Genomic DNA, 271,963 nt, shown 5'->3' with positions numbered 1-271,963 from the left:
GCAGCAGCACAAAGGAAACTCACAGCTGCTGCTCCTGCTTCAGGTGAAGGCAGCCCTGGCTCCGGCAGGCTACGTGCTGGCCGCTCGGGAGAAGCTGCGGGAGACAAGCAGAAGGGCCAGCGCCTCTTTCCTTTTTAATTCCCTTTGTCTAACTACGGCAGCAAGGCATTAACCACACACTGTGAATGAATCAGTGCTAATGGCCCTTGAACCAGCTGGCTACGCCGGGATCTCCACGATAAACTTATGGGACCAACCCTGCCCTCCTTACACAGCACAACTTCCACTGACTTCAGAGAGAGTTTTTTGCCTAAAGACGGCAGCGTCCTTTAAACAAAATCCTTTCAATCCCACATCAGCCAACCCCCAAAATAAAATTTCTGCCCGTCACGCCCTTGGGTGGAATAATATTGACATTTAAATATTTATAGGTTTCAGAGTAGCAGCCGTGTTAGTCTGTATTCGCAAAAAGAAAAGGAGTACTTGTGGCACCTTAGAGACTAACAAATTTAAAGGTGCCACAAGTACTCCTTTTTTTTTAAATATTTATCAGTCTCGTCCGCTTTTCCTGATCTGGCCTCCTGATTGAATTAGAAAGCCCCTAGGGGAATGGCTGAGTCATGTAATATTAAAGTATCAGTATCCCTAGAAAAAGTTGAGCAGCATTGTAAAATGAAGCTACAGTGTGGGGTCACTCGTGGCTGCAAAGGAATTTTTTTTTAATCTTTCCCAGTGCAAAAACGTTATTTATTCTTTTTAACAGAAGTTTGCTGTTTACTTGGTACAGTGATTCACGTCTCATTTCCCAAAAGTCACTGAAGGTTGTTGTTTTTTTGTCCCCTTCACTGAATCAATGCAATAAGCAGTTTTGAACAAAAATAAAAAAACACACACATAAAAACACACAATCAACATTTCACATTTAAATGTAACAATAAACACTTCCCAAATGATAGCCACTTAAGCACCCCCCTTTCTCTGTCAACTACTATAAACAGATTTTTAAATATTTAGTAATTCACTCCTAGAAGCTTTTCAACAAAAGTTTATTTCCCTACATATTTTGCTCTTTCCTAGTTGAAAACATTGAATGAAAGTTTTCTTGCATTTACATAGCTTCTTTCATCCACTTTACAAACTCCACTTAATGATTTGTACTAAGAGACATAAATACCACTTTGCCCACCAAGGAATGCAGCAGCTGTTTAATAGCACACAGACACAATACGCAACAGCTTAGGGCAGAAGTTGAGAGAAATACCATATTAAATTTAAAGGGTCATATTATTCTCAGATCTACTACAAACACAGGAAAAATAACCCTTCTAATTTCATAGTTTACTTTGTTCTTTCCTGGTGATCATTTATAGTAGGATGTCAGCACCGGAGACAGACTAGGGTATAGGCCTTATAGACCCTTGCCTAGGGCCCCAGTTTCTTGAGTCTTGCAATTACATCAGAATCTCAGCTTTCATTTAAAAAAAGAAAAGAAAAAAGAAAAGAAAAATGCATTGTAAGTTTCTCATCCATATGGTTGCAAGTAAAAGCTAGAACATTTAAACAAGAGTGAAACCAAAGCAACAATATCTCTCTGCATCTGCAACACTAGCTCTGAGAGATGTGAACTGCCTCATTCATCTCAATGGTGATGGAACTTCAAGACCCACTGGTCTGGGAGACTCCACCGACATTACCTCCAGCAGTGGACTCTGTGAGGCCCAGCTACCAAGTTGATTTCCCCAGCTGCCAGTGTAAATATTGGGAGGTCCCCTGCCTACCTGGGGCTTGGAGAGGATGCCCCATTACTGCTCCTGGGGAGATATGGAAGATTCATGTTGCTCTCTCTGCCTCTCAGCTAAGAGACATGGCCTTCCCTACTTCTGCCACTCCATTTGGGGGATGTATCTAGGCACTGAATTCCCTTAAATCCAGCCCCAGTCAGCATAGTTAACTGAGGCAAGAGCCTGCAGGGAAAACATAAAATGATTTAAGCTGTACCAGAAAAATGACAATAATTTTTACAATATAATGTAAATTGTAAAATCAGTGTTGTATAACAGTGATTAGCCTTTTAACACAAATATCTAGAGTCTGTGATGAATTCCCTATCATAATCACATAAAGTAGAGCTGAGAAAACCCTCAACCTGAGAGCTATCAAGCCTGACCCCCTGAAGCATGCAACACATTTCCCTACATTATTCCCTCTAGTGTCTTATCTAATCTTTTGCTGGTGAAACTCCAGTGTCTTGACTACCTCTCTTGGAAGTCTGATCCCCTACCTAATTGCTCTCACTCTTAAAGACATCTTCCCTGAGGTCCAGGCTAGTTTTATTTTTAGTATTAAAACATTACAGCATTCCATGTCTTCACCATGTAATTGTAATGCAAGTCTTCTCCTTTCCTGCTATTATTTCCTTGAAGGTACTTAATGAATGTTATTGGCTTCCTCTACCTCAGCTTAGCCCTTTGTTCCCACAAGTATCAAGTCAGATCCTTCAATCTCTTTTCATCAATGCTATCATATCTAGTCCTATTCTGAACCTACTCCCCACCCTCTGCATTTTTCTTCTTATAATACAGAGGCCAGAACTGTGTGCAATATTCTAGGTGCAATAATACCAGGACAATATAAGAAAGGCAAGTGAGGTAAAATCTTGTATTGGACTAACTTCTGTTGTGAAATGGACTTGCTTTCAATCTTCCTCAGGAAGAGCTCTGTGAAGCTCAAAAACTTTTCCCTCGACCAACGGAAGCTGGTAAAAGATATTGGTTCACCTAGCGTGTCTTTCTCATATCGCAGGACCAACATGGCTACTACAACAATGTAAAGACAATAAAACAAACAAAAAATCAAGGCATCTTCTCCGCTTTACTTGCAATTCATATGCACAGAAATTAGTTTTTCAGATGGACCACAAAAGGAAGTAGGTAAGACAAATGGCCTCACCTACACCTGCAGGTCTGTCATACTGTTTGTAGTATGTTACTTGATTTGAGCTCAGAGTCAGAATAAAATAAAGGGGAGTGGGAAAAGGGTACATTTTGAATTTTAATAGGGATTCCTCATGTTAATATTTAATCACTGCCTCAAAGTAGAATTTCTGGGTCACAGATTCAAAAACAGTCTAAGACCCCCAATCCTGCAAAGAGATCTGTGCAGGCTAGCAGGCTCTTACACCAACACAAAGTCCTGATTAAGTCAGTGGGATCCTTGTAAGACTGGGGGCCCAAGTCAGTAGTGATCAAAAGCAACTAATGGATTATGACTGCCCAGCAAATGAGTTTGTGGCTACCACATCACAGAAACCACCATCAGAATTGAATTCTTTGCTGATTGTCTCAGTCCAAGAATTCAATGGGCACGGTGGGTGAAATCCTGCCTCATTGAAGTCTACGGCAAAACTCCACCCACTTCAGTGGGGCCAGGATTTCACCCCAAGACTCTAGCTCACCCCTAGAAGTAGGACCACAAAGGCAAGGCTGAGGCACAATAGTTTGGGGGGATAGAGCATTATTTAGGGAAGTCCTACGCTGCTGTTGCCTATGTTGTGGCTGATACTGTTCAGTGCATTAACAGAAGACATTGACTTTCAGTGCTGTTAGTCTGACACTTTTCCCGAGCCCTAAACTCACTGTTTAAAAAGAAACAGATTTAATTCTTATCCTCCCTAACCCTAAGCCCAACCCCTGTTCAAGTATAAGTGCATTTACCATCATTTTATGATAAATCTTTGGGAAGAGGTTTGCCATGAGGCTCTCTTCTGAAATGAAACGGCTCTTTAAAGTGGAGCTACTTCAACAACCAAGTAGAAAGGGGTTAGATTATCTTGTGCATAATTAGGGTCGACGTTAATGGGAGATATTTTGTCCCTCACCACCTCCCCCATGCCATGGGAAGGTGCCTTCAACTTTTCAACAGGAAATAGGAAGCTCACAAATAGATTTCTTTGGATTGAGAGAGAACATTTTGGTTTTCTTTGTTTCTAAAGCACCACCTCCACTCGTGATCCTGAAAGGTCCTCTCAGAGCAATCCTCCTCATCTCCTCTCTTCTTCAAATAAACCTTGAGATGGGAAAAACTAGAAGCATCTCTCTTCAGAGCCCTTCAGTGCCACTGCTGTTACCAGAGGAGGCCATTTACACAGCAAAGCAAGTAATTCATCTCCTTCATCTACAGAACCCATTCCTTGTGGCAGATCATATAGCAAATGGGGACTTGAAGGGACAATCAAAGTTTCCGCTCTCTCCTTACATCCTGTTCGTTCTCATCTTATTTTTTTCACTGATTCTTTTTTACCCTTCCCCATTACTAGAAAAGGTGGCGGGTTGCTCAGCCTCTGTTTGCATCTCCAGATAACCCGACCACAAGTGCCCTCCCACAGTCAAGCACTGCAACCAAAGCAATAGCTTGGACTGTGCCTGAGCCCACCACAGCCATATATATCTCTGTAGAATTTCTATTGAAGTGTCATATATATAAGCCACTTCAATAGAAATTCTACGGGGATACCCTGAGAGTAGGGATGGAAGCCTTCAAGGACATGCCCATCACCTTACTTGCAGCGGGGGGGAAGAAGGGGGTAGGGAAGGAGGAGCATATTTGTAATGGTGGCCTGGATGGATCTGAGATCATGTGATATACCCAGCCCTCCCCCCCCCCCCCCACTGCTCCTTTCCTCTCCTCCTCTAACTCTCAAGCTTGAAAATTCTCTGTCCCACACCCTCAGAGCATGCTTCCATTGTAGTGCTTTCAGCTCCCCACATGCAGGATTCTGATCCCAGATTTACACTACCCGTTGGACCACAGGGCAGGCCCAATATTTATTAATGTTTAGCATGCCTAAATTTCAAAGCCAAATTATGAAAATGTAATTTGGGAAAGTTACAGTTTTAGTATGTTTAAGTACTTTAAATGCTGCATGGATAAGTTAAAACATCCTTTTCAAAGGGATCACATTTTACACTGACATGCACTGAAGCATTGTTTTGTTTTAGTTTGCTAAAAACTTTCAAAAACAGTCAGCATATGGGCCCCATTAAGTCTAATGTGCATGCATTTTAAAGCAACAACAATTTTAAAATACTTCCTTTTCAGAATACTTGTATGGAGTTCAATATTTTGCAATACGTATTCTCAGTATTTACCAATTAAGCGTTGCATTGCAGCCTTTGAAGCTTAAGAATTAGCTATTGGTAAAACACTGTACGTGTTGTTCACACTATTTTAGTCACAGGGATTGGTGGCCCAAGTTTATGGCTATGGTTAAGAAAGGGAGGTCACCATTTCAGGGAGAAGTTAAACACACAACAACTTTCATATGGCGGCTTTCATTCCTGATGGGCCTTAAAAACTAAGAAATACAAGCTGTACGCAGAGAACATCTAATCTAACCCTAGCAACACAGCCACTTCTGGGATGAAATGCAATAGTTAACAGTGCACAGAAACACTCTCATTTTATCCAGCTCAAATTGCAGAGGGAATGTAGCTAATCAGAACCTAATCACTCAAACTGGAATTCAGCCAGGACACCAAGGCTAACACCTTACCTCTCAAGAAAATTACTTTGAGATTTTCAGTAGCAGTTTCTCATCAGGGGCTTGGGCTTTTTACATCCATTCTACATCTGTAGGTAGCACTACAGTTCACCCCTAAAATCAAGCTGAGTCTTTGGTTCAGTACAGATTCACCGGAGGAAAGCATGCCTCCTACTGGCTCACCAACACGTTACCTGCTGTACCTCACATTTCACACTGTCCATCTCTGCTTAGATTGTGAGGCAGGATCACAATAACGAGAAGATATTGGAGCCGTTCATATTTAAAGAGATGCCAAGATCTTCCTCAACTCAGTGCTTTGTATCCAGTGATAAAAATCAAAGAAAGAACTATGGCGCATTCTCAATGAACCCCCATTAGCATTAACAGGGATTTTTGTAAGCTAAGTTTATACACTTGGCAATACCCAGTTGCCACCACTACTGAACACCATAGGTTTTTATTTTATTTATTTTGGTGTGTCCCAGGTCCGGTAAGGTCAACTTATAGGAAATATATGTCCCCAGTTTATTTTAGGCATATAAAATACTAGTGTGTACATTGCTATATGCTACCTCATATTTGTTCCATTAAGGCAAATTCCTTAAAAAAAATTTTTTCTGTTTTTACTGAAGAGCACATACTCAAAATGCTGATAATAAAGATAAAGTTTAAAATTACTGTTGCCCACATCTTAACCGAGCATAACTAATGAAAACCCCTGTTTAGCTGATATAATTTTGGACATTTGTGAGGTTGAGTGAAATGGAAACTTAATCTGCATTTTCCCCTCTCAACTGGCAGCAGTGTTAAGTGCAGGGTGTAGCATAACAACCTACATCTCTTCCATGCCATAAGGGAAAGCCAACATGTAGGCAGAGGACAGCAAAAAGTTAGAGACACATATTCAGCCTTGGTATAAACTGACACTTTGACTTCAAAGGCAGTTACAACTGCTTACAACAGGAATTAAACTGGGCCCTTAAGTTTGCACTGATTGTGTATATAATGATTTCCACCATTTTACAGCCTGTAACTCATTCTTTGTAAGATGAGAGGGCGGGAGAAGCAATTATATATGGTTGGAGACTCATTTGCTGTTTTTCCATGTCCATTAGTTTCTTTGAATAATTTCCTTGGGCACTGATGAAGATTGTTCAAGTACAGCTGGGGATAAAACAAAGACAAGTGACATAGGAGATACGAAAAGAGACCCCCAAACTGTATTAATTATAAGAGTCACCCGTGCTATAAAGGTATTAATATAGAACTGGTGCATTCAGTTTTGGAATAAATAGATTCTGTTTTCTTTTAAGGAAAAATAAGTTATTACAGCAAGAACATCCATTCTGTCTCTCTCCCCCAGCCCATAAATAGTACTTGGTAACATGAGTCCTTGTAATTCAAAAGACTGAGTTATGCCTGAATAGCCTTGACTTGTAAAGCCCATTCCAATGCCTTTTCCAGTGTCAGGCCTTTGCGGTTAATGCAACTTGTACTAATTTTTCCTTACTACAGTTGTGAAAAATCTAATACCTTTAGAATGATCTGAAAAGAGCTTACACAGAACAAAATCCCTGTTTAATCTTGGCATATTAAGAGATCTTTTCTTTGAACAATACATTTAAAATGCTATTTCCCCCCACCGCCAAACATTTTTTAGCAGAGCTCCAAAAGAAAAAAAAAGGTAGAAATTCAGAGCCACATATTCATTTGTGGTTTATGAATCTTAGCTCTTTAAATTACCAGAATTGTTAATGAACCTATGGGTTTCCTATAGCACATTGTGGCAATAAATCATTAACTTGTTTCCAAAATGTGTCAAGTTCCATGAGATTATGTTAAAAAACAAATGTAAGGCCCAGGACCAGACCTCTTTAATGGAGAAAAAGAAGTATGAGTGAAATGTCATACAAAATCTATTTTATTCAGTCACTGCCCCAGCCTACCCTTCACATATACCATATACTCCCAATTTGCTTTTGTTAAAAAAATATTAAGGCATGTGCTTGCTCCCTTTCTCTATATTTGATCTTCCTGACAGGATGATCGTTGTACTGGTAGCCTGTGTAGTTACAGACCCAGCTATTGCCACAGCTATTGTTTCCGTGCAACCTTTATATACCTACTATAAGTCTCTCTCTTGAACAATTGCATTATAGATACTTGAATGAGCACAAATCATATGAGGTCTGAGTCTACATAGTTGGTGGACCAGTTGCAGTGGCATTCCGCTGCCAATAAGGAACAAAGCCTGATTTCACTAAATGGAACTTTAATTTCAGTGGGCCCAGAGTTTGGCTGCAAATACACTGGGACATTAAAATTATGAGTGCAATTATTGAGAGGAAAAACACCCTTAGCTCTCATTGACTTCAGTGGAAGTGGAAGGTGCTCAGTACTTTACAGCCTTCCCCCCAGTCCCCTACATGTGAAATTATCCATTAACTAGCTTCATTAAATACAACTTATATAAGCCATCTCAGAAGACCTATATTTTAGAGCCCTGTGATCCAAGTCCTTCTTCTCCTTTTGATACAATATTCAAAACATGAAAGACCCATAAAAAGAATACCAAACACAAATTAAGGGCATATTCACAAGATTACGCAATAACTACTTAGGGACTTTTTTCTGCCAATCAGAAGTAGCTGTCAATTTTCCATGAATAAAACAAACAATAAAGGTTTGTAATCAAAGTATCATGCTGTATGTTCACACTGGGCTGACTACCCTCTCATTTACTCTCAATGTAAATGGGAGTCTGGTGCAGGAAAAGAGTGAATGTGCCCCCTAATCAGTGTTTAGATTAATGGCAATAGAGAGTTCCATACAAAGAACAAGGGTGGAAATTTTCAGCTGAGCTGAATTTGAGACAAGAAATTCAGGTTCAGACAAGATTTGGCCATTATAACTATACTTCACAGCCAATTATTTTTGACCTTTTCCAAAACAAACAGTCCTTAATAAGGACGACAAATAGCATATGGCACAGCTGAACGTTTTCCAAAAACAGTGATTGAGTTATTGGAGTATGAAAAAATAAAATGCATCTGTATTATTATTTTCATGCCTTGAAACAAAACAAGAGAAACACTGCCATAGTTGGCTAATCAGAAACAGTTGGGAAGATTGTCTTTGGAGTCTTCCAAAAATTTCACTGCTGGATTGAGAAATTGTGTCCTCCTTAAGGCAATCATTTTGAAAAGTTATGACACACAGTGGAGGGACTTGGCTTGGGGCCATGAATTATCTGCACGTGGGACTCCAACTGACATAATTGGAAGACGCATACACAAAGACAGAGCAGCACATAACAATTTCAATAAAAGGGCCATCTTATCCTTAACTGCTCGTGATGCAAGAAGAGAATTTAGCGGCAATGGGAGCTGGACATAGATGGAAACAACAGGCCTATTAGAAAGAGCAACTAGGAAAACTCACTCAAAACACACACAAAATGGCTTCCCTAATACCATTGAGCAGAAATGCCCTAAATAAAGGTTCTTCTAACACCTCTCTAACCCCAGAATAGATAGAACCTTGTGAGAGTATTAAAGTAGTTAGTTAGAAGGCATTGTAAAGACACTGTAAAATGCACAATCTACAAGTTTGGACAGTGTCCATCAAATATAGAATAGCTGGAGGAGGCACAGAAAAAAGCTGTTCCTTTTCCCTGTTACTCTTCAACATTATACTAGATCCTCCATCATAAAGATCAGGTTCCACTGTGAGGTAGCAGATATCAAAATTTCATACCGGAATGAGCTGTATTTGATGGAGGCAAACTGCATCTTTGGTTGCTCACTAACATTAAGGATGCGACTCCCAATCTGCTAAAAATCAGTCAGTCAGTAATTACTGTAGAGACAAAGTAAAACTGAGAATGACTCTAAAATCAGGCACCTAATAACAAACGTCTTTCCTATGCCAATCTCAACCGATCTTTCAGCCAGGTTAAACAGAGTACCTTGGCATCTGAATCACCCCAGACCTATTAAAAAGTACCTATCCTTAACACGGAGGACTTGTCTTCTGTGGGACTATGCATGAGCAAATGGATTACAGATTCTAGCCCCCAATCTCTTCAATTTGTGCTGAACAGCAAAAAAATTATTTTCTTGCTCATTTCATTTTAAGGAAATATTGAGTGCACAAGATTAACCAATAACTATTTAGGGACTTTTTTCTGACAATCTGATGCAGTTGTCAATTTTCTATGAATAAAATGAAGAAAGACAAAAAAAAGTGGGTGATCAAAGTATCCTGCTGCTATGTTCACACAGTGGGCCTGACTATCCACTCATTTACACCCATGTATATATGGAATAATGCGACTGAAGTCAATGGTATCACAAAAGGTTAAAGGAGGGAAAAGCAGAACAAGTGGTTTTAACTTGCGAGCTTTAAATCTTTTCTCACTGAACCAATATACTATTTTACAGAGGATAATACGGTACATTATAGATGTACTGAAACTGGAAAAGAATATTTAATCCAGATTATAAATGAAGAACACAGTAGTGGGCATTGTGATGGATGGCTACATCTGAATTTATGGTCTGAATATTAATATCCTTATGAATTACATATGATATAAAACTCCAGGCTGAGCTAGAGATTTTCTATAGACAATGACTTCCTGAAGGTCAAAAAGGAGGGCTCTAGAAAGAACAACTTCAGGAACTTCAGGCATGCTCCAAGAATGTAGACAGAAGACAATATAGTGGGAGACCAACACCATAAGGAGCATACAACACAGATGAACTTGCATATAGAGGAATATGCCTTTCAAGGTAGGTTCAGACCTTTGGGGAGACAAGAAGAGCTGGTTTTCCCAGAGCAATTGGCTACACACTGATAGATGAGAAAAACTATTCTTATGTGAGGAAGAGTAACCAGAGAGCATCCCCGAACCTGGCAGTGTCATGTTCAAAGAAGCGACTTGAAGGGCCTGTATTCCATGCTCTAAGAGATATCACCAATGTCAGGAATGCTAATGTGTTAATACCATCAATAATTCTTTCTAGTTGGGGGGAGAGGGAATCCTTCACATCATTGACATCTGGTGTTTGCTGCAATCTGTAAATTACAGATTAGAGAAAAAGGAAGCGAACTAAGAGTTTTCTGATTGCCTTTCCATGTCATTCGACACTCTTTTTTAGTTGGTGATTGGAAGTTTCTTATTACACAGCAATATTGCTAACGTACCAAGGTTTCATCCTTGGCACAAGGTCATACTGAAATTATGAGCATCTGAATTGCTAACCTATGAAAACTGAACTCCCAATAGTTTGAAGTCTGGTTTCCCTGCCCTCAAACAGACCTGGAGCGCTGGAGTGTAATTTTCTTTTTTGATTGTTTGCATTCGTTATCACACAACTAGATTTTCAATTTGCCTTTTTATATGGGACCCTACGACATTTTTGTGTGCCAGTCTATATAACTTGATGATTTTTTAAAAACACATCTTATTTATGTTCTGCATAATAAAAAATAATAATAATGTGAAACACCCCTAGAGACTAGGTAATTACTACATTTCTTATGTGATTCAAGTCAATCAGTTTTTGACATTGTGCTGCAACATAACCTGAGATGTGCTAAAGAGTCCTAGAAGTACATAGATTATCATGTCATATTGGCTGATAACTCTTCATATGGCTCTGGTATTGTTTTCCTATATTAAAATTAATATATTGTCGACAAACCCAACTTATTTTCTCACCAACTTCTACTGCTACTTGATCTGTTCATTCCTTGAACTGTCTGCTGAAGTATGCTACAGGTTGGCAATTTCGTAACAAGAAGTGGGGGGGGGACACGTCATATTTTATGAGCATGCAGTGCAAAAAGAAAGTAGTCCATAAAAATCTATGATGAAAAAGTACAATACAAATAAAATGGATTTTGTGTGTGTGTGTTTGTTTAAACAGCTGCTCTGCCTCACACATTTACTCTTTCTGATGTCCAGGAAAATAAATTAAGTTTAAGTCTGACAAATGAATATTACTAAGAAGAATAAGTTATTTATGCAATTAAAATATGGTTAAAGCAAATCCTCTCTCACCCATGAAGTATTAGCATTTTTCAATTTAATAAACTATTTAATAAACTGATGTTGCCCTCTAGTGTTGAAGTGTAGCTTCAAAATGCTTTTGAAATAGAAGAATGATCCATACAAGTTATCCAATGGCTTCTCTTTTGTACCTGGAACAAAATGAATATGGTAGACTACAAGCAGTTTTTAGAAACTAAGAATTTTTAAAATAAATTGTTCCACTTCTTGTAGAAATCTCAACTCTGTTTCCTTACCAAAATTGGTCATTACATCATTTCACATGCATCTTATTTCCATGCTTCTACTGTTAAAATGTCAAATGTCTGTTTACTATTTCATTTAGATGCAATGTTTTAAGATTGTATTTTTAGTTACATTTACCTACCCTGTGGGCCAGAGCCAGCCTTGGACAATGCACACCGTGTCTGCCAACTATCAGCTTCCTTCAAAGAGAAGGCTATCCCAATTAACACCCCCTCCCCACATGCCTCCAACAACCTCCTTACTACAGTAGAGACTCACAATGGGAACTTCATGGCTTTAGACTGCCGCTCCAGCAAGTGAGCTAAAAGGGAGCTTCCTTCTGGTCCAGACAGTAAAAGCTAAGCTCTTTCCACAGCATGTATATGAGTAAATTGTCTGGCACTAAGAGATATGCAAATAGGGATTATTATTAGACTAAATACATAGGATGTATTAACAAGGTCTGCTGACACAGACCATATTCATTTGTACTTCCCACAAATACTGACTGTCCTTTTAAAAGGAACATAGTCAACTTCAAATCTAGTCAGCCATCTTAAGAAGAAACTTAGAAGTAGTTTCAGGCACTACTGCTGCTCCCATGTCCCTCTGACTATATTTATCATTTCACAAACACATTTTGCAAAAATGTTTTCCCCCCATATTCCTTGCTAAGAGTCTCATATAAATAGTGGAAAAAATAAACTGATTGCAGAGTGTTTTCAACTACACAAAGCGAGCTGATAAAATTGAAATGCTGCTCTCTCTCTAATGTTTTTCATTTACCATAATCTAAGTCCTTTCAAACTTCGGGTCGTGACCCAGTACTCGGTCACGAAATGCAAGGCACTGGGTCGCCTTGCTCAGCATCCAGGGACCCTGATGGCCAGCCAGTAAAAACTAGTAGTCCCTACCTGTTCTGACACTGCGCTGCGCCCCAGAGGTGGCCAGCAGCAGGTCCGTCTCCTAGACAAGGGGTCCACGGGGGTCCACAAGCTGCCCCGCCCCGAGCACCAGCTCTGCACTCCCATTGGCCGAGAACCAGCCAATGGGAGCTGGAAGAGCGGTGCCTGTGGGCAAGAGCCACTTGTGCATCTCCACCTAGGAGCCGGATCTGCTGCTGGCTGCTTCCAGGGCACAGCGCAGTCCACGGTGCCAGGACAGGTGGGAAGCCTGCCTCTGTACCCCAGCTGTGCCACTGACCGGGAGCCACTGGAGATAAGCCCGCACCCCAACCCTGAGCTGCCCCAAACCCGAAGCCCCCTCCTGCACCCCATACCGCTCATCCTCAGCCCAGAGCCTGCACCGCCAGCCCAGAGCCCAGATCCCCCTTCCACACCCCAACCCACTGCCCCAGCCCAGAGCCCCCTCCCACACTCTGAACCTCTCTGCCCCAGCTCCATTGGGTTGCAGGCACCAACAATTTTCTTCAACTGGATCGTCAGAAAAAAAAGTTTGAAAACCACTGATCTAAGGTGTTACCTAACCTTACAATGACACATTTGGAGACTTAAGCATCATGAAGAAGCTGGTACTTCAGGAGGTGAGGGCTGCTTTGCCGCCTGCTGCTCAGGCTTACCTCGAACGGGTCCTGCACGAGGGCATGCCCCACCCACCCTCCAACCCAGGCCGTCCGGACCTTTTCATCAGGCCCCTGCCCCATGGACCCAACTGGCTCCCCAGCCCCTTCTCCGTGAGCCGGCTGCACGACTTGCAGCTGGTCCACTTCCAGACCACGGAAGCATCTAAACATGCGCATGCTCCACACCCTTCACTTTCTCACCCTTGCGTCCCGCCCCGACACAAAGTGGTGGGACCTCCTGCCACCTGTAGAGAGTGAGAAACCCCGGTGGGCCAGCCTATACTCCACCCTGGTCCCAAGGCTCGCCGGGTATATCAGCCGGCAGCTCCTTCATGGGGCCATGAGCACTGGCATGTACTTGGCACGGTTTACCTGTCCCAGACACCTGCCCTTCTGCAGCGTGAGGGAGACTCTGGCGCATGTTTACTTGGAGTGCGCCAGGTTGCAGCCCCATACTGGCTCCTCACGAATATTCTGTTACATTTTTGGCTGCACTTTTCCCCTCACCTCCTTCTCTACGCACTCCCTATCCGTGGCCCCATAAAGTCAAGGGACCTCCTGGTCAACCTCCTCCTGGCCCTGCCTAAAACAGCCATCTATAAAACCAGGGAGAGGAGGTTGACCGATGGAGACTCCTGTGAGTGTGGGGCCTGTTTCTGATCCTCTGTCGGTTCATGTATTAAGGCAGAGTTCCTCTGGGCAGTATCCACTGGCTCCCTTGACGCCTTCAAGGAGCAGTGGGCCCTGTCCAGGGTTCTCTGCTCGGTGTCCCTGTCAGGCTCCCTTCTTTTGATCCTTGACTGTGCTCCTGTCCCTGTTATTTCATTAGTTGTCCCCTGGAGTCATTTGGTCTCCAGGTCCTGTAGATCCTCCCCTTAAGCTGGGGAGGGAGAGTCCTTCAGCAGTGGGTGAGCTTCCGCCCGCCCACTTCCCGGAACCCAATAGGTACAATGAAGTTTACTTAGAGCAAGTTTTCAACTTCTTTGTTTTGCATAAATTAATCTGTGAACAATTAATTTTTCTTCATAAGTCTGTTAGTTTGAGTTAAAATTAAAGATGGATGCTTTAAGAAATTTATTCTAAGAAAATTATTTTTGTACCCCTCCAGCTTAATCCCATGATAAAAACCTCACCTCAAGCACCAAATTTCACACACTGCCTAAGAAACTATTGGATATAGGTTTTTTTTTTAATTTAAAAATGAATTATTTCCCCTTATTGATGATAATCCCATTTTTCTGTTGTTGATTATACTGCCTGTCAAATGGATGCTCTAGGATTTAGGCTTTCATTTAAAAAACAAAAGATTCTACACTTCACGGTTGTGACAAGCTTTGAAAACAAGAACTGGATGCTACAAACCCTGTCATCCAACCCCACACACTGTTGCTTCCCACAGCTATGCTCCCTGAATGTGGCTGTTCACTCCCACACTCTTGCTCATCCCTTGCCCCCATCCCCAGAGGCAGGGAAATCCATGTGTAGAGTGCCTGTGGGTGTTAACAGCCATGTAGTGGAGGCATGAGAGTAGGGTTGCCACCTGACTAGATTTTCCCAGGATCATCCCTATTTTGAGGTAGCTGTCCTGGGAAATCTGCAAGGATGCTCTGTACTCACTGCCAGCTGTCCAGTTTTATGGGCTCCGGATCATTTTGGATGTTCCAGGTTTTTGTACCTCAGAGGTGGCAACTCCATGCAGGAGGTGAATGAAGATGCGTGTGTGGAGGGAGGTATAAGAAGGGGCAACATGCTATTAGATACAGGGAGGTTGGGAGTGAGGGGACAGGGCTGTGCAGTGGGCCTGGAATGGAGTGTGAGCTCAGCACTGGGACAGCAGTGCTGCCTAGGTTCCCCAGGGCGCTGAGACAGCTTAGAGCGTCTTCTACTAAACTCAGAAGATACACAGGCTTGCTGATACATTTCTATTGATTGGAAGAGGCATCTCTGACTACTAGACAGATTTGTGTGATGCAGTCACAGCTGTCCTTTAAACTTTCGTATTTATCAGCAATTGTTATGAAACTGAAGATTGCCTACCTCCCATTGCCCTCTCTATTGATAGCAATCCCGTTGTCGATGTCAGCTCCATCAGAAGCCTTGTGTATGCTCTTTGGTTAGGTGTTGAGTCATACCAACTTAGAGATAGGGCAGAATCTTTTACAGGCAGAAGCCAAGTCACCCGTCGTGCTTTTGTCCTGAAGAAACTTGGATGCAGCTTGCTTTACTTTGAAATGACAAAGCAGATTCTCTCTCTGACATTTACAGCAAAAATCAGAAGTCAGAGATTAGTATCCCTATGGAAGGGGCAGAGTGAAGTTTGTAGTGTGTGATGGAGAGTTAGTGGCAGTGGCAAGACCCATGCCTGCAAGCAGTGGAATAGAAGACAAATGGGGTTAGGTGCCTTAATCTTTCATTTCCTTGATTTTATATCAGGCATGTTTATGTGTGTAGCACCCTTCACTCTTACACCATGAACTTTTGCATATGAATGATTTCTTTTTAAAGTGTCACTCTATGGCCTGAAGCAATGCATTAAATAGGACTGTCAGGCAAACAGTAGTGTTTACACACTGTTTAACAGATATTTTTGTGCAAAATAGTAAAAGAATAGGGGGGTGGACTGTACAGATGCACAAAATAAGTTTTGTTCACAACCTAATCAAGGTGCAGAATATTATGTTAGGATCTTGATCTTTTATTTTAAATCTAAAAACATCTCTGCTTAACTTAGACAGTGTTTGTTTATTTTATGATTTTGCAGTTAAATAAATGTTACTCTACAATTCAGGGTGTACTTTTTTTGTGGGGGTGGGGGGAGAACATCAACAGCTGCTTGCCCCTTTCCCACCTGCAGCTAAGAGAGAACACACCCTCCTCAAGGATTTCAGCATTGCAGCTCAGTTTCAGGCTACAGCTGCTAACAAAGACTGCACTTCTTACCAATGTATTGTTTCAATTTCCCCTCCCATCACACATCAGCATACATTCCATTGATCAAGTAATCTAGCCTATTATAACGTCTTCTCTGAAGAGATTGAGACATCCTTCTGCTTATTAGCGCAATAACTAATAGCAAAGACACTATCCCAAAAAGTAAAGCTGCTATGAGACCACTTTTGTCACCAGATTGAGGGGCATGCTTGCTTTTTGGAACATCATGTAATAGGCCAGCTTCTGAATCAAGCAGCCTATTATCCTGCTGCATATTTTGAAAAGGAGCCAAGGAATCCTTACTAAGCAAAGCACCAACTGACAAAGAAAAGAGAGCGATGCCGCTAGTACTGTCTGTAGAGATGGCTATTGGCTTCATAGTGGTGGCAGATGTTCTTGCAAATTCTGTAACAGTTCTGGAATTTGAGATCATGTGGTCAGTTGTGATAAAAGCAGTAGTGGTAGGAATCTGAGTGCTAGTGTTTTTGGGTACAGCACTACTGACAGTGGTAGGAAGCATGGTAGGCAGTGGTGGAGAGGAGGTGCTGAACTGAAAAGTATGAGCAGCGCTTGTAGGCAATAGCTCAGTTATTTTTTGTTTTGGGAAATAATCTAAAGTCTCAGGATGTTTTTTCTCTTGGTCTTCAGGAAACTGTGTGTGCAATTCAATCTTAACTAAATGTTCTTCTATATGGTCAATGAGTTCAGACATCTGAGAAGTAGCAGATTTCTGCAAAGCAGCAGTATGATTCAGGTGACCTGCCTGATTGGGAAGGTCAAAGTGAGCTGCTTGTGAAGAAAGAGAGTTTCCCTTCGAGTTGTAATTTTCAAGCTGTGAGTCCAGAATCTGTATACCTAAAAATAGAAAGAAAATATATAAATTAAATTATTCAATCCACTTTAGCAATCAAATGCTTCCTCTGTCTACTGCTTCTTCTGAATCCAATAGAGAATCACAAAAGGGGCCCACCCCGAAAAGAAACAATTAAACTGCCTGGAGTATCATGATTTTCTCCTATTTAAAAAAAAAAAATCACTCAAGTGTTTGGCAATAGGCAAAATTTTTAATATTACAGTTATCATAGCACAAATTGATACTTCATCTCCAAAGCCAAAAAGTATCAGGCTGGATTCTTCACAGTCTTACACCTTATGTAAGCATTTACCTCTGTGCAAAGCAAGCATTTGATGTGGTAGTATTCTGTACTCACATTGCACATGTTTAAATGCTTATACAGAGGTGCAAGGCAGTGAAGAATCAGGCCAGTCATATTCAAAACATTCTTAGTTGCTGTCAACCAGAGAAGCAGAAGTTACCAAGTCACACTTGTATTTGTCAATTTTGCATATATCGATCCAAAGTACTTATAAGGTCTCTGTTGCTTTAGTATCTGGATGCCTCACAATCTTTTAATGTTATTATCCTCACAATGTAATTATCCTGTGAGGTAGGGAAGTACCATTATCTTCATTTTACACAGGCACAAAAAGGGTCAGTGATTTGCAAAAAGTCTCACAGGAAGTCTGTGGAGGAGCATGAACTTCAACCCAGCTCTCCTGAGATTCAGGCTAGTGTCCTAACTACTGGACCATCCAGAATTAATTTTCTTACAAACCCGCTTCACTCCACTTAGTTTCTTTGTGTACCTGCCTGCAATACTTTTAATTTTTTTTTTAAACCATGCAGATGAGACAGGCTTAGGGGTAACCTTGGGACATCCATCTACACAGAGGATAGAGAATTCAGTCCTTGATCTCTCTGGGAAGAAAGAGGAACACTGCATTGTTACAACTGTATTGCATTAGGGATTGAATGGAGCCTCTACAATTTACAAGTACCTCTCTGATTGAAGTATCTGCCTGACTTAGGGTTCAACAGTGTACCTAGAACAAATTAAAATGCTGAAGTGTTACATTGGCACTGAACGAATTTAAATATCTTAATATCTTGCAAGCATAGATACTTGTTGTACATGCATATACATATGGAATTTGTGACCACACTAGTGGAAGACCCATGCTCCCACATCACATCCTGAAATCTGCTCATTGCAAATGCATTCCACTTGCTCTGATTGGGTTTATCAATCCTGTCTATCAAGCAGAGGGATTGTCATATGGATTCCCAGCCCTACCACCACGCAGTGAGCAGAGCAAGGAGATATTCCAGTTTATCAGCCAGGTAGGAGAGTTCCACCCATCCAACCCTATATTGTAGAATGTAAGGAAAGCCACCCTAATACCCAGTAACTAGGAGACAGAAGAACCCTCTCCATCCCAGAAGCTAAGAAGAACAGAAAGAATGGATCTCAGAAGTGTGACACATAGGGATTTCTACTGTGGCAAGCAATTGCTATTACTAGTGTAACAAATCCCTACATTCTCCAAAACATCCTGACAACTTCCTACTCAACAAACTGACTTGTTGAACAGTCTGGGTCTCCACTCTTTTACTAAGAGAAAGGTACCCCCGTGAGAGTCATCATGATGGGAAGTGGATGAAGAATTGTTATAAGTGAGGAAGGGCAGGGTCCATCATAAGTAGTTGACTAAAATGTTCACCTTTCCTCTGAAGTTAAATTGAATCAATTTCTAAGCAGCACGATGCATAGCAGCTATGTTAAAACTATTAACTGGAATCTGGTAGCAAAATATGCACAGTTTGGCATGATAAAAGCTGCATACAAACTCACATTATTGACAAAGATTCCATTTTGTTAAGATACTGTATATAGATCCTATGCAAAAAAACCCTAACACTTTGGGTGAGTAATAGTTCTTGGGAAGACTAACTGGCACACCTCCTTTGTCCACATTATCATCATCCAATCGCCAGTTGAATTTACCATTGGGTGTGTTACTTCACCGTTATTCACTGTATTACCTCTAAGTACTGGAGGGTTAACCATATACGAAGTTCCTAAGCAAACAAAAACCACACACACCCAACACTTAGATAACCTAGAATTAATGGTGAAAGAATCTCTAAGAAATGGATTTTCTCTCTGAGAAAAGTTAAGTGATAAGACAACCATGTTAAAGTTCCACTTTACAAGATCACCATATCATTAAAGTATGCAAATATTTGGGTGACCTTCACTGTATACCTTTAATTTTCCCCTGCCACCTGACAGCAGCCAGAAACTAAGATAAACAAGTTGACTCACAGGCTCACCTCATCAGTGATTGCCCTAGTGTCCCTAATGTAAAACTACATGAAGGATGTACACTCTTGCTTCCCTCAGAATCTCCCCCAATATATCTTGATTTTGACCAGCAACATCTCTGCTCTTAAGAGCAAAATTGTGCAATACACACAAAATAAGTACCAAACTGAGATCACCTGACGTGTAAGTCAGGATTTGTCCTCAGGCTAGTGCACTAACCCTGTGTATTATTCCCCCTTCCTTAGCAACAGGTCTTTGCAAGAGAACAGACAGGAAGAAGACGAGAAACTGAATACATGGAGAATTTAGAAGGAGAGTACACTGCTAAGTAGCTTACACTCAGATTTCACCTGTCTTAAAATTGATATAATTAGATACATATAGGACTTTTGAAAAAAGAAGTGGCGGATTTAAAAATATACAATTCATGGTCTCTTCTGTCTCAACTGGAAGCCCCTTTATCCAGATTGCTGTGCTAACTCCCATTATATTGGGTCACAAGGAAGGAAAAAAACCTTCACAGTTAATTCAATTAATTGAAATGGAAAGACCACCTACTCCAGCTGCTGTGGTACAAGTTGGGAAATATATTTTAGGTTTCTAGAAAGGACATTAAGCAGCATAGAGCAAAAACACAATTATGTTGTAAACTGGAATGCAATAACTTTTAAAAGAAACTTCCATTTAAAACCATAATCAGAACGAGAAAATCCTTGTTATATAACAGTTTGTTACCACATGGCCTTTTCATAATCTATCCAACAGACACCAAAAAAACCCCAGAGTCTTCCAAGAACAAGTTATTGATTTTTCTGCAAGCTTTACTCAGTAGTCAGAAAAGGATTTCTACAAATTTGATATTTTATTATTTAATGTGCACCACAAACTCAAAGGCCAAAATCTAGATGGTCAAAATCCAACAGTTTCCTCAGTTCCAAGTGAATTACCTCTGAGACAAGAAATTTGCCCAACGATACAGCAGATGTGGTCAGCTAAATCACCATTCTTTTCTCATTCCAAACAAAAGAGTGTTGGACTGAACCCCACTTGTAGAAGCCATGCTTTTAGACAAGCCCCAAAGTAGAGCAATGATGCAGTGTTCATGTAAATTGGGTTGCGCAACCTGCAGGTTACCAAGTTCACTCCCTCAAATAACCATCAGAAAACTGCCGTGTGTGTGGAATTTATGCTGTGGGAAACAGTTGTTGCTCCTTTTCAGTTTGTTTGGGTGACAAAGAAGGATCTCATCACCCTGCATGAATCTCCCCACCTTCTGCCACAAAGCCAACAGATGTACCTGAACACTCTTGGATGTACTATCAGGAAGCAGACAGTCATTGCAGCCAGAGTCTGACTAATCACACCCTATATTTTGGGGGTTAAAAAAAAAAGTCAGCCTTATTTCCTCATTTTCATTTTAGATTGTAAGCTCCCAACTTCAGGGGCCTTGTCTTCTTAAGAAATTGTCACGTGCTAGGCACACTAGTGGCATTATAATAGAACAAATAATCTTGCTATTGAAGGAAGACAGATAAAGCAGTACACTATTTAAAAAATATAAAAGAACAGTATTCTACAGGACCATTCTCAAATAGTCCATCTGCTAAACTACCTTAGAGGTCATCTCCTTGAGGCCATCCAACCTTAAAGGAAATGCCTAATGGGATTCTATGGGTATTCTCAGTAGATATACACTAATATCACGGTTGATTATCTGTATGGAACATGTTGTCTATGTTCCAAATGAGAGTGTGAGAGGCAGAGCAGAAACCCCAAGTAGTTTTTCAGGAATAGCTTTTGTGGCTGGAAACAGAAGATAAAGACATCTCTTGAATCACAAATGGGTTCTGTGGTGGTTGAGCTGGAAAAATCAAGTTTGCACTGAATAAAACTGCTCCAATATTTGAGTATTTTTCTTTATCACTAATAAGTGTAACCTTGTGCACATTTCTATCTGAAAAAACAAACTTAAAAGGTTTGTCACAAGAAGTGGACTAGGCTTCTTGGTAACTATCAATGAAAAACTTATCAGCAATGTAGACTTCAGGTAAACGAGCTCACATATATCATTTGCATAAATCAACATGAACGGGAGCCAGAAAAAGAGCACAATTGAAAACAAATGGGTATAACTCAGCAATTGCACTTTGGCAAATCAAGAGCCCAGCACAGTCACATGTTCCCTTCCCTCTTTCATTCCTCCACATACTCCTGGGGGAGAAAAGAGTGGGAGAAGTGTGATAAAAGTTAGATAATAAATTAATTACTTGGACTCTTCTGTTTTTGCACCCTAGGAGTTTAAGCCATTTGTTCCTTTCCCTGCCCTGGTTTCCTGGTGTTGTCACAGCAAATGCACCAGCTTTCGTGAGCTACAGCTCACTTCATCGGATGCATTTGGTGGGAAGAAAAAAAAAAAAAAAAAGAGAGCTGCCTCACGAAAGCTTATGCTCTAATAAATTTGTTGGTCTCTAAGGTGCCACAAGTACTCCTTTTCTTTTAGCAAATGCACTGGAACAGTTTCTGAAAAAGTTATGCAGATGACCCTGACAGACAGCATGCTTTCCCTCACCAGCCAATTCCTTCCCAGGAGAAAGTTACCTCTTCAGTAAGCTCAGCCTTTGGGAGATATCTGAGAGAGAGGAAAAACTCCAGTATTTAAAAAACTTGTGTTCTCTGCAAAATGAGCCATACTGAAACCACCATATAAACTCCCTTGCGAGAGGACAGTCTAATTGTCAATTTATTATTTGAAGAGTTCAGTCAGATAAGATAGCAGTATAGAAGTATATTTTGAGAGAAAAGGTGTGTGAGGTATCTTTTAGTGGACCAAATACTGTTGGTGAAAGAACCAAGCTTTCGAGCTACTCAGAGCTCGTCTTCATTACCTCACCCACCTTGTCTCTCCAATATGCTGGAACTGACATGGCTACCGCTACACTGCAAAGTATATTTTGGTCAGCTTGCTACATCTTAATAGCTGACCTTAGTACAGCTAATGTATTAGTGCCAAAAAGTGCACAGCACATTAGACACGACAAGAAATTCCTGAGTTCTAAGTCTTCTCTAAACCTTGCTACTGACATGCAGTTTGGCCTTGGGTAAGTCCCTTTGCATCTCTGCTTCAGTTTCTCTACCTGAAAAAAAAGAGGAATATTACTACTTTTGTTTACTTACTAACCTTGCAGAGATGTTATGAAGATTAATATTTGTAGAGTGCTTTCTATAACCAAGTATTTATATGCCCCTCAGCCACCACAATATGATCCCTTCAAATATGTAAAGTGCTACAAGGATGCTAAATGTCTACTGCTTCAACTCTAATGCAAACACACATCAGTAAGACACACGAGTATATACAAAACCAATGATCAGTTGATTTTAGTATCGTTTACCTCTATTTATCCTGTAGCTCACAAGTCCTTTTAATGGTTTCACTGGACAAGCTTCCTTACTAGGGCAGTAAAACAGGTAGCAGTTTGGATGCTGGCTTATCCTTCGAGCATCATAAATCATCAAATTACACTGCCTGTCTCCTAAAAAAGGATAATATATTATATACTTTAGTAGCAAGAAGTGTTGTATCTACCTCTTTTATGGCAATAAGCTCTGCTTAGCTTGACTAAAATCCTCCAGATCAGTATGAAGGGAAAAGAATGAATATATCACATTCTGCAGGAAATATAGTTGGGGATTAATATATATAACTAGATACCTACAAGCCAAAAGCCTATCTGCAAGATGTTGCCCATCCTTCTACGTGCCAACGAGGTCTAACAGAAATAGTAGGATAAGCCTCCCCTCCCCCCCCTGCTGGGATTCCTACCAAGGTGCTGTTGCCCTCAGATCAGATCCGGGGACACCATTTTTCATATGAGCCTTTGGCTCAAAGGCATCTGATAAATTTGAAAAACCCCTAATTTCTTGAGAATTCTGAGAGAAGATTTCACCACCCCCACAGCCTCCTGACTGTTTCTGCTGTTTGATTCACTGTTAACACTGTGAAGCTGCTATCTGCAGCTGTAGTTCATTCTGCTTCTAATGGCTTGATGGAAAGCAAAGATCCCAGAAGAGTTTAAGCATTTTATTTTTAGCTACTCATATGTAACATAAAACAATCCATTTTTTCTTTTTATTCTGTCTACTGCACTCACAAAGTTATGGCTTCTATGTCTTGGAGTGGATGGTGAGGGCGAGGGGGAAGGGCTTAAAACCATTGTGCATGCCAAACGTTCAAGATACATGCAATAATTGCTAAGACTAATACATATTGCTAGGACTTAATCATTAAAATCTCATTTCATTGGCTAATAGGTTTAGCAAAACAGACCAATATTCACAATATCTCGTTAGTCTTGGTGTGAAAGGAGAGAGATATTCACATTCAGTGCTAAAAGAAGAAAGGAAATGCAGAATGTACTGGTTCTTCCCCTTTGAGGGCTGACACCAGCTCATCCTATCCCAACCCATTACAAGCATGTCATAAGCAGTGATAGAGAAGAACAGAGATCAAGGGAGTATAAGTTTACCCGATATGTTTTTTTCTAAGCAGCAAACATTAATACAAGCTTCCCGAGTTGGTGTATATATTGGCTCAGTCCCTCTGATGCCTTTTGAGAGAGATCGCATCATATCAATGACAACATTTTCCATCTTCTCTAGAGAGCAATCTTGACTTAGGGATGGCCCAGGTATCATGTAACACATGATTAGAAATGTGCAAGTAGACCACCAAGTTATACTGATGGACATTTTTACTTAGGTGCCTTCTTCTTCAGTTAGGAACAGTGATGAACTTCTTGGTGTTTAACTTCAAGATAATCTCATTTTAAGAAGAATGCATATCTGTGGGGAAAAATAAGGAATGGCTTCCTTTAGTCAAAATGAAGTTTTCAACAACTTTTAAGAGCCTTTTGCACAAGTCGCAAATGTCGGTCTTTTTTTTTTTTTTTTAAAGTTTATATTACATACTTGATGCAAAGTTACCTACTTTCTGTCATAAATATAAAGGGAAGGGTAACAAACTTTATGTATGCAGTAATATAAAATCCCTCTTGGAGAATCCCCTTACCTGTAAGGGGTTAATCAGTTCAATTAACCAAGTTGGCACCTGACCAGAAGGACCAATGGAGAAGATACTTTCAAATCTGTGGGGGAAGGCTTTGTTTTTGTGCTCTGTGTGTGTTCTCTCCGAGACAAAGAGAGAGACCAAGCAGGTAATCCAGCTCCTACTGAAATGATACATCTAATATTACAGAAATAGGAAGTAATAGCAAGGAATGCATTAGATTATCTTTTGTTTTAGCTTGTGAATTTTCCCTGTGCTAAGAGGGAGGTTTATCCCTGTTTTTTGTAACTTTGAAGTTTTGCCTAGGGGGGAATCCTCTGTATTTTAAGTCTTATTACCCTGTAAAATTACTTCCATCCTGATTTTACAGAGGTGCTTTTTTTTTTTTTTTTTTACTTTTTTTTCTTTATAATAAAGTTCTGTTTTTTAGGAATCTGATTGGTTTTTAGTGTCCTAAAAACCCCAGGGTCTGGTCTGTGCTCACGTTGTTTACCTATCTGGTTGGTAGATTAGTCTCAAGCCTCCCCAGGAAAGGGGGTGAAGGGGCTTGGGGGAATATTTTGGGGAAACAGGAACTCCAAGTGGTCCTTTTCCTGAATCTTTGTCTAACTCACTTGGTGGTGGCAGCAGTACTCACAAGAAAGGATTTGTGTCTTGGGGAAGTTTTTAACCTAAGCTGATAGAAATAAGCTTAAGAGGTCTTTCATGCAGGTCCCCACATCTGTACCCCAAAAGTCAGAGTGGGGAGGGAACCCTGACACTTTCCAACATATCTGGCATCTAAGGTATTTTAGAATTTCCCAATTAAAAACATAGCTACACTTTTCAAATGAAAAAGGGTGGTGAATACAGCACAGAAGAATCTCTCTGAGGTATTTATATGGCCCCATCATAATATCTGAGTGGCTCTTATCTTTAATGTATTTGCATTACATACCTATAAGGTAGGAAACTACTATAATCCCCATTTTACAGCGGGGGAATGGAGGCAGAGAAGGCATAAGAGACTTGTCCACGGTCACACAGGAAGTCTACATCAGCTCTGGGGATACATATTGCAATCCTATTCCCTACTTTTTCAACCAAGATGCCCAAGGACATAAAAAGAGTATCAAAGGGGATCAGTGCAAACACTGGAAACAGGTGATTTGGGGGATTGCTATTGAGAGGGACAGCCCCTGTTATATCATCACGCTCCTGCTCAGGTCTGCTAGAGGGTCAATAGAGTAAAAATAGTTACAGAGATTTCAAGGCCAGAAGGGACCACTGTGATCATCTAGTCTGACCTCCTGTGTAACACAAGCCATAGAACTTCCCTACAATAATTCATAGAGGGTATTTTTTCAAAAAACGTCCAGTTTTGATTTTAAAATGGTCAGTGATGGAGAATCCACCACGACTCTTGGTAAGTTGTTCCAATGGTTAATTACTCTCACTGTTAAAAATGTATGCCTTGTTTCCATTCTGAATTTCTCTAGGTTCAGCTTCCAGCCATTGAATTGTGTTATACCTTTCTCTTCTAAATTAGAGCCCGTTATTAAATATTTGTTTCCCATGTAGGTCCTTACAGACTGTAATCAAGTCACGCCTTAACTTTTTCTTTGTTAAGGTAAATAGACTAAGCTCAGAGTGTCTATCATTAAGAGGCAGGTTTTCTAATCCTTTAATCATTTTCTTGGCTCTTCTCTGAAGCCTCTCCAATTTATCAAGATCTTCTTGAATTGTGGACACCAGAACTGGACACAGTATTCTAGCTATATCAAATATAGAGGGAAAACAACCTCTCTACTGTTACTCAAGATTCCCGTTTATGTATTCAAGGATTGCATTAGACCTTTTGGCCACAGCATCATACAGGGAGCTCATATTCAGCTGAATATCCATCATAACCCCACTGGCAGTTTTGTCAAGCAAAATAGTGGTTTCAGTAACTTTTTTAATGGATAGGCATCCACGACACAAAAAGCATCATCAAATCTAGCAGCGCTGGTGGTACTCTCAGTAGTCTGGCTAAGATTTGAATAGATCATGGAGACTAAATGACCTCCAGGTCCCAAGGGCAAGACAACACAGAAGAAGCTTGCAACGTTACTGCCTGTGCTGTATCTGTCTAGTAATTAGAAGGATACAGATCTCAGGATACTTAAATCTTATACCTTAAGACTGGAGGATAGGTAATATGATGCCAATTTTTTAAAAAGGCTCCAGAGGCGATCTCACAATTACAGGCCTGTAAGCCTAACTTCAGTACTGGGCAAACTGGTTGAAACTACAGTAAAGAACAGAATTGTCAGACACATAGATGAACATGATTTGTTGGGGGAAGAGTCAACATGGTTTTGTAACGGGACATCAAACCAATCTACTAGAATTCTTTGAGGGGGCTTATTAAACATGTGGACAAGGGTGAGCCAGTGGATATAGAGTCTTAGATTTTCAGAAACCCTTTGAAAAGATCAGAGCCATCCTGTCCATAGGACGGACAGGGGAACTGCCCTGGGTCCAGAGCTTTGGGGTGCATGGGGGGCAGGGCAGCACAGCCCAGGGGCCTAGTGGGAGGCCTGGGGCCAGCAGCAGGGGTTGCCTGCAGCCCCCCGGGCTTGGGCTCAGTCTCTGCAGCAGCAGCGAATAACCTGGCCCCAGCCCAACCTGCCGGCTCCCAGCATCACCCGCCACAGCATGGTCCTAGTGTCCCCCAAACACTAGGGCCAGGGCAGGCTGAACCTCACCCTGCCCTTCTGCCTCAGACGGACTCTTCCCTTTTCCAGTGGGACCCTCCACCAGCACAGGCATCCCCTCATCCCTAGCACAGGTGAGTGCCAGTCAGTAGTCTCCAACATCCCTCGCCCATCGCCCAGCCCTGGTGTCCTGCCAGTGCCCCACACCTCCCCCTTGCACTGCCCTTTCTCCTCTCTCCCAGCACTGGGTGGGGTCCTCCAATGCCACCTCCAGGCTAGGGCCAGCCCTTATCACGCCCCCCTGCCTCAGGGTCCTCCTTGCCTTTCAGTTCTTCAGCCTTGGGGTCCCCTTCCTGCAGTACCACCCACCAGGAACTGGGATCCTCCATCCATCTGCTTTTCTGCCTCCCCTCCCCTCCCAGCCCCCAGAGAAATCAGATCTTAGAGCCCCTCCTCCATGCTGGAGGTCCTGGGGTCCCCCAGCACAGTGCACATATAGGCTGTCCAAGAGCCACCCAGTTCCTGAGACATGGGCTCTCAGTGTTGCAAATGTGTAATTACATTTTAAAAAATCCACTGAGGGTAGTGAGACCATATGCACCTGGGAAGTAAGTCTGCTGCAAGGAAGTCCAGGAAGGTGGATTTCAAAATGTAAGCGGTGTGACACTGATTGTGATCGGTGAGGGTTTTTTTAAATTATATGAACTTTATTATAAAAAAACTACAATATTACATTATAATTATGCAGCTGGGCGCTATCAATATTTAATCTGTGGCCAGCAGCTGCCCTTGAAGTTCACTGTAATCAGATTTCACCTTATAAAAAATGTTAAGGGTGGCCACATACAGGCTGATTTGCCCCAGGCTCCGCACCCAGCTAGGGATGGCCCTGAACAAGGTCCCTCACCAAAGGCTCTTAAGCAAAGTAAGCTGTTATGGGATAAGAGGGAAGGTCCTCTCATGGATAAGTAACTGGTTAAAAAGATAGGAAACTAAGAGTAGGAGTAAATGGTCATTTTCAGAATGAAGAGAGGTAAATAGTGGGGTCCTCCAAGGGTCTGTACTGGGACCAGTCCTATTCAACATATTCATAAATGATCTGGAATAAGGGATAAACAGTGAAGTTTCAAAAACTGCAGATGATACAAAACTACTCAAGATAGTTAAGTCCAAAGCAGGCTGCAAAGAGTTACACAGGGAACTCACAAAAGCAGGTGACTGGGCAACAAAATGGCAGATGAACTTAAATGGTGCTAAATGCAAAGTAATGTATATTAGAAAATATAATCCTAACTATACATATAAAATGATGGTGTCTACATTAGCTGTTCCCACTCAGGAAAGAGATCTTGGAGTCATTGTGGATAGTTCTTTGAAAACCTCCACTCAATGTGCAGTCAAAAAAGCAAACAATGTTGGGGAATATTAAGAAAGGGATAGCTAATAAGACAGAAAATATCATATTGTCTCTTTATAAATCCATGGTACGCCCACACCTTGAATACTGCGTGCAGATGTGGTCACCCCATCTCAAAAAAGATATATTGGAATTGGAAAAGGTTCAGAAAAGGGCAACAAAAATGATTAGTGGTATGGAAGAGCTTCCATATGAAGAGAGATTAACAAGATTGGGACTTTTCATCTTGGAAAAGAGACGACTAAGGGGGATTATGATAGAGGTCTATAAAATCATGACTGGTGTGGAGGAAGTAAATAAGGAAGTGTTATTTACTCCTTCTCATAACACAAGAACTAGGGGTCACCAAATGAAATCAATAGGCAGCAGGTTTAAAACAAACAAAAGGAAGTATTTCTTCACACAACGCACAGTCAATCTGTGGAACTGTTTGCCAGGGGATGTTGTGAAGGCCAAGACTATAACAGGGCTCAAAAAAGAACTAGATAAGTTCATGGAGGATAGGTCCATCAATGGCTATCAGCTAGGATGGGGAATGGGGGGCTCTGTTATCAGAATTTGGGAATGGACGATAAGGGATGGATCACTTGATGATTACCTGTTCCGTTCATTCCCGCTGAAGCACCTGGCAATGGCCACAGTTGGAAGACAGGATACTGGGCTAGATGGCTCTTTGGTCTGACTCAGTATGGCCGTTCTTGTGTTCTTTCATGAACACAAACTTAAAGAGTTTAAATTATTTTGAAGTCCTGCAAAGATATGGGAAGTAGCCTCTGTATACAAACAAACAAGAGTGAGTTCCTCCTGCCCTACCTCAGCCCTCCCACCCCTAAAAAAGGAGCAAGATCATTTTTGATGTCCCTCGTTTAAGGGAACACTCATTGCCCTTTTAAGCAAACCGGGCAACTTGTTGAAAGCCACATAACTAAACAGAAGGCGGAGCAGCGCTGCTTACACGGCCACCTGCCAGGAAAAACAGGTTCCCCATCCCGCATATGTGGGTGGGGCAGAGGGGCACAATAATCCCTGGGGCGGTCACGAGCAGCTGGGTTTGCTGTTATGTTTTCAGGGAGCCCGAGTCCTGAATCAAAGCCGGGGGGCAGGGAAGGAGATGACACATGCTCGCGGAAAGGAGAGGAAACTGCTGCTGGGGCAGGAAAGGGAGGGGGAAGAGGATTAAGGCACCAATTAACGAGACCCCTGTTCTCCATGACTTGCAACTTGTTTTCCCCTTGGTCAGGCTCCCCAGTGCACTAAGCCTGCAGCCCGGATCTCTCTCGCCTGCCCCCAAGGAGTAGCCGCTGCGGAGAGCCCCCCCGCGCCGCTCTCTGCAGACAGCCTTACCGGCAAGAGGCGTCCCCCGCGGGGAGCAGCGCTGCCCAAGGAGGCTGCAGCAGCCGGAGGAAGGAGCTTTGCTTTCAGGCGCCTCCGGGTCCGGGAGGGAGGGAGGAGGCAGAGCTGCTGCGGGCGGGGGCGGGCCGAGCTGTGTGACTTTGAGGGCTGCGTGATCCCGGACGCTTGAAAGCAAACTCGTGTGCTTAGCTTGACTCCAGTGGCTAGGCTTATTGATCCCAATGGGGCTACTCCTCAGTCCCCTGCTCGCAAATCATGAATGAGGCGCCACGTGATGGGCATAAAAGAATGAGATTTATTTATTTTTTTAAGCAGCAAGCCTTTCTGGGGGCTTTTTATTTGCCTCCTGGTTTTGAGCCTCCAGGGTTTACATCTTCCAGCTCTTCTCTGCAACCGTGAGCGTTAAAAAGTTACTCTCTGCCTCACCCTTGACAGCTGACAATCTAACCTAATAACATGACTCCAGGCAGAGGTGCTGGAACAATCTGTATAGTGGGGGGACTGATGAGAGCCATTGAACCAAATGCATCGGATGAAGTGAGCTGTAGCTCAGGAAAGCTTATGCTCTAATAAATTTGTTAGCCTCTAAGGTGCCACAAGTACTCCTTTTCTTTTTGCGAATACAGACTAACACTGCTGCTACTATGAAACCTGTCATTGAACCAAATGGTAAACCCTGTATGTGATGGAAACCACTTTAAGTCAGGGGATGCAGCAGCATCCATAGTACCAGCACCTATAACTCCAGGATCTGGGTCTTTCAGAAAAATACCAAATATCTAGAAACTCCAGATACTTGGCAATGCTGAGTCATATGTTTGCAGGATCAGGGCCTCTATCCCTCTCTCATCTTTGCTAGATGGGCTGAAGGTACCTGTGTTGTCAGGACTGTAAAACAAACATTGGTCATTACACAGTATCTGAACTGCTACCACATCCGGATCCATAAACCACTGAACTTCCCAAATAGGACAAAAAGAAAAATTTCCTCCTTCCAAAAACAGAGAAAATTCTTCCTGGCACTTAAATGCCAACACAGGTCAGTCAAGTTACAATTTGCTCTAATTATCTTTCTCACAAATGCAGATGAGGGGCAATACAAAAGGTGTAAAGTTATCATGGAATCATAGAAATATAGGGCCTGAAGGGACCACTCTATTCCTACTTGAGATTCCCCTATTTAAGGATTGCATTAGCTCTTTTGGCCACAGCGTCACACTGGGAGTTCATGTTCAGCTGATTATCCACCAGAATCCCATATCTTTTTCAGTCACTACCTCTCTGGATAAAAAGAAAAGGAGTACTTGTGGCACCTTAGAGACTAACAAATTTATTAGAGCATAAGCTTTCGTGAGCTACAGCTCACTTCATCGGATGCATTTGGTGGAAAAAACAGAGGAGAGATTTATATACACACACACAGAGAAGATGAAACATTGTGTGTATATAAATCTCTCCTCTGTTTTTTCCACCAAATGCATCCGATGAAGTGAGCTGTAGCTCACGAAAGCTTATGCTCTAATAAATTTGTTAGTCTCTAAGGTGCCACAAGTACTCCTTTTCTTTTTGCGAATACAGACTAACACGGCTGCTACTCTGATACCTCTCTGCATAGAGTCTCCCATCATCTAAAAGTGTGGCCTACATTCTTTGTTCCTAGATGTATAATTTACGTTCAACTGTATTAAAATGCACATTGTTTGCTTATGCCCAGTTTACCAAGCAATCCAGATCCCTCTGTATCAGTGACCTGTCTTCCTTGTTATTTACCACTCTCCCAGTTTTTGTGTCCTCTGCAAACTTTATCAGTGATATTTTTTTTTGTTTTCCTCCAGGTCATTAATAAAAATATTAACTATTGTAGGTCCAAGAACTGACCCCTGCAGGACCCCAGTAGAAATATACCCATTCTGTGATGATTTCTCATTTATAATTAAATTTTGAGACATATCAGTTAGCCAGCTTTTGACACATTTAATGTGTGCCATGTTCATTTTATATATTTCTAGATTTTTAATCAAAATGTCATGTGGTACCAAGCCAAATGCCTTACAAAAGTCTAAGTATATAACATCAACACTATTACCTTTATTAACCAAACTTGTAATCTCATCAAAAAAGTATCAAGTTAGTTAGACACAAACCCATGTTGATTGGCATTAATTATATTACCTTCCTTTAAGGCTTTATTAATCAAGTCCCATAACAACTGATCCATTATGTTGCCTGCAATTGATGTCAGACTTGCAGGCCTATAATAACTCAGATCATCCTGTCTATCCTTTCAAAATATTGGCACAATATTAGCTTTCTTCTAATCTTCTAGAACTTCCCCGGTGTTCCAAGACTTATTGAAAATAAACATTAATGGTCTCTGAGCCCCTCAGCCAGCTCTTTTAAAATTCTTGGACATTATCAGGTTGTCCTATCAGTCTTCTGTTCCCAAGATTAATATGCCCAGGTTTTTTTAACCTTTCCTCATAGGTCACATTTTCTAAACTTTTCATTACTGTTGTTCTCCTCTGGATTCACTGCAATTTATGCACATCTTTCCTAAAGTGTGCCACTCAGAGTTGGACATAGCACTCCAGCTGAGGCCTCTCCAGTGCCAAGTAGAGCAGGGCAATTATCTCATGTCTTACAAATAACACTCCTGTTAACACCCTAGAATGTGTGACACTGGTAGACATGCTGTCAGCTCTTGTCAAGGCTGTAGGTGTCAGCGAGCATTGATAAATTCATAGCTGGAAACCAGACCAGCTCACCTATATGTTAGTATTGTTTAAGATAGGGGTTTGACTTATAAACATGTGTTTAGTGTTTAGACTCTGTAAAATGCTTGTAAATTGCTGCATACATTAATCTTACTTGTAATGTCTGTATCCAATAAGGCAGGGGTTCTCAAACTTCATTGCACTGCGACGCCCCTTCTGACAACAAAAATTACTACATGACCCCAGGAGGGGGACTGAAGCCTTAACCCACCCAAGCCCCCACCGGGGTGTCAGGGGGCCAAAGCCAAAGGGCTTCAACCCTGGGTGGGAGGGCCTGTAACATGAGCCCTACCGCCCAGGAATGAAGCTGAAGCCTGAGCCCCACAGGCTTCAGGTTTGGCCCCAGGCAGCGGGGCTCAGGCTTTGGCTTCGGCCCCTGGCTCCCGCAAGTCTAAGGCCAGCCCTGGCAACCCTATGAAAACAGCACTTTGAGGTCCGGACCCACAGTTTGAGAACCGCTGCCATAAGGTAATATGTAAGTTTTGCTTTATAACTGTAAAAATGCCTGCTCTTAACTTGTGAACCAAGGCAGGGGAAGTGGTTCCCTTGCCCATCAAGGACTATCAAAACTAAATGGGCCATTGTGAAACATCACAATATAAAGACTGGGTTGACGTCCCTCTCACACCCATGAAGGTGCTACGTACAAGGAAGCTCGTCCCATCAGCTTGAATTCTGGAAGAAGAAAATAAAGACAGCTGACATGAAAATTCTTGATCTCTTTGCTCTTTGGACTCTCACAGGGCTGGAGCTATGAAACAGAAGCAGAGATCCCCCGGGTCAAGGGTTTGCCCTAAAAGACATTCAGTGCTGACAAATTAATACTACAGTTCTGTCATCTTATGGAACCACAGACTGTAACTCATTTATATATATATGTTGCCTGCTTTAACCTTTAAATAATTCTCTCATTTCTTTTTCCTAGTTAATATATTCTTACTTAGTTTACTATAGGATTGGCTACAAGCATTCTCTTTGGTGTGAGATATGAGGTACAAATTGACCTAGGGTAAGTGACTGGTCTCTTGCAACTGGAAGCAACCTGAATCTTTTGTGATCTTTGATATGTGGGAACCACTGTAAACTAAATCCAGCTTGTCTGGGTGGCAAGATAGATGGGAATGCCCAAGGGGACTGTCTGTGAATCCATGGTAAGATATAGTACTTCAGAAGTTCACATTTGTTACTGGGTTGGTGAAATCGAATTACAGAACATACAACCAGTTTGAGGTGTATGTCCTGCTTTTGACTGTCTACCCTGAGCTTGGCATTCATGGTCGTGAACCACTCCAGATAGTGTGACAGAATATTAGCTTTTTTCCCAACTGTATCACATCGTTGACTCGTATTCAATTTCTGATCCATTATTCCACCCAGATACTTTTCAGCAGTGCTATCATTTGGCCAGTCATTCCTCATTTTGTAGCTGTGCATTTGGTTTTTCTTTCCTAAGTGTAATAGGCTGGTTCGGCATGATTTATTCTTGACAAATCCATACTGGCTATTCCTTAGAACCCTATTATCCTCTAGGTGCTTACAAACTGATTGTTTAATAATTGATTACAGTATCTCTCCAGGTATCAAAGTTAGGCTGACGGATCTATAATTCCCTGGGCCCTCTTGGTTCCCCTTGTTGGAAGCTAGATGCTGTGCCCTACCTTTGAAAATAACAAAGAAAAATCAAACAAGTTATTCTGAATTTTATCTATTCAACTGATGGGTGAACTGAGCAGCTCCAGTTGGAAATGGAAATGAGAACATACATATATATATATTAGAATGATCATGACAAGTGATGATCATATAAAAATGTCACTGTTTTTTATTACTATTAATAATCATCTTTATTATGGTAGAGTGTAAGGGCCACCCAAGAGTGGGGGCCTCATTGTGCTAGTTAATGTACAACCACAGAATAGTAGATGGTCTCTGTGTCAAAGAGATTTCAATCTAAACAGACAAGATGGATACAGGGTGGTATCACTAAATCCCCATGGCATGGCTTTCAAAGATGCTCACATGCAGCAGTTCCCCATTTCACAGAAGCCCTCATTATGCAAACTGCCCTCATTATGCAAAATTATCCATGCGGCGGGACCCCTTTGCCTGTGAAAAGCAGGTTGCAGGATCAGAGCGTAAGGTCCTGATCCTATTAAACACTTACACATGAGCTTAACTTTAGCACCAGGAGTAGTCCCAGGGAAATCATAGGACAGCCAAGTGCAAGCATAAGTGTTTGCAGGACTGGGGCCTTATTTAGGTGCCTATATGTGGACATAGGATTCTAATTATAGACAACCTATTTTGAATGGCCTCAGTGCAGACGCTATTAATGTTTTCCATATGGAATGATTTCTTCCCCTCCCCTTTATTTTTAGGACAGCACTAGCACCCTGAAGAAGCCCAAGAGGAATGTAAGTTTTGTCCTCATTAACACGTGTTACCTACACAGTTTACTGCTTGGTAAGGGCCCTGCTCTTGAAAACTGCTGTACATAGGCAGAATCCTGTGGCAAACAGAGCCCCGCTCATGTGGCCCACCCTCTTCCTCAGACCAGCTGGCAGGAAAAGGGCCTAAGGGCTCAATCCTGCAAGGTAAGTAATGAAATGGGAGTTTAAGACACTGGGCACCTCGTAGACATGACAGGATTTGGCCCAGAATTAGAGCAAATCTTGCTTTGTGAGCTGGCTGCTAATTGGTCAGTGGGGCAAATGCAACCTGCTGGTGTGACCGCCAAGCACCTCTGTATTCTTTCCATACACAATATGTGCAACATATGCCTCGTGCGATATCATTTAAAAACTAACACCACACTGATTGTCAGGATTCTTGTGTAATGTATGTACAAAATGCATATTCAGAGTTAAATGAACATAAACTGAAATTATGAGTACAATGTGTTTACCAGACAAGTCTGGGGAATGGGGAGCTGGTTTTTCAAAGGCAAAGAACAAGCTGACACCTCTAGCTAGGTGTCAAAGCTGATTGGCAATCACTGGTCAAGTGACCATTCTTTTGCAAAGAATGGGGGCAGGAACAGATCAGTCTGCAATTTAGCAAACAACAATAGGGAACCTCTTTCACCATGAGACTCCATGTCTCCATCCTCACAGCTGGAACAAACTTTATGTAGGGGTAACCCTCAGGAAAATGCATTTAAATGGGTGACTGGACTATAAAAGTGAGGGACAAAACACCCTAGGTTATCTCTCACCCTCTCTCTTTCATCTAAGAAGACAAAGGAACCAGCCCTTTGACTTTGAGCGGAGATCCTAACCTGAGAATTTGGTCAGCCATGTTGCTGGGAACCCATGGTAAGGATTTTACCTTGAACCAAGTCTAGCTTGTTAAGTTTTAGCTGTTAGGAAGTGTTTTATCTTTATTTTTCTTGTAATCACTTCAGACGTTAATACCTTTTACTTGTACTCCCTTAAAATCTCTCTCTTTTTGTAGTTAAATACATTTGTTTTATTTTTTTAATCTAAACTAATTCAGTGTTGTGTTTAAACTGAACAGTTTGGTAATTCCAATTAAAGCAGCAAACTGTTGAATATTGACCCATTCAGGAGCAACAGACCTTTAATATCTGAACTGTCCAGGAGAGCGCAGGGAAGTGCAGAACACATGTTTTTGGGAAAATTTGGGACTGGGAGTATGTTGGGGTCATCTCCTTGCAAGCTGTAACCAAGGCTGGTGGAAGCCAGAGTGTGACTGGAGTGCTGCTGACAGGTCAGAGATGCTGGACAGTGCCACAGTTACACACAGATACACAGGGTGTGACCTACATGCTGTTAGGCGAATGGTTTTTAACCTGTGGTCTGCAGACCCCTAGGAGATCACAGACTATCTCAAAAATTTCTAAAGGGGTTTGCAACTCCATTTGAAAATGTTTAGGGGTCCACAATTGAAAAAAGGTTGAAAACCACTGTGTTAGGCTGTTTGTGAATGGCCCTGGTTGGGAGCTACAACAGCAAAGCACTGTGAGGCACCCAAGGTTGTGGGGGAGGCAGTGACACAGCCCTCACTGGTCTGGACTGCACCCCAGAATGTGACAGCTGAGTAGGACTGAAATCTGTACACTCCAGGTATGACTACATTAGAAATGCTACAGTGGTACAGCTTTAGTGCTATCATGTCAACACTACAGGACAGAAGAGATTCTTCCACCACTCTAGTACATCCATCGGTCCGGGAGGTGATAGCTAGGTTGATGGAAGAATTCTTCCATCAGTATTTACACCAGGGCTTAGGTCATCTTAATTACATTGCACAGGGCATGACATTTTTCACAGCCCTGAGTGATGTAGTTAAGCAACCTAACTTTGTAGTGTAGACCAGACCTGACTAACAGATTTGTTTGCACCTTCCCCCAGCAGTAGATTTACTGTAGTCTGACAGAGTAGACTTGCCATTATGTTTACAATACAATCAACAAAACAGAGGGTGAAGCTCAGTGAGTAAGACCCCAAGATTTCAAAGTATTTTGACAGTAAGCAGATATACCTATGTCTGACATCCCAGGAATGAGCAAATCTAGGCAGATAGCCTGTACGTTATGCCACAGCATGCAATTGTTTTATTTCATAGGAGCAACATTGCTTAAGAAGACTGGCCAATTTTTAGTTTTTCATTAGGATTTTTATTAAGAAACTGCTAGACATTTCTGCCTCATCAGTACCCTATTTTGTCTTCCTTTCAGAGGCAGCCTTGAGTTCAAAGAGGTATTGACACGTAGTTTAAATCCCAGATATTACATCCTGGACCTTTAAAATAGTTAAAGCTGAAAGTGGAAAACAGAAAATCTGCAGTTTAGTCTTGCTTCTGCTAGAGACTTGCTGTGGGACTTAAAGCAAGTAATTTAAACCTCTCTGTACCTCAGTCTCCACATCTATGAAATAAGGATATTGCTACTTACTTCCCTGATATGTGTAGCACACTTTGAGATCCTTGGATGGAATTAATGCAACAATGGCAGCAGCAATGCAACCTGCCTCATGCTGCCTTACCAAAGTGCCGCATTCCTTGTCATTGATGGAAGGCTAATTTATCCTCTATGCCCATTCAATCCTTGTCCTTTTTTTTTTTTTTTTTTTTTGAGACAGCCTGCGACAGGCTTTTATGTGGACACCTATGCAGTAGTAGTAGTTAGATCGAACCTGCTGACTCATTTCACATTAAATAGGCCATCAAATAGCCATGAGATGGAAATGTGGTTTAGTCATTAGTTGACCTGAGTCAAAAATGAATGAATCATCTACAGATGATAAAATATATATTCCATTAACATACCCACAGGGAGCATCCTGACCTCTGTTTTGGCACGAGGACCTGCAGCTGTTGACCAGCTAACTAGTTGGTGAGAGGGAAATAACATGACACTGTTTTTAGTGCATTAGTTTAAGCCCCTTCTACAAAAAGTACTTGGCCAAGATGTCAAGGTCAGATTACGAGCAGGACTCCAGCTCCTCAAAGCTCCTTCTGGCTATCGCCAGGTAGATTCAACAAAATACAACTGATTTGGGTTAGACAGCAAAAAATATTTCAGTAGAGGCAGAACTGATTTTATAGAGATGTGTATATATTCCTGTATTAGTGCATGGAATACATACAACATATGTGACAAAAGTGTAAATTTGCCTTCGCTGTCTTTCTAACGTGCCCCAACCATGAACTGGAGGAGCAAGAAAATAGTTTAATCTCCATAGCCAGTTCAATTCTTGCCCTTTTTACTGAGTCTGCCAAGTAGACTGCCAGTTGTTGTGAAAGAAATGTTTGAATACATGACCTAAGCGTACCCATAATGCTCAAGTACTAGAAGACAAAGAAAAAGAACCTCAAATTCATAATTTGTTTTAAGTCACATAATTTTAAGCCAATATGATTTCGGGAGAGGCCAACTCATGATGTTTGATTGCTTTGAGTTGGCAACAATACCTACTTCTTAGATGACTCTGCTTCATGGTAGAGCTTCTGTCTGGAATCTTACACAGTCCCTCCTGGGTACTTTCCGGTTAAAGATTTAAGTAAACAGTTTACATATCCTCATGCATCTACAGGGAGAGTGAAAAAGTGAAATCAAAACTATATCATAAGAGAATATTTGACTTTGTTCCTTTAAATTGTTTGGTTCTTGGTAATAAACATATCAGATCTGTATATTCTATATGTAGATATATAAAACGGGATATGTATTTTCAAAAGCATTATCTTAGTTGGCAGTTGAAAGGATGCTGAGGAGCAATGGTCTTGTCTCCAAACTATTAGTAAAATACAAAACCAAAATAATTTGCACACCTAATATATTTTAAAGTATGAACACAGGTTTATTTTATTTAAAAAGCTTATAAAGAAAAATTTTTTAATTACTTCTTTCCTTTTTCAAATACAAACCCCCATATTATCAACACATATACTAGTATTTAGTAAATCAAAAGCTTGAAATTAGAGTGATGATAACACATCTCAAAAATCACATTTTTAAAATTAAAAAAGAAAAGAGAGGAGTAGGATTTTGGAGAAGAGAAATACCATACTCTTATATTTAAAGGAAACTATCGGTTTATCGAGAGAGAGAGATATGTCTATCCATATATACGCAAACATTAAGCAGAAAAAAATCCTTAATGTTGCCTGTAATTAATGTACAGGTCTCATCTATAATAAAATCAATATTCTGCCCAAATAAGGGTTATTATAACATGATCACCATAAAAACAAAATAACTATATGGTTCATAGAAATAAAAAGTGCAAAACTGAATCAAGCTAATTTAAGAATTTGTCTGAGTTCTATTTGTTGCATTACATTATCTCACATGTTAATTAGGCCCTGATTTTCCAAAGATTTACACGCATGCTTAACTTTGCACACTATGAATAGTCTCAACGAGATCACATGTGATTATTTTTAAGCACATGGGTAAGTGTTTGAAGGATCAGAACTCATGATTGTCATCATTTTGCTAAGGATGGCACTGTGCCAACAATCGTTTGATGGATTTCCCACTCAAAGAATGATATGGCTTTAAAATTACTTTAGAAAAAAACTGTTTTCATAATTACAGATTCCACTGTAAAACCAGTTACATTATTATTAGATTGCAAAAACACTATGGGCTTGTCTACAGGGCAAGTTGCTCACAGCAAGCCAAGGTATCCCTCTTCTATGGTTCAGCACCCACTCTAGACTTCTGGCTCCCTAGAAATTGCCTTTCTCGGGAGGAAAACTGCATCTCTCTCGCTTCTAACTAGGGTATTATAAGGCTGAACTGTTCCCTGCCTTCACTGTGTTATTCCCCAGCAAAGTGAGGCTGCCTAACCATTCCTGTTTTACTTACTCCGCAAAGACAGTAAACAGTGTAATTGTCATAGTTAATCTACCACATCGCTCTTTTTAAGCAAGCACATTTATTCTTAAGGTAAAAGCATTAAAGAGAACATATTAAAACTAGTCAAAGAACCGACACAAATGCTAATAAGCTTACCAGAGATCACCACCCGCTCTGACAAGACCTCTTGCTGATCATTAGTCCTCAAACCCTATACAGAGTTTCCCTGTGGTCACTAGTTCACGACAGCTTCATCTCAGAACAAACACCCAGCCTGGGCCAAATCCTTCCAACCCTTCCCTAAGGATTGGGGCCCCCCATGGATCAGATGTCCGGTTGGATGGTTTGCTTGATGAGAAAGAAGGCCCCGAATCAGTTTAAACTCAGGCTATTTATCCAAAAATCCTTTCTTTGTCTGTTGGTCCCCAGAGAATCCAATCTGACCAGTATATGTGATCCTCTCTCCAAGTGGGCGTACCTCTCTGGAGGTGTTATAAGCTTAGTGAACTTGCCTACCCTCTGTCCCCCGTCACTGTTTTTAGTTCCTGGAGTAGCACTGGTCCCCCTGTTCCCTGGGAATTACACAAAATCCCTGGCCCTGGTCAATGATATCCCTGGACAATGATACATCGACTTAATTCAGTAAGGTTCGTCCAGGATATTGCAGGAAATTGCCATACCTGTCACATGGACAGTGCAATGAAAGTCCCAGAAACTGCACACCAGGACTTTCATTGTGCTGTAGCAGTGTCCGCTGGTACACTGCAGATTCATACCCTGGCTTGCCGTGCAGTAACTTGCTGTGTAGACAAGTCCTACAGTTTATGACTGAGAAGTGATCCAGGCATGCTCATCTGGGGAATAATTAGGTGCTGCTGAGCTAAGATAAAACTCAGAACTTTACAAAGAGGCTGGGCTTCACACTCACGATAAGCATGGGCTTGGCTAGGAGCCAGCACAGGGAATGCTAGAGATGGAAGAGTTGGTCTGTTTATATTATTTTGTGTTTACAGATAGTCCTGTTTTTCAAGTTTTATGAAGGGAATGTGTCCAGAGACACTGAGGGGGTTTTGTTGCTGTTTTAATTGTGCTAGATACAAAAACAATAAACCTGAAAACTTCAAAGAGGATTTTTTCATTTTGTTTAACCTAAGCCTCCTATGAACTTTCTATCTGGCTGTTATTATCTCAGCCCTGTCACAATGGAGTGCTGCTTCCTGCATGTTGGAGCTGATTAGTTATTTATCATAGAAAGATGTTACTTGTTTTTTAAGAGATGGGTGCTAAATTTCATAGTTTCAACAAAAATAATTAAAAATATAAAATCAGAAAAAGGCGATTTTCTATTTAGTTGTTAGTTATTAAGATGTTCAGGATACACATTTAGGCTCTAATCCCATCATTGTCACCAATGATTTTAAAATAAGAAAAATGTTTGCAGCTGATTTCCCCAAAAACATTTGTATACATTGAAAAGTTAATAAATACACCTCACTGACAAATTGCACATGGATTAATGCTACTCTTAGGGTTTTTTCTGAAAAATCACGTGGGCATATTCATTGCTTCTCAGAAATGCATCCGATGAAGTGAGCTGTAGCTCACGAAAGCTTATGCTCAAATAAATTTGTTAGTCTCTAAGGTGCCACAAGTCCTCCTTTTCTTTTTTCAGAAATGAGGGACAATTTAAAACGATGACTGAATGATATTTAAAATGTTTCATTGGAACACACTAATAACAAATTCATCATAAGGTCCTGATCACTTATGCATGTGTTTAACTTGACTACCATTGATGGGACTGGTTAGGAGTTAAGTTTGTGTTTCCGGGCTTGGGGCATAAGAGGGAGAGATTTAGGCTCTGATCCTGCAAATGCATACTCACATGTGTAAATTTATTCATAGGAGTAACCCCATGGAGGCCTATGGAATCAAGGTCCAGATTAAATGAATCCAGAGTCTTCCCATTTTTAGGAAACATTTCAAAATCTTCCTCTTTGATAAAGCCTTTCCATATAGCAAGAATGGCAGTCACAACACCAATACCCTTTACTATTCCTCCGTCCTGAAACAGACCCCAAATGAACAAACAGACCAACAAATAACCCGCTCCCAAGGAAGGTTTTTTTTCCCCCCTCAAAGGAAGATGCTGGGAAGTCTAGCAGGGACTTTGCTCTTGCTAATCTATTTCACATAGATGGTGCTCAGATAGTAAGGTGATGGGTGGTGGCCGTATAAAACACTTAGATATTAGCTTAGAAGATAAAGCTTGGCTTCAGAGTAGCAGCCGTGTTAGTCTGTATTCGCAAAAAGAAAAGGAGGACTTGTGGCACCTTAGAGACGAACCAATTTATTTGAGCCTAAGCTTTCGTGAGCCACAGCTCACTTCATCGGATGCATTCGGTGGAAAGAGAAAGCTTGCAGTTCACCATCCAAGAGACACCGACAAGGCTTTCATCTCGGGGCCTAAAGAGCAAACCCATCAAACCCACTTGATCATAGCCTTTAATAGGCCGAGAAACAACTTGCGCTTGATCTTAGCGCCAAGGAGCTGAGACGCATATGCATAAATGTCTGCAGGATCCGAGCCCGGGGATGATCAATACTCCGGTATTGTCCAGCTCCCCCAGCCCTTTCCTCTCTCGTTTTAGTCAGCAGGTGAAAAGCCTCCTTTATGTTCCTTTTGCAGTCCTCTCTCCTAACTCCGTCCCTTTTCTCGCTCAGTGCATGCGGCAGGCGAGACGCTGGGTATCACTATTTCCCCGCTCCTAAGCTCTCCCCCGGCCCCCACAAAAAACCAGCCCCGGGCAAGGTTAAGAATATCGCTGTGGGGCAGCGCAGCCGGCCCTTGGAATCCGCGCCGCCGAGCTCGGCCTCCGCGCGGCCGGCGCCTCCTCCTGACCCAGGAACAGAAACCGGCTCCTGGCTGGCGGCGGCAACCCGGAAGGCGTGGCCCGGCGGGCTCCCTGCGTTTAGTCACGCACGGAGGCGGCCGCAGGCGGGGCGCTTTCTTTCGGGCCGAGCCGCTGTCGCTGCGCCGCAGCCCCGTCTCCCTGGGCAGCGGGAGCAGGGCGGCGGCGGCCCTGGGGCCGCGGGTGGGGGGGGGCTTGGTTTCCGGGGCAGGTCGCGGCCCTTGCTTCCCCCCGGGGCGGGTGTTTGCAGCGGCGAAGAGGTGCTAGGGCGAATCCGCCAGCACAGCAGCGGCCACCATGGGAGCTGAGCAAAGTGCAGAAGCTGAGAACCGGCCAAATGATCTGAGCAGTTCAGGTCGGTCTCTCTGTGTCGTCGCCCCCCCCCCCCCATCTCTCACCCCTTTGCTCCCGTCATAACCCACCAGTCACGGGGGTGTGCGGGGGAGCAGCGGCAGCAGCATAAACTCTTGTGTGCAGTGTGGATTTCTGGGGTGGTTTGGCGAGCGCTGGCTTTAGGAGTGGCAGGGATTTTCTTGTGTACTCCTGTTAATACGTAGCTGGATGATTATATGTATTACTGAGCCATATGTGTTTTGCATGGTGTTTTACAGGAGACTAAAATGACACAGTCCCTGCTAATAGGTGTGTCAGGAATGCAATAGATTGACAGGTTTCAGAGTAGCAGCCGTGTTAGTCTGTATTCGCAAAAAGAAAAGGAGGACTTGTGGCACCTTAGAGACTAACCAATTTATTAGAGCATAAGCTTTCGGGAGCTACAGCTCACTTCATCGGATGCATCGGAGCTGTAGCTCACGAAAGCTTATGCTCTAATAAATTGGTTAGTCTCTAAGGTGCCACAAGTACTCCTTTTCTTTTAATAGATTGACAGCAAGGGAGGTAGTGAGGGGGACAAGACACAATTTCTACAGCAAGGGAAAACAGCATTGGATGGTGGAGCCTTAGGGATATGTTGTGTCCCCTTCTTCCCCCGCAGAAAGCAGCTTGTATATGTTGCCATAGTTCTTCCTTTTATTCCTGTTATAGGTGGGCGATGGTAAAGCGGCATCTGTGTATGGAGGGATCAGGATGATGAGGGGGTGGGTAATTCGTATACAAGAGGTGGGGGACTGTTTGATCCCAAGGGGTGGCAAGGCAGAAGAATACTAAAGTATCTGTTAAGACTAAGAGATGGGAACAGAAGCAGAGATGTTGTTCAGAGCCTTGAAGGTGAGGATCAGCATTACATTCATGCAAAAGATGAAACAAGTGAAGAGGAAATTTGTGACAAAGGGAAAGAAAGATCTGTCTAATTTCATCCCTGCATGTTAAGGATCATATTGTGTATACTGGCAGATGTGTCTCAGGAGAGTGGGGGAATATCGCAGGCAACATGGCTACAGAGTGTCTTGTTTGCACACCTCAGCGCTCTCGCTATACTGCATGCTAATCAGATGGCCATGGGAGGATGGAGGAGCTTTTAGCCCCAGCCAAGGTTCCTGGAGAAAGGTGTTGAAAGAGACTTCAGCAGAGTTTGTTTTATCTAATTTTCATCACAATGAGTAACAACATTAGTTTAAAACAAATAGCTGAAACACTATGTACATCCAATTAACTGCGGAAAGAGACTGTAGCAGGAAATATTTTGAGGATTTTAAAACACCCTAAATGTAATGGGATAGTGTCACCTTCAAAATCATGTGTTGTCAAAAATATCTTTACTTGTGTTACTAAAACCCTTTAGATCATTAAAAATGAAAACTATAAAAATGCTGTATTTGCCTGTATGTGTGTGTTTTATATGTACTTTTTTACATTTCTCTAGGTAGTGGCATGAACAAAAGTGAAACTGACTTTGTAAATGTTCACTAAGTCCTTAACTGTCTTGTGTGGGGATGGGGGTATTTTTTGTTTTTTGGTTTTTTTTAAATGGAAACGTTTTTGTTGTTCTTTGACTTGTTTTTAATAACATTAAAATTTTGGGCCAAATTTAAGTTTATAATGACACTCTAGAATTTTAAGAAGTGCAGCACTTCTGGGTCTAAGTGAAGGTTTGAAATGGCCGACAGCAGTTACTTTCTGATAGCTCAATCAACTTTTAAGTGACAAATATTCTTTGTTCAGCATTCCATTGACTTTTAAAAAACCCTGCAATAATACTGAATGTGGTACTACCCAATATAAAAGGGTAAGTAATCTATATCTATCAAGCAGAGCCTCTTATAACCAGGGAAAGTAGAAGAGCACAGTGAAATCCATTTAACTTACCTGGGAGGCATCTAGGTACTCCAGTGGTGGCTGCTATAGAAAAGCTTTAATATAGACAGACTGTACACACCACAGTCATATTTTTTTGACAAAGGATGAAGCAGATCAGTAGTGACAGTGTTAGCACTGTACCTCCTTATTCATTTAAATGTTTGATTTACTTATTTTTCCCCACAGCATCTCCTTCTCCAGCCAAGCAACGAGCTAAAATGGATGATATTGTGGTGGTGGCTCCGGGAACACAGTCCTCGCGGAATGTAAGCAATGATCCTGATGTGATAAAATTGCAAGAGATTCCAACTTTCCAGCCCCTTTTGACAGGTAAGAGAGAATTTTCCGTTCTCTTCCCCACCCCCCTGGGCACTTTTTCCCCTTAGGAAACTCAAGGGGGGACACAACCCCATCTCTATCAGAGTCCAGGTTCCTGATGATCTGATTAATCACTTCCCTTCTTTCCCCAATCTATGTTTTATGCCTTGCACCCGTAAGCCCTAAACTGCTGTTGCTATCCTGAGGAGTGATGAGTTGGGGCAATGGTGTAATGGGAATGCTGGAAGTTCTACCTCTCTCAGAGGCCAGCGGCACGTTTCTGTGATTACAAGAGATCCAGAGACCTGGTTTAGTTGTTAGGTTGCCCAGCCTGGTCCGGGTACGTTAAAACTGTTTTGGACTTTTTGTTATTGGAGGCTATTGGAAAATCAAATGGGTAGAGAGAAAGTAAGTACCCTTTGGCGCCTAAAGGAACATAATAGTGACCCCTAGTATCAGTTCAAATCCTTTATTCCCACCACATCATCTTCCTTCCCGTCAGTCCATCCTTATTCTTTTGCTTGTTCTATTCCCCTTTCTGAGCTGACCCTTCTGTTGTCCCTGCTACTCGGTTGCTTTTCCGGTACTTTGTATGAAAGTGATACTTCACATTTCTGAGTGTGTTCCTGATAGGAGCACTGTGTGTGTCTGTTACCTTGATGTTGCCTGCATGCTATATAGCAGGGGTGGCCAAACCGTGGCTTACGAGCCATATGCAGCTCTTTTATTGTTAAAGTGCGACTTCCAGAGTCCTCCCTGCTCCCCCGACTCCTCCAATCTCCGCCTACCAGACTTGCGGGGAGGGAGTGGGGGGCACGATTTAAAGATTTGATTCTCCCAACAGCTTGTCATGCCCCTCCCCCTTACTCTCAGTGGCCTTTCCCTCCAGCTCTTAGCTGTTTGCCATGTCTCTCCCCCTGCTGCAGCAGCTCCCAGCTTGCCGGCTCTAGCAGCTGCCGTTCAGGGAGGGGACCATGCGGCACCGCGTAACTGAGCAGGGCCAGCAAACCCTCGCAAAAATGTGAGGGGGGGCATGTCACCCAACGTGCATCCCCACATGGTGCCTCTGGCTTCTGCCCAGTGGGGTGGGGGGTCTTGGGGCTCCAGCCCCGTAGGGCGTGCCTGCTAGGGCTCGGGGCTTCAGCAGGAGTAGGGCTGAAGCCCCAAGCCCTGGCAGGTGCACTCTGGCTCTTGAACTTCTGAAGATTGTCGTATGCAGCCTGGAGGGTCAGTAAGTGGCCACCCCTGCTATAGAGATTGAGAGTGTCATAGGCTAGGCTCTGAGTTTTGCAGTACTGGAGTGCTTCTGTTCTGGGGAAGCCCCTTAGAGCTCTGTATGGTTATGCTTTGAGGTGAGGCAAGTGGATGAATGCAGCAGAAGTGGCCTTGGAAGGATCCTTTCCAGCAAAAGGGAGGTAAGGATGGGAAGCAAATGGGTGGAGGTGAGGGAAAGGGATAAGTGAGGACACTTCATTTGGATTGGTATTCCCTGGGGAGAGAAGAGACCACTGTGCTCCAAATAATCCATGTTTGTAACTTGCTTCAAAGCCTATCAGTACTGCTTCATAACTGGCTATAATGTGAATGGTGTGGGAGAATGTCATCAAAGGGCTGAAGTGTTACCAGTTTGGTGCACTCTACCCTTGCCAGTCCAAGAATCCAGAGACCAGGAAATGGAACCTGGATCCCACATAAGACCATGCAGAGAACTGAACACTAGGTCACTGGTGACCAGCCCCTTCCTCCCCTTTTTAAAAAAATAAATAAATAAAATAAAAAAATTTATACAGTTGTTTGCTAGGAAGTCTTTAGCCATTTAATTGGCTCGACCATGTAGGTCATGCTGACATCTGTTGGCTCTTGGGCAGAGCTGCAAACTAGACTATATTGCATGGAATAAATAATCATATCCTGTCTTTCCAGCCCAAGTGTTGTATTTTTAAAAACAAAATGTGTGTTATCCTTGCACTGAAATCACTGAAAGTAGCATGGCTTAGCATACGGCACTGGACTGGGACTTGGGAGACCTGGGTTCTATTCATGGGTTCTGCCACTAGCCTGCAGGGTGACCTTGGAAAGTCACTTCCCATGGGTAAAATGGGGATAATGATACTGACCTCCTCTGCAATGCGCTTTGAGAACTACTGATGAAAAGTGCTGTATAGGAGCTAAGTATTACTACAATTTGGCATGCATCTGGGAAAATCTTGCGCTCTGTGTGTGGTTTACATGGAGGGAGGAACAGATTTGAAACCTAGCTCAAATCAGTGAAGAAACGGAAACTGGGAATTAATTGTTTTATTAAAATCCACTTTTATTAAATCTTAGAAAAATTTTAAGAAATGCTTAATGTAGTCAGCTGGTATCTCCTTTGCTGTTTGCCTTAGGGTTTGCTGACCTCGGTGCATTGTAGAAGTTATAATTGTACTTGGATGACTAGTCCTTGAACAATTTGTCCTGTATAATTGACCTCCATCAAGAGGTTCTCTGTGCAAGCAAATCTTTACTTCTTCCTTCCCCCCCCTTAAAAAAAACAAAACACAACAACCCACGTATCTGTTGCAAGGAAAATATCTGGGCTCTTTTGAATGTTGAACATGATGCTATTTTCTGGAGAATGCTGATAACGGTTCAGTCTTCCAATATAAAAAATAAAATGAGGGGTGCTTCTGTGAAATGTCTAGGGAGATTAATGTCCCCTCCTTTCCTCCCCCATCTTCTTTAATTGCTAGGAAAATTTGCATGGAAAAGCAGGATTCCACTTGTCAGCCATGCTTCTGCTGCTTAATCCTCACCTGAAATCCTAACGTTCTATCCTTGTGACTCCCATTAAACTGTTGAGGAGAAGACTTGGATTTTGCACATTGCCAGTTATTATTTCAAGGGGGGAATGAGCAGCAAGCTCTAGTGGACTCTTAAGAGGCAGAGGTCCTGTCTGCATGCAGATACCCCTCATAATAAACATAGGGAATTAAAATGCAGAAAATGTGATCCATTGCACAGTTAGCAGAGTGGTCTCTATGTAACATGCTTGTCAGGTTTTTATCCTGAGGTGTCCGTAGCTCTCTAAATTCTGTTGTGGAATCACTTTGCCATTCTCAAATATATTTTTGAGTTGTGACTTTTTTTAACACACCTGATTTACCCTCCACTCCCATTTTAAATCAGTTTCTGTTGCACCAGTTGATTAAATGTATGTAGTAATGTTTTAAACTGGCAGTACCAAACTTCTTGTCTTCAGTAGGCAACCTCTGTGAGGAGAGCTGGAAATGGCTTCCTCAGGTACAAGACAACCCCCTCTGAGGCAGTTATAGGAATTGCAAGAGAACATCACAAGGTGCTTGTTCCTGGGACCGAACATAAACTTCAGTGCTGCCAGCCGAAGGGGGAGGAAGTGGGACATGAACTTGCATCTCTGAAATGGCAATGCAGCATGTTGCTACTAGACTGCCTTGCTGACCCAGTACGTGGTGCACTCTGTCTTCTGTTTGTGTGAATGTAGTGCTGGTGAAAGATGATTCTCTCTTTGTATTTTGCTAGCACCGAAGACCCCTAGTCACAGACCAGGATCCTGCTGTGCTAGGCGCTGTACAAATACGGAACAAAAAGACAATCTCTGTCCCCAAGAGCAAAGTTCTATTCGACAGCCCATGAGACTGAAGTCTCTAGAAGTTGCGTACACAGAATTTGTCCCTTAGCCATTGCCTGACCTGATCTTGCATGTGATTCTCACCTAAATGCTCACTGGTCTCCGTGCTTAGTATGTACCATCAATATGTAGCAAGTAGGATTTTAAATAGGACCAAATGCAAGGCACCTCAAAGTGGCTAACATTTTCAGAGTTAACTAACAGACCCTTACGATTTCTCTTTCAGTTTTTCCATAAATGCCACTAAATAAAAGTATAAAGGTCATTCCCTAAATTTTATGCCACTTTCAAAGGCAGATTCTTCAAACCTTTAACTCGCATGTCTGGTCCCAATCAAGTTAATGGAACGGATTAGTGTGAGCTTTTGGAATTAGTTATGGGATATGCACCCCAAATTAGTGTTTCACAAAAGAGGCTGAAAGTCATTACCATTTAACAACTGCTTCTCAGTGGCTAGTGGGCAGGTATTCACATTAAAAATTATACTAACTGGCATCCTTGTTGGACGGGTCATCAAGTCAGCATGGGGACCACACTATCCACTAGGCCCCAGAGAGGTGTGATTCCTCTGGGTAAGGGGATTGAGGCAGGGTACTGTACAGAAACTTGCATTGCCCATATTGTACCTGTGCTAAAGATAAACATAAGGCTTCATTTCCATTGTTTATTAACCCTGCATCTTTCACCAACACACAAAATTCACTTTAAAGTTATAGATATTCATCCATCTTCATTAGCATATTAAGTCTTTTTAATGTCAAGTGCTCTGCAGGCACAGCTGGGGATTTTAATTCAATAATTGCAGCTGAAAAACCAATGTGGAAAAGGGAAGCATTGTTCCAGAAGTAGAACGCTCACCCCATTGGTCAAGATTGTATTCTTTATTTCACACACACACACACACACACACACACACACACACACACACACACACACACACACACACACACACACACACACACACACACACACACTCTAGCGCGCGTGTGTGTGTGTGTATATGATTTTATTTCTTTCTTTGAGTGCTTGGCTGACAAAATACAAGTAACCTTCAGCACCTTTACTCTCGTAGGTATTCTAATTGGCTATGCAACTTTATTTTCATTGGGGAGTTAAGCCAATTCAAAATGACTGTTTTCCCCTCTGCATTCCCCACTACAAAGATCGCATTCCTGAATCAGGTAGAAAGAGGATGCTTGAGATGGCCTTTCTTTAGGAGCTAAGCTGCTGCCCCTGTTTCACGCTCATGCGTTGCCGGCCTGAAGAGCTAAAGACCTAAACCCCTATACCCCATGTGGCAGAGATATTAGTGCATCAGGCCAGGCTCTTCACCCTTCTTGATTCCTCCTACACTGAGCAAAAATAAAAGGGATGTGGGTTGTCTATTTTTGTTTTGTTTTAAGTGTGTCACATGAAGCAATTAAAATGAGTCAGTCAACTGGAGTAAGTTGGACCCATGATGAGGGGCACCATTTCAGATTTTGGTTGGAGGGGGCAACTTTAAGTGTGATTCCAGGGGCTGCTTAGGCAACTGAAAACTCTAGCGCTTTTTTTTTTTTTTTTTTTTTTTTTTGCAGAAAACATAGAAATTAGCTGACTGTGTGTGTGTGTGTGTGTGTGTGTGTATAGAATTGCTAATACTCTAACGTGTTCTGACATCTTGTATCATGTCGCTTAAGGGACCCTGGTTAGGCTTTAACATTTTAAGTATATTCTTACTCTTGACTACAACAAATGAAACAATTGTAGAAAGAAATTTAGGCTACTTACTTTGTTGTTAGAATAGATCATTTAACTTTTGGAAACCTCCTACTAGGGTAAGGCCCTGTGAGTTTATAATGCACCTGCCTGGGTCTCTCGGGGTGTTACCCCATTACAAATAATAGCCTAGAAACTGATGCTTTTAAGTTGCTTTCACAGTAGTGCCAACCCCAAATGTTCAAAAATCATGAGTCAGGTTCACCAAAAATCATGAGATTACGTAATAGATTTGGTGTTTTTTATTTGCCTGCTGCTTTTTGAGCCTTTAGGGTGCATGAGGGTCACATTTGATGTTTTCTCCAAAATCACAAGGGCTAGAAACTAACTTTTTTTTTTTTTTTTTTTTTTTTTTTTTTTAAACAATGACAGCTGAAATCATCACACAGCCACTTAACTCCAGGAGCTGGGGTTTTAAGAAAAACAATAATTATCATGAGAGTCATGACAAAATTATGAGTTAGCAATACTGCTTTAATTTCTATTTAAAGACTAGTTGCTTTCCAGAAGGCTCTTAAGAAAAACACTATGGTGATTGACTTGCAGTTCTTATGAGACTTTGAAACCAAACACCAAGAAAATTCCACATTTAAAGTTGAGAAAAAACTGAGACTTCTGAGGTATATCAGGGCCACTGCAAGCGGGAAAGGAAAATAAACAGGCACAGGAACTCTGGGCAGCTCTTCCTCTTGGGGGGGAAAAAAAAGTTAGAGGATCAAAGCTTCCAGTCCTTAATCAGGTAACACTTGTATTGCCATCAGCGCTCCGACTCCTGGATATTACCATGCTCAATAACTATACACTTCATACTTGAATATCTTGAGCCATCTTTTCCAGGGCTTGGATAAGAGTTGGAACTTCTCTATACCACTGGTATCCCTTCCCTTGGTTTTGGCCCCTTCTTTTCAGAATATAACCTTGGCTCACAGGGCTTGGCTGTACTTCAACAGTGGGGCTGGAGCCATAACAGTACGGGGAGATGTCAGCAAATGAGTAAAGTTCCTGAAACCACTATGGCTTATTGCAGTGTTTCTCAAACTTGGGGCGCCACTAGTTCAGGAAAAGTGCCTGGCGGGCTGGGCTGGTTTGTTTACCTGCCGCGTCTGCAGGTTCAGCCAGTCCCGGCTCCCACTGGCCACGGTCCCCCGCTGCAGGCCAATGGGGGCTGCGGGAGCGGCACGGGCCGAGGGACGTACCGGCCGCCGCTTCCTGCAGCCCCCATGGGCCGAGGGATGTACCAGCCGCCGCTTCCTGCAGGTAAACAAACGGGCCCAGCCCGCCAGGGGCTTTCCCTGGACAAGGGGCATCCCAAGTTTGGGAAACACTGGCTTATTGCTAAGAGCAGCCAAGTCAGCAGGCTTAGCTTAACCAAGGCAGGAGCGAACCCATCTTGCAGTCCCCACCAGCAGACGGAAGATTTGGCCACCGAAAGCCTGCCGCTGTGTCACTCAAGAGCCGCCCTTAGCTTTGGTAATTATCAAGGGTTGGGGTATTTTACTAACCTTTTGCGGATGTGTGTAAGTGCTTGAGACTAAGTAAAATTTAGCTTTAAGTGAAAGCACTCTTGTGTTGTCCTGTTTTTGCCAGCCATCTATCGGTCGGACGGCCATGTCTCCCCTGATTTATTTCCTGACACCTTTTGCGAATACAAACTAACATGGCTGCTACTCTGAAACCTCACACAGAATAAAAGTTACCAAGAGCTTTGGGTTGAAAGAACCCTGAGTAACATAATCAGCCAAGTCTCATTTGAACAGTGGCTCTTGTTTTGGATTATTTAGGCCGTTTTTAAAGGTCTTTCCCGTGGGTGAGGAAGAAGAAGCTGCATTCTTGAAGGGACCTTTAAAATCCCACTCAACTCTGCACTGTTTAGAACTCTCCCTCATTCAAAATGCTACCAGCCTGAGAGACAGCCCTGGAGATACGTGGATCCACAAGAAAAAAAATCATGTCCCTTTTCCCTAAATAAAAGTTTTCAGCTACTCCAGCCTTGTCAAGTGCGAATCCATCTTCTTCCCCAGCTAAGAGGTCACTCCCTGCCTTGTATTCTGCAGCCCTGATTGCTGCTTTTCTGCTCCAGGTACACCCCCGTCCTCCTTTTGTTTTAGGGTATGTCTACACTAGAAACTTCAAAGCACTGCTGTGGGAACACTCCTGCAGCAGCGCTTTGAAGTGCGAGTGTGGTGGTGCGCAAGCACTGGGAGAGAGCTCTCCCAGCGCTCCTGGTAATCCACCTCCACGAGAGGATTGGGTCTCAGTGCTTGGAGGCTGTCTACACTGGCGCTTTAAAGCGCTCTGACTTGCTGCGCTCAGGGGGGTGATTTTTCACACCCCTGAGCCAGCAAGTTAGAGCGCTATAAAATGTAAGTGTAGACATGCCCTTAGTGTCATTTTCCTCCTGTTGACACTGGAATATTGTGAATGGGCAGGAAAAGCAAACACCAGTTTCTTTTATTTTCTTTTACCTTTCCCTCCTCCCCACCCTGGTTGTGTGTCTCTCCCTCCTCCCAGCCCACTGCTGCTGATCCCTGCTGGGGAAGAGAGGAGATGAAAAAAAGGTGACCGTCCAAAGGGGATCATCCACATCAGAGAAGAGGGAGGCAAAATGAAAAGGAGACTAGGAGAGATTGCAGGGAGTTGCTGATGGGGCAGCGCGTGTGGGCATAAGAGGGGAGAGGCGCAGATACAGTGCAGGGCTGCTTAGAACAGCTGCTCCCCAAGAGGCCCTACTGCTTGCCAAACAAAGAACCTCCCCCACATTTTCCCTTCCCAGCCCAGCTCCCCACAGCAATTCCCAGCCCCGTTCCTCCTCCTTCCCCCTGCTTCCCAATATCCCGTGCCCGGCTCTACCCCCCCGAGCTCACTCCCCCATCTCTTTCCAGCCTCCAGATATCTTCCACCCTCCCGCTCTGTTCCCAGCCTTGCCCGGCTCCTCCCTGCTCACTCGCATGCAAACTTTCACTCCGGGCCCCAGGGCCCAAGCTGGAGCCCTCAGCTGGCTGGCTGAGAAGGTAGTGGCCGGAGGGGAGGGTCCTGCAGCCCAGAATGGGGGAAGAGCTGGAGAGAAGAGGAGTCCGCGCCACAGCCCGCGAGGGTGGTGCCCCAGTTTTTTGGGTGACCTATGCAGCCGCATATGCTGCATATGCCTAAGGATGGCCCTGTTGAGTGCACTTGCCATTATTTTGTTAACAATCTGCACGACCATTTCCATACTTTTGAGATTTCCTCTGGAAAGTTTTGTGCACATGGCACCCTCTGGTGGATTATGTCATGAAATGAAATTACATCATGCTCTATACTTTTTTTTAAGTAAAGAAACAAAACCTTTGCGTGTCCCCTTCATGCTTGGTGCTCCATCTGTAGCAATAGAGATTTTTCTGCTGATGTCAATATCTTTTTGTATCCGATATTCAGTGACAGCAGATGCAGTATCTTCGCCCCGAGTTTGTCCTTTGAGTGGCAATAATGCAATCAGCTGTTCTTGAGGACCTTGATCATTAACGTATCTGCCGAGTAAGGCAACCTGAGCAATGTCATCCACATCACATGTCTCATCGCAGGCAATAGAAAAACCTGGTGCTGATCTAATGTCTCTAATCTGCTGGCTGGTTACGTCTGTGGCCATCTTAATAGTTCTGTCCTTTACAGTCTTCGCAGATAATGGCATTTCTCTAATTTTCTTAACTATTACATCTTTGTTTTTAAAATCGCTGAAGAGGTTCTCAGATGTTTTAATGAAACATTCTTTCACGTATTGTCCATCTGTGAATGGCTTCCCTCATTTGACGTTTTCTTGAGCTGCCACAAAACTAGCAGTAGCAGTTCCATTTGGCGCCTTCATCCATTTAGCAAACGTACGTCTTGTTTGCTCTGCTTTGCGTCGGAGCTCCTCTACTGCTTTTTTCCTCGCATCACCAGCTGGATAGGTTTCAACAAAACATCCAATGTTTCTTTTCAAAATGTCTTTCTAGAATTGATTGCTTATTGTTGGATAGTTTCTCATTGCAAATGAGGCACAATGGGAGTCCAGCTGAACTTGCTATAAAAGCTCTATAAAAGACTTAGTCCAATCATTTTGAAATTCTCGAGGTGCATTTTCTAGCTTTCTCTTCTTGGTTGTCTTTTTTTTGATTTGAAGGTATTTATCTGATCTAGTTTATTTCTGACTTTAGACTTTTTCAAACTGTTGGATGTTGGAACATACTAATAAAGACAGCACATCTGCTTCCTTTTCACAAGAAATTCCAAGAGTTTTATTGGTAGGCAACAGTTGCCTTGGTAATGAGCTGTTTGAATTTGAATATAAACAGGAGGGGACTCTGGGCTGGGGCAGGGGATTGGGGTGCAGGGGGGGTACAAGGTCTGGGAGGGAGTTTGGGTGCAGGAGGGGGTTCTGACCTGGGGCAAGGGGTTGGGGTGTAGGAGGGGGTTTGAGGTGCAAGCTCTGGCCACGAGGCGCTTACCATAGGCGGCTCCCAGCCGGCAGCACAGCAGGGCCAATGGGAGCCTCAGCGGCCGGTGCTTGTGGGCGTGGGGGGTGCACGGAGACCTGCTGCTCCCCTACCACCAAGGGGCGGGCAGAGACATGCCAGCAGTCAGCTGCTTCCAGGAGTGGCGTGGGGACAGGGCAGGCAGGCAGCCTGCCTAAGCACTGCTGTGCCGCCAGCCAGGAGCTGCCTGTGGTAAGCACCTGCCGGCCAGAGCCTGCACCTCACACTCCCTCAAAAATTGGCTGTCTGCAAGGGGGCAGCCAAAGAACCGCATTTGGCTCTGGAGCCACAGGTTGCTGACCCCTAGACTTGATCAAAACGGTTCCCTCTGGCCTTATGTGCGAATTCTTGGGTACTCAACTTGAAAAACCATGAAAGGGCCTGATTTTCAGAAAGTTCTGAACTCCCAACCCCTGAAAATCAGGTCCTGATAAGGGTCTCAAGTTGGTTGCCCGAAATCACTTATCACTTACTTGAAAATCTTGTCCAGTCTACTAGATGAATTTTTTGAGTTACCACAAGGTGGCACTATTTGCTTCTTTACTGGGACATTGCAGTCTAATTTTGAGTGTCATTTGTACAAATATCTCCCGGCAAAGCAGCTATAACAGTAGATGATACAGTGCATCAATAAGAACTTAGTCTACAGCCATGATGCTCTGAGATCGATCCACTGGCGGTCGATTTAGTGGGTCTTTCACCTCCAAATCGACAGCAGATCGCTCTCCAGTCAACCCCTGTATTTGACTCCTGATGAGAAGAGTAAAGTCAGTCAACAGGAGAATTTCTCCCGTCAGCCCCTCTTCTCCCCCCTCCCACCGCGGTTTAGGCCCCGAGGTAACTTGGCCTAGCGTAGGTCAACTTACCTTGGTAGTTTAGACATAGCCTTAGAGTGTGGGTGGGGGAAAGACTAGACATAAGTAAGGATACATAAGAGTGAGCATCAGTGTTGGAAGAATCAATTAATTATTCTTTTAGCATTTCAATATCTTGTTGGGCTAACATGATGAACCAAGTTCAGATCAATTGCAAATGGGCGTAACCCCATTAACTTTAGCATAGTTGTATCTGCTTGTAGTAGGTCTGACACTCTGGCCTATTCTTACCCAAACTTTTATCCTTGCCCCATGTCCCAATCCACCGAGTCCCACCCAGGGCTACTTTCCTAGTTCTGCTAAACAAGATTTTCACAGAACTGCCCTCCCAAAATTGCCTTTTCAGTGAGAACAATTATGAAAAATATCAGCCTAAAGGATATTTAAAAAAAAAATTGTAAGCACCTGAAAACAAGGACTTGCGGTGAGCAGTACTTTCTCAACTGCTGATTCTGCCATTGTGCTAATGATATCAGAATAATTGGTCTAGGTTTTGCTCATTCATTGCATGGGCATTAATGGATAGTACTGAATGATATTTGCTAACTTACTATTTTTAGCCAGACTCATTTGGATGTCCTTATTGCAGGACATGAAGTAGCTGTTGTGTTTCGTAAAATACCTTCTGGACAGACGATTAATTGTATGTTTCTGAACTTGTCTCTTTTGTTTGAATCTGGGTTTGTTAAAGGACTAGCTTTGCAGAAAGGGAGCCCTGTATCTGTAGTATGGTTGTGCTGTATTTCTTTTTGTTAGTGTTTTTGGATTGGTAATGGACTACTGTCTACTGGTGGTAATTGTATTGTACTAAGGAAAATGTTTTCTCAACTTCAAAGAACAAATAAAATCCACAGACAGTAATTTAGATGAGTGAACAGACTCTTTAAAAATGAAAACCAGGATTGGTTGTATATGTTTGGCAGACACCAGCTGGCTCTTTAGCTGATCCAGTTGGATGGATGATCTATTGGTGAATACCTTTATGATGTGTTTGTTTTGAAGTCCTGTGCTGTGTTCCATCAGGGCTGCTTGTTGTGTGAGAATGGCATACATGTGTGCAGTATTATGGCCCTCTTCTAGATGCATGTACTTGTATGTTTCAATTGAAACACTCATCACTAAAACAACATTGTTAATAATTCAAAACAAAGTGATGGGAGCCATTACCCTGTTAATTTTGGCAGGTTTGTGCTGGTATTTTCCTCTCCATCCCTTCCCGTCATTTCCTCCAATACTAAATTCAACTCTCCAGTTGCTATAATGGCAGTTGCCAACTTAGTGTTTGCTCTGTATGTGGAAGAGTGAGTGGCTTCTGCTGAACCAGGTGCCCAAGACTGAGGGGGAGCATTCTAACCTCCGTGTAGATCTATTTGAGTATCCTTCTTACTGTTCCATGCTAGGTGTGGCACAAACCTCAAATAACTTTAAAACTTTAAAAATGCAGAGTCTGGCAAAATCAGGACACGTTTATGGCTTTTAAATATTTGAGGCTAGTAGCTGAAACCTCCGTGCTATCATGGAGGTGTAATTTGTAAAGTCATGTGTGTTTGGGGTGGGGGGCGATGGGAGCTCTTGTTTCCACGCACAGTCACAGAGTGTCACGAGTATGCATTCCTCAAAGTTTGTGCATAGAGCGGACCCCCTGTCTGGCCTGGTCTGACCTCTTTGTCACCCATGTAGCCATTACTCTTTCTCTGATCAGTTACGTTCCCCCTGTCACCGAACCTTTGGGCTCCATCATTCCATCTGGTTCTCACAGGGCTCTGTGATGATTGAACTCAATGCTGTTCTTAACAAAAAGAGTTCTCAACCATGCTGTAGCTGTTTCACACAGACTCAACAGATAAGTGGTGTTTGGGATTATTGTGGATGGTTGTGTTGATTTGTGTCTGGGGGGTTGTGCTGAGAGATTTGTGGAGATGGCAGTTGGGTCAAGTAATCCACCGTCTGTGCAGTCTTGCCCATCCCACCAATGAAACTGTTGCAAGTAAATTAGTTATAGAGTAAGTGTGGTAACTGAGTTACTTATATCACTGTGATTTAGGATTTTGGCATACATATCTTACTGTAGCTGTATGCAAACGGGGTGTAATTCATAAAGTCAAAATGACCAAGAACTTAAAAATTGGATTGTAATAGTGATGCAACCTCATGATAGTCTGAACAAAAAAAACCCCTCAGCTATGCATGTAGTTGTTCCATCACTTCACACGGACTCAATGGACATGTTAGGCTTCTGAGAGACATTCCTGGGATCTTATTATATAGTTTCTTTTAAAGTAAATGAATCTTTCACTAAACTATTCCTTTTTTCACACTTTACAGTTTCAATTTATCTGATGTATTAGTGGTCACCTCAACCTCTCCATCCAACAGGATCAGGGTCACAGCAAGAGAAGAATAGATACAAGGGCTGGGTATTGGCAGGACAGCAAATACCCCCCCCCCCAAAAGACTAGGGGCAAAGGGGTCAGATAGAAGTGTGGTTGGAGTTAGAGCTTTAAGTACAGATTACTAATGGGAGGAAGGAGCTGGTGGAGAATGTTGAAGGTATTGATGGCTTGTAGGTCATTAGAGGACTAGGGTGTTGGGGGACTGAGAGAGACTGAAGGCAAAGACGAGTGAGAGAATTTGGTGAGGAGGTCAGTGAAAGAGCAGTTTTGGGTTAGTACTAGGTCAACTGACCACATGAGTGAGGTACTGATCCAGACATGTAGGTCGGATGAGAAAGTGAGGCACAGAAAGTGAGAGGACGTGAGGGGTTATCTGCATGGAAGTGGAAGTTACAGAAAAGGATGCTGGAGAACTGCAAGAAGCAGATGGATGAAACAAGGAATCTAAGAGGAAGAGCGGGGAGATTAGCAGACGGAGAGGAGGAACAGAATAGCAAGGTATTCTGAAAAGACTGAGGCAGGAGAAGTTGGAATTAGTGGTAGTGGGAGTAAGATGATCTCAGTGCTGCCACCACCACCAGATGGGTATGGTGTAGGAAGGCAGATAGGGCATTAGAGTGAGAGAGCCAAGTCTATGAGGAAGAAAGGAGATGGAAAGAGCAGGACATGGAAAAGATCATGGGTAGTAGCCATTTTTTTTGGAGATGTGGTCTGAGTTTGAGAGAGGGAAAATATGATGGAGATTGTGGGAGGAGCCAAAGGGATGTGGATGATGACAGAGCAAATGATTCCAAAGGGAAGAAGTGGAGGTGTAAAAAGAATTTATAGTAACAAGAGACATAGTAATTGGGAGGTGGGTGAGCTGGGAACATAGGGTTGTGGAGGAGAAGGGGAGAATTAAGGGGGCATAAACCAATAGCCAGGAGATGCCTTGCCACATTCCTGTCAATCAGGTTTAGAAAGGAGTGAGCAGATTAGAAGGCAATCCATTAAATTACTCAAATTGTAAACACAGTTAATGGAATTAATTAAGAGGAATTGAACACAATTAAATGGCATCATAATCCAAAAAATGGCAGTAATAGGAGGGAGCACAATCAGCAGTGCAACAGAATTAGTTACACAGAGCTGGAATCAGTAAGGATAAATCAGTTACAAAGCATCACTCGAGAGAGTTAACTGAGGTTCTGGCCTGTTGATGTTAGGTCTCATTGCTTTGGTGACTGGATGGGAAGCAGGAAAAGTATTTCCTAGTCCTGAGCAATGCAATTCCATTGCAGCTTGGAAAGCAGCAGGTAAGTGCTGGGGATGGGGTTTGGAGGTTGGGGGTATGAAGAAGGGTTAAATAGTAGAGGTTGGGTTATTATGTCAGTGGCAGCAGGGCTGGTTTTCTCCCAGTGATTGGCCATTCTGTAGTCATTACTCCTATTACTTTTATTGTTTTGTCTCATCAGTAATATCATGAAGGGTGTGTGTATGCACGTGTGCAGTAGGTAGTCCATAATGCTTTGGAGTATTTCTAGACATGATGTAAACGTGCATTAGTACTAACTAGAGGATTCCTGACACATCCACCAGCAAGAGGTTGAAGTGACTTGTATCTCACTGAAAGGCCTTAAGTGCTGGGCCTTTCAGAACATGACTTGGCCCCTGAATGAGGCTCTCGCGTGTAGGCAGAGAATGTTGTTACAGACAGGCACTTGAATACTACAATGAAGAGGGATGCATAAGTACCCAGATATATATGAGTGTCTCAAATTCTGAAGAGCAATAAACCAGGAGACTTTCTAATAGTAAATGTCTGTAGTGCTAGATAAGCAACACAATGTGTGGTTTGGAGCAACATTTAACGGGGACACAGTCAGGTTATAAATTATATTGTAATAGAGCCCAGATTTCCCCATGGTAAGAGACAGTGGACACTTGAGTTAATGAAAACATCTCTCCCCTTCCTGGGGATGCTGTATTTTATTTAGACTCCTAACAAAAGGAAAAACTGTGTGACATGCCAAGGACTTCTCTGCCTTTGGCCTCAGGCCAGGTGCTTTACTCCTGAGGTCATTCTATGCCAAAAAATTATGCACACAATATTTTAAAATTCTGCAAGTTTTATTTATCAATAAATAAATGCAAAGGTCCCAGCATAGCAGTGGGAGATCACCCTGCAGCCCCACCACCCCCGCCCCTGGGACACTGATTCAGCAGTGAGTCTGTACCTGACCTGGATACAGCACAAGGCTTGGGCCTGCCCCAGAAACACCCTGGGGCCCTGCCTCTCTGTGCCAGGCACACCAGGTGTGAGGCAGGCAGCTGATCCCAGCTCAGGGTAGGAGCCACCACAGTGATTTACCTCTCCGCTGGCTGCTCTGGGTGCCTGAAATGATGTACCTGTGCTGCTAGGGAGTGGCGTGTGACTGCTCTTGGAGCTTCCCTGTCAGAAAGTCATTTTTCTGCGGGGGACATGAATTCTGTGCATGTGAGCAGAATTCCCCCAGGAGTAGTGCTTTTTCCTGAAATTGAGAACAGGCATTTGCATGGCACTGTTGTAACTGGTGTCACAAGATAGTTATGTGCCAAATGTGCTAAAAATTCATATGTCTCTTCCTGCTTCAACCACCATTCCAGAGGACGTGCATCCATGCTGATAAAGATCCAAAGCAGTATGGGCCGACACATGTTCATTTTCATCATCTGAGTCAGATACCACCAGCAGAAGGTTGATTTTCTTTGGTGGTGGTTTGGGTTCTGTAGTTTCAGCATCGGAGTGTTGCTCTTTTAAGACTTCTGAACGCATGCTCCACACCTCGCCCCTCTCAGATTTTGGAAGGCACTTTAGATTCTTAAACCTTGGGTCGAGTGCTATAGCTATCTTTAGAAATCTCATATTGATAGCTTCTTTGCGTTTTGTCAGATCTGCTGTGAAAGTTTTCTTAAAACGAACAATATGTGCTGGGTCATCATCTGAGACTGCTATAACATGAAATATCTGGCTGAATACGAGTAAAACAGAGCCGAGACATACAATTCTTCTCCAAGGAGTTCAGTCACAAATGTAATTAATGCATTATTTTTTTTAACGAGCGTCAACAGCACAGAAGCATGTCCTCTGGAATGGTGGTTGAAGCATGAAAGGGCATACGCTAAACATTTGTCTCTGGCATGTAAATACCTTGCTATGCCAGCCACAAAAGTGCCATGTGAACGCCTGTTCTCACTTTCACTTTTCTCACACTACACTTTGATGTAAATAAGAAGTGGGCAGTATTATCTCCTGTAAATGTTAACAAACTTGTTTGTCTAAAGTTTTTCATTGTTTTGTTTTTGAGTGCAGTTATTGTAACAAAAAATCTACATTTGTAAATTGCACTTTCATGACAAAGAGATTGCACTACATGAGGTGAACTGAAAAATACTATTTCTTTTGTTATTTTTACAGTGCAAATATTTGTAATAAAAATAATATAAAGTGAGCGCTGTACACTTTGATTTCAATTACAACACAGAATACAATATATTTGAAAATGTAGAAAAACATCCAAAAATATTTAATACATTTCAATTGGTATTCTATTGTTTAACAGTGCGATTTAAAACTGAGGTTAATTGTGACTAATTTTTTAATCACAATTCATTTTTTGAGTTAATTGTGTGAGTTAACTGTGATTAATTGACAGCCCTAATTAAAATGTTTTGTATGCATTTGATTTGAATATTGAAGTCTTACGTAATGAATGATCTCTTTGTAAGTGCAGCATCTCTTTGTAAAGGCTTGATCCTGGACTACAAGTCTCAGTTACTAGCACTCTTGCCAGAGGGTCATAGGTCAGATCCCATGCTGTGTCTTGGGTTTATACCTAGTGCTGATGCAACAGTCCATTGTGGGTTCTGTTTAAGATGCAGTTCTTTAGCTGTGACATTGAACTTCCATTGGACTTTTATGAATAGGTGTAACTTGACTTCCGTATTTGTGGGGGCAGCTCCAGTCAAGCCAACAGGGCTGTGCATCGGGGGAAAATTCCACACTTGCCTGAGGCTTGCAGGTTGTGGGGGGCAAAACCCCTTGGCCTCCCCCAAACTACATCCATGCTTTTATGATTATTTTATTAATCATACTATAGATGTGCATAGCAATTTGCAAACTAGTAAAATATGGCAGATAAGCTGCAAGATTCTAAGTGCAGCTAAATTAGATGTGTTATAGGCAGAGAGAACATTGGACAAAAGAAGTGAGGAAGGGGAAGGAATGGGCATACATGGTATGAAGTTGTGTAATGCATATTCAGGGTGAAATCCTGGCCATGCTGAAATTGGTGTAAAAGCTTCCATAGATATCAGCAGGGCCAGGTGCTCACTCCGTTCATGTATATATTTAAAATCAATCTGGCACAGTAATGGATGTCGTTTTTGGAAATTTGAGAAATAGCTGGGTTTTGGATTGGGAGAGTGAGGTTGCAGCGGCAAACTGCACAAGAAACAGGCAAAAACACTTTGATCTAAGAACCCAGAACATTTCTGGAAAAGACTGAGGAGATAACATTGGATTTTTGGGTACTGTTGCCTTTCTATTTATATACAAAAAAGCCTTGCATACTCAAGGCTACCTGTCAGCTGTTGTTACAGAGTGCATAATAGCAGCTTCACTTGGCTGCTTCACTTGTCTACACAGTGACTTCACAACCAGACCATTATTCCACAAAGAACAGTGACGTGAGATCGCCTGTTTCACAATGACTTGGTTGTAAAGTACAAAATGGAACATAATGTAATGTCTTCCAATTGCCTATTGTACTGGAGTAGCATTTGGAGTAGATTTTTAAGGCCCTATACAGATAGAGAACGGAAAGAAGGGTTAATGATGCAGGGAGATCTGGGTCTTTTTCTTCCATTTTATCAGTCAAAAATGAGAGTGATGTTTCAGAGCAAAGCACTGAAACACTAGTCTGCACTCTTGGATGTGTTGTTCAATGCTTTTTTTAAATTTTTTTATAGCTTGCCTGTATTAAGACACCCTACCTTTAGAAAATGTTAGGTATATTCTAATTCAACAAAAAGCAAGGTTTTCAGAATGAAGGCTGCAGTTCTGTCTTTAAGACTGATTAAATTCTTGACAGAATAGGAATATCACTAACAGTCAGACAGAAATAATGGACTGCGGAGCTGCATTTCTGCCTTGCAATGAATTACTTGAGAATCCTAGGTAGTGAAGCGTGTTTAATTTTTCACTCTGCTATGTCAACTTTGAAAGGCTTGGCCCACCCAAGTGAAAGCCACAATAAAATGGTATGATATTTCAACAGTTTCATTATTGCTTTTGAATCTCTCTATATTCTGCATTGGGATTGGGAAAACACATCACAAGCACCCTCTAATCCAGGGGCAGGCAAACTTTTTGGCCTGAGGGCCGCATCGGGTTTCCAAAATTGTATGGAGGGCCGGTAAGGGGAGTCTGTGCCTCCCCAAACAGCCAGATGTGGCATGGCCCCCACCCCCTAACTGAGCCCCCCCTGCTTCTTGCCCCTTGATGGCCCCCCTGGGATCCTGCCCCATCCACCCCCCCCACTCTCTGTCCCCTGACCGCCCCCGGACCCTCCACACCTAACTGCCCTCCGCCGCCCCATCCAACCCCTCCTCTCATTCCTGATGGCCCCCCCCCAGGATCCCTACCCTATCCACCCCTCCTGCTCCCTGTCCCCTGACCACCCCCCGCTGCTCATCCAACCCCTCCTCTCCTTCCTGACTGCGCCCCCCCCCGGGACCCTGACTCTCATTCAACCCCCCTGTTCCCTGCCCTCTGATCATTCTGACCCTATCCACACTCCTGGCCCCTAACCACCACCCTGAACTCCCCTGCCCTCTATCCAACCCCCCCGCTCCCTGCCCCCTTACCACACTGCCTGGAGCACCAGTGGCTGGCGGCACGGCTGCACCCAGGACAGGCAGCCGTGCCGCGCAGCACAGAGCACTGGTCAGGCCGGGCTCTGCAGCTGTGCTGCCCCAGGAGCTCACAGCCCTGCTGCCCAGAGCATTGCGCCGGCAGCTCAGTGAGCTGAGACTGTGGGGGGAAAGCGTAGGTGGGGGAGTCTCGCGGGCCAGGAGCTCAGGGGCTGGGCAGAAGAGTCCCACGAGCCGGATGTGGCCCGCGGACCGTGGTTTGCCCACCGCTGCTCTAATCTAGTCTATTAGGGAAGGCATGTATATTTCATGCTGCACTAATGAAAGACATCAGGGCTGTTTAGGTGCAGCATTTCAGCTTTGCTCCTACATATCCTGCCTCTTCGTTTTGTTCTGACATCCATGTCAAATACTAGTACAGTAATTCAAATTAATACTTTTTAGCAAACATTCAACCAGCAGATGTCACTATAATACAAAAAGATGGAATATGAAAACATCTGGAAGTATTCTTGAAACTATACATGAAAACTGTTTCTCTTTTAGGAGAAAATGAAAGTGAGTCTTTAACAGTTTGAAAGTTAATATTATTTTTACTAAGCTATATTGGCCCGTGCAGCTTTGATACAAGTTAGTTCCTCCTATATCTATGACTCTTCACATAGGGTGAGCCTGCTGCATATAACCAAGATGTGACTGATTTTAGGATCAGTCAAGGGGGAATGGTATGAAAATAGTACTCTCTGTGACAGTTGTTCAGAAATTGGAACCTGCAATTTTCAATATAGGAGTCTCAGACAGAAGACTTTGCATTAAGTTTCTCTTCCATTGTTGATACCCTTATTGAGTATTTTTGTTTATTAATCATATTGGTGTTTTAATATAATGATACAGAAGATTATTGGTGGTTAAGGCATTCAGGAAACCGGAGTTCAGTTTCTGTCTCCACTTCAGACTTCCTGTATGACTTAGGGCAAAGTCGCTTTATCTCTCTGTGTTGCTTCCCCATCTGTAAAATGGGGATAATATTTCCCTACTTCACAGGCATATTGTGAACGTAAGTACATTAAAGATTGAGGTACACCGGTACTATGGTAATGAGAGTTATGTAAGTACCTTAGATTAGATAATAGATCTTGCAAAGACTTATACCTGTAGTTTTACATGCTGTTAGTCATCTCATTCACTTCAGTAAGACTACTTGCAGTATGTAGAATTAGGCAAATGCATAAATCTTTGCATAATCAGAATATAAGACTTCAGCCTTTTTTTCTCAGGCTATTCTAACTAAATAAAATGTTCCTCCATCTCTAGTCATCAGACACACCTAAGCAGCTTGAAGTCCAGTGCTCTTCTAATTCCTGTCATTTACGTGTGTGCGCACATGTGTGTAATGTCTAGAATCTTCATTTGCGTTGCCTTAGAGATGTCATAAGGACATTTTTATCCAAAATCGATAATACCCAGCAGAAGCCCTTCTACTTCACAAGAGATTTATATGCCTATCTTTCATTAACATGTTAGTGGGAGGTGTATACTAGAACATCCAGGCATCAACTGGAGAAGTATGCTCTTTATTACAGGCTGTTCAAACTTGGTGCCACCAACAGCTGGATTGAAAATTTAGCAAGAATTTGAGGTAGTACCTAATTTACATGTAACGGCTTGATATACATATGCAAAACCTTAATACTTGCTTAGACTTGTCTTCAGTGAGACGTTAATGGAAATTGCTTGTGTGTGTGTGGGGGGGGGGGTCACAATGTGCAATTGGTCGCTTTTGTCCTGATATTGCAGTTACACAGAGAAGATAGGTATGGACTGCGTTCAAAAGACTTGCAGGTTTTGCTTCTTAAGCACTCCTGCTTTTGGTATAATCTGACTAGATTTGCTCAGGTCCCTCCTTAAAACTCACTACTTCTGCAAAGCCTTTCTAAACTAATTCACAAGTTAGGGGCAAGAGGGAAGCTCTGTTTAATGTTAACACCTCTTCTCCCCATCCCCTTCCCAAAATGAAACAAAAAAAAAAAAAAAAACCCTGCTAAACCCCTTTAACAAAACACCCGATCTCTCTCTGAGATCACCTGGGCTTCCCAAGAGCAGTAATCTTCTCCTTTTCCTCCTGTCTTTCCCAGTGTTTCTCCCAACAAGTTATCTTTTGTGTCTTGATTTAACTTAGAGTATAAGCCCTTGTGGAAGGCTGCCTGCAATAGCAGGGGACTGGATTTGATGACCAAGGAGAGGTCCCTTTCAGTGTTATGTCCTGTAGTTTTTTTGTTTTGTTTTTGTTTTTTTACTCAATTCTGACTACCCCAGAATAAATAGTTATTTGAACAGCATTACTGTTGTTCCACACTAGTGCATTTGAAGATCAGAATCAGGCTCCCTGTCTTTTTGTTGTTTATGTGAGGAGTGCTGTTCACAACTATGGCAGTATGTACTGGATTTTTTTCAAAAAAATCTGCTTGCTAGTCAAACCGTTATAGGGTGGGCTTCATAGTGGCCAGTAGGGAAAAGAAGCATCTTTAATTTGAAGAGACTGTAGAAACCCTGTAATAATTATTCACTCAGATGTGCTGCAGTGGCTAGCTCTCTGCTGTTAATCAGCTTGGGTGCCCCTGAAAGGACTGTGAGAAGAATTCAGACACATCAATAACAAGAGACATATGTTGCCGTACATATTATTATAATCTCATTTTTATAATGAGTTTTACATAAAAATCAGTTAAGCATTTAGAACATTGCTTTATTTTTTCTCTTAAATAACACAAGTCCCAACGAATAAATACTGGAGATTTGTTGGTTCATTAGATTCATTAGAAACTCATGCTGGCTTCTTGCTAAGAAGACGTGTCAGAATGTTCATCTAACTGAAGAACGAGAGTGGCTGAATATTCTTCAGGGTTTTATCTTTTGTAATATCCTTTCCATACAGTATGCTTGACAGATTTCCATCATTATGTAGCAGTGCAAAACTTAAATTTAAGCAGAAAGTGGGGGAAAAAAACATTCACTTCTATATTTTCTCTGGTAAGATAGCCAAGACAGAGGGCCAAATTTTGCATTTCAAAATCACCATGATAAGCTGAGGTAGAATTTTATTTTTAAGAATGACGAAAGCTCTAGCAAAACAGATGTTTTGATAAGAGCATATACATCTCTTATGCCTCTTCCATTTCCCATTGTATATTAAGCCTTATTCTTATATCTCAAAATATATAACCAACAACAAGCAGTTAATCATATAAATGGTTAGATTGTATATTCAAATATAAGCATCATCTCTTAACAGGAGATTGAGCAGAATACCTACACTGTTTGTTTTTATTACCTGTTTCTGGAGATGTTGCTATTGACACCCTGTCTAGAGTGGCTCACAACTCTGTCTGACAAACTCCGGTCAGACTGTCGGAAAATAAGGCAGACACCCCAAACTGGTGGTATATTCTATAATTAGATTGCACCAAGCCAGTAATAAATGTGCACTCCTGGATCAGTCTCCCTGTTTTACCATGAAGTCTCAAACAGTCCTGTTAGGCACTCCAGCCTATCCTGTCACTCAGACAAATTGGAGTTAATAATAATGGTCCCATAAACCAAAAATCACACCACATCAGGTTACTCCCAGTCCAAAAGGATTAGTCATTTACCCCAGATCAATTTGGTACTCTGGATCTCACACCAAGTGGAGATGATGCCACACCCCCACAACTGAACACTTAAGAAAAGCTTCAAAAGAAGAGGACTTGGAATGGGGATAGGGATCACAAGCTGCAAAGCAAGGGCAGCTTGTGCCTTGAGAATCTGCAAGCCTGCTTGCATCTTCAGTCAGGGTGAGAGATTGTTAATTCAAGTCCTATCCTTCTAGTATGGTAAACAAAAACTAAACTCATTTACTAGGTAATCTGCTTTGATCTATTTGTTACCACTTATACTCACTTTAAATCTATCTTTTTTAGTTAATAAAATTATTTTATATTTTCATCTAAACTGGTAAGTTTGGAGTGCAATGCTTGGGAATCTTAGCTCAATGTAACAGTCCCTCTCCATTTTGAGGGAGGGGCAAACTCTGAATTTATATTGTATAAATCCCTGTGCAGTGCAAGATGGTACAATTTTGGGTTTATACTCCAGATGGGGGATGCGTACCTGTGGAGTTGAGGTTATCTTGGCTGTAGCCTCTCTATTGTCGGTTCATGCAGTAGCTTGTTAGAGAGCCTGCATGTAACTGCAGCTGGGTGTGTCCCTACCTGTGTGAATGCTGGTGGAAGTGTAGGACTGGAAGTGGGTCTGCAGCTTGTCACAGCAGCAGTGTGAGAGGGAGCCCAGACTGGTGAGTCAGAGGGCTCAGTGGTACCCCAGTTCCAGTTCCCTGGGGGGAACCCATCCCAGATAGCACTCTTCTTCATTTACATTTCCAAGGTTCCAGTCGTGTTTGATGGGTAATTTAATTACAGGGAAATACACAATGTAAAAGGTCACGTAATAGAAAACAACAATCCTTCATTAGTTTTCATGAAGTTTACACATCGAATAGATTCTCATCTTAACAGTCTCCCACACTTTTGGTCTAGGTTAACTAGTTAAAGGGGTATACATAATATAATGTGATAGCAATCAACAGGTTATAGATAAGTGAAGACAGTACCATTAATGTTTCCTTTGAACTAAACTAACACACAAGTGAATTGGCCTGATTACATTACAGTACCTTTTGACACTCCTTTGATTTCTATTAGCATATGAGTGAATTAGCCTGTGACTTTGTCTTGAGCTGGCACCAGGGTAGACAGTGTCACAGCTGTGAATTCAGAATTTATTGCAAAGCTGAAGCTTGGATGTCTGGCAGGGTGCTGTTAAAATTACTCTGATTAGTCTATTTGAAATTCTTGGTTGTTTTGCATTCCCTCTGCTACAGATCTCTGTCTTTAGTGTCCCACCGCGTAGAAGGTACTATGTGAGACCTTACATTGGATATTGAGCTGAGTGGTGAAGATGGAGGTCTTGTTGTTATTCTTAAGTTCTTCCCCAAATCCGTGGAGGTTGTGTTTATTGAAATCTTTTCCAAGCTCCAAAGCAGGTGGGTGTTTCGATGGAAAGAAGGAACAGGTCACTGTATCAGTGATATCCAAGCTTTGCCCAACCTAGTGCTATGCTTGCAACTTGTCAGATGCCTGGATAAGTACAAAATAGTATTGATTGCTCATACCCTCTTCTTCAGCGCAGAGGTGGACTCCCAGCATGCATTCACTTTCATCAAGGTGGAGCATTGCATAGTGGGAACTTTATTAAAGATGAGCAGGAAATTGGACTGTATTTTGGAATTCTGGACTGCATTTGGCTTATGGGCTGAACTTCAGCTACACTGAAGTTACATAAAGTGCAAACCCTTGGACTGCTATTCCCGGTTCCTCCAATAATTTATATGACATTTTATCAATATAACTAAACACAATAACAAACACAAGATCATAGATTAATCTTCACTGCCTGCAGCAGGTTTTGGATTGCGTAATTTCCTAATAAAGACAACTGGGGATGAGAATTAGACTTGGGACCAATTTAATATATGAACCACAAATCATTTCAAGGATACAGATGGCTATTCTGATAAATGAATTTTTCACAGTGTGAATTTAATTAAATTAACTGTGATTCCTGTAAAGACACATTGTCATGGAGGCATTTTGACTGAGACACAGCATATCTTGATAGTTAACAAAAGAGAAGAATTCAGTTCATGTCTTAAAATTAACCTTAGTCTTTCATAACTCACTAACTGTAAAGTGGTATTGAGTATTGATGAATCAGTAGATAGTATAGATGGTAAGTAGAAGACATCTGTTTGCTTCTGGCTGTACCTCTTGGATAGTCTAATAGTATTCTCTATTTTTAAGATCTGCATACTACAGCATCTGTTGATATCCGTGTAGACCAGTGGTCCCCAACGCGGTGCCTGTGGGCACCATGGCATCCGCCGGGGCATTTATGTCCTCCTGCCTACTGTCAAGGGAGCGCTTCCGCTGGACAAACCGCTGCCGAGGAGCATGGACGCCAGACAACCAGCTGCCGAAATGCCGCCCAGAAGCAGCAACGCCAAGTATTTGGTGGTGACACTTCTCGATGATGCTGCTTCTTGGTGGCATTTCAGCGGCTGGTCGTCCAGTGCCTGCCACACTCTTCTGGGAACATGAACAGGCTATTGCAATAGAAAGGTTGGGGACCGCTGGTGTAGACATTAACCAAAACTATGAAACACAGTAGCAAAGTCTTTTGCAACACTGTTGCATTTAATCTCTGCTTGGAGAAATTGCTGAAACAACTGTCCTCATCAGATGTTGTTGTAGGAGTTTAAAGAATCGTTATTATGAGTCAGAAGAAGTTTGACGGTTTTGTCACTTTTGGGAATCTGTCATTCTGAAATTTGCATAAACGTACTTGAAGGATGTGTGTGTCTGTGTGTGTGTGTTGGGGGGTCAGATTATGCTAGAAACACTGAAAGAAGAATTAATCTGAATGAAAATTCTAACTTTTTTTCTTAAAAAATAAAATAAAGGGGGAATTGATGAGAACATCCAGGGTCTTGTTATAACTAGTACAAAACAATAAGAATACTACAGTACAGGGTGGATTTGATTTAAATGACTAGTCAGGAAGACTTGATTTAATCATCGTTTTCTACATAAAAGTGCATTCTTTTTGGTTGTTTTAACCTTAATACATATTCTTCACAACTCAGAGAGAGATGTAGGTTTCATTTTTAGAAGGTACACACTATGCATTTTTAAACGGTGATTTATTTTGAAAACTTTTCACATTAGATTTACAGGTATATCAGAAAATGAATGATTGTTTGGTTATTTCATTTACCAAAGGTAATTGAAGCGGATATTTATGAAGTCATTGGGAGGTGAACTATCTCCAATGCAACAGGATAATCATTAATATTTGGAGGATTTTCTTACCATGCTGTATTAGGAGAAGAACATCATCAGACAGACATTTAAATTGTTTTATTTAACCGAAACAACACCGTTAAGTATTCTGGATTTTTTTCTTCAACAGCAAACCTATAATATTTTAACAAAACAAGCATATGTCCCTCACTTCTCACATTTATCTCCAGAGTTCTCCTTGTTCAGATCTATTCTGCTCCCAACAATCTTCTATTCATTGAACTTTTTGAAACTTAGCACATTTAGAGAGAGGTAAGGGATTGACTCTGTGTACACAAATTTGCCGAGGGACAATAGATTTGAGGTCTGTTATTTCTCATGTTTTATTTATTTATTAATAAACAAATATTTTTGCTGTTAACAAGCATGTTACCTCTGGAAACACAAATCCACAGTTTGAGAACTGCAAACCTAAGCATCTCTGATGGTATCTTCTAGACCGAGCACTGAGTCCCATTGGGTAGATAGATTATTTAGGTTAATCTTTCTATACAGAAGCCCCTGCAACCGCATAAGATTGGGTCCCTAATCCATGAACTATTGGAACTCATTTACAAAACTTTTCTTAAACATTACATGAATATATTGTCTCATACTATAGAATTAGAATTCATAATCCCTATTCCATGATGAGATATCTTTGAGCTATTTTTAATTAGTTTTAATTAAAATAATTAAAATTTATCTTTAGATAGGTTTTTTACTCAAAAAGCATTTTATCAAAAAATCTGCTTTAAATAAAATAAAATACCATTTTTAATTAAAAAAAAATCATTGATTTTTATCCACCCTGCTACAGAACTTCCTAGAAACCTAGAAGTAAATAGGTGGAATCAGCTGTCACTGGATGTTGTCAGGATGACTAGTTAGGATTATAAAGTGTTATGGAGGCTTAATTTGCTAGAATCTAGAAATTTGTGGAAGGTCAGCAGGGCATTTGAAAACACGGTTCTGTTGAAGCTGGCTAACTCCATCTTATATTTTCTGGCTTTGCATATAGATTGCTTCTCATTCTAACTGTAGAAAATACAAAACTGGCTTATCAATATTGCAAATGGGTGACTTAGTATTTAATTATCATGTATTGGTGTGTGACTGTCAGAGTTGATATGCCTAAATTTGAAGGCAGTGATAGGAAACAAGCAATTGTATAGAGTGAAGTAATGAAAACAGATACATTCTTCTAACATAAGAGTCAGGAGTTGTTAAGAGCAAGATGGAAAGGATTCATGCTCCTCTCAAAAGTGCAGAAAATCTATTTCTTTTATTCTTCAAGATCAAATATGTGATTGAATGAAACTGTCTTTTTTGGAATGGAAAGGAAGACATTGAGTTTAATAATCCTCCAGGTGTGACATTTTTTATGCTATCAAAGTTGTCTGTGCTCCATACTTTCCCACATCAGCTTAATTCAGGAGCAGGCGCTACTCATTTTGACACCCAAGAAATAGCAATAATTAGTCACAAGTTATGCTACAGAAAGAACTGAATGGGAAAGGCTTGAACTTGGTGATGGGAAAGTTGCAACCTTCTTTTATACTAACAATATTGACTTCAGCATAGCACCAAACTTGGAGCTGGGAAGAAATCGGATTTTGTTTTCATAGGAGAATCTGTGGTGGTTTTTAATATTTTCTGTTCTGAAATGTAGCAAAACCAAAAATGTCTTAAATACCCTGCAAAACAAAATCCGACCTTCTCCCCTCCCACTTCCATCCCCTTCTCCCCCTTCCCAAAGAAAAGTCATTTCAGGATGATTGAAACATTTTGTTTCAATATAATCAAAATGGTTTATATTTTATGTTATATACAGTAAATTACATTGAAATGAAAAGTAATTTCAAATGGAAAATTGAGATATTCCATTCTGAAAAGGCTGAAACAGAATATCTTGACCTTGTCACTTTTTCAGTTTTACTTTTGAAACGAGCTTTTGTTGAAATTGATGCATTTTCACTAAACGTTTTGCTTTTGACAAATCATCATTTTCTGAGGGTGGAATGGGGGGGGAGTTCTCTCAGAAAATTCCTGACTAGCTCTAACCACACTATCAGGTTAAAAAAGCAACTGGAGTCCTTTACTCTGAATATACTCTTCCAGATAAACTAAAACTTGCAGGACCACTACTGCAAGTGAAGACAGGGGGACCAATAAGGGTATCATTATGATTATGTAGTTGTAGTCTGACCCCGTGCATAGCACAAGCCATAGATTTCATTCTGTGACTGGTGACTAAACTGGTTCACTTTAACTCATGGCAAAGCTAGTGTGTGTCTTTTAGAAAGACATGCATTCTTGCTTTAAAGACTCCAAGCAATGTAAACTTTACCACATCTCTTAGTAATTTGTTCCAGTGGTTTAACTACCCTCGCTGTTAAAATTTTGCATTTTATTTAAAGGTAGAAGTAAAAGAATCAGGACTGTCACTAATGCAAGGTGGTTGGTCAACATAAGAATTGACTCCATGGTCACAAGAATCCTACATGGGGAAAATATTTCTATAGAATCCTATAGAATCTATATCTGAGTGACAAAAAACACAGAATATTGAATGGAAAGTGTGGCAAATCATGTAGAGAAGATGGCAAATGTAAAAATGAATGTCTTTGTATGCCAGTGTTAACTACTCTGTCAATTTAATTTTTATCAATTAAGGCACTTAATATGGTCACATAGGACTAACTGGAGCATTAAAAGATCAGAACAGCTTCATGTCTCTGGAGTAATTACATTTTGCATGTGGTAGACATAAGTAGGCTAGCAAGGAGGCTCTTATGAAAGGCTAGCCTGGCGAGAGCCAGTCCATGTGCTGAAGTTGCACCAGTTTTGTTGCATCAATAATAATAAAAATAAAATAAACCAGCCCCCACTGCACATCAGCAGACAGTCACAATGAATCAACATAGGTGCATGGGATAGACTGTAGGTCAGTCAAAGATAGCACTTAAATGTTATTCCGCAGTAACAGGAGTGATGTGAAAAAAGTAATCTTCAAAGAGAGAGATTCTGAAGTGGATAGGTGAATGCATTCATCTAGTGATAATATTCAGATAGCAAGAGGTACAAAAAATGAGAGACTACAGGGTCGATGCTTGGCTAGTATAGACTGTCATAACTCTGTGGGCATCAATGAAACTGAAACAATTTACACCAGCTGAGGTTGTGCACCTCAGAATGTATATGAAAAACATGCCATTGGAGTACAAGTGGTACTCAAAATGGTAAGTTTTTAGCGTGTCCTGATTTTTCACACTTTCTGTCTGGTCTCCCTACACCAAGGATTTGTCTATGCTTGTGGCAATATGTAAGATATTGTAGGTATACGCTGCAGTGAAAAGTAGGCTGCATCCACGCTGAGGTGTGAGGGCTTTCCCTATTGCCCCTCAGCTGCTGGAGCCTCCCACTCTGCAGGGGAAAGGCCTCCAGAAGTTGGCAGGCAGGAGGACACTAGAGAGCTAAAATTAGCAGTGTAGATGTGAGAGGCACTGCTTTGGTGTGCAGAGAGCTGTGTACAGTATATACCCTAAGGTTCTGGTGTGTCTTTTACTCTCGTAAGCAGTGCCTCACCATCTACACTGCTTATTTATACCCATGCTAGTGGGATGTACAGTGTTTGTGCTCTACATGCTGCATTCTGTGTAGACATAACCCAAGATACTATGATGAGAATTTTCTTGGCTCAATTTCAGACTCTTTCTTGGTCACTAGCATCTGATTTTGTGTGTGTGAGAGAAAATATTTAATTTGACATCTTGAGATTTGACTTAGATATTTGGTTCAGTTAGTCTCCACTAGTAGGAATAAATGGAGAAGATTAATTAAATGCTTCATTTTCTTTTTCCAAAGGTAGGAAAACATAATCCTATTCAAGAAGCTCTATCATGAGAGGACTCTGCTTAAAAACTTGCTGACTCTATAGGAAACCTTTATTAAGAAACTGTTCTGAAGATAACTCATTCTGAGTCTTCTTCCTTAATTTTAATTCCAAGGACATAGCATGAAGCATTTGCTGCTATAGCAATTCCTTCTGCTTGTTAATGCTACTTTTCAGTTTTAGAGAGCAAAATTTAGATACACTGTGTTGTGCTGAGCTATTTATACTTTTTACTCTCCTAAAGATGTGGGGTGTTCTGACATCTCGTCTTTTCTCTCTTACCAAATTCAAGATAATGACGTTCACTGAATATTAGGAAATGTAAGTATTTGACCAATGAGTAGACCAAATTTTATTAATACTACAGTAGGGAGTGGGAGGGAAAATCACAGAATCTCTCTCCCCCCCACCTCTAGGTCTTGTCTACGTAGGAAGTTATTCTGGAATAGCAATTACTGATTAACTCAGTGTGTGGATGCTCTTATTTTGGAATAAAAGCACCTTATTCTGAATTAACTTTAATCCACTCTACCCTCTACATCAGGGGTGGACAAACCTTTTGGCCACATCTGGGTTATGGAAATTATATGGTAGGCCATGAATGCTCAAGGAATTCGGGGTTGTGGTGAGGGCTCTGGCTGGGGGTGCAAGCTCTGGGGTGGGGCCATAAATAAGGAGTTCAGGGTGCAGGAGGGGGCTCTGGGCTGGGGCAGGGGATTGGAGTGTGGGGGTGGGGGGTGAGGGCTCCAGCTGGGGGTGCGGGCTCTGGGGTAGGGCAAGGGATGAGGGGCTGGGAGTGTAGGAAGGTGCTCCAGGCCAGGACCAAGGGGTTCAGAGGATGGGAGAGGGATCAGGGCTGGGACAGGGATTGGGGTGCGGGAAGGGGTCAGGGGTGCAGGGTCTGGGTGGCACTTACCTCAAGCAGCTCCTGGAAGCAGCAGCATGTCCTCCCTCCAGCTCCTACACGGAGACTCAGCCAGGCGGCTTGACACGCTGCCCCGTCCTCAGGCGCTGCCCCTGCAGCTCCCATTGGCCATGGTTCCAGGCCAAAGGGAGCTGTGGGAGAGGTGCTTGGGGGTGGGGGAAGCGCGTGAAGCCCCCTGGCTGACCCTACCCATAGGAGCCGGAGGGGACATGCTGCTGCTTCCGGGAGCCATGTGAAGCCACAGCACACGCGGAGCGGGGCAAGCCCCGGTTGGAGCGCTGGAGCAGGGCAAGACCCAGACCCCGCTCCCCGGCAGGAGCTCAAGGACTGGATTAAAATGTCTGAATGGCCGGATGTTTGCCCATTCCTGCTCTACATTTAGCTTAATCCCATAGATTAGGTTAATTTGGAAAAAGGTGCTCTTATTCTGAAATAAGAGCATCCACACAATGAGTTAATCAACAATATTTAATATACTTAAATTCAAACCATACTTTATTCCAGATTGATGTTCATGTGTAGACAAAACCCTTAGCTTTTGCTACCAGGTTTAAAATGATACTCAGCTGCATTTGTCTGTTGACGCTTTAGTGCTGCCCATGTCCAACCTTAGCAATGCCTCTGTCCACCCTTCCTGTCTATACTGACAAAGTAAACTTATTTCCCTCAGTGTTCTTCAGCTGGTCATTTTATCTCTAATATGTACAGGTGTGCACATGCACACACATGGAGTAGAAGAGATGGCTCAGAGCTGAGTGGCAAAAAAGTTTAGAGAGATGTAAAGATTTCCTTATACTGAAATTGTTCAGACATGAGATGAATAAGAGAGGGATATGATAGAGGTATACATAATAATAAAGAATATAGTGAAGATAAGTCATATTTTCCCTACTTACCATTTCTCATAATATGAGAACAAGGGGAGATTGACTGACTGATATTGAAAGACAATGAACTTAAATATTTTACTCACTTTCGCTAGAGATTTTTGAAGCCAAGTTCTCAATAGGTTTTAAAAAATTAGATTTTTATATTGATAATGAGAACATCCATAATTTACATTAGGTTAAATAAAAAGATTTTTAAAACAGGTATAAACCCTAATATTTCTTCCTATAAACCAACTACTAACTTCTCCTAGGGGCAGGTTATTCAATAGTTGTTCAATATGGACATTCTTGCACCTTCCTCTGAAGCAGTTGCTGCTGGAAACATTTGGACTTGTGTGTTCTATTATCTTATAACATTAGTCAAAATGATAGTTTCAATGAAATGATTTTGTTGAATTGGATTTTTCTGATGGAAAACTGTTTCCCTGGAAAATTTTTGACCAGCTCTTCTCCGTGTGTGTGTGTGTGTGTGTGTGTGTGTGTGTGTGTGTGTGTTGAAGTGGGCTCAATCTTCTGTTTGTTCTTTTGACTGCACTTATTTAAGGAATAATATTTACTTTGCATTTTTGCCTCTTGCCTTTTTTCACTGGTCTCATTCGCTGTAGTATTTGCTGACACATGTCCTTGTTACAGGTGACTCAATAGCTAAATGGTGCTCTCTTCTGCAAAGCCTTTGAGAAATAGATAGGTTACAGGGAAGCTGCTATTCTGTAAGCACTGCATGTCAGCAAAACAGAACACTTAATTAATAAATAAATAAATAAATTAAATAAAAGGCCAGAAATTTGAATTCCTTTCACGAATACAAAAGAGAGGACTTCTGCCAAAGTCCTAGCTGCAGTGTATCTTGGCATAGTACAGAAAACTGTTATATTTTAAAGTGCACTTGCAATCACTGTGATAGTGAGGTAAGAACTATTTCAGTTGGATGAAATGCCTTTGCAATCTTCAAGGACAAATCTACCCTTCTAATTTCTGGATATCTGTTTTTATACATTTCTTTCTTTAAGGTGGAAAAAAGCCATCCTGCTGGTAATAACTAGATTAAGCTACATTGATTAGAATGTAGTAGTTTGCCCAGAGCCATTGCCTCCATTTTACGTTCTCAGCTGTGAGACATGTTCTCTTGAGGTTAAGCCATGACCTGCTCATTTGTGTAGAGCTTCTTTACAAGTGTCTTTCGTTCCTATGAACCTCACTCTGCTGCAGATCTGGAATTCCCTGTAGCTAGTGTTTTTCTGTTTTGTTTAATATGGTAGAGAAGGTTCAACAAATGTGTTTAATCATGCAAAGGAGAAATTAGAACATTTAATTAAGGCTTTTTAATTTGTTTAATATTTTCCCAGGGAAAAAGTCTTTAAAGTGGAATTAAGGTTAAGAACAAATATGGGTAATTTATTATTTTATTTCTTAAATTGTTATTGTAAAAAAACAAACCTGAATTTCTGATGCTCAGTTAAGATTAAAATTTAAAAGAAAACCAAAGAAATAAAAGGCTGGAAATAAATTAAGGCAGCCAAATTGCCAAAAAAAGAGGGGGAAAAACATGGACTCTTGTCATGTTTTCTGCTGCTTTACCATGTGTAACTCAGGTCTGAAATGCTTGTTTGTTCATGGTTGTTGTTTCCTATTTGTTCTTTACATTAGCACTTCAGATCTTATCTTATCTGAAGGGACTTGTCTACCTGACAAAACTTCACCAAATTTGGATTGTGAAGAATAGTTAGCTGACCACAGTTTAAGGTCTGTAGCTAACCCTAGGACAAATCATGTTCAACGTCATGTTTGCTAATTGTGGTTAAATCCTGGTCCCACCAGTGAGTTCGTCAACGAAATCAAGGAAGACCAGACTTGATGTTCTGAAACTTCTGATTAGTAAACATGCAGGGAAAATGGGTTGCTTATAATAATAAACCTTCAAGATCTTATATACCATAAAAGCAATAAAATAGGCACAACCCTAACATTTTTTTCCATGTCAGGTCTCTTTGAGCTTTGCCCCCCAAGACACTCTCTGGATGGAAAAAGCCAAACCTGAAACAATCATAGTCAACCAATCCAAAATTGCCTCATGTCAAGTTGAGAGTACTACTTCAGAGTAGAGGCAAGGACGTAGTAATACTTCATTAAACATCTCTGACTCCATTGCATAGAGTAAATTGAACAAGCCTTCTTGGGTTATTTATTTTAAATAAATATTGGGTTATTTATTTTAAATAAATATTAGTAGGCCTTCTAGGCTTCTTCTTTGATTGTACTAAAGGTATCAAACTAGAGTCAGACTGATATGGGACAGATTTTCCTTCTATGAGATTACAAGTTTAAATAAAAGACAAGATTTCCAAAAGTGGCTAGTGATTTTGGGTACTCAACTTGAGATACCTTTACAGAGGCCTAATTTTTTTCAGAAATTGAAAGTCTATAAGGTGTCTCATTGGATGACCCGTAATGGAAATACCCCCAAACCACTAGTCGCTGCCGAAAATCTTGGCTATCATTTTCATTCTTAGTTGTCCCACTATTTTAAATACAAATACATAAATGGCTTAGTTGCTTAGTCATGTTCTGATCCAGGCCTTTACAACAGTGGGTTTAAACCTTTTTTCATTTGCGGAGGTGCAGCTCCCTTTGGAAATCTTAGACATAGTTTGCAGACTCCCAGAGGTACACGAACCACAGGTTGAAAACCACTGCTTTGGAATAATGCTGCTTTCACAGAGTGGATAGCCTCTCTGTCATAAGAGACATGATTCAGTGTATAACTGAACTGCTAATATATCCTTAGACAGCTCTCCTGGAATGCAGTTCACTAAACTTTCCTTTCAGTCCCTTTATTAAGAAATTGCATCCAACAGTTAAGTTTGATTTTGGCCACTGATAGCAAACTTGTACCTCTAGTAGGGTTTGGAAAAAATAACGTGGTAAGGAAATATGCTCTGGGTTTTTTAATATGCATTTACATCCTATCAGAATTGGACTTGTTGCATTTAAATATTATATTTCTGTTCTAATAAAACAAGTGAAGCACTGACAAATTGTAGTTAATGAGAGCCTCACTGTGAAAGCTTTAAGAAGGCAAAATAGTAGTGAAGTGCAATGAGAGTATGGTTTGTGCTATGACTGCAGGATTGATCGCTTGAGGAATAATTGTATGGTTCTTACTTGCTCTGTTTAGGGTGTTCAGAATATATTTGACCTTTGTTGTTGATAGGAATATTGCCAAAATGAATTTATTAGAGCATAAGCTTTCGTGAGCTACAGATGCATCCGATGAAGTGAGCTGTAGCTCACAAAAGCTTATGCTCTAATAAATTTGTTAGTCTCTAAGGTGCCACAAGTACTCCTTTTCTTTTTGCGAATACAGACTAACACGGCTGCTACTCTGAAACCTGCCAAAATGAAGTAGGTTTCCATTGGGATGGAACTTTTAACAGAGAGGTGAAGGGGACAGTTTGGTTTGTTTTCCAAGGGAAAAATGAGACCTTTTGCACTGTAGCTGGGGTTTGGGTGAATTCTGCAATGTGTGCCCAGCAAGCTATTCGTAGTAGCTGAAATAATTGCCCTTTATCTACTGACAGCACTTGCAAGGCATAATTAGTCTCAGTTTTAGGTGATACTCTTGCAGTGTTTATTAGCCATCTCAGCTGAACTGCCTGATCATAACATCAAGTAAAATACATTTTCACTAGCTGTATTTTTGTAGTGTATGTAGAAAAACAAAATTAGACTTTTTTTAGCCATAGCTGCAATTGTTCTGAATGTCAAAGGTTATAATACATATTAATGATTATTTTCCCAAGTCATTAAGTATCTTGTTTATTGTTAACAGATTTTTATTCCCCAGATAGGTATGCAACTTGACATTATCATTAATGAGAAATTATTGATTTTAATTATTTTCAGGCTATGACACCAGGGGTTTTGGGGGGATACAAGCTCATTATGTTGCATAGCAGACTGTGAGATTTTCATTCTTGATATTTGCCAGGACAGTATGGCTCATTGATGCACAACTGCATGAAAAGGGAGAGCTAGCACTGGTTCACATCATATGAATTTTACTTGATGAATATCAACTGGCGAGGGAATTTTGGACTGTGAGAGAGTGTGCCATGAATTCAGGCATATTCTAGAAAAATCTACAAGATTGTCTACTCACAGTGAATGTTTAAGAGTAGGATGTGGACACGGAATAGCTTTCCTGGTCCCTTCCTCTGCATTTTCTTTGGTCAGCAGATTAAGTTAATTGCTTCAGGGGGCAGCCAGTCTTGCACATTCTCATTTCACATCTGTCTTTTGGGCTTGTACGTGAGACTCCAGGCCCTCTGCAGAACTATTCTTAGACAGGTGACCACATCACTTACTCTTGACAAATGTAAACATGTTCAAAAGGATTAGACAGTAACTTTTTAATTAAAACTCAGAGGCTCAGTACTTAAGCTAGGAAGTTGACTGTTGCGTTGCTCCATAGTTTGATCAACCTAATGAGACTGTGGAACTGACTGCCACAGGAAACTGAGGCCAAGAATTTTGCAAGTTTAAAAAAGGGAAGGGACACTTATGTGGATAGCAAGGATATTCAGAGTTGTCATAATTTGTGATAACGAAGTTTGGAAGGAAAAATAAACCTCATGCTTTGGGCCTTATGCCAGTCTTTAATTATCAGGGGTAGATTATCCCAGATCTGCCTACTGTGGGGTTCTTTCACCTTCTTCTGAAGCATCTGATACTGGCTATTGTTGGAGGCAGGGCATTTGGACAAGAGATAGCTCTCAGGTTTGATCCAGTATTTGTAGTTCCTGTGTTCCTAAACCTACTTACTGAATGTGTAGAGAAGTAGCAATTTCAAGATCCTTGGACACATGAGGCAACATACCAGGGTTTGATTTGCAGTGTGGTGCCCAGCTGAGATCCCAAAACTTTGTCTGAATTGAAGTCTATAGGGTTAAACTTCCAGCCTGTGTAGCAGGACCCAAAGATATCTAAAAACACATAAGTGAGCTGTAGCTCACGAAAGCTTATGCTCTAATAAATTTGTTAGTCTCTAAGGTGCCACAAGTACTCCTTTTCTTTTTTTAAAAACACATCTGTTTCTGTTGTAGTATAAGTGACTGAGCACACATGCATGCTTATTGGCCTCTATTTTAGAACGTCTTAAAAATTACATTAGATCAGTGGTTCTAAACCTATTAATCATTGTGGCCTGCAATGTGTTACCTGGGCTGCAGGTTGAGAGCCACAGCACCACCCTCACACACTGCTATGCCCAGCTCCCCCAGCCCAGAGACCCCTCCACAGAGTGGGCCCAGGAGTGGAGCCCTGGTGATGGGGCTGGGTGGCAGGGACCCTGGATCCTGTTGTATGGGGCCGGGCAGGAGCCTCGACCCAATCCCGCTGCCAATCCTGACTCCAACCCCCACCGTGCAGGGCCGAGTGGCCACCCCGACCCTAGGCTTGCCAGCCCTCTTGGTTTCACTGGGAGTCTCCTGGAATCAGGCCCTATCTCCAGCTTGTCTGCCTTGCTAGCAAACTCTACAGCAGGGGTTTTCAACCTTTTTATTTCTGAGGCCCCCAGAACATGCTATAAAAACTCCACGGCCCACCAGTATCGCAACAACTGTTTTTCTGCATATAAAAGCCAGGGTCAGCATTACAGGGTAGCAAGCAGGGCAGTTGCCCCGGGCCCCATACCACGGGGGTCCCCACAAAGCTACGTTGCTCAGACTTCGGCTTCAGCCCCAGGTGGCAGGGCTGGGAGCCCTAGGCTTCAGCCCCACCCTGTGAAGTTTCAGCTTTCTGTCCTGGGCCCCAGCAAGTCTAACACTGGCCCTCCTTGGTGGCCACCCTGAAACCTCCTCGCGGCCCTGCTCATGGCCAGAGGACCCTGGACCCCTGGTTGAGAACCGCTGCTCTACAGGACTCTGGCAGCCCAAACATTTGTCTTGCAGATAACAACCAGTGAACCCCAGTTCCTGAGGTCCGCAGAGAAGTCTTTCTCTGCAGCGTTCAGTCCCTCTCCCTGGACACTCGCAGGGGTTAAGTTCGTGGCCTCCATGGAGATAGCATGCCCATCAATCTGTTAGGCTAGCTGAGTACTCACTCTCCAGTTTAATACACAGCACTGAGATGGTTTTGTAATAATAAATTTATTCTTGTTTTAACAAAGAACAGAGATTTAAGTGATAATAGGTAAGGATGAAAGAGACAGGTATGGTTAAAATGAAAACAGAACACCCTTTCTATTGACTAAACTTTAATTTCAGCAAGTTGCAGTCTTTATTTAAACAGGTTTCTCAACTATAATCAGATTCCAGCTGCTCTTGCCTCCCAGGTCAAGAGGATCCTCTTTTCATGAACTCAAAGGGTGCTGTTCTCCTTTGTCCCTGCAGATTTCTCCCTAGCTAGAAAACATGAGTCTTTAAAAATTTGGAATGATATTGAAAAGACTTACAGTTACAGAGAAAAAAGTTCAGCAATTTGAACTAATTTTGAGATCCCACAGCCTACCTGAGGTCCATCCCTTCCCTCATAACTTTCGCTTTTTATGAGGATTGGCAGAAATTGATGTGTTGAACTGTAAACCTTGTTATTGCTTGGAGGAGAATTTTCAAATTTTCATTTGGTTATTGTTTTTAAAAGTAGTCTTTCTGACCAAGAAGGAAGCCATCCAGTCCTTAATAATTAAGCACTGTGAACCTAAACTTCCCAATGGATTTGAATACTTACAAGAAAGCTATATGAAGAAATGTCAGTTTTGTCCTATGAAGGACATGCATGTTATGTACATGTTTTTATCACAGCTTGTTCTGTTTAAATTGATAGTCATCGGCTTTGTGGAAGGCAAAAACTGGTGATTAGATGTGTTTTATCTGCATTCCTGCTAAACTAATTAGCCCCCGAGACAGTGTTGCAGTGTATGTGTTACTGTATGTCCTGAATAAGTGTTTGTTTTGTCCATGAGTATACAGTACAAATAGCTGCAGTAAGATAATTCATCACCTCTCCGATTGTCCTGGAGATTTATCTGGCTAAATGGGCAGCTCCGACAAATTCTGTTGTCTGCATAAATGGAGAGAAAACAACCGGAGGCTGCTAAGATGTGTTGGTAATCAGTCTAATTATAGTGGCATTTGGCCTGTTATAGTCACATTCATTTAATTATTTCTCTGTTTCATATTTCTGTGACCAAACACCATATTTCTAGATGTTTGAAACAAATGTAAAAATATGCTGTGAACTACAATTTGGGGGAAAAAGGTTTAAGCCCGGAAATGAACAAACCTGTGAAAATTGCCTGAATTTTGGTCGGCGATAGGGAAGATGTGTATTTTCTCCACTTTCTTCCCTTTTGCAAAATGTAAAATAGATCTGTTCTCTCCCTTTTTTAAAAAATTAAATTACAATAACCCCAATGCAACAAATTGAGATTGCTAGTTTCAGATGTATTTTTGTGCTCCTGTAATTTTAAAAACATTTTTTCCCCAAACTGAACTGTTACAAGGCTGTTTTGTGTGTGGGAAAAACTTCCCTATCTGAGTCTGATGGCTTTCATGTAAGAATCCAGTGTTAACAATTAATGCACTCTGTCTTTTAAAAATAAATACATTCCCGAGGCGTTTCTTGCATAAACAGATTTAAAGACCTTTTCTTGGATCAGTTTTTTTCCCCATGGGACCTTATGTGCACAGCTGCATCCCTGAGGTAGTGCTGCATGTCCAGTTACATCAGCACATTGTCTTTTCCATGAGAGCCCAGTGAGGTACTGGTGCCCCTCATTATCTATAACCTGACAGTACTTCGGGACAAGCAGCATGATGATACCAAAGGACAAGTCATAAACTGAGATTTACGGGAGCAGCCATTTGAGAGTGGAGGAGAGAGAGAGAATGTTCATACACTAGTAGGCAGCCATCTAAGTGAATCCCCATTAGATTAATTTACTGGGCCTTCTGCTCAAAATTATTTATTTGTATTCATAGATTCATAGATACTAAGGTCAGAAGGGACCATTCTGATCATCTAGTCCGACCTCCTGCACAACGCAGGCCACAGAATCTCACCCACCCACTCCTACGAAAAACCTCACCTATGTCTGAGCTATTGAAGTCCTCAAATCTTGGTTTAAAGACTTCAAGGAGCAGAGGATCCTCCCTCAAGTGACCCGTGCCCCATGCTACAGAGGAAGGCGAAAAATCTCCAGGGCCTCTTCCGATCTGCCCAGGAGGAAAATTCCTTCCTGAGCCCAAATATGGCGATCAACTATACCCTGAGCATATGGGCAAGATTCACCAGCCAGATACTACAGAAAATTCTTTCCTGGGTAACTCAGATCCCATCCATCTAATATCCCATCTCAGGGGATTAGTCCTATTTACCCTGAATATTTAAAGATCAATTAAATACCAAAATCACATTATCCCATCATACTATCTCCTCCATAAACTTATCGAGTAGAATCTTAAAGCCAGATAGATCTTTTGCCCCCACTGCTTCCCTTGGAAGGCTATTCCAAAACTTCACTCCTCTGATGGTTAGAAACCTTCATCTAATTTCAAGTGTAAACTTCCTGGTGGCCAGTTTATTCCCATTTGTTCTTGTGTCCACATTGGTGCTGAGCTTAAATAATTCCTCTTCCTCTCCTGTATTTATCACTCTGATATATTTATAGAGAGCAATCATATCTCCCCTCAACCTTCTTTTAGTTAGGCTAAACAAGCCAGGCTCCTTGAGTCTCCTTTCATAAGACAAGTTTTCCATTCCTCGGATCATCCTAGCAGCCCTTCTCTGAACCTGCTCCAGTTTGAATTCATCCTTCTTAAACATGGGAGACCAGAAGTGCACACAGTATTCCAGGTGAGGTCTCACTAGTGCCTTGTATAACGGTACTAAAACCTCCTTATCCCTACTGGAAATACCTCTCCTGATGCATCCCAAAACCGCATTAGCTTTTTTCACAGCCATATCACATTGGCAGCTCATAGTCATCGTATGATCAACCAATACTCCAAGGTCCTTCTCCTCTTCCGTTACTTCTAATTGATGCATCCCCATCTTATAACTAAAATTCTTGTTAGTAATCCTTAAATGCATACTTAAATGCATACCTTACACTTCTCACTATTAAATTTCATCCTATTACTATTACTTCAGTTTACAAGGTCATCCAGATCCTCCTGTATAATATCCCGATCCTTCTCTGAATTGGCAATACCTCCCAGCTTTGTATCATCTGCAAACTTTATTAGCACACTCCCACTTTTTGTGCCGAGGTCAGTAATAATAAGATTGGTCCCAAAACTGATCCCTGAGGAACTCCACTGGTAACCTCCAGCTTGACAGTTCGCCTTTCAGTAGGACCCGTTGTAGTCTCCCCTTTAACCAATTCCTTATCCACCATTTGATGTTCATATTGATCCCCATCTTTTCCAGTTTAACTAATAATTCCCCATGTGGCACGGTATCAAACGCCTTACTGAAATCTAGGTAAATTAGATCCACTGCGTTTCCTTTATCTAAAAAATCTGTTACTTTCTCAAAGAAGGAGATCGGGTTGGTTTGGCACGATCTACCTTTTGTAAAACCATGTTGTATTTTATCCCATTTACCATTGACTTTAATTTCATTAATTAATTTTTCTTTCAAAATTTTTTCCAGGACCTTGCATACTACAGATGTCAAACTAACTGTCCTGTAGTTACCTGGATCACTTTTTTTTTCCCTTTCTTAAAAACAGGAACTATATTAGCAATTCTCCAATCATTCAGTACAACTCCTGAGTTTACAGATTAATTAAAAATTCTTGCTAATGGGCTTGCAATTTCAGGTGCCAATTCCTTTAATATTCTTGGATGAAGATTATCTGGGGCCCCCGGTTTAGTCCCATTAAGCAGTTTGAGTTTCGCTTCTGCCTCAGATATGGTAATATCTACCTCCATATCCTCATTCCCATTTGTCAAGCTACCATTATCCCTAAGATCCTCTTTAGCCTTATTAAAGACTGAGGCAAAGTATTTGTTTAGATATTGGGCCATGCCTAGATTATCTTTAACCTCCACTCCATCCTCAGGGTTTAGCGGCCCCACTTCTTCTTTCTTAGTTTTCTTCTTATTTATATGGCTATAGAACCTTTTACTATTGGTTTTAATTCCCTTTGCAAGCTCCAACTCTACTCGACTTTTAGCCTGTCTCACTTTATCCCTACATGTTCTGACCTCAGTAAGGTAGCTTTCCTTGCTGATACCTCCCATCTTCCACTCCCTGTATGCTTTCTACTTCTTCTTAATCACCTCTCTAAGATGCTTGCTCATCCAGCTTGGTCTACAACTCCTGCCTATGAATTTTTTCCCCTTTCTTGGGATACAGGCTTCCGATAGCTTCTGCAGCTTTGATTTAAAGTATTCCCAGGCCTCCTCTACCTTGAGATCCATAAGTTCTTCAGTCCAATCCACTTCCCTAACTAATTTCCTTTAATTTTTGAAAGTCAGCCCTTTTGAAATCAAAAACCCTAGCTGCAGATTTATTTTTATTAATCCTTCCGTTCAGTTTGAACTGAATTAGCTCATGATCACTTAAACCAATATTATCCCCTACAACCATTTCTTCTATGAGGTCCTCACTATTCACCAAAATTAAATCTAAAACGCCATCCCCTCTAGTCGGTTCAGCAACTACTTGATGAAGGAATCCATCAGCTATTGCATCTAGGAAAATCTGAGCCCTATTATTATTACTAGCACTGGTCCTCCAGTCTATATCTGGGAAGTTAAAGTCTCCCATGATCACGCAGTTTCCATTAGTATTTACTTTATTAAAAACATTAAAAAGGGCTCTATCCATATCCAAATTAGATCCCGGCGGTCTATAGCACACCCCAAACACTGTTGTAGGAGAGGCTCTACTAGTTATCTTCCCCAATGTAATTTTTGCCCAAATGGATTCTGTCTTATCCATTGCATCGCTTCTTATTTCTTTACATTCTACCTCATCATTGATATACAATGCTACTCCACCACCTTTACCTTTGTTTCTGTCTTTCCTAAACAGCACATACCCTTCAATACCAATAGTCCTATCATGACTCCTATTCCACCATGTTTCTGTTATCCCTATAATATCTGGTTTCACTTCCTGCACCAGTAGCTCTAGTTCCTCCATTTTGTTACCTAGGCTCCTTGCATTGGTGTACAAACATCTTAATTTTTGCTGTTTGGCCTCGCTCACGTTATGTGCCCTATTAGGCACAGGTTTCAGAGTAGCAGCCATGTTAGTCTGTATTCGCAAAAAGAAAAGGAGTACTTGTGGCACCTTAGAGACTAACAAATTTATTTGAGCATAAGCTTTTGTGAGCTACAGCTCACTTCATCAGATGCATTTGGTGGAAAATACAGAGTGGAGATTGATATACACAAACAGAGAACATGAAACAATGGGTTTATCATACACACTGTAAGGAGAGTGATCACTTAAGATAAGCCATCACCAGCAGCGGTGGGGGGGAAGGAGGAAAACCTTTCATGGTGACAAGCAAGGTAGGCTATTTCCAGCAGTTAACAAGAATATCTGAGGAACAGTGGGGGGTAGGGTGGGGGGGAGAAATAACATGGGGAAATAGTTTTACTTTGTGTAATGACTCATCCATTCCTAGTCTCTATTCAAGCCTAAATTAATTGTATCCAGTTTGCAAATTAATTCCAATTCAGCAGTCTCTCGTTGGAGTCTGTTTTTGAAGTTTTTTTGTTGAAGAATAGCCACTCTCAGGTCTGTAATCGAGTGACCAGAGAGATTGAAGTGTTCTCCAACTGGTTTTTGAATGTTATAATTCTTGACGTCTGATTTGTGTCCATTTATTGTTTTACGTAGATACTGTCCAGTTTGACCAATGTACATGGCAGAGGGGCATTGCTGGCACATGATGGCATATATCACATTGGTAGATGCGCAGGTGAACGAGCCTCTGATAGTGTGGCTGATGTGATTAGGCCCTATGATGGTGTCCCCTGAATAGATATGTGGACAGAGTTGGCAACAGGCTTTGTTGCAAGGATAGGTTCCTGGGTTAGTGGTTCTGTTGCGTGGTGTGTGGTTGCTGGTGAGTATTTGCTTCATACTGGGGGGCTGTCTGTAAGCAAGGACTGGCCTGTCTCCCAAGATCTGTGAGAGTGATGGCTCGTCCTTCAGGATAGGTTGTAGATCCTTGATGATGCGTTGGAGAGGTTTTAGTTGGGGGCTGAAGGTGATGGCTAGTGGCGTTCTGTTGTTTTCTTTGTTGGGCCTGTCCTGTAGTAGGTGACTTCTGGGTACTCTTCTGGCTCTGTCAATCTGTTTCTTCACTTCAACAGGTGGGTATTGTAGTTGTAAGAATGCATGATAGAGATCTTGTAGGTGTTTGTCTCTGTCTGAGGGGTTGGAGCAAATGCGGTTATATCGTAGAGCTTGGCTGTAGACAATGGATCGTGTGGTATGATCTGGATGAAAACTAGAGGCATGTAGGTAGGAATAGCGGTCAGTAGGTTTCCGATATAAGGTGGTGTTTATGTGACCATCGCTTATTAGCACCGTAGTGTCCAGGAAGTGGATCTCTTGTGTGGACTGGTCCAGGCTGAGGTTGATGGTGGGATGGAAATTGTTGAAATCCTGGTGGAATTCCTCAAGGGCTTCTTTTCCATGGGTCCAGATGATGAAGATGTCATCAGTGTAGCGCAAGTAGAGTAGGGGAATTAGGGGACGAGAGCTGAGGAAGCATTGTTCTAAGTCAGTCATAAAAATGTTGGCATACTGTGGAGCCATGCGGGTACCCATCGCAGTGCCGATGACTTGAAGGTATACATTGTCCCCAAATGTGAAATAGTTACGGGTGAGGACAAAGTCACAAAGTTCAGCCACCAGGTTAGCCGTGACATTATCGGGGATACTGTTCCTGACGGCTTGTAGTCCATCTTTGTGTGGAATGTTGGTGTAGAGGGCTTCTACATCCATAGTGGCCAGGATGGTGTTTTTAGAAAGATCACCAATGGATTGTAGTTTCCTCAGGAAGTCAGTGGTGTCTCGAAGATAGCTGGGAGTGCTGGTAACGTAGGGCCTGAGGAGGGAGTGTACATAGCCAAACAATCCTGCTGTCAGGGTGCCAATGCCTGAGATGATGGGGCATCCAGGATTTCCAGGTTTATGGATCTTGGGTAGCAGATAGAATACCCCAGGTCGGGGTTCTAGGGGTGTGTCTGTGCGGATTTATTCTTGTGCTTTTTCGGGGAGTTTCTTGAGCAAATGCTGCTTTTCCACAATTTCAGCTCGTGCACGTCTTCAGGACTCCTCCTGAAGGTCGAAACAGCAGACTGGACTTCTACATAGAGTGCTTCCGCCGACGTGCACGAGCTGAAATTGTGGAAGAGCAGCATCACTTGCCCCATAACCTCAGCCATGCAGAACGCAATGCCATCCACAGCCTCAGAAAGAACTCTGACATCATAATCAAAAAGGCTGACAAAGGAGGTGCTGTCGTCATCATGAATAGGTCGGAGTATGAACAAGAAGCTACTAGGCATCTCTCCGACATCACTTTCTACAAGCCATTACCCTCTGATCCCACTGAGAGTTACCAAAAGAAACTACAGCATTTGCTCAATTGCTGAATTGGAATTAATTTGTAAACTGGATACAATTAATTTAGGCTTGAATAGAGACTAGGAATGGATGAGTCATTACACAAAGTAAAACTATTTCCCCATGTTATTTCTCCCCCCCACCCCACCTCCCACTGTTCCTCATATATTCTTGTTAACTGCTGGAAATAGCCTACCTTGCTTGTCACCATGAAAGGTTTTCCTCCTCCCCCCTCCCCCCGCTGCTGGTGATGGCTTATCTTAAGTGATCACTCTCCTTACAGTGTGTATGATAAACCCATTGTTTCATGTTCTCTGTGTGTGTATATCAATCTCCCCTCTGTATTTTTCACCAAATGCATCCGATGAAGTGAGCTGTAGCTCACAAAAGCTTATGCTCAAATAAATTTGTTAGTCTCTAAGGTGCCAGAAGTACTCCTTTTCTTTCTATTAGGCACAGTCATTCTACAGCCAGTATAACCTATTAGACAGGTATCCACACTGCCCTTGCTCCTTATATATATGTATTGCTATAGTGCTGAGGAGTCCCGGTCATGGACCACCATTGTGCCAGGTGCTGAGCAAACATGTTTCTGCCAAACTAGCTGGTGGCTCTTGTTTTATTTAAAACAAAAACATTTATTTTTACAATTTCAAATAGAATGTGATGTAGAGCAGTGGGTCTCAATGACCGGACCATGGAGCGGCGCCAGTCCCTGAGATCTCCCTGACACAGTTTAGGAAGGCAGCAAGCTGGTCCGTGGTATCAAAAAGGTTGAGACACACTGATGTAGAGCATAAGAGATTCTGAAGATTTATATCTGATAATTCCTGTCCTTCTGTGTGAAAAATGAGCATTCTTCCCTTCAGAAACGGTGTGTGATAAAATCAGTATCATTTTGCTGTTTCGTGAGATCTTGTCTATGCCTTATGCACCAGCCTTGTTCGAGGCTTGCTTTGGAACATAGTCCTGCCTGGCCTTGATTGCAGTTGTTACCTGCACTAAGCACTTCCTGCCTGATGGTCTAAGTACCGCTGCTTCTGTTAACTTAAGTGGGAACAGCAATGGATTCAGTACGTTAAAAAATTAGGTAATGAGTTCAGGAAACGTTTTGGTTGCATTATCAATATTACAGAGGAGATGCTAAGAACACTTAGGCCAGTTTTTAAAAATCTGTTCTTTCTTGCAATGGCAGATGCAAAGGGCCTTATTTGTGAATGTGCAGGCACAATCAGGTACTTACTTAGATGTCCAAATGATATTAACTGCATCTGCTAAGAACTGTGGGTGTTAAAAAAAATAAATAAAGAGGATGGGCTGTTGAAGCCAGTCTGAAAATCAGGTCCCTAAAATATTTTGACATAGTAGAAAAGAGAGGAAAACAATTGATTTTTTTTTTTTTATGGTCTGTGTTAAAGATGGGTGAAAAACTAATCTTCCTAGCAATATAGACTTTCTCATTACTTACAGACATCAGTACAGGTGGTATGTGTGAATGATGATACTTGACAGTGATCACTCCTCACTCTCATTTTAAAGGTAATTAACTTCTGTGGTGGATTAAGCTAAAAGGATATTGTTTGTTGTTGTTAAAAGCTGTTCTGACCAGCTGCAACCTTTTTGTGAACACCAGAGGAGTCTGCAGGGCTTTTTTTCCTGGAAGAGAGGAAGCCTGTAGGTGGATGCTACCTGGACTTCTCCCTTTAATTACAACAATCTAGAGTCCTGTCTTTCCCTTTTGGAGAGTTCTATAAATTGATTTTTCACTCTCTGCGCTGGCTGAAGAAAATCAGTGATTCACGTGCACTCTGAATACATTAGTTCTTCTGGAGTATGAAAGCTCATAAAATTCTGTTTGCTTAAATAGGATTAGACACAGTGCTGTCACATGTCAGGGAGAGTAAATGGCTACTCTTGCTCTGTTGGTTGATTATTAGGTCATCTGGGAACCTCTAAATCCCTTTCTCAGCAGAGGTCAGGCCAAGCAGCTGAAATACCTAGGGCAGCACTGGTTGCCTGAAGGCAACTGGCTGATGGGTGCCTCAGAGTTCTACCAGGAGCAGCCTAAAATGCTGAGGGAGAGAAAGGAACATCTTGTTCCTTCTGTCCCAATAATTGGGGCAGTTTGTGGGGAGTGAGCAGGGAGAAACAAAACCCCACCCTTAAGAAGGGAGAGAGACAGCCAGGAAGATAGAGGGGAAGGAGCATTTATGGAAGAGAAAAATCAGGGGTGCTGGTGGAGAAATGCCCCAGCGAAAGGAATAGCATCTGGGATTTGTGTGTCTCCTCCTCTCTCTCCACTTCCCCCTACCGCTGCTTCTGAATGGAGCCTTTCCCCACATATTCATACACTAAGTAGGAAGCATGGGATGGGGGAAGATACAGGCCCATTCATTTTTGGCTACGTTAAACAATCTCAAAGAAATTCAGAAAGTATCAAAAGAGTTGTGTAGGGTTGAACTCAGAATTGCTCTTTATTCTTATTTTGTAGACTTTCTGCCTGCCCCTAGTATTGCTCTTTCACTGCTGAAAAAGAAGCAAATTGACTCCTTTTACAAAGTGTTTTCTTTGCTCAAATGTGAGCACAGTGGAATCTTTTTATTTTTTTTTTAATTTTATTTGCAATGCTATGGTGGCCCCAGGTCTAGGAAATGTGGTGAGTTTAACATATTGTGACTTGCACAAGCAACAGGAAAGTGTCAGAAAACAAACGACAATGAAAACAAAACACAGCCAGTAACCTTGTGGCTGTTGGAACAGAGCAAATGTTTGTCAGAGTGAGATTCTGCTGGACATCACTGAATAAAAATGAGTTGAGGTCACACTTGGCAAGATTGGGAGCTCATTCCCCCCCTCCCCCCTGCGCCATACAAACAGCACAACATTGCCAGGGGAAAAAGGGTGGGGGGAGGGGAAGAGGAAGGGGGAGAGAGAGCTGTTTGCTGTAAACTGAACTAATAAAAATATATATAAAAGCTTTGTTTGTTTTGTTGGAAGGAGTCTTGAGTCCTAGGACATAAATAGACAAAGGTTAAGGATGCGTGCGAGCTCCTCCTACACTGCAGCTATGAAGAACTGCACACAGATCCCTGCAGAATATTGCATAACTGCTTTGAATCTTTTCCAGTAAAGAATGCTATGGACTCATTCCTTAAATCCTTACTCAGGCAAACCTTTAATGGATTTTAGTGGGAGTTTTTGTTTGTGTAAAGAAGTTCAGGATTGTGACCTTTGGTAACTTCAGTGCTTTGAAAATGTATATGATACACTGTGTAACTTGCATGTCCTTCTTGTGTTAAAACTTCATTGCATGTTATATAACATAAATAACACAATTTTAACTACAAAAAGAGATGCTAAGATCTATTCTTCACAAGCGTACAGACAATACTGTATATGAATCTGACAGCCGTGGATTTTAAATGTCCTCAGAAATGGGGTAGATTTGCTGAGTGAATTTAGTGGTGGTTTATTATTAATTGTGCTACCGTAGCATGTTGGAGCCCTAGTCATGGAGCAGGACTCCATTATGCAAGGTGCTGTACAAACACAGAACAACAGATGGTCCATATTCTAATTGCAAGTCGTAACTTGCTCCCCTTCATTATCCTAACCTCCCTTCTCCTAGAAGAACAGAAAAAGATTAACATATAATCTAGGGGTTTATCTATTTGGAAATTTACTGGCATAACTACCTATATGGAGATCCTTGTTGCAGAATAAGAGTGCCTTTTTTCTAGTTTAGCTTATACCACTTCCAAAGTGACACAAACTAAATCAGAAAAAGGAACTCTTATTCCAGAATATCCATGTAGGGAGTTATGCAATTATAGTTTTACCAGTATAAGACACTTAGGTTGCAAATTGTGCCTGCAACAGAGAGCTTATGTGAGTTTCCATTAAAATCTGGGCCCAGAGACATTACAAATATAAACTATAGCGTTTCTAAAAAAAACCCTCAACTCTTTCTCCCTCCATGCTTATTGTCCCATAGCAGTTGATGTCATCATACAACCTAAAATACAGCAAGAAGTGCAAGGAAACATTATCTGGTCTGTTCAAGGCATTTGATGTGTTTTCCCTCTAATAGTTAAGAGTATGGTCACCTGCTCAGAGGACTCTTCATTTATTTATTGGGACAAGATGTTTTTCAAACATTTTTGGTCTGATTTTTTTTCCTCAAAGCTGAGCACCTCCAATGGGATTTATGGATGCTTAGCACTCCTACAAATTGGGCAGCTTGTTTTAAAAAATGTAAATGATTTGTAAACAATTTGAGGATCTTAAACTTATTTTCAGCAAATTATTGTCACTTAGCCTTTAAAAGTGTTGGTCAAATTTATGCTAGTATAAGCAGGCATAACTCTACATTTGACCCCTTAGCTTTATAATTCTCTCCTGTCTGGAAATGTTTTTGATTTGATGACTTCCTGACAGGCACACGTTATATCATTCAAAAGGTCCTGCTGATGTGTGATGGGTTGAGTAGAAATGAGCACTTTGTTATGCTGAGCGACCTTATTAGAAATACTTATACTTCTTTTAACCTCCATTGCAATAATTTGGGGGTATTGGCATAGAGTAATAATCAGACTTCAATGTATGCTGGCTAGACAGAGGCCAGCAGTGGCATTCAGACTCAGGCAGTTAAAAAGAAGGCTATGTAACTTCCAGAGAAGGGTCAAGTTTGTCATGTTTTCTATTTCCATAATTATAAGGATTATCAAAGTAAAATTCTTCACCGAGCAATTGCTCCACATGCGTCTCCTTGGCCCCATTATCATGGCTAAAGGAGAGAAAGAAAGCAAACACTGTACATTGTATGCATAGGTGTTGGAACTAGGGGTGCTGGAGATGCTGCCGCACCCCCAGCTTGAACTGGATTCCATCATATCCAGGGTTTACAGTTTGGTTCAATAGTTTTCAGCACCCCCACTATACAAATTATTCCAGCAAATCTGATTGCATGAAGCGGTGAATGTACAATAGGATTTCACAACACTGCCTTGTAGTTTTATGTCTAAAATTTGAGCTGGAGTAAATTTTAAAGAGAGTCTTCAGAATTCAATGCCTCTAGCTTTTTAAGTTCAACTCTACTGTTTCTTGAAAAGTCTTATGAAAATAAGTTTATGTAGTACCTAAACCAGGGCTGGATTTTTGTTGGCTCGGCGCCAAACATATTTGTGGGCCCCCATGGAGGCAATGGAACATGGTGAGGGGATTTGGTCACTGGAACAAGGGGCCAGCCAGAGGCAATGGGGCATGGCATGGCGGGGAAGCCCCGCTCTGCCCAGCCAGTGGGAGGGCACTATTTACAAACTGGCAGTTGCCAGATGCACAGTGGCTTGCCCAGCCCTGTGCTGCCAGCATGCCCCTTACCCTCGGGGGTGGGCCCATGCCATCCTACACAGTTCCCCTGCTCAACACTGGAACACCTCCCCGATTCCCTATGGCCAAAGGCCCTCCAGACCTTCTGTGCCCAGCGCTGTCCCAGACCCTACCACAACTGCCCAGCGCCCCACACAGAACCCCCACTCCCTAGTGCCCCAACACACAGAGATCTTACCTGCCACCTCACAGCCGAGCACCCACCCCTAAGGCCCCCCGTGCCCTGCCTCCTGGCCTCACTCACTGGCCCTGCTGGGAGGCGACTGTGTCTGCCTGGCTGAGCTGCCAGTGTCCCGGGGCGGGGAATCACTCCGGCTCCTCGGGAGTGGTGCTATCAGCTAGACCTGCCCCACCTGGGCTCCTGCAGGACCCACTTGCCTGGACGGGCCCAGTTAAGCCCCCACACTGTCCCTTCCCCCCACCCCCAACTGGCCGAGACTGGCCAGGCTTCTGCATCAGTCCTGGGCGGCTCAGCTCCAGGGAGACAGGTGGGGTTCCACAGGTGATGGGAAGCAGAGACTGCCTGGAGCCAGAGGTGCACTGGGGTCTGGCCAGGAGGCAGAGAGAAGCTGGCAGGAGGCCAGGGGATGGAGAGGAGCCGCTGGCGGGCAGGCCGAGAGGACCAAGTGGTGGGCAGGGTGTGGGGGAGCTGGCGGGGTCTCAGGGTACAGTGTAAGCAGAGCAGGCCAGGGCCCCTTCTGAGCATGGGCCCAGCTCCATGGCGCCACTGGAGCCATTGTAAACCCAGCACTGACCTAAACCAAAACAGTAACACGAGCAGCTACTGTTACCAAATGCTGTTCGCAGGGCTGCGATGACCATCTTCAATAATACCTGTGTGCACTGAAATAAACAAAGAAGTCTATTAATTTCAACTTCTGTAAGAAACCGAGAAAATATCAAGTCCCCCACCAAAAGGATAAAGTTATTGGTAAAACAGTTTCAGGCTTTAAGAATATTGTGAGTGAAGCTGGGTTTATTACATTTGGGACTAGAAGCTAAAAGTTTGAGTTCTACATCTGACTCTGACACTGACAACCTTGAAAAATCTATTTGGAAGCAATTCTGCTTTTATGTCCTCTTTTTATTTATTACAAGATTCTTCCTCTGCCTTTTTTTTTTTTTTTTTTAAATTACTGAGGGCATTTGCCTGGCAACCAGAATGTCTTTGGCTTCCGAGCTCATCCCTTCCTGCTGTTCAGTTCCTTATCTGAAGTCACAACCCTCTCCATCAATATCAAAATTAATTGCTGTCAGTGTCACAGACACAACATCATAGCTTCAGAATTGGAGTAAGCAGCAGGGGGAATTGTATATAAGTGTGTGTGTGAACTTTTTAATATTTTGTTTTATATTTTATCTCACACATTAAGCGCAATCCTCTACTCTGCCAGGGCCTCCATTTGATGCAGGTAGGGGATGAGGTGGAGACCGAAGTTGTCCCCCAGAGCCCATCTGCTGGCTAGTGATTGCTGGGTGAATGAGGTTGCTAAGGGGTGATGTGGAGCCGGCTGTGCCAAGCTTTGGGGGATTCCCATCTGCAAAGCCAGTTCTCAGCTGGATTTACAGATTCTTTGTGCTATGGGACAAGGGTGCAGAGTGTGGTGCACTATTTCTAATAGCATTGCATGTATAGAGCACTACTCAAAGGAAGTCTATTCAGTGAAATACAATATGCTTCAGTTACAGCACACATCTGATTTTTTTTAAAGCCACACCAGGTTAATGCTAAGCAACTGAGTAGCTATTCAATCAAATACAAAATCTTTTGTTTGGCACATTGTGCATATTTTCTAATAATACAAGCAGTAGTATGTTGCAGTTGTATCTAGTGTTGTTGTGGATGCAGCTATATATATTCCTTAATTCTGGTGTGTTGACAAGATTGACTCACTTGATGTGGTTAAATATCATTGATGCGAGAGGAAGGATTGTCCAACAGTTAAGGCCCTAACCTGGGACAAGAGAGATCTGGGTTCAGTACCCTACTCTGTCACAGACTTTCTGTGTGACTTTGGGTAAGTCATACTAGGTATGTCTATGCTTCAAGCAAGGGGTGTAATTCCCAGTGCAAGGAGACACACCCACATTAGCTCTGATCAAGCTGGTGCGCTAAAATTGGAGTGTAGCTGTGAAAGTGCAAGTGGTGAGAAAGGCTAGCCACTCTGAATGCATCTGAGATGCTGGGCATGTACTTGGGACGACTAGCCCCTCTTGCCACTTCCGCTGCCGCAGCTACCCTCTATTTCTAGCACACTAGAAATATACACCCAGTTCAGAGTGTACATATACCCTTATCTCTCTGTGTCTCAGGTCCCAGTGTGCAAAATGGCGGTACGAGTACCTCCCCACCACAAAGAGTATCTGTGTCAATAAACATAGGGGGTTGAAAGGAGCTCAGATACTATAGTAATGGGAGCCATGTAAGTACCTAAGGTAAACAGATGGACACACAAGTGGTGTAGGAAAAATAAACTTTGCCACACAAAAGTAGTAGGGTATCTACTTAAAAATTGTAGTGCGAGGAACGAGATCCTGAAAATGGACTGTAAAATGACTGATACTTTCCATGTTTTGAGTGCATCATGGGTAGTGTTTTTATCAGAAAATGGGCATGTTTTTACAGCTGTGTTCTTTGGGGGCACTAGGGAGAAAAATGAATTTTTATTATCTGGGTATCTCTAACCACAAAGACCGTGACGCACATGCTTGGCAGAGCTGGTAGAAATTCACTCCATTGGCTGTGTGATATGAACCTCATTGTTGATGACCACCCTGAGATTCAGAGTCGGCTTATAATGTTGGAAGTCAGGGTTCAGGAAACTCTTATGCTTGCTTAATGCATGATGTCATTTATGGTATGTATGACTGATAAAGTTGTACTCTTAGAAGTGAAAATAGTGTATAATGGAAGAAATTGCAGGGCCTGGGAGAAAATGAATGGTTGCCTTGGGTCCAAATTATACAGTTCTTTGCAAATATATATCGTTCTCTAAGAATATAATCAAGTGGTTTTTTTAAGGGATTATTCAGCATAAAGAAATCTTCTTTTAAAACTTGGATGACTCTATCTTATAATATAGAACATACCAATGAGTTCACTTACTGAAGAGGTCTGAATAGAATGTAAACCATTTACTATGGGGAGAGGGAGTATTTGATTTGTTTTTCCAAGGTTTTAAAACATTGCGTGACATAGATTCCTCTCTTTCCTCAGGGTGGTTTGCCACTTAATAGTAATGACAGCATAGGGTAAATATTGAAGTGCTGCAAAGCAAATCAGGTCACTTGTTTCTGAGTAATTGTTGCATACCGTAGGTGTTGTAATAAGCCACAAAAAGCCAAGTGATACTTTTGAAAATGGTTTTAAAAAATATTTTGTACTCCTTCACAACTTTCCATCTCAACCTGTGACTAAATTTAACATCCATTTGCCACATTTGTTAATTTCATTTCCAGGTCAACTCCATTCCCCATGTATCCCTCTAGCCTCAGAGAAAATGCTCAAAATGTTGCAATACAAAACTGAGAACAGTAGCAGCTGCTAGAACATACATCTCTTGGGGGGAAATGGCATATATTGTATCCTTTAAGAGACTTTAAAATCAGTTGTTCTAATGCATGTGAAAATGAATCAAAAACAGATTGAGGAAGAAATGGGAAACAGTGGTTTAGTTTTGTTACTTCAAGTCATAAAGGTAGGAACAACAAAAGCAGATATTTTTACAATATATTAGTGCCAGGTATAACTGCTGCATTCCCCAAGCCAAGTAGTTAGGCAGTGGTAGTATCTTTTAATACAGATTGATCTGAGCTATTTGAATCATTTTGTTCTGTTTGGACAATCGTGTTGCCAAAGGCAGAAATTAATGTGCACAGGCAAGTCAGGCTTCTCCTCCTGTATTCTACAAGACGAAGAGAAGAGCCACCAACCCAGCAGTACTTGTGGCACCTTCGAGACTAACAAATTTATTTGAGCATAAGCTTTCGTGAGCTACAGTTCACTTCATCGGATGCATGCAGTGGAAAATACAGTGGGGAGATTTTATATACACAGAGAACATGAAACAATGGGTGTTACCATACATTCTGTAACGAGAGTGATCAGGTAAGGTGAGCTATTACCAGCAGGAGAGGGGAAAAAACTTTTTTAGTGATAATCAAGGTGGGCCATTTCCAGCAGTTGCCAAGTCAACTGACAAGGCCCATCTTGATTATCACTACAAAAGGTTATGCTCAAATAAATTTGTTAGTCTCTAAGATGCCACAAAAAGAAAAGGAGTACTAGTGGCACCTTAGAGACTAACAAATTTATTAGAGCATAAGCTTTCGTGAGCTACAGCTCACTTCATCGGATGCAGGTGCAGCATGGAGTATCCTCTTCTCTGTGTCGGCCAATAGGCAAGTTTGGATACTAAAGCTCCTAAGTGAGAAACATTTAAAAGTTGATCGATACAGTGTAATTGGGGCTTCGGTTGCTCATCAGAAGAAAGCAAAATTGCCTTGGGTTGTGCTTTTTTTTTGTTTGTTTGTTTGTTTGTTGGGCTCCCACTTCCCTTACTTTAAGTGGAATTAATATCTTTATCTCTCCCTTAGCTTGTATCAACTGCATTTTTGATGAAAAGAAGCCAGTACATCTAGTCTGTCATAAAGGGTCATGTAATAGGGTATGCAGTTAGCAGCTGACTCAACACCCTGTAACTCTAATAGCACCAATGTAGATTGAGTGGGTCCTAACTAGAAGGTCAATTAACTGACCAGAGCTACATCTGAGGGGCAAGCAACTCCAGCAGCTGGGAGCATATAAATTGAGAGGAAGGAAGTGCTGGTGGGGAGCTGAGAGCTCTTGTTCAGCTCTGTGTAAGCTCAAAAATTTGTCTCTTTCGCCAATAGAAGTTGGTCCAATAGAAGATGTTCTTTGTGTCTCTAGTGTCCTGGGACCAACACAGTTACAACACTGCAAATAGAAACATAAAATGCCATTTCCGTTATTTTCTGTATTAAAATCTATGTTTTTATCCTTTCTCTAGTGTTATCACTTTTCTTTCTGGCAAACCTTGGTTTTCCCCTCTGATCCCCACCATGGTTTGTTTTTTAAATTTCTTTCTTGTGCACCAGCAGAGTTCTTGCAATGAACCTGTGCTATCTCTGTTAGTGAAGCACTAGCTCAGTACAAAACAAAATTATGTCCAACCTAAACAAGGGAGAAGGCAAATCCATTTGAAGTCCTGTGAAGGCTTAAACTGGCTGAGGAGCTGTCACTGGATTGTTACCAAAAAATCTCAGGGGAGGCATGGATTTTTTTTTCTCTCTTCAAATATTTATAGGGAACCTGGCTGAGATTCCCATCACATAAAAAGTGTTAAGGTAGGTCAAATTCTGGACCTGAACTTCAGGACAATATCCCTTTCACTCTGGTATTAAAGGCAATAACAAAGCATTACTATCTCTGTTAACCTTTTATATTAGAAGTCTGCCAACATTTTATTGTCTAGCATGAAGGGACCTTTAGTATCAGACCACCTGCTGTGATCAGATGAATCATTCCGGGGGGGGACGGGGGGGGGCTCTGTACTGGCTCTTGTCTCCTCTTCAATATCAAGAGGAGGGAAAAGGGTGCAATCAACCATATTTTAATTTGAATAGCTTTTTTAAAAAAAATAGGGAACTAGATAATAATGGTCCAGATCTTGCCTACAGCAAAGAGAACACAATAAAGCTTGAATAGCAGTGGTGCAAAGGTGGATTTAAGGTACACAGTTCTGCAGTCCTGGCTTGTCTGTGAACCAGTTTGGTTCTTTGGTGTAAATTGCAGCAGCAAGGCTAATTTAGAGGGCTGTTCTAACTTGTAGTAACTGTCCGTGGGATAGTCTTGTGGGTAGGGTACTGAGCTGGGACTCAGAGCCCTGGGTGCAGTTTCTGGCACAGCCGCAGACTTCCTTGGGCAGGTAACTTAATCCGTTTTGTGCCTCAGTTCCCCATTTGTAAAATGCTACTTCTCTACCATGTGGGGGCATGGTGGTGCATAAAATCTTGTAAAGCTTTCAAATAGTATGGTGATGAGGGGCATATAAGTCGATAGAAAGAGAATGCCTCCACGAGGCTGATATGACACCTAAGCCTACGGAGGCACCAGCTATGCCATCTTTCCTCCACCTTCACATTACACTGACTCAAACACCAGACCCCCCCGACAGTGGAGGGATTTCCCCCATTGCCAGCTTCAGTAGCTTTATGGCCATCTTGTCTCATGGTGCAGCATAAAGCAGATGCATTGCAACGTCTACTTTTGTCAATATTGCCAATTCAGTGTACTTGTATTGTGGTGCATATTTTCAAATATGATGATTTGTGGCCCTGCCACATAGGATTCAGAGTACTCTTCAAATCAGTTGGTTTTGGTGATATTCAAAGTCCTGCTCTTTTGGAAGAGCTCAGTTTTAGCACAGTTCTTTCAGAACTTTGAATTTAAAATCCTGTTTGCTGCTTGTAAGTAGAACCTCCAGAGGTGGCTGCAGTCCTGGGGAACAATGAGATTTGAGCCTTTTCAGCAGCTGGCTGAAAAGCTGAGGAACTTGCTTCAGAAAGGGCTGGTTTACGACCATGAACTCAACCAGGTTCAAGACAATATGAAATGTGCCTCTTCACATTATTTTCTCATAGCACAGCAGAGCTCCCACCCACTGGTGTGCACAGACAACCTGTAGCTAATCACCACCTACTACTTTGCCCACTTTCAGAATGTGGAGATGAACAAAGAAATGAAATTCTAACCTCCCCCCCCACACTTGTGAGAGAAGTGAAAAATCAAGTCACCTTGTAGACCATTCATATAGAATTGAAAATTTGTAATGTCCTTTGGTAACTTGGTGATGGAAAATGTTTAAAAATCTAGGTTGGCCAGAAAACAAAGCTTTATCCCTTTGGAAAAGGGGGATTCCCACTGAAGATACAGCACTTGCTTCTATTTCAGGACTATCATGAGATAGCCAATGTTAAATCTGACATTTTATGTATAGCTGAACAATTTTTTGTGTAGTATAGGTGTATTACATGGATTGGATATAACTTTCCTCTCCTAAGTCTTGTTTGGTTGGCCTCATGTGCCACCATGCATTATAGCTAGAAAAAGACAAATATTCTGATAACATTTTTAAACAAAATCCTGTCCAGAACATTTCTTACTTCATTTCTGTGAAATAGGGACCGTGGCACATACAAAGCTCATGGTGGTGTGATGTTGCACTGCTAAAAGGTTTCATTCTTTGGCTTTGTCACTCTGTGACTAATGCAGCCATCCCCAACTCAAACTAGTAAAACCTTCATAGCAAATCTTCATGTAATCCCCTAAATATCAAATATGATTGAGGACTAAGTGCCCACAAATCTGTGTTTTAAAAATAGAAGATGGAGACAACCAAAATGTTGTCATAATATAGCAAATCGTCTAAAAACAATGGTTCTTTTTCGAGTGCTGTCCCTGTGGGTGCTCCACTCTAGGTGTCGGTACATCCTGGCACTGTTGATCGGAGATTTTTGGTAGAAGTGCCTGGTTGGGACGCAGGCACTCAGTTGGTATCTCCCGTCTTGCTGGAATCTTCCTGAGCACCTGCGTCCCACACCCCCCTCAGTTCTTTCTCAACCATCCCCGGCTGGAAACAGAACTCGGGGTAGTGCTATTTCTCTTCCCTGGTCTCTGTAGGAAAAAAAATATCAAAGAATAGAATATAGAAATAGTTATTAGTTACATCCCAGTTGTTTCCCTTCCTTCCTGAGACACTCTCCCCTGCTATTTCTAGTTCACAATGCCAGGGGCTTCAGGATTCAAAAAGTGTGTTTCCTGTCAGGACTCCATGCCAGGGTCCGATGGGCACTTACATTGTGTAAACTGCTTTGGGGAAACCCACATCCCTGCAAAGAGCCTCCACTGTACAAGCCTCAAGTCAAGGGCTCGGCGTGACAGGGACCTGCGACTTAAAATGCATCTGATGGAAAAATCCCTGCAGCCCCTCTCGGCGACGGGGAAAGTTAAACCCGCTCCTACACCCTCCCCAGCCAGATCCGATCCAGTTGGGAGCATTGCTTCACCCTCTCTGGAGCAGAGGCAAGAAGCACAGGAGTCTCATAGGAGAGACTCTGACAAGGGTAAAGGGTCTCCTGTCAGATCCTTACCCTCTGTGCTGACAGTGCTACAGGCAGGCGCTTCAGCTCTTTCTAAAGCCTCAGCTGCGGCTCCCACACACCGCAGAGGCAGAAACCTGACCTCCCGTACCGGGAAGGTCTCTGTGGCACTGAGCGCTTCAGCGCTAAAAATAGCTGCGGTGCCGACTGCGCGCTCTGCCCTGGTGCCGACAAGGACGTCGGCACTGACCCCCTCCACTCTAAAAATAGCCGTGGTGCTGACTGTGCGCTCTGTCCCGGTGCCAGGAAGAATGTCGGCACCGAGCCTGCTTCCTGCCCTGGCACCAGCAGCGGACCCCCTGCAGGGCACCTCCAACAGACCCGCAGCACTGCTGTCACTTTCACTTTTCATTGCTAATGCGCTAGAGCACAGTCCAGGCTCAGTGCAGCCCAGGGAGCAGGAGCAGCAGTTCCTCACTGAATGTGATTTATCAGTGCCACCGGAGCTTAACTCTTCACTCCTGGATACACAGGGCTCACTCTTCAAACAGCTGCTCTCACCACCTGAACTGGCTACCTGACAGCAAACCCGATATACAGCAGCAGGCGGAGTTCTCCTCACCTGCCTCTCCTCCTCCACCGGACCCTCTTCCACCTCAGGCTACAGTCATCAGCCACCAGCCTCAGTTTCCCTACTTCACCCCTCCCTCCCCCCCCCGTGGACAGCACATGGGTTCTTCTACCTATGCCTTGGCTCCAGTGGTACCTTGGCCACATCCTCCTACCACTCATCCTCAGACCTCTTCCACGAAACCACTGCTTGCTTCTGTGCCTCAATCTCCAGTTCCATCCACTTCTAGAGTACCTGAACCCCCTCCTGAGAATGTGAGCTACAAACCATATCCTGACTCACCGAACCTGAATTCTCCATCTGCTCCAGACAGAGCCCTCTCCACCCCGCTGCCACAGAATGTGGACGACTGTAAACAATTTCAAGAGCTTTTCAAGAGGGTGGCACTCAGTCAAGACATCCCTCTAGAAGAGGTTCAGGAGACATAACACAAACTCCTCCGAATCCTTCAACCCTCCGCGTCTGCAAAGATCGCACTCCCTATAAGTGAAGCTCTCCTGGAACCAGCTGACACTCTGGCGAACTCCAGCTTCTTTATTATCTACCTGCAGAAAGGCCGAACGTAAATACTATGTTCCTGCTAAGGATGTTGACTTCCTATTTTCTCACCCACAAACAAACTCTCTCGTCATGGATGCAGTCGCAAAAAGGATAAAACAGCCACAATATTGGCCCACCCCGCAAGAGAAGGACCTTAAATGCTTTGACGTCTTGGGACTCAAGGTTTACACATCCTCCACTCTTCAGTTCAGGATTGCAAACTACTCTGTACTCCTTGCTACCTGTGACTTTGATAACTACAATAAACTTTTTGAATTTGCCTCCTACGTTCCAGAGGATAGGAGAGCGGACTTTAAATCAATTCTGAGTGAGGGCCAATTGATTTCCAGAATGGCCCTACAAGCCTCTTTAGACACGGCAGACACAGCTGCCTGTACTACTGCAACTGTTGTGGTTATGCGCAGATCTTCATGGCTTTCTGCATCTAGCATCCCTAAAGATTTGCAGACCAAAGTGGAGGACCTCCCCTTTGATAAAGACCAACTGTTTTCCAAAAAAACCCGATGAACTACTTCACACTATGAAAGATTCTAGAGTGACACTGCGCACCCTGGGTATTCACCGATCTCTTCCCAGGAGACAACGATACCAACCTTACCAAAGACCACGCACACAACAATATTATTGGCCTCAACCCAAACCATGTGACATAAATAGTAATTGCTCTAGACCACCTAAGCACAGACAAAATCAAGCTCAAGCATCCACCTCCCACCCATCCAGGAATAAACAACAATTTTGAAACATTGGTCAAAACGACCACCCCTTGATTCCACAGCCTACTTGCCCATTTGACCACCGCCTCCACAGTTTCCAACGTGCCTGGCAGCGTATTACACAGGATCGCTGGGTCCTCAAAACAGTTCAGTCCGGTTACTCTATCCCATTCATATCCTATCCTCCTACCCTTCCCCCTTCCCTGTCTCTCTTCTGGGACCCCTCTCACGAGCACCTACTTCGCGTAGAAGTGGCTCACCTTCTCCAGCTAGGCACAGTGGAAAGTGTGCCAACGCAGCATCGAGGGAAAGGGTTCTACTCCCATTACTTTCTGACCCAGAAAAAGACCAGGGGATGGAGGCCTATACTAGATCTACGCCGACTGAACAAATTAGTGAAGATACAAAAATTCAAGATGGTCACACTGGGCACAGTAATTCCTGCACTGGATCAAGGGGACTGGTTCACAGCCCTCGACATACAGGACACTTATTTTCATATATCAATTCATCCAGCTCACAGATGCTTCCTATGATTCGCAATTGGTCATGACCATTTTCAATACAGAGTTCTTCCTCTTGGCCTCTCCATAGCGCCGAGAGTCTTTTCCAAAACTCTAGCCTTGGTCGTGGCTCACCTCCACAAACATGGGATCACGCTTTTCCCCTACCTGGACAATTGCCTCATCAAAGGCAACTCCTATGGCGAGACACTTCAGGCTACCCGCTTTGCCATCTCCCTCTTTCACAGGCTACGCCTCCAAATAAACATCCAAAAATCCACCCTACTCCTACACTACAGATCGAGTTCATCGGCGCTCATCTCGACTCAATCCAGAGCAGAGCCTCGCTCCCATATCACAGCTCATACGCACGCTCTCTATTCGTCCCAGGACACAGGCAAGAATCTGTCTACAGCTCCTTGGTCACATGGCAGCCACCACCTTCGTGGTCCATTATGCCAGGCTACACATGAGATGTCTTCAGGGCTGGCTCAATTCCAATTTCAAACCCAACAGACGCACCTTAGGGACGCTGCTAACTCCTCCTCCCAATGTTCTAGCTTCCCTACATTGGTGGAAAACCTCTGCATGGGGGTTTCCTTCCAGCAACGATCCCCAACACTCACACTCACCACGGACACTTCCCTAATCAGTTGGGGAGCGCATCTAGGGGGACACAGGGCACAAGGCCGGTGGTCCGCATCAGAGACGCACCTACACATAAATCTCTTAGAGCTCAGAGCAGTGAAGCGAGCATGCCTTCACTTTCTTTCCCTCATAAAGAACAAATCTATTCAGGTCTTAATAGACAACATAGCATGTATGTACTACATCAACAGACAAGGGGGAGCCCGATCACATTCCCTTTGCATGGAAGCCATCTGACTATGGAGTTGGTGCATACAACATCAAATACAAATCATTGCTTCCTACCTAGCAGGCACAACACTACTGCCGACGCACTCAGCAGGAACTTCTCGACAGAACACGAATGGGAACTGCATCTCGCAATACTTCAACAGCTCTTCTCCCTCTGGGGCACCCCGTCAATAGACCTCTTTGCCACACCCCGGAATCGGAAATGTCGGCTGTTTTGCTCCAGAGCGGGAATCGAAACTGCATCCCTAGGAGACGCGTTCCTCATCCCATGGAACAACTCTCTCCTCTACGCCTTCCCACCAATCCCTCTGCTAGACAGGGTTCTTCAGAAGATCGTAGATGACAAGGCCTGGGTCATCCTTATTGCCCTGGCTTGGCCGAGACAGACGTATCCTTACCTACTCCGCATGTCCTCCCGTCATCCACGGGCTCTCCCCAACAGGCCAGATCTCCTTTCCCAGGACAACGGACGGGTTTGTCACCCCCAGCTCCAAAAGCTCCGCCTGACAGCCTGGTTCCTTCATGGTTCCAAACCCATGAACTAGCCTGGTCCGAGCAAGTCCGATACGTCCTCCTGCACAGTAGAAAAGACTCCACTCATAAAACTTACCTGCAGAAGTGGAAGCATTTCGTCCTCTGGTGCTCACGTAATCACTTAATGCCCAATATGGTGACCCTCCCTAACATTCTAGACTACCTCTTGAGACTAAAACAAGACTGACTTTCGCTCAGCTCCATCAAAGTACATCTGGTGGCGCTTACCACCTTCCAAGACCTGTTAGAAGGTTATTCACTCTTTACCCACCCCACCATAAAACAGTTTCTCACAGGCCTGCAAAATCTCTACCCTGAAATTTACCCAATGGCAGCTACGTGGAATCTTAACCTCATTCTTCACGCTCTTATGAAACCTCCATTCGAGCCTTTGGCTACCTCCTCTCTTCTCCATATGTCCATGAAGGTAGCTTTCTTAGTTTCAATAACATCAGCAAGGAGAGTAGGTGAAATAAGCGCCCTGATGGCCCATCCTCCCTACACAATCTTCTCCAAAGACAAAGTCACTCGGATACCACATCCTAAATTTCTCCCTAAGGTAGTATCCACCTTAACCAGCCTATATACTTGTCTACTTTTTATCCCAAACCTCACAAGACTCCACACGAGGCATCCCTGCATACTCTGGATGTTAGGTGAGCAATCGCCTTTTACTTAGACAGGACTAAACCATTTTGTAAATCTCCACGACTCTTTGTCTCCATCACCGAAAGATCGAAAGGTACGGCTATCTCTAAACAACGTCTGTCCAAGTGGATCTCTGACTGCATCAGATCCTCTTACCGTATCCAAAATAGTCATCTGCCCGAAGGCATTACAACTCATTCCACTCGAGCTATGTCAACATCCGTTGCCTTCCTATATAACATACCCATTTCTGACATCTGTAGAGCGGCTACATGGTCATCTGAACACGTATGCCAAAAACTATGCTATCACGCAAGATACCATGGCAGACACCATAGTAAGCCATACAGTACTCTCACTGCTGCATCTCCAAAGTCCCCCGACCGTAGTGGGTACTGTTACACATTCACCTAGAGTGGAGCACCTACAGGGACAGCACTCGAAGAAGAAGGGGAAGTTACTCACCTTGCAGTAACTGAAGTTCTGCGAGATGTGTGTCCCTGTGGGTGCTCCGCTCCCCACTCTCCTCCCCTCTACTTCGGAATATTAGTATAATCGCTCCATGGTAGAGAAGGAACTGAGTGGGGTGTGGGACGCAGACGCTCAGGAAGATTCCAGCGAGATGGGAGATACCAACTGAGCACCTGCGTCCCGACCAGGCACTGCTACCGAAAATCTCCAATCAACGGCGCCGGGATGCACCGACACCTAGAGTGGAGCACCCACAGGAACACACATCTTGAAGAACATCAGTTACTGCAAGGTGAGTAACTTCCCCTTTTAACCAATTTTTTTAAATAAATAGACTGTCATCCGAATGAAATCTGTGCATGAAGCTGTAGCCCATGACACAAATGAAAGTGCTTGAGTGTTATATTGCTGCAGAGTAAAAAGGGTTTAAAATGGAAAACGCCAGCTAGGCTTGTAGCATTTACAAATTGCTGCTGCTCTTCTTCGTATTTTACTGAATACATGTAATGTACCAGTAATGGGCTTAAATTACTCTTCCTAGTACTCCTCATGCAAACTGCCAGTACTCTAATTTCCGCTATCTCTGTTCCGTTCCGTTAACAGACCTAGCGGGTGACCATCTAGGAAAAATATTACTAAATAGAGAAAAGGAAAATATATTTCAATACGCATTCAAAAGCTAAGTGGCAGATTACATATCACCAAACCAAAGCATCTTTAAGCGATCAAGTCTGACTGCATCCTTGTCTTTTCCCAAAGGAGGCAACATCTGTGAATCTTGGTTAAGTTGGTTATAGGCTGTGTGGAGACATGAACGTCCTGAGGTAATGGCCAAATTTCTTTTAATGCTCTTGTTAGAGAACCTAAGACAGAGAATCAAGTCAAAGTAAGAGCCTGGGTGAGTATGTATATGTGAATAATGGGAAGAAACAGAGGAACTCAGACAATGATTCACAGGAAGTCAAGCATGATGAAGTTTATTGAGAATGGGAAATGGGGGCACTTACAAAATAAAGTCAGGAATGCAGAATAAAGTTTATAGGAAAGGCAACGGAGGAGAGTGGCCATGAACTGTAGCTGTAAAAGACTTTTAAAATGTCTTCTGTAATACATATATTGAAACAATGAAAGACATTTGAAAATGATAAATTCAAAACCTTCCCAGCACCATGGGCAAGATTTTGGCTCTCCCAGTGCTTAGGGAGTTAACATGCATAAAACGCTCCTCTGTGCAGGCTACCTGCATTATATATAGTATAGCTCTGGGGACGGTAACCTCCATGGGGCTGCTATGCAGCTTCCTTCACAGAGAGCATTGTGGAGCCTTGACTCTGTGTGGCTCCCATCCAAAAGTGATCTGATATGGAGGGAAAAGTAATCTGCCCCAGGTAAAGGACTGGTGCTAATTCTCCCCTGTCCATACTATGACATAACCAGAGACAGAGTTGTGATTCTCATATTTCAGTCTCTGGTTGATCCTGCGGCACTGAAACTACACACTGCTCCCTACTCATGGCTAATGACAGATCCACAATCTAACGCTAAATAAGGAGGATCTGATACTTACAAGAATAGATTAGAGATTACTGCATAGCAAATTTATGAGGGCAGGGCAGAAACATTTTTGACAGAACCCTAATAGAAAAGAGAGACCTAGACATATAAGGTAGACCATTCTAAAAGGATGATAAGAAAACAATGTAGAGAGTTCTTTCTCCACTCATGTACCCCACTATTATTGTGAGGTATCTTAATGGGTATTTCTGTTATTCTCTGAAGCATCAAGTCTGAGCAACTGTTAAAGACAGGAATGGGACATGCAGGACAATGGGATGGGATGATCAACTCTGTTGACTGATTTATGTCAGGCAGCCAAATGAGAAAACAACCATGACCAAACCCAGTTATCTGGTCCTGCACCTTATGTAACAAGCTGGTCCTGCTAAGACTTTTTTACATGCACTTTTTACATTGCTATCCAGATTCAAGGCTTGTGTTGCTCACCTGCCCACAGCTGGTAAGGGAAATAATTGGACTTGCAAACTGAAAGAGCTTCCCACAAGAATTCCAAGATGGTTTTGAGAATGAATTTTAATAATCCCCTCCCTCTCCTCCTCCCTCTCACCCCAATGAGGATAAATCTAAGATCTTTGTGGCATTTTAGCAGGTTTGGCCATTTCATTTAAAGTCGGAGGTTTTCCCCCCCTTCATTTACACCGGACTGCATCCAGGAAGTCTTCAGAGCCTTGATGGGGTGGCAGTGTGATAGGGGACTGGTTTGGGGCTTGAGAGACCTGGGTTCAGTTACTGGCTCTGCCACTCTCCTGCTGGGTGATCTCAGGCAAGTCACTTCCCTCCATTTGCCTTAGTTTTCCCTTCCGTGACATAGGTATAATGATACTGACCTTTGTTGTGTGCTTTGAGGTCTAACAATGAAAAATGCTGTATAAGAGCTAGCCGGTATTATCATTATTATGATAGGTTAATTTTAAGGGGCTGAGACCTTCATGACAATTTTTTAGAGGAAGAAGGAGGATTTAAAATGTAACTTATTTAAAAAAAATATGTGTAGCTTTAAAATGTTCAGGGGAAAATGTTGTAAAAATAGTTAAATCTATATAGACTTCCCCCCCAGGAGATACTAATAGATATATTTCTAGCATAAGCAAATTTTCAGACATTCTTGTAATTTTTAGCTCCACAATTTCCCTGCCATTTTTTAAACTGTAGCTTGGGTCTCAGAAAAATTAAAGTGCAAACTCAAATACTAGACTAGCTGAATCTCAGAGTGAATAACCAGTACATCAGTCCTTCTTCTTGCCATTGTGTGAATTTGAACTGCATTGTGGACATTGTGGAATGAACTCCTACGACACTCAAGGCAAGTCAGTGTTTAGTCCTAACTTATTTGGCAGTGTTTCTTTAAATGTGCTCTCCCATTTATTCCTAACAATCATATCTTTGTCTTAAGTTACGCTGGCACTGTAATTTGCAGTTCCTGCAGACATATTTGTGCTAACTGTACTCTTGGTAGCTTGCTAAAAATAGCAGTGAAAATGCAGTGGTGTGGACTTCAGTCTGGGCTGCATAAACATGGATGTACCTTAAGGTGGAGAGGTGTGCTTGTAGGGTATAACTGCACTGCAATAAAAGGCCAGTGGGCATGGCTGCGGCTGGCCTTGATCAATTGATTCAGGCTCGTAGGGCTTGGGCTGTGGGGCTAAAAATCACAGTTTAGACGTTTGGCCTTGGGCTGGAACCTGGTCTCTGAGGCCTTGTGAGAGAGGAGGGCCACAGAGCCCAGGCTCCAGCCCGAGCGTCTACACTGCTATTTTTAGCCTGAGGCCTGTGAGCCCTAGTCAGTTGACCCGGGCTCTTGACTTGGTGCCCCGGGTTTTTATTGCAGTATAGACGTACCTATAGTGAAGCCTGTACCACTGTGTTCTCATTGCAGTTCTTAATAAGCTAGTACAGATATATATACGTGTGCTGTAAAGTACATCCCTGGTTGCAGTGTAGAGGCAGAGATTAATCTAAATTTCATCTTGAAAACAAGGACCCTCCAATAATTTTTTCTTTTCTGTTAGTAACTGCTGTTGACATACCAATAATGTACATAGCCTTACCCTTTTGCCTACAATCATCATTGGTTAGCCCCAAAGAGCTCTCAGTAGTTCGATAACAAGACTAATTAGCTAGGTTTTTTATCAAGTACTGGAGAGGCAAAGGGGATGGTCTTGTGGTTAAGGCATTGGACAGGGACTTTGAAATCTGGATTCTGTTCCTGGCTCCGCTACATCTGTTCCTGTGCAACACTGGATAAGTCACCTTATCTCCCTGTATCTCGGTTCCCCATCCATTTTACGAGGATAGTCACGTTTTCTTTCTCCTTCTCTGTGTATTTATATAGTACTTAGAATAATGGGACTCTGGTCTTGGCTGCGGCCTTCTAAGTGCTACTGTAATACAAATAATAATAATAGGTCTTTGATCAATTTTGATGTGTTTTAAAGACACTTTCCTGCAAAATAAAAGCAGCTTGTTGGTTCTGTTTCTATCACTTGAACATCTTGCTGCTTTTCCATGTGGTGCTCTCAACCATTTTTTTCAGTGTTAGATTTATTTTTATATTTTTCAAGTCTGTGGCAGGAAGTGGGACATACACTATTGCAAATATGTAAAAGAAAACACCCTTTGTAAACCACCTCTGTGCACCAGAAGTGGAGAATCAACATGGAGCTGGACTCGGCAGCAGCTTGGCTGTGTGTGTGGTTGGCTTAACACAGCTATGTGTGTGCCATCAGACTATTGTGTGGGGTTTTTTCCCTACCTGTAGCTTCAAAAGAAAGGTATTGGTTGACACAACATTTTCCAGAGTTCTGGCAACAGCTGATGACTTTTCCATGGTTGAACAGTCTGCATGTGCACAGAGACGTATATAGTGACTGTATACTGGACTTATGAAGTATGCAGTCTCATTATTCATGTTTTTGTTTTTCTAATCATTATAGAAGTAGAAGGATTCCAATAATTCAAACGGTGAAGCGTTACCATTGTTTAAATGTGGGAGTTTAAAATTCTGTACATCTACAGCATAGCTAAAAATACTTTTGGTTTATAGTAATGAGTTGGGGGTCCCATTGTGCTAAGTTTACAAACATAAAATAAGAGGCAGTAGTCCTTGCTTCAAGGAACTGAAAAACTAAGACCTTGATCCTGCAAAGATTGTGCATATGCTTAATTTTACATTAATTAGTTTTACTGTAGGCCTATTTACCTAGTGGATAACATTAATCACATACAAATCTTTGCAGGATTGGGGCATAAATAAAGACAAGATGTACCAGGTAGGTGTAGCACATGCCATCCAGGGAGGAAGACCGAGTTATCTGTAATTGGATTCCCTTTTAGAGAAATTGTTCCAAATAACTAATTATAAACTTCTTAATGTGGCTTCCACAGTCTTGTTAGGCGGAGGTCTGGGATGGTGGTGGTGCTTTAATATAATGCAGAATATGTAAAAATCACATACTGATCTGGTCCCCAAAAACTTACTTCTAGGGAAGAAGCGGGAGAGGACAGGGGAGGGGAAAATAAGGGGTTCCTCAATGGCAGTGCTTTTGCTGCTGAGCTGAAAGGGCTTGTGTTCTCACAGTGTACTAGGATGTGGTCTTAGGTTTAGACATTACAGTGACAGCATTGAAGCATATTGTTGACAGTGAGCGGGTGTTGGTGCTCCACGGTTAGAGCTGTCACCTGTTTTAAAAAAAAAAAGGACATGAGATGATTTTTCCCTTGTGCCCATCTTTGGGGGGCTACAACTGCAGAAGTTAAAGATCACAAGCTGCTTTTTCAACAAGAGGGCTGGAGCACCCTGTTTCAATGGGTGCACTATGCTAACCTGCCAGAGAGGCACTGACCATCTACAACAGCACCAGCTGCCCCAGCACTGCAACCCTAATCCCATCCCAGTGCAGAGAGGCAACAGGGCCAGCCCTGAGTGGCGTTGTGACCCTGTGTGCCAGGTCACCACACCCGGAGCAGGAAGTTAAGCCCAACCCTGTGGGACAGGAGCTACCACTCATGGTGAATGCAGAGGGGGCTCATTCTCTAGTCCCTCTTTGCCTCCAGCCCTGGGGCCTTCCCTCTGCACCAGGCTGGGAGAAATGAGAAATGTATGTTTGCCTGTTGTCATGATTTCTCTAGGTACAATTGAACCATGCTAAAGCCGCCCTGGAGAGGGTTAGAAACCGCTGTTCTAGCCAACATTCCTGGTCACAGTAAAAACATGTTAAATGTTCCTGGCTGCGTATAAGCTGTTGTTGCTCACATAATGTCTGCACAGTTTGTCTATAGTCATTACACAACCTTATCCAACTGCAAAGCATTTGAAAATACATGCAGTATAAAGCCAAATTTTATTCTAGAATGGATGTGTCAGGTGGCCAGGTCTAGTGGTTGGAGCTGGAATCAGAATCAGGGAGTTGAACCAAGGGTCAGAATTAGAGTCAGAGACCATGGGCAAGGAGTTGGCCAAGGAATTGTGCAAGAAGGCAAGGTTCAATGTAGCAACCCACTTGTGCAGACAAATTCCTGTGCCTCTCTTTGGATTTAAATAAGAAGCTCTGACCAATCGAAGTTCACGGTGTTCCTTCAGTCAGGCCGAGGAAAGAAGCCCTTCCTGATGTAACTTCAGGTTTCATAGTCTCTCCTGCTCAGCTGGTTAATAATGAGCTGCTGGCTGGGAGCAGGGAAGCAACAGTTTGCTGAGGACCCAAGTTCAAAACTGTGTGATCATGACTGAATGCATATTTTATTACAAGTTTCAGAGTAGCAGCTGTGTTAGTCTGTATTCGCAAAAAGAAAAGGAGTACTTGTGGCACCTTAGAGACTAACAAATTTATTAGAGCATAAGCTTTCGTGAGCTACAGCTCACTTCATCGGATGCATTTGGTGGGAAAAAAAAACAACTTTTTTTTTCCCACCAAATGCATCCGATGAAGTGAGCTGTAGCTCACGAAAGCTTATGCTCTAATAAATTTGTTAGTCTCTAAGGTGCCACAAGTACTCCTTTTCTTTTATTTTATTACAAGATCTCTTAAAATTACACTTTTAAGATAAATTTGTTGGTTACAAGAGTTTACAGACTTCTCCATAATCAGCAGTGGGTTAAAGTGTGATATCTTGCCATTCTTAGTGCCTTTGGTCTGGTCTACGCTACATGGTTAGGTCAATGTAAGCTGCCTTGCGTTGACCTAGCTGTGGAAGTGTCTTCACTGAAATTTGGCTCCCACCAGCTTAAGCGCCTCTCTATGCTGGTTTAGTAACACTACGTCCCCAAATGTCATAGACCACGTACATTGGCGTGATCAATATAATTAGGTCAATTGCTCACATCGACTATTACTGGCTTTCAAGAACCATCCCACAATGCCCCACGCTGAAAATACAATCGATACAAGTGCTCCTGGTGAAGTTGTGCACCACCACCAGAAGAGCCAAGCGCGCGCACACATACAAGTGATTTAATAACTGTGGTGGCTGTATGCTAATGTAAAGTTAGGTTGACATAATTTTGTAGTGTAGACATGGCCTTAGATTTACTAACTTGGTTTTCAAGGTAAGTAATGATCAGTAGATCCTCAGTTCCTACTGAAAGCTGTAATGTTTTATTGTTCAATATGTACAATTTTTTCCATCGTTACATGAACGTTCATCTGTCCAGGGTCTGTCTGAGAGCTGGAAGGAATGCAGGGATTTCCAATGTATAGTGAGACAAGTTTTGGTGCATTCTACCTGTGTCTGCAACAATTATTGAAGTAAAGAAGTTGGACAGTCTGGCCATTTCTCCTGTCTTTAAAATTGGTTTAAACCTAGCATTTTGAGGCTATAAAGAGGCTCTTCCATTCGGAGAACCTTTTATGGATGAAGAATACTATTTAAATTCACAGTATTTATAAGTCCTGCAAACCAGACTTCTTGTCAGTTTGGAAGTATTTAAAAACAACCGACTCCTTTGTCCCCCGCCCCCGGGCTATTTCTTTCACAAAGCTAGGCTTTAAAATAATGTAAAGTAGAGACAAAAATGCTCCAATATCCCCATTTACAAGCAAGTCCACTGTCTCCAATCTAGTCCAGGTCATACTGATCAAGAAATGGGACTCAAGGCTGCTGGGACATACTGAGTGGGTCCATCAAAGCTGGTTTGTTCACCTGGTTAGTGGGAGAAATTGCTGTGCTGAAGCAGTTTGAAGCAGCTAAGCAGAAAGAGAAGGGATGTTTGTGGGGCAATGTGCTAGGAATTGACTATAGGTGGTAGGATCCATAGCCATTTAATTTGTGCAGCAATGTCCGCAACTGTAGCAGGTCTTGCCTAATTGTGCTCAGGGTGAAATTCAGAGGACTTAACAAAAGGCCTATGCAATGCTTGAAGCCTGCTTCTCAAAGGCATAAGTGAGGCATATCCTGTGTGGCCCTCTACAAAGGGGTGCATTTTTAGAAAAGCCTGCTATTGCTTGTTGCACAAACCAAATGATTATGGCGCCTGCCACCAGTCTTCAGTACTAGGCCAATAACAGGTTAAAGATAAAGTATTTTGTGTATCACCATGGCTAGAAATGGGTATTACTGGGATTGATGCCCTTTCCAATGAGACACAGCCTTTTGTTTCTAGTCCTGATAAATATTGAGATAATGAACTGTAATGCGGTGACGTTGTGCTAGTTTTAGATAACTTATTTCTAGTGTCACCTTAGAGACTAACAAATTTATATGAGCATAAGCTTTCGTGGACTAAAGCCCACTTCATCGGATGCATTCAGTGGAAAATAGAGTAGGAAGATATATATACAGAGAACATGAGAAAATGAGGGTTGTCATACCAACTCTAACGAGACTAATCGATTAAGGTGGGCTATTAGCAGCAGGAGAAAAAAAACTTGTGTAGTGGTAATCAGGATGGCCCATTTCAAACAGTTGACAAGAAGGTGTGAATAAGGGGGAAAATTAGCAAGGGGAAATAGTTTTTAGTTTGTGTAATGACTCATCCACTCCCAGTCTTTATTCAAGCCTAATTTAATGGTGTCCAGTTTGCAAATTAATTGCAGTTCTGCAGTTTCTCTTTGGAATCTGTTTTTGAAGTTTTTTTTGTTGAATAATTGTGACTTTTAGGTCTGTAATTGAGCGTCCAGGGAGGTTGAAATGTTCTCCAACTGTTATAACTGAATGTTATAATTCTTGATGTCTGATTTGTGTCCATTCATTCTTTTGCGTAGAGACTGTCCGGTTTGGCCGATGTACATGGCAGAGGGGCATTGAAGAGTTGGTCTGGCAACCCCCATTTTCTCATGTTCTCTCTCTTTCTGTTGTATTTTCCACTGCACGTGGAACTTCAACTGATGAAGTGGGCTTTAGCCCATGAAAGCTTATGCTCAGATAAATTTCTTAGTCTCTAATGAGTACACAAGTACTCCTCGTTCTTTTTGCTGATACAGACTAACATGGCTACCACTCTGAAACCTATTTCTAGTGTGTTACTTTTAATTTTTCTGACTCTTGAGGTTTGTGCAGTTGGACTCATGACATGAAGGAAGGTTAGCTTAACTCAAGGAAGGAGATAACAAATAGTATAATTAATGTTAGAAAAGAGAATGCCACAAAATGCTTTTAACATAGCTTTTCTGTAAAATATCTGGCACTTGTTGGAACGCGTTGTGTAGCTCCTGAGGAGCTTTCTTCTTTTGTGAGTAATGTGTGCATCTCAGGCTGATTAAAATCTTCATAATCAGTCCACACTATTGTGAACTGTCCCTAAAACCGTGTATTCTGTAATATATAAAACGTCAGCAGTAGAAGTGTTGATTCCTTTTTGTCATGTCTGCTTGGGACTGGGATTAACAAAGTGCCAGGAAATATAACTAAGTGAAAATACAGTAATTGCTTTTCAGCCTGCAAAGTGAGCTGGTTCTTCTCAGGATTGTTTATTTAAATCAGTTGAATGTTACTTTAATTGGTTAATGTGTTACACACGTATGTTTACAGTACTGGTGTTATAAGGATCTCTTCAAGACCCTCCTTCGTTGTTCCTCTGGCTTCATAGAAATGGCTTCGTATTAACAGCTTTCTTCTGCTCAGTAGGATGTGATTTGTTGTAACTGTAAACTGTAAAACTATAAACTGGAACCAGCAAGATGATGACTAACTAGGAGGGAAATGGTTTTAACATACCTCTGCTTTGCCAAGGAATATGAAAACAATGAGAGCTTTGTCAAGTCTGTGGGTCAGCTAGCCTACTAGTGATATATGGTGTTTTTGTAAGCATGCCACATTTTGCTTTTTTTTTTTTTTTAAAGTGCCATTTAGCAGCTGAAATGTGATTTCCCATCTGTTTGCCCCAACAATTGCGGAACATCACCTTCATGGTTGTGTGTTGTTTAACGAGTAACATAGAGGCTGACTCCTCTTGATCCTCCCTGGCAGGAGTGTAGTGCGGTCTCCCTTTATTTATTTTGCAGTGCAGTTTGAAAAGCTAAGAATGTGTATAGTTAGCAATTGCCAAGGCATTTTGCGTCCATACACTACATCTCTTCAGCCCTGCAGTAGTCCTTTCCTCTCACACCAGTGTTTTGCTCCTTGCTTCTCTGTAACCCACTTCTCCCTTTCTTTCCAGTTAGTCATGACTAATGGTTAGATTTTGACACAGATATTTTTAGTAAAAGTCACAAACAGGTCATGTGCAGTAAAGAAAAATGCACGGAAGCCGTGACCTGTCCCTGACTTTTACTAAAAATATCTGAAAAATGGGGATCTGCGGGTCCCCACACCACCTGCAGCGGGGCAGCTGTGTGGCGGCTTGGAGCTCTGGGGTCCCCACCACGAGTTGGGTGTTGGAGCTCCAGGGTCCCCTGCTGCCCAGGGCTGGGAGTTGCAGGGCCCCGCCGACTGCAGCAGCTGGGGGCCGCATCGCACCCCTGCTGCCCGCAACTCCGGAGGTCCAGCCACAGCAGCTGGGCACTCTGTGTGGTGTCCCTGCTGCTCACGGCTGCCGGGAGCTGCGGGGGTCCCCCCGCCAGTCGCAGTGGCCAGGAGCTGTGAGGTGGCGGGGGACCCTGCAGCTCCCGACTGCCGCAGGCTGAAGTCATGGAAGTTGCTGGAAGTCACGGATTCCATGACTAAATCGTAGCCTTAGTCATGACGCACTTTCCATGTGCCTCGCCCCTACCTGTCTTTCAGGACAAGCTGCAGCACCTTATGTGCCAAACATCCTATCTTCTGGGGCCCAAACTGTATTAAAACTTAAGAGCTTCCCTACTTGGAATCCATATGGCAAACTCTTATGGCCAGGCCTTTAAAAAGTAACTAGAGATTTAAGAGAGACCTTAAAAGAGGCTTGCCTTTTAGAAAGTTCAGAGCATCCCTCCCCTTTGAAAATTAAGATGTCTCAAATTGGACACCCAAATCACTAGTCACTTCTGGAAAATCTTGGCCTTGAAACTCCCATCTTGGCCTTGAAACTCCTTCACCCATGCAAAACCCTTGTAAACCCAGAGTGTTTACGGTCTCTTCTATGAAGAATTAAGGTGACTTACTGTGAACATAATCTGCTCTCTTGAAGCAATTTAGAAGTTAATAACTTGCTAAAAATGCAGTGAATTAATGAAACGTTAATATTCATAGCACAAATTCCATAGCAGTAGTCAGAAAGTTTTTAAAAACAATAAATAACTGATCATTTTATAGCTTATGGAGACTTGGAGCAGCTAGTTCAACAGAGAACATCACATGCCCATTTCAATCTGTTAGTACTAACTCTGGTTGTTTTTCAGATGGATGGAAGATTTCCATGTGAGTTAAATTTACCTATAATGGCACACATCATCAACCTGAGTATAGAAATCCTAGAGAGGCGCTGAATTCCATCCCCACCTCCTCAAAAAATAGCATCCAGCTCTTCTTGAACTGATTTACACTACTTGTTTTTTATTGCTACCTCATAAATTGGTGCTGGATTGTATTTCAACCAGTGATGAAACACACTTAGGGGTAGACTAGATGACCCTTGCCATCCCTTCTAACACTATGATTGTATGATGTATTGTTTTAATAAATAAAACTCTATCTGAACAGTTAACATTCCTCCTCTTTCATTTCAGCCCATGATATCCTGGGTAGTGAGTTACAGGCTCTTTCTTATATTTTAAGTGTCTTTTAATTGCTTTTCACAGTACGGAACGGTACAAGATTTTATGTCTATAAGCTTAAGAGCCATAAAGGAACATATTACCCATGTTGCAATCTTTATCCTAGCTATCTTTGCAAATTCCAACAAACAGCTTGAAAAGTTCCCCAAATACCTACACAAAACTTTAAGGTTAAACTTCAATATCCTAAATGACATGTAGCTTCTCCTCTGCTGGTTGGAGGTTGGTGAGTGAGTAGTAATAAATGTAAATGAAATTAATTGGCCAAGGGTGTCAGGTTTTTGGCTGCTTCCAAGAGCAGGATGATACCGCAATGACAAGTGGTCTGATCTAGGATGGGGAATACTATATTGTGACTGTGTGAACCTCCAGTAAGACACAAGCTGACCGTGCTAGTCAGACTTTATCCTAGTTCTCTGTCATGAGATGCTTGCTCTCATTACTTTTAAGCAGTTTGGAGTTAAACAGATCCAGCAAAACCCTAAAACATGCTTGAAGTCGCACACATAAGGAATCCCATCCGCTTCAGTGAGATTAAAGTTATGCATGAGCTTTACTGTTCGAGAATCAAGGGTTAAATCCTCTTGGCCCTAATGAAGTCTATGGGAGTTTTTCCATTAAATTCAGTGGAACCAGGATTTCACCTGAGGTTGGTTTGTCTTTCAGAATGTAAATGACAAAGACCATTACTCACAGTGTTAATATGGTTTCAGTGACAAACGTTTAGTTTTTATCAACCCAGGCAACTGTATTAGGCACAAAGTTGGGGTAAAAGGATGAATTCTGACAGGCAGTGTGGTGAGGGAAGCATGATTTTGGGAGAAGAGAAACTAGACTTTGTTGATGGAACCTCTGTTGTGGAACTTTTTCTCTAATAGATGCTGCTAAATTGAGCTAATTAAATAACTGATGGCAAATTTAGTAGAATAAATGCTTTTATTTCTGATTGTGACTGATTTGTAACCAGATGTATTTTTTCCTCAAGTTATCAAACAAGTTGATTCTTGATCTGTAGCTTGTTCATAAACCATTTTTGACAAGTATTTGATATTTGAAAATCCAGCTATTTCTAATAGGCATATTGGTCATATAGCATTGTTTCAATTTCCTGGCTGAGTGGACTCTTAGAAGCAGTTTCTGATTCAAAATATTCACAATTATCAATTTGAAATCTGCCTTCTGTGTTTGTTTGTTTTTTTTCAATGGATATTTCTGCCAGTAAACTAGAATACCTGTGAATATTCACAAGCAATGAGCACAAAAGGGTGCAAATGCAGTCAAACTAAATTTATTTAACAGCTCTGTCAGATATTATTGGAAAACTTTTTGTGGTATTTGCCTATACCAACTCTAGTGCTAGAAGGTTCAGATGGTGCTTAGCCTGAACAAGGAAAAAGTTTAACTAAACCAGTAGGGAAACTAGAACAAAACAGTAGGAAATAGTACAAGGAGGAGCTTAGTAGTACTAGTATTATTTCTTCCTTATAACTTAAAAAAAAAAGTTTTATATCAAACTGCCACAGTGGAAATCAGAAGAGGGTCTCAAGTTCTACTCCTTTTGATACAAATAATTTGGGATTGCTTAGAAGAGCATTCTCTGTGATGGCCCCACAACTCTGGAAGTTGCTTTCCCAGTGTTGCCAACTTGCATTTTTATCATGAGTCTCAGTCCCTGGAGTCATGTGATTAGGTGAGAATCTCAACGTTCATTTAAAGAAAACAGTGAATTTCTGCTCCTCAGGATTCTGTAGGAAAGCTTAAAAACGTGATGCAGTAGCATTCTGGAGTCTCGAAAGCAGAAAGCAAACAAAAAATACAGGCCCCTGCCTCCTTTTTTTTAAAGAAGATTTAAACTCATTCTTTTCTTTGTGGAGGCCTGACTCATGACGTGGGAATTCTTGTGGTTGGCAGTATGGTCTTTTTGGTCCAAAATAGCCCGAATCTGATGACCTTTTGGGAATGTTTCAAAGCTTACCATCTTTCCTCCCCTTCCATAATTTGAAAATGTTGGGGGAATTATTAAAGGTGGGAAATTGTATGAGGAGGAAGGAAGGGGATTTAAATTCTTAGGTAACCCACCACCAGCAAATCACGTTTTCTGAAATTGTGCTGCTGCACTTAGAATGTGTTTCAGTTTTGTCAAGGATCCTTGCCGGGTATGGTTAGAGGTACTTGTTTTAGCACTTCTGTCTACTGCATTATTTATATACTGCATTATTTCTTTTTGGCAGGTTTGTTCCACTGCTGATCTTTCATAGTTCAGTTATGTATTAGTTGCTGTTTAAGTAGTCAGATTAATTCCATTATTTCCCATCTCTTCTAGGACTGCTCAGTGGACAGACTTCCCCTACAAACAGCAAATTGGAGAAGCTGGACTCTCAGCAAGTGTTACAGCTGTGCCTCCGATACCAAGATCACCTTCATCAGTGTGCAGAAGCTGTTGCCTTTGATCAGAATGCTCTAGTGAAACGAATCAAAGAGGTATGCTGTACAATAGGTGCATGCTTCTGTCAAAGACTGAGATAGCTGGGTTTGAACTAGGACTAGCTCAATAGCTATAACAGTACTTGCTATAGATCACCTTAAGTCATTTGCAGTAATCCCTTAGGTTCTTCTTTCAAAGGGAAACTTTAAAGGGAAGTAAGTGTGTGTGTGTGTGTGTGTGTGTGTGTGTGTGTGTGTGTGTGCGCGCGCATGATTGAGTATCCTCTTGGCTTGAGCAATGGGCACCCTAAACCTTACTGGTGAAAGGTTTGCCATATGAGACTAGATCATCAGACCAGTATCCTGCCTCATGTAGTGTCCAGTTCCTGACGTTTCAGGCAAATGTATGCTGACCTGCACTTCTAATGCACCTGCCCAGTATGATTCTCAAACTTTTTTCTTGTTTTTATTGCGTGCCATTTTGTGAGAGAATCTCTCTTGTGGACCCTCCTTCTCTCCCAGCGTCTGTTAACCGCAGTTGGTTAATTCTCAATGTGGAGACCAGCAAAAAGGACATCATGGAGCATGGGTTACCACTAAGCCAATGTTTGAGAATCACTCACCTGGTCAGTTAAGCAATGGCACACATGGAAAGGAAATTAATTCCTGATGCAAGCAGCATACACCTTGAAGCTTGCAATTGGATTATTCTTGTATGCATACTTACAGTGTTGTCAATGGTCATAAGACCGTACAGATTTCAGAAGTTAAGGTACAGTGCAAGGGAGAGAGAGCTCTTAGAACAGCAAGTCTGTCAATAACCATATCCATGGTGGATAACCCAGCCCAAAGCATAGTGGAACACACTTGGGAATGTTGCTTTTGACAAGAGTAAGTGGTGTCACCAAGACCAAATGCACTTAGTACAACAAAGTGGAGAGTTTGATGAGCAGGTGGTTAATTCGTACCGGCTCCCCATAAACAGCGACCTTGTTTTGTTGCTGTTCTATTGGCTCAAGATTAAGTAACCCCATAATATGAACTGGATAATAAATGTGATTCATGGGCTGTTTTGGAGAACTGCTGTGTTTTCATGATGTGCTGAGTCCAAAATACCATGGGAGCCATACAAAAAAAAAAAAATCTCTTTTCCTACTTTGGTGAGTGAAGATATAAAGCCAGCTATTACGCAAGATGTAAAGATACTTGCAGATGTTGGTGACTCAGATCACATAATTCCAGAATTTATTTAAATTGCCAATTTAATGACAGTACAGTGCATTAATTCAAATAGTTTGTTACGCTTTTGGCCATTAGAATGCAAGGGCCAGTGTCAAACTAATTTGAAGGACTGGTAGACTGTATAACTGGCTTCTGATGCAGTTTCACTTTCTGTAGATGGGTTTATTTTATGCAGGGTAGGTGGCATGGCTACCACTCAACTTAATAATTATGATGCTTTCATTTGATTAATAATACCTTAGTTTGTAAAAATATAGTGCTCTGGTCTTGGTTCAGTACTGGAACGCGCAACTCTCACTAGCCTCTTTATTATGGTCTTCTCTTAGTACAACCTGAAGATATGGACAGCCCTGTAATGTGGGCAGCTGACAAGTCACTTCTATTTTTCATAACACTTAAGTAGTTTCAGGACCCTGAGTCCCTCTGCCAATCTGTGTGGTTTTACAACTTATTTTCCTGTTATTTTTTGTTTTTCCCCCATTCCTGTTGCTGTATATCTGCTTTGGAGAGGAGAGGGGTACAGTGGAAGTCCCTCAATTTAAATAACATGGGAAACATGACATGGGCCCTGTACAGTATTAAACCGACCCATTGTTGACAGTGAGTGTCAACAATTAGTATAGTTGAACTGGGGCTAAATATGACTTAGATACAAATATAGGCTAGGACAAATCAAGATGAGCCCCACCCACTGTCATCGGTAGTTCAGTTTTGCGGTATAGACTAGGCCTAACTGACCTAGAGAGGAAATGGTGAAGAGAATATATAGCATACAGCAAAAAGCACAATGTTTGCAAGCTAGGGGAAATACACTCTCTCTTCTCCATACTGGTAATTTTTAGTTGTTGTTTGTTTTAAAATAGGTAAACTGCTTCTGACGGAAGTATTGTTTGTTTGACAATACCTCCTTAACTTTCCTCAAATGCTTGTAACCTTCAGTCCTCTATTTGTGCTACCTCTCAGGGCCAGCCACCTTTCCTGAGGCCTTACTGACCACATGACCACAGTCAAGTCCCTTTTTTGGTGTCAAATTGACTAAGTGCACCATGGCAAGTGCTTTTTGCTCCTGAGTTTTGCGAGAGGATGTTTCTTTTGACAAAGTAGGGCAGTGAATCTACAGTTCCTCAAAAACTCATCATCTGACACGAAATGGTCTTAAGTAAAAAGAGAATCATTTTAAAATACCCATCTCTCAGACGTACAAAGGGTTACATGGCCATTTTAAGGGTATCTGCTCAAATGTAAGAAGAAACATCAAAAGGAGCATATTCATCAATCACTTTCTGTCTTGCCTTCCACAAACAGCTGTTATTATCTCAAACGAAATTAGGGCTTGTCTAAATGCACAGTTGTTTCAGTGAGTTAAGCTAAACAGGAACATGATGCTCTTGTTCCTGAATAAGGCTGTTCACGCATGGAGTTGGTCAGGAATGGCTTCTGCACTTCAAGCTCATACCCTATCTCAATGTGTACTAGCTTTCAGTGATGGACAAGCCCAGAGTACCACCACCCCTGCCACAGCTATCTGTCTGCTTGTGCTTTAGCTTAGCTAGCATCATTTTGGATGTGAATTGTCTCTGAGGGACGGTGTTGACTTAGGCTGTAGCAAGCTCAGTGGCTGTATCGAGGCCTTGGTTTATGTACAGTTTTTGTACCAACATGGGTGTGATTGTTTTTATCAAAATAGGCTGTTTGCATAGCTGAAAAGGTGTTTTTTACAGCAAGATAATTAATGCAGATACACCTGTAGGAAAGAAGTTACTAGCTAAGAAAAACCTTTGGATAACAGATGAAATTTTTGCTCTGATGGGTGAAAGAAGGAAAGTAAAAGCACAAAGATCGACATCAGAAAAAGAGAAACACCAGAGACTACATAAAATGCTAATCTGCATTTATTCTTATCAAAGTCTAAATGGTTGAATGACCAATGCATAGAAATTGAACAAATAAAGTGAGATGCATCAAAAGATAAGAGTCTTTGATTGCAGAAGAAAAATAATCAATATGTCCCTTAAGGACAAAAGTGGACACTATTTGACAGACCCTAAAGATAAGAATGAGAGATGGAGAGAATATATCAAGGAACTATATTGTGAAAAACCTCAACTAGAGACCAGTCAAGTCTAAGACAAGTCATGTCTCTAAGAGAGTCTTGCGAGTTGTTCAAGGTTGTATAAAAGAAAAGATTGATAATGCAATACACAAACAGCAATACAGCTTCAAACTTGGAAAGCCATAATAAATGACTTCATGAACTTAAAGCTCATCTTAGAAAGATCATTTGAAATGGGGAAAATAGTATACTTGTGTTTCATTGACTTCCCTAAAGCATTTGACAGAATCTACCACTCACGTATTTTGTTCAACTTTTGTAGCAAGTGTTTGAAATTAATTGAAGAAACAGAAGATGGTATTAAGGTGAATGGAAAAATGGTGAATAACATTCGCTGTGCAGATGACAGTGCAGTTGGCTGATTCAGAAGAATGTTTGTTGGTTTTGAAGTTAGTGGAGATTTATATATGAATGTGGTCTAGAGTTCAGTGGGTCAAGTTAAAAACTATGCTACTGTGTGAGGATCCTAGGAAAACATGCAAGATTCCAGTGAGTGACACAAGTGTACATCAAGTGAGAAATTACTACTACTTAGGAAGCATCATTACAGAAGATGAAAGATCAAAAACTGAAGGCAACACCATAATATCAAGAGCAAAAGGGACATTTTGGAAGAATAAACATCTGAGTCAGAATTTCGTCTTCAGATTTGTCACTTCTCCTAAAAACTTACATTTGATCTGTGTTTTAAATTATGGCTGTTGTCAGGGTTCCTTCCCCACTCTGAACTCTAGGGTACAGATGTGGGGACCTGCATGAAAGATCCCCTAAGCTTATTCTTACCAGCTTAGGTTAAAAACTTCCCCAAAGTACAAACTTTGCCTTATCCTTGAACAGTATGCTGCCACCAGCAAGTGTTTTAAACAAAGAACAGGGAAAGAGCCTACTTGGAGACATCTTCCCCCCAAAATATCCCCGCAAGCCCTAAACACCCCCTTTCCCGGGGAGGCTTGAGAATAATATCCTAACCAATTGGTTACAAAAATAAAAAAAGACCCAAACCCCTGGATCTTGGAACAATGGAAAAATCTGTCAGGTTCTTAAAAGAAGGATTTTATTTAAAAAAAAAAAAAGAAAGGTAAAAATCATCTCTGTAAAATCAGGATGGAAAATACTTTACAGGGTATTCAGATTCAAAACACAGAGGATCCCCCCCCTCTGGGCAAAACCTTAAAGTTACAGAAAACGGGAATAAACACTCCCTCTTAACACAAGGAAAATTCACATAAAACAAAAGATAAACTAATCCGCCTTGCCTGGCTTACCTATACTGGTTGCAATATTGGAGACTTGGATTAGGATTGGAGAAGATGGATTTCTGTCTGGCCTCTCTCAGTCCCAAGAGAGAACAACCACGTAAACAAAGAGCGCAAACAAAAGCCCCCCCCCCCCCCAAGATTTGAAAGTACCTTGTCCCCTATTGGTCCTTTGGGTCAGGTGCCAGCCAGGTTAGCTGAGCTTCTTAACCCTTTACAGGTAACAGGATGTTGCCTCTGGCCAGGAGAGATTTTATAGCACTGTATACAGAAAGGTGGTTACCCTTCCCTTTATATTTATGACAGCTGTGAAGCATGGACATTCAAATAATGTATAATAAAGAAACTACAATTTTTGAATTATGGTTTTATAGAAGAATTCTGAAAATATCATGAGTAGGCCATGTAACCAGCGAAAAAGTATCTGAGATTATTGGAAATCTAACACTTGTTAGAGATTTTATGAAAAGAGATTTGATTTGCAGGACACATTTTAAGAGGTTCAGTGAGTGATGCATGTTTAAGGGAACTGGAGGAAAAAGTTGATGAGACAGAAAAAGAACTTGGATGAATGATGTGGTATCCTGGTTGGATCAAAATGACTTCTCCATCCACAAAGGAGATTAGCAGAGGATTGCACAGAATGTGATACCAGGTTTGTGAACTTCTATTAATGGAGATACCACATGAGAAGAAGAATTAATGCATATTGGTTATCTTGCTGTAAAATCCTAGTGAAGACAAGGCAAGGTGGATTTTTTTTTTTAAACTGTGATGTAACTAGGAAAGGTCAACCACAGGTTGGGGATGTGTTGTTGACCTCACCTAATAACAGCGCAGTAAAAATCACCTGCAACTTGTCTTCACTGGGACTTTACAGAGAGCTAGCTAACACGTTAGCTATCTTACTGTAAAAAAAAAAATACAAAAAACCTAAAAAATAAAACAAAAACCCCTTCCTTTTTTGGCAATGAAGACATAACCCTAGTTAAACCGTTGTAAGATTGCTATTGTGTACATAGTTACATCAGTATAAAGATCCCTTAGGCCAACTCTATACATTAGACTTTTGCTGACACAAGTTACCTCGGTGTACAGCCACCAACTGTTGTATATTGCTTGAGCACCTGCACACTTGGATGTTTGGTTGGTGTTGTGTGTATGCATGCGTGGCTGCATTGGTGTAAAATACATTACACCATGGATAGGGATCCCAGTGGGCCCTAAACTGCCATCCAGCTCAGTGCCTTGTGGGACATTTTTATAGTGCTTTATGGAATATCATCCATTTGCCCATGGATTTCTGAGAGCTAGAGATCAAGTTCCCACCATGCCACTTTCTGTATCTGTGAGAGGAAGGTGAAAAGCTACTGCCAGGGTGGATGAGTGAGGTGGAGTGGCTGTCTGCTGAATGTGAACAACCATACACAAGGACTATTAAAAGAACCTATCATGGAGCTGTACAGCTCAAGGAGGCCTTAAACAACAATTTTAATAGTTAGGCACATTTAAATGTTTTCTGATGAATATGTTATGAAACTGTTCATGCGTCTGTTATTGCCTGCTGCTGTAAATTCTGTAATGTATGGTACAAACTAAGAAATCTGGGTGGGTTATTGGCCCCCACAATTAATTCCTCAATGTGTGGTGTAAACTGATAAACATAATTTGAATTTCCAGAAATAGAACTTTGTATACATAGAAACAGGGCAGCAAAAGTAAAATGAAAACAAACATATAAAAACAGCGTGCCAACATGAACCATAATTTAAATCCTCAAATTCAAATTTGAAGTAAACAGTAATCGTGGAACAACCGATCCCTTAATTCTCAAGCCTTCTTCAAGGTCAAGTCACATGGCCACTCTACTCATTGTGCTCATGAGCTGAGGCCTAGTAGAGCTCACCAAACATATACTCCCTTAGTCTGCTTCTTTCTCTTCCTCACAGGGGTCAGATGTTTAGAAGTCATGGAAGGAGGATTTCTCAAGGTCACCATACCAGAGGCTACTGATTAAAAGAGACAGAGACACACACAATTAGATGTCAGTGTTTCTGTCTCTGTTTCATAGTTGTGCTTGCATAGCCTCTTCTCCCCATAGATTATGGAGATCGAAGATTACTTTCCTGCTCCAGGCAGGAACTTGTCTAGTAGCATGTTCTCTCTGTGTGGAGCTAGCATAGTTAGATGCACACAGCTGAACTGAGCTGGTAGGTGTGCTTACCAAGGTAAGCAATCAGGAAAAGGCATTTCAAAAACAGGTGGGTGGTCTTCTGGTCTCCGAGACCTCTGGAGTTCAAAATTGTTGCTGGAGCAGCCATTGTCATGAGGCCAGGGGCATTGTGGGAGAGCTTCTGGAGGATTCTTAGGGTCAACACAACTAATGCGGTGTTTTCACTTGCATTGTGCTGACCTAAGGAGGTCGATTTGTGACTCTGCATCAAGGCGGTGGCTTTATTGTATCACTGTAATGGGATGCATGTGTTGTCAGGAGACAAATTTTAGTGTAGACACATTCATAACTAGGTCTATACAAGTTGACTTAGGTTGATCAAAGTTTGTAGTGTAGACCAAGCCTTATACTGGTAGAGCTTTTTCCTGTAAAGGCACCTTTATACTGGTGTAATTGCGTCCGCACTAGGGAGGGTTATACTGCTTTAACTAAACCAGTATAGTGAAGTGGCACAACTATTGTGTGTAGACAAGGCCTAGGGGCTTGTCTATTGTGCAGAAGTTGTACCAGTTTAACTGAAAACTGTTTTGTAAACCAATGTAAGTCTTTTTGGATGCTTTTACTTTGGCTTAAAACTGATTTATTCAGGGTTTAGCTTAATTTGGTTCAGCCTCTTGTATTGGTTTAATAAAATCAGTTTAACTTCAACCAGTGCAACTTCTGTTTATTTTCCTAGGCCTTGTCTACAGTTAACATTTAAAAAAATGACCTAAGATGATTTAAGCAATATGCTTTTAAACAAGACTTTGCACAACAAACAATCCTTGAATACAAACATCTTAACATGGTTTTTAAACACAACTTTCCTTGGACTACACTAAGTTCAATGTCCTGTTTAAAAGCCTGTTAGCTATCATGTTTTAAAACCAGGACAGTTTTCCTAATCTAGAAATTTAAGCCCTGACACCTTTAAATTAATTCCCAGTTAAAATTATTTTTCACTCTGTGTCAGACATGAATTATTGACATATGAATCACCATCTGTCACAATATTTCTTGCATTCGCCATTGCTTGTTACATGACTGCCAAACTGTGCAATTAATACACCTTTTTTTTCTGACTGAAAAACTACAGAAAAAACTTAGATTTTTTTGTGTCAGATTGTGGAACTTTAATTCTGTGTTATGGCACTTGATATCACCTGTCAGTTTCCCACCAAAATGACTTGTGTAAATTTGTCTGGGTGGTATATCTGTCCTTTAGTGGATTGCAATATTGTGTAGGATGAAAACTGGCAGCTTGTTGTATTAATTATTACACAGTTGATTTTTGTGGCCATGCTGTTCAAACAAATTGGAAGTTGGTTTGCAGAAGCTTGAATGCTGACAGTATGGGAAAAAGTGGGTTTCTTTGTAATGTCTACACTAGGGGGAAAAGTATATTTTTAAGACAATAGTTAGCAAATTGAAAAATCGTAGTGTACACAGGACAAGTTACAGTTAACCTTTATTTAACAAGTCTAGGTGACCTCCTTCCATTTCTCCCCAGGGGCTTCACCCCAGGTATAGCTTCATTTCTGTGGTGGTTGAAGTTACCTTTGTATACAGAGAGCTTTTGGGATACTTCAGGCTGAAATCTGTATTTCACCTTGACCTGCTAAACTGAGGTAAAATGACAACTTGTCCTGTGTACCCTAGAATTTTCCAGTGTGTTAGCTATCCCATGATAAAAACACACCTTTTTAGTGCATATATACACACATTAGGAAAAAAGAGCTTAATTGTCTTCTTTTACATTCCTGTCTATAGCTGAGAATTAGTCTGGAGATATTTCCAACTCTGTTACTGGCGCTCTCTCTCTAGCCTTGTGGGAGTTACTAATGGTCTGATTTTCAGAGTTGCTGAGCAACCTTAATGGCTATTAAAGTTGATGCACCTTAGAAAATCAGACCATGAGGCCTCAGTTTCCTGAAATGTAGAATGGAGTAAATAATATTTCAAAGGGATTCTGTGAGGATTAGTTTCAAGACAAACACTGTCCAAGTGTTAAGTATTTATTACAGAATGGGAGTTATAAGAGCTGACTTATAAATTGGGTGCTATATGAAAGTGTCATCTGATAAAATAGAATGAAATACATGAAAGAAGCAGAAGGGAATAAGGACCCAGTTTCAGGATCGTCTTTCATCAGTGAAAGAAATCTGTCATGGTTGGCTAGAAGATCTGCTAGGGGACTGTGTAATAGGAAAGATGAGTAGAAGAGATAATTGACAATTTAGGACCTGACTCTTAATACCTAAGCACTTCAACTTTACAACATATTTCCAAGTAACCCGTGATTTTTGTGCACCTCAGTTTTCAAATGTCCAATTTGAGATGCCTTTTAAAAACTGCCTGGCTTTTCAGAGAGTGCATAGAGGCTTGCAACCCGAACCCAATCCGATGGGGCCTGACTACAGGTGTCAGCTTTGGATCGGGTGTAACTTGTATAGCATGCATTTGGGCTCAGTTCGGGTTCAGTACTCTCTGAACACGGAGGGCTTGTCTTCACAAACATTTTGTTTGCGGCAAGCTAGGGTGTGAATATTGCCCATGCTAGCCTGCTCAGGACTGACTGTTCAAATGTGCTCCCTGTTGACGTACTCGTGAACCATTCATTAATGTGCTTTGATCTAGTCCCATTTGGTATCACAGACAGGGGACATCATTTTGAAGAGCATCCTGCTCCACCCCCACCAGTGTGACCTCGCATGCACGGTGCGTGTACGGTCATGCTGGTGGGTGCAGAGCAGCATGCTCTTCAAAATGACGTCTTCCACATGATGTGACCTAGCATGCACCATGCAGGGGTCACGCAGACTGGGTAGGCCCATCCTGTTCTTAGAAGTACGTGAATGTCCAGTATTCTGGGGATGTGGCAGTGGCCATCCTCTGGGTAACACAGGCCATAGAATTTCACCCTGCATGTTACCCATTTCTAGGTTAGGCACAAGTTGAAGATTGACTATTTTACTTTTAAACAAAAGGTCCTCTGCTTTCTCTTAGTTTAAATCTTCAAAGTGACTAGTAACTTTGGGTACATCAGTTTTTTTGAACTCCGCTTCAGATAACTTAAAGGAGTCTGATTTTCAGGATGGGAGGAAGGGAATGTGCAGCACTTTCTGAAAGTGGTCTTTTTAAGGTTTCTTAATTCAGTCCACAAAAATTGATGCCTCCAAAGTAACTAGTCCCTTTTGAAATCTTAGCCAGGATCTTTGAGTCTTAAGTGGTCATATGCTCTTACTCCCCTTCTTTGCATGATATCATAATCCTCTGTTTGTGGCCACAAAATAGCCTGCTTGGGAATAGATTAGGATGCCCCAGCTTTCTACTAGGCCTTCCTGAAGTCAAAAGACGTTTGTGCCATAGCAGAAAGGCAGCCTCGTAGGAAAAAATTGCTGGAGTACTTAAGCCCTGGAGTGGAGGAAGGATGGACATAAAATCTTAAAAGGCTAATCTTCTGGAAATGAAGGTGGATGAGCTTTTTGTTTGTTTGTTTTTTTCCCTAAGAGGACTTTACCTGAGAATGGAAAAAGGAGAGACTGGGCAAAGTGACCAATTCAGAGGTTCCATCACTCAAACTTGGTATCCAGTAATTTGAACAACTTATTTCTCATTCTTCTCCTACTTCTTAGTTTTTTAGGAAACATGTTAACTCTGTTCTCAAAAGGGATAAGGAGCAGAGATAGAGAGCTTGTTCACTTGAGCTATGTGACATCCTCGCACTCCCCTCTTGTCTGTTCCTGACTTGCAGTACATCTAACCCTTTCTAAGAGTGGCAAAGGTTAGCATCTCCATTTGAAAAGTTATAGCAGACTTTTTTAAGCCTCACGGAAAGTAAAAAGAACCGCTGTTGGCTCCAGGGGGGTGAGACTCTGAATAATAATAATTTAATCTGCAGCCTGCAAACTTAATGATGTTCACTTTGACAGGGTATTTTACATAAACACCTTTTCACTTGAAAATGAAAACAGTGATCTTCATGAGAAACGTCTCAGTAATGGTCTTGGTCCTCTTTTAAAATCAAAGCTTCAAAGATTGTTGTACAGATAGAACAACTTGCATAAAAATCCACTTGGTTGAAATAACTAGTTGTTCTGACGTGCTGGAAAAGAAAATCTGAGACTTATAGACATCATTGTAAGATCAGGAAATAGGGCAATTGGAGGCTATATTTTGTAATAAGAGGTCATGTTTTGTTACTGTTTGCTTAGTTGAAAGCAGGGTTGTATAAGTTAGCACTGATCTAACTGTCTAAAACTGATTAGTTTTTCTGCTGGAATTATTATAGAAAGTCCCAGCCTGTTTTTATCTCCTTCTGTAGAGACTTACTGGTTCAGAATAAAGGTTTTATGGGGACACCAAAAATTAAATTTCATCAGCCTGTGTGTATCAGACACACTTAAAATCTGACAAGTTTCAGAGTGGTAGCTGTGTTAGTCTGTATCAGCAAAAAGAATGAGGAGTACTTGTGGCTCCTTAGAGACTAACAAATTTATTTGAGCATAAGCTTTCATGGGCGAAAGCCCACTTCATCAAATGCATGCAGTGGAAAATAGAGTAGGAAGACACACACACACGCACACAGAGAACATGAAAAAATGAGGGTTGCAATACCAACTCTAAGGAGACTAATCGAGTTAGGTGGGCTATTAGCAGCAGGAGAAAAAAAACTTTTGTAGTGATAATCAGGACCCATTTCAAACAGTTGACAAGAAGGTGTGAATAAGGGGAAAAATTAGCAAGGGGAAATAGTTTTTAGTTAGTGTAATGACTCATCCACTCCCAGTCTTTATTCAAGTCTAATTTAATGGTGTCCAGTTTGCAAATTAATTGCAGTTCTGCAGTTTCTCTTTGGAATCTGTTTTTGAAGGTTTTTTTGTTGAATAATTGTGACTTTTAGGTCTGTAATTGAGTGTCCAGGGAGGTTGAAGTGTTCTCCAACTGGTTTTTGAATGTTATAGTTCTTGATGTCTGATTTGTGTCCATTCATTCTTTTGCGTAGAGACTGTCTGGTTTGGCCAGTGTACATGGCAGAGGGGCATTGCTGGCACATGATGGCATATATCACATTGGTAGGTGAACGAGCTTCTGATAGTGTGGTTGATGTGATTAGGTCCTATGATGGTGTCCCTTGAATAGACATGTGAACAGAGTTGGCACTGGGCTTTGTTGCAAGAATAGGTTCCTGGGTTAGTGTTTTTGTTGTGTGGTTGCTGGTGAGTATTTGCTTGAGGTTGGGGGGGCTGTCTGTAAGTGAGGACTGGCTTGTCTTCCAAGATCCATGAGAGTGAGGGATCATCCTTCAGGATAGGTTGTAGATCCTTGATGATGCACTGGAGAGGTTTTAGTTGGGGGCTGAAGGTGACGGCTAGTGGCGTTCTGTTATTTTCTTTGTTGGGCCTGTCCTGTAGTAGGTGACTTCTGGGTACTCTTCTGGCTCTGTCAATCTGTTTCTTCACTTCAGCAGGTGGGTATTGTAGTTGTAAGAACGCTTGATAGAGATCTTGTAGGTGTTTGTCTCTGTCTGAGGGGTTGGAGCAAATGCGGTTGTATCTTAGAGCTTGGCTGTAGACAATGGATCGTGTGATGTGGTCTGGATGAAAGCTGGAGGCATGTAGGTAAGTATAGCGGTCAGTAGGTTCCCGGTATAGGGTGGTGTTTATGTGACCATCACTTATTAGCACTGTAGTTTCCTGGAAGTGGATCTCTTGTGTGGACTGGTCCAGGCTGAGGTTGATGGTGGGATGGAAATTGTTGAAATCATGGTGGAATTCCTCAGGGGCTTATTTTCCCTGGATCCACATGATGAAGATGTCATCAATGTAGCGCAAGTAGAATAGGGGGGGACGAGAGCTGAGGTAGTGTTGTTCTAAGTCAGCCATAAAAATGTTGGCATACTGTGGGGCCATGCAGGTAACCATGGCAGTGCCGCTGACTTGAAGGTATACATAGTCCCCAAATGTGAAATAGTTGTGGGTGAGGACCAGTGTTCCCGCTAATTTTTGACAGGCCACGTGTGCTAAAAATTTCTTCTGTGCAAATTTTTGTGCGTGCGGTGTTTCACTGTGTGTGCGCGGTTTAGGGTGCGTGCACAGCTTAGAGGGAACAGTGGTGAGGACAAAGTTCAGCCACGAGGTTTTCCGTGACATTATCGGGGATTTCCCCATGCTAATTTTCCCCCTACTGTTACTCACATCTTCTTGTCAACTGTTTGAAATGGGCCATCCTGATTATCACTACAAAAGTTTTTTTTCTGCTGCTGCTCTGATAATAGCCCACCATAATTGATTACTCTTGTTAGAATTGGTATGGTAACCACCATTTTTTCATGTTCTCTCTCTCTCTGTGTGTGTGTGTGTGTGTGTGTGTGTGTGTGTGTGTATATATCTTCCTACTCTGTTTTCCACTGCATACATCTGATGAAGTGGGCTTTAGCTCATGAAAGCTTATGCTCAGATAAATTTATGCTCAAGGTGCCACAAGTAGTCCTTGTTCTTTTATTTAAAATCTGCACTTTAGCAGTTGATAAAGATGTAGAAAGGTCTAGTGCCTTTGGAACACAAGAATCATCCATCTAGCTCGGTATTCTGTCTTCCAACAATGGCCTATGTCCGATACTTCAGAGGGAATGAACAGGACAGTTATAGAGTGATCCATCCCATGTTGTCCAGTCCTAGCTTCTGGCAGTCAGAGGTTTAGGAACACCTGGAGCATAGGATTGTGTCCTTGACCATCTTTTCTAATACATTGATGGACCTATCCTCCATGAATTTATCTAATTTATTTTTGAACCCAATTATACTTGTGGCCTCATAACATCTCCTGAAAATGAGTTCCACAGGTTGACTGTGCGTTGTGTGAAGTAGTACTCCCTTATGTTTGTTTGAAACTTGCTGCCTATTAATTTCATTGAGTGACCTCTGGTTTTTGTGTTATGTGAAGGAGTAAATAACACTTTCTCCACGCCCTTCAGGATTCTATAGGTCTCTATAATATCTCTCTTAGTTGTCTCTTTTCTATACTGAACAGTCCAAGTCTTTTAATTTTTTTTCTTATATGGAAGCAGTTCCATACTCCTAATCATTTTTGTTGTCCTTTTCTTTACCTTTTCCAAGTGTAATATATCTTTTCTGAGATGGAGCAACCAGAACTACATGCAGTATTAAAGAGATAGCTGTACCGTGGATTTAATTTACTCCTGAGGGATTTCTGCACCAAAAAATTAAAAATTATGTGCACAATATTTTAAAATTCTGCAAATTTTATTTGTCAATAAATAAATGTGGCTCCAGCATGGCAGTGGGGAGCACAGGCCACTGGAGGCACTGAGGTGGGAGATCACCCTGAAGCCCCCACCTCCCCGGTATAGGGACTTGGCAGTGAGGCTGCACCTGACCCTGACACAGTGCAAGGGCTGAGCCTGCCCCAGAAACACCCTGGGGCTCTGTCCCTCTGTGCCAGGTGCACCAGGTGTGGGTGAGCAGGCTCAGCCCAGGACAATCCAAGTGTGGAGGGGCTTAGTGTGGGGGGATCCAGGTGTGGGATGAGAGGTTTCTGTGTGGGGCAGTTTGGATGTGGGCGGCTCAGTGGGAGATCTGGATGCACAGAGGCTCGTTGGAGGGTTCTGGGTGCAGGGGCAATGGCATTCTGCAGAAGATCCAGGTGAAGGTGGTTGAGGCTCAGGAAGGGGAGTTGGGTATGGAGAAGATGGGGCTCGGTGGGAGGGTCTGGGTGTGTGGGGCTCAGTGCGGGGCTTCGGGTGCTGGGGGAGTGGTTCTTGATGGGTTGGGGATCCAAGTGCGGCTGGTTAGGGATCATTGGGGTGGGCATCTGGGTGTGGGGGGGCTCATTGGAGGGCTCTAGGTGTAATGGGGTAGGGCTTGTCAGGGTGAGTGTTCAATGGGCCTGCTTAATGGGGGAACCCCAGCTGCTACAGAGGGAACACAGCATACCGGGCTTCTGCTTCCCTCTGTGATTCCTCTATCCCCTTTTCTTTTCCATCCCCCTCCCCTCAGTTCCACATCCCCCTCCCACTGCCATATTCTACTTCCTCTTCCTTCTCCACTCACTCCTTTCCTCCACCACCTCTTCCCTCATGTCCCCCACCCCTCTTACCCAGCCCCACTGCGGGCACTCACTGTTGCACAGAATAGAAAACAGGAAGGCTCCCAGCACACAGAAGGGGAGCACGACTGGCACTAGGACCCAGAAGGCAGCATTCAGCTGCAGAGTCAGCAGAGCCCAGACACAGCAGGCAGCTCTGCGCTTGCAGAATGGGGTGCGGGGGGCGGCAGTGGCATATTAACCCCGTGTGCCCCCCCATGCCTCGCCTGTTTGGAGGGGGACAGTCCCCTCCAAAAAACTGCGCCCATGGTCGCTCACCACCCTCCTCGCCCATGCACAGTGTCCCTTTGTTTCCCTGCCATTTTCTGCAGGGAAATTGCAGCGGGCGGGGGAGATTTTCTGCAGGTGCGCAGTCACGCAGAATCCTCCCAGGAGTAATTTATATAGTGGCATTATGATATTTTTTGTCATCTTATCTGTCCCTTTCCTAATAGTTCCTAACATTCTGTTAGTTTTTTTGACTGCCACTGCACAATAAGCAGATGTTTTCTTGATTGTTAACAGCTAATTTAGACCTCATCATTTTGTGTGTATAGTTGGGATTGTTTTCCAATGTGCATTACTTTGCATTTATCAACATGGAAGTTCATCTCCCATTTTATTGCCCAGTGACCCAGTTTTGTGAGACTCCTTTGAAACATCACAGTCTGCTTTGTACTTAACTATCTTGAGAAATTTAGCATTATCTGCAGACTTTATTTAGCATCTCACTGTTTACTCCCTTTTCGAGATAATTTATGAATATGTTGAACAGCACAGATCCCAGTACCAATCATTGGGAGACCCCACTATTTATCTCTTTCCATTGTGAGAACTGACCATTTATTCCTACTGTTTGTCTCCTATCTTTTAACTAGTTACTGATCCATGAGAAGACCTTCCCTCTTATCCTATTACTGCTTATTTTGCTTAAGAGCCACTGCTCTGGGACTTTGTCAAAGGCTTTCTGAAAATCCAAGTACTTTATATCTACTGGATCGTCCTTGTCCACATGCTTGCTGACACCCTGAAAAAATTCTAATAGATTGGTGAGGCATGATTTCCCTTTACAAATGCCATGTTGACTCTTCCCCAACATACTGTATTCATTTATGTGTCTAATTCTGTTCTTCGCTGTAGTTTTGACCAATTTGCCTGGTACTGAAGTTAGGCTTACTGGCCTGTAATTGCCAGGATCACCTCTGGAGTGTTTTTTAAAAATTGACATTACACTAGCTATTCTCCAGTCATCTGGTACAGAGGCTGATTTAAATGATAGATTACATTTCAAAGTTAGGGTATGACAATTCCATATCTGTTTACACCTCACTCTGGGACAGTTTCTCAGATTTGTGACCTGAAAAGAAAGGTGTGGGAATCTTCCCCATATTCTCTGCAGTGAAGACCAATGCAAAAATTCATTTAGCTTCTCTGCAATGGTCTTGTCTCCCTTCAGTGCTCCTTTAGCACCTTGATTGTCCCGTGGCCCCACTGATTGTTTGGCAGGCTTCCTGCTTCTGATGTACTTTTTTTTTAAAAAATTGCTGTTTAGTTTTTATTTTTCTAGTTGCTCTTCAAATTCTTTTTTGGCCTGACTAATTATATTTTTATACTTGACTTGCCAGAGTTTATGCTCTTTTTCTATTTTCCTTGATAGGATTTGACTTCCAATTTCTAAATGATGTCTTTTTGTTTCTAACTGCCTCTTTTTCTCTGCTGTTTAGCCATGGTGGCATTTTTTGTTCCTCTTACTTTTTTTTTATTTGGGGTGTACATTTAGTTTGAGCCTCTATTATGTTGTTTTTAAATCATTTCCATGCAGCTTGCAGGCAATTCACCCTTGTGACTGTTCCCTTTAATTTCCATTTAGCTAGCTTCCTCATTTTTATGTAGTTCGCCTGTTTGAAGCTGGGTTTCTTTGGTATTTTCCCCCTTACAAGGATGTTAAATATAATTACATTATGGTTGCTATTACCGAGAGGTTCAGCTATATGCATCTCTTGGATGAGATTCTGTACTCCACTTTAATGTGATTCTCTCAGATAGGCGAGTCCCAAGGTATTTAGGGCTTTTATAGATCAAAAATAATACTTCTTTAATTTCCATACAGAAACCAATAGGCATCCAGTGCAGATCCCAGGGCCCCAGTGTCATGTACTCTACTGCGATATCTCATTTAACAAGTGAGTAGTCACATTCCATGACAAGCTTTGGTTTGAATGGATTTTAGGTGTAGTTCCATGTAGAGCATATTAATACATCTGGAAAAGACTTGTCTCACAGATACCCTTTTTTAAGTCTGTGCCGAATATTCTGTAAAAGCACTGACTGAACGATTTTTTATTTGGGTCAACTAGGGAGTTTTCCTGCTAATATGGAAAAATTTGCAATATTAAGAATTGCAATACCTTTTTTCTGAAATCTGAATCAATTGAACAAAATCCTGTGACGGGGAGACAATTGACTGATAAATTGCTTAAGTCAAAGGACTAATTTTATGATCTTTTTGTGTACCAAATGTATTAAACTTGTGACAAACAGCAGCGGGTAAATACCTCAAAGAATTGGGTAAGAACATACTGTTTGAACTATTCATGGTAGCACGTTTTCTTAACTCCTGTAATTTTGCTGAAGACAGAAAAGCTTGTTCTTTCCTAAAGTAAGTAATCACCCATAACTGTTAAAATAGCGTAATTTAATACTTCCTGAAGAGTATTCAGGAGTAATCTGCAGCTCAGACTAGGAAGTCAGGAACCTAGTGATGATTCAGATTTCACAAATCTCATAATAACAATCAAACTAATAACTTTGAGGTTGGTTATTATCCTGTAAAATGTCTGGCACTTGCACTGACAGCCAGTTCTACCATGTGAAGATTGTTACTAAGGCATGTAGTATAGTAATGTCCCTGTAGCGTGAGTTGCACAGATTAATCCTATGATACATACGAAAGTACTGAATTTTATTAGGTTTAAATGTTTCGCCTTTTTTATATGAATGTGAGGTTTTATAAATGATGGGGAGAAAAAAGGAAGACCCTGAACGGACTGTAAATACCTGGGGAGGAGAGGCGGGGAAATAGGGAATGAAGTAATTAATACCAAGTAGCATTTTGTGGTGTTCCAGTCTAGATCTGAGCTAAGTGCAGTTACAGTGAAATGTATTTTGGTCCATTCTTACAATTTTGACTTTATAAATGTTTGAGTCAGTATTGGGTTAAACTTCCCTTAATACAGCGCTAACCCATCACTCAACAGACCCAGATAAAGGGACACTAAGTAAATGTTTGGCCTTCCAGTTGTTCTTAACTTGCAACTTCACTCTTAATCACCATAGTAAAAGGCAAGAAGAATAGAGCTAGCACATGTGCAATGATAATGGACAGCAGTTATCCACAACACAAATTTCTGTGAGGCCTTCAAGAACTTGGGTGTGTTTTTAGTGACACAACACGGCACTGAGAACAGGACTCTCTAACATGAGATGTATTTAAGCAGTACACCACATAATTTTGATAGTATTTTCAGGATGCTTCATAGCAGCATTTAGTGATGAGAGAGATCTGTCAGATCTTACCTTGAGTCTGTTTTGTTAAGGAGATGCCAGTTGGTTAGAAATATGGAAGTGCTGAATGGAGGTTGTGAGAAAAAGATGGGTTGTTATAGTCAGAATTTGTGGAAGGCCCAGAAATGCACCCTGTACATGGCAACCAAGAGAAAAGGTTCACATTAAAAATTACATAAGTTAATTTAAAAAACCACTCTGGTGTTGCTTTAAGTAAAATATTTGCACAACCTGTATCCAAAAATATGAATGACCTTGGCTTACAGACTCTGCAGTCCTGGCTAAACCTGAGCTAAGACACTCTGCAGCTCAGATGCTATAGTGATGAAGTATCATGTAGATGAACATAGAGAAACTCCACTGAAATAAAAGGAGCTTTGGGGGCATGGAATTTGGCCCTTTGTGTGTAGTACAGGTTCCAGTGTACTTTTTCAAATCCTAGTAGGACTTCTACATCCAATTAGAATAAATGCTTCTTTTTCTCTTAGCTCAGATTACATCTCTGCAGAGAGTGGATTGAACGAGTCCTTGGCATTGTTTAAATCAAAGATAGGTTATATAAATGGAAAAGGAGGGGGTTGAGGTGGGTTTTGGTCTTGGAAGTGGTAAACAAAATCTGAAATCATCTGTTTTGCAAATGTTGGCCTGGTAACACTCCAGAAAAAAACTATCCACAATTACTTTTGCGCAGCAGGGTTTAGGCTTCCTGGATCTCTTGTGTGTTGTGTTATGCACTGACCAGGTTACTCACCCTGTATGTTTTTCATTTTCAAGCATAAAAGATAGAGAGAAAGAAGATATTCCACCATCAAGAAATCATCGTGATATTGTGTTAACCTTGCATAACATTATTAGAAATGTAATTCGCCAAACACATTTTCTCTAGCTTCTGACAGAGAGAAGGTCTGTCTTCAGCTTGGAGTGTATTTATTTAAAAGAATTTCCACACCAGCTCATCATGACTAATATTCTGTGCAGTCATGTTCCTATCTGTCATTTTCAGATGTGATTTATGTGCAGCTGCAAGAAGAAACTCATTCATTCATAGCTAGGCACCTGACAGTGCACAGTGGAGGCCATTTATGTTAAAGGGCATTGATCTAATAAGTGACTTTTGCAGAAGAAAGATCTGCTTCTAATTGCAGTGTTCTCTGAGCCACAGCAGAGATAGAGGTTGAAAGCCTGCAGAGAAGACAACGGGGACAAGACAAACCTGCAAAAACCAAAATTTTGGAACATGTCATTGGGATCTCCAAAGCTATTATTGAAAAGAGAAAAATCTTTGTGCCACCAGGGAAATTTCAAGAGGGGTTGGAAATGACAAAGCATTTTTTGTGGAATATATTTTTCTACCACTGTCAACATGGCACACGCTGCTTTAAAAATTTGCCTCAAAGCTAAAGAGTCATGAAACTTTCATTATATTTTCTCTTCCCATATTAAATCTTGAAACTATGAAAAAATGTGAGTGGCACATGGAAGGACAAAATTGAGATCAAAATTAGAAGCTGTGACCTCAAACTCTCATTGCTCAACGTGTATTCACTGTAAAAGTGCTATAAAATCCCACTGGCTCAGAAATAGGAATCATTCATTTTTGCGATACTATTTTTTGCACTGTGTCTTGAAAAGGAGAAGGTAGTGTCCAGTGCTGATCTGAATCCTCCATTGACTAAGTTGACATCTTCATTCTGATCAGCAGCATGGGTCAGAAATAATTGTGGAATGAAATGCAACTATTCAGAATGTGCAAAATGTCACGAAATGCCATGAATTGTGTGATGGTTGTGAGGGTATCCAGGACTGTGAGTCATCTTGTTACCCCTGCTTCCATCAGGAGAGTGTCAGCCTGTTAGCCACTGAAGCACTTTCCTCTGGGCACTGCCAGTCCCTATTTTCCCTTGCAGGTTAACAGTTGCAGAGGCCCTTTGAAGCATTCCCCTATAATGTTCAGCCCCTTCTCCACTGAACACTCCCAGAAATACCAGGTCTTCCATCCCCCAAAGGTACATGTAGGTACAAGCTTGTATGATTCATCTCAGGATCAACACCTTGCTTAATATCACAACACTTCTATATATTTATAGTGAAAACCAGAATACATTTATTCTCTCATATTGAAGTGATAGAGAACAAGAATATTGGAAACAAATGGTTACATAAAACAAGATCATGACACACTTTCTAGAGACTAAACTTAACTAACAGGCTTACCTCCTGTCTAAAGAAGTTTCTCTCATCCCCAAAGTCCTCTGCAGCATTTCAGCCAAGGTTGGCCGGAATCCCATATTCATTAATGTAAACAGGCAGTGTGTTTACTTCCTAGCTGCAGTGTTTTCTTTACTTTCTAGTTATATCCTCAAAGTTCCTTATCTGTACTCTTAGCCCTGGTCTACACTACGAGTTTAGGTTGAAATTAGCAGCATTAGGTCGATTTAACCTTGCACCCTTCCACATGACCAAGCGTGTGTTGTTGATGTAAAGGGCTCTTAAAATCGATTTTTGTACTCCTCCCTGGCGAGGGGTTTAGCGCTAAAATCGACATCGCTGGGTCGAATTTGGGATAGTGTGGACTCAATTTGATGGTATTGGCCTCTGGGAGCTATCCCAGAGTGCTTCATTGTGACCGCTGTGGACAGCACTTCAACTCAGATGCACTGGCCAGGTAGACAGGAAAAGCCCCGGGAACTTTTGAATTTAATTTCCTGTTTGGCCAGCGTGGTAAGCTGATCAGCACAGGTGACCATGCAGAGCTGATCAGCACTGGTGACCATGGAGTCCCAGAATCACAAAAGAGCTCCAGCATAGACCAAACGGGAGGTACTAGATCTGATCGCTGTATGGGGAGAAGAATCCGTGCAGTCAGAACTCCATTCCAAAAGACGAAATGCTAATATATTTGCCAAAATCTCTGAGGGCATGATGGACAGAGGCTACAACAGGGAGACACAGAAGTGCGGCATGAAAGTTAAGGAGCTGAGGCAAGCCTACCAAAAAACTTGCTCCGGGTCAGAGCCCCATACATGTCGCTTCTCTGATGAGCTGCATGCAATTCTAGGGGGGGGCCCCTACCACTACCCCACCATTGTCTGTGGACACCTGCAAGGGGGGAGTCTCACGCAACAGGAATGAGGATTTTGTGGATGATGAGGATGAGGAGAAGGTTGAGGATAGCGCAGAGCAGGCAAGTGGAGAATCCCTTCTCGCCGGCAGCCAGGAACTGTTCATCACCCTGGAGCCAATACCCTCCCAACCCTCCCAAGGCGGGGTCCTAGACCATGAAGCTGAAGAAGGCAACTCTGGTGAGTGTACCATTTGTAAATATAATACAGGGTTTAAAAGCAAGCGTGTTTAATGTTTAATTTTCCCTGAAGACTTGGGATGCATTTGCAACCAGTATAGCTACTGGAAAAGTCTGTTAATATGTCTGGGGATGGAGTGGAAATCCTCCTGGAAGCTCTTCTGGAGGTACTCTAAAAGCCTTTGCCATGCGGTGGGGGGAGGCCCGTTTGTGCTGAGCTGTTCACATCTGGCTGAGAGGGATCTTCCCTGATACTAGCCACGCAGTGGTGGGGAGTGAAGCACATGTGCTATGTAATGTGAATCGCTTGATTCAGTGTGAAATAGTCTTCCCTTTGTTCTCTAAAATGTATCTTTTTAACTACTACTCTCCCTTTTTTTCCTCCCGCAGTTGCAAATGTTTCTACGCTCCCCTATCATCTCCCAGAGGCTAGCGCAGATTAGAAGGTGAAAAAACCGCACTCACGATGACATGTTCTCAGAGCTCATGCAGTCCTCCTGCACTGAAAGAGCTCAGCAGAATGCATGGAGGCAAACAATGGCAGAGTCCAGGAAAACATTAAATGAACGCGATGAGAGAAGGGAGGAGCACACTGAGAGGAGGCAGGATGCAATGCAGAGCCTAATGGGGGAGCAAACTGACATGCTCAGGTGTCTGGTGGAGCTGCAGGAAAGGCAGCAGGAGCACAGACCACCGCTGCAGCCCCTGTATAACCCCTGCCCTCCTCCCGAAGTTCCATATCCTCCTCACCCAGATGCCCAAGAAAGTGGGGGGAGGGAGGCTACGGGCACCCAGCCACTCCACCTTGGAGGATTGCCCAAGCAACATAAGGCTGGCATTCAATAAGTTTTTTGAACTGTAGTGTGGCCTTGTCCTTCCCTTCTCCCCTCATCCACCACCCCACCCAGTGCTTCCCTCCTCAGCCACCCTTCCTGAGCTACCTTGCGAGTTTTCCCCCTATTTGTGTGATGAATTAATAAAGAATACATGATTTTGAAATAATAATGACTTTACTGCCTCTGAAAGCAGTGATCGAAGGCGGGAGGTCGGTTGGCTTACAGAGAAGTAGAGTCAACCAAGGGGGCGGGTTTTCATCAAGGAGAAACAGAACTGTCACACCGTAACCTGGCCAATCATGAAACTGGTTTTCAAAGCTTCTCTGATGCTCAGGGCACCCAAATGTGCTCTTCTAATTGCCCTGGTGTCTAGCTGTCCGTAATCTGCTGCCAGGCGATTTGCCTCAACCTCCCACCCCGCCATAAACATCTTCCCCTTACTCTCACAGATATTGTGGAGCACACAGCAAGCAGCAGTAACAATGGGAGTATTGGATTCGCTGAGGTCTAACCTAGTCAGTAAACTGCGCCAGTGAGCTTTTAAATGTCCAAATGCACATTCTAATACCATTCTGCACTTGCTCAGCCTATAGTTGAACTGCTCCTTACTACTGTCCAGGATGCCTGTGTATATCTTCATGAGCCATGGCATTAAGGGGTAGGCTGGGTCCCCAAGGATAACTATAGGCATTTCCAACATTCCCAATCGACATTTTCTGGTCTGGAAAGTAAGTTCCTTCTTGCAGCTGTTCAAAAAGACCAGAGTTCCTGAAGGTGTGAGCGTCATGCACCTTTCCTGGCCATCCCACACTGATGTCAGTGAAACGTCCCTTGTGATCCACCAGTGCTTGCAGCACCATTGAAAAGTACGCCCTGCGGTTTACATACTGGCTGCCAAGGTGATCCGGTCCCAAGATAGGGATATGCGTTCTGTCTATCGCCCCACCACAGTTAGGGAATCCCATTGCAGCAAAGCCAACCACTACGACCTGCACATTTCCCAGAGTCACTACCCTTGATAGCAGCAGCTCAGTGATTGCACTGGCCACTTGGATCACAGCAGCCCACACAGTGGATTTACCCACTCCAAATTGATTCCCGACTGACTGGTAGCTATCTGGCATTGCAAGATTCCAGAGGGCTATTGCCACTCGCTTCTCAACTGTGAAGGCTGCTCTCATCTTGGTATTCTTGCGCTTCAGGGCAGGGGAAAGCAAGTCACAAAGTTCCATGAAAGTGCCCTTACGCATGCAAAAGTTTCTCAGCCCAGACCGGCAACACATGTGGTCCCACCAGTCTGTGGTTGTTTCCCGGGCCCAGAATCGGCATTCCACGGCAGGAACCTGCCCCATTACCACTATGATGTCCAAATTGCTAGGGTTCGTGCTTTGAGAGAAGTCTGTGTCCATGCCCTCATCACTATCATGATTGCACTGTCGTCGCCTCCTTGCCTGCTTTTGCAGATCCTGCACATAGTACAGGATAATGTGCGAGGTGCTTACAATGCTCACAACAGCAGCGGTGAGGTGAGTGGGCTCCATGCTTGCCGTGGTATGTCGTCTGCAGGAGAGCAGAGTTGCAGCGGAAGCAGTGGGTGACGACGGCTGCCACGAGAATAGATATTTATACAGAATGACGAGAGGACCTGTGAGGAGGATTCATGGCACCAGGGGAGCAGAGTTGTAGTGGAAGCAGTGGATGATAATGATGGTTAGCAGTCCTACTGCACTGTCTGCTGACATCAGTATGGCGTCTGCACGGAAAAAAGGCGCAAAATGATTGTCTGCCATTGCTTTCACGGAGGGAGCGGTGACTGACGACTTGTACCCAAGACCACCCGTGACAATGTTTTTGCCCCATCAGACATTGGGAGCTCAACCCAGAATTCCAATGGGCAGTGGAGACTGCAGGAGCTGTGGACGCACTCCGCCAACTTAATGCGCTTAGTGGGGACAAACACAATCGACTGTATAAAATAGCTTCCTAAAAATTGACTTCTATAAATTAAACCTAATTTTGTAGTGTAGACATACCCTTAGACAGCGTAAGCCTCTGTGGCTTTTTGTTCTTGTATGCGGCTGCCCCTGTTGATTTCACATCTCTTCGATAACAGTGCTGGCTTACAGTGCTTAATTTACATATGACAGAGAGAGGTGAATAAACATCTCTTGTCTGGCAGAAAACCCGTTTCTTCACCTCTGCTGGTGACTCACATCTTGATACAAAATCTTAAGGACATGTTTTCAGTACATACACATAATTCCTTAAATGCATTTCACAATGATATTAATGACCAGTGTGACCCTGGCTTTCATTTAAGACCTCACTTGACATTTTTTGGTGAACCAAAGTGGACATAGCAGAATCAAGACATTCCTGTTGTCCCCTTACCAGTTGGCATCAAGGGATTCTTGGGTCACACCTCCCCCCCCCTTATGTTGATGCAGTGGGGTTAGCCACTGGCTGATCCATAGTTGTCTGGCCATAACTTTCTTGCCTGGACAAGTCATCTTCCGCTATATACTCTCTCCCTTTTATGCACAATTGCAATGCCATATTCTTAGAGCAATGGTTCAGTGTAGTAGTTTGGTGTTGGTAACTTTGGTTCAAGGTAGCCATACCAAAAGAGAGAATGGTCTGTTAGGATCCTACATTTTCTGGTAAATAGCTAGGACCTTAACTGCTTGCCCACACAATAGCATAATATTCTTTTTTCTATGACAGAATAATTGTGTTCAGTAGGTGTCAGTTTTTTATTAAAGAAAGCAGTGGGATGTTTTTTGTTACTTCCCCGTTTGCATCAGTACCACACTTAAACCCATGTCTGCATCAGTACGTGGTTCAAGTATTTTGTCAAAACCTGATTGGCTAGAGCAGGCTTTCTTGACAGGGTTTTATTTGCCTCATCAGAACCTTTCTGACAAGCTTTTATCCACACTACTTTATTTGTCTTTGTCTTTTTTCCACCACTCTGCGATAGCAGACACCATGTCACTAAAACCAGGTACAAATCGGCAATAGTAGTTAGCCACACCTATGAAAGACTGGACTTGCTTTTTAGTCTGCAATCTAGGCCAGCTAACAGTAGATTCCATTTTCAAGAGAAATTTGGCCACCGTCTACCCTGTCTCCTAAATAAGGGATTTGACTGTGCCTATTTTACATTCTCTCACCTTTCATAGTGAGACCTGTCCCTCTGAGTTTCGTCAGCACAATTCCCAAGTGGTTTTTATGATCTGACCAAGACTTGCTAACTATTGGGACGTCCTCAATATAAGCCCATACATAGTCTGTAACCCATTTAATGCTTTATTAATGAGCCTCTGAAAGGTGGCTCCTGCATTAATTAACTCAAAAGGTTACACTTTGAACTCATAAAGTCCCAAATAAGTAATGAAAGTGGGTTTTTTTTTCTGTGCTTAGCTAATGGGATTTACCAATATTCTTTTGAAGTCAAGATTACTTCAGTATTTTGCCTTGCCTAAATATATCATCAGTTCAGGGCATAGGACATGAATCAGGTACTGTGACAGCATTAAGTTTTCTGTAATCAACACAAAACCTTGTAGTCCCATCCTTCTTAGGAACCTTGATGACTGGTGAGGCCCAGGATTGTTTGACTCTTTAATTAGCCCTATTTCTAGCATACTTTTTTATTTCCTTATGAACTTACTAATGTGTTTTCCCAATGGTCTGATATGGCCTGATAGGGTAGGCAGGGCTCAACAGAGTATGTCTGTACTGCAGTAGAACACCCACGATTGTCCCGTGTCAGCTGACTCAGGCTTACAGTGCGCAGGCTGTAGGACTATAAAGCTCAGCTCAGGCTGGAGCCCAAGCCTTGGGACCTGGTGGTGGTGGGATCCCATTTTGTGCCTTTTTACAAGGAGTAACATCAGATGATCATTTACAGGCATTGTGGTCATACCATGCTTTCTGTGCAGCTTGGCTTTTACTGAGGTTCAGCTGAACCATTTCCATCAGACTTTAGGTCTTTCCTAAGCTTCTGTATCTATTCATAATGACAGGTTTCAGAGTAGCAGCCGTGTTAGTCTGTATTCGCAAAAAGAAAAGCAGTACTTGTGGCACCTTAGAGACTAACAAATTTATTAGAGCATAAGCTTGAAGTGAGCTGTAGCTCACGAAAGCTTATGCTTTAATAAATTTGTTAGTCTCTAAGGTGCCACAAGTACTGCTTTTCTTTTTGTATCTATTCAGTCACTGGTTCCCCCTTAGCCTCAGTGCCACCCTCTCAGGAGTCCCTGATGAGACCTCTGACCTTTCTCCCATACAGGAGAGCAAATAGGATCAACCCCAGTGGACTCTTGGGGTACTTCCGTCTAAGCAATTAACACACAAGGTGGGTAACATTATAGCCCAGCCATTTGCCCTTTTGCTTGCATATATTCCCATCATTGTTTTTTAGACTCCCACTGAAGCTTTCAACTACACCTTTCATGGGTGATATGGGGCAGAGCTCAGCTGTTTTACCGGATACATCTTCCCTAACTGAGACAGTAAACAGCCTGGACACAATTTGACCCACTATCTGATAAGATTTCTTTTGGAAAACCTACTCCGCTGAATATAGTGAACAAAGCCCCAGCCCCCGTTTCAGCCTCTATAGTAGACAGAGCAGCTGCCTCTGGGTATCTTGTGGTGAAGTCTACTGTTACTGGCATATATTTCTTTCCTCTCTGAGTCGCTTGGGGCATTGACCCAACAATACCTATGGCTACCCTGGAAAAGTGTTTCATTGATTATTGGTAATGAGTGCAAAGAAGCCTTGTGGAGCCCTAGAGGCTTTTTCCACTTCTGACATGTCACAAATATTTCTTTCCCTCATTCTGAATATTGGGCCATAAATACTCAGAATATTGGGCTGTTTGTAACTTTTCATATGTCCTCTCTGATGCCAAGTGACTTGCACAAGGGGAGTTGTGGGTTAGTAACACTAACTCCCCACAATACTTAGTGGTACAGTCAGTTGTTTGTAGGGCTTCCCATGCCTTCTGTTTTTCCCTAAAGGTGCTTTTCTGTACATCCTTCCCTCTTGTACAAAAAAAACTTTCCCCTGTTTTCTTGATTTGGGGCTTGATGACTATGGTTCCTTTTATGCTTTCTAGGGAGAGTCTGCTTCCTGTTCAACATCAAAAACTGTTTGGCTTTTGCTTGCAAGGAGGTCTGGCACAAGTAAGGAGAAAGGCTCCCCCTCCTCCTGCACCTTGAGACACAAAACTGTTGTCTGCTGATAGAGAGAATCCACCTTTCCTTCCTCAGTGTTCACTTCTGGGAACTCAGACATATTCCTTTTTACTACGGGTCACAATAGTAACAGCTTTGAGCAGTGAGAGCATATCATTACCAACCAGCATATCAGCTAGTAAATTCTCAAGAACTCCCACTTTTAAGTTACTCCTTAAACCTTCCCGTTCCAGTAGAAAGCATGTTAAAGGCACTGTCATTTTAACCTGACCTAACAGTAGCAGGGTCACTTCTTCCCCAGAGAGCATGTTGCTTTCCTGAATCACATCTCTCCTGATTAGGGAGATCTGAGCACCAGTGTTTTGTTAGCCTTGCCAGACTTTGCCATTTACTTCTGGCCATTTTAATGAACTCTTTGTCCTCCTCCGAGAGGTCAGACCCGACAGAGTTAACCAGAACTCCCTCTGCCACCACTGAAATTTCTGACTCCAGGATGGATATATTAACCCGAACAGATTGTTGAGTGACTTTGGAACTATCATTCATAGGACACTCCCTTTTCATGTGATCGGGGAAGCACATGGTAACACTTTCAGGGATCATCTTCTTGGGCTGGGGTCCTTGGAGGAGAGTGGTACTGGGGTTGGGTGGACTTCATTTCCCCCCTTCCTTATTCCTACGGACAAACCAGGGACCCACTTTTACTCCAAATCTTTGTCCTTCTCCTTGGGGCTTGCGCTCCTTGCATTGCCTTGCTTGTATGTATAAGTCATCTGTTTCTGCAGCTGCTTCTAGTGATACAGGAGTTTTCTCCCACACAGCAATTCACACTTCTTCATTGCAAACCTCAGAGAACTGCTCTTGAGCTATTAAATCCACTGATTTGTCACGGGTGTTTGTCCCTTTACTCTTAATCTGTTTTTTTCAAATAATCCACCATTTAATGCACATATTCTCCTTGACTTAATTTATCAAGCATTTTAAGGTTCCTTAATATGAGGCGATAAGCCTCTGGTATACTTTGAAACCTTTTTAATGGAAATAATTTAAAAACATCACATTTCATATAGCTGCATTTACATCCATATCATTAAACACTTGTAATGCTTTCCCCATCAGCTCTTGGGGTACCCAGGACTGAATGTTACCTTGTTACGCCCCTGCCTCATCATGAGGGAGTCTTGTGCTTAACTGGGTGTCAGTTTCCAGCACCAGCACCATCAGCCCATTAGCCACCCAAGCACTCTCCTTTGAGCTCTGCCAGCCCTTACCAGCCCTTACTTTGCCTTTCTGGTTACCAACAGGGGCACCCAAGTCCCTTTTGAAACATTCCCTTATAGTGTGTTCAGTCCATTCTCCACTGAATGCTCACAGTAATACCAGGTCTGCTGGCCTAAAAGGAACAATACACACCAGATTGAATGATTCAGCTCAGGATCAGCACCTTGCTTAATATCACTTAGATATATTTAGAGTGAAAATCAGAATACATTTGTTATCAAAGATTCAAATGATAGAAATAAGAATAAAACAAAATCATACCACTTTTTCTGGAGCCTAAACTTAACAAAGTTAATCTCCTGTCTAAAGAAGTTTCTCGCCTCCAAAGTCCTCTGCAGTGTTTCAACCACAGTTGGCGGAGATTCAGTTTTCAGGAATGTAAACACACTGCCTGTTTACTTCTTAGGTGCATGAAATGTTCTCTCAACATTACTGGCCAAGTGACTAGGGCACTGGATTAGAAACCAGCAGACCCAGATTCTATTGCTGACTCCGCCACTGACTTGCAAAAGAACATATTTAAAAAACATTGGGCTTGTACTTGTTTTTACTATGTTACACTGTTAAGACTTACTTTTTTATGCGGGGGTGGGGGAAAAAACCTGTTTTACTATAAAAATGCAAAATCAGGAAAGCCTAAATTTAGCAGGAGGAATTCTTTTGGACAGGAGGAGGGAAGGGAGGAAGTCTTGGAGGATGTGTATTTTGAGTTCTTGCACCCTAACTGATAAACACTTCCTTTTCCTCAAGTCCAAGTTCAGAAAGACTGTTGTGTTGCTCACGCTCTGGACTGGAACTTGGGAAGTCTGTGTTTAGTTCTGGACTCTGCTGCAGACTTCTTATTTGTCCTTGGGCATGTTGCTTAAGACCTGAAAGCCCATTAAGGTCAAGGAAAAGACACCCATTGACTTCAGAGGTGCAGCTGGCCCTATAACAATGACAGGCCCAAATACACAGATAGGCACTGGCCTTATAAACAGATGCTAACACAAAACATTATTTTTGAAACAGTCTGATCAAAAATCCCATTTCCCCTCAATCAAACACGCAAATTTTACCCTTCTTGTGAGATCGCCAGCTCTGCAGTTGTCATAGTCTTCCAGAGCAGACAAAACCTGAATTACTAATGTGGAAAAAACCCAACCACCCCAACTGACCTGACCCAACTTTTTTGAGGGCTGGGGGTGGGGGACCAGCTCTTTTTTAGCTTTTGTGTGCACATCCAAAGTAGCATAAGCCCATTATTTTTTCCTCTTTGCAGGTCAAGTGGAAACTTTTTGTGCCTCCACTTCCCTAAGTGGGGATAATGATTCTTACTCACATTCACAAAGTGCCCAGAGATCTATTAATAAAGTGTGCTATATAGAAGCTGCTAATTCTGATTATTTGATTGTTTATTATGTTCAAACCTTTTGTAAAGATGAGCTTTGCCTATTGCTTGGGGTTTTGAGGCCATGTGAAGAACGTATCTTGAGGAAAACTTTAAAACCAGGGGAGATTTCTGCTTCAGACCCTGTGTTGCTCTGTTTAATGAGGCATGCTGACTTTTGAAAGGATTCCAACTGCCTACCATACCGCAGCACTCTCTCATTAGGTGGCTCATTTTTAGGCACTGGATTGAATTTACTTCCATGCCAAGCTGACCTGGTGGTGATCTGCTTTTACACACTACAATTTACAGAGCTAGCATCAAAGTATTAAGCTGAAGTTTTAATGGAAACCCCTAAGCAGGATTAAATTGTTTCCACACGATTTGGAGTTTCCTGCTCTGCTTGCTTTTATTTTGTCCCATGTGTGAAAGGGTAGCGGGAGGAATCCATAGGAAAGAACAGAGGGGAAAGTAAGGATTTCAGCCTGAGTGTGACAGAAAGCAGGCTAGAAAGAATTAAAGGTTAATTGATACTGTATCCGGCACTGGTGGAGGTGATAGAAAAAATGCTCCTAAATCTGCAGGGCAATTAAACAGACACATATTATTTTAATGCTACTTGTAACTTCAGTTCCTTAGCAAAATATTATTTCCTGACTACTTTTGCCTTGATTCCTTCCCGGCTGTTTTTCTTCCTGAGCTCTTGCCAGACATTGCTGGTGTGGATTGCATCAACTGAATTCAATGGTCATTTAACAAAACCTTGGCTCACTCCTCCTCTCTATTGTCTTGGGGACATCTCCTCCCGATTCACAAGCAGGACTTTGGAGCAGCTAAAGAGTCTGCTCCCAGAGTGTCCTTCCCTAGTGCATGCTGGGACAGAACTCAATTGTTTAGTGAGTGCTGTGTGGAAAAGTGTACAGTGCAGAAATGATCAGCAAAGCTAGCTAGTTTGTAAATCACTGTTGAGCTTCCAGTTACTGGGGTCAGCACCTTCAATCTAACACTATTAGTTAATGTCCGCTGTTAGTTAAAATAAGCAATCTTGGTCAAGCCTGTTCACACTAGCAGAACAACAGAAAGCAGTGCTGGTTGAGGAAATAGGAAGGGAGTTCCATGATCAGAAATGCTTTTTTTCCTCCCCATATTACAGTAGTGTGACTGGATTCCTGAAACTCACTGCAGTGATGTTACCAATTCAAGTGCCACAATGGTAACTTGAACTGGTGACAATGAGAGCAGAAGGCCTGTGGGCTAAAGTGAAGCCATCATGCCCGCTGTCTCCCCTTCATCTGGTAGCCACCACCTAGCATTTCTTCATTCGTGACTGAGGAGGTAGTTTTCTGTGGAGACTGAATGTAGTACTTTCACAGTTCTGTATATTTATCCTACTTCAACTGATGATTGAGGACTCCCACTTACTAATGTTGCATGCCAGAGACAAGACCTGTGCCCAAGTGCTTGGAAATACCAGAGTTTGAATAGTCAGCAAACTGAAGTGTGTGCAAGTGTGTGATCATATGCCTGAGCCGTTGCAAGCTTGGGTATTTGGGGTCTTAGATGGTTCCTGAGGGTTTGGAATGTAAATACTCCCAACTGCTGTGACTGAAGAGATGTATACACTAGATCTGTCAATATTCAAAATCCTTTTAAAAAAAAAAAAAAAAGGAATTATCCTGTCATGCATTCATTAGAAATGACTAACAGCTGGAACACTTAATAGGTTTTAAAATTGTAGATTAGAAAGCTGGGAACAGATGATGCATTGTGAATTACTTTGAAGATGAAATAAGCAATATAAATGCAAAGTGCTATTCCAGCACTAACTGATCCATATCACTTCCATGATAAGTAGGTACATATTATATCTAATTGTAGAGATTGGCAAGATAGAGCTGCTAGAGAAGTGCCTTTTAGCTACTGGTAGATCTAGCAGACTGACAAATACACTTAATCACTGGTAAGTGTCATGTGCCCCACTGAAAGGCATTTGGAAACTCTAGCCTAACATGGCCCTCCCTTTTGTTTTTAAACAGATGGACCTCTCAGTGGAAACTCTCTATAGCTTTATGCAGGAGCGCCAGAAAAGGTACGCCAAGTATGCAGAGCAGATCCAAAAGGTCAACGAGATGTCTGCGATCCTCCGCCGCATACAGATGGGCATTGACCAGACGGTCCCTCTAATGGAGAAGCTAAACAGCATGCTGCCTGAAAGCGAGAGGCTGGAACCCTTCACCATGAAACCTGACAGGGAGCTCAAGCTATAGTCGCTCCAAACTCCCTTTCCTCACCTTCTCGTTCAAACATTCAGCACAACGCCACGCTTCCAGCACGCCCAATTGGCAGTCACTTGGAACAGACCGCTTTGCTGCCTGACTTTTTGCCAGGCTTTAAGAGGAAGAGCTGTCTCAGCTGCCAGAACTGTGAATTGAAACTGTACAGCCAGGAATAAAGGAGCTCCCTATTCGGATTGTTTGGAGAAGAAAATTTACCCTTCCTTTATCCCCATAGCACCACCATCTGTACTGAAATATGTGCTTCATTCCTGTAACTAGATTCAGCCTCAGAGAGGAGCGATTCCTCCACCTGATCTTTTTAGAAAAAATTCAAAGGGGTATTGGGTGTAATAAACCCTGTAATGTACTTTCCATGCCACTGGAGAAGTGGACAATTAGATGGCTGGCAGATATTTACAATATTCTCCAGCCCTGGAAACATGTATATTTTGTAGGTGAAAATGTGGAACCAGGAACAGGCTTATTAAAACTGCCTGTTGTTGTAATTAACATGGTTTGCGTGGCAAGGAAGTTTCCCTTTCAGTTCTAGTCAGCATCTCTTTCCTTGAAGCTCCTGTTTTTATGGTCTTACTAATTTGTGGGGCTGTAAATGAATAACTGTTCCAGTTCCATGTGTCTGTGTCATTATTGTTATACCGGCCCTGCTCTAACCCCCCACGTAGTGACGCTAATCCGGGACATTTACCCCTGAGCAATTCTATCAAAACCTTGGCATCCTTTGGTTTTGCATCAGGAGATGAATGTGAGTCGATGGGAGCCTTTAACATGCCAGTCAGATTGTTTGCTGCTGCCTTTAGCTGGAAGACTGTAGTTCTGTCTTTGAAGGGAGGCTGAAGTGTCCATTGAGCTTGGTGTGTTGGCTCAGCTGCCTTCATTCTGAGAGCAGTTGTGAGTGCAGTGTTTCATGACTAAAACCACACAGCCCTTCGGGATTGTGTTCAGCAAACTGCTCCAAAGGCAACAGGACGTTCTCACTCTATTGCAAACACCATGCAGCTCTGGAAGGGAGGCAGTGTGCTGGTGCTGGAAGAGCTCTGCTCTGGGATGTAGACAGCTGGGCTCTATTCCTAGCTCTTTCACTTGCCTGCTGGGTGACCTTTGGCAGGTCAGTGCACCTCTCTGGGCCATGGTTTCTCAGTCTCTAAAATCGGGGTAATGATACTTTACTCACCTTTGTACAGTGCTTTGAGCTCTCTAGATGAACGGTGCTGTGTAAGCCACAAATATGTAATGACCTGAATGGCTGCTTCGTGATTAGTCTTAAAAGTGAGGAATCCTTCCCTGCTTTTGGCTTGTAGCGGCCTGAGGAAAGAAATCAGGACCCACACTCAGGCCCAAACGTGGGCTTGTTACTTTAACCAGAAAATGCCACTGAGGGTGAAATGCACACCTGTACCTGGCTTGGGTAGTAATTACACCATTCCACAAGGAGCATGCTACAGCAGGCCTAGATCTTGGAATCCTGAAGCAGGGTGTGATTCCTGCTGGCTGCTTTGAATGTTAGTTGTCCACTTGTAGTTCTGTCTGAGAGCCTCCTGTGGCATCCTCCCCATGTAGTGGATGGTTAGGCAATTTACCCAAAGGTTTTTTTGAATGCTTCCTTCGGGGCTTTGAAAACATTATTGTACATGTAGAGAATTTATTCAGCCAAAGTTTTTGTGTAAGCACTGGTGAATAAGAGTGGCTCAGGCTCCTGTCAATATTAATTGCTGCCTGTTGGCAGCAAGCTGCTTATTGTTCTCTCTTGTGGCATTACCTAAGGCCAGGTGGTCTTGTATTGGTATCCATATTGTTGAGTGCAGCCCACTTTGACTTATATTTGAAACATAGCAACGGTTGGACTCAAGCCCTCTGTGTGGGAATGGAGTCCCTTTGAAATGAGGAACAGTTAATGATTCAGATTTGGCAAAAGATTTATTGGCAGGATACATGCAAGTAAAGGCAGCTTAATGGGCCCAGTTCTCCATTGCTTTATACCTTGTGTACTTGTGAGCAAAACACTGCCAAATCAAAATTCCCCCCTTCCTCACACCAATGGTAGCATTTTACAACCGCTTTGCACAAGTGCTAATGACAACACAAAGTTCAAGGCATGGGGGAATCAGGCCCCCAGGTCCTGGGCTCTTTCCTAGATAGTCAAGACACTTGCAAGTCAAAAGCCATATAATACACACTGCCTCTCCACTGTACTGGAGAGATCCATTTGCTAAATTTGGGAGCACTGTAATAAGATCCCTTATTATGCACCTTGACGCAACCCTGATCTCTGCCCACTATTCCATCATCCCTGGGTGTCTGACATTCCCTTGAGCAGCTTCAAACAGCTGCCATATTTCCTTAAATCAACCTGACACACAAGTATTACCTCCTCTCTCGAGTTACACTGGCTTGAGATCCAGGATGGGCAATATTCAGTCCTAGACCAATGATGAGTTGAATGATCGATATCCCACAACTGTGCAGAGCTAGATGATGGAAGCTTATACAACTGGGTAGATCACAAGATACCAGAGCTTACATTTTGTTAGGTCTTTTTTAAGAAGGTAGGTACTGTAAATGTTTTCTGTCCTATAAAGGTCTGGACAATTGGACTCCTGGTTTTAAGGTAATATCAAAGATGCAATATATCCTGTGGTTCCGCAATTTGTTCTGTCTCTCTAAGTGTGGAGCACATGCACATACACAACACTTCCCATCTTCTAAGTACTTTCCAATATTGCTCCTTGCAGCACAAGTGAGGCAGCTGTCTTGAGTATTCTCTCCATTTTACTACAGCTGCAGAAACTAAGGCAGTGATGTAAAATTTGCTGCAGATGACACAATGTTCCCTCTATTTTTTTACGTCCATGTGCGGAATTAATTTTGTTATGTGCACCAGTATGGAGATGATGTGTGGCAGGGGTGGGGTCAAGGGGTTCGTAGTGTGGGGAGGGGGCTCAGGGCCGAGACAGAGGGTTGGGGTGAGGGCTCTGGCTCAGAGTGTGGGCTCTGGGGTGAGGCTGGGGATGAGGGGTTTGGGGTGCAGGCTGCCCCGGCGCTGCAGCGGGGAGACAGAACTCCCCCTAGCCCTTGTCGCAACAGCCTGGGGCCGGGGGAGAGGTGCCTTTCCCTGGCCGCAGCAGCCTGGGGCCTGGTGAGAGGCGCCTCTTCCTGCCTGTGAGGTCCTTGATAGCCTGCTGTGTGGTCGCGCAGCTTAGAGGGAACTTAGATGCCACAGCAAGTCAGCAACTTCTTAATTTATGCACTGTTGCCATGAAACATCTAGAAAATGGTCTGATTGTGAAAAAAATTCTTATTTGTGAGAATCTGGTTGTATAGATCTCTGGACACTGCTGAGCACCCTGTTAGTGCTTTACAAATAGCAAGGAAACAATAATGTGGTCTGCAGGCCTCAGTGTCGGGTATCAAAACAAACCAGTAAAAATCAGTAGCTTAACTGGAAAATATAACTGGGCCCTGATGCCAAATGTCCTCAAAAGTGTGTATACAAGTGTCGGCCATTCTATTCAATGGGTGGCACAGAAAGCGTACATGTGACAATTGCTTTGTAAAATGCCATGTACACGTTCTGTAATTGTTCACAATTTTATTTCGTTTCTCCACCATTAGATTTTGTTACCCATAAGTCTTTGGACCACTTGTGGAGGGAAAGCTACTCCTTTCTGTATGTCCTTAAGCTGCTGCTTTGGTCATTTTGCTGTTGTTGGTTTTCTTAACTGCTACTGCTCTCCAGTTTGCTCCATGTCCTGCTTATTGGCTTCATCTCAGACATATGCGATACTCAAGGTGTTAGATGCTCTTTTTTCCCTTCACGCTGTTTAGTATGGCATTTGGTGTAAGCCTTGAGTCACCAGCCTACTAATGCAATTCCCTTTCCAACCTCCTCCCAAACAGCATCAAAAATAGTCCCAATAACTCTCTCCGTTATGTCATCCATGTTATGTATGTGTATGTCATACACAGCTGGCCAGTAGTTCTGGAAGAGATGCAGCCCCACACCCTGGCACTAATAATACTCAAAGGTAACTGTAAAAGGAAAGGTTTCAGAGTAGCAGCCGTGTTAGTCTGTATGCGCAAAAAGAAAAGGAGTACTTGTGGCACCTTAGAGACTAACAAATTTATTAGAGCATAAGCTTTCGTGAGCTACAGCTCACTTCATCGGATGCATTAAAAGGATGTATGTAAAAGGATGTAAAAGGAAAATAAACATTCCTGTCCTTTGCTGCTGCATTATGATGGGAAAAAAGGTCTGATGGTTTGGCGGTTGCTAAAAAATGCTTGGTGGCTTATGTTTCTTTTGTTTTAAACTAGAAATATTAGTCGTTGGCCTCCTGTTATTGATTGAAAATCCTCTGGAGAACAAGGTGGGTTTCTGAGATCATAGGGCAGTGGTTCTCAACCAGGGGTCTATGTACTCCTGGGGGTACTTCAGCTCATCTAAATATTTGTCTAGTTTTAAAACAGGCTACATAAAAAGCACTAGCAAAGTCAGTACAAACTAAAATTTCACACAGACAATGACTGGTTTATACTGCTTTATATACTATACACTGACATGTAAGTACAATATTTATATTCCTGTTGATTTATTTTTATAATTGTATGGTAAAAATGAGAAAGTCAGCAATTTTGCAGTAATAATGCGCTGTGACAACTTTGTATTTTTATGTCTAATTTGGTAATCAAGTCGTTTAAGTGAAGTGAAACTTGGGGTGCACAACACAAATCAGAATCCTGAAAGGGGTACAGTAGTCTGAAAAGGTTGAGAACCACTGTCATAGGGGACTGAAACATGAGCTTTATTTTGTTTTAATAACACCTATTTAACTCAAACTCTTTCCTTTTGGAGAAAGGAAGGTTACTTACTTTACAGTAACTGGAATTCTTTGAGATGTGTGATCCCCATGGGTATACCTCTGTGGGTGTTTACGGGCTTCATGCACTGAGACTGTTGATGCCTTTGTCACCTCATGCTCTGACCCAAGGGCATAAAGGGTGGCATAGCCTGACCACCTCTCGAATTCCTTCTCTACTGTGAATCACCTTAGGAAAGGCTCTGAAGCCGAGGAGAAAGAGGTTAGGCAGCGAAATACCTATAGGGACCGTACATCTCAGAGAACTCCAGTTACTGCAAGGTAAGTAACCTTCCTTTCTTCTTTGAGTGGTGGTCCTGATGGGGTACTCCACTGAGGATGACTCACAATCAGTATTCATAGAGGAGGAGGGTGCAAGGAACCATGCTGCAGCACAGACTGCAGGACCTGTATACCACGCTGAAGGATGTGCTTGTACCAGACTGTAATATCCAGGAGGGGAACACCCTGAAGAGAAGCCTCTAAGGTAGCCTTAGCTCTAGCCAAGTGAGCCCTCTGCCCCTTGGGGTGGGGGGGAGTCTCCATCAGCTCATAGCAGAGCAGGAAGCAATTTGAGATCCATTTACAAAGTCTCTGTGAGGAGATTGCTTCTCCTTCCATCCCCTCAGTAATGGAAACAAAGAATCTTAGAGGTTTCCTGAAGGATTTTCTCCTTTGCAAGTAGAAAACTAAGGCACAGCAGACATACAGGGAATAGAGCTTTCTGTCTTCTTTGGTGCTGTGAGGGTTTTGGGTAGAAAACAGGCAGGTATATCACCTGAGTCAAGAGGAAACGTTGGGAATAAACTTGGGGTGTAATCTCAAAGAAACCTTATCCTTATGAAAGACCTTGTCTGGAGGATCTGCCATAAGGGCGCCGAGCTCATTGAGTCTTGTGGAGGTGATTGCAGTCAGGAAGGCCACCTTCAGAGACAGATAAAAGGAGCAGGAAGCCAAAGATTCAAAAGGAGGATTCGTGAGCGCTGACAACACCAGATTGAGGTCCCAGGTTCGTGCCGGTTCTGGTACCAGAGGAAATGTTCTGGTAAGTCCTTTTCAAAAACCTTGAAGTCAGAGGGTGGGTGAAGACTGAATAGATCACCACCACAGTATGGAAAGCGTTGATTGCTGTGAAATGCGCACAGTAAGCTTAGAGATAGGCCTCAGTTCTTTAGGGAAAGGAGGTAGTCCAAAACGGTAGGGTTCCGAGTGCTTTGGAGGTATTGGGCGACGCTGGCACCAGATAGAAAATCTTTCCATTTAGTGGCGTAACGTTTCTAATGGAGATCTTCCCACTGTTATTAGAAGATGTATTGTACCCCCTGTGAACATGACCTTTCTAAGCTTGTTGTCTATCCAAATACAAGGCTTATAGATGGAGGGCTGCTGGGTTGGAATGGTTGATCTTGCCTTTGTCCTGAGTCAGCAGGTTTGGAAACTGCTGGAGTCATAGGCACAGACATGCCGCTGCATGAAGGATGCTGGTGAACCAAAACTGCCTCAGGCAGCAGGGTGCCATTAGAATTACCAATGCTTTGTCCTGCTTTATTTTTCTCATTATTCAAGGTAAGAGGGATGGGTGGGAAAGCATACATTAGTGGCTCTGAGCACTGAACTAGGAGTGTTGGAATCATGACCTAAACTGCTTGGGAGTAGTAGGCTTGGCATTTTTTCTTCTCTTGGGACATGAAGAGGTTCCACGCTGGAAATCCCCACTGTCGAAAGATGTTCTGTACCACCCAGTCATGCAGTCCCCACTTGTGCTCACTGTTGAAATGCCTGCTGAGATTGTTCGCCAACATGTTCGTTACTCCCGGGAGGTGCACTACCAAGATGATGATCTGGTGTTGGATGCACCAGATTCAGAATTTGGTTACCTCTGTTCACAGAGGGGCGGACCTCACTCCTTCCCGTTTGTTGATGTAGTATATTATGGTTATAATGTCTGATATGACCTGAACATGCAGGGCACGGATGAAAGGCGGGAACCTTTTGCAGGCTTCATGTACTGCTCTCAGTTCAAGGAGTTTGATGCGAGCGTGGTTATCCTGAATCTTGAACAGTGTATGAAAATGTTCAGTTGTCTAAGGAGCAGAATGGGTCTCCAGCCTCCCTTCTGTTTGGGAACGAAGAAGCATCTCCAGTGAAAACCCCTCCCCCTGTGTCAAGGAGGCAGGGTTCTACAGTTGCTAGCTGGATCAGGGAGTCTACCTTCTGTCTGAAGATCCTCTTGTGAGAGGGATCCGTGAAAAAGGATGGGGAAGGGGGTTTTGTGAAAGGCATGGAAGTAAGTTCTATTGTGTAGCTCCTGGAGATGATCTTTAGGACCCATCTGTCTGACACAATATGATGCAGTACTGGAAAGAAGCTGGCTAGGTGGCCACCAAAATGGGTATCAGAAGGAGTGGGGACTGATTGTCAGCTCCCTGGGGTCGCATCAAAATGGGACAGGAGGTTGGGACTGAGCAGAGGATAACACTGGGGCATTTTGTCTGCTCTGCTGCATTTTCTGGCACTTCCTGGGAGGCTCATAAGCTCTCTGATGGTAAAAGGGGTGAGGAGCAGTATGTTATTTATAAGGAGATGGTTTGGAGTACCTCTCCAAGGTGCTGGGGTGTAAATACCAGAGGAGCAGATAGTTGCACAGGAGTCTTTAAGGTTGTGCAGAGATTTATCAGTTTTCTCACTAAGTAGATTGTTGCTGTGACAGGGCGCACTCATCTCTTGCCCTCATCAGGTGGGTCTTCAGTGGCTCAGCCCTTCAGCGAAGTCACACACAGTCTAAACACATGAAGGAACCCTGAGGTAAAAGGTCCAATAGGGCCTGTCCATGTGACCTTGTCTTTAGCCCTATTTCTGGGCTCAGTCCTCAGGCCCTTCTGGGCTAGCTTTAAGTCTGTGTCTGCCCTGGTAGAGAGCAGTTCCTGCAGGGCTTTCACCCTGGAGACTCTAAGTCCTGCCCTTCACTTGGGCCTCTAAACAAGCCTTACCCCTTCTCAGGGCTTTGGCCACAGCAGGCCCACCCAGTACTCCAGATCCTGACCCAGGGACCCTATAAATAGCAGCCAGGTGTTGCTTCCTGCAATAGTTGCTGCTGCTATTCCCTGAGCCACTTCCCAGAGCCCCTTCCTCTGACCCTGTTGCTCCTTTTAACTGAGCCTGCTGCATTCTGATTGGCTGCTTTCCTGCAGCCTTTCTAGGTAGACCTGGAGGGTGTGCAGCCAAAAGTTTGCCAAAGATCTGGAGAGGGCAGTGTGCAAGTATTGCCTGCCACCGTCCCTACGCTATAGAGGAAAGATGTGGTTGGGGGTTGCTTGAAGTCATGTGGCACTAGAGGGTGTGAAACCCAGATAGATGTCAGAGCAGGTGCTGTGGTAGGGAGACATTGAACAAACTTTAATATTGTGTTGCTCCAGCCACCAGAGAAGTGCCGGTGTATGACTCCTTATAATTGTAAATGTTGGATTAAAAAAAAATTAAAATCATTTTGAGGGGGATTAGATGGACAAATAATGATTAGTGAGTTTATCCTTCCACTAAGAAAAATAGTTCCTAACTGGAGGAGAAAACAGCAGGGGAAGGTTATAAACAGTGTTTAAAGAAATAGGGAAAAATACTGAGTGTTTTCATTCCTCTTTTCTCTCTCATTTGGAAGGTTCCCTGGTCGAGTTGGGTCCCCTATCCAGCCTGCCAGGAAGCCTTTCAGCAGCAGTTTGTCCCAACAGGCACCTGGCAGCTCCCGTTCTAACTAAAGTTGGAATATTGAATGGCTGTTAAAGTAGCACAGAGGTAAAAGGGGGTAGAGGGCCAGAAATGGCTGCTGAAAGGGAAGACTGGCACTGTTGGGTTGGAGGCTGCCCCATTTTTGCCTCCCCCTTCCACAGTCTGCCTCAGATCTTTGCGCCCTCAATAATTCTGCCCCTCCTCTCTTCAGCTTAAAATAAAGGGCATAAGGTCATTCAGTAATAGTCACAGCTGTGGAATGGGTAGGTGAATGGGTCAGCAGTGACTGGTTTACAGCCTTGAATGCCATACCCTAATTTCTGTTCAATCAGCCTGACCCTTACTAGCCTGTGTTCATCTGGTACAGCTAGAGTTGTCTAGTATAGCTTCGGGAGTGAAAAAGTCAGGATGGGACATTATTATAGAACTGCACTGGGAAAGCTTGGAAGAGAGGAAGGGTGGCTTAACGGTTAGGGTGCTAGCCTAGGACTTGAGAGACCCAGGTTCAATTTTCTGCTACACACGTACTTCCTATGTGATGCTGGGTAAGTCACTTAGTCTCTCTGTGCCTCAGTTCCCCATCTGTAAAATGGGGATAATGTCCCTGCCCTACTTCACAGAGGTGTTGTGAGGATAAGTATGTTAAAGATTGTGAGTGGACAGGTACTATAGTAAGGGGGCTCATAGGAGTAGCGAAGATAGGGGATGGCTATGTTCTACCGTAACCTAATTGTGCACTGGAATGGTGAGACTTGTAGTGTAGTTGTCCTGCCCCACCAACACTTTAGTGCCACTTCAGTGGTTTATGTTATTGAGCAAGGTTGCTTGTCCAGCAGTTTATTTAATGCCGTATGAAAGTTGTGTGTGTTTATTTACTAAATGCAGCTTCCTCCAGTGCTAGCCAGCAGGAGGACTTCTCATGCTGGGCTGTTGTCTAAAGACATTTTCAAATCTCTCTAGCTGAGGAGACAACCTTGACTTGAAATATTTATTCTGTTTGGCACTGTTTGGGTTTTATTAATAAACAAAGGATGTGTGATTCATGCTGGAACCTCCTCTGTGGAGACTTCTTCAGGGGGGAAAAACTTCTCATCTTTAGAAGTACTGTCCAGTTCCTGTGTGTCATCCTGTGGGTGGAGGTCTTTAACCCTGTTCTGCGTTTTATGATGCATACCATTTGAAGGTAACCTTCTCATTCTGAAAAATGCTTGGCGTTCAGCTGTGGGTCCTACAGGCAGCCTATGGGGTCATCCTGTAGTGATTCAGCCAGCAGCCAACTAAGCTGCAGGAGAGTGCTTTAAGTATAGAAGTGTTCAATAATCACAATAGGCCTGTGTTACCTTTTCACACATGCACTGTTAGTTTGGCAACAGGTTTTCTGCATAATTTCTAGCTTCAAAATACAGCACTAGGACTGTAGCCTGTTAAGCAAAAGGGTTGACCATTGACCCCTGGTATTTGCCACCATAAAGTACAGCATTAAACACACTATCTGTCCAGCAGTAGCTGTCTCCTGGTGTAAAGGTGTATTACTGGGCAGTGGGTTTAGGGTCATACATTTAGGACTGCATTGTGTGTAGCAGAAGGATTTGAAACATCTGCTGGGCTGGGACCCAGAGGGAAGCCTCCCTAAATCCGGTTGCTGCCTGCCACACTCCTGCAACAGAATTGCTAAAGTTCTTTCACTAGATCCCTCTTCTGCTAGGGAGTGGTGGGGGGAGGATAGGATTGGTCAAGGGGAAATAAGGAATTCAGGGGTGGGGAAATACAGGCTGTACCTCCCTGACCAACCCATAACAGCACCCAGCCAGCTGGAAGACCACAGGCTACAAGGAAAAAGTGAGCGAGTCTGCCTGCATAGAATGGGCTTGGGATAGGAACAAACAGTGCAAAAACTCCCCTTTGTGCTGGGGTTTGGAACAATACAAATATTTGTTAAACCAATTTATATTTTAAAAGTGATTGTGGGATGTTACCACAGCTGCAGTCCAGGCAACTGGAAGTCCTACTTACTCACCACATGGCCCTGAACAAGCTTTCTCACACTAGTCTATCACTGTATCCTAGGTGTGACCTGGAATGGCCATCTCATACGGTATAAAGTTAGGGTCCATTCCTGAACTGAGAACCACTCAGGCAGCCCCCTGTACCCAGAGCCCCAGCACTGTCCAGGTCACTACATGTTGGTGCTGGCGTGCATTTGCATGGAGTCAGTTGCAGTTTTGAGGCCTTAATTTTCTTCCCAGGCCTGTTCAGCCTTTGTCCACTTTGCTCTGGCAGCATCAAAGCAGTGACTTAATCAAAAGCTCTGTTGCTGTAATCTGTAGTACCATAGTGAGAGCTTTACCTCTGCCAGTTCCCAAACAGTAGGTGGAATTACATGTTCAAAAATTTCCCATAAACTAAAAATATAATGTAAATGACTAATTGTCAGCACCTCCCTCTAATAGGACAACTCCATAATCTTTCAGTCTCTTTTGCGGCTGTTGATGAGCCTAATTACACTCCAGCTTTTTAAAAAGGCAGCACTTTATGGGAAAGGGTGGAACTGCCGAATGCTCGAAATAGCTATTATAAATAGAAAAGAAAAAGGGGGCTGTCCCTAATAGTCTGGCAGCACAAACTGTACTGGAAGATGCGTTTCTAGAAACTCTAATACGTCTTAAGTATTAGACAATTCCACCTGGAAGACCTGAATTCCAGTTGAACTTCAAGTAATACTGTAGAGGGGTAGTTTGCCTGGAGCTCAGTTGTCCAGTAAGGATAATTAGGAGCAGAATCCTTTTGGGCTTCAAAACAAATTGTGTTCTGGGAGAGTGTTCACTGTGATCACCAGAGTACTCCTAGGTATTTTCCACTGAATGCATCCGATGAAGTGAGCTGTAGCTCATGAAAGCTTATGCTCAAATAAATTAGTTAGTCTCTAAGGTGCCACGAGTCCGCCTTTTCTTCTTGCGAATACAGCCTAACACGGCTGCTACTCTGAAACAGAGTACTACAATAATGGAATATTTTTTATCTCAGGAGGAAGTTAAGGGTTAAAAACAAATGCAAGGGAGTTTAGTGAGGGAATAGCATGGTGACTAAAAAACCCAACTCTTGAATTTAAAATTCAGATACATTTTTGCTCAGCTTTAATGTGAGAGAGAGTCAGGACTCCTAGCAAGAACTCTGATTTTCAGAACTGTTCAGCCTTCATCTAACTCTGCTCCTACTGAAGACAGTGGACATAGAGTTAGGCCAACACTGAGTCTTTTGAAAACACCACGCTTCGGTCATTTTTCTTATACAGAACAAGCACTAATCAAATCAGGTTATATGGTTGCTGTGTTCATAACTAGCAGCAGACTGTTTCACAGTCCTTTGCTACTAACAGCAAGTCACAGTTTTGACAGATGAACGCTCTGCACACACACTTTGGGAAGCTTGAACAATCTGGAAAAATGTATGTATAGAAATATTACTTACTGCTCTCTTACCAAAGTTGAAATGCTTTACTTTATTGGTTCCTTACACAACAGTACCACATTGCCTTTTTCTGCATTATAGAGTTCTCTTGTGTTGTGGTTGGAGAAGTAGACCAAGTTGTCCATTAGAATCTGGACTGAACAACCCAGGTCTGGAACTTGGCCTTTATATGAAGCTAAAGGCATATCTAGACAGCCAGGGCTCAGGCTGCAGGGTTATTTCAGTGCTGTGTAGACTTCCAGGCTCAGATTAGAGCCTGGAAATCTACACAGCAATTAAACATCCCAGTGTTTTTCTTTGCTGTGTAGACATAGATGTTCCACAGGTGAAAAGGTTGTGCATTTAATCAGTAAGCTGCCAGACCCCTGAAATAGTAAGAGGCAGATTTGAGAATGTTGTTAAAGCTGGCTTGTGGCAGCATGCAAGCTGCTGATGCAGCTGACAAAGTTTTGGTGAGTCCAACTGTATTTCATCTCCTTCTCTTCTGCTAGGGAGGGCTTGGGGTCTCTTGTTGCAGTGCTCTGATGGAACCAGCACAGAGCACAGGAAGGTGGGTATGGGGAGAGGAGTGCGGTAAATCATGGAAAGGCTGGTGGGGCATGCAGCAGGGGGGTGAGGAACAATTGGAAGATAAGCAGAGTCATTTTGAAACTAGATTCTTATTTCTTTTAAGATCTATTTCTCAAGGAGAACAAGTGCAAAATGTTCTATTTAAATCAGAACTTGACTTAGTGGGGGCAGACACTGCACGGAGGTTTTCAAAATGCGCATTTTTCTACATCTAAGAACATGAAGCAGTTTAGATGAGACGTTGCTCTTGCCCTATTTTTTTTTTCCTGTATTGGATTCAAGCACTTATTTAGCACTGGTAGTTTGTTTTCAGAAAGCCAGCACAAAGTAAGATTGCTAGTTACATGGTGCTACTACCTTCTAGGGAAGGGGAAATACAGAAACATTTGGCCCTTTCCCTTTTAATATTGTAAATGGAACTTAAAAAAAAAAAAAAGGAAGAGACTGCTGAATGTTGGGTGGATAGTTAGGAATGATTTTAATAAGCTGGCATGCAAGGAGTCATAGCCTTCAGTAGTATCACTCTTGACCCAGCGGTGCTGGAACAATGTGTATAGTGAGGGGGCTGAGAGCCACTGAACCAAACTGTAAACCCTGGATATGATGGAAACTGCTTCAAGCCAGGGGGTGTAGGAGCACCTTCCGCACCAGTGCCTTAACCAGCTGGTAGGTTGACAACTCAGCCAAAGAAACAGCCTCATCCTCTGTTCAGTACTGTCAGAGTTTAATCTTACTAGGTTTTCCCAGAAAAGAAAGCAGCACACTTACTGTGCAATGGCTACTACTGAGTCTCAAAGGTGAGGTCAGGCTGGCATGTCCACTGTCCCCGCATGTGTCACTCCCCCTCAGCAGCAAGAAGGCACTGTGTGCACACACCTGCCCATGCAGCATCTGTCAGTCATGCTAAACAAACTAGGGGAAGGGCAGCTCGAGAGCATAGCATGTGAGGCACCCCCCCCCGGCCCCTAGGTAATTTAAACAGTTTGAAATGATTGCAGCAAGACCAGTAGCACAGCTGTTCTACAAAGCCTCAGTATATCCACTTGGGGAACTGGATTATTGCCCTGTAAAGCAAGTACTACTGTGCATTTGAGTTTAACAATAATTGACGGTTTAAAAGGTTAACACACGGATACAACAGCTGTTGCTGTTCTAATGGGTAGAGGGTGTGTGGTAATAGGCAAAAACACCAAATGATTATTGAAGATGTAGAATCACGACTGACTGCTAAGTGTGACTAAGCTCAGTTAAAGTTAAACATTTGTTTGCCTCCACTTCACTAAAGCTGCCCATTCTGTAGTAAGTAGATGACCAGAAGCAGCCGCTGACAAAACATACAGGAGATCCAACCTCCTGGTTGCTTGGAACTGTGTTGTATTGCAGACCAGTAGGTGCATGCTCTGCAGCTGACTGCAAAAAGTCTCTCAGCCATTCTATAGAAACAGGTACCACTTCTGATTTTATTTCATCATAACATACAAGTAATGCTCATGACACATCAAGATGAGAAACTCATCTTTGAACCATTTAAACAGCTTGCCATACACCAAAGAACATTATATTCAGATTAAACATTTACACACTTCTCCCCCCAGCCTCCATCTCACTTTCCAAGCTTCTTAAACCCATTTTCTAGCATCTCTCAGGTACAGGATACGAGTACAGAAATGAAATAAGGAGATACCACTACTAGACAGGCTTCAAGTCTTTTTTCCCATGATGGTGTGCTCAACAGCCCAATCCAATAGATTGCTGATCCTGCAGCCATGACTTAACTGTTGATTAGAGGATGTTTGGAATTATGAGGAGTTGCAATGAGACCAGATTTCAGTTGCCAAGAAAGGGTTTAAAAAAAAAAAAAAAAGTCTCCTAGCAGAAGTCAGGACGATCTCAGCTTTGTTTCTGCTGGCAGGGATGTCTTTAAAATACTTTCCAAACCCCCTTCTTGTGAAATATTTGATTTAAACTATTACTTAAAAAAAGTGGTTGTAACTGAAATCTGGTATACATGAGATCTGATAAATGGATCACATGTATCCTATATATTACAAACATTGTGTGTTTATATGCTCAATGTCACTTTCACTTGCTACATAAAACAAGTGGCAGTATGGGTAGTGATTAGCCAAGACCTGATATGCTTTACAAAGTAGTATCAACCTACACGCTTGCCCAAACTACCCTCCCTTCCTGCATTTCATACACACATAACAAACACGGTCTATGGATTCAACCATTCCAGTTGCAGTCTGTGTGTCTCGCACTCTTTAGGATCAAGTTAATCAACTCTGTAGCTTTCTCTCAGTGCTAGTTTTAAAAAAGTCTGTCATAGGACATTTAAGTCACATCCTAGCCACAAATAAAACAAAAAAGACAAAATCCTGTCCATTTCTTAATATAGTAAAACCTGAGATTTGAGTCACCAACTAGCTACTCTTAAAGAACAAAAACAAGCTGCTGACTTGAACTAGGGCTTCAGTGACTACCAGATCTTAACTGACAAAACCTCAGCTAACTGCTTTAAAAAATCAGGTAAATCATTTTAAAGTATTTTATATTTTCAGCTGCCTGCACTGAAACTGTACAAACGGGGTCCTACTGCAGGACGCTGTAGGGATCTGGAGAATTTTCAAATTGTGATCTTTGTCACAATGCTGGACTGAACGACAAAGCATGATGTTAGACCCCTGCATATCGTTTGTTATTTTAATACCATAATCCTCTAACAAGGCATATGAAGTGGCAGCCAGAGTACCACAAGAATCAAAGGCTGGAGAGAGAAAGCAGGTTCTCTCCCTCTCATTATAAATAAAAACACAATAAATGAATGAGCCCTATCCCTGTCCCCTCTGGCAGCAAGGAAATGACAAGATCTTCCCTAGCAGGAATCTCCAATAGGTAGTTAAGGCTCTGAAACAGGTACTGGCCAGCAACAACAACAAAAGCAGCAGTGGCAGGATTTACAACTCTCGCCATCAGCAAAACTATGTTGTATTAGCATAGAAGCCCTTCAGTGGGGATAGAGATAGAACTGCAATGGCCAGATTCTCAGGTTAGCTTAGAACATGTCATGGGAAATTCTTTTATTTTTCTTTTTAAATCTTATTTGTTTAAATGCTATCTTCTACCCCCAGCCCACGAAGGACAGTAATGTGGAACCCCTTCTGTCCCTCTTGAATGACAGAGGATTGATCTTAACAGGCTGCTCCACTTCTCATCTGAAGTTAGTGAGTCCGACAAGGTTTGAGGATTAAAGAAGGGATGTGTACATGCCTAGGGATGTGCGAATCCTCAGGATTTGGGCAAGGATATGGAAACAATTACTTTTATTTCTTTTAAAAGGTTGGAAGTAGAGACTAAGCCTTCCCCTTTAGGGAAGGGGAAAAGTACAGACAGGGCAATTCTCACACTGTTACTATACTTGTAGGGGTCAAATCCAAGGCTCCTACTAATTTTCTCTAAAAAAAATTCTGCTCTATCACCTATTTAATTTTCAGTAGACAAAGGGATGGTGCTACTTGCACTCAGCCACTTATTTCTTGCACATAGCCCTAAATATTATCCACCGTTCATGCTACCAGCATTCAGTTCTTCCTTTAGTATCAGGTTTAGAGGTGACAGATTCACAACTCAAAAGCCAACTTCAGAATCACACACTAAAAAACTGTCTGGTTTTGTGTTTAAATGAACTGGGGATTGAGCACATTTGAGAAGATTAAATTTTACCACTGGTCTCTAAGCCAACTGAGAAACTTGTGCGTGGACAGCTTTAATCAGTCTCACTGCGTGGCCAGTCATCTACTCACACGGCTTACAAGCTGACTACCAGAGAGTGGGTTGCCGTGAAAGCTGTAGCTTTATTTATTTTTTGAGGTATGGGTTTTGCTCTAAAGCAGCTTTCTGGCAAGTCACCTCAAACCTGTCCATGAGAATGATAGTTATGTCAATATTTACATTGTCTGAGCTTTGTTTTTAGCCTAGCCCTGCTGTGATCAGTCACCATTTGTTTGGTTTCATAACCAGTCTCTGTCCTTAAGGAAAAGGATCTCTCTCCAGAAGTCGGCTCAGTCTCGGGGCTAAGGTGCATTGTTGATTTTGGGGGTGGGGGGTGGGAGGGAAGGGTTTGAAGAGGGGCACTAGAATTAGCTTGTGATTTTTAGTAATGTGTGTGTCAGTGGAACCAGGGAGCTGGCCTATTACCAAGAAAGGTTCGTTTAAAGGATGTGCAATTTGTCGCATATAATCGCTTCGTCTGTCAGGGAAACATCTGGCCTTCCATCTTAAGGGGGACGGGGAGAAAAACAAACAAACAAACAAACAAAAAAAATACAGCGGCTCTCCCCCATGCAGATATTAGTTTGTCATGTCTGGTATAAATCTATTCATTGCCTTCACACTGAAGCCCCAGTTTTTAAAAAAATTTCAGATTTACAGGGAATTGTTTTAAACGGGGAAAAATAAGCCAGCTACAGTGTCACAACTGTCTGCCATTTCTCAAGATACCTCAATGATTTCCATGCTGCCCGAAAAGCTAGACTGGCTGCCCACTTTCCCCAGTTCCTCTCGGGATCTGTTTTCTGACATGATGCTCTCCCCAAATTCCATCTGGCAACTTCTTCGCTTAAACTGCTTTTCAAAGGAACTTTCCTCATGCCAGCTGCGCCTTGAGTCACCTCTGTCGCTCGGCTTCTGCCTCCTGCGCACGGCGCCGGCCTGGTCACAGCCAGTGGGCAACTGGCTGCAGCTGTAAGCAGAGTAAGTGGCGCTGCTCCCGTAGATTGCAGAAGCGGAGTAGAAGTGTGAGGATTCCGTAGCAAAATACCAGCTGTTGGTAAGGGATGTGGTAGGTGTCTGAGGAGCTAAAATGTCAGAGTGCCAGCCTTTGAGGCCCAGCCCAGCAGCAGACTTTCCCACATGTTGCTGACTGGTGGAAAGACCGAACAGGAAGTTTGTTCTGTAGTTGTCTTCCATGCTCCCACTCCGATGCAGCGGGGACAACAGTGACCTTTGAATTGTGCTACCGCTGCTGGTTCTCCCCATATGCTGCCGCTTGCTCTGGCTGTCCAGCTGCCAGGCGTTCTGCGGTTTCGCAGGAGGATTTGCCGCCTCTTTATCAGGGCTGGTCTCTGGCGTCTGTTCTGAAACTTCCTGGACAGGGAGAACTGACATAGCTTGTTGTTGCCACCATCTAGAATACTACAGACATTCAACTGTTTTAAAGTGTCCTCTGACGCTGCAAAACCCTGCACTGATGCAGTCACACAGCTGCTGCTTGCTGTGTAGGATACCGATTTGATATCCAAAGAAAATGAGCGCTTCAGTCTGTTGCTATCTTCTACCTTGTCCGAGGACACATGGAGTCCATTTATGCCCTGTACCAGCGGGCTATCCTCTAACGCTGGCAAGTGCGAGTACGGGAGACTTCCAGAGTCCATCAGCTTCTGTTCCACAGGCTCGGAGGTACAGTTAGTGCCAAGCTGATTAGTGGAGAGGCCACTGCTCTGTCCACTTTCAGGGACCAGTCCATGCTCGTTGCTTTTTTCAAAATGCAAACGTTTCAGCTTGCTCATTGGTCCAGGCTGCCCAGTCTGGTTCTTAATCTTCTTCTCAAAATCTAGAAGCTGGCCCAGGAAATTGAAGTTGGGAGAAATTGTTGCCCTTTTTTCTTTCACAAATCTAAGGGGGGAAAACAAGAATTATTTAAAAACCCTACTGTTTAAAATGTGAATAATATTTCCACTAAGAATACCAGGCTTACATCCTTGGGGGGTGGGGGTCTTGATTCTTGTTAAGGTATTTGGATTCAGGTTCAAAGAAGCACCACTAATGGATGCATGGGCAAGGCAGGGACATCTATGACAGGGACAAACTAGACAACTCAAAATATTCTCCTTTTTTACAGTTTACACCGCTCTTCTTAAAGAAGAGGGGGCAAATGGTGCCTTTATTTTTGCTTCCTCACTATATATAAAGAAAGCCTAACAGGGGCTTCGAGTTATTCTGTGCAAGTTTTTACTTCCGATTATCTGGTTTTGAATACCCTGTTCTGCTGGATTTTTTTTAAGAGCCTCTCAGACCTTCTTCATATATTAAAGAAAAGAGTTCTTCATTCTTTCCCTCCCTTCCCCCCCCCCCCCCACCGGAGGTCACCTTTAACTCTCTCAATATTTTCAATTAGTTTATCTTGCTAATATTAGCATTTTTTCTTTTATATATTGATTAATTAAATTAAAAATGCAACACAGTTGGGCTATGTCAACATTTCAGAATTTCTCAGAAATGGATTCCCCCCAGTTCCTTGGCTGGCAATTTTGTAAAAATTTGCTTCATGCCTGGTCAGTAAAGCACTGAAACAAGTCCTTACAGCCTATTGAAATCAATGAAATTTATGTACATGCTTAAATTTAAGCATCCAGTATTGAACCAGCTGAACTTAAAATACATAAAGTTAAGAAAGTACATTTACTAAATTAGAAAGTAAAAGTAAACAGAGGTTCAATATTGAAATTTGGGCAAGCACTTCCTCTTAAGTTATATACAGTAAACATCTGTTTGTTTTGCATTGTAGCATGAATACCTGCTCTTTAAAGGCTCTAAAAAGTTACCATTGTCACTGTAAGTGCCAGCATAGGAGTCCAACCCCACCTCGTGTATTCATTCCTGGAATTACACAGGTAACAAAATGGCAGGAGCAATCACAAAAAGCCAGTATAAGTGGGAGTGGCAGCAAGTGCATCTGTCCCTGTGATCATGTATTTGGGTGGGAGGAGAAAATATAAAAACCCACTAGGGAAAGGCAAAAATCTGGAAGTCTAGGAATATCCTGGGAAATGGGGTGAGGAAGAGTATTAACAGGAGCAAAAACTATCAAGACCTAGTGAACTCTAGAGGAAAGTCATTTTCTCTTACACACATGCACATGTGGAAAAGAAACACTCAAACTATACTACTATATTAAAAAAGCTAAACAAAAAAAAAGTATCCACAAGAAACTGTTCCAGTCAGACTAAAACAAAAAAATCCATATAACTAAGTTATAGAACCATCAAATGAAGAACTACAAAAATGCAAGAGAGATTGCTTTTTTTTGTTTGTTTTGTTTTGCAGTAGCCACCGCTACCAGTCATGGAGAGGACTTGGAACCTTTTGATTACAATTTATGCTAACCCTTTCAGTGCTAATCCTGTGACTAGTGAAAACAGGCAAAATAATAATAATAACAATAACAACAATAATTTGAATTGGAGGATCAGACAAGGAGCATAAAATGACAGCTGACACTACCACCCTTACACATGCATCCATATTATTCACTGGCAGCTGGGAGAAAGGAGAATTATCTGCAGGGTGTCCCATCTCAGAATCTCCTGAGCAAGGAACTTGAAGCATTCATTCTAACGTGTTCAGGAAGTCAGTCATTGATTTCATACCATCTTTGTTCTAATTGTTTTCCTCTCTGCTGGTTGCCCTTGTGGGATTAACCCAGTAGTTTCTTTCCATCATGTTGTCAGATGTACAAAATAAACTAGAGAAAATACTTTGATCCCTCACTTGGATTTTACTTGTAACAAATGTAAAGCTAAGGTTTCAAACAAGTTATTTTATAGTTGTTTATCTTCTACCTTTCACTAATTCAGAAAATAAAATATACCCTTTGTAGATTTTCATTTTTAAAAGCTTTGCACCAAAGCAATGCTAAACAATTGCGTTTTTTTTTTTTAAAAGTCCTTTACCGCAACTTTGCACAGAAGTTTGACTTGATTGACAGTGACATGCTAGAATTCATTGCAAAAGTTCAATTGACTTCAAGGTGCTTAGATCCAATGAGAAATCTCATTAGAAAAAAGGTGTTGGACTTCTGTCATGCATACAACTCCAGTTTCATTTCTCTCAATGTTGCCAGCTTAAAGTGTTTGTAACACAAAATCTTAGTCTGCCTTGTGAAACAGGTAATCACTGCACATTAACCATGTATTTTTGTCTGTGTCCTGTCTAATTTCCTAGTTTGTTCATCAGCATCCCTTATTTGTGCCGCTTTCACCATATCTAATGGAAGTTCCTTTGATTTGTAGGTTCCTAACTAGTTCTGAGGAGGGTGCAGTGTTAGATCTTGCACGATACATCTCCCACGTTCTGTAAAAAGCAGCACTTTAAAAACTAGAGTTTTCTATCCCCTGTCTAATGAATATTGATTAGATCCAGAAGAAATTCTGCCCCTCAAAATAAAAGTTAATCCCAGGCAGATTTTCAAATACCCTTCTTCCCATCACAGCAACACCTGTAGTAATTTGCAAGGTGCGTTCTACCAGCTCAGCAGCAAGCTGTTCAAAATTATGTTCTTGGGAGCTTACAGTACACATTACAGATAACAACCTCCTCAGAAGTAAACAAAACGAGAGCCAGGTTGGCTTTCTGTGGCATTGAGAACAAAATGTTTGTCAAATGAAGTACAAAAATGGTGGTAACAAATCTGTATTCAACCTTCCCAAAGCATTCACAGTCAGTCAAACTAGATTCCAAAATTGCCTACTCATGTCAAACAGAAGCTCAATTCTTGTACAAAATCCTTGGCTGCCCCAAAGAACTGTTACTTCAAAGATTTTCAGAATGATCGTTGACTGACTTCCAATGGCAACAAATTATTCATCTTACTTAATTCCTAAAGACATTCACTGCAGCCATTTGTGATCATCATCCAATACCACCAGTAAATCATTAGATTCAATCTAGCATTTTAAAAAGTGCACACACTATATAAATAACATTTGCTATTCTGGTTTCTCTCTCCTCTCTTTGTGGCTTATATTGGCACAGACTACTAGATGGTGGCCTATATGTGGTCTCATCTGCATATTCTATTTCTTCCTAGCTATTACTATTATTAACATTCTACCCTTACCTACTCTGACAGAGGCCAAGACTATATCCTGCAGTTGGGACTAAATGCTGCACACCCACATCAATGGGTGGGGGAACTTGATGGGGCCAGTGGTGAAAAGGGGACAGTCCCTGTAGCAAGGGAGGGAGACACTCACCAAGGGACAATAGGTAGCTTCTCCCGCTGGGGTCTCTGGCACCCATTGGCCAGATGGGTGAGAAAGGTGCCGATTGGCCACCATTCTGCAGCTCTCAGGATTTAGCTCAGCCCAGGGGCCACATGGAGCCTCTTTTGGCTCCATTTCAGCAGCTCACCCTACCCACCCGAAGTAGGGATCGGAACCTGGTCTGACAGATGCTGATAGACTAAACAGAGTCTAGGCGATCACCTGTTTAGGAGATCAGGAAGGATTTTTTTCTCTCAAGGGCCAACTGGCAGAGGACCAGGGAGTTGTCGTCGTCTTTGTGGCACCTTCAAGCCAGGGTGGGTTAAATAGGAAGGTGCTGAGTACCTAACCAAGGTACTGAGGTGGAGTTTATTTGTTGCAACTTGCGGCCCATTTCCAGTGCAGTTAAGAGAATAAAATTAATGGTTCCCACAAGTATAATACTTGGAATTTTGGTGATGGGCCTTGGGCTCTTGTGATAGGTCAGACCTTGGGGCCCTCGCGGGTGGAGGTCTCAAGCGTTCTACAGCCTCTGTCCCCCTTGTCAGAGGTAGGGAGGCTGGGACTCAGAGCGGGGGGTGGAAGAGGTCAGCCAAAGAAAGCCACCCCATGTTATGGGTTATATGGTATGGAGCCCTGTAACGCCCACACAGGAGCCAATTAAATGCCTGGTATAGGAGAGCATGGGTGATCGGCGAGTAGTGCCCCATCTCTATTAAAATTTAATAATAGTTGCAGCATGCCGCTTCATTCCATGCATGTGTCTGTCCTCATTTTGCAGCTATGTCCATATCAATGTTAGGTTTTTACTTCCTACAAACAACGACAGGGCTGAGTCTGCAGGAAGCCCATATTTAAAGCAAGAGTGACGTTCAGGCATTCTTGGATGAAGAGGAAAGAGTACATGATGAAATAATGTTAACAAGTTCAAGCTGACAAGCACAAAAGCTCATTTAAAAGGAAATTAGTCTGTCCTTACCTGTAGGCTTCATCAAGAACATATCCATTCTTTTCATGATGTATGCTATTGCAATTGTGGCAGAGCGGGAGATCCCTGCTAAACAGTGCACTAAAACTCGCCCCATTTGAGGCTTTTGCTTTTCTCTGTACAACAAAAAGAAAAATTCAAGACGTGTCACTGTCAATGGCACAGGATGATGAAATATTTAAAACCTCCCTGTTGAAAATGATAGAACTTTAAAGTTCACTCTTTATTACCGATCCCATGGAAGCAGAAATCAGTGATCTGTTTTTCCTCTTTCATTGTGTGTATCCATGTTGATCTGTTCTTATATTAAGAATATTACTGTATACAAACAGCATTACAGAAACTACCATCTCACGATGCATTAAATAATAATCCTGACCAGGCGGGGGGGGGGGGATTTGTTCCATTTTGTAAAGGATAAAATGCAATACAAATTAATGATTGACCACGTTCACGTGGTGGGTCAATGTCAAAGCTGAGAACAGGACCCGAAAGTGCAGCTCTCGCTCTAAACACAATACCCTCTCCTTTAAATAAAACAAAACAAACAAACAAAAAAACCCACGGATGAAGCAGCAGCTTTGTTGTAGCCCGATCCTGCACCCAATGAACTCAATGGAAGCTTAAATCATTAATGTGTTGGAAAGTTCAAGCTCTTCATACAGATTTTTTTTTTTTTTTTAAAGGAAACCTGTAACATTTACAAACATACACACACCTACACCTTTGTTTTGGATCAGGGAGGACATGATACAAGAGAAGGGAAAAGAGGGGAACTCAAACCTTTAATCTTTCCGTTTCCTCTGAAGCCAAAAGTTACATTTATACTGAACTCATACTTAGAGCAATGATTTAAAAATTTTAGTTACAACACATAGTATGTGTCCGGGGAAAAGTCTATAATCTAGGCTAAGACATATGCAAAAGGTAAGTCAGTGTCAACTGTCCTTTTAATCTGTGCTGGATTCTCAAGTCACTATAAAATTGTTTATTTTGTTAAAAACCTTCCGTCCAATTGTACATAAACTTGTGGTTACGTGTTCTTAGCTTTTGGATAAGCTTATTTTTACAAAATGCTAATCTGAAGCCAATTTGACCTATGTCCCTTTAAGAAAGATTATGGCAGAGTTCTTTGTTCACACCTGACATTTACGTAATGCTACATGAGTGTTCAGCAGGAATCTGCGATTGGCACTTAACTCTACTTCCCTTTTTATGGCACTGCTATGGTGTGTGCTGATGCTCTTACTGCTTCCAGGACCTTAAAAATCCCCTCTACAAATTGTCAGCAGAAGTATCTTTGCTGATTTCTTAATGTTTAGTGTGATGGAGAGAGGCAGGCCTGTTTCCTAGCCAACAGAGAGACCATGTAGGGAGGGTACAGCATTACTTATTCCAAAAAGATTATCACTAACTAACGTTTTCTGATGGCAGAAATGGTTGCAGTATATTTTAAACACAACATGCACACCTATATTTATACATGTAATTTGTTCCTTTATGTGGCATTGCCTTTTATGCTGATAAATGCAACTGAACTACTTTAAAAACCAAAAACGTTTCAAAGTAAACTAACCAGTCAGGAGAAGTCTTCACTGTCAACTCCATAAAAACCATCTAGTCACTGTGTAGCACTGCTCTTCTCCCCCCTCCCCCCAAATAAGCAAAATGTCCATATAGATAGAGAATGAACACAAATAATGAAAATATTATTGTGCTATTATAATAAAGATGATAGTGCCCTAATAGCATGTTCAGATCTACTCCAGTCTCTCCCAAAATAAGTATAGGCAGAATGAAAGGGGTTCACAGATAGACAAGAATGTAAATTAGAGACAGAGACCTGAGCTGGAGCAGAAGTTGAAGGTTGGGAATGGTGAGTTTAGAGAGGAAGATGTATGAGTAGGGACACAAAAGAGTGGTATATAAAATGACAATTGTAATATGGAAGGTAGATCAGGTGCTTCTGGTTACTTTCTCATAATAAAAGATGAGAAGCTTAGCAAAAAAAAGTCAAAGAATTAAAATGGATAAAAACGCTTTAAAAAAATGGCATAATTAGCATAGAACTATTTATCTCATCTTACCAATAAATCAACTGATTTGTCTAACCAGGCAAAATTTTCTCACAGAAGCTGTCATTCACAGGTACTCTCAAGAAATGGGACTCTGGGAATAAAGTCAGGCTTTGGACAGGTATTGCTTGCATTAATACATAACCAATAGCATTCTGCTGCATCAGCTCCTATAAAAGAGACAAAGATCAAGAGTGAAAAAAATACAGTCCTATCTCTGCAAAGTAAGAAAATTAAACATATAAAAGTAAACCGAGTCTTCTTGGAATGTTACTTAACTGGAAGCTAGATCAGAATTCTTATTTGCTTAATTCTAACTGTATGTTAGACATAAGAACAGCCACACTGGGTCAGACCAAAGGTCCATCTAGCCTAGTATCCGGTCTTCTGACCGTAGCCAATGCCAGGTGCTTCAGAGGGATTAAACAAAACAGACAATCAAGTGATCCATCTTCTGTCGTCCATTCCCAGCTTCTGGCAAAATTTCTGTGTGTTGGATTATCTTGGCTAAATCCATCTGAACGCTCAAGACCACACTTAAATGGATGGAATAACTACTACTCATTGGGAAGACTACAAAAGAAGGAGGGGGGAATCCTTCCCGTCTAAAGTGTAAAGTGTTGTTAATAGGAGAGGTGGAATTCACTGGCCACTTCTGTTAAAATATGTGTTTGTTTGGTGCAACAGAACTGGCCCTCTCAACATGTTCAGTATTAACAGGCTTACTTACCACATATGTAGTTTCTGGTTTATTCCGTCACAGATTAAAGTTGCCCTCACTGAGAGGTATAAAGAGGGGTCACTGAAAAGTGTGAAATGAATCCGATAGCTTCAATACTGCTAATACAATAGAAGAATGATCCCTAAAAATGCACGCAACTTATTAGCAATTCCAGTTTTTTGTTATTGCAGTCAATATTCTCTGCATTTTTGCATGGATAATGGCTAAGGCTACGTTTGTCATGGAAGTCACAGAATCCATGATTTCCAGAGACCTCAGTGACATTTTTTGCTTCAGCCCCAGGTGCTGTGGGATTCTGGAGCTGGCAACCAGCGGGGTCCTGAAAAGGTTGCAGCGACAGGGGGGCCTCCTGCAAAGTTCCAGCACAGGTGACAGACTCCTGAGGAAGCCCTTCTCGGGTTCCAGTCATGGCCAACAGCCTTTCGCGGAGATGAGGGGGGGGGGAGAAGAGGGAGAGAGAGGGGATGCCTCAGGCAAGCGGCTGGGGGTGTCCCATTTTCTCTTTGGAAAATATGGTGACCCTGCAGCTCCCCGCCGCTGTGGGCAGAGGGGGGGCCCCCCATAGCTCCCAGCCATCATAGTGGTGGGAGAAACCATGGAGCCGTAGCAGCAAAAGTCACAGACAGATCACAGCTTCAGTGAATTTTTGTTTACTGCCAGTGACCTGCCTGTGACTAACTAAAAATAACCATGACAAAATCTTAGCCTTAATAATGGCAAGTGAGAACATCCCCACTAGAACGAACAAACGAACACTTTCATCACCAAGCAGTAAGTTAACCACCTCCCTGATTGGCATATCTCTGGCTTCTGAAAATTGTATGAAGATAGGTTCTGCATATAAATCATACTTCAGGACACTGAGGTAAGTCAGTCTATCCTGGTTAGTGAAGAGCTAAAGGTCCTGATTTGGAATTCATTTTCCCCAATGTCTGTCAGAATCGGGGCTTCTTCATCCTAGCTTCCTGGCTCTGCCACAGACTTCTTTTGTGAGCTTGGGCAAGTCACTCACAGCTAGATTCACAATGGGACTTAAGCACCCAAGTCCAAGCACTAAGATCCTCAAAACTCCCATTCAGCTGTTCCTAACCTGTAGGCACTTAAAGTTGCCATTCACCTAAGTTTTTGCTGGTGGGCCTGTGCAAGCCTGCCTAAATCCTGATGCTGCTGAGCTGCTTGGTGCTCTAGCTCATGCCTAAACCCCATGGGATTTCAAAGTGAGCGGTCCCACACCTATCTCACCTGCAGGGCCCAATCAGGCATGCTCTGAGACTGCCTACCAACTGGACTGGGCCTTACGCAAAAGACATCTGGCACATGACCAGATTTGAAGAGAGGTGGGGGGGGGGAAATTCAGAGAGGGAAGTGTGTGTGTGAGATGCACTCACCTTATTCCAACAGAACTGTCTGGAGGCTAGAGGCGCAAGAGTTTGAGCTAAAGAGAAAGTTTCCCCCCCCCATTTTGGCTTGTTGTACTCAGTGGGTAAAATTCAGCCTAAACATGAGTTGTAAGTGGGGCTTCAGGACTTATGCAAGCTCTCTGCTGCAGGGTGTATATTCTCCAAAGAATAGTGATGAGCAATGCACTTATAAGCACATTCAAACCCTTCCAGCTGAGATTTTCAAAAGGACCCTAGGGGAATTAGGCACTGAGCTTCTACTGAAATTCAGGTCTAGGCACACACCTCCTTAACAGCCCTCAGTATGGGAAAATGCAATAGTAAAGGTAGATTGGGGTGGAGGGTGGGGAGTGGGTGGGTGTGACAAATTGCAGAGCTTTATATTTGTTTAAAAATAATTGATACTGCTGTCACATTAAGGCTGGGATTTACATGTAAGCACACTCAGTAAGAAAAATGTTGGTCGAGCAAGTTAAATATTTTTAAAATATACAGTTTACAGCAATTAGTGCCCCCACCTCTCCATTATTGTATCTTCCCAAACAGCTGGCTCTTAAGATGTCTGCAGACTTGATCTTTTGTCCATTAAATGTATTTCTCCCTTTTCCTGTTTGCATACCCAGTTCTATTTTTAAAAAAGAAATCAGTTTGGCAGTAGTAAACGTGTGTGTGTGTGTGTGTGTGTGTGTGTGTGTGTGTGTGTGTGTGTATTTTTTGGCACAGTATAAGGATATAACTACTTAGGGATTAACAGAACACAAACACATATTTGGCAAGTTGCACACTTTAACTATTGATCATACAACCCTCTTTATTTGAGAATCTTGTATAGCCAGGGACCTAGAGAAATGTGAGGAATACAGCACAATGTTTTTAACAGGGAGCATTTATAAATATTTCCTCTACAAGAGAAAATAAATAATTTGCTTAAAACACACACAGAAAAGTCATTTGTCCTCTGAAGAGTAACTGTGCGAAATCTGGGAGTTACTTCAGTCAGTCATTCCAACACGGAACAGGTATTTTAGTTTTGATGAGAGTGCCAAGCTCAATGCTACCCTAACTATAGAGTTGCAACCACCACCTCCATAGGAGTTCAATTCACAGCACAGCTTCTCTCTCCTCTCCTCCCCACCCCCATCACAGGTCAAGCCCCAATTCTAATTTCTCTCCATCACACATAGGCTCTGCACCCCTCCTCCCCAATCCTGCTTCCTGCATATCTTCTATAGCGCCACTCTGCAACATGCTCCCCCACTCCCCATTATACCACATTTAGCTATTACATATTGATACACAAATGTTTAAATCTGAATAGGGAAGGAATGTAGGGCTAATCTGAGCTGTGCACAGAAAGCGGCATGGGTTGGGAATGGGATTTGGTGAGGGTGGGCGCAATATTTTTAAGTTTGAGTCAAAAGTTGCTTGACTCCCATCAATGCAAATGCTAAAAAATAAAAAAAAACATGCAGAATTCACATATCTCCAAGCTCATCCTGAATAACCAACATGGAGCCTTAACTCTGGCCATAAATACAGTGCAACAGTATAGAAATGTGTGTGTGAATACTATAAAAAAAACAAACAAACCAATAACCAAATTTAGATCACTAAAAATAATACAGATCACCAACTCATGCAAGTTTTCCTAAATGTTACAGGGATGCTGCTGCCATTTGCAGTTTGACAGTGTACCTCACTTTCACAAGCCTGTACAAAAATCACACGCAGAATCATGCTCATGTAATTTATGAAAGCCACACCAGGGGAAAAAAAACCCCAAACTTATTGCCAACAACCATTGCTGGAGTTTGAGACTGTTTGTTCAGGATGAGGGAGGAGATATATGAGCTGTGGAAGGGGAACTGATGAGTGAATGTAGATGGGGCGTTGAATGGCTTCTTTCTTAGCTTTTTCACATGGTGCTGGTGGGCCACTCGCTCTAAGAACCTCAAAGCAAACAAAGATTTTTGGTGAGGAACTGATCATGTAAATTGGAATGGAGTGGATGGCATAAAACAGCACATTCCAAGCCAGTGTGTGTTTGAGTAAAAAAAGAGTTAGTGCTCATCTTTGGGACCTAGGCCTAAAGAAAGAAGTTATGATTCCTTGTGTTTGGGATATAAAATCATTCACAGAGCTGCAGACTATAATGTAATAACCAGAACAGTGACTTCACTGTAAGGCACCCAAGAGGAAGAAATGAATTATGACGGGAGGAAGATCCAGAAATCCTAATACTAACAACTATGTGAAAAGGAGGTAAATACTCTTTTATGAAGTTATTTACATTTTGTGACTTGTTTAATCTTAAAATTAATGACTACCCAAAAATGCCATATTTTTCCAGGACACAAAAGACAGGTCTAGAAAAACAAAAAATAGTTTTGTAAGGAGCAAAGCAAAAGGTTTTTACAGTAACTTGTGTAAAATGTGCTTATGAAATATACATGAGCCTGAGCAACTCTTGCCTACACCTGAAAACACGGACTATAAAAAAACTTGTACGTTATATGCCATCCTTTAAAAGGGACACAATCAGGTAAGTGTATGCCCAAAATGTAGGTTGTGTCCTTACACAAAATTTTAAGATCAACAAAAACAGAGTGTGTTTGGATCTAAATACTCCCTTGTAACATTTTTGCAAATACTCAACTTTGTCTTAAATGTTTTGAGACCCAGAAAGTGGAACTGACTCATCAATTTTCATTATCCAAAATACAGAAAGTTAATTGTATCAATGGTTAATAAGAGCCTGACTTTACAAACGTTTATACCCAACTTTGCTTGCATGCGCAGTCTGACTGATTACTCATATGGGTAGACCCATCAAAAAGTTAAATGCCTAAATATTTCTAGCGCCTGGGCTCAAGTACTAAATTCATAATGGGTACACGAAAAGCATTTCTGAACTTTGTACCTATTTCTAATATAAATACTAAAAAGCTATCCAATATAAAATCCTAAAACAGAAATAGGTGTTCTCTTAAAATTTGTTTAAAGAAATTGTAAAGTCAATAAAGTGAACATGTAAAGAATCCCTAGGACTTTGTAAAGAAGTTGCAAATTTTGATGACTAACAAAAACTGAAACCACACATTTCTGCATGCCTTACCTTTTCATAAGTGATCCTATATACCAACTATACATATGAATCAGAAACATTGTGAATATTGTTTTAATTGGTCTAGGTTGGAGATTATTGGTAACTTCAGATTGCAAGGTACAAAAACTTCTGCAACAGGATAAAATGTTTAGTTTCTCCCAGGAGTCTCACATAAGACTGTAGAGGACAACACTCAGCAAGCTTGCCAAGTGATGTGTCAGAGACTCCTCCTGCCCCATAAACTAGACAATCATCTACAGGCTCCAATATCCACAGCTGAATCTTATGGCAGATTTATAATTGATTTTGCAGAATATTTTGGATACGTTTCGGTGATATGGATATCAGTTGGTCTGGTTAGGATTGCTCACAACACAGACAATCGATGATCAGAGAGCACTTAGAATGCAAAAGCAAGGATAATAGAGATCTGTGAATTTTATAGAATTTCCCTGCAGAATTGTCCATATATTTTACTGCACTTTCAATAATTTAAAAACGTGAACAAGAAGTATATCTTATCCTAAGCAGCAGAGACAGAACCTGAGCTGTCAGTCAGGGGCATGCAATCCTAATGGCTGCCTCAGAGAAAGTTCTTCTGCCACTTGTCACTAAGTTTGGTTCCCTTCCTTCCTTCCAGCAGAGAGTCCTCACTTTCATCCACTTGGATCATTTTAAAAAAATGTTCCGTCTCTTCTAGATTGCTCTCCCTAGAAGCAGTCTCTCAACAGTTATATCCTGGCACTACAGAGGCTGTGAAAGTGGTCCTTTGATCTAGGCACGGTCAAGCACAGGAGGTTCTTATCACTGTGAGCCCTCTTCCAACCTCTTCACTGGAACATGGTACCTCACGTGTCCCTCACAGTTGGTACTAGCAGACTGCCAGAAAACTGAGGTTCTCAGGAAAGCTAAATGAAGAAGGCTGTTGGCATCTCCTACCAAAGCGAAGGAAAGTCTCCTTCTGCTGCTAAATCACCTGGGAAGGCGTCAATGGGGATTCCAGAGGTAGAGATCTTCGTTTTGCTCTCACAGCTACATAGAAAAGACAGAAAAGACTACAGATATTCAAGGTGAAAGCCATGGTATAGACTTGCCAGAAGAGGCAAGTCACCAGGACAATAAGCATCAGAGGGCCATCAAAACCCTTAAAACTACCTACTTATTGCAGTATAAGCCCCATCAGAGATGCCTAGATCACAAAAGGAGTCTTCCACCTTTTGTTCAGAGAGAAAGACAAAGTATGATAGATAAATAGGTCTGAGATCATAAAATGCAGCTTTGCCCTGGGACTGATAAGAAACCCAAAAGACAGGTTCCTAGTTTCTGCTAGAACTTCTAGCAAACTGATAAATGAAGAAATTAATAATTTGTCCAGGACTGAGACAGAAGAACCAACTGTGGGGGAGAGAGATTCTGTAGACTTTATTCTACCTTTTATGTGGCTTTCCAAAGGAAATGGAAAGTGGATAGTGATTTTAGACATGAATTCTCTCAACAGATAGATGGAGAAATGCAGGATTTGATGGAATTCTAGGGTCCCACTCTAGCTGTAGTCATGGACAACTGAAGGACTGATCAATATAGCAGCTACATACCTTTACATCAAGATCAGAAATTCTCATTGCACGGTCCCTGCTTATGCTGAACAAAAAAAGAGCCACCAGGGCCCCCACAGACAGCCACTGTGGTTATAGCAACCCCTCCACTCTGACAGGATTCACTCCCCTTCCCCCACACCCATTTTTCACCAAAGTTAATCCAAGCTTTGTCCTTAAAGATTACACATAGAACAACTGTGCAAGTGCTCTCCTCCCTTTACAGGCATTAATTTATTGTAAGTGGGGAGAGGAGCTTCTTTTTTCCCCCCTCCAGGATTATTCACTGGCAAGGGGCCACTATAGGCATAACAAATGGCAAAGCGTTTAGTGTCTCAGAACCAGATGGATAACATGAGAGCAAGAGTTCTGTCCCTCATCCCGAATGCAGGGATCTTGGTCAGGAACCTGATGGGGGCTGCTCAGCTGGACTTTGTCATGTCTGGACATGACCCTCCTTGGGAACCAGAATAGCATTGTGTATTTAAAATAATCAGAATAGAAAATAAAGCTTCTTTGAGACGTTCTATGGGTTTGTGGCAAGGGAGAAAAGAAAAATCTTTGATTTGTACTGTCCTGGGGCCACTAAGAATATACACGCTAAGAAAAATGATAAATTGCTCGGACATCCACCAAAAATAAGTCTGGTCTAAACTGCTGGCTTGTTGCACAGTAAAATATGTGCAAGTTTTAAAAGAAATATCTGAAGTGAATATAATCGCCATGGACTAACCTTCATACTGGCTGCTTTCTTTATGTGCTGTGGAAAAAAGTAACTAGTAAATTGCCTGTACTGCAAGGACTCCTTTAAAATAATGAATCTAAAAAGCCATGAACAATACCTTATTAAAAACAGACTGGAAAGCAGAGAGAAACAGAAGGAACTGGAAAGAATGTAATTCTGGTAAAGGGATCTGAATGTGATAGAATTACAAGCCTGTTAAGACTGGAACAAGAAATGTCTTCACACACAAATTTTTACATATGCATATGAAACTGGACATTCCCTACTTGGGTGAAGAGCCAACATGTTGTGGGGTGGGGGTGGAGGAACCTTATGTGGGTCTTAGATAGTTCTCACAGCTCAGTATTTAAACACCTTGTAAATAGCCGCTGTCAAATGGGAATAAACTGGAATTTTGAGAAAGAGGGAAGGTTTCCCTCCCCCCCCCCATTTCAACATTTAAAAAAAGTGATTACCTGGTGAGGTGACAGGAGGGCTGACGCATGAGCCAGGCATGTAGATAGTTGATGTATGCACACAGGGCAATAGAAATTAGATACTGAGGAAGCTTTTAGATAAATCATGAGCCTGGTCCACTGCAAGATCATCATTTAGTTCCCCAACAGAAGGTGTAATTGGCTTTTTTAAAGACACTGCATGGCTGCTGATTTTAGGAAAGCAGCCAAGTAACAGCGATCTATTAACCTTATTTATACTTGTGATCAGTGTTTTACCATGATTACAGTGCTACAGTACGGATGAATTTAAAAGGTCCAATGGACTGTCCAAGACTATATTTTATAAGGTGACTTTAAAGAAGGATATGCGTAGTAATATCTCCTTACAAGATGCCAGTGTTTCAAACAGATTTTTCCTAGTACTTATAGAAAATACATGAAACAACACAATTTTTTTTTGTCCTGTAGTTGCCATCAGTACACTTGTGTTCATGACTTGTATGTTTGCCAGAAGAACTAGCTGGAGCCACACACGAAGCTTGTTCAACTTCTGCAGTGAGAGATTATTAAATTTCCCATTGGTTGGAAGATTGCTGAAGTAGGTATCACATAGCTGATTGAGGTTAAGCCACACAAGGCTGTCAATTGCATTTACTCTAGGTGTTTTGCATTTGTACTGCTGCAACATCACAATGCACTCACAAAAAACACAGACGCAATTATTTCAGAAAGTGTGATCTGTACATTTTTTTGTTTTGTTTTTAAGCAACTCTTTTCACTCCTGAAAACTACACATCCATGGCCGTAAATAATAATTTCAAAGTACCCACCTTGTTGAGGACATCTCGCTGGCAACCAAGGTAAAGATGAGGCAGGATTCTGGTAGGACCAATGTTGGAGACAGGTAAGCAAGGTTGAGAAATACAAGTAGGTACTAGAACAGATTTTCCTTCGCAGAGGCCAGGGAAACAGCTGGAGAATTCAGCAAACCCACCTAAGAAAAGCAAAAACCTGAGTTTCAGTTCAGTGGGGAAGAGTGCAAGTCAAAGCCGTATAAAAGTATTTTAGCGTACCCTCAATATCAAAACAAAAAATTATTCTGGGGGTGGGAGGCGGTGATGGGATGCAGCTGGAAAACCCTAGAGAAGCAAGTTGATAGAGCTGCATGTGCATCTTTGCCAGAGCTGCTGTGACTGCCAAGTTCAGTATGTAATCCAGCACAGAGTTTTCCCTCAGATGCCCCCCACCAATGATATAACGATCTAAAAGAAGCCTGAAATGTTTCTTCTCTTCATTACCTCAAAAACTTGAGGTACCTCTCAATTCTCAATATTTACTTGTGGAATGGAAACAGCAACCCCCTTTCCCCCCCCCAAAGATATCCGATCACTTAGAATTAGCAATGACATTGTCGCTTTCCCCTTGAGCCAAGGCTTTAATAATTCACTGCAATCGCTGTCACAGAAATGGAAAGGAGAAGAATGTGTCATCAGTACAGGGTTTTTAAAAGTGTTAAAATGCACTGTTAGCTGAATGAACACTGACTGCAGAATTTTTCGTCATCCTAGCCTTGTGCCCCAACAAAAAAAATTCAGCCAGTCTCCCTGTAGACCTCACATTTCATAGCTTTAACAAGTAGAAACCTCAGTCCTTTTTTTAAAAAGGAAGAAAAATAAAAAATAAAAAAATAAAAATCTAGATTCTGGGATTCTCCTGGCAGATGGTCAGTAAAAATAACACGAATCTTGAATAAGTGGTCCCTCAATCATTCTGGTTAATGCTTTAGATTCTCTGCACATTATGGTTATCCTAGTATTTTTATTGAAGTTTTCCCCTCATTGCATCATCAAATGTATAGACTGGCTAGTGTTTTAGCCACAGTATTGTTTAAGTCTGCTCAAAAAAGATCCATCTGACGCTAGGACTAAAACCCCAGAGGTTACCACTGACCTGTCTACACTAGCATTCCCACCATTAATATAGCTTTGCTGGTAGGAAATACGAAGATAAAGGCCAGTGCAGACAAGGTTAAGACAGTTAGCCACAAACATAAGCAAAGTTCAAGATCGATTCCTTTCTCCTGTGTGGACAGGTTTCCACTGAGAACTATGTTAGTGTTAAAAAGCCATGCTATATGCTCCATCTGCACTGGCCTTACAGAGTTTAAAAATCATGATTCAACATAATTGTTGGCAAACATGTGCTAGCAAAATCTGGCTAGCTAGCATGCTAGAAACCAAATTAAACTAAAGCATGGGCTTTTTACTCTCATGCCTCATGAACAATTTACATATTACCATTAAAAAGTACCCAGCCACTTATTCAGTGCACATGTTTATTTGCCAATGCTGTTCAAAATTAGACAGTAAGTATGATACAAATTAAGATAAGAGTCTCCAGTTCTCTCCCCATTGGATCTTACAACACACAGAATTACAAGTAGAAAAATATGATAATTATAAATGCCCTAAATCCTTTGCATCAAGAAAATAGAGTATTAATGTGCTAAATCTACCAAACACTACAAACTGCAGTAACAGGCAAACAAACAAACAAAGTAATTGACAAAATTATACTGTTTTTGACAAAAAGCTTGTCCTGCCACTGTCTGAGTTGTATCTGTTCTCTGGATATAGGAAATGAGTCTCTACTGCTGGCAGATATGACACCCTTTACCAAAACTTAGGGCATGGCTACACTTGCAAGTTAGAACGCATTAAAGCAGCCCCGGGCGCCCTAACTCATGACACATCCACACTGGCAAGGCACATAGAACGCCCGGACTCCGCGGCTGGAGCGCTCCTGGTACTCCACCTTGACGAGAAGCATAACGTTTGAGTGCCCTGGCTGGAGCACGGCCAGAGGTGTGGACACCCTGGTCTATTAATGCGCTCTGTTCAGCCTCCAGAAGTGTCCCACAATGCCTGTTCTAGCCACTCTGGTCATCACTTTGAACTCTACTGCTCTGCCCTCAGGTGACCAGTAGTCAGACCCGCCCTTTAAATTCTCTGGGAATTTTGAAAATCCCCTTCCTGTTTGGTCAGCAAGGCCGGGAGTGCGCTCAGCGAATCTTTCCAGGTGATCATGCCTCCAGGCGATCCCTAGTATGGAGCAATGGCGGGGTGCTGGACCTCATCAGTGTTTGGGGGGGAGGAAGCTGTGCAGTCCCAGCTGCGCTCCAGCCATAGGAATTACGATACCTTTGGGCAGATATCAAGGGACATGATGGAAAGGGGCCATGACCGGGACGCCGTGCAGTGCAGGGTTAAAGTGAAGGAACTGCGGAATGTCCACCACAAAGCCCGCGAGGCAAACCACTGCTCCGGGGCTGCCCCCGCGACCTGCCGTTTCTACAATGAGCTGGACGTGACCCCACCTCCACTCTGGAGTACCACCATGGACACTTCAGAGCCCAGTTCAACAATGCAGGACGAGGAGGAAAGTGGGAGCGAGGGTGCTGAGGTGGAAGAAGACACCCCGGAATCCCTAGACGCATGCAGCCAGGACTGTTCTCAAGCCAGGAGGAAGGTAGCCAGTCGTGGTGGCCAGTGCTTGGGGAAGAACAAACACCAGAGAGGGTGCCTGGTAAGAGGCTTTTATTTTGGGAAGGAAGTTGTTCAGTGCAGGCTCTTGGGGTGAGGAGGGTTAGGGCTGCCTGCTTGTCTAGATGGTGAATAGGGTGTTGATGTGCTCTCTCACGTCATAGTAATCGGCCTCAGTGATCTCATGAAAAGGTCTCATGCAGAATGTGGGCAATCCGCTTGCACAGGTTCCTTGGCAGAGCTACTGTGCTCCTTGTCCCAGTCAGGCTAACATGTCCGTGCCACTCTGCCATGAGGGACGGGAGGACCATTGCTGCACACAGGCAAGCTGCATATGGGCCAGGGCGGAAGTCCCATTATAGTAGAGGACCCTCCCTTGCTTCCCAGGTCACCCTCCTGGAAGCGAGATATCTTCCCAGACGAACTCCTGTGGAAAATGTGGGGACAGTGTTCATTATAGGGGCCCCCCTGCCGCTGTTGGCTCTCCCCAAGGCACATGACCCCAGAGGACAGTACAGCCCTGAAACAATCAGTCTCCCTTGCCCCTGTGCTTACTCACAATTTTGGGGCTCCTGTGGATTATGCGTGCTCACTTTATACAATAGCAGAAATTGCCTATCCCAGACTGTGCTTGTCTACTTTAAGTACGGCCGAATCATTGCTCTGTCTGGTGTGAACAATGCTGTCTCTGTTAAATGTTGCATTTTGGCTTTACAACCTTGAGATCTCAGCCATCCTTGTTATCAACGGCCGAAAGACTCCAAAGAATTAGGAAGCGGCCACGTAGAAGCAAAGAGGACATGCTGCATGAAGTCATGCAGCACTCCCTTAATGAAAAATTAAAAAGTGCAAGAATGGCAGGAGAGTGAAAAGAGGGTCCACCAGCAGAATGCGGATCGCCGGCACCAAACCACGGAGCGGCTGCTAAGCATTATGGAGTGCCAAGTGGACTCGATACAGGCGCTCATAGCCAGGCAGGCGGAGTACTTCCGCGCCCACCCCACCCCTTGTCCCAAAACTCTCTCATGCCCCCATGTCACCTCCAACGCACATTACCCAACATCCGGGTTCTTATTGCCCCCAGCTGCCTCCAACACCTGTAGCTTCACCACCCAGCCCGCAAACTACGACCCTTGCCCACTGTACTCAACCCCCATCACCATGCATTTTAACCAGCTAGAAGTGCAACACTCATTGCACAGCACTCCAGACAGGAAGGCTGACTATGATCACAGGACATATGCAAATCTGTGATTCTATCATTTCCCACCCCACCCCCTTGCCCTTTCTGTTTCCCAAGCAGTTGTGTTTCTTTTTGATAAATGGAGTTTTTGGCTTTGAAACATTCTTTATTATTGCATTAAAGTAAAAGATACCTTAGCTCAGGAAAGCAACAGGCACTGCAAGTCAGTGCAGCAAATACAAATTCCTACTAACATTGGAACCACTACACTTCACTCCCGTGCAGGACACCAAACATCACTGGTGGCTTTCAGCCTCAAATTGCTCCCTCAAGGCATCCCTAATCCTTGCAGCCCTGTGCTGGGCCCTTCTAATAGCCCTACTCTCTGGCTGTTCAAATTCAGCCTCCAGGTGTTGAATCTTTCACCCCTGCCTTCACAAATGTTACGGAGGGTACGGTACACGGATATAACCATGGGGATGTTGTCATCGGCCAGGTCCAGCTTCCCATACAGACAGTGCCAGAGGCCCTTTAAACGGCCAAAAGCACACTCCAGTGTCTTTCTGTACTGGCTCAGCCTGTTGTTGAACTGCTCTTTGCTACTGTCCAGGCTCCACATCTAGGGTTTCATGAGCCACGGCATTAAAGGGTAAGTGGGGTCTCCAAGGATCACAATAGGCATTTCGACTTCCCCTACAGTGATCTTCTGATCTGGGAAGAAAGTTCCAGCTTGCAGCTTCCTGAACAGGCCTGTGTTCTGAAAGATGCGTGCATCATGCAACTTTCTGGACCAGCCTGCGTTAATATCAGTGAAACGTTGACGGTGATCCACAAGCGCCTGGAGAACCATAGAGAAATACCCCTTCCGATTAACGTATTCAGAGGCTAGGTGGGCTTGTGCCAGAATTGGAATGTGTGTGCCATCTATCGCCCCTCCGCAGTTAGGGAAACCCATTTGTGCAAAGCCAGCCACAATGTCATGCACGTTACCTGGAGTCATGGTTCTTCTGAGCAGGATGCGATTAATGGCCCTGCAAACCTACATCAACAAGATTCCAGCGGTCGACTTCCCCACTCCAAACTGGTTAGCGACCAATCGGTAGCTGTCTGGAGTTGCCAGTTTCCAGATTGCAATAGCCACCCACTTCTCCACCGGCACGGCAGCTCTCAGTCTTGTGTCCTTGTGCCGCAGGGTGTGGGCGAGCTCATCATACAGTCCCATGAAAGTGGCTTTTCTCATCCGAAAGTTCTGCAGCCACTACTCATCATCCCAGACTTGCATGATAATGTGATCCCACCACTCAGTGCTTGTTTCCCGAGCCCAAAAGTGGCGTTCCACTGTGGTGAGCATGTCCGTGAATGCCACAAGCAATCTTGCGTCATATGCGTTATGTGGGTCGACATCATTGTCGGACTCCTCACTGTCAGTTTGTAGTGTAACCGGGCGCGGACTCACCGGCGGCACCTCCTGCTGGTTGTCTCAGGGAATCAGCATTCCAGCCTCTAAAGCGCCCTCTGTCAGCTGGTGTCTCGCCTTGCTACTGGCTCCTGTGTCCCTCCCAGACCCCGGTGCCCCTTTAACTGGGTGCTGCCCCCTGGCAGTACCCTCCCAGTTCTGGGTCTCCCCCTCCCAGGGTACCCCCCACCCACTATCCCTACCTCGCTTCAGTCGTAGGCTCCTGCCAGTCACCAGCTAGCCCCCGCTCCCTGGGGCAGACTGCAGTATGAGCCACTCATCACAGGCAAGGTTGGGTTTGGACCTGCTGCCTCTGCCTACCTGTGGCTGCCCCTGCAACCCCTGTACCTAATAGGCCTTCCCAGGCCTGCAGCCTTCCTAGGCCAGAGCTCCCCAGCTCCCTTGGTCTTTCCCCAGCCCTGCTCCAAACTAGGTCTTCTATTCAGGTCTCTGCAGCCAGATCCTTCCCTCTCAGAGCTAGAGAGAGAGTGTTCTTCTGCTCCTGGTTTCCCTGGCTTTTATATGGCCCGCTGGGTTTGTTTGGGACATGACCCCCAGCTGTGGCTGCTCTGCCAATCAACCCAGCTTTTCCCCTGCCCCAACCCTCTCCCAGGGCTATTTTAAACCCCTCTGGGCCCGAGCAGGTTGGTCCAGTAGCTACAGTAGCTTGAGGAATAACTTGACTGCCATTCATGACATGTTGGCGAGAAACATCAGCATATTCCTCAGCAATTCGGGATCCATTCCCACAGCGCGCAGTACAAAAAATGTTGAAAGATGGCGCCAAATGTGGACGGAAGCATAGGGACTGCTGGGATGCAAAGCGATGCATCACAGGGTGTTGGGACAGGACCCAGAATGCCTCGCACCCCACCCACCGCCCTCTTCCCACAAGCCACAGCGCCAGAATGGGAAGAGTGCTCTGTGGGATAGCTGCCCATAATGCACCGCTCCCAATGCCACAATTGTGGCCACGCCAGTGCACTTGCAGCTGACAGTGTGAATACACGGCAGCGCTTTCCCTACTGCGCTCTCTGAGGGCTGGTTTAACTCACAAGCGCTCTACATCTGCAAGCATAGCCAGGCCCTTAGCTTACTAAAAAAATTAAATCTCATCTATTGCAGATTTTCAAAGCATTTCCATGTCTTACAATGCAGTTACATTCTTAACAGCTCCTACGTACCTGAAAAGCAAAATATGTCTGGCAAAATCCAAAAGTAACTCAGTAGGACAAAATACTATGGATAACAATTCTATTTACAGACGTATCCCTTTACCCAGAGAGAAGTCTCCCTTTTGTTATGTTAGGAATAGAGTATTAGCCAAAGATCTCAATCAATCAGTCTTCAATAACTGAGCGCTAAACGTTAGTCTCCAAAATATTATTCTTTATGCCAAATGACTTGCTGGTAACAAGCTCAGCTGAAGAAAGGTTTACATTAGAAGAGTTTCATTGATGGTATTCCCTTAGGGCTTGTCTACGCTGGCAAGTTTTTGTGCTCAAACTGCAGACATGTGTATACACTGCCAAGCCACTTTGTGCGCAGAAACTCCTCAGTTGCAGTGCTGCAAAAAAAACCCAACTCGACGAGAGTCATAAGGCTATTTGCGCAGGGGCTCCAGCCAGTGTAGACACTTGATTGCTTTCTGCGCAGTAATTGGCCTCCAGAGCTGTGCCATAATGCCTCAAATGACTGCTCTGCTCATTGTTTTGAGCTCGGCTGCCCTGGAGACATGCGCTCCTCCCCAGTTTCTGACAGCCGTTGCTGATGTCGGGGTTTTCCTCTCCTCCGCCTCAGGACTGGTTGCTTCCTGCCGCTGTCTGAATTTACAAGATAGCATGCTGACACACATTCTGTCCCCCAAATCACACTGTCTCTCTCCTCCCTACACACACACACACACACACACACACACACACACACACACACTCTTCCCGCCCACCCCCGCACACACTTCAGTTGCAAAGCAGCTGGCAATGTAGTAGGATGCGCATGGAACAATGGGATTGGGAAACCTGCATCATGTGATGCTGGGCCTGCCCCATGGGTATTGCAAACCCTTCCCAAAGTATCATGCAGTTAGTTCAACATAAGCTACCATAATGCACTGCTGTCTTTGCTGTTGCAAGAGCTGCTAACATGGATGCGCTCCAGCATCACAAGGAGCACAGTGTGGACATGCAACAGCGTTTTAATAGAAGTGGTATAACTTGTGGCTCAGAAACTTGCCAGTGTAGACATACCCTTAGCTTCCAGCAGCAACTTCCGGCCATGAGTGGATGAGGAAAATAATTCAGTCATCCACTTGGAGTAGGGGGAAGAAAACAAAAGCATTCATGGTTTCAGTGTTTTCAAGAGTTCCTATTAGTTAGGCTCCCATCCCAGACAATTCCTATTTTACTCTCCATCATCTCCATTCTGGAGAAGAGAGATTCACTGTCCTTTAATTAATATGCTGAGCAATGCATTGTGGACTAACTGAGGCCCTTTCCAAATAATTTAAAGAGTTGTTTGTTAACGTCTACCAGACATTGCTTCAACTTTTCCATCTTATCAAAAGAGATCCTTGAATATTTAGTCACTTAAGTGGCAGGTCAAGACTTTTAGATGTAGCTGATTTAAGATGTTGTAGGGCCAGAATCTCAGCAGCCCATCTGAAAGGAGAAGGAAGATTAAACAAAGTCAAACTATCGTCTTATACTTCTGATGATGCTTCCAATACTTCCTCTGGGATACTATTCCCTAGTCTAACAGAGCTTATCATTAGGGAAATGCCCTCGCCCTCGCCCCGAGTATCCAGATACCACTGACATTCTGTTAATTGACTCTCCCTACACCCAGTCTCATGTCAGAGACCTTTCAGTTCCTTTAAATGGTTTTCCTAATTCTTGCATTGTACATCATTGCCTGATTCTGTCCCACTGGCATCAATGGGAGCCTGTGATGGGGTACACAGACTCCAGACTAACCAAGAAAGGGTTAATGAGAGTCAGAGAGACCCAATCAGCCCCACCTTGTTACACGTGTGACATGCCAAGCCTGGAGGGAGGAGTTAAAAGAGGAAGAGTCCAGCCCAGTAGTGGCTGACTGTGAGAGGATCTTTTAGGCTAGCTTCACAAAGCAAGGCCCTGCTGGGGCCAGATGCAAACCAGAGCCTCTAAAGTCTCAGAGCCTCCTGAGGGCAGGCAGGCCTGGTGCAAGACCTTTATGTTTCTTTGTTCCCCTGAACTAGTTTGGTTCCCATTTTGGGGACGGATCTGCAGAAGAGAGTTAGCCTAGGAATAGACTGTGAGAAGAGCCTTGCTGTGGACCACGGTAGGAAACAGCCCAGCGATACAGAAGAGAGGGTCTGAAGAAACAGACTCTTTTTCCTGGTCTGGAATCCAGAGCAGAGTGTGGACCTGGGCTCCCCTCTGCGCCCACCTAAGGCAGTGGTTCAAAGACCCTAGAGCCAGCTGCTGGAAGGGCCACAAAGCCTGAAGTTGGGCTGAAGCTCAAGGGCTGCCAAAGGAGAAGCCACTATGTCCTGCCCAGCTATGAGGCAGCGTGCCTGTGGCGAGTACACTCTTCCACAAAGCCACTGCCTTCAAAGGGCGTGAGAACCAATCCTTATTTCTTAATTACATTGTCTACCTTTAATATGCCACACTCTTTTAAAGTCAGATGCAACATCTTAATGAATGCGTCTTTAGCTCCCTTCTGTTAAATACCTTCTATTTTTCCTTCCCCACAACAGCAGAGACCAATTCAAACAGCAGCCATTATCCACACAAACACAGCCTCAATAAAGTAAAAATACTGACAGATGTCATGAGGAAATGCAACAATTTCAGTCTAGACTTTCTGATCCAAATATAGAGCATAGTATCAAGAACTCGAAACAATAATATCTATCTGTACCATAATTTTAAGCTGCAACGTAGGAGTGAAACTAAATTCCAGCCCAAAGACCTGGCCCCGTCCATACTTTTGTTAGCTAATTTTTGACATCAGAAATACTGAATCATGATACTGAAGTTTTACATAAAAATGTTCTGATAGTGAAAAAGTATCCCATCTTGTTTCAAGTATCTCTGGCTGTAAAGCTTGGTTGTGTTCCATACTAGAGTACCTGCAGGCTGAAAACTAGCATGCCCCTATATAAGCATCTTCCTATGCAAGAAGAGAGCTTTAGTTAATGATACTATCTACTGTCTTGCTATAAAGGTAACTGGAAAACTAACTTGGTGGACAGATGAGGACACAAAGCACAAATCCTGCCTTCAAAAAGAATCACACATTCAAGCTTACTGGGGAAGAAATAGATTTTTTTTTTCATAACATGTGCATCACCTTTCTGCCAAGGCAAACAATCTCTAAATCATCTCCATATCTACTTCAATTGGAACTAGGCTAGTGGCAAGATCAGATTTGCAGCACCCTGCTGTTTGTTTTAGGAAGAGAAAATGTGCTTTTCTTTTGGCACTCATTTCTAAACACCCATTCTCTACTACCACTCCAGCCCTTGCAAATAGTAAATAATTGACATGGGCATGTTGAAACTGTAGCAAGATCTACAGGTCATTAACAGAGCTAGTAGTTTAACAAAATTTCACTGAAGCTTTTGATAAACTTAACTGGGCCTAGGTCCTAACCTCCTAGGCAAGTTTTGGTAAATCTCCCTTCTAGCCAAGGGTGCCTAAACCACAAGGATAATCCTCTGTTTGAAATATCTGGCAAGCTATTCTTCGTAGCCCTAGCAATCAGGGCAACTGCCAAATGCACAAAGGACTGGAATTAGAGAGACTGAAAAAGTCAAGAAGAACTTTGAAATATTTGTTTTTAAATAGCATTATTGAGCCATTCAGGTTCTTCCGTGCTTTGTTGTGAAATTGGAATCAAACAACTTGGTCTTTTGACTTTCAACAAAACAAAGCCTCTTATCTTCTATTTGTTTTAAAACTATGGATGGGGGGCAGGAGGGGAGAATTTGCTAGAAGTATAAACTTTGCGCTATTTTCATTCTCTTTTCAAACCACAACCAATAATCCCCACCAATAAGTCCAGAAATGTGAAGATATTTTTAAATTAAGGTTTTGAAAGATTACCTGTGCCCTGCAAATAAAAATATGGTAACACAGATGAGTTCACCTCATGTCAATAAACTAAACGGCAAACTGTTTCTATTCATCAAAGCTAAATTGCCATTTCTTATTTACTGTATGAAAAAATGATTGCCAGTTCCAAAGGAGAATTTAATGTCAATTATAGTACTGTCAAAGTGACTTTTCACCGCAACCTATTTGCAGAGTATGTACAGACAGTCAGATGCATAATGTAGTTCACTTTTCAGCACCAAATAATTGCAAAAATGTCACTCAGCCTTGGCAATTTTCTTTTTTGGTTTGGAGAAAGGTCTAGTCCTATAGAAGAAGATATTAGATGTCCAAAAAAAAATATTCTGGTAAATGAATGTTGACATTAAAGTCAGCTGGACTGTACCTATCTGAAAAAAATAATCCACTGTAGTTCAGCTTTTTGTTTTGGCTCTGTAAACTTATTAACGGAGTTTGGAAGATACAACTCTACAAGAAATTACAATTAGATATAATTGGCTAAACCTAAATCAATTCATTAGGTAGCTTGTTAGAATGAACTGGATTCTCCTCAATGAGTTCACAGTTTTAAATAAACATCAACATCCGTTCATTTTAGGCAACGATTGGCGCACTCAACACATATTGATGAACCACAGTGCATGCTAGTGCAGACTTGTTTTAGTTCATTACTTGTGGCTAGATTCTCAAATGGAGTTTCTATGAAACTACGTTATGGTGCCAAAAGCCTTCAGTGGTTTAGCAGCCCAAAATGCTTGTGGATGGCAGAAAACACACAGTGTGCTCTCCCCCTCCCCGATCTTTACTGTAAAGCCAACTTTCCTTGCATACATGCCTCCACTTCCATTCACAGACTTCTGCCAAAATCCAGTCTCCTATTTAATTATCCTGTTGCTATGGATCTGAAAAGTGGTGGCTGCTCAACCTCCCTTTGATCAAAGCACTCAAGATTCCCAATACAGTTTACATGTGTTATGATTGTTAAGGAATCCTAATACCAGAGGCGTTTCAGCTCCCTTCCTAGCTAACTCAGGAAACAATATAGGGCCAAACCTAGAAGGGATGAAAAGTTTTCACAAACTCCTTCAGGCAGAGTTATTTTCCTGTTCAAATTCATCATCATCATCATCATCTCGGCAGAGAGAGAGGCCTGCACCACACACCTTGACCACGGGGTACCCGAATGATGGGAAAGTTGGAACAGATAAATTGTCACAACTAGTTTGTAGGAGAAAACTGAGACAGGTCCTTAAAATTGCTTTGATTAACATGCAAAGACTGAATAGGTATAGAGACAGGACTACTCTCACAATCCTAGAATTTTGGTCCCTCCAGGTCGGAATGGGGTAGTTTGATAACATGGGAAAAAATATTGTTGGTTGCTGCTGCAGGTACTAGATCAGTTCTGTCGACAGAGAATTTCCCTTCTCCAGGGCCACCAAACCAGCATCTTTGACTAAAAAAGAGAGACAACAACCTCTATTATAGAAACAGATTCTCCTAGGTTCTGGATCTATGATCTAGATTTGTAAAGTACAAATCACAGAAATGTGTAACTTAAATATTTTACCAGTACAATCTAATACCCATTTCAACCATTCAAGATGAAATCCTACTGCAAAGGCATTTTAAACTACAAAAAGAAAATTAGAAGCTTCCTCTCCTCAAACTGTGTTCCAGTGCCTTATTTTGAGTATTCACACCTTAGTTCTTTCAGCTGGATCAACTAAGGCCTTCATACACACTTCAAGGGGTAGTGCTGATGAAAGATAACCAGGAAGATTTCAGCAAAAATTTAAACACTGGCAGGTTCTGATTAAAAATATTTAATTTACATAGTATGTTTGCTGAGAGAAGCTCAAAAGCCCTTTAATAAAGGCTCCTCACCCCTGTGAGGTAGGTGTTTATCCCCATTTTATATATGGGGAACAAAGGCACAGTGGTCACACAAGAAGTCCCTGGCAGTCAATTATAACTCAAGATCCAGAGGTCATAACTCTTGGTCTCCAGCTACCTCAAACTCCCCCTTTTCACCACAAGCACCAGCTACTCATCTTCAGTTTTAAGTCCATAAATGGGTTAGCCCTACCCTAACTCCTCTCTTACCTGGTCATAAGTGGTCAATCTCTGTTCCTGCTCAGCCAATGATGCCAGCCTTCATTGCCCAGCAGTCCAATTTCACTGTTGCCCCTTCGGCATGGAAGGAAGTTCCTGTAAAGTTCCACAAGACCACTATGCTATCCTCTTTCAAATCTTTCTGAAAAACTCACCTCTGCTGTGATGCCTAGAAAATACTCAACAACGGGTAGGCAGCTGGAGGGCTGTCATCACTGACTGTTACACTAATCAGAGTAGTCTTACTGTTACCTTGCACTCCCACTGTCTCTTGTATCCATCTTTTACAATCTAAGTGTATGACAAACAATTCTTTGGGAGCAGAATTAGTCTTCTCAATGAATGCATGCCTCGCATAATAGGGCCCTGTCCTCAACTCAGACTTCTAGACATAACTACAATAAAAATAAATCACTAACCACTAGATAATCCTTCCTCCTAACATCCCTTTAAAGTTACTTTGAGAAGATTAGTACATACTGCACACTAATTACTTAATGCTCTCAAGTGCTTTAGGGACACAACAACTGAAATTTTCCCATAAGTGTCTAAAGGTGAGTGCCCTTTTTAAGTGAGTTGAGTTGAAAACACATGGACAAAGCATAAGAAAGCAAGAGTTGTGCATGTGTGTGTGGGGGCAGATGTGTGTTTTAATACCTTATCTCCTCACAAACCAAAATATTCCTTATTTTTGAGACGGTCAGGAAATTCAACTTGAAATATGAAAAGTTAGTAAAAAGAACAGACAGTTCCACTCATCATTTAATTTATTCCTCACACTTCTGTCAAAGAGCAGCAACATCACAAGCTCTGAAGGGAGCCCAATGCAGTTCTCCTCTGCCAAAAATCTGGTAAAGGAGCTGTAGGGTTGCTACCTTTCTAATTGCTGGTAACAGGACCCCCCCACACACACCCCGTCACTCGCTGGATCTTAAGGCGACTGCCTACAGGTAGGAGGCAGCCCCAGCTGAGCAGGGCCTGGTGCAGGTTAATGACCCAGCCCCACTCCGTGGTAACCGGACTTGTGGTTTGGGAGCCATTTAGGGTTACGAGGTCCCCTTTTTGACTGGACTTTCTGGTCAAAAACTGGGCACCTGGCAACCCTAAATGGCATCTGGACAGAGAAGCCAAAAACCAGACTGTCTGGGTAAAACCCGGAGGGGTGACAACCCTAGAAGCCCAGGAGGAGAGGAAGAGAGAAGAAATTTTATTTGGGGGAGGGTCAGAGAAAACTGACCTTTATAATGAGGCTCCCCAGTTGTGAGATGTTAAAACATCAATGGAGTTCAAGCCGTTTCTTTCTCAACTAACAGAGACTAAGTTAATTTCAGATACCACAGTTTAGAGCAGCAGTTCTCAAACTGTGGGTCAGGACCCCAAAGTGGTTTGCAACCCTGTTTTAATGGGGTCGCCAGGTCTAGCATTAGACTTGCTGGGCCCAGGGCTGAAGTCTGAGTCCCACTGCCTGGGGCTGAAGCCAAAGCCCGAGCCCCACTGCCCCAGGCTTAGGTTACAGGCCCCCCACCTGAGGCTGAAGCCCTTGACTTCAGCTTTGGCCCCCCCTGCTTGGGTGGCAGGACTTGGGAGGGTTCAGGCTTCAGTCCCCCATCCTGGGGTTGGTTGTGTAGGAATTTTTGTTGTCAGAAAGGGGTGGCAGCACAATGAAGTTCGAGAACCCTTGGTTTAGAGCAGGGGTGGGCAAACTACAGCCCGTGGGCCACATCTGGCCCGCGGGACTCTCTGGCCCGGCCCCTGAACTCCCGGCCAGGGTGGCTAGCCCCCAGCCCCTCCTCCGCTGTCCTCCCTCCCATGCAGCTACGCCACCACGCGGGCAATGCGGCTTATGCCCACCCATCTCCCAGGCTTTCAAATAAGCCTATCCTACCACTCTGAGCAGCATGGCAAGAGTAAGGGGGTGGGGAAGTTGGATAAGGGGCATGAGGTCCCAGGGGGCAGTCAGGAGAGAGGGAGCAGGAGGAGTTGGATAGGGGGTGAGATCCCAGGAGGGACAGGAAGAGGGGGGAGGCAGGGGAGGTTGGATAGGCATGGGAGTCCCAGGGGGCAGGGGTGTGGATAGGGGTCCGGGCAGTGACGGGACAGGGAGCGGGGGGGTTGGATAGGGTGTGGCATTCCGGGGGGGGCAGTTAGGGGCGGGAGGTCCCGGGAGGGGGCGGTCACAGGACAAGGAGCCGGGGAGGGGGTTGGATGGTTAGGAGGTTCTGAGGGGGGCAGTCAGGGGGCGGGAAGTGGGGGGGGGCAGATAGGGGTCAGGGGCTAGGCTATTTGGGGATGCACAGCCTTCCCTAGCTGGCACTCCATACTGTTTCGCAACCCCGATGTGACCCTCGGGCCAAAAAGTTTGCCCATGCCTGGTTTAGCGGTTTGACTGAGGGTATTGGAAATCCACGCAGAGCACCTATTAAATGAAGGCCAAAGAAACAGCACATCCTTTAAAAAAAAAAAAATTCTCTTGTGAAATATTTAGCACAATCTCCCAGCAGTCTGACAAACACAAACACATACTGCTGGAAAACCAAAAGCCAGATATATGGTTACATGGCAAGATTCACAGAAGAATTCCTTCCTTAGCTACTCAATTGAAACCAGAGATCAATCAGTAACAGTGACTGTTTGAAAGGATGGAAGGCTTGTTGGAGGAGCCCAGAAACAATGCATACTGGAGATACCCAAGAAAAGCAGTTACAAAGATTGTATCACCCTTTTTAGTGTCATTCAAACAGTCTGATTTTCCACAACCTCCCTGCCCTTCCCAACTTGGATTCTTGTTAGAGATTATCAGAGTTAAAAGGTGAGGCAGAACTTCTCTGAAGTTTTCTTCACTGTACTCTGTCAACATGGACAGGAGGGAAAAGAAAAACTACTCATCTTTCTGCCAGTATCTCAGCATTGCCACGCTTGACTTAGATAATATGCATAGCCATTCCCAATCTCTGTGTTATATATACACATTTAACTGATTTTAGGTCAGGAGGTATGGGAAGTGAGAGACAGCAGAGTCTAAATCCCAGGTGACCGACCAAAAACCAAGCAGCAAGCATACACTAAAGAAGCAGCAAGAGATCATTTAACAGATAAAAGGTTTCCCACTTAACCAAAAAACTTCCGGGTTGGCATTCTTTTTTTCCTCCTCAACTAGGGCCACTTCCATTTGTAAATTGTATAAAGTGGGACTCTAATACCTCTTCAAACAAAAAGTCCATTAAAAAATTAAAGCTATGTATCAACATTTCTGATTGTTTAAAAAGAAAAGAGTGTTTTTGCCTGATAACCTAGTCTAACTTATGCAAACTTATCTATTTTTATCTACCTCATTTCTATTTTCACTTGTGGATTGTTTCAGCACAATTGCTAAGACTATGTAAAAGACTAGCCTAGAACCGAAGACGATAAGAGCAAACTAGAATTGAAGAAATTGCTGTCCTCCAAACAAGAGTTTAACTAAGACTGAGGGGGTGTGGGGGTTGTAGAGATGCCTTATGTACCATTCAATAACAAAATGAAGCAGTATTAATATAAAAACTCATAAGTATACAAATACCTAAAGCTTAGTGAAGCGGTACTTTGCTTCATGTAAGATTAGATATTCTTCAATTGTGGCTTATGAGTAGCACCTTCAAAATTGTGTTCCCATTCCATATTTCCCCCCATACATATTAAAATGCTTTAACACCACAGCAGTTTTTTCCCTGTTCGTACCAAAGAAAATAAAGTTGTCAGCTTTCTGACTTGAACTTCTATGCATCTGCAATGTTTCCACCTTGTTTAAATGAACTGCAGATCTACTCAGATCATTACAATTCATGCATTCCAGCTCAGCTAAACAGGGATGCCTGCCATTTTCCATTACATAAGCTCACGCAGCAGAGCTCAGTTAGGAACACTGCCATTTCAGCAGACAGCATTAATTTTTCCTTGCACTCTCCTGTTCTATCCCTTCACACAGATTTTGCTGAGTTCTTAGAGCAGATTTAAAAACAAATCCATTATATTACAGCAGTGAGTAAAAGGTTCCTAATCAGATCATGGCCCCATTGTCTGGGATGCTTTACAGCGCTGATCCTAGGGGCCTAGACCAGCACGACCTATTTCTCTATAGGGGTAACAGAGCATGCCTAGGAACTGTGTGCCGGAGAGGCCAAAAGAGACAGACCAAGGGAAGCTTAAGAGCACACAGGTCTTTACCAAGGCTGTGCCAAAAGTAAAGATGTCCTCAGGAAAATATTTTCAAATAGCAGTCAGGCACCTATCATATGTGTCTTTGAAAATTTTCCTCTAATTCTGTAACTCTTCACTCACATGAGTGGCCCCATTCACTTCAAAGATAGGTTACAATAACAGGCTGCATCTATACTGAGCTTTTTCTTAAAATTTCCTACTCTTGCACTACTGCAGATGCAGCTCCACCAGCGATAGAAATGGTGGGAGCTCTAGTGTGGACAGAGTACAGTAGAACTTCAGAGTTACGAACAACAGACCCATCAACCACACCCCTTATTTAGAACTGGAAGTACTGGCAGCCGCAGAGACCAAAAAAAATGCAAAGAGTACAGCGCTGTGTTTAAATGTAAACTACTAAAAAATAAAAAGTTTTTTAAAAAAGATTTGACATGGTAAGAAAACTGTTTGTTTTTCATTTAAATTCAGATGGTTAAAAGCAGCATTTTTCTTCTGCACAGTAAAGTTTCAAAGCTGTATTAAGTCAATGTTCAGCTGTAAACGTTTGAAAGAACAACCATGACGTTTTGTTCAGAGTTACGAACAACTCCATTCCCAAGGTGTTTGTAGCTCTGAGTATCTACTGTACTGGTGTTTTTACCATCTCATCCAACTCTGCTCAGAACAAGTGTAGATAGTGGTGAAGATGTCAAAGGCCAAGCACATCTTGTTAACACAGTGTTATTGCCACCAATGGAGCTCTATGTGGCAAACGTTGAGAATAATCTGTGAAAACAAGGCCATAGAAAGAAGTTTTTTGGCTCCATTTTTTTTTGTCTTGCATGTCACTAAAATTAGTCTGAATTCTTTCTTTTTCTATTGGGGTGGGGCAGGGCTAGGGAGAAAACGAATAGTTACTATTCACTGACTGTAGCATAGAACACATTTTAAAAGATACTAGTCACAAAAAGCATGTCAGTGAGTTCTCACTTGAGTAAACATCAATAAATTCTCATACCTTGAGAATGAAAGTTACAGATGCTAACAATCCAGTTGCAGGAGTAGACTGAAATCATAAGTGATGATGGTAGAAAGGCTATAGCTAGGATTGCCTGTCACTTCTCATTATAAAACTGTTTTCAGTTTCTTATGACTTCATCAAACTTCAGCCATTCAGGCTCAGCTTTTCCATGCCAGGCATACCTTGGGGGTTGTTTGGGGGAGGGGAGGGGAGGGGAAGCTCTTGCACCTCCAGGCTTCAGAGCAGAGAATTGAAGTTTGAAGGGGCCTGGCCAGAGGAAAAGGATGAGTTTTTTGCTGTCCCCAGGTCAGGGGGGAAGAGGAAAGAGACTGGAGCAGGGGGGAACTGTCCAATTTTGGCCAAGTTTCTGGGGGGAAAAAAGATGGTTAGAGTTTTGCAGCTAAATTCTCCAAAGAGTTTATCTGCACTGGGCATACTCCAGCTCATGTCTGCAGCTAACTGCACAAGTTCCCTCCCAGTGCTTCAGGGACCAAGCAGGACTCTTGCAATTGCTCCACTTAGCTGCTTGAGGCTAGTGTGGTGCTAGGCACCACAATTGAAAGCAGGGAGACCATCTGTCCTGTGCTCCCAAATCTCTCCCAATGGTGTCCATGCAACAAGAAGGAGGAAGCTGCTTGGCTTGAATTCCAGAGGGGTGAGGAGCAGAAGAGTCTATAACAACTAGATCACACTCCTCCTCAGAACCTAAAATTGAACCCATTGTTCCCAGGTGACACGTTCTAGCAAATAGCTGTGAAACCCACTGGCAAAGCGCATCTTCATCCAACTCCAGTAGTCTATCCACATAATAGAAGAAGGCTGTTATCTTCTAAGACTTACACCATTACTCAAGTGGCAGGGGATGGCTCTGGGGAACTACAGATCCTGACCCTGCTGATGATCTGTGTGCGCATAGGTGAAGGATGTGTCCAATAATGCATGGAGCCACACACTGAATAATGAAGATACAAAAATATGTGAATTAATCTTGTGTAGCAAATAAGGCAGAGGTCCTATGGAAAAACAGTATGTGATCATTTAATTAGCTATTGTATCATAATGTGTATATATACAAGGGGGGCCAAATTAGGATTGCACAGGTAACCTTATTTCTGGCATTTCCTAGTTGAGTGCAACCTTAACATTCTTCTAATGTAGCGTTCTGGAGCTAGTGTACACACTATCTTATGCAAGTTTTCTACATCAGCCATACTCCTGTTATATGTAGTTGTAAGATCCTAGTTATAGTGGTACATGGGTTACTCCTGGGGCATTCTGTGCCAAAGTGTTAAAAATCCTGCACACAGTATTTTAAAATCCTGCAATTTTTTTGTCAAAACAACACTACATAATCACACCAGTTTCAATTATTTTGATAATTTATTTCAAAATACCTGTCAGCAGTATGTCTGTAACAATACACACACACACACAAATTCCCCCAAGAGTAGAGAGTTAAAGAAACCCCTATGACAATCCAGTTCCTGTTTCTCTACCTTCTTCCCTCTCCCCTCAAGCCCAGTCAGGGGCCAGACACCCACAACCCCTTCCCCCCACTCCCGAACCCAGCAGCAGGATCCCCCCAGCCAATACACCCAAACCCCCGCCCCCTCAGAGCTAAGCCACAGGGCCTCCCCAGCCCAGATACCTGCACCCTCTCCCCCCCAAGCCCAGCTGCAAGGCCCCCTCTTGCCCAGATATCCACACCCCCAAACCCACCCACAGGCCAGCCATAGCCCCCCTCCCCCCCGCCCAGACAACTGCTCTCCCTCTCCCACCCGAGCCTAGGGATCCAGAGGGAGTAAAACAGCCTGATGCTCGGTCCCAGGCTTGCACGGAGTTTCCTGCACACCACCTCCTTCCCTCAGGGTGTGCTGGGAATAGGGATAAACAGTGGGTGCCCATTTTTCAATATCATGAGTAGTAAATTTAAAAGCCAAAACAGATCTTTAGAATCCTAAGAATGTTGCCCACAAAATTAAGTGTTTTTACTAGGTCAAATCCAGGGTTTTAGCTAATAGTGTCCCTTAAGGAGCTTTCCATCTGTAATTTCAATTAAAAGTAATCTTCAAGGGGGAGGTGTGCCTTTATATTAAGCTTCAATTAAAAAAAACCCACCAAACAACTCATTGAACCCTCAGTAATGGGGATCAGTGACACTATTCCCAAGAAGTCTATTAACTGCTGTTGAGACTTACTTTTTTTCCTCCCCCAAAACATTTATTTCAGGTCATTGTTGTAAATAAGCTACACAGTGATTAAGAAAAACCTTTAGACTTAAGTTTTTCCCTTTCTGCAAGGTGCATTGACCCCTAAACTCATTATTAGCCATAAAATGTTTTACAACGGTTTGTTATCAACTTGCTGAAAGAATAATTTTATCCAGTCTTCTGCAGAGCAAGGCACCAGCAAACTATTGCCCTTTTTAAAAAAAAAAAACAACAAAAAACTAAATTTTACAAAAAAAAAATTTTTTTGAACAGGCAAAAAAGATTAATTCCATTAGACTCTTACTTAAAATACTCTCAGGCAGGAAATGCAATTTTTCTAAGATTACAATTCCTACTGTGGCCTAATCTATAGCCTTGTCCACCATTTGTGTAAGATTTGCTCCTTTTTTAGTTACTAACCTTCTATTAAAAATAAACAGCATTTTAGACTGGACAAGATATTTTCCTACACAAATACTAAAAACAGAAGAAGTTGGATATAAAAGAAGGAAACTTGGAGATGAAGCAGTGTAGTTTGAGTATACAAATATAGTTATCAATTTTTTTTCCACAGTAGTTTATTTGGCTCATCTTTCCTGAAATAGCACAGTTATTAATCTACTACATATAGTAAATATTTCCACCTCCCAATTATGTTTATACTCCTCAACCACAAAAAAAACAAACAGATTATCCCCACTTTACGTGAGGGTGACTCTACAGCCTCCCCTTCACTAAGAAAACAGGTTTTTAAATACAAGTTAAAGTATATATTGTCCTGTCTACAGTAGGGTAGTCACTCACTAGCTGGTCGGGGCTTAACTTTAGTGGGGAGCCTAGGTTTATGTTGATCAGCTAACACTTTAATAGTTAAAATTAAAACTTGCCTGGTCTGGCCTAACCACGTAACTAGCGTGCCAATAACAAACCTTTATTCCTAGTGTAAACAGGACCTACACAAGTGGGATTTGCCCTGGCCATGGAGAGTTGGGGTGCTTTCCCTCTGCACGGTCACTCACTCTTCTCCTAGATGCCACAGAAGAGTCTGTGTGGCTGCTCCATGGAAATTAGGAGACACATGGAGGTGAAAGCAGAGCAGGAGACTGAACGTGCTCCTCTGCTCAGCACCCAGCTATCCGTCCATTCACTCACACACAGTTAATGCTTTTTCCAAAGCAGCATTGAGTCCTACTGTGCCTCCATCACAGCTGACACGAGCGAGATCACCAGTAGGAAAACGACAATAGATGCAGAGAGTCAATCTCCACAGAACTTAGGTGTCTTTTCCTCACTGATCCCATGACTGATCTCCCCACTCCCATTAGAGGATAATGGTGCCCTGAAAATGCTGGGAGGTGAGCCTCATGGAGTTTTCTCTGGCCACCTCCTTCGGGTTCCTCTGCCGGTGATCTGTCCTTTAGTTATTATGGAGCTGCACGGCATTTCGAGGAGTAAGAATTTGATACGTCTTCCCTCTGGGTGCATTAAGTGTGAATACTTTGTATTGTGGCATGATGCAACAATCCAGTGTACATTATTTAAAAAAAAAAAAAAAAGCACCCTCAACACTGCCAGTTGGACAGGTTAGACACTAGTAACGTTTGATCAGAAAAAGGATTTCATGATGTGGCATGAACTGCTTCTAACAAGTCCATTGTAAACAAAAACAGGTTCAGTTTTAATAAAGCATTAGTCATAAATCTCAGCATTTCTCTCTAAATGTATCCAGTGCCCTGAGGGTAAAACTATTCCTGTTTATTGGGCTGAGGGGGGGGGGTCTCATACACAAGAAGAATTACTTGGCTGTAGAGACAGAAACTAAAGCTCAAAAGCATAACTCTTGATAAGACAGTCAAGAAGTAAAACTAGTCTCAGAACACCCTGACACAGTTAAACAAGTCTGCTCTGTGTCTGTGCGGAGCTCCCACTGAAGTCAAATAACTATAACTTCATTTTGCTTCAAGCACTGGAGACTTTTCACTGCATCATTAGCAACAGGCATTTAGTTGAGTTTCTCTCTGTTGAAATATCTCCCCGAGATCCCTACACCCCACTTTCAAATTGGGCAATTTTCTCAGTTTCTATCAGCAACCAATGCAATTCACCACCACTGTTGGATGAAGTCACTGAAAAACCTCAAATGCAGCCTCCTGCTGCAAGGAAACATTTCTTTAGAATTTCTTCCCTTTCCCCCTTCCCTCTGCATTTCATTTTCTTATAATGATTTTCTCCTTAATTCCTATGCACCTTTCCCTTCCCAATGACTAAAGTAATTTCTTTGAAGGTTTTTGTTGTTGTTCTGCTTTTGGAGGGCAGGTTTCTGAAATTTTCCCTCCCCTGCCAAAGAAGCCCTGCAAAAAAACCTTTCTTTCAGCTCCCTTCTCCTTAGCCTACCAACTCTTTTCCCTCACTTGGCCAGATAAGGATGTGGGAACTAGAGTAGGAGATACAAGCAGCATCTCCAAAAGCTGAGTGTGCTGCATCCTCAGTGTTGCTGACCCCTATTTGGCCCAGAGACCAAACTCAGTCCTAAACTGATGTGTGCATGCCTCCCACTGGTCCACTTACCCTACACTATCAGTCTCCTCCTTCATTGAGCTCCTTTCAATGCGTTATGTGGGCCTCACCCAATACTACCTGTATGGCCCTGCGGATGTCACATGGGCTGCAGCTCTGTGCTGATTGGGCTGCAAGCGGTCTGCAGGCCGCAGGTTGAGAACCACTGCTATATACCAGTTCTCTTTTCTTCCCACCACTGGCTTCACTTTATCCCCCTTCACTCGGTATCATGCGTGTGTCTACTGCATCTTCTTCTGAATAGGAGAACCTGCTGCCCCTCCATTTCAACCTTGTCCCCAAAAAAACACCCCAAACAAAAACTAACCCTGTATTATAGCTTTCTGTTTCTCCGATTCAGACTTGGGGAGAATTGAGAGCAGGGGAAAGGGGAGAGAAAAAATGAAAAAAACCACACAAGACTGAGAATATGGTGTTTGTTTCCCCAGTGTTGACATCTTAGTTCTATGCTCCGGTTCAGCAATGGAGGGACATTCCTCCCCCCCCCAAAGTGTATACAAGGCTTTAAGAGCCAGGAACTGCACTCCTAAAGCTGCTTCTGGGTCAAATATAATCAGCATTTCTAGGTAAAAAGCCTAGGACCCAATTCTCATTTTACAGAGCCAGAATAGTGTAAAGAGCCCTAGTGTAAATAGAAGTCAGGACCTTAAGCTTTATAGAGATGCTCGCATGTGCAGTATATACATCTGCACATGGTACTGTAACTATTTTTTAAACCCTACAGTTACATGTATAAACTTAAGTGACCTGACTACAGCAGGTTAGGTACAACGCTTTTCTTAATACAGGCAAAAAAGCGTGCACTCTTTACATATAAAGAATTACACCCTCCCTCGCTCAAGTGATTTTCTTGCATCCTACCTGAAAGCAGGTGTACAGAGTTGAAATTGTTCTCCAGCTTGCCCAGTAGCACAGTAAGAAAGCAGTCAGAGGAGAGAGCGGCAACATCCTTGGAACTTTGATCATATACCACCACCTCCTGCTTGCAATCAATCTCAATCTGAAAAGCAAATAATTGCAGATAAGGGAAAGGGTAGGAAACCTTACCAAACAGAATTAAGAGACCCTACATGTTTACTGTACAGTGGTTCCAGTATCTGGATTTTACATACAGGTTTAAATAAAACTGACATTTTTACACCTCTTAGTAGAACTGACTGTACTGTATTGCTTCAGGGTTTAGTAAATGGATTATCTGATCAGGGTTGAAGCTTGTTGCAGGAGGTTCATCCACTGGGCAAATTTGAGCCACTTTAAAAAAAAAAAAAAGTTTACCTGAAATTAAGGTGTTTTGCATTCAAATGTAAAGCAACAAACCTTTAGTTTCTTCTCCCAAACTATTTACTTATCTAAAAGACCTTGAACTGCAGAGTATATTTTATTACATCTATAAAACTTGATTAACTTTTTTGAAAATTAGACTTTCCAGATTACACCATGTATAACATGTCAACCTGTGGCAAAAAGTTTATGCAGACATTCACTCTCTCTCTTCTCCCCCTCCCCCCAATCTTTTCTGCCCAACCCAAAATATTTTGGAAACACTGAAAGACCTCTTACATAAAATCCACAAATAGATTCACTTAAAATTACACTTAGAATTCTCTCTCATTGGCCTAACTATGAAATGCTTATCTTTTAAATCCAAACAAAAGATATTTTAGAGTTAGCCAGAATGGGTGGGGTTTTTCTAATTTACACATTTCCTTCCACAACCTACAGTGAAACCCTTTAATAAGCAATCCTTGCTGCCTGAAAAAGAGACCATCCCAAACAATCCTTGAAAGTATTAAATATAGTTCTCTTCCACATGTATAAGAAAACAACTTCCAACAACTGGATTTTTGTGGTGGTCTCTCGAGGGGCTCCTTACCATGGGATTCACTGTATTTTACACACCAAAATGTTTGAAGTTTAATTTGCAAAAACATACACTTGAAATACGAATTAGCTACATACAAGGACCATACTACATGAAAAACCCTTAAGAGGGTTATAGAAAAGTAAACTGATGGAGATTTTGAGTAATCTTAAATTCTTAAACATTACTGTATCGCCTATAAGCATAATTTCACCAGTAGTTTATTTACTGTAGCTTCTGAGAACTAGATAATAAAGTTGTGGAAGACTGCAGTTAATCATTACTCATTTCACTACAATGTAGGTTAATTTTATTTTCAAGTTTTACTTCCACACAGCTTTTTTTTAAAAAAAAAAAAAAAGGGTGGGGGGTGGGAACTCTCCTTACCTTGTATTTTGCTGAATGCTGAATGAGTTCCGTAATCAACACTTTGTCCTGCTGCAGCCTTCGCTTCATAAGCTTGGAGCAGTTGATATTGATAGCATCCAAGATGTGGGATGTATTGTATTCCACAAAGGGACGGCTATCAATCAGTAGCAATTTTTCTGTGCCACTTTCCAGTAAAGCCACCAACTTCTCAGCAACCATGAGTTGAGTCCTGATCATCTCATCAGCCATGACAACAATAAGGCCTCTTTTACCACCTCCCTTTTTAATTTGCAGAGATGATGTAATGGCTATGTACTCAAAGGCTTAGCCACTCCATTGTACTGAAAGTGTATGAGGTCATGCTGGTAGTGACTGGCAAAAGAAAAGTTAAACCCATTTTCAGAAAGAGCCCTCCAAGTGAATGTCTCCTTCTGCTTTCAGTTGATGTGCTGTTACAAAGGGCTTGTTCCACAAAGCAGCCCCTCACATCTGATTCATCAGGAGACTACTATGGAGTAGCCATTTCACAATTCAAACAAAAGATGCTTTTGGGCTGCCACTGCATTACATCATTCTTTACCTATGCTCCCAGCTTTGCACCGGACTGAAGGCCTGGAAGAAAAAGAAAAAGGAGAAAAAAAAAAAAAAAAAAACTAAGCACTTGCAATATACAGTATTTGATGTTATCACAATCTACCCATGCTCTGCAGACTATTACATTTTTAATATACACTTAAAACTTCACATTTTCTTTGCTGTACATTCCAAAGAGCTAGGGGTAATATCTGGAAGAGTGGGCTCTGACTCTTTTCTGACTCTACTCCAACTATCCTGGCTGTACAATTACCTGTTGTGGCAAATACAATCAGTCAGTCTTAACTGAAGACTTTTATTGCCACTGGAACAATCTCTTCATAAGACTGTGCGTTAGAATAGAATTATGCAACACTGTTCTAAGCAGTGGTGTTCCTTCTAGGTGCGTTGTAGCAAATTTAGTGAGAAGGTCTACAGTTTATTAGGGAAATGTAAAAGTTTGATGCTTTGAAAAGGATTTTTTTGTGTGAGTGTGAACGGTCTTTCTTCAAAGGTGAGGGGAAAAATTTGAGTGGAACTTGTCAGGAGCTAAAATGGCAACTCCCCTGGTTGGAGAAGGTGGGTGAAGAGAACACACAAGAGCAACATGCTGCCTTCAGGACCCAAACTTTTTGGTTTAATCATTCAACGTACAGTATCAATGACATAAGTATTGTCTACACTAGAGAAATTCACCATGTTTGTTCAGTCTAACTGGAGCACTTCTGAGAGGTGTGTTACAAACAGTTTACATGCCTGCTAAATATCATTCAGAGGTGACTTCAGCAGAGCTAAATACTGACTTAACCTGAACCAATCCAGTTTAAATAGATTTAGTGCCAGAGTGGTGTACAAACTAGATGAAATGGTTCATCTTGTCCTCCCAATACAGTCGATCAGCTGCTTTTTGAAGTCTCCCAGAGGACACTGCTTCTGGAACCTGTGGGATATGTACTCAGAGGCCACAGCAAGGGACACAGTTTAGGGTTAACAGACAAGGGCAAACCTGCCAGAAATTCAGCATGGCTAGCAGGACCACAAAGGATATGTCTCTATTGCAACTAAAAAACCCACAGCTGGTCCATGCCAGCTGACACAAGCTTGCAAGGCTTGAGCTAAGGGGCTGTTTAAGTGCAGTGTAGATGTTTGGGTCCCAGAGCTCAGGCTGCAGCCTGAGCCTCAACGTCTATACATTTTACAACATTCACATTGTTGTATACATGTAAAAGGAGACTTAAGGAGCTGAAAGGAGACTTAAGGAGCTTCAACTAAAAGAAGGTTGAGGGGAGATATGATTGCTCTCTATAAATATATCAGAGGGATAAATACAGGAGAGGGAGAGGAATTATTTAAGATCAGCACCAATGTGGACACAAGAACAAATGGGTATAAACTGGCCACCAGGAAGTTTAGACTTGAAATTAGATGAAGGTTTCTAACCATCAGAGGAGTGAAGTTTTGGAATAACCTTCCAAGGGAAGCAGTGGGGGCAAAAGATCTATCTGGCTTTAAGATTCTACTCTATAAGTTTATGGAGGAGATGGTATGATGGGATAATGTGATTTTGGTAAGTAATTGGTCTTTAAATATTCAGGGTAAATAGGACTAATCCCCTGAGATGGGATATTAGATGGATGGGATCCGAGTTACCCAGGAAAGAATTTTCTGTAGTATCTGGCTGGTGAATCTTGCCCATATGCTCAGGGTTTAGCTGATCGCCATATTTGGGGTCAGGAAGGAATTTTCCTCCAGGGCAGATTGGAGAGGCCCTGGAGGTTTTTAGCCTTCCTCTGTAGCATGGGGCACGGGTCACTTGAGGGAGGCTTCTCTGCTCCTTGAAGTCTTTAAAGTATGATTTAAGGACTTCAATAGCTCAGACATAGGTGAGGTTTTTCGTAGGAGTGGGTGGGTGAGATTCTGTGGCCTGAGCTGTGCAGGAGGTCAGACTAGATGATCAGAATGGTCCCTTCTGACTCTAGTATCTATGAATCTATACTGCAATTAAACAGCCCCTTAGCTCGAGCCAGCTGGCATGGGCCCTCCGCAGGTATCTAATTGCAGTGTAGACATACTCAAAATGAACAATTTGTGCTTAAATCTGTGCAATATATCCTTCTCAGCTACAAGTGGTTGCATTCTCTAGTTTACAAATGGTTCTGCGGTGTAGTAATGCTGTTTTCTGTTGTGTAGGGAAATGTCATATATAAAACTGAAGTACCTCTTTGATACAAAGCAAAGTACAAATCCAGCAGCTCTTTGTCATCTCAGCTAGTTATAGCCTAGGCTCATAGCATCTGACCTGCAACCCAGGCAATCTTAATTTGCTAGTGGTTGTACCAGACGGATGGTAGGTGAGCAGGGCAATCAAACCATGATGACGGTTAGAGAAAATGGGCAGAGGGACAAGGTTTAAAAAAAATTATTAAAATCCCTATAACGATCAGTCTCTTATGGGGGATACAAATTAAGCATTGGAACATTTCTGCAAACTTCAAAGCACTAATTTTTGCAAAAAAAAAAAAAAAAAAATTCTGAAATTTAATACACAATGCACATGCAAAGATAAGAGGCTTTGAACACAACCCCATCTGCAAAACTAAGTTGTTGGCTTTTAAAAAAAGAAAAATCTTACCTCAGATTTCTTTTAAGTGTTCATCTAAATCTAGCCAGAATATGCCCAGGGTAGAACACACATTTTACAGCCCTAATCCTGAACTACAAACAGTGCAGAGGTAGGGATGGACCTGCAGACTTCCCAGGGCAGAATCAGGGTCTAAAGTAGCACATGCACCTTGGTCTGCAAGCATAATGAACAGGGGTTCCAATTGTGTAAAGTGGTGAGTGCTTTTAAATCCCACTGATTACAGTGGAGTTAAAGGAGCTCAGCACCCTCCAGGAAGCATTTAACACCTTGCGGAGTCAAGTCTGAAGAAAACAACAACATCTTTATTGTGATAAGCTCATGAATTCAAATTAATTCAGAAATGGTTGTATACATGGCTTCTGTTATAGTAACACGTCATTTGTGTTTAGCAGTGGGAAATCCCACAACAGTAGGTGTTCCATTAATTAGACAAAGATTATTCAAAACACGTTTCCCCCCCCCCCACACACACACACATATATCTAATCTCAATTCAGAAAAGTGAACAAGGTTCACTCACAGCAAGAGTTAGTCTTAAAACACACACACCAACCAACCAACCCTAGGATAAATAACTTGTTTCATGTTTTAAAGAGAACAGTGTTGCACAAGAAACATGCCAGACTTGTACATAAGCAGTCACTGGGTTGATAAAATGTTGTTTATCTAATTGCCAAGACCCCACTGCTTCATGGCAAGTTGCCACCATTTCTATTCAGACCTAGTAAAATACATATTTCTTTAAAGGCCAAAATAAGTAGTGGGGAAAATTACTATAGCAGACCTTTAGGAACTAGCAAATCCTATCTATGCAATCTGACCGACAGATGCTTTTCCTACATAGAATGTTCACTGAAGTCCACGCTTATTTTAAAAGTAGGCTGAAGGGGATAAAGCTAAACTAGTAAACAGGCTCTAAACTATCTTGTTACAAAAGAACATAAAGCATGGCTAGAGCTTGTTAGCCTAGCGAGTTATGCCTAATTTCTAAAACCAGCAAGAAAAAAATAATTTTTAGATTTGTATTAATATATTGTACCCTGAATTTTGGATTCACCTCTCTGTACCCAGACATACTAGAGCCTGATCCAAAGCTTGATGAAATTAATGGGTGCCTTTCCACAAGCTACAATGGAATTTGGATCATGCCGTTACTGAGCTAGACCTTCTGCTTGGATGGGTAAAGGGCTGAGTTTAAGTATGAATAACAAAGAAGAAATAAAGTTGATAAGAAGTTTCATGAACTTTCAACATTCTTAATTTTACTGATTTACAAGTGTTTAAAAACATTCCTTCAGAAAAAGGATTATTAAGTAAATTAAGAGGCTATGAAAAAAAAAAAAATATTCCCAGGCAATTTATTCCCTCTTGCTGACTCAGTCAGCCCCTTCTCACACAGTGCGAGTTTTTCTAAAGCCACAAATTCTTCTTAAAGACCCTAAAAATCTGATTGTAGGGACTTCCCCCACCCCCCCCTTTTTAAGGGGTATGTCTCTCTGAGTCCTTTTAGTAAATTTTCTAATACAGTTTTGTAATCTGCAAACTTCTGGCTGTGTTTACATAGTGGTAATTTGAATGTTACAAGCACTTTGACTTTAGTTTGGTCTCATATGTACAGCTGCCAGTTTCATGTACTAAATTGCATCATGGAGTGACTGTCAATTCATTGTGCTCCATTGCAACATAAGTGACAACGTCATGAGGCTGCACTTAATTAACTTGTCATAAGCAGGCCATTATATTGCTGATCTTTGGATCAGGAAACATCTTAGAAAAACCCAAGTTACAGGATGATCACAGGTATTGCTCATATGGTAGAACTGTGTAAGGAAGAACAATGAGGAGTCCTTGTGGCACCTTAGAGGCTTATGCCCAAATAAATTTGTTATTCTCTAAGGCACCACAAGAACTCCTCATTGTTTTTGCTGATACAGACTAACACTCTGAAACCTGTGTAAGGAAGGCATTTCAAAATGATGTTTGTTTGTTTGTTTGTTTTTTAAAAGTGGATTTTCTCCTGTTGCTGTTTGCAAAAAGATGGAAAAAAAAAAAAAATCAGAGGTTTAGTCTTGGTCATGGATCCAAACAAAATAATACATGGGCAGAGGTCAGGCATCTATAGGTCTTAGGGTAAATTCCACTTTCTGCAACCTGTTTTACAAGTTCTCTCCTAGCCACGTGATCAACAGTATTCTAAAGAGATTATCTGGGGACTGAACAAGACATTCCAATACTCAAGGCAAAAAACCTTTGCTGTTTAAGCAAAACTGCATTGGAATCAAGTTTCAAATTATGGGCTATATACCAATTAGAGGTCTCCCCACACTGACCTCAGAAAAATGGGAACGAAAATTGTTCTGGAAAGGAATCTATTACCCATACAGTTGGAGATATATTTAAATTCAAGACCAACAGAAACAACAGTAAACAGCTAGATCTGATTGTTATCCACCAATAGTGAGAAGTTGTATGTATGTGGGGGAGTAGTGGATGATTTCCAGTGAGGAGTGGAGCATAAGGGATCCTGCTCATAGTGAAGTCCTGTGGGGAAGCTCCCATCAACTTCAATCAATGGTGCAAGATCCAACATATTAACTCTATAGGCCAGCTGCATAAAAGAGCAGAAAGTCTGTGTGTCACGTATGAAATTCATGCTAACAAGTTATGGTTCTCCATTTCCTCCAATTGCCTAGACCACGCAGAGGGGATGTCTATACTGCAGCTGGAAAGTGAGCCTCCCAGCTCGGGTAGACAGACTTGCACTAGCTCCAATGGGAGCTAGGGCGCTAAAAACAGCAGCAGTATGGGCACTGTGGCTCAGGCGGCTGGTTGGGGTCTCAAGGCCATCCAACTCACTGGTCTGACTTTGTGTGGGCTAGCTCAAATCTCTGCTGGAGCCAAAACGTCCATACTGTAGTGTAGATGAACCCATAGACTTTTAGGAGTCTGCTGTTGCCTGTGACCTAAAGGACTAGGTCCATTAGAACAAGTAGTAGAGGCTCATGCTTTTAGACCTACAGGGCCTGGGTTCAATAACTGCAGATGACCCAAACAGCACCATTGTTACTCAGACTCACCTCTTAAGAACATAAAAATGGCCATACTGGGATAGACTAATGGTCCAAGTATCCTCTCTCTGCCAGTGCCAGATGCTTCAGAGAGAATGAATACAACAGGCCAACTTAAGCTTTAAGGTCAGCACAGAGCATGGAAAGATGCAGGTTTTTCCCTACCCCACTAGGGCTTCTAAATTGGTCTAATAGTAAAGAGCAGTAAGGAAGACAATGAGAGAGAGGACCTCGTAAAAGTTTTCAAAAGCATCTCAGGCCCACAGAACCCAAGTACTATTTTCAAGAGTGACTTGGGCACTTGTGAAAGTTTTATCTCTGTGCTCAACCACATGCTCCTGCTTACCCTTCCTCCAGTGTATCTGCAATTCATGTCTGGAACCATCTAGAGCCAGAATGCAAGTGTGTTACAGTGGAGTCGCATTTTATGCGGGGGTTAGGTTCTAAAGTCAGTGCGCAAGGCGAAAAATCATGTATAGTCAAAATTACCCTTGAAAATCCCTTAAATCACCCATAAACTATAGTATTCTGTACATGTTTTTATGTATACAACCCTGTACAGTAATATGTATAAAAATATAATGTATACAGTAAATGTTCATTACATAATAAAGAGTACATATACAAAATATAATTTTACAGATTTGGAGGATGAGGTGGTATTAGGGAGGAGAAAGACTACTTCAACGTCAATATGCAAACCGGAGTGCCGCAGGGTGTCTAGGAACATGGTCTACGATCAGCAACACTTTAAAGTCAAGTCCTTTCTCTTCGAGGAACCGCTTGACCTCGGGAATGAAACACTTGGGGAACCAATAAAGAAATAAAGCTGCCGTCACCCAAGCCTTTTTATTTGATTGCGACAGCACAGGCAGGAGATTTTTATTCTTTCCTTTTAGGGCACAGGGATTTGCAGCCCTGTAGAACAAGCCCGGCTTTATTAAACGTCCAGCCACGTTGCCACAAAACAACAGTCACACGGTCTTTAGCTGCTTTGAAGCCAGGGGCTTGTCTTTCTGATTTCGAAACGTAAGCGCAGTTGGGCATTTTTTTTTTTCCAGAAGAGCCCAGTCTCGTCAGCATTAAAAACTTGTTCCGGAAGATAGCCCTTTTCTTCTATGATTTTCTTTAATTGTTCGGGGTAGGCTTTTGCTGCCTCTATTGGCAGATGCAGCTTCACCAGTAGTCTGCACGTTTTTGAGGTTGAAGAGGTTCCTAAAACTGTTAGCCAACCTTGGCTGGCTTTGAATTCCTTCTCATCAGAAGGCTGACCCTCTTCGGCGTGAGGTTTGAACAGCACGTAGAGGCTAAGAACCTTTTCTCGCAAAGTGTTGCCATCGATAGGCACACGTTTACGGTTCATGTCTTCCAGCCATAAGTTTAATGCCTTTTCAGTCTTCACTGAAGTCTTATCACACACCTGGCTCTTCATCTTAGCAGTTATTGGAGCACTTGATGACATGGCTTGATGAATTTCTCTCTTTCGAATCTTGATAGCACAGATGCTATATTCGTTGCGGCCATATTTATGTGCCACGTTGCAGACCGACATACCGTCTCTCAGTAAGTCCAACACAGCCAGTTTTTCCTCCAGCGTTGGAACAGATCGCTGTTTCTTCAGTTGAGCACCAGATGAAGTAGTTGGCTTGCATTTAGGGGCCACGTTGTACAAAAAATACGAATATTTCAACACTAGAATCACACTCAGCACAGCGAGATGCTCATACTATGAGAGGCACGTGAGAACTGAGATCGACTGAGGGAACAGCAGATTCACGTCTCCCATCTCACACTCACTCCTGGGCATACGCTTAATGAGTGGAATGGTGGCAAAATCGCCCGCACTATTTACAGGTATCTTGTTATTTTTTTCTTTTCTTTTTTTTGGTCAAGCGCATATAGTTGAATTTGCATAAGTTAAATGCGCGTATGATGCGACTCATTTGTATTGTCTCTGTCTTAGTAAAGTGGTATGGCTTGTATGAACAGAGGGTGCCTATAAGTGAAAGTTTGACCCTGTGCTTTTTTTTTTTTTTTTAAATTTATACTTCCCCCTTTTGGCAGATTTTGCAGTGAAACCCAGGATGTTTGCTCAACTCTAATGCAGATAGCATGCATTTTCGATTCCCTGATAAACAGAATGCTTGTTTATGATAAAGGGAAGTGCAATTCATTCCGAACATGCACTGCAGACAGTTTTCTGTCAATGCATCATTGCTCAGCAAATTGTTCTTCATGCTATTTGATCAGTAATTGTTAGTAGTTGTGATTAGTAGTTTTAAATGACTTTTGGACAAATTTTGTTTTGCCCAGCTCAGACCGGGATGGAGGAAAAGCACCTTCTTTGCATGAATAACCTGCGGAATGTATCTGAAATTTATATTTTAAAATTATAATTTGTATGCCTGACTCTACGGCCAATAAATTACCATATTCTAGAGCATTACATCAGTGATGAAGTTCTTGTCCAAATTTTTGAATCTGTATAGAAAGCAGAATAGAAACATTTAAAAAGACCTCTTACAATTTTTTTTATTTTGGGTATTTATTGGAAATGTAGTTAGTCTCATACGCTGCAGTCTGAAGCCCCAAACAATACAATTTTTCAGAAAGCATGCCATTACCAGCACAAACTGGAAAGTTGTAGTTACAAACCTTAGACCTAGCGCTAGATTTTTAAAAAGTATTGTTAAGGCCTAACAATGCAGATATGCACCCGACAGGATTTACAAAGTGCCCAATTCCTGTGTAGAGGTGATTTTTTTGGGTTCGCTGGCAATTTCAGAAATTGGAACACAAGTTGGTGTGGGTCAAACGGAAGCTTTTTGGAATTCTCATTTATTCTGGGGTGGGGATTGCTCGATCTCTCCTGTTGAAGCTGTTCCGCTTTGTATAGAATACATGGAGTACTGGACACTCAGGTTCCAGTCTCTGCTCCAATTAATATTTAAGTATTTTTTAAAGCACAGAACAGCTTCAACTGGAGAGACTGAGAGGGACTCACCTCAAAATAGCTGGAGCAGGGACTTGAACCCAGTTCTCCCCCATCCAGGTGAATGCCCTAGCCACAGGGTCGTTTGGTAAAAGGGGGTACCTCACCTCCACCATTACCGTCTCCTACATTTTGTGAATGGTGCACAAATCCCCTTGTGAATCTAGCCTGAAAAATCAAAGCTTTGATAGTGGTTCGTTTTGACACTGACAGTTCTGAATGTTTTCTTTTTTCATTTTGACCAAAACGATTGCCGCAACTAACACGAATTTGTGAACTGTTTCAGCTGATCCAGGTCAAATGAAAAGTTTCACTCAAATTCACACTTGGGTCACCTTGCGGTTTATAGTATGCAAAGTCTTGCCCTTTATCTTCAAAATACCTCTCATCTGATTTCTGCATTGAAGTGCTTTTCACGACTAGCAGATTCAGACAGCTGAGCAAAGCAAGATGGGTGGAGTTTACTTTTAAGCAATGGTGGGATATTGCACACTATACAAATGTCATTTAAAACAATGTTCACAAGTGACATAGCATGCTTCTCAACAACCGGCTGTTACTGTCCTATTTATCTCTCAATCCACATGTAATGTTATTGAGAGGCCTCCTAATGCACTAAATACCATCTCAGAGTGGCCATAATTGATTATCATTCATTTGCTCTTATTGAGAAGTCAAGCTGTTTATTTCATTCCAAAGATCAATTAGGCTTTTTTACAATGTTTATTATAGCAGACAAACCTGATTGCTATAATATGAAGTCATGGGAAATGCTGAAGAATGTTGCTGATACAGTGCTTCGCTCAATAATCCGCAGCTCACACACCCAGTTTATTTCTTGGCCTCCCTCCCCACATCCACCCAAGCAATAAGTTGTTTCCAGATGGAAACATTTCTCATTGTTGGGTGAGAGCATGTGTCATTTGCACTGACAGCTTATCTAATCTGCTTCAACGCCAAATGTCAGAGTACAAATTTTTAGCTTCCCATCTTCAGGGAATTGCAGACAACCAGCAAAGACTACAACTGATTTTAGACGTTCACTAGCCCAACACGATCTTTAACATCAGAACATTAAAAATTCAGCTCATTCTAGACACCAGAGGTACCTGGGAACTAATTCACTTTCACCTGGCAATGTTACAATTTATGAAAAAGTTGAAAGGAATGTAAGAAGTCAAGCATCATCAATTCACTTATCAGGACATTGCAATTGCCAATGATTACACAAATCTAAGACAATTTCTACATTGGCCAGGTGGGATACTCCCCCACCCTACACACCATTGAGAAGAAAGTACCTAAAACATAAAACAAAGTAAAGCCTTTAAAAAAAAAAAAATCAAAAGCAAACACACACAATGATTCCAACTCTCAATAATTTGCAGTACTCCCTCTCCACAACTCTCTGTATTAAAAAAACACTTGTAGATATAGAAATGTAATTTTTTCCCCATTAAAATGGAAGGGGGGGGGAATTCAACTGCTATTCTCTAGAGACAAACATCCTAGCCTTTGACTACAATGAAAAGCTGGACATTAAAGCAAATGTAATGCTTTATGAACAGTGGGCTGACCCACCTTCCTGCTGGAAAGTTCTTAAATTCAGACCAGTACAACTGCATCCCATATAAACATTTACAAGGGCCCACAGAGGTGCATGTTTAATGTCTATTAATAAAGTTAACTGACAGTCTTTTGGCTACAGATGAATATGAAATGGTAACTAACTGCTCCCAATTCCATCACGTTGCAACTTAGTCCAATAGCGGAAACTACCTAGAACCAATATTTAGCTTATTCAGAGTTTAAAGCATATGTACTAATTTCTGTATAAACTCTACAAGTACCTGTGGTTACTGCAAGATGATTAAGTGGAAGTAAAGATCATAACGAAGAAAAAATAAAGACAATAATGCTCATTCCACACTCAATAGATCCTGGGAGGCTAAAGAAAACAAATCACTATCTACAGTTGGCAACTCTACTTAATTGTCATAACAAACCATTGCCAAGTATTGCCTTATTATGAAATCCAGAAGTGGTTCTCAACCATGTAGCATATACAATTTAACAAAACCATAAGGAAATCATCACAAAAGAGGGCAGAGCTCATTCTGAAAGATGCTGCAGATTCTCTCAAATTAATGCCATCTTGCATTGGAAGGACCTGCTGGAATGGCCTCTCTACTTTGTGATAAGAGGTATTGAAATCTTTGAAAAATATAGCATGTTTGCACATGATACAGTAAAACAATACCCACACCTCTAACTTGTTTTGTTAGCAGGTAGTTTGTCCCTGGGAGCACTGGGTAGGCAAGTTTTATAAAAGTATGTTAGCCACCAAAGGCTAAATTTATGCCAGCAGAAGTTCCCTGGTGGCAGAAACTCCTCCAGAGTTCCAGGCTAAGGATGCAACACTTGCATGCACATACACGTGTGTAACAGAGAAAGGGGAAGGGAGGGGAAGAAGGGCAGCACAAACCAAGAGCAGCAGCACAAGATAATCTATTCAGTGTTGTGCCAATGTAACATGTCCTAGCTCCAGCAGAGCTCCTTTGAAGCACACACAGGAATTAAACCTGCAAATCTCTTCCCTTTGCTCCCCCCTCTTCCCCACCACGTGGGATCCCAATAGAAGGCAATGGGGTAGGGACAGAGGCAAGAGAAGGGAAAGCACTTTGTGCAGTCTTGGTTCAGTGTTTGGCTAGAAACAGCCTATTAACAATTGGTGCTAGTGCTTCACACACTTTTTTTTTTATTAGAGTCGGTATTGGAATAGACCCAGGGCACCTTTTGCCATGGTGCCTGGTTGCCAAAGTCTTGACTCAGTCTCTCTTGTGCAAATTCCCTCACAATGCCTCAGATAACCATCACAATAGTGTAGTAACACTCGGCACATACACAGTGTCTTTCATCCATGGGCCTCAAAGTCCCCACAAATGATTATTAAACCGAACCAGCACCATGCAGAGCTAGATTAGCATTCTCCCCATTTTACACATGGGGCAATGAGGCACAGAGACGCTAAGTATCCTGGCCAGGCATATACAATGGAACAGAGAACTCCTGAATTCCAGCGTACCACTCTACAACCAGATAACATGCACTCTGCAGAACATCAGATAAAAAACAGACACACTTAGTTTCAAAGCACTTTACCTCTCTCCAGTAAAACATGTTTAAAATAGGAATTGCTCCTGACTGGAGACTGCTTGGGCCCTGGCAACGTTCATAACCACACTTAAGTAAGTGTGTTTGGAAATTCCCTGGCAGTGTTGTTGCAGGAACAGACATTTCCTGTAATTTTCGGAAACATTTTATTCTCCTATTTAGCCTGTGTGAGGGGGGAGGGAGGGGAGGATGCTATATTATAATTAAGCAAAATGTGAGAGAGACCCCTGAGTTTAAAATGCAAGCTTCAGCTAGTCACACTTAAACAATAGTTTTTGTTCATTGGGTCAAAGAGGGATTTTTCTGCTGATACAAGAAAAGTTAATATACAGTAAATAAAGGTGACTTGTAAAAAATAAAGTTTATTATTTTGTTTATTTATGGTACATAAGAAAACCCTTCAAGCCTTTTAAAATTATTATTAATACAGTAGAACGTCAGAGTTACAAACACCAGAGTTATGAACTGACCAGTCAATCACACATCACATTTGGAACCGGAAATGCACAGCACAATCAAGCAGCAACACAGAACACCCCCCTCCCCCAAAAAAAATAAAGAGGAAAGCAGAATTTTTCTTCTGCATAGTAAAGTTTCAAAGGCTGTATTAAGTCAATGTTCAGCTGTAAACTTTTGAAAGAGAGAGAGTTATGAACATTTCAAAACGAAAAGGAGTACTTGTGGCACCTTAGAGACTAACAAATTTATTTGAGCATAAGCTTTCGCGAGCTACAGCTCACTTCATCGGATGCATTCAGTGGAAAATATTTTCCACTGAATGCATCCGATGAAGTGAGCTGTAGCTCACCAAAGCTTATGCTCAAATAAATTTGTTAGTCTCTAAGGTGCCACAAGTACTCCTTTTCGTTTTGTGAATACAGACTAACACGGCTGTTACTCTGAAACATGAACATTTCAGAGTTACGAACAACCTCCATTCCTGAGGTGTTCATAACTGAGATTCTACTGTACTATGTTCTGCTTGCATCTTGCATCAAAAATTTGGATATTTTCGATCCTGCTGCTACTCAAAGCTTTCCCAAGCTGGTCAGTTTTTAATGTGCTGCAATCTTGTAACAAAAAGAGACAGAATGCTCCTCTCCCTTTCAGCAGCCACTAGGGTTGAATGGTTTGGCTTCAAAATGTGTCACTAACTAAAAGCTTTCGTGAGACACCAAGCCTTCTAGCATGGTTCAGGGACAGCACCCTTGTAGGAATCACAGCACCCTTTCTTCCCCTCGCAGCTAGAGGGCCACTGCCTCTTAACAATGAGCTTTGTCATCTTTTGTCTTGGTCCTTGTAGGTTTAATCCTCTGCCTAGTCAGGGTCTGATATAAAGTTGGTCAGTCTGTTTAGCTGGAGCAGAATCACCCAGCCTTAAGACTTATCTGCCTGATTCCACACAATCCTCCTCTCAAAACCTAAGTTACAGGATGTAGGGCGGATTTAAGGATTTACAGCTACCCTCAAATATCCAAATTGGGAGGTCGATGGTAGTTGCCTCTTTCCCGTTATAAGCCCTACATAGAATACTTAAGAGAGTCTTACTTATGTGATCCCACAGGATGTGGAGAGTGGCCACATACATTCCAAAAATGTAACACTGTGGTTTATCATCTCAAAATTTTAGCATATGATTCAAAGACCTAAAATGCACAAATACAGACTAGAGTTACCAACTACTCTGCAGCTCTGAGCTCTTTATATTTCAGTAACCCCTAGGTCTTAGCCCCATAGACCACACACTCATTTACAGCGTGGGGGCAATTCCAATTCATTCAAGGTTTTTATATATAAGCAATACAATCAAATTGCATACAACTGCTCCACAAGAACCACCCTAATTGGGTAGACAAATGTAAATGGTGATTTTATATAACATCTTTACTAGGGAACAAGTTAAAAACAAAAGCCAGTGGACTGAGGAGGAATGCTAGATTAAAAACTTAAGTATAGTATTTTAGCTTTCTTTAAAAAAAAACCTTGTAGGCAATTGTAATGATGGATAGATGTTTTGGGAGAGAGTGAATCAGAGGCAAGCCCCAGCAATGATCCAGCAAAAGAAAGTATCTTTTTCTATGGCCACTTCAGGGAGCAAGTGGAAGGATGGTGCTGAACTCTTCACCAAGGAGCCTAGAGCACACAATGGTGGTTTTACTGTGGGAGAGAAACAGAATAACTTTTGGGGGGAGGAGTGACTTTTCAGGAATTAAATATCATAGTTCTAAACAAAGCATCACCTTCACAAGAGGAGCAGGCCTCATTTAAAAACTGAAAAATGCATTAAAACACTGTCACTGTGGTAAACAGTGGGTTAATTTCTATGATCTTTCACCCATTTGAGGAAGTGAACTAATTCTCAGAGGGCAACAAGCATTCAACTCATTCACACCAGGGCATGAGAAAAGCTACAGGGATTTTTTTTTTTTTTTTTAAATATTAGGTCAGCTTTAATAGCTTGTTTCTTCCTGCTTGTGTTTGGAAACACAGTATTGCACATGTCTAGTCAGCTCTCAGGAACGGCACCCAAAAATATATTTTAAAAAGAAAAAGCAATCTTATTACCACAAGTAACATTTCAGATAGCTATTAAATGTAAGTTACATCTTATTGTCAAACAAAGTTCAAGACACTCCACAAGTCTACCTCAAAATTAAGATTTTTCTAAATTTTTTTAAATGAAGCGAAGGCTACGTCTACACTAGAGAGCTTACAGCAGCACAGCTGTACCATTACATGGTCTCTCGCGTACCTACTCTATGCCAACGGGAAAGAGTTCTCCCTCAGCATAATTAAACCACCCCCAGTGAGCGGCAGTAGCTATGATGGCAGGAGAGCATCTCCCGCTGACAGAGCGCTGTGCACACCAGCGCTTCTGTCTGTGTAACTTATGTCGGTTGGAGGTGTGTTTTTTCCCTGACCGACAAAAATATTACCAGCGAAAGTGCTAGTGTAGACAAAGCCAAAGTGTTACGGAGAATCCAGGGGAAGTCTTCTGTTAACAGAGCAGCTAGAGCAATGCTACTGCAAGATGTCCCTACCAGTATGTGCCATTCTGATCTGAAGGGATATTTTTGAGTCTAGCAATTGCACTTAAGCATGTGCTTAAGCCCATCCCTATCAAGCAAAGAAATGAAGCTGGACCCTGCTTAAAATGCTGCTCCTTTTGCCCTATGATGGTATCCCCTGAATAGATATGTGGACAGAGTTGGCAACGGGCTTTGTTGCAAGGATAGGTTCCTGGGTTAGTGGTTCTGTTGTGTGGTGTGTGGTTGCTGGTGAGTATTTGCTTCAGATTGACAGAGCCAGAAGAGTACAGAAGTCACCTACTACAGGACAGGCCCAACAAAGAAAACAACAGAACGCCACTAGCCATCACCTTCAGCCCCCAACTAAAACCTCTCCAACACATCATCAAGGATCTACAACCTATCCTGAAGGACGAGCCATCGCTCTCTCAGATCTTGGGAGACAGACCAGTCCTTGCTTACAGACAGCCCCCCAATCTAAAGCAAATACTCACCAGCAACCACACACCACACAACAGAACCACTAACCCAGGAACCTATCCTTGCAACAAAGCCCGTTGCCAACTCTGTCCACATATCTATTCAGGGGATACCATCATAGGGCCTTATCACATCAGCCACACTATCAGAGGCTCGTTCACCTGCGCATCTACCAATGTGATATATGCCATCATGTGCCACCAATGCCCCTCTGCCATGTACATTGGTCAAACTGGACAGTCTCTACGTAAAAGAATGAATGGACACAAATCAGACGTCAAGAATTATAACATTCAAAAACCAGTTGGAGAACACTTCAGTCTCTCTGGTCACTCGATCACAGACCTAAGAGTGGCTATCCTTCAACAAAAAAGCTTCAAAAACAGACTCCAACGAGAGACTGCTGAATTGGAATTAATTTGCAAACTGGATACAATTAACTTAGGCTTGAATAGAGACTGGGAATGGATGAGTCATTACACAAAGTAAAACTATTTCCCCATGGTATTTCTCCCTCCCACCCCACCCCACCCCACCCCCCACTGTTCCTCTGATATTCTTGTTAACTGCTGGAATTAGCCTACCTGCTTGTCACCATGAAAGGTTTTCCTCCTTCCCCCCCCTGGTGTTGGTGATGGCTTATCTTAAGTGATCACTCTCCTTACAGCGTGTATGATAAACCCATTGTTTCATGTTCTCTCTCTCTGTGTGTGTGTGTGTGTGTGTGTGTGTGTGTGTGTGTGTGTATAAATCTCTCCTCTGTTTTTTCCACCAAATGCATCCGATGAAGTGAGCTGTAGCTCACGAAAGCTTATGCTCTAATAAATTTGTTAGTCTCTAAGGTGCCACAAGTACTCCTTTTCTTTTTCCCACAACTGTGAAAGTTAATAAAAGATAACTAAAACAAGCATTGCTATTATCCTTCAATTTAATCAAAAAATGCAAATTGAATTTTGCCAAGTCACTCTCTAGTAACAGATACATACAGAAGAATGCCATAACCATACAATTTTCCCCCCTCAAAATATCTGTCGGGCTCCCTTACTACGCTTTCAGTTTGGAAGCATTTAATATTTTCAAATGTAGTGTTTTCTAGAGCATTATTACCACAGGGATTGTATAATTTTGCAGCAGATAACACAATAATGTTGCCACAGAGCTTTGAAGACACAGGGAACAACATGGGCTATTATTCTTTTACATGACATACTCATTGTCCGAAGTGCGCCTATAAGTGTCTACACATCTATAAAATATATATACACAAAATAATTTAAAAACAAAAACATTGGATTTAATTACATTTACTCAGATTCCTCCAGCTACACAATGAATGATTTTACAGATCCCTTTAAATAGCAACTGTAGGTCAGCAGCTGTTATTTTGTTGAGCATTTGTTCTCAATGACAAATGAAGAAGTACTGGACTTCATGCTAGCCCCATGGAGTCCTGATCCATTGACTCCTGCTTCTCGGTGCAATGCTAATACAAATAAATAATAGTTCTATGCTATAAATTAGTAGTTCAATGTCTTACTTCTACTAGAACAAATAAAATAGTGAAAGAAAAAAAAAAGTAAACATTAAACTACCATGGAAGCAGAGTAAGGCCAATGCAAAACACTTTTGAAAATCTCACCCTAAATTGCCAGGCCCAGCTACTTAGCAGGCAATTAGCAAATGGGGGAAGGATTGGTTGTTCACCACCAGAGAGAGGCAAGTTTTTCACTCTCTCTAAAGCTACCTCATGTATACCTTTGTGTTTTATTTACTTGATCACACGTGACCTGAACATCCTGGGAAGAATGTGCTTTTTATAAGTTAAAAAACAAAAGCAAACAAAACCCAAAAGCAGTTTCATAAAGAAAAATCCCAGAATACCGGGGCCAAAATTCATGTGTATTTATCAACATGTATATTTATGATGAAGGGAAACAAAATTTAGGACAGAAACATTTCAGAGTTAAGTCTTCAGAGTTATTACAAACCTTAAGAAGATAAAGAGCTTCTCTGACAATGCAATTTTAAAATTTGCCTTGTTAACTTGCTCAGAAGGCATTTACAATAAGCCAGTTACATTTCAGTCAAACTTTTCTTGAGTTTCACAAAAGGTGGAAGTATTTTACATCTTTTTTTTTTTAAAAGATTTCTAGTTTCACTCTAAGAAGCTGATAGGCATGTATGAGCTGCATATGTCTTCTGTTATACCTCCAGTCTCTACTTCCTAGAGACTGATCCTGGAATATCAGGTATACCACAAGTGGTCATTCTAATCACTTCTTCCATCTGGAGAAAGAGGCGAAAACAGGAAGAGTTTAGGAGGAAAACCTATGAAAAAAAGTTCAAAAAACTAGAAAGTTCTCTGAGAAATGGATGACTTGTTGCTTAATCAAGAGGCTAGAATGGAAATAAGCAGCCTACAAAAGCTTCATGCTGTACTAGTAAGTTTTCAGAAGTGACTTAAAAATAGGTCAGTCCAAATTGTGGCTGATACTTTCTTCTTTGGCACTATGAACTCAGAATGATGTCAGTCTCCTGTTCAAACATGCCACATTTAGCAGCATATAGCTTTCTTGAGAGCCTCTTTCAACCTTCACACTGCTGCCAGATGCTTAGCTCATACGAAGCTGACTCAGGCATGCCACCTCAGTTTTGAAGGAGTTGCGCTGGCTTCCTCTCAAATATTGCGCAGAGGGGTTGGTGGGGGCTTTTTGGTAGTGCTTTATTGACTTAAACCTAGTCTAGAGCACCTAGGAAGCAGGTGCTTCCAGTTGTTTTTAACCTTAATGGTCTGATCTAGCAAAGTTCTGGATGAGTTTTGAAGGCACACAGCATCTCACAGGCCTTTAGTTTGGAGACGCTTTGCATACAGGCCCAAAAAAAAAAAAAAAAGAGGCAAACTCAGTTGATTATATAATGTTTTTAAATCAAAAAACAAATTTAGTTTTTTAATCTTTATTGTTTCAGACACAGATCTTGCCCAGGTTCTTGTAAAGTACTTAGTGGATTCTGGCATAAGGGATGGTTTATGAAGCTGCAAGTATATTGTGAAGTTCGGATTTAACAGTTAAACTTTGGTCATTGGTGGCCTGATCTAAAGCCCATTGAAGTCAATGGAAAGACTCCCAACGGCCTCAGTGGGCTTAGGATCAGGCCCTAAGGCAGAAAAATACTGTGGGTATCTGGCCAGTTACAGTAGGAGAGTAGCAATTGGGGGGGGGGGTGTGAATTATCTATTGCTGTAGGCGTCTTAACAAAAACAGATTTATTTGTTTCTAATGACAAAAGAAGCAGAGACTCCCAACACTGAAACATACATGAGGGTGTAAAGCAGGGATCGGCAACCTTTGGTACGCGGCCCGTCAGGGATATCCACCTGCGGGCCGGGACGGTTTGTTTACCTGCAGCATCCATAGTTTTGGCCAATCACAGCTCCCACTGGCCGCAGTTTGTCGTTCCAGGCCAATGGGGGCTGCGGGAAACGGCGTGGGCCGAGGAATATGCTGGGCACTGCTTCCCGCAGACCCCATTGGCCTGGAATAGCGAACCACAGCCAGTGGGAGCACGATCGGCCGAACCTGTGGACACTGCAGGTAAATAAACCGTTCCGGCCCGCAGGCGGATTTCCCTGATGGTCCATGTGCCAAAGGTTGCCGATCCCTAGTGTAAAGGAAAGTGCAATAGAATAGTCTACTAAACACCTTGTCCAGGGTCCATACTAGTAATGAAGTGATGCTTGTCCAGGTTTTCCTGACCAGTGGCGACATGAAATGTTTGTTTTTCCTGACATGATGTCATAAATCCATACCATAGACCACTCTGTGGTGCAATGCTATAGCATGGGTTCCTTAGCATGCAACTGGAGGGGAAAATATCTCTTCCCACTATATACAGAAAAATCCAGGTTAGATCAGGGCTGTTTCCAGCACCAGTGTCAGCTGCAGCATGGATAAGATTTAAGTTCTCTCTTTCATTGGAAAAGTGGTCAATGAAAACCTGTGGTCCTGCTAAACTACATTATAACTAGGACTGCTCGGGGAGCAAAAAAGTGGAATTTTCTCTGAAAAAAAAAAAAATCTCACACAAAAGTGAATTGAAAAATATTTGTTTCTTCTGAAAAACTGACCAGCTCCAACAATAGCGGAATACACAGAAATTAAAACTAGCCATACAGAATAGAGGGAAACCAAGACCCAATAACTTGGCTCTTCCAAACTAATAATGTTTCATGTTTTTCCCTATTTCAAGGCTTCATTATACAGCATCAACAAACTAAATGGCAAGACAGATTTTCCAAGGGAAAGTACATGGGAGCAAAAAAAAGTATGCCTTTTAAATTGTTACAGGAGAGATAAGTACCCTGGAAGTAGTTGGCCAAGATCCAGTGAATAAAATATCAGCTAGACAGCTCTCCATCTATTCAGATATCTTCCTGGGCTTTTCTGCTGAGAATTTTGCAGAGGATGGAAAGTCCAAGATTGCTGTCCCCAGCAGTGACTGTCAGCTGGTTGTGGGGAAAGAAAAATGGCGTTACACTGGGAGAACCAGTCTCTCCCTATAAATGCCAGATGCCTCTTGGATGGGAAAGTCTAGGTGAGGAGGTCCTCTTAGAAATGAGAGGTTGTCTCCTCAGCTCAGCTCTCCCTGGACTCAGAGGTTGGAAGCCTAGGTGACATATTTGTGGAATGGGTCAAGATATGCAGGAGAGAAGGGGGTGTCATTTTCCCCTCAGCCACAATTCCAGCAAAGTTCACTGTCTGGTTTCCCTGGGAAGAGGTGCAGAAAGAGCAGGTTTTTCCCTTCAAGCTTCTTTTCTTGTTTGTCGACCATACTGGGACTGCCAGGGCACATGCTGCTGGAAGCCAAGAATTAAATGACCCAAACACCACAAGCTGAATGTCTGGCACACATCCAGCCAAATTAAAGCCTAATTGCATCAGAAATGTAAGATTTTGGTTTGTTTTTAAGTTCAGAGGAAAAACAAACACTTTTCAATCCAGAGGGAGGTCTCGCTAACCTGCCTGCAGCTGTGGATGCAGAACAAAATTAGACGGCTCTTCAGCAAGATAAGGGAAATGTTAAAAAAAAAAAAAAAAAAAAAAAAAAAAAAAAGATAAGTATATTCTTGAGCCAGCAATTGATAAGTCTGAGTCTGCCCCACAGAGCTGCAAGCAGGGAGAAGACCCACGGCAGCTATACTATGCTGATTTTTTATTAAATCAGTAGTTATTTATTTGTACCACCATCCAGATCAAGAGCGAGGACTTTCCCTACAATTGCTGTTCCTGGGAATTACTTAAGAGATCTACATCCAAAAAAAAAAAAAAATAAAAAAATATACAGTTGTAAAGTCAAGCATTCAGAAGTTAGGCCATGTCATAGTTTAAGGTTTTCCATACAACCTTAATTCAGTCCCCTTGTGCACATGCATTATGACAGGAAAAGTAATACGTGATCATGTAATTAAACTAAGAACCCTGCCCAATTCAGTGTATGGGTAGTTATACAACCAAGGACCCATCTGCTCTGCATTCCCATTAAAGATATCATGGTATCAACTGAGCCATACAAGATAAGAGATGCTAAAGTTCCAAAGCCCTAGTAATTTCCATGACATTTGCATTATTTGGCAGTCTGTTTTTAGTACTTGAGAAAGTGATCTGTTTTAGAGACTAGCACTTTTACCAGTTATAAATCTAAACAAATAGCTAAAGCTTTTGCAATTGACGGGAATATAGAGCAAAACAAAACAAACGAGACTACAGAGTACCATACAGAAAGCTTCATTAAGGTAATGTTGAATTGCAGGTGCACCTGTATGATTCTGAGCAACTCTTTCAAAAACAGAGTTAACAAAAACAAAATCCACAACAACAAAAAAAGGGCAGTCGGAAAGACAGGAAATTCAGAGCCAAGGTTCATTCAATTCAACAAGCCTCTGAAGGTCTGAAAAGTCGGCTTAACTATCTCAATTCTGCCCACAGAAATGCCATCCTATCAGTGTCTTACAAAACAAAAAACAACGCACTCCCCAAACAGGATCTATGCAACACAAAAATATATGATATTAACAGCAGCCCAAAAGAGATGAGGTCTTGTGCAACAGAAGCAAGTTCTCACAAACTACTTTTTGGAGACTGGTAGTAAATTTTCCCTTTACCAGTTTGGTGCCCCATGTGACATTGCTATCAGACTGTCTCAAAAACTGGCTCTGTAACAACCACATATCACAAGACTGGATTTGGCTAAGGACACGTTCACTTTTTGCAATAACAGACTGGAAGAAGGATTGATGGAAAGACAAGAATTAACCGCATGAACTGTGGTTGATTTTTTTTAAAAAAAGATACTGAATATAAATCTTTTAGAGTAGCAGCCGTGTTAGTTTGTATTCACAAAAAGAAAAGGAGTACTTGTGGCACCTTAGCGACTAACAAATTTATTAGAGCATAAGCTTTCGTGAGCTACAGTTCACTTCATCGGATGCATTCGGTGGAAAATACAGTGGGGAGATTTATATACACACAGAGAGAACATGAAACAAGGGGTTTTATCATACACACTGTAAGGAGAAAGAAAAGGAGTACTTGTGGCACCTTAGAGACTAACACATTTATTTGTTAGTCTCTAAGGTGCCACAAGTACTCCTTTTCTTTTTGCGAATACAGACTAACAGGGCTGCTACTCTGAAAACTGTAAGGAGAGTGATCACTTAAGATGAGCCATCACCAGCGGAGGGGGAGAGGGGAAGGAGGAAAACCTTTCATGGTGACAAGCAAGGTGGGCCATTTCCAGCAGTTAACAAGAATATCTGAGGAACAGTAGGGGGCGGGGGGGGGGGGGGAAGAGAAATAACATGGGGAAAATAGTTTTAACTTTGTGTAATGACTCATTCTCTCCCAGTCTCTATTCAAGCCTAAGTTAACTGTATCCAGTTTGCAAATTAATTCCAGCTCAGCAGTCTCTCGTTGGAGTCTGTTTTTGAAGTTTTTTTTGTTGAAGGATAGCCACTCTCAGGTCTGTAATAGAGTGACCGGAGAGATTGAAGTGTTCTCCAACTGGTTTTTGAATGTTATAATTCTTGACGTCTGATTTGTATCCATTTCCCCATGTTATTTCTCCCCCCTCCCACCCCACCTCCCCACTGTTCCTCAGACATTCTTGTTAAATGCTGGAAATGGCCCACCTTGCCTGTCACCATGAAAGGTTTTCCTCCTTCCCCTCTCTCCCCCCCTCTGGTGATGGCTCATCTTAAGTAATCACTCTCCTCACCCATAACTATTTCACATTTGGGGACAACGCATACCTTCAAATCAGCGGCACTGCGATGGGTAACCGCATGGCCCCACAGTATGCCAACATTTTTATGGCTGACTTCGAACAATGCTTCCTCAGCTCTCGTCTCCTAATGCCCCTACTCTACTTGCGCTACATTGATGACACCTTCATCATCTGGACCCATGGAAAAGAAGCCCCTGAAGAATTCCACCATGATTTCAACAATTTCCATCCCACCATCAACCTCAGCCTGGACCAGTCCACACAAGAGATCCACTTCCTGGACACTACGGTGCTAATAAGCGACGGTCACATAAACACCACTCTATATTGGAAACCTACTGACCGCTATTCCTACCTACATACCTCTAGCTTTCATCCAGATCATACCACACGATCCATTGTCTACAGCCAAGCTCTACGATATAACCGCATTTGCTCCAACCCCTCAGACAGAGACAAACACCTACAAGATCTCTATCATGCATTCCTACAACTACAATACCCACCTGCTGAAGTGAAGAAACAGATTGACAGAGCCAGAAGAGTACCCAGAAGTCACCTACTACAGGCCAGGCCCGACAAAGAAAATAACAGAACGCCACTAGCCATCACCTTCAGCCCCCAACTGAAACCTCTCCAACGCATCATCAAGGATCTACAACCTATCCTGAAGGACGACCCATCACTCTCACAGATCTTGGGAGACAGACCAGTCCTTGCTTACAGACAACCCCCCAATCTGAAGCAAATACTCCCCAGCAACCACACACCACACAACAGAACCACTAACCCAGGAACCTATCCTTGCAACAAAGCCCGTTGCCAACTCTGTCCACATATCTATTCAGGGGATACCATCATAGGGCCTAATCACATCAGCCACATTATCAGAGGCTCGTTCACCTGCGCATCTACCAATGTGATATATGCCATCATGTGCCAGCAATGCCCCTCTGCCATGTACATTGGCCCAACTGGACAGTCTCTACGTAAAAGAATGAATGGACCCAAATCAGACGTCAAGAATTATAACATTCAAAAACCAGTTGGAGAACACTTCAATCTCTCCGGTCACTCGATTACAGACCTGAGAGTGGCTATCCTTCAACAAAAAAATTGCAAAAACAGACTCCAATGAGAGACTGCTGAACTGGAATTAATTTGCAAACTGGATACAATTAACTTAGGCTTGAATAGAGACTGGGAATGGATGAGTCATTACACAAAGTAAAACTATTTCCCCATGGTATTTCTCCCCCCCACCCCACCCCCCACTGTTCCTCAGATGTTCTTGTTAACTGCTAGAAATAGCCTACCTTGCTTGTCACCATGAAAGGTTTTCCTCCTTTCCTCCCCCCCCCCCCCCCGCTGCTGGTGATGGCTCATCTTAAGTGATCACTCTCCTTACAGTGTGTATGATAAAACCCATTGTTTCATGTTCTGTGTGTGTGTGTGTGTGTGTGTGTGTGTGTGTGTGTGTGTGTGTGTGTGTGTGTGTGTGTGTATAAATCTCCCCTCTGTATTTTCCACCAAATGCATCCGATGAAGTGAGCTATAGCTCACTAAAGCTTATGCTCAAATAAATTTGTTGGTCTCTAAGGTGCCACAAGTACTCCTTTTCTTTTTGCGAATACAGACTAACACGGCTGCTACTCTGAAACCTCTCCTTACAGTGTGTAGGATAAAACGCATTGTTTCATGTTCTCTGTGTGTGTATATAAATCTCCCCACTGTATTTTCCACTGAATGCATTCGATGAAGTGAGCTGTAGCTCACTAAAGCTTATGCTCAAATAAATTTGTTAGTCTCTAAGGTGCTACAAGTACTCCTTTTCTTTTTATAAATCTTTTAGAAGTTCATGCATGTAAATTGTTGGGAGTTTTTCCAACTTTTGCTAAAGTTTCCCTTTGTTAACTAATGGAGATGGTGAAAATAGTCACTGTACCATTGGAAAAAAAACCCAAATTTCTTTTGGATTTTTAATCATCCAGTTGTTTTGCAATTAAAGGTGGTAAGGGAAAAAACAAGGTTGAGATCACTGGCCAATCTAAAAGAATTATTTCATTAGCTAATGACATCACCGTTATCTCAAAGTTTTCTGTCACAGTTGGGTATAAAAGAGGTCATTAAATCTGTAGTCAGACCTGTTTCTAATCTTTAGCATTCAGCACTCAGACTTAACACTCAATTTCCTCTGGCTCTTTCCCCTCACAGTACAAGCATACTGTCATCTCAAAATCAGATCTTCAAAATCTCACCTGCTTCTCCAGCTACTGCCCCATTTCCCTTACATTTCTAAGATCACTGAACATGTTGTTTCTCCAATCTCTAGTTCCATCCAAAACCCGCTCCCATCTGGTTTTCACCCCTAACAGCCCACTGAAAACGTCTCTCAAAGTTTTGAGCTACCTCTTCCTAGCCAAAGATCTGAACTAGTGCATCATCCTCTTTGACTAAAGTTGTCAGGCACCAGTGACACAGATGACCATGCTCCTCTTCTTGAAATCTTGTCCTCCTCTGACTTCTGTGACTCTATCCTCTTAGTTCTGCTCCTACTTCTCTAACTGCTCCTTCTGTGTGTGTCCTTTGAAGAATCCTTTTCAATCCCCTTCCAACTTTCGGGGGTGGGAGGGGTTGGGGGGAGGAGGGTTCCATAAGGCTTTGTCCCTTGATCCCTCTTTTGTCCCTGTACACCTTACCACTGGGTAATCTCATCCGCAAACACAAATTCAGCTACCATCTCTGTACGGAAGACCCACAGCTCTGCATAGCCCTTCCCACCTGCTTTCTTGTAATTTGGACATCAGCTCAACTCAAAACTCCCTCTAGGTCCTCACAGCCAGGCTATGTTAATCTTGCCAATTCTTTCTGCATCACATATCTACAATATGGCCTTTCCTATCCATCCACACATCTAAAAGCCTCTTGTCCAGGCTCTCATCAACACACATCTTTAATTACTGCAACAATCTTTTCTCTAAAAAAGAAAAGGAGTACTTGTGGCACCTTAGAGACTAACAAATTTATTAGAGCATAAGCTTTCGTGAGCTACAGCTCACTTCATCGGATGCATCCGATGAAGTGAGCTGTAGCTCACGAAAGCTTATGCTCTAATAAATTTGTTAGTCTCTAAGGTGCCACAAGTACTCCTTTTCTTTTTGCGAATACAGACTAACACGGCTGCTACTCTGAAATCTTTTCTCTGTCCTTGACAAATACAATCCATATCCATCAGAATGCAGCTGCAAACATCATTTTCCTAGTTGTCACTTAGATTATATCACCCCTGACTTTGCATACCTTTATTGGTGTCCCCTTCTTTATCACATTAAAAGTAAGCTGATTGTCTTCACTTTCAATGCTCTTCATGGCCTACCCCCACTCTACCCACTATCTTTCATTCACTATTAAGATATCAGCTCCTGCCTCCAAATCGGCCAGTGATGTCAGCCTTCATCATTCACTTGTTACATTTTTCAAATGAGCACCTTCATGCTTTCTCTCATGCTGGAGGCGCTCCTTGCAACCATCCACAGAGCTACCTCCTCCTCCAAAATCTCTACCTAAAACCCTCCTTTGCCAAGAGGCCTACAAAAACGAGACAATGGTTAGGCTCCTGGTATGCAAAGACTACTACTTATCATGCTGACCAATACTGTCTCATTGTTTCCTCCTACTCCCCTGTCGGTATCCCCGTTATCTCATGCTTAAGACCATAAGCTCTTTGGAACAGGAACCATCTTTGTTCTGTGTTTCTACAGCAATTAGCACACTGGGGGGGGGGGTCCTGTTCCAGGGCTAGGGCTCATAGGTGCTATATTAATAGACACATAATACAGAAAAGGAACGTATAGAAAATACACATTTAAAAAACCAACAACTTGTAACATCAGCTTTAGAGGCCAAAACCAGTAATATCTATACCCCCCAAACATAATCATCCGAACAGTTATTTAACGCTTTGGAGTTCTACCAAATATTAATGCTGTATTTAGCTCAGGTCCATTCTGAAAGGATTGGTTTTATGGTACTAGGGGTTTTCATCATAGCCATTTGTAACACAGTAGTCTAGTAGCCCCACTTCCAAAAAATTTCCAGCCCCACACATTTATTCAAACCAAATTTTCAAAACAAATTTTAAGACAAATTTCAGTCCCACTGATTTTAGAAGTGACATGCAAAAAAAAAAAAAAACCCCACCCCTTTTTAAAAAAGAAAGAAAGGAAGTGTGGTGTGTGAATAAACTAGGCCTAGAAACTTTATTTTATCCCCTTCAAAAGACAGGGAAACAAGATTGGGTATTTTTTAAAACATTACTAGAAATATCAGGAATGACAAATCTGTTCTTCCCTGGTTTTGCTGGAGAACTTCCTAGGAGTGGAGGGGTTCCTCAGGAGAGGTGTATTGTGAGTCTCCATGCCTGAGAAGGAGCATGTGTGTTGCACTGCATTTAACAAAAACATCTCTTCCTCCCCCCCCGTGTTAATTATGCCCCAGAGTGGAAGGAGGCCTGGTCCACACAATTTTTGTACCAGTATAATTGTGTAAATGGGGGGGTGGGGGCTGGCTTGATTTTTAAATAATATGCTGTTATACCGGCATACATGTGCCTCTAATGATGTAGCTTATTTCTGTATGGGAAGGGGAATAAACTATACCAGTATAAGCATAGTTACACCATTGCCACTACATTCACGCTAAAGGGTGGGGTTTGTACTGCATTAACTATACCTGTATAATTAAAGTGGTACAATTTGTGTGTTTACACAAAGCCCAAGTGGTAACACAAAAAAAAAAAAAAAAACCAAAAAAAAAAAACCAAAGGAGCCTTCCCATTTCAACAGCGGCAGTGGTAGGGTGGGTGCTTTTTACATGGACTTTCTTGTGGTAATTACCTCAAACTATTTTGCCAGGGGTGGAGTGTAGACAAGATTCTTTATAACCTGATAGATCTCCCTTTTCCTCCCTCCTGCCCTGAATCTGTGGGATACCAGGAACATACATGGAGGCCCTGCACCAATTTTGGTCACTTGCAGCACTCCCTCCATTCTCTAAGGTACATATCTGGTCCCTTTTACCACAGTATCAGAGCATCTCACAGTCTTTAATGCATTTATCCTCAACTCCCCTGGTGAGGTATGGAAGTGCTGTTATCTCCTTTTGACATTTGGAAAACTGAGGTACAGAGAGACTAAATGGCTAGCCCAAGGTCACACTGGAAGTCTGTGGTACAGCAGGCAACTGAACCCAGGTCTCTCAAGTCACAGGCTCTGTCCCCCCAACCCTCAGCATAGATCCATTGGAGTCATGATACCAGGGATTACCATCTGGCTGCACAGTTTCCAGGGAACCATAAGGTGGGGAAAAGCTTATGTAGTCTTGGGCTGTATTATCTTTCCACAGGACTTAAGAGGGAGTAGTGAAAGGGACCCAGTCTGCACTGACTATGGAGGGCTGGGTGGTGACTGAGTGATAGTATCATGAAACAAGAGTCCCCGTTTCACCTGAAGGAAGGGAGTAGGCAGACCATCCATCCTGATTTAAGCTGAGGAGTCCTGTTTTTCTATCGTTTGTCCCTTGTCTGGTACAGAGACAAAACTGAACATGATTTTATCTGGTCACATGCATGGAAGACGCCCTTTTGAAGAGTGCCCTGCTCCTGCTGGCAGGACCTCACGTGCGCGAGCGCACACGCACACACGGTCCTGCTGGCAAGGCACTCTTCAAAATGGCATCCTCTGTGTGGTGTGACCTCACATGCAGCATTGAAATCAATGGGAGTTTTCCCACTTTGAGAGTGGGAGGAGACCCTTTAAGTATCATAAGTCTGAAGAGACGCAATCCTTTTAAAAAAAGAAAAAGCCCAGAATGAAAGTAACAAAGTCAAAGCAAATCAGGTACGAAGAGGAGCCATTAAGTGCTAAAATGCAGCAAGGAGAAGGTTTCCATTTACCAAGTTCCCTGAACTGTGGTCAGTTTCCATTGTTAATCAGAAAAATCTGCTAAGGAAAGTCCGATGAAGTGAGCTGTAGCTCACAAAAGCTTATGCTCAAATAAATTTATTAGTCTCTAAGGTGCCACAAGTACTCCTTTTCTTTTTGCAAATACAGACTAACACGGCTGCTACTCTGAAAAAAGTTACTACACAGTGATTGAAACTTTTTAACAATAATAAATACCTAGAAATGTTGATCTTCACAGAGCTTTACAAATATCAGTCAGTCACTTGGTGGCTGTGCAAAGTATTTCTTGTTCCATTTTTTCCACTGAGGCGGCATCTGGAGACCAAAGGTAAGCAACTTACTCTAGGGAACAGAGATTGTGTCAGAATCAATAGCAAAAACTAATCTAGACTGGGGCGTCTTCCATGAATAGGCGTGTCTGAAGGGATTGGATTCTTTTTATTCTTTACAAAATAAAAAAAAAAACAAACAACAAACAACAACAACTTACAAGGTTTTAAACACTACTGAGCATCTAGTGAAGATGAAATGTTTTTTTACAAGATGGTGTTAAATCCGGTCTACAGTAGGTGCTAAAAGATGCTTAAAATTTTGTTAGCCAACACACACACGAAAAAGTGTGTGTGTGCGCATGCGTGCATCTACACACAGAAGTTGCAGAGGTTTAACCAAACTTAAATTGGTTTTAAAATGATTTAAATTAAACTGTTGCAAATCCCTGCCTGGGCACTGTTCAACTGGTTTAAACCTGTAGCTGTTTAACTTGCTCTACAGACCACACCTTTTGTTAAACCAGTGCAACTTTATGTATAAGTCAGGCTCTAGTAAAAAGAAAAGGAGTACTTGTGGCACCTTAGAGACTAACAATTTTATTAGAGCATAAGCTTTCAGGAGCTACAGCTCACTTGTGATGAAGTGAGCTGTAGCTCCCGAAAGCTTATGCTCTAATAAATTTGTTAGTCTCTAAGATGCCACAAGTACTCCTTTTCTTTTTATGGATACAGACTAACAGGGCTGCTAGTCTGAAATAAGGCTCTAGTGTAGATCAGGCCTAAAATACAGGCGTTTCTGGTTCCTGCTATTGTGCTCACACCACACCTGTCAGGTTTTACACAAAAAATGAAGCTGGTGTGGGAGGGAAAGAAGATGGGTGAAGTGGAACTTACATGGAGGACACACTTCCAAGCTTTAGAAGCAGGCTGGATGATATAAATTGACTTTAAATAAATTTAAAAAGGTTAAAAAAAAAAAAACCACACACACAACATCATCTGTGGTGATAGATCACTGTTTTGAAAGGACTTGAAAGATGCCAATAAAAAAAACCCACCTAAACAAAAAACTCCACACACTGCACAAAGCAGGTTCATTCTCCATTCCCTTTCCCTATGGAGAACCAGACACAAAAGAAACCCCCTCCAAAAAAAAAAAAAAAAAAAAAAAAACCACCTAAGTTTTTACTTAATATTTGCTCATACAGGACCAGATCTTCAGCTAGTGTAAACAGGCACAGCTCCATTAAAATATATATATCAAGTGACTACATCAATTTACACCAATTGAGGATCTGTCACCCCTAGCTACTATGACATCCCAGTGTGGAGATGCAGAAACAACAACAACATTATTTAGAAGCTTGTGTGTGTATTGGACAGAGTGCCATCTCACACAGGCAGAAGACAGAGACATAACAAGGACTTGGAAAATTTACGATATATCTCTAGCCTGAGGAATAAGCCAGGGGAAAAGAAGTTGCTTGTGCTGATCACCCTCTCCCCCACCCCAAAAGTCATAACAGTGCAGCTGAAAAGGCTATATGCTGTTTATTCTGTACTATATTCAATTCTATTTAAACAAATGTTTAAAAAAATACTAGGGATTGTCAGATAACTATTTCAGTGTAGGAAAGGCTCACGGACAAGAGGGGAAACAGACTACAAACATTGCACTGTCAATGCACACAGTAACCACAACTGAAACGGATTTTTCTAAACATACAGTAATCGTAGGTGTTACTTTGCAACAACTGATGAAAAGCCTCAGACTTTTAAAAAAAACAAACTGGACATGTCTCTTTAAATAGGGATTCCTGTACAAGAGAAGTGATGCAGATTAATCAATAATTCATACCATGTTACTGCACACACCTAATTCTGGGGTCTCATTTCCCCATCTGCAAAACCTGTATGTATGTATGTATGTATGCATGCAAGAATCTCTCCATTTCCTCCTCAAGGGATAGCCAGCAGGTTTTGTCAGTGCTCAGCACACCTACCAGGTGACACAAACTGTAAATTACAACAGGGTTACAGAGTAGCAGCCATGTTAGTCTGTACTCGCAAAAAGAAAAGGAATACTTGTGGCACCTTAGAGACAAATTTATTTGAGCATAAGCTTTCGTGAGCTACAGCTCCCTTCATCAGATGTATTCAGTGGATGCATTCAGGTTACAACAGCAGTTAAAGATGCTACATGATGGAGGTGAAGTGACATTACAAATGCTACAAAGAAGAGATGGTAGGGAAATAAAGTGAGAAGATTTTCATAGATGAAAGTGTAGGGAAAACCCCAATCTCTTCCCACCTTGTCTAGTGTGACTGGTAATTCCTGCTGGGGGGAGGGGAGAGGAAGAAGAGCATCTGAATGATTTAAAGAACACTGTTTAACCTGCACAAGAACTAAGAGGTGGTTTCAAAAGGTCTGGAATCTTGTTTCATTATCATGTATAAAAGACAGCCTGGAAGGTTGTGGGTTTTCCCCATTAAAATTCATGTTTTATTTACCCTAATTTCCTGAAAGATTATGGGACATCATCATCACATGCTTATGATGCCACAAATACCAACCAAATACCCCCAGCCAATTAAGAGAAGTGATTTTTACACAGACCATTTAAAAAAAAGGGGTGGGGTTGCACTATTTAATTCCTATGATTAACAAATAGTTTCTTTAGTTAGGAATGACAGTGCCCCCATGCCATATCTCTGGAGCCTCCAACTGAGAGCTTCAGCAAAAAACATACTTATTTTTAGGAGTAAAATGTGGGGTGGGGGGGGGGAAAAAACACACAGACACAAACGTTCAAACCTTCTGTAAATCAAAATGAAGCAAAAAAAAAAAAAAAAGTGGCATAAATCTGCTCTTCCTTCCTTCCCTCCCCCTCCCTTTTCAGGTTACCTTCCAAATTGGCTTCAAAGTCAATATGGATAAGCTGGGAGAGGGGTCACAGTTCACTGTTTCTCCTGCTATTTAGTTGCATACTGTTTTAGGCAAGGTTGGGAAGTGATTACAACCAATTTAATTAAGGCTTTTCTTACAACAGAAAAGCTGTAACATAGGGGGAGTTTAATGCCATTCACGAATGGTTTCACAAGTTACAAGAGTGAGAAAATCTGCTGTGGGGCTGGTGATTTTTCCACATCTATGCTCAGAATAGAGGCAAGTCTCTACACCTGCCATATTGATCCTCATGAGATTGTTTTGCATATTTTGCAGTTAGTTTACCTCTCCACCACTGTGCACACAGGGCTCAACATACTAACCTAGTAATTATAAGCTACCCAATTCCAAAACCATTGTCTCATGACCTGCTTGTAAGTTGCAGTATAGACAGAACCTTACCTAGAGCTCCTGTATAACAGCTTGGTTAGGGATTTTAACACATCTTCATTACAAATGTAGTTAGTTATGTAACAGGGGCCTTGACTCTCCTTTTTTAGCAGCATGTACTGTTCAATCTCTTTTCTTTACTCTTTCACCACTGCCAGACTATGCACATTTAGTCACCCTGCATTAGAATATCCTTTCTAATTAATGGAATGTCAGGGTCTACTAGCTAAAGCAATTTCCTTTATAGAGGAAGGCTTTTGGTAAGAGGTCCCTGATATCAAATGCATTAAACACCACAAATAAAGATGGAGCTATTCTGGTGACAGTGCAGTACAATTCTATTTTGGACGCATGAGGTTGGGAAGAGATTCAGAAGTCAAAAGTGGGGAAATTAAAATCCTTAGTCTCAGCATGGAAGCTATTTAAACAAACATAAGCGTTACAGAAGGTGTGCATACCACTTATCAAGAAAAGGAAGCAGGAAGGCAAGGCGGGGGGGGGGGGAACATTATGGTTAAATAGCAGCATTCAAGGGATTATTCATGACAAATGAGTATGCCTCAGAAAATAGAAATCCAAACCCAGGGGAGCAAATAGAAAGGAGCATAATTCAACCACGGCAGGTGAAATGGAAGTGTAGGAGACCAAAAAGTTAAAGATATAAAAACACTAGCATGAAATTCTTTAAGTCTACAAAAGGTTAGAGAACCAACAGTTGCACTGGACCACAAAGGAGCAGTTAAGGATAACAACAGTATTTCTGAGAAAGTGTGTGAGTTTTTTGAAAAAAGCTTTACCACACAGGACACTGGGAAAATTCTTTCCTGAAAATAGTAGGCCCAAGGTAGGTTAGATGAGGTACCGTTAGACATAAAGGTGTTAAAACAAATTGATTAACTAATAGTAAGTCACCAGATCCAAAGGATCTACAGCCAAGAGTTATGAGGGAAGTAAAAAATGAAGTGACTGAGCTGAGAAAAATATGCACTCTCTCCTTAAAATCAGGTACTTCAGAAGGATTGGAGAGAACATGTTGTACCTGTGTTTGAAAACGTACGAAAAGTAATCCAGAGAAGTAAGTCTGTGAGCTCTACTTTAGTACCAAGTGAACTTGCTGAAATAACTAAAAAAGTAGTATTATAGAACATTTAGAACATGATAAAACAGGAACAAATTGAAACCGCTTTGGCAAAGGAAAATCATGCCCCTCAAACGTATTAGATTTTGAGTACGTCAACAAGTATCTAAAAAACTATTTGATGGGATTTATTTGGACTTTCCAAAAAAAATCTGACAGAGTCCCTAACAAAAGGCTATAGAAGGAATCTAAATCATGGAGCTAGAGGTAAAATATCACCACAGATTAGAGACAAAGAGAGACAAGACAAAGTAGTTAACTTGGCAAAAATGTTAACAGCAAGGTTAATGTTTTTGCCACATGCTTCTGTTTTAGACCTGTGTTGGTTAACATTTATTAATGACCTGGAAAAGGGGACAAGCAGTGAGGTGGCAAAGTTTGCTAGTGACAAAATGTAGATTAGACAAGGCTACTGTGCCGAACTTCAAAGGTTTCTATCTAAACTAGGTAAATGGGCAGCATAATACAGATTAAAGTCAATGTTTACAAAAGCAAGGTTAGAAGGAATAATTTGAATGACCAGTTTCTAAACTGTGGCCGCTCATGGAAAAGAGATCCAGGCATCATTGTGGAACTGCAATGAAAAATGTCTAATCAAATGCAGCAGCATTCAAAAACCAAATGCTAAGATTAAAAAAACAAAATAAAACAAAAAAACCCCACCACACACACACACCCCCTGAAAATATTATGCCACTGTATTATCAATGGCATAGCCTCATCTGGAGTACTGTGTTCAATTCTGGTTTCTCTCTCACACGCACAATATTTTATAGATAAATATTACATCTCTGGCTATAGCTATATCTAATAATATTTTAGTCTGTCTCTGATGACATTTTTTAATATGGTCAGAGTCAGATAAGAAAAGTTATTACAAGTATAGAAAGACTTCAATATGAAGAGACACTAAAAAGACTAGTACCATTTTGTTTGGTGAGGGGACATGTTAGAGGTATACAAAACAATGGTATGGACAAGGTAAAGTCAATCACTCCTATTTACCTATTCTCAAAATGCAAGGACACAGGGAGATTGAATGAAAATGAAAAGTCAAATCAAGTCTGATATAAAAGAAAGACTTTTAGTTGTCCTCTCTGGGGTTTCTTGCACATTCTTCTGAAGCATTAGGTGCTGGCCACACTCACAAATAAGATACTAAATTAGAGTTACTAGATCCAGTACAGCAATTTCTGTGTTTCTACCTATGGAATCACCAACACCATTTCCTAAAATTTCCTTTGAGACCTCATATCCAAGTGATATCTAAATCTTGACCCAACCCTGCTCAGCTTGTGAAATGTGAAGAAAACACAGCCCAAGAGGATAGGTCTGCAAGACAGATAAAAAAAAAGTTTAAATAAACTAATATTAAACAAACAGTTTCCTGTAACGTGCTGTCCCTAGATCTGTTTAGACTATGGTTTTATGTAGCACTCATTCAAAATATTCCAACATGCTTTACATATGGGTAAGCAAAGAGAGGAAAATGCCAGTAATTTTAACTAAGGCATTGACTTCTGATGAAGTGAGCTGTAGCTCACAAAAGCTTATGCTCTAATAAATTTGTTAGTCTCTAAGGTGCCACAAGTACTCCTTTTCTTTTTGCAAATACAGACTAACACAGCTGCTACTCTGAAAACTAAGGCATTGAAACTGTAATTCAGCCTCATGTGAAGACTATTTGTAATTTCTTAACTCATGGGAGACCAAGAGATTTAAAATGGATTACAGAACCCTTCAGACTTTAAAAAGCAGCCAGTTCAATCCAGACCTGGTGTGTAGTGACCAATAATAGTTGCTATTAGACAGAATATGTGAAATGAATTTGTTGTTTCAGTCTCATTTCTAGCAGACATGTCCAATCACAAAGCCACAACTGCAACTATAGGCTGTCTCAGCTGAGAGGCAAGCATTGAATAGGTTTGGAGAGGGGAAACCTTTCATGCCTTGATGGTCCCTCCAGGACAGACTAGAGACAAAGCAGGACAGACTGTCAGCTGGTGCACTGAAATTAAGTTAATTTACCTCAATTGAAGATCTTGCCCACAAATCTTTGGTCAGCAATAGAAGAGCAGGCTGGCTGGAGGTCAGAACAGAGAGGGAGAGAGAATGGTTTGAGGAATATTTATTTTAACATCTATAGAAGTTTTAAACCTTTGATATTTTGCTTATAAGAAATCAAAATTTTTCTGTTTTGCGTATTTAGATTAAAGCTGTTTGGAGGAGTGACCATTTCTTCTTATGTGTTTGTACATCACTCAGTGTGAACCCTAATATAATACTAGATTATTTAAATAAAAACAAACAATGGCAGGGTGGTCTGTGGAAGCTAACAAGCACCACTGTGCCTGCTTTGACTAGAGGGCATCAGTCTCCTGGATTGGGACATATTTTAGAAGCAGATCACTAGTCACATATACTATATCACTTAAAGTTTGTCATGTCAAGACAAAATTTCTCTTCCATCCAAACTAACCACATACTTATGTTCTGTACAGATGTAAACAGCCAAGGATAAGTGAAGAGGGGTGGGGGGGGGGGGAAGAAGAGGTAAATCATGCATTCATCAGGAAATCAATTAGTGAAGACCGATATATAAATTCCCCCCTCCCCCCCCCGGTGCATCTTTAATACTTCTTTACAGGTGCCTGAGAGCAAGTTATTTGTGGCCTACTGTCCTTGGGCCTTAAATAAAGAGAGGCCTCTCCAGATGATGAAGAGGTAGGCTATTTTTATGGTGTAGCATTTGAAATGCAATTAATCTGTTGGTTGCCTTTCTAAGTTTTACTGTTTAAAATCCATAACACAAGACAAGGGGAAAAAAAACACCCTTCCCCAAGAGCAATCACATATCCCAATTCCACATGCAGAATTTTGAGTGTGCCTATTATATTATGATGATTTAAACTGAACTAGGATTACAAAGTTATAAAAACAGTATGCTCTTAAACATAGCTCCCACTCAAAGCAAATTAGTATTAAAGTTTTCTTACATTCTCTAGTTGGACCTGTAGTATTTGCAATACTGATCCTATCAGAAATTGTATTTTCCTATACTTCCTAAACTGTTGGACTACATCTAGTGACACCATATATTAATTACAAAAAGCCTATGTTAAAATACTGTACGAAAGTTGAGTTTGTTTTTTTGTGGGGGGGGGGAGGGGAAATACAACCTTACTCGATACCTACTAGCACAAGGCTACTAATCAGAATGAAAATACCTGCCTTGTCACCAATCTAGAACCACACTCCCTATAGTTTAAAGGAACAAAGCCCAATTGTATTACAACACTCTCAAACAACATTCCATTTTAATAGCGCTTTAAAAAAAAAAAAAAAAAAAAAAAAAAAGCAAAAGTGCACTACATCTCCTTTGCCTTTGCCCACCAGGTTTCACTCTACTTTTCCTCTTTTCTTTCCCGTACTAGATCATAGTGCATCTTTTCCTGCACTGTCTGTTTCTTCTTTTCCTGTCTCCTTATATCATATCCTCTCTTCCTCTAAATTGTTCCCTACTTGTTCTCCCCCCACCCAATTCATCCCCATTATTCTAAACAGCAACAGCAAAGTCAAACTGGCTTTATTTTTGTCAGTTTCACCACTGCCCACCTGGTTGTGGACAGCCACAGAAGAAACTGGAAAGACTGAGCCATTTCCACCCCAATGAAGCTTGGCAGAGGCATTGAAGCTCAGTCTGCAGACATGGGAAGATAGTACTGTACATCAAGGTATACTTAGTTATGTTTGCAAAGTTATCTACACAACCATAATGGCTAGAAAGCTTTGGGGGGAGGTGGGTGAAAAATGGAGGTAAAAGAATGCGGTAGCAGTTTTGTTTGCGTTTTTGATTTGTTGGGAGGGCAGATGTTTTGTTTTTAATTACTGTAGCTTACATTCTGCAAAAGCTGATGGTATTTGACGGGGAGCGGGGGATTGTTTAAAAACTCCTATTTTCCACAGGTAAGTAGAATTTTCAAGCCCAACTGTAGCATATGACAGCCAACTTCTGACAGCAATTAGAGACATTTCAAGAAGGGGGGGGGTTATTTGCCCCCATATTAAGACAAGAGGGAGTTTTAGGAGAGAGAGAGAGAGAGAGAGAGCGAGAACACAGAAAAGCAGCAAATATTTCACTAAAAATAATGGCTGGCCCTCCTGAAAAGAGATGTTACCAGATAGGACAAACAACACAGAATAAATCCACCAGTGCAAGGGATTTCTGACATAAATGTTCCAAAAAATCTCTGTGTCCTATCCCCCCCAAGCATTGTTTATTTTCAGATACATCTCAAAACAACATTTTCTCCAACTTTAAAAGATACACCAATTCAGCAAAGAGCCTATTATACTTAAGACCCACTGACTTCAATAGGACTTGAGCACTTTGTTTAGTTTATCACAAGCTTATATGTTTTGCTGAATTAGGGCCAGAGACAGCACTTGTCCATATTAAGGATGGACTCTTGCTAAGGAATATTTAAAACCCCTCACCCAGACCCTCACAAAAATTGCTTATTTTAATTAAAGAATTTCAGTAACCTAAGCCTTTAAAGATTTCATCCTGGTTTAAAATGCCCTAAAGGCCATTTTTCTGGCAAAGCAGATGGAGTTCTGAAAGAAAACTTAGCACTCTTTAAAATTCCCCAAACAAACTATTCTGTCTCTTTAAACTAGTGTTTGCTAACAATGTCACTATACTCAGCTATTTTTAGGTGCTGCTAAGTGATGGCCTCATAAGTGCATATAACTCCAAGCAATACAACCCAGAGGTTTCTTATTAGAACAAGGGTTGGAGGCTAGCTCTCAATTGTGTCAGTGATAAGATTTCACCACCATCACCCCCCATCCTTTCCTACTCTACAACATCTTAATTATAGACTGAACATGAGACCTAAAAGCCAATGGATCAAAAAATATCCTGCCTATTTTGTGTAAAATCTGGAATATTTGTGCCACAACTGGATTAGAAAGAGGTTAGTCATTCAATAATTTCAAAGAGAGAAAAAAATTCTCAATACACTATATCTCCACCCCACCCCCTCTCAAAGTTTGAGTTAAAGGACATATGTGTTCTCATTTAGCAATGCAGACATTTCATACCCACCTAAATCAGATGTTGCCATACAGACTGTTTGGACAAATGTAGCTAAATGTGCTTGGTTACTACACCATTAAATAAAGTACAAGTAAAGGACTTGTCATTAACTTTTTTGTCCCTTAACAGCAGAGGTCATTAATAACTCATAACATTGTTAGAGACAAACAAAATACCTAAACTTCCCCATTGCTTTTCTATAGGTTTCATCTCAACAAAAGCAGCTGATAGAATATTACTGTGCATTTCCTCATACCAGAATAGGTCACACCTGCAATGTGTTGTCAAATCATACCACATTGGTTCTTTGGGTAAAAGATTTAAGGGCTACTCAAGTTTGTCCAAAAAACAAAACAAAACAACAGCCACCACCACACACAAATCAAAATAAAGAAAGCCACTGGGTTATGTTGTTTAGGCCCAAAACGTGTGTCTCGCTTAATCAATACAATGTCACCCCCCACCCCAAGGCAAAACTTTTCCAAAGTGCCTACTGCTCTACAGTATGAATAGCTGATTTGCCATTTGTCTTCTGCTATTCTGGATTTGATCTTTGGGCTGTTATATGGAACTCACAATATGTTACGCCTCTGTGCTAAGACTGGGCATCTATATTTTCTCTTAAGTTTCTCCCTTGCTCAGCAGTCAGGACAGCTTTATGAGTTACTTGAGAAGGGAGTAGTTTTGGTTTGTTTGTTTGTTTTTAAACCTGAGTTCATGTTTATACTATTTGCTCTACACATTTCATTTGGAAGATACCTCTAATTTTCTCCAATTTTAGTGCAACTCTTCCAATGAAGGCAATTAATGTACTGATGAGGAACATACCTACAACTACCAAAGGAGGATTTTGGAGGGAGGCAGCACAAGACAAATCTAACTCTTTTCTCCAAACTATTTTGGTAATCAGACAAAAGGCTGAAAGCCTTCAAAAACAGATTCTCCTGGATCATTACAAAATCCAGAACAGACAATGAACGTGGTGCTCTTTTCTTCAAAAATATTCTGGAAGGCAACATACGTTTTTCAATTCTGTCGTCATCACAAGGGAAGTTGATTGTTCCAAGGCAAAATTTTAAAGTTCTGGCTCTTAAGAAAAAAAGTGACAAGGCAGCACAATGACTAAGCAGGTTTAATTGACAATATGTGGGTGACACAATGAAGTGAGGTGATATTTCTGGGAAGTGAAAGGAAGCATAAATGGGTGTTCCTTAACCACCCCTTCTGGTCTGGCTCCTCTTCCAATAAGAAAGCAAACATTGAGCCTAGAAGACCAAAATCCAGCATGAATGGAAGCTATTGGATGTTCAGGTGTGGAGTATAATGAGTGGATACGATGATGAGGATGGATTTACCCTCATTTGGTGGAATTTAATGTTCAGTGAGTTTATGGTTCCAGTTCATATGGTCCAATGCAAAAAATCTCTCAGTCCCTTTCCCATAGTTGATGCATGTTGTCGTACCGGCTCACACCTCCTGGTACTGTCGGTGGCCGGTGAGGTGTTCGATGTAGATGTCCCTGGACCATCGGATGGTGTCCAAGATCATGAGGCGCCTCATGAGCTGTGCGTAGCATCAACTGATCCCACAGGTATGCAGCACACGCTCGTTGCTGGGGTCCCAAGTGTCCAGGGCTCCAACGATCAGGGCATCCATTTGCACCTCGTAACCCTTCACTCTCAGGGTGTCGGCCGGGGGGCGTATTTTTCCAGCTTACGAGCTTGGGCTTCGCGGAAGGCCGGGGTCCGGTTCTCAAAGAAGACCGTGACGTCAACGAGGATGATCTTTTTCTGGGCCTCGTCGGTGACTACCACGTCAGATCGCAACTGGCTGTCAGTATCGGGGATTGCACAGTTCACCAGGCAGTTCTGGATGGCGTTGTGGCGCAGCTGCCAGGCTTTGGAGTGGGGCTTGCAGCTGCACAGGACGTGGGGCAGAGTCTCGTTGGAGTAGCCGCACTTCCTGCAACGCTTGTCTCAGTTCCCATGGCAGACGGCTCCATTGAGTGGGACGCAGTTGAGCCGGGCATGGTGGATGAACTGCCAGTCGGTGAAACGGGTGAAGCTGCCCCCGGTGAGGAAGTGGTTGCTGGCGTCCCACTTGCTGGTCAGTTCGAAGGCTTTACGCTGGTCCGGTTTACACTTCAGGGTTTCCATGTACAGTGAGTGGATGGCTGCCTTCAGGGTCCTCTCCAGCATGCCTCTGGCACTCGGGGTGATGATGGTGTTGTCGTTGGACCTGATCTGTGGCACCAGGACTCCCAGCTCCTGGCACTCCTCGCACCACTCCCAGTGGCAGCCGATGCGCTTCCCTAGGCGACGTGTGGCATTGCGAGCACGGGACCACAGTGAAGCGATGTCGCGCCCATCCCATCAGAATTCGCCATCCAGGGAACCACTCAGAAAGGTGGCGGTGTCTTGGCTGGAGGGGGCTCTGCCGATCCGCTTCTTTGTTGCGTCATGGAAGGCGTTTGCCGCGATGTTCCTTACCATGGAGTCGGGACACATCAGCAGGCGGAAGGCGTGGGTGATCACCGCGATGTCACACAGGTCGCCCATGCGGGGGACATTGGCACCGCCATGCCTGTGGGCGATGTAGAGCAGCTCATTGCTGGCTCTCTGGGAAGGAACAGCCACTTCTTCACCAGCTGCCGGACGATCTTGTTTGCCTTGTTGAGGGGTACCTTTGCCACGGCGGATCCTCTTAGGACAAATGAGATGCAGGGGATCAGGAAGGTGTTCAGGGCGTTTATCTTCTGCCACGGTGCTAGCAGGGAGGTGTCAATCTTGGTGGCATCCTGCAAGATCTCCTGGATGGTGTCCTCGGGTGTCTACTGGACATGGAAACCCGTCGGTGTGCCGGGGTGCTGGTACGCCTGCCTCTCTGCCAGGGGGATGATGGGCTCTCCCTGGATCTGGAACCCTGTCGTCTGCACCGAGTCCTTTTTGCTGCCATCGACATGGAGAGTTGTGCACTTCTTTGCATTGAAGCGGAGCCCCATCCAATTGGCAGCTTGACTGGTGGCATCTAGCACACGTTGGACGTTCTCTAGGTCATCCGCGTAAGCCAGGATGCTCACCCTCTCACCGTGGAGATTGAAGCCATCTGTGCCATTGGAGATCGCTCGCAGCAACAGCTCCATGGCGAGGTTAAAGATGATGGGGCTGAGGAGACAGCCCTGCTTAACTCCCTTCCAGATCGGAATCTTGGCGGTCTCCCCTTTGACCAGGTGAATGGTGGTGCTGCATCCCTCGTACACCTCTCCGATCACACAAAGGAACTTCTCTGGCATCCTAAACTCCTGGAGCGTGGCAAAGATGTGGTAGTGGGGCATGGACCTAGAGGCGTTAGCCAGGTCAAGCCATGCTACTGTGCACTGCCTCAGCACCCTTCTGGCCGTTTCGATGGTGGTTTGGAGGACAAAGTTGTGTTCATAGCAGCCCTCGCAGGACATGAACCCTTTCTGGATGGAGCTGATGGCTCCTCCGCTCACCAACCACTCCGTGATCCTTGATGCCAGGCAGCTGGCATAGAGCTTGTACATCGTGGGGCAGAGGGATATGGGCCTCCAGTTGCTGGGGTCATCCCGCTCGCCCTTCTTGTACGCCAGTACCGTAATGGCCTTCTTCCAGGAGCTGGGAGTCCAGCAGAATCGCTTGCACTGATTGAAGAGCATGGCAAGGACCAGGCAGCCGGGATCTTGCTTTTTCAGGAGGCTGTAGGGGATGCCGTCTTTCCCAGGAGCTGTGTTTTTTGTTTTTGAAGTCTGGCCATCACTTCCTTGGGCGTATAGTTGGTTTCCAGGACACCTGCTTCGTCGACATGGGACAGGGGGCGGAGGCACTCTGGGCGATGCGTGTTGTTCCGGGTAATGCAGTCGAATACACCCTTGAAGTAGCTGTAGAGATGCTCAGATGAGATCGTGCAGTAGGGCGAGGGCCTGTCTAGGATCTCCCTCATGGCCTTGGAGCGGTTTGCCTGGTACACCTTTTGGATCCTTGAAGCCACTGCTGGATCGTAGCGGCGGCTTGCGTCTCTACTTCTGGCTCCCCTGGTGGTGGTGGTGTGGTTCAGAGCAGGTGTTCTGTGGGCAGGCGGGGCGTTCTCCTGGTTCGAACTTCTCCTGAGAGCGATTTCCGCAGACAGTTCTTGGGTGAGCCCGTCTACGAGGAGGTCGAAGTCGTCAAAGGAAGCTGCCGTTTGTAGCTCCTCAGTCCAGGCAGTCTGCCACAGAGTGGCAGCCCTCACCATCGGCTGCTGGCCCTCAGGGTCCTCGACCTCGTCTGGTGCAGGCTCAAAGCCTGCGTGGTCGGCCTGTCATCTATCTCGTGGGTCAGGATTCCCATCGATTGGGTGCTGGGGCGGGATCTCTGGCAGGATGCTGGCGTTGCGAGTGGTCGGGGGAACGCAGTCCGGCTCAGGGGTTGCTGGGACACCGCTGGTCCTTCTAGGAGTGGCTGCTGTTTGGGCGGTTGCTGCTGGAGCGGGAGATCTCCCGTAGGCCATGTCCCGCAGAATGGACTCGGGGGCCGTGCTGGGCCATCTGGCGGTGAAGGCCCGGTGCTTTGCTGTGGCTGCAGGGCTGGTTCCTCCAGTAACATCTGGAATTTGTAGGACGATCTGGGGCTTGGCGCTGGCTCTTCCGGCGGCTGGAGCTCGCAGGGCGGTCTGAGGCTTGGCACTGGCTCCTCTGGCTGCTGGAGCTCGTAGGGTGGTCTGAGGTGTGGCTCTGGCTCCTCCAGCGGTTGGCGTTCACAGGGCGGTCTGAGGGGTGGCGCTGGCTTTTCCGGCGACAGGATCTCAAGCAGCTATGCGCGGTGGGGTGCTGATCCTTCTGGGGATGGGGACGTGCTGGACGGGTCGCAAGGTAGCACTGAGTCATCTCAGTATGGAGATTTGCTTGGCAGCATGAGAGGGTGAGACGGGCCTCCTGCTGGCAAGGACCTGGGTGATGTTCCCCGAGGCAGCAGGTACCTTCTCGATCGCAGCATCCCGTTCTGCTGGCCTGGCGACAGGGGCAGGCTTCTTGACGGCAGCTTGCAAGGTAGCTTTTCTTTGTTGAGGCTCAGGAGCAGCGGGCCGGCGCGCAGCAGGAGGGCTGGGAGCCGGGGCAGGATACTGTGTTGTTCCCTTGAGGCGTTTCCTGCAGGCGACTTGGTGCGTCTTGCATTGCTTCTGCGTCTTGAAGGACAGGCTGCAGAGGGTACAGCTGAAGGCAACCCGTTTGCTGTGGCATCTCTTCAGGTGCCTGGTGACGCCACCGAGGAGGTGGAAGCTTCGGGACGGAGAGCAGATGGGGCAGATGAGCACGTCCGCAGCGAGGGGGTACTGCAGGTAGATGGTGTCCTCATTACCTTGAACGGGGGGAGGGGGCGTTCCAGCAGCATCAGCAGTATCACTGGCTGGTTCATCCTGGTGTGGGTGGGTGGGGTCAAGAGGTCCGGCTGGGGGCTCAGCAACTTCTTACTTACAGACACCCAGAGCCAAGCAGGACCTGAACATCTTATCTGAAATGTGGCACTAAACTTGCCCCCAACCCTACCTCTTCCCCATGTATAGTACACTGCAATATCTTCATCGGCCTGAAACCCAAATCCTGGCATGAAACAGGAGCCTTTCAAACCAGGAGTGAATTATACAGATCAGTCCAAAAATAAAAAAAATATTAGCAATAGGATATTGTTTCATATTCCAGTAATTAATAGTGATTTAGCCTGAAACAAGCCTTACTATAAAACTAAGGAAAAATTGAAGAAAAATGAAGTACAGAATCTAATTTATCAGGAGTAAGGGGTGGGGGGGAAGCTGCCTACAAATTCTCTCCTATTTTGAGAGCAACATCTATGCTATCCATGCAGAGCCAAAGCCTTCTAATCCAGCAGGCTGAATACATACTAGTCATTCAAACCCAAGAATGTGTGCATAAAAGGAATTTCATTCAATTAGTCTCTGTTGTCCTCTTCATTTTATGCTCTCTGCAAAAGTTCTCAGTCACATGTTGCTACCATTTAGCACTCAGGTCAAATTTTTTGCCTCCCATCACCACTAAATACTATAAAACAAACACTGAAGACAAATATGCAAGAGCATTTAAATGAAAGACCGTATGTGCAGAAACACATTAAACTATAATGTAGTCACTAAACAGCCCATTTCATGCACAGAGCAAAATGAAATACAGCACAATGAAACTAAATCATCAATAGTTTGATCTCAACATTACAAGACCTTGTCCAGTAGTTTAGGGCTGAAATTTGACCTAACTTAAAATAGTTATAGTTTTATGGAAAATGACTTTCATATTCTAATTTTTGTAGGTTATCATTCAATATTTTAAATGAGATTTATCATAAGAAATCAACAGGATATATTTTATACTATTTTATCTAGAAAAATAAAAATTACGTGAGAGGAGATGGAATGAAAACAGATCAATATTTGTAACACGTAAAAAGAAAACAGAGTCTTGCCTTAAACGTGAAATATTATAAACAAAAGGGTGTGAAAACACATTTGAAAGAATCTATGTGTAGGGGGTTTAGTCAAGTCACTGAAAAAGGATCATCAAAACTATAACTACCCAATCAGTTATATAACAATTCTAATATTGTGACTGAAGAGAAATGTTTATGAAGTTTTGTGAAGGTGCATGGCTCACGTCAAATAAAGTTATAGATTTAACTAAGGATTTCCTCAGCTAAAGCACTCTGTTCACCAATTAATTTGGCATATTTATGGACCATAAATGCTATAGCTATTGATTCAATTAGTTCACACAGTGTAAGAGAAGAAAAATCAGAAGAATTGCAGTGTGTGGGACTGGGAAGATGGAGGAAAGGTAACAAAACTAAGAAAGGATCATTCTGCCTACCTCACTGCACCTCAGAAGTTTAAAAACATACAACCACACAGTACAGTGTCACAGCAAACGGTCTAGCACCAATGGCAACTTTCTTTCGCTCTCTCTTCCCTACTTCTCTAGCCTGCCCAAATATTTCACTTTGTTTCTAAATTGCAGGAGCATTTCACAGGGACACAAAATGGAAAGAAGCCAATCTTCTCAGAGCCAATTCTGAGTAGGTCAGTCTTGGCTCAGATGCAGACTACAGAGTCCAGCAGGAGACGCAAGGCCTAGCCCCCCCTCTTTCCTCCCCTAGATGCCGACTTGCTTCTGGCACTGAGGAAAAATAACTTACTGGTGGCCAACAAGGTCACCACTAGAGATGCCAGCAGCTGCCAACAAACCATATCCCTAAGCAAACTAAGAGATGCTCTGACTAAACTACAGAAATTTATAAAGGATGGAGCCAAACTGTCCCTTAAAATAAGTTTCTTTTTCTTCAGACGTTAAATGAAAGTACTAGAGAGCCCAGAAGACCAAAAACGTCTATCCAGAGATACAGCAAGGTCAGCAGTAGTGGGAACATCCCTAGCCCAGCAATGTGCTTCAACTCAGAACCACCTCTAGTAGAGAAGGCTGTTCAGATTCCAGGCCTGTTTCTCCACTCTGTTGCACCAGTTGTATCCTGGTAACTTTACTGAAATAAATGGAGCTACACTATTATATAACTGATGTAACAGAATTGAAGATTTGGTCCTTCAAGTGTCTATTAGAAACATAACAAAGACCACTCACTCACACTTCACCCATCTCAAAGAGATGGCAATGATTTCCAAACATTACTGTCCTCAGCTGGGTTGAAACCAGAGCCAGACACAAGAGGCTTTATATCAGAGCGTCACCCAATAGCCACATCTTTTGACCCCAACTTTTATTCATGCAGGACTATGCAGTCTTATACACATGCCACACGTGTGTTAGGCCAACAATTAATAGTCATGAAAAATGAATTTGCCATTTCCTGATGATCAGTTTACTCAAAGTATTTCTTTTCATAGAGCTCATGGAATGCAAAAAACACTTTGATATTTGCATATTCCACACAAGCAACTCTCTATCTCAAACATATTAAATGCACTCCAGAAGTCTTGGGGAGGGGGGGAAAAATGATCTTCTACTCTAACATACAGAGACGTGCTACTTCCTACACAAACATCTAGAAAACCAGGGCTTTATTATATTTTTTAATAACCACACATGGCCAGGCAACACCCAACAAAATAGCCACAAGGATGCAAGAGATTTAAAAATAAAAAATAGAGACAGACACGAGCTAGATTATACCCTTGGGATCGGCACACTAAGGGGCCCCTCTGTACACAATCCATGCGGCTCATGGGACAGAACGCAGGTTTTTTCTACTGTGTAGTAGGGGAAGGTATGTGCAAATTCTGACCCCCCAACCCACTGGTCAAACTCACCCAGTAGAAGAATACAGAGGGAATTCAGATATTCTCCTACATGGAATTTTCTGGTTCCTATATGAGCACTTTCATAAAGGCATCTGATCTGGCCCAATCTCATTGTTGGACAAGATGTTTCTCAGTTTATTGTTGTTTTTTTAAGTAGTCCAAATTAATTATTTGGCAGGGGGTAGGGGGGTGGGAAGAGAGTTATGTTCTGTATCCCCTCTTAGGAGAGGAAGCTGCTGATCTGACCTTCCTTAAAATCAAAAGGTGCATTGACAACCTAGGACTTATGACTTAAAGGTGACAATGCCACCCCCTGCCAAGACCTGTCTCCCTCAGAAATGCACTTATTTTAGCTTGCCTTACTTCATTTATCTCTGCTCTGGGGCTAGTTGCTCCCTTGGTTATATGATTTTAAAAAAACAAACAACAAACAACTAATAAACCAAGCCACACAAGTTAGTAACTAAGGAAAATAACTCTGAACCAGTACAGCCGGTGTGATCTTGATTCGCCCTAGCAACCTCCATGGTCTGTCATGTGATTTGTCCACTTGTGATGGTCAGCATTCAGGGCAATGCCCATGATTTCCCACTTGTTAGTATAGCACCAGACAATAATGGAGTAAAAACTGGCCTCCCCAGCCTCAGTTTCCTTGTGAGCACCACCGAACACTAGTTTTGCAATCACAAAATACAGTATGGGGCACATCACTAATTAACCATTCTTCTCAAAATGCAGCATGGGGATGCACGGGACCGAGTATAGACAGAGAAATGATTTAACAGAATACCCTAACGGTGCAATGAGCTGTGCCTGGGCTGAATCCCAAGTCCTAGAGCTCATTTCAGGATCAGAACCTAGGGAGGGAAATGATCCATTTCTTTTGCCATTCGGTAGGGTTTACATGGAACCTGAGGTGGGGAAGCCACTTCTCATCTTCAGCCTGAGGTAAAAGGTACTGGCCAGTCACCATAGCCACAATATTTAAGTGCAGGTCAGTATCATGCCTTATAGCAGTAAACAACAACATTTCACTTGCCCGCATCAGGTTTCTGTTTGCTTGGCAACAGGATTTTGCCTCACCTGCAGGTACAGGAGCCTGAAAATTAGCTGGAATTAGTTTATCAGTAGGACAGCACATTTGAGACATAATAAGGTTTCCAGAGATCCTAAAGGGACCCTAACTTAGCCCTCCAAAGCCTTAGCGAGCTGAATTATTTAGATTGAGAGGAGGAGGAGGAGTGTATTCTGCTCTTGGTTACACCAGTGTAAATCCAGAAACTTTACTTGGCTCCATTCACCCTGCACCCTGGAAGAAACTGAAGCATAGGATTCTCATGGTAGAAAGTATATTTGGTGCTGGAGTTTACAATTGCATATGGGAGCTATAACCACAACTCCACCCAAGGGCCTGTGACTGGAAGTGATCAGAAAGTGCGTTGTGTTGGCTGGGCATCCAGTGTGCCCAGCAGGTATAGCACATCCCCTGACAGACGGGCTCCTATGGAAGGTTAAAACTACTTTCTACCAAGGTCAAATGCCCCTGCTAGGATAGCCGTCCCCACTGGACCAAGAGTGTGCACTTTACACAATCAGAGATGAATCAAGCCCATTTACTTCCACAGTTGCACCGGAGTAACTATGGACTGATTTTGTCCCAATACTTCCATTTAGAAACAGAAAACTGGACCCGTCAAAGATAGATATTTTGATTTAAAAAAAAAAAAACCACACACCAAACACCCCACAAAACCCTGATCTAGATAAGGAATAAAGTACACTGGATTTTTAGAAACTTGCACAATCTTTTTAGACACTAGCACATTTAATATTAACTCCACCCCAAAAAATCCTGCTGCTGTCACCTAGAACTCACACTTCCTTCTGCATTACTTTTGCTGTATTTAAGAAAATACACACACACACACACACACACACACACACACACACTATCAGGACATGTGCAAGCACCACTGTAATAGGAAGCTTACTGCATAGAATATATTAAACCTCTTGCAAATTTCTGTTTTTGTATGGAATGTCTGCTAACACACCAACAAGCATATCTGGTCATTATATGAACTCTTTGGGAATAGCATATTCTTTAAAATTGTCTCCAGTTTCGAAAAGCTGAAGGGAAGAAAAAAAAAAAAAAAAAAAAAAGAGGGGTGGGAAGATTCCTCCCCCCACCACCAAAAAACCTCTATATGCTTTTTAAACATACACACTTCCCTCATATTTCATCTCAGGAATAGGCTTGTGAATGCTCCAATTTCAAGTGAGCCAGCAAGGTGAACACCACACAAAGAAATTAATCCTTAACATTTCTCCACCCTCCCCAAAAATACACCCATTTAAAATCCAACTCCTGCTTGTTCAGTTGTCACTTCATAAGTCTGTGTCCACCAAACCATATGCTGCCAGAAACAGAAACACATTCTAAAAGCAAGTTCACAAAAAAAAAAAAAAAATCACAGAGAGAAACTGAAAACATCTTTTCAGTGATAAACAGCTCCTCCAGCAAGTTTAAAGTGTGCATATATATTTATGTTATAATGGATATATGCCGAATGTTTGAGCAACAGTTAGCCATAGCTGAAACAGTAAAAATGTAGTAGCGATGCCCCTTTCATCTGGTGGGTGGGGGAAGATGAAGAGGAAGAGAGGGACAAGAGAACACATGTATAATCAATTTGAACTGCAAACAAAGATTTTTTTATTACTTATTTATTTTTTTATTTTTACAGCTTAGTGCCCTTCATCTTAGATGTAGTTTACTAGTGTTGAACACTGAAAACACCACTGCTGGTCAGGTTATGCAATAGACTTGTCACATACACCTTATTCAGCACATGTTGATGTGTGGAGGTGTTTCCTTCTCCCATGGCTTCTTAAAACATTCAGAAAAAGATTCCAGGGAGGGCTTGAAGTAATATAAAACACCAATCAAGCTAGTTCTAAAAATCACTATATTTAAAATGGAATCAAGCTAACGTTTCACAGGTAATTTTTTTTTTTTTTTAGATTCTACATCAACCTCCATTTTGTTGGCTTGCTTATTTAAAGTATTTAGTAAAGTTCAAGGCAATACTTTCACTCATTTTTAAAATTTTAGATAGTACTGTAAAACAAGATGATTTTTTTAAAAACTTCATTGTTTTAAGTAATTAAAAACATTTGAAATCATGAATTCAAATTACTGTTTACTAAATTTGAAAGGGTCAGAAGCACTTATTGTTCCTGGAAGCAAAAAAAAAACAAAAAAACAAAAAAAAGTCAACAAATTCCCAAAACATCCCTAAAAGATTGTTTTATTTAATACACATTAATGTAAACAAAACTACCTAATTTTTTGCTTGTTTTAAAAATCATGTTTTTTTCCCTCCTCACACAAAAGGAAGCCCTGCTTTCTCTCTCTCTCTCCTTTAAAAACTGGGATTTAAGACAGGTGGCTATGTACTTTTTCCAAAGGTGAATTTAAAAACAAACCAAACCAAACCACACACAACCACAAAACAGCTTGCAGTGTTTAAGAGAATCAAAGCCACACAACAGTTAGGATCTGGTACTTTTTAAAGCCTAAAAAGTGTCTCTCACCGGCAGCTCATCTGTCTCCCCTTTCTTCCCATGAAGTGGGGAAGGGGACTGTCAGGGCCAGATAAACAAACCTTCCAATAAAAAAAAAATGGGGGGGGGGGAATAAAAGGATTGTGGGGAAGATGAGGAGAGAACATGGAATAAGACCATAGCCCCATCACTATTAGGAGCTTCCACCACCTTTCCTCACCCCAATTCATTGAACTCTCCCCCTCTGCTCCTAGGGCCTACACACTGAAACACACACACCACCACCACAAGAACACAAGTCAAGAAAACTACAAAGCAAAACACTGGGGAACAGGAGCAACCCACCTCGGAGACCTTAAAGATCGCTTGCAAAGAGATCACAGACCGCATCTCCAGCCCACCCTAGAGTGGTGTCCCTATCGCACTGGAGCTAAAGAGGGGGTGACCTTTCTTGTGCGGGGCTGCCCCTAGGAACCTGGGGAGAAAACTCCCCCAAACCCTTTTGCCAGCCCCCTCCTTCCTCTGCTTTTCTTTTCAACACTTACTCCCCCCCCCCCCCGGTTTGTTTCCTGGAGAAGGGAAAAAAAAAAAGTTACCACCAGCTTCTTCGCTGCTGGAGCTGCTGCCAGACCCAACTTTCTCTCCTTCCAGCCGCTGGGAAGCTCCAGGCTCTTCTTCTTTAAAACTTTATTCTGATCTATTTAAAGGGGGGGGGCCGGGGGGGGGAGGAGAGAGAGGAAACGTTTGGAGCTTTTCTTCCTCCCCCCCCCCTCCAGATGGCTTGAGAAAACGAAGGGGGGGAAGAAGAAGAAGAAAAAAACTGCGAAGGGAAAAGAAAGTTAAAAAGGCTGAGGTTTCCAAAAGGAACCACACAATTACTAATAAATGGCTAGAACAAACACACACAAGGAGTGGGGGGGGGCGGGAGAGACAGAGAGAGTTTTGCTGGTCAGTAAACTTCAAGCTGCTGGGATGAGGTCATTGGTGTAAAAATAAAGAGATGGCGTCATTTGAAACCAATCCCAGGGAATGAACTCAGCCGGGGGGGGGGGCAGAGGAGCAGGATAAGGAGACAGCAGCAGCCACCTCTGGCAAAGCAGCCCCGACTCTCGACTCTCCTCTCTCCCTCCCTCCCCGACTCTGCTGTGTCTCTTCCCCCCCCCCCCCCCCAGGACATGCTTGAAGTGAACCTAATGCTGGTGTCACGGCAGTGCCGTCTGGCTTTTTTCTCTCGGCTTGAAAGGGGGCGGGATTCACATTTCTTCCCCTTGGACTCCTCTTTGAATACTTGGTTTCTGAGGCAGCCCCTGGGAGGAGCCTGGAGAGCCGCGATACAATGAGGCAGCTATTCAAACGAGTTGCTGCTGCTCTCCCTCCCTCTTTCCCGCCGCCCTTTCCTTCGCGCTCTCTCCATCCTTCCCGTCTCGCTCCTACCCTCTTCCCCAGCCCCTGCCTTCTCCTTTCTTCTCTCCCTTTGCCTCTCCGGCCTCCTCCTGCCTCTTCTCTCTCTCCTGGGCTTTATCTAGCCCCTTCTCCGTCCCTTTCCCGCCCTCTCCCTCACAGGCCCCTGGAAAGCAACCCTGCTAAGTGTCAGCTGGGCCATGTCTACACTAGGGAGGTTTATCACCAGCCCCAGCCCCAGTTCAATGGTACCCTTAACACAAGCAGGAGCCCTTGTACTATATGCTCACAACACCCCTGTGAGGCAAAGGACAGCTATTAAGCCCATCACAGAGAAATACTAAGGGTATGTCTACACTTAAAATGCTGCTGCAACTGTGCTACTGTAACACTGTAGACACTACCTACGCTGACGGGAGGGGTTCTCCTGTTGGCATAGGTAATCCATCTCCCCGAGAGGCAGTAGCTAAGGCAATGGAACAATTCCTCTGTTGACCCTAGTGCTGGCTACACTAGGGGTAAGGTTGGTATAGCTACATCTCTCCGGGATGTGAATTTTTCACACCCCAGAGAGACGCAGCTATACCAATGTAAGTTCTTCGTGTAGATCAGCGCTAAGTCATTTGCCCAAGGTCACACATGAAGTCGGTGGGGGAGCAATGAATTGAGCCCAAACGTTCCCAAATCCTAAACCAGTGCCCTAACCACCTGGCCATGCTCAGGAACCCTAGTCCTGCTCTACACTAGGATATTAGGATGGTATAACTATGTCGCTCAGACGTGTAAAAAATCCACACCCCTGAGCTACACAGTTAAACTGACCTAGCCCCTGGTGTAGACAGTGCTAAATTGACAGGAGAATTCTCATACTGATCTAGCTACCATCTCGTGGGCAGGTGGATTACCTATGCCAACAAGAGAATCCTTCCTCTCAGTGTAGGTAGCGTCTTCACTGAAGCACAGTTGTGCTGCTGCAGCATTTTAATTTGAATTAGTCGACAAGCCCTTAGTGTAGACAAGGTGGTAGACATTGGTTCAGTGGGACTACTCATGGAATAAAGTACAACTCAGCATGAACAAGGATCAAGCCCTAAAAGGGGGAATTAATTACCCCTCCCTTTTCTGTTCATTCTTCACATTTTTTAAACTAATTGTTTTATTGTGACACAGGTCCCAAAACAAATTCAAAATAACTTCACAGTACGCTGGCAGTCACACTGTGCTAGATAAATGATAACTAATCATAATTGTTCTCCCTGGCAATAATTACTTCAGGTGACTTTTCAAAATTTGTACTTATCAATTTAAAATGATATTACATCAAATTATAAGTAAAACCAAAATATAGCCACAAGGCTCCTGGTCCCTCAGCTGACTTCCCAGTAGAGCATCCTTGTGTCTGCGGGGAGCCCTTTTGACATCATTGCAAGATCAGGGCCAAGATCTTATAAATACTTTTCTTTAAAGAAAAATTCTTTATTTAAAACAACAACAATTAAAAACCTTGAGAAAAGAAATTGAAAGTTAAGCTGGAACATCTAGATATACTTTTTATATCACACAAAGTAATTACACATCATGCCTCTGCTATATCAACAGATGCAAACCCTGCAGCTTTATCTCCCCTGCTATGATGATCAAAGACACCTTTCAGGATCCAAGGGTCCTACACATGCCTATCACCATGTGTAGTGTACCTCATCCAGTGCACTAAATGCCCCAGTAACAACTATGTGGGTGAAACTGGACAATCACTATGCTCTCGAGTGAATTCGTACAGAAAAATAATAAAAGACAAAACCACCATATCACTCGTGGGTGGACACTTTTAACAAAACAATCATTCCATATCTGACCTCTCAGTCTTTGTCCTCAAACGAAACCTGTGCAACAGATTCAAAGGATAAGCCTGGGAACTTAAATTCACAACTCTCCGAGACACCAAAAATCATGGTCTTAATAAAGACAGTGGATTCACAGCTTATTACAACAATTTGTAACCCACTAACCCTCCTCTGTCCTATGACAGTAGAGATGTTAACTGCTCGTTTCACCTTTGAATGGTCTCTTGCAACACTGATTCGATTAGATAAATTCATGGAGAGTAGGTAGATCAATGGACAAGATAGTCAGGGACTCTACCCCATTCGCTGGTTGTTCCTGAACCTCTGACTGCCAGAAGCTGGGACTGGATGACAAGGGATGTACCACCAGGTAATTGCCCTATTCTCTTCATTCTCTCTGAAGCATCTGGCACTGGCCTCTGTTGGAAGACAAGACATTGGGCTAGATGGACGATTGGTCTGACCCAATATGGCCATTCTTATGTTCTTTAAAAGAATCAATAGTAGTGCCTAATTTATCTTCTGTTATACTGAAGCACCAGCTTTGTATGGTCCAGGTTGAGCAGCAGGTTCTGTTTAGAGGTAGATACTTCTAAGTACTCTAAAATCTGCATGCTTACTTGGATTGTCTTGAAACTTTCAGTGTCTTTAGGGGTGCTTAGTAGTGTTAGTGGTCCAAACTTGGGGGGTCATTTGAGCAAGGTGTTCCTGAGATAAAGCCCCTGAAAGAACAGCATTTTACAAAAACTATTGGTTCTTATAAGTTATAATGCTTTTTTGCATACATCTGGGCTCCAGATATGTCTGATTGTCCCCCAACTGATTTCAGTTGCTTGACATTTATCTCACTAGCACATGCCACTGCCCCTTTGGGGAAGCAATATTGAAAATATTATTGACCATAGAATTTGGCTCTTGAGAACAGTACATGCTAAAACTCATGAATCAGAGAGATTGAATGTGCGTGTACAGCAAGACTACAACAAGATGCTTTCCAGGCAGCCTGAATGTTGCTACTATCTGCTTCTGTTAAGGGTTTGGGTTTTTCACTTTGCACAGCAAATTTAGAAGGGGCTCTAATTATTTTCTGAAAGATAATAAATAACACAATGTACAATGAACAATGTAACTGAGTCAGGGGGTTCCTGATACGCAGTCCCCTTAACATGAGATGCTCATAACATTTTTAAATTCTTATACCTTTTTGGGGGCCCAGCTAGGGAACATGGAAGTGCCAGAGCAGCACTGGGTGTCTGAGGGACCAGTGCTGAGAGTGTGAGGGTTGGGGGGGGCATTGGGAGTGGGGGAGTAGCAGGGAATAAGGGGAGAGGGATTTGGGATTGAAGAGAAAGGAAGGAATTAGAGGGAGAGGAATAAATTGGAAAGGGTGGTGAGGGAGAGGAGTTGGGAGAACTCAGGCCAGGGGGAAGGGATGGGGATGAGAGGAAGTGGGAGCGATAGCATGGGGGTGGTAGCAAGGATAGTGAAGGGGATTAGTGACACCACCACACTATGGCCCCTCCAATCTTACCAGGGGCATGGAGTGGCGAGGAGAATGGAGTTGAGGAGGTGGGAGGGTTTGGAGCTGGAGTATGTAGCCCGGCTTAAAGCACTCGGGATGTGGGAGTGGGACTTGCAGCAGCAGTTTGTGCGTGAGGGGCTCAGAGTAATGGACGTGTTGGAGGGACTGTTGGAGGAGTTGGAGCAGCGACAGGGGTTTCTGAGCTGTTGGGGGCAAATAAGGGTTGGAGCAGTGCGGGGGAGGGAGTGTTGGAACAGTGCAGGGAAGAGTGGGGTGGAGAGGAAGTGGTCAGAGCTGTGCAGAGATGTTGGAGGGGCTTCAGATCTGTCCCCCCAGGTCTCACGTATCAACCAATCAACCAATGACAGCTGCTCCTTTTTCATATGGCAGCTGGCCCCAAGTGCCATAGGAGCTGAACACCTGACTCTGTAATGTATTTATCCTCACAACACCCCTGTGAGGTGGAGAAGTGCCATCATCCCCATACGTCACATAGAAAGTCTGTTGCTGATCAGGGAATTTAACCTAAGTTTTCCAAGCCCCAGGTCCTACCTATCGGGTCATCCTTCTTCTTATGCCCCTGTGATGTCTGCCCCCACCCACTTCAAAAACTGTGCCCACTGACTCCATGCTACTCCCTACAGAATTCCTGCAGCCTCTCCTCCGCTCCTCAGTCTGTGTATGCCACGTTGGCACCTGCCTGTCAGTGGGGAGGACAGCTGGGGAGGGAGAACCAGGCTGTGCCTGACAGGCAGAGACATGGGAGACAAGAAGATAATGCAGGGGCGGTGAATGGACTAACATGCAGCCAGTTCATTTTGTGGCCAGGATAATCATTGCCAAGGAGCCAGAGGCCGTGGAGGGGGAGAGCTGGGCTGTGGTAAATGGGGATGCTGAGAGAGCATTTTTTAGAAAACAAGGAAATTAAATGCCCCGTTGCCCAGTGGTGCCTGGTGCCCTTCCAGAATGTGAAGAGTGATTAAACTTAAACCTCTGAAAACCAGGAAATACAAAGTTAAGTTACACACCACCCCAACAATACAACCTTAACTCTGCCTTCTTTGAGCAATGCCCCAATACACCTGTAACACACATGCTAGTACTCTACTCTTGCAGAAGTTAAATAACACTTTGGGAACAGATCACATGAGCCCTGTGGAACACAGTCTAACACCTTCTCTTTGCAAAGGCAAAACTTTGGTTTAGGTCAGGCATAGCAAACGGGAGCTACCTATACCTGGCCTATACTCAGATGCTGAGCCTACTCCTCACATACCACCCCAGACTTGATAAATGTTACCATCCCCTCACCCTTGCCTAAAGGATTCTTGCTGAGACACTGCCTTCACTTACCCACCACTGAACCCTGGATACCACTGTCCTGTGTGCCATCAGACTGCCACCAATCTCCATGGCAAGAAGATCACCTCGGCATATCTACAAAACTCAGTGCTGAAACGAGGACTATTCAATCCTTCGAAATGTACATACACCACTTGCAATGTCACAGTAACAGCTCTATCAAGCTGCTTCAACTAATCCCTCCACCCTTCCATAGAGCTACACCTAACACAGTGAAGGGAGTTGGAATGCATGTAGATAAATGCTGGAATTCAAACCCATGGAGC

The 271,963-nt window shown here is 42.5% G+C and overlaps 3 protein-coding genes and 2 long non-coding RNA genes across 8 annotated transcripts; 1 reads left to right on the top strand and 4 right to left on the bottom strand.

The window, feature by feature from the left end:
- Nucleotides 1–16,104: 16,104 nt before the first annotated feature.
- Nucleotides 16,105–30,327, bottom strand: MANSC1 (MANSC domain containing 1). Of its 3 annotated transcripts, none has more exons than XM_038387858.2 (5): nt 30,028–30,327; nt 29,282–29,432; nt 24,050–24,365; nt 22,916–23,056; nt 16,105–17,211 (listed from the first exon to the last, which is right to left on the bottom strand). In XM_038387858.2, the coding sequence occupies exons 3-5, from the start codon at nt 24,270–24,272 to the stop codon at nt 16,394–16,396; spliced, it is 1,182 nt and encodes a 393-aa protein (XP_038243786.1). In that variant the 5' UTR covers nt 24,273–24,365; nt 29,282–29,432; nt 30,028–30,327; the 3' UTR covers nt 16,105–16,393. The 3 variants fall into 3 exon arrangements, with proteins under 3 accessions (XP_038243786.1, XP_038243785.1, XP_038243791.1); XM_038387857.2 differs by having other exon boundaries at nt 29,282–29,456; nt 30,028–30,326; XM_038387863.2 differs by lacking the exon at nt 29,282–29,432.
- A 7,077-nt stretch (nt 30,328–37,404) lies between these two features.
- Nucleotides 37,405–43,091, bottom strand: LOC122460344. Its single transcript, XR_006281598.1, has 3 exons — nt 40,294–43,091; nt 38,749–38,860; nt 37,405–37,590 (listed from the first exon to the last, which is right to left on the bottom strand). It is a non-coding gene; the product is annotated as an uncharacterized LOC122460344 (long non-coding RNA).
- BORCS5 (BLOC-1 related complex subunit 5) lies at nt 43,032–156,889 on the top strand. Of its 2 annotated transcripts, XM_043515054.1 has the most exons (5): nt 43,032–43,404; nt 45,492–45,635; nt 59,994–60,083; nt 123,399–123,556; nt 156,021–156,889. In XM_043515054.1, the coding sequence occupies exons 1-5, from the start codon at nt 43,347–43,349 to the stop codon at nt 156,249–156,251; spliced, it is 681 nt and encodes a 226-aa protein (XP_043370989.1). In that variant the 5' UTR covers nt 43,032–43,346; the 3' UTR covers nt 156,252–156,889. The 2 variants fall into 2 exon arrangements, with proteins under 2 accessions (XP_043370989.1, XP_038243792.1); XM_038387864.2 differs by lacking the exon at nt 59,994–60,083.
- A 13,437-nt stretch (nt 156,890–170,326) lies between these two features.
- On the bottom strand, nt 170,327–250,634 carry DUSP16 (dual specificity phosphatase 16). Its single transcript, XM_043515047.1, is given in 14 exon segments — nt 170,327–174,054; nt 174,057–174,571; nt 178,919–178,937; nt 178,940–179,015; nt 179,017–179,043; nt 181,015–181,043; nt 181,046–181,100; nt 181,102–181,139; nt 181,142–181,172; nt 189,858–190,021; nt 213,268–213,406; nt 214,655–215,248; nt 244,057–244,155; nt 250,616–250,634. Coding segments are annotated over 12 exon segments (1,989 nt in total). The 5' UTR covers nt 214,886–215,248; nt 244,057–244,155; nt 250,616–250,634; the 3' UTR covers nt 170,327–173,389.
- Nucleotides 250,635–251,746: 1,112 nt separating this feature from the next.
- LOC122460346 lies at nt 251,747–252,571 on the bottom strand. The gene is made up of 2 exons (XR_006281601.1): nt 251,960–252,571; nt 251,747–251,913 (listed from the first exon to the last, which is right to left on the bottom strand). It is a non-coding gene; the product is annotated as an uncharacterized LOC122460346 (long non-coding RNA).
- Between the last annotated feature and the right edge of the window lie 19,392 nt (nt 252,572–271,963).

This window comes from Dermochelys coriacea, chromosome 1 (genome assembly GCF_009764565.3).
Source record: "Dermochelys coriacea isolate rDerCor1 chromosome 1, rDerCor1.pri.v4, whole genome shotgun sequence".
Taxonomy (NCBI): Eukaryota; Metazoa; Chordata; order Testudines; family Dermochelyidae; genus Dermochelys; species Dermochelys coriacea.
The sequence above is the reverse complement of the archived record's forward strand: the minus strand, read 5'-3'. Positions and strand labels throughout refer to the sequence as shown.

Excerpts from the sequence above, each read along its gene's own strand:
- BORCS5 (XM_043515054.1), top strand. The coding sequence starts at position 43,347 with ATGGGAGCTGAGCAAAGTGCAGAAGCTGAGAACCGGCCAAATGATCTG. Across the intron at positions 43,405-45,491 it reads AAATGATCTGAGCAGTTCAG|CATCTCCTTCTCCAGCCAAG; the intron begins GTCGGTCTCTCT and ends TTTTCCCCACAG. Across the intron at positions 45,636-59,993 it reads TTTCCAGCCCCTTTTGACAG|GTCTCATTGCTTTGGTGACT; the intron begins GTAAGAGAGAAT and ends TGTTGATGTTAG.
- MANSC1 (XM_038387858.2), bottom strand. The coding sequence starts at position 24,272 with ATGTCCATCAGTATAACTTGGTGGTCTACTTGCACATTTCTAATCATG. Across the intron at positions 23,057-24,049 it reads CTTAGAAAAAAACATATCGG|GAGACAGGCAGTGTAATTTG; the intron begins GTAAACTTATAC and ends ATCCTTTTTTAG. Across the intron at positions 17,212-22,915 it reads GAGCTACAGGATAAATAGAG|GTATACAGATTCTGGACTCA; the intron begins GTAAACGATACT and ends TTCTATTTTTAG.